The sequence below is a fragment of the Tripterygium wilfordii genome, chromosome 18 (genome assembly GCF_013401445.1).
Source record: "Tripterygium wilfordii isolate XIE 37 chromosome 18, ASM1340144v1, whole genome shotgun sequence".
In the NCBI taxonomy this organism is placed as follows: domain Eukaryota; kingdom Viridiplantae; phylum Streptophyta; class Magnoliopsida; order Celastrales; family Celastraceae; genus Tripterygium; species Tripterygium wilfordii.
The window spans coordinates 9,720,355-9,974,278 of NC_052249.1; the positions used below are offsets into that span (position 1 = coordinate 9,720,355).

The 253,924-nt window shown below is 37.3% G+C and overlaps 38 protein-coding genes, 3 non-coding genes and 3 pseudogenes across 75 annotated transcripts in view; 26 read left to right on the top strand and 18 right to left on the bottom strand.

The window, feature by feature from the left end:
* The window catches only part of LOC119984581 (protein LNK1-like), a 9,237-nt gene extending 350 nt beyond the window's left edge, over positions 1–8,887 (top strand). Inside the window, exons 1-8 of one of the 4 annotated variants that reach the window (XM_038828597.1) lie at positions 2,454–2,497; positions 4,379–4,481; positions 4,586–4,935; positions 5,099–5,447; positions 6,132–6,629; positions 7,291–7,439; positions 8,287–8,412; positions 8,527–8,887. In XM_038828597.1, the coding sequence (XP_038684525.1) occupies positions 4,473–4,481; positions 4,586–4,935; positions 5,099–5,447; positions 6,132–6,629; positions 7,291–7,439; positions 8,287–8,412; position 8,527 (1,482 nt within the window). In that variant the 5' untranslated portion in view covers positions 2,454–2,497; positions 4,379–4,472 and the 3' untranslated portion in view covers positions 8,528–8,887. Of the gene's footprint in view, positions 1–2,380; positions 2,498–4,378; positions 4,936–5,098; positions 5,448–6,131; positions 6,630–7,290; positions 7,440–8,286; positions 8,413–8,526 lie in introns of those variants that run through there. The other 3 variants (XM_038828596.1, XM_038828594.1, XM_038828595.1) reach the window with 3 other exon arrangements.
* A 754-nt stretch (positions 8,888–9,641) lies between these two features.
* Positions 9,642–16,271, top strand: LOC119984771. 5 transcript variants are annotated; one of them, XM_038828876.1, is made up of 4 exons: positions 9,642–9,929; positions 10,191–11,250; positions 12,448–13,071; positions 15,433–16,271. In XM_038828876.1, the coding sequence occupies exons 1-4, from the start codon at positions 9,731–9,733 to the stop codon at positions 15,479–15,481; spliced, it is 1,932 nt and encodes a 643-aa protein (XP_038684804.1). In that variant the 5' UTR covers positions 9,642–9,730; the 3' UTR covers positions 15,482–16,271. The 5 variants fall into 5 exon arrangements, with proteins under 5 accessions (XP_038684804.1, XP_038684803.1, XP_038684807.1 ...); XM_038828875.1 differs by having other exon boundaries at positions 9,642–11,250; XM_038828879.1 differs by lacking the exon at positions 12,448–13,071 and having other exon boundaries at positions 9,642–11,250.
* A 645-nt stretch (positions 16,272–16,916) lies between these two features.
* Positions 16,917–18,136, bottom strand: LOC119984630. The gene is made up of 2 exons (XM_038828672.1): positions 17,724–18,136; positions 16,917–17,643 (listed from the first exon to the last, which is right to left on the bottom strand). The coding sequence occupies exons 1-2, from the start codon at positions 17,976–17,978 to the stop codon at positions 17,584–17,586; spliced, it is 315 nt and encodes a 104-aa protein (XP_038684600.1). The 5' UTR covers positions 17,979–18,136; the 3' UTR covers positions 16,917–17,583.
* LOC119984629 (glycine-rich RNA-binding protein RZ1A-like) lies at positions 17,849–20,615 on the bottom strand. The gene is made up of 4 exons (XM_038828670.1): positions 20,481–20,615; positions 19,373–19,489; positions 18,293–18,834; positions 17,849–18,214 (listed from the first exon to the last, which is right to left on the bottom strand). Exons 2-3 carry the CDS (start codon positions 19,481–19,483, stop codon positions 18,313–18,315), a joined length of 633 nt encoding a protein of 210 aa, XP_038684598.1. The 5' UTR covers positions 19,484–19,489; positions 20,481–20,615; the 3' UTR covers positions 17,849–18,214; positions 18,293–18,312.
* Positions 20,616–24,089: 3,474 nt separating this feature from the next.
* LOC119983904 lies at positions 24,090–27,497 on the top strand. 4 transcript variants are annotated; one of them, XM_038827643.1, is made up of 4 exons: positions 24,097–24,266; positions 26,125–26,175; positions 26,262–26,312; positions 26,963–27,497. In XM_038827643.1, exon 4 carries the CDS (start codon positions 26,997–26,999, stop codon positions 27,297–27,299), a length of 303 nt encoding a protein of 100 aa, XP_038683571.1. In that variant the 5' UTR covers positions 24,097–24,266; positions 26,125–26,175; positions 26,262–26,312; positions 26,963–26,996; the 3' UTR covers positions 27,300–27,497. The 4 variants fall into 4 exon arrangements, 3 of the variants coding, with proteins under 3 accessions (XP_038683571.1, XP_038683570.1, XP_038683572.1); XR_005464777.1 differs by lacking the exons at positions 26,125–26,175; positions 26,262–26,312 and having other exon boundaries at positions 24,090–24,266; XM_038827642.1 differs by lacking the exons at positions 26,125–26,175; positions 26,262–26,312 and having other exon boundaries at positions 24,097–24,344.
* Positions 27,498–28,449: 952 nt separating this feature from the next.
* LOC119984564 (phosphatidylserine decarboxylase proenzyme 2-like) lies at positions 28,450–42,315 on the top strand. Its single transcript, XM_038828567.1, has 21 exons — positions 28,450–28,722; positions 28,800–28,879; positions 29,842–29,866; positions 31,275–31,334; positions 31,551–31,619; positions 32,292–32,384; positions 32,459–32,509; positions 32,611–32,694; positions 33,242–33,333; positions 34,085–34,240; positions 34,340–34,424; positions 35,268–35,379; positions 36,127–36,227; positions 36,952–36,999; positions 38,040–38,186; positions 39,470–39,565; positions 39,668–39,742; positions 39,878–39,970; positions 40,581–40,667; positions 40,760–40,810; positions 42,009–42,315. The coding sequence occupies exons 1-21, from the start codon at positions 28,510–28,512 to the stop codon at positions 42,156–42,158; spliced, it is 1,968 nt and encodes a 655-aa protein (XP_038684495.1). The 5' UTR covers positions 28,450–28,509; the 3' UTR covers positions 42,159–42,315.
* On the top strand, positions 42,227–44,903 carry LOC119983455 (annotated as a pseudogene).
* Positions 44,187–55,424, bottom strand: LOC119983577 (pentatricopeptide repeat-containing protein At1g10910, chloroplastic). Of its 4 annotated transcripts, none has more exons than XM_038827253.1 (11): positions 55,101–55,423; positions 53,499–53,583; positions 51,955–52,218; positions 50,979–51,281; positions 49,962–50,066; positions 49,342–49,441; positions 48,857–49,176; positions 47,822–47,998; positions 47,626–47,754; positions 46,886–47,139; positions 44,187–44,328 (listed from the first exon to the last, which is right to left on the bottom strand). In XM_038827253.1, exons 1-10 carry the CDS (start codon positions 55,385–55,387, stop codon positions 46,909–46,911), a joined length of 2,001 nt encoding a protein of 666 aa, XP_038683181.1. In that variant the 5' UTR covers positions 55,388–55,423; the 3' UTR covers positions 44,187–44,328; positions 46,886–46,908. The 4 variants fall into 4 exon arrangements, with proteins under 4 accessions (XP_038683181.1, XP_038683182.1, XP_038683180.1 ...); XM_038827254.1 differs by lacking the exon at positions 44,187–44,328 and adding an exon at positions 45,165–45,543 and having other exon boundaries at positions 46,886–47,127; positions 55,101–55,424; XM_038827252.1 differs by lacking the exon at positions 44,187–44,328 and adding an exon at positions 45,171–45,519.
* Positions 55,425–56,103: 679 nt separating this feature from the next.
* LOC119983456 lies at positions 56,104–59,600 on the bottom strand. Its single transcript, XM_038827131.1, has 4 exons — positions 59,514–59,600; positions 59,234–59,447; positions 57,338–57,577; positions 56,104–56,997 (listed from the first exon to the last, which is right to left on the bottom strand). The coding sequence occupies exons 1-4, from the start codon at positions 59,598–59,600 to the stop codon at positions 56,147–56,149; spliced, it is 1,392 nt and encodes a 463-aa protein (XP_038683059.1). The 3' UTR covers positions 56,104–56,146.
* Positions 59,601–60,596: 996 nt separating this feature from the next.
* LOC119984378 (phosphatidylinositol 4-phosphate 5-kinase 7-like) lies at positions 60,597–70,120 on the top strand. Of its 2 annotated transcripts, none has more exons than XM_038828292.1 (10): positions 60,597–61,008; positions 61,837–62,015; positions 62,145–63,230; positions 64,200–64,367; positions 64,844–65,009; positions 66,766–66,876; positions 66,977–67,164; positions 67,460–67,614; positions 68,526–68,694; positions 69,618–70,120. In XM_038828292.1, exons 2-10 carry the CDS (start codon positions 61,999–62,001, stop codon positions 69,895–69,897), a joined length of 2,340 nt encoding a protein of 779 aa, XP_038684220.1. In that variant the 5' UTR covers positions 60,597–61,008; positions 61,837–61,998; the 3' UTR covers positions 69,898–70,120. The 2 variants fall into 2 exon arrangements, with proteins under 2 accessions (XP_038684220.1, XP_038684221.1); XM_038828293.1 differs by having other exon boundaries at positions 61,840–62,015.
* A 2,939-nt stretch (positions 70,121–73,059) lies between these two features.
* LOC119984578 (uncharacterized protein At1g10890) lies at positions 73,060–80,113 on the top strand. 5 transcript variants are annotated; one of them, XM_038828586.1, is made up of 7 exons: positions 73,141–73,214; positions 73,289–73,365; positions 73,759–73,906; positions 74,004–74,205; positions 75,286–75,501; positions 78,996–79,215; positions 79,650–80,113. In XM_038828586.1, exons 4-7 carry the CDS (start codon positions 74,063–74,065, stop codon positions 79,914–79,916), a joined length of 846 nt encoding a protein of 281 aa, XP_038684514.1. In that variant the 5' UTR covers positions 73,141–73,214; positions 73,289–73,365; positions 73,759–73,906; positions 74,004–74,062; the 3' UTR covers positions 79,917–80,113. The 5 variants fall into 5 exon arrangements, with proteins under 5 accessions (XP_038684515.1, XP_038684514.1, XP_038684517.1 ...); XM_038828589.1 differs by lacking the exon at positions 73,759–73,906 and having other exon boundaries at positions 73,142–73,214; XM_038828588.1 differs by lacking the exon at positions 73,289–73,365 and having other exon boundaries at positions 73,200–73,214.
* Positions 80,114–80,328: 215 nt separating this feature from the next.
* Positions 80,329–82,900, top strand: LOC119984579 (transmembrane emp24 domain-containing protein p24delta3-like). The gene is made up of 4 exons (XM_038828591.1): positions 80,329–80,725; positions 81,491–81,703; positions 82,386–82,462; positions 82,564–82,900. Exons 1-4 carry the CDS (start codon positions 80,501–80,503, stop codon positions 82,709–82,711), a joined length of 663 nt encoding a protein of 220 aa, XP_038684519.1. The 5' UTR covers positions 80,329–80,500; the 3' UTR covers positions 82,712–82,900.
* Positions 82,901–82,986: 86 nt separating this feature from the next.
* LOC119984577 (F-box protein At1g10780-like) lies at positions 82,987–85,426 on the bottom strand. Its single transcript, XM_038828584.1, has 4 exons — positions 85,216–85,426; positions 83,897–84,641; positions 83,485–83,765; positions 82,987–83,353 (listed from the first exon to the last, which is right to left on the bottom strand). Exons 2-4 carry the CDS (start codon positions 84,636–84,638, stop codon positions 83,117–83,119), a joined length of 1,260 nt encoding a protein of 419 aa, XP_038684512.1. The 5' UTR covers positions 84,639–84,641; positions 85,216–85,426; the 3' UTR covers positions 82,987–83,116.
* Positions 85,427–86,706: 1,280 nt separating this feature from the next.
* Positions 86,707–87,996, top strand: LOC119983457. The gene has a single exon (XM_038827132.1). It carries the CDS (start codon positions 86,707–86,709, stop codon positions 87,994–87,996), a length of 1,290 nt encoding a protein of 429 aa, XP_038683060.1.
* Positions 87,997–88,590: 594 nt separating this feature from the next.
* On the bottom strand, positions 88,591–89,602 carry LOC119983458 (glutathione S-transferase T3-like). The gene is made up of 3 exons (XM_038827133.1): positions 89,317–89,602; positions 89,180–89,226; positions 88,591–89,091 (listed from the first exon to the last, which is right to left on the bottom strand). The coding sequence occupies exons 1-3, from the start codon at positions 89,600–89,602 to the stop codon at positions 88,591–88,593; spliced, it is 834 nt and encodes a 277-aa protein (XP_038683061.1).
* A 3,851-nt stretch (positions 89,603–93,453) lies between these two features.
* On the top strand, positions 93,454–99,150 carry LOC119984648. 2 transcript variants are annotated; one of them, XM_038828707.1, is made up of 6 exons: positions 93,744–93,884; positions 94,767–94,983; positions 95,497–95,606; positions 95,686–96,057; positions 96,735–97,191; positions 98,609–99,150. In XM_038828707.1, exons 3-6 carry the CDS (start codon positions 95,601–95,603, stop codon positions 98,695–98,697), a joined length of 924 nt encoding a protein of 307 aa, XP_038684635.1. In that variant the 5' UTR covers positions 93,744–93,884; positions 94,767–94,983; positions 95,497–95,600; the 3' UTR covers positions 98,698–99,150. The 2 variants fall into 2 exon arrangements, with proteins under 2 accessions (XP_038684634.1, XP_038684635.1); XM_038828706.1 differs by lacking the exon at positions 94,767–94,983 and having other exon boundaries at positions 93,454–93,884.
* A 1,791-nt stretch (positions 99,151–100,941) lies between these two features.
* Positions 100,942–105,671, bottom strand: LOC119983822 (RHOMBOID-like protein 10, chloroplastic). 2 transcript variants are annotated; one of them, XM_038827552.1, is made up of 7 exons: positions 105,409–105,671; positions 103,884–104,146; positions 102,669–102,723; positions 102,247–102,327; positions 102,065–102,161; positions 101,920–101,987; positions 100,942–101,401 (listed from the first exon to the last, which is right to left on the bottom strand). In XM_038827552.1, exons 1-7 carry the CDS (start codon positions 105,553–105,555, stop codon positions 101,297–101,299), a joined length of 816 nt encoding a protein of 271 aa, XP_038683480.1. In that variant the 5' UTR covers positions 105,556–105,671; the 3' UTR covers positions 100,942–101,296. The 2 variants fall into 2 exon arrangements, with proteins under 2 accessions (XP_038683480.1, XP_038683481.1); XM_038827553.1 differs by having other exon boundaries at positions 101,920–101,991.
* Positions 105,672–106,353: 682 nt separating this feature from the next.
* On the top strand, positions 106,354–109,695 carry LOC119983670 (nuclear pore complex protein NUP98A-like). 3 transcript variants are annotated; one of them, XM_038827366.1, is made up of 6 exons: positions 106,354–106,466; positions 107,172–107,262; positions 107,350–108,089; positions 108,347–108,799; positions 109,008–109,202; positions 109,375–109,695. In XM_038827366.1, the coding sequence occupies exons 1-6, from the start codon at positions 106,442–106,444 to the stop codon at positions 109,632–109,634; spliced, it is 1,764 nt and encodes a 587-aa protein (XP_038683294.1). In that variant the 5' UTR covers positions 106,354–106,441; the 3' UTR covers positions 109,635–109,695. The 3 variants fall into 3 exon arrangements, with proteins under 3 accessions (XP_038683294.1, XP_038683292.1, XP_038683293.1); XM_038827364.1 differs by having other exon boundaries at positions 107,172–108,089; XM_038827365.1 differs by having other exon boundaries at positions 107,172–108,089; positions 108,350–108,799.
* A 309-nt stretch (positions 109,696–110,004) lies between these two features.
* Positions 110,005–111,176, top strand: LOC119983300 (E3 ubiquitin-protein ligase RDUF2-like). The gene is made up of 2 exons (XM_038826961.1): positions 110,005–110,854; positions 111,104–111,176. Exons 1-2 carry the CDS (start codon positions 110,005–110,007, stop codon positions 111,136–111,138), a joined length of 885 nt encoding a protein of 294 aa, XP_038682889.1. The 3' UTR covers positions 111,139–111,176.
* Positions 111,177–113,060: 1,884 nt separating this feature from the next.
* LOC119984591 (protein RETICULATA-RELATED 1, chloroplastic-like) lies at positions 113,061–118,116 on the top strand. Its single transcript, XM_038828607.1, has 8 exons — positions 113,061–113,558; positions 114,557–114,721; positions 114,862–114,954; positions 115,031–115,146; positions 116,093–116,191; positions 116,299–116,604; positions 116,693–116,857; positions 117,460–118,116. The coding sequence occupies exons 1-8, from the start codon at positions 113,211–113,213 to the stop codon at positions 117,734–117,736; spliced, it is 1,569 nt and encodes a 522-aa protein (XP_038684535.1). The 5' UTR covers positions 113,061–113,210; the 3' UTR covers positions 117,737–118,116.
* A 267-nt stretch (positions 118,117–118,383) lies between these two features.
* On the top strand, positions 118,384–120,098 carry LOC119984592 (elongation of fatty acids protein 3-like). Its single transcript, XM_038828609.1, has one exon. It carries the CDS (start codon positions 118,990–118,992, stop codon positions 119,869–119,871), a length of 882 nt encoding a protein of 293 aa, XP_038684537.1. The 5' UTR covers positions 118,384–118,989; the 3' UTR covers positions 119,872–120,098.
* A 660-nt stretch (positions 120,099–120,758) lies between these two features.
* TRNAD-GUC lies at positions 120,759–120,830 on the bottom strand. Its single transcript has one exon. It is a non-coding gene; the product is annotated as a tRNA-Asp (tRNA).
* Positions 120,831–122,060: 1,230 nt separating this feature from the next.
* LOC119984875 (putative elongation of fatty acids protein DDB_G0272012) lies at positions 122,061–123,304 on the top strand. Its single transcript, XM_038829016.1, has one exon. It carries the CDS (start codon positions 122,224–122,226, stop codon positions 123,037–123,039), a length of 816 nt encoding a protein of 271 aa, XP_038684944.1. The 5' UTR covers positions 122,061–122,223; the 3' UTR covers positions 123,040–123,304.
* A 2,381-nt stretch (positions 123,305–125,685) lies between these two features.
* LOC119984469 lies at positions 125,686–137,310 on the bottom strand. 3 transcript variants are annotated; one of them, XM_038828440.1, is made up of 12 exons: positions 136,887–137,309; positions 136,410–136,626; positions 135,762–135,909; positions 134,886–134,993; positions 133,713–133,870; positions 132,298–132,463; positions 131,885–132,021; positions 130,629–131,298; positions 129,165–129,277; positions 128,261–128,516; positions 126,894–127,198; positions 125,686–126,070 (listed from the first exon to the last, which is right to left on the bottom strand). In XM_038828440.1, the coding sequence occupies exons 1-11, from the start codon at positions 137,062–137,064 to the stop codon at positions 126,920–126,922; spliced, it is 2,430 nt and encodes an 809-aa protein (XP_038684368.1). In that variant the 5' UTR covers positions 137,065–137,309; the 3' UTR covers positions 125,686–126,070; positions 126,894–126,919. The 3 variants fall into 3 exon arrangements, with proteins under 3 accessions (XP_038684368.1, XP_038684369.1, XP_038684370.1); XM_038828441.1 differs by lacking the exon at positions 136,887–137,309 and having other exon boundaries at positions 135,762–135,922; positions 136,410–136,540; XM_038828442.1 differs by lacking the exons at positions 125,686–126,070; positions 126,894–127,198 and having other exon boundaries at positions 128,264–128,469; positions 136,887–137,310.
* A 1,446-nt stretch (positions 137,311–138,756) lies between these two features.
* LOC119984148 (DExH-box ATP-dependent RNA helicase DExH12-like) lies at positions 138,757–147,049 on the bottom strand. Its single transcript, XM_038827969.1, has 4 exons — positions 146,914–147,049; positions 143,795–146,780; positions 142,197–142,586; positions 138,757–142,084 (listed from the first exon to the last, which is right to left on the bottom strand). The coding sequence occupies exons 2-4, from the start codon at positions 146,747–146,749 to the stop codon at positions 138,893–138,895; spliced, it is 6,537 nt and encodes a 2,178-aa protein (XP_038683897.1). The 5' UTR covers positions 146,750–146,780; positions 146,914–147,049; the 3' UTR covers positions 138,757–138,892.
* Positions 147,050–152,098: 5,049 nt separating this feature from the next.
* On the top strand, positions 152,099–152,310 carry LOC119984918 (annotated as a pseudogene).
* Positions 152,311–152,853: 543 nt separating this feature from the next.
* On the bottom strand, positions 152,854–152,925 carry TRNAD-GUC. The gene has a single exon. It is a non-coding gene; the product is annotated as a tRNA-Asp (tRNA).
* Positions 152,926–154,589: 1,664 nt separating this feature from the next.
* On the bottom strand, positions 154,590–156,966 carry LOC119983460 (pectinesterase-like). Its single transcript, XM_038827134.1, has 2 exons — positions 155,958–156,966; positions 154,590–155,861 (listed from the first exon to the last, which is right to left on the bottom strand). Exons 1-2 carry the CDS (start codon positions 156,964–156,966, stop codon positions 155,164–155,166), a joined length of 1,707 nt encoding a protein of 568 aa, XP_038683062.1. The 3' UTR covers positions 154,590–155,163.
* Positions 156,967–158,652: 1,686 nt separating this feature from the next.
* Positions 158,653–162,236, top strand: LOC119983461 (annotated as a pseudogene).
* LOC119983963 (pectinesterase-like) lies at positions 160,758–164,115 on the top strand. Of its 2 annotated transcripts, XM_038827705.1 has the most exons (4): positions 160,758–161,430; positions 161,504–161,553; positions 162,243–163,190; positions 163,274–164,115. In XM_038827705.1, exons 3-4 carry the CDS (start codon positions 162,317–162,319, stop codon positions 163,969–163,971), a joined length of 1,572 nt encoding a protein of 523 aa, XP_038683633.1. In that variant the 5' UTR covers positions 160,758–161,430; positions 161,504–161,553; positions 162,243–162,316; the 3' UTR covers positions 163,972–164,115. The 2 variants fall into 2 exon arrangements, with proteins under 2 accessions (XP_038683633.1, XP_038683634.1); XM_038827706.1 differs by lacking the exon at positions 161,504–161,553.
* Positions 164,116–166,339: 2,224 nt separating this feature from the next.
* Positions 166,340–170,468, bottom strand: LOC119983770 (mRNA turnover protein 4 homolog). Of its 2 annotated transcripts, none has more exons than XM_038827497.1 (8): positions 170,327–170,468; positions 169,705–169,870; positions 168,855–168,945; positions 168,708–168,766; positions 167,814–167,874; positions 167,359–167,449; positions 167,199–167,275; positions 166,340–166,743 (listed from the first exon to the last, which is right to left on the bottom strand). In XM_038827497.1, the coding sequence occupies exons 1-8, from the start codon at positions 170,352–170,354 to the stop codon at positions 166,627–166,629; spliced, it is 690 nt and encodes a 229-aa protein (XP_038683425.1). In that variant the 5' UTR covers positions 170,355–170,468; the 3' UTR covers positions 166,340–166,626. The 2 variants fall into 2 exon arrangements, with proteins under 2 accessions (XP_038683425.1, XP_038683426.1); XM_038827498.1 differs by having other exon boundaries at positions 169,705–169,938; positions 170,327–170,424.
* Positions 170,469–170,660: 192 nt separating this feature from the next.
* On the top strand, positions 170,661–177,061 carry LOC119984777 (exosome complex component RRP41 homolog). Its single transcript, XM_038828888.1, has 12 exons — positions 170,661–170,854; positions 170,950–170,996; positions 171,090–171,150; positions 171,252–171,290; positions 171,389–171,456; positions 171,581–171,659; positions 171,748–171,784; positions 174,009–174,125; positions 174,255–174,340; positions 175,479–175,568; positions 175,739–175,797; positions 176,758–177,061. The coding sequence occupies exons 1-11, from the start codon at positions 170,801–170,803 to the stop codon at positions 175,784–175,786; spliced, it is 726 nt and encodes a 241-aa protein (XP_038684816.1). The 5' UTR covers positions 170,661–170,800; the 3' UTR covers positions 175,787–175,797; positions 176,758–177,061.
* Positions 177,062–178,602: 1,541 nt separating this feature from the next.
* LOC119983287 (protein ROOT PRIMORDIUM DEFECTIVE 1) lies at positions 178,603–182,401 on the top strand. Of its 2 annotated transcripts, XR_005464598.1 has the most exons (4): positions 178,603–178,933; positions 179,343–180,594; positions 180,720–180,877; positions 180,978–182,401. XR_005464598.1 is itself a non-coding variant. In XM_038826947.1 (2 exons), the coding sequence occupies exon 2, from the start codon at positions 179,394–179,396 to the stop codon at positions 180,591–180,593; it is 1,200 nt and encodes a 399-aa protein (XP_038682875.1). In that variant the 5' UTR covers positions 178,603–178,933; positions 179,343–179,393; the 3' UTR covers positions 180,594–180,713. The 2 variants fall into 2 exon arrangements, 1 of the variants encoding a protein (XP_038682875.1); XM_038826947.1 differs by lacking the exons at positions 180,720–180,877; positions 180,978–182,401 and having other exon boundaries at positions 179,343–180,713.
* A 3,672-nt stretch (positions 182,402–186,073) lies between these two features.
* Positions 186,074–189,777, top strand: LOC119983569 (kinetochore protein NDC80 homolog). Its single transcript, XM_038827241.1, has 4 exons — positions 186,074–187,337; positions 187,872–188,118; positions 188,976–189,122; positions 189,343–189,777. Exons 1-4 carry the CDS (start codon positions 186,226–186,228, stop codon positions 189,562–189,564), a joined length of 1,728 nt encoding a protein of 575 aa, XP_038683169.1. The 5' UTR covers positions 186,074–186,225; the 3' UTR covers positions 189,565–189,777.
* A 747-nt stretch (positions 189,778–190,524) lies between these two features.
* Positions 190,525–196,362, top strand: LOC119984636 (pinin-like). Of its 2 annotated transcripts, none has more exons than XM_038828683.1 (10): positions 190,525–190,748; positions 190,845–190,955; positions 191,125–191,190; positions 191,450–191,617; positions 191,702–191,815; positions 193,806–193,877; positions 194,244–194,327; positions 194,448–194,548; positions 194,890–194,974; positions 195,577–196,362. In XM_038828683.1, the coding sequence occupies exons 1-10, from the start codon at positions 190,671–190,673 to the stop codon at positions 195,973–195,975; spliced, it is 1,278 nt and encodes a 425-aa protein (XP_038684611.1). In that variant the 5' UTR covers positions 190,525–190,670; the 3' UTR covers positions 195,976–196,362. The 2 variants fall into 2 exon arrangements, with proteins under 2 accessions (XP_038684611.1, XP_038684610.1); XM_038828682.1 differs by having other exon boundaries at positions 190,526–190,748; positions 191,450–191,623.
* On the top strand, positions 192,386–192,514 carry LOC119984914. Its single transcript, XR_005465012.1, has one exon. It is a non-coding gene; the product is annotated as a small nucleolar RNA snoR77 (small nucleolar RNA).
* Positions 196,363–197,688: 1,326 nt separating the features above from the next.
* LOC119983676 lies at positions 197,689–200,481 on the top strand. The gene is made up of 2 exons (XM_038827373.1): positions 197,689–198,441; positions 200,081–200,481. The coding sequence occupies exons 1-2, from the start codon at positions 197,827–197,829 to the stop codon at positions 200,165–200,167; spliced, it is 702 nt and encodes a 233-aa protein (XP_038683301.1). The 5' UTR covers positions 197,689–197,826; the 3' UTR covers positions 200,168–200,481.
* A 900-nt stretch (positions 200,482–201,381) lies between these two features.
* On the top strand, positions 201,382–204,548 carry LOC119983560 (COP9 signalosome complex subunit 8-like). The gene is made up of 5 exons (XM_038827230.1): positions 201,382–201,561; positions 201,724–201,803; positions 202,224–202,405; positions 203,125–203,232; positions 204,185–204,548. The coding sequence occupies exons 1-5, from the start codon at positions 201,478–201,480 to the stop codon at positions 204,322–204,324; spliced, it is 594 nt and encodes a 197-aa protein (XP_038683158.1). The 5' UTR covers positions 201,382–201,477; the 3' UTR covers positions 204,325–204,548.
* A 5,527-nt stretch (positions 204,549–210,075) lies between these two features.
* LOC119983558 (bZIP transcription factor 12-like) lies at positions 210,076–215,213 on the bottom strand. The gene is made up of 4 exons (XM_038827228.1): positions 214,244–215,213; positions 212,576–212,647; positions 211,554–211,583; positions 210,076–210,617 (listed from the first exon to the last, which is right to left on the bottom strand). Exons 1-4 carry the CDS (start codon positions 214,883–214,885, stop codon positions 210,537–210,539), a joined length of 825 nt encoding a protein of 274 aa, XP_038683156.1. The 5' UTR covers positions 214,886–215,213; the 3' UTR covers positions 210,076–210,536.
* A 1,011-nt stretch (positions 215,214–216,224) lies between these two features.
* Positions 216,225–219,251, bottom strand: LOC119983557. 3 transcript variants are annotated; one of them, XR_005464648.1, is made up of 3 exons: positions 217,412–219,251; positions 216,994–217,054; positions 216,225–216,499 (listed from the first exon to the last, which is right to left on the bottom strand). XR_005464648.1 is itself a non-coding variant. In XM_038827226.1 (2 exons), the coding sequence occupies exon 2, from the start codon at positions 218,708–218,710 to the stop codon at positions 217,535–217,537; it is 1,176 nt and encodes a 391-aa protein (XP_038683154.1). In that variant the 5' UTR covers positions 218,711–218,933; positions 219,032–219,251; the 3' UTR covers positions 217,224–217,534. The 3 variants fall into 3 exon arrangements, 2 of the variants coding, with proteins under 2 accessions (XP_038683154.1, XP_038683155.1); XM_038827226.1 differs by lacking the exons at positions 216,225–216,499; positions 216,994–217,054 and having other exon boundaries at positions 217,224–218,933; positions 219,032–219,251; XM_038827227.1 differs by lacking the exons at positions 216,225–216,499; positions 216,994–217,054 and having other exon boundaries at positions 217,224–218,952; positions 219,032–219,251.
* A 1,551-nt stretch (positions 219,252–220,802) lies between these two features.
* On the bottom strand, positions 220,803–224,304 carry LOC119984541 (tubby-like F-box protein 8). Its single transcript, XM_038828542.1, has 5 exons — positions 224,067–224,304; positions 222,992–223,427; positions 222,807–222,894; positions 222,379–222,511; positions 220,803–221,759 (listed from the first exon to the last, which is right to left on the bottom strand). Exons 2-5 carry the CDS (start codon positions 223,337–223,339, stop codon positions 221,051–221,053), a joined length of 1,278 nt encoding a protein of 425 aa, XP_038684470.1. The 5' UTR covers positions 223,340–223,427; positions 224,067–224,304; the 3' UTR covers positions 220,803–221,050.
* Positions 224,305–226,285: 1,981 nt separating this feature from the next.
* LOC119983737 (protein PHOTOPERIOD-INDEPENDENT EARLY FLOWERING 1-like) lies at positions 226,286–243,918 on the top strand. Of its 5 annotated transcripts, XM_038827459.1 has the most exons (20): positions 226,286–226,653; positions 229,729–229,809; positions 230,042–230,149; positions 230,328–230,408; positions 230,546–230,634; positions 230,764–230,894; positions 230,982–231,034; positions 231,902–232,037; positions 232,207–232,260; positions 232,338–232,405; positions 232,490–232,624; positions 233,682–233,720; positions 235,389–235,457; positions 235,631–235,693; positions 235,778–238,865; positions 239,306–239,370; positions 239,453–239,520; positions 240,785–241,541; positions 242,342–242,862; positions 242,959–243,918. In XM_038827459.1, the coding sequence occupies exons 1-20, from the start codon at positions 226,594–226,596 to the stop codon at positions 243,404–243,406; spliced, it is 6,114 nt and encodes a 2,037-aa protein (XP_038683387.1). In that variant the 5' UTR covers positions 226,286–226,593; the 3' UTR covers positions 243,407–243,918. The 5 variants fall into 5 exon arrangements, with proteins under 5 accessions (XP_038683387.1, XP_038683388.1, XP_038683390.1 ...); XM_038827460.1 differs by lacking the exons at positions 226,286–226,653; positions 229,729–229,809; positions 230,042–230,149; ... (2 more) ...; positions 230,764–230,894; positions 230,982–231,034 and having other exon boundaries at positions 231,937–232,037; positions 232,202–232,260; XM_038827462.1 differs by lacking the exons at positions 226,286–226,653; positions 229,729–229,809; positions 230,042–230,149; ... (3 more) ...; positions 230,982–231,034; positions 232,207–232,260 and having other exon boundaries at positions 231,994–232,037; positions 232,338–232,412.
* A 470-nt stretch (positions 243,919–244,388) lies between these two features.
* LOC119983895 lies at positions 244,389–244,986 on the bottom strand. The gene is made up of 3 exons (XM_038827635.1): positions 244,806–244,986; positions 244,636–244,686; positions 244,389–244,540 (listed from the first exon to the last, which is right to left on the bottom strand). The coding sequence occupies exons 1-3, from the start codon at positions 244,969–244,971 to the stop codon at positions 244,512–244,514; spliced, it is 246 nt and encodes an 81-aa protein (XP_038683563.1). The 5' UTR covers positions 244,972–244,986; the 3' UTR covers positions 244,389–244,511.
* A 632-nt stretch (positions 244,987–245,618) lies between these two features.
* LOC119983894 (WAT1-related protein At1g25270) lies at positions 245,619–248,984 on the bottom strand. The gene is made up of 7 exons (XM_038827633.1): positions 248,643–248,984; positions 248,111–248,173; positions 247,211–247,327; positions 246,853–247,102; positions 246,480–246,638; positions 246,215–246,372; positions 245,619–246,020 (listed from the first exon to the last, which is right to left on the bottom strand). Exons 1-7 carry the CDS (start codon positions 248,834–248,836, stop codon positions 245,765–245,767), a joined length of 1,197 nt encoding a protein of 398 aa, XP_038683561.1. The 5' UTR covers positions 248,837–248,984; the 3' UTR covers positions 245,619–245,764.
* Between the last annotated feature and the right edge of the window lie 4,940 nt (positions 248,985–253,924).

Genomic DNA, 253,924 nt, shown 5'->3' on the forward strand with positions numbered 1-253,924 from the left:
GTTGGAAGATGATAATTTCTTTTTTCGTTTTCGATTAATTGCTAGTGAGACGAGAAACTGAAAAGGGAAGTTAAATCGAGTGCGATAATTTTTGGTAACTGGGTTGGTCTTTGGAATTTTGGTTATCCTTGTGTTTGTGGAGATTAGGTTTTTATGCTTTTGGGATGGGGGAAGTGTTGGAACTTGGAAATGAAGTGGATTCTTTACTCACTAGAAGTGCTTTTGTTTCAAGTTCCCTGACTAGTAAAAATGGATGTAAAAAGAGGTAAGCAGTCAAACATAATCAGTTCAGTGTTCTGATTCAAAGACCTTTAGTGTCGATGCCAGTACTTGCTTTGTGGAGCTCATAGAACATCTTGATTTAACACTCTACTTTTGCTGGATTTGATTGGGCTTTTATAGATTGTATTTAGCTGTACTTTTTCATGAGGATCGTAATCTTCCTGATCATGTTTGTTGATAAAACTTCTAATGAAAAGAATTGTCCGTGTACTTTTTACTATTGGGGACTGAAACCAGTTTTCTTCTCTCTCTCTCCTGACTTTGCCTTCTATTGGTATGATCGTATCCCGCTCATCTAGTTGCTTGGCAAGGGGTTATGAATAATTAGATGAAAATTACGGAAAATTCGAGGAGCTACTTCATGTTCCTTTTGAAGATGAGAATGGAAAGCTTGTGAGATTGTATAAGAATAATTGAAGTTAGGAAAGCTCTGAAGAAGATAGGGGGTCATAAAGGTGATGATATGATTTGCAACAACTATCGAGGAATCAAACTTGCCACACGATGAAGAAGATTCACTAAAGAGAAAGTGAGATTAGGAGCAATGGTTTTAGGGAAAGAATTTGGGTTTCCATTGGGCTGCCCTGTCATGAATGTTGTTTCCCATCAAGAAGGCTTGCCTTCTCTTAGTTTTTATTGATTTGGAGAAATCTCTGATAGGGATCCTGGGGTAGTGACTGATCAGTTATAAAGAAGAAACTGCTGGTTATGTTTAGGATAAAGGGTTTAGCTACCCCCTTTTACGATGATGATAGATGAACTTACAAAGTTTATTCTACATGAAGTTCCTTGGTGTAAGTGGTCTATAGATGATATCTTCATAATTTATTAGAGGATGCGGGAGTTAATTTGAAGTTAGGTTGTGGAGATATATCTTGGAATAGGTTGAAGTTCCTTGGTGTAAATTGTCTAGATATAATATCGTCATAATTTTGGGAGAATGTGGGAGTTAGTTTGAAGTTAGATTGTTGAGATATATCTTGGAATACGGATTTGGAATGAGTATGACCATAATAGAATATGTAAACTAAGCTTAGGAAAGTTTGAAAGAAGACAATGGTGTGTTAGAATGGATGGGAAAGAGATAGAAAACAAGTGAGACTTTTAAATGTTTTGGGTCAACTATCGAGGAATCATGCGTGTTGTAGCATACGGAAGGATAGGATGAGAAACGATGGTATCTGATCAAAGATGAGTTGAGGAAAAATTGTCCTAAATTTCTTAATTTAGAATGTTGGTTATGACCCTCCTATTCCTAGGGAAGGAATAGGTAAGGGCCTACCTATTATCTCCTTCATGAGTTTATTTATTTAGAAAGTGCTAAAAATAAAAAGAGTAATGCTACAAACCCCCAAAATATGATCCCCATTTTACCCCCAAATCTATGTGGCATGTGAAATAGCCGTTGATTATAAAAACACATGTAGGGCCCACTTAACATCCAACACTTCACATTGATTGGGGATGAAATGGGGTCATAGTTTGGGGGTTTCAAGCATTATTCAAATAGAAAATGGGTTGGCTTGAAAGACATGGATGGAAGTAACGAGGGACATGAATGTTGTAAGTTTAACAAAGAACGTAGTTTTAGACCAAATCATCCTGTAAAGGATAATCACAGTAGTGGATTCTAACTAATATTCTTTAGTGATTTTTGCTAAAAAATGTTATTTACGGATTTGTCTCAACCAAAGGGCAAATCTTGGTGTACCAGTGAAGTTACTTCATTGGGAAATATTTGTGAATTACTGTATTACAACTTAGGCACCCCAGATTCAAACAACAAAGATAACTTCTAGGTAATGTTGCATTTATTTGCTCCTCATACCCTGCTATCGTTGCTGGAGCATTCTGTACTTGGTGTGACTCTTTACCTAGGCCTCTCCTAAAAGTTGAGGTTAAGGCTTTGGTGACAACAATGATGGAGGCCTGATATTGGTTTTCAGCTTAATATAGCTGTTCTTTGGGCTCCCATTTTCCATTTTTTTCTTTGGTTTTGCGCTGCTGGTTCGTCTAGTTGATTGCATTCTAGAAGTTTTTGCAAACCAAAAGCGCAGAGAGAGTAACTGATGGCATGCTGGCTCATTTTCTGATTCAGTAAAGGAAGTTTTGGAACAAAAAACGCAAGAAGCATGACATCAGATAAAAAAGTTGCTTCCCTCTTCAATGGCGGGTAAATAATCTTGGAGGAATGCCTAACTTGTGCTTGCAAGAGGTAGGAATTTCTTTCATTTTGGTATAGCTCTGCTTTTCTAACTATGCATGGTTCTCATTATGTGGTTTGATAATTATGTGGCTTTAATCATGAAAGTATGGAAGAAGTATTTCATCTTAGCATCTACTTTCAGTGAAATTTGTTTCTTTGGTTAAATGATACTTAGTTGAATAATGCTTGAGACCCCCAAAATGTGACCCTCAATTAATGTGGAGCATTGGATGTTAGGTAGACCCTATATGTTTGTTGTAATCAATGGCTCTTTCAATGCCACATAGATTTGGAGGTAAAATGGGGGGTCTTATTTTGGGTGGATATAGCATTACTCTACTCACTTGTACTATGTGAAAATAAAAAGAACAAATTTCTTGGCATAACAAAATTGTAATATGTGTAATAAGAACCCAAAGTTTTGGGATAAAGGCTCGGATGATGATGATGAACAAAATTGTAATTTGTCAAAGTTTGATCAAGTAAGAAGAGGTGAGGTTTTTGAGAACTCATTTACCTGGAGTAGAAAGATTTGGGCTCTATGTGGAACTTGATTGGGGGGTTAAGTGGGAGATAAGCAAGAACATGTCATCAGAAATCACAGCCGGGAAGATTCTCGAGTAAGGAAGAAAAAACATGAAAATTATTCAGAGCATTGTAATTATCCTTGCTGGCTAATCTGGTTAGAAGGAACAACAAAATTTTCATAAATGGCAAAACTGATTTAACTTTTTCCTAGATAATTGGCTTAGCACCACCAAATTCTGGATTTCCACGCTTATTAGCATCTTAGTTTATGTCATTAGGGTTTCTAGTTTAGTTTAGTTTTTTTTGTAGTTGTTTTTTTTTTGGCTTTTGGTTCCTATTCTTTTTATTTGATGTATGTTTCTTTTGCTTTTCTTCTTTTGGCTTGGTGCCTGTCCTTATATTTTTCTGCTTTTCAAAAAAAAGTTTTCACGAACTCACAGCTCTTTGCAAGTATACTTTTCAATCCAGTTCAAGGTACATCCAAGCACAAGTGCCTCAGAGATGGATTTTGTGACCTTCCTCGACTAATTCTAAAACATTCATACCACCTTTTTTGACATGTGATAATGAGCTTTGATTAAGATCTAGATTTGTATGTAAAAGTGATAAATGAGATGCAGCATGATCTAATTTTATCATACAGGGTAGTGGTCGATGTAGCCTCCTTCCCACCTGTATATGCATGACCTAAATCTAAAAGTGACATGACCTATATGAGGTCTTCCTGAAGTGCAATGAACATGGTATCATTGTTAAAAATAATTGCTCCTATATTTCCAGGATTTTTTGTTTAGTTGTTTTAACATTCAATCTGATTACATTATGGTGTGGCATCAAAAACATAGATGACACTCTAAATGTATAGTGAATTTCCAGATGGGATTTTTTACAAGGGTTCCCTTCGAATTCTATATTGAAAACAGGGAATGGAGAGTTAAGTTTCAGGATTTTGTAAAGAAATAATATGAATTTGTTTTCACACCTTTCATTTGAATAATTGCTAAGTATATCTATCTAAATTTTGGTTAGAAATTCTAGGCGTGTTCTCTTGGCTGACAATTTTTGCAAGGTAATCTCAGGCTTGTCTATATACTCCACTGTTGGACAGAGGTGTCAATACTTTGTTTGTTTGCAGCAACAATAGTGTCTCTCCATGCTTTTATAACGAATGTGATACAGCATATACAGTCTAATAGTTATTGCGGATCTCATTATGTTTCATGAGATATTGTATCATGTCTCGTGCCTTTTTGCACATTGTTGAATCTTGTTATCGTTCTTGAAAGGTTAATTCATGTCAACTAAATATTTCATTCTCTTAATGTTATGTAAAACGCCCTTAACTTTTTGTGGGTGTGGCAGTTTGAAGATAGCGCCTGGGATGAATTTGGTGGCAGTGATGATCATATAGTACCTCATCCTACTGGTGGATATGTGAATCAATTTCAAGATCTGAATGATGGCTGTAAGAAACCACGTTGCGAAGTGATTATCACCAATTATGCTGATAAAGCTAAATACATTGATCAGGGAAGAGACAAAACTAACTTAGCAACTCTAACTGACAAGGATAAAATGCTGGAGAAACATTCGTGGAACCCTGATGGTGTGTTTCATACTTCATGTGATGCATCATTCAAAGAAGTGGAGAGGGCAGCATCTGATGCTGCGAGGATGTCTAGTGATTCTTCCAAAAGTGGTGATTCTGGTGGTACTGAGCTTTATGTTGACAACCCTATCTTGGGTGAAGGTGGTGCTGCAGCTGATGTTAACTTATATCATTATCCTCTGAGTCATATATCCCAGGTAGACAATGATCTCAACTTTCTTGAAAATGATCGCGAAGATAAAGACAGCAGTGATCTATTTTATGGTTGGAGTGATATTGGAAATTTTGAGGATGTTGACAGGATGTTTAGGTAGTTACTGAGTTCCCTTTCAATTGCTGAAAATTTATCCAGTCTTTCTTCTGCTTCGATAGTTTAATTTTCTCCATTGTAATGATCATATCATGTTTATGTAAATTTTTTGGTGGATCCTTATTATTGAACTCACAATATCGTGGATTCTTGGCCATTTCAGAGGTTGTGATTCGTCATTTGGGTTAGGGATTCTAAGTCATGAAGATGAGTTGAACTGGTTCCCGCCGTCCCATGCCACTGAAGTGAATGAAGATGCATTGAAATTTGGTTCCCAATTCACTTGTTCTGAGGAAAGAGCATTGAGTGGTGTATCCGAACATCATGAAGGCTCCAGGTCAAATGATGCAATCCCATCAATAAATGATGGAAGTAGAAGTTTTTCCACTGTTGACAAAATAAATCCTTGGGCTCTGCATGCTAGTAACCATTCTTCTATAGGCCAAATATCATTTCTAAATGGCCCAGCCCTGAAGTATGGAAGTAGCGATGGCCGGATGGCAAATGAACAGGTTAGCATAGCCTTTATTGTTTCAGGGAAAAAGAACTAGAATTGTCACGAGTGCTTGTTAGTTAACTGTATGTCTTCTGGGGTTTGATATATGGTAATGTTGATTCCATAATTCTCCTATCGCCAATTTTAAAATGATTTTGATTGAGGGTTTGGTATGCGTTTGTTCATCCTGACACTGGTGGACACCTTATTTGTTATCATATTAAAGATTTTGATTTCACGATTAAGATGGTTTCTTTTTCAAGTCTTGGAAGGTTAATGTGCAGCTTTCCTTTGATGAATAGTAATTGATGCAGTAAGTTCAGTTATCTCAAGATGTTCTCATGTCAGTGCTTATCTATCATATTTCTTATTGTTTCCCCAAGTCTTACTAATTGATTTAAATGCTCAATCCACCCTAGTGGACAAAACCTTCAAATATTTTGTGTCATGTTTGGCACCCATAATACATCTGTGACATCTCATATCAATTTGAATAAAACATGAGTTGATGCACCAGAGTGAGTCAGAATGGAAAAGTTGAAGCCATCACCATGGACAAGGCAGTTCCTTTCTTCAATATGGAGACTTGAATCAATAGGCGAATTCTGTGCACGTCTTTGGAGATTCACCCCGATATTTCTTTGTTTGCAGCATAAAAAAGACAAAAACTCTTAACTCTTTGTCTTTGAGCTTCATGCAGGCACGTAGTCCATGCATGCATCAAGAGGATGATCACCCATCAAATCAAGTCTCAGTGCACTATACTCATTCGATTGGCAAATCTGAAGACACTTGCCTTTCATCTGTTTTGCAGAGGCAGTCTTCTTATGCATCAAATCCAGTCCAGTCCATGGAGAGCTCTTATTGTGCTACATGTGATGCTTCTGATGTAGCAACAAATTTGAAGAGAGAAAATCTGTATCACCGAAAGGATTTAGAAGCCTCGTTCAATGGAAAGTTTCAGCATGAGAATATGGTGAGTCAGTCGGCATTTTGTGATCCAGTCTTGGTCCAGAAGCAAGCCCATCAGTCTAAACTTGAAATTGAGGGTCATAGCGAAGTTGGAGGTGTTAGTGTAGGAATCCAGTCAGAGCTAGATTCTTCAAATGCACAGGAGAGCTCTAGTGTGAGTTCTTTATTGGATGAATTATCAGTTGAAGCAAGTAGCTTTCGACAGCTTCAGAAGGCCATGGAACAGGTATACTGGCTCGCATAATCTTGGTTATGTTATTAGAAATCCTAGTCTTGAATCATCTTATTTTGCTGCTGAGCATATGTCTGTATATTGGTGCATTTTCCCATAGCTGTGAGGCTGCATGCTTACCTTTTACTATAAGGGATTTGACATTCATGTAAAGATTTTTTGTAAGATTGACGCGACATACATAAAGATGTGAGCTACTATCATTCACCACTGTAGGTAACTGGTTTCTCCCTCTTGTCATATGAAGAGATCCAATTTTAATTTTCTGAGATGTCTGGTATTGGTTTTTAGATTTTCCTTTTCTTTTTCTTTTTTATTGAGTGGATTTAAGATTTTCTATCATTTCTCATCCACAAAAAAGTGAGATGGTGGAATTCCGTTATTTTGCTCCTTTTCCCCTCATTTCCTACACATCTAGATAACTGCATTTTTAAACCTACATTGCGTTTAAATGTTGCCTCACATGGTAAAATCTGTAATGATATATTTTGGTGATTCTAATTTTTTTTTCTCCTAGTGTTGACATTTTGAAATTTCTAATATTTAAATCATCATCAGGGTCAAAGAGAAATTTCTAATATTTAAATCCACTGTTTTATTTTTTTTGTTTGTCCTTGATTTGTTTGGAACTTACTGAGTTACACCATAAATTCAGTTGGATATTAGGACGAAACTGTGCATAAGGGATAGTCTGTATCGTTTGGCTACGAGTGCAGAACAAAGGCATAATTGCAGGAATTCTAATAGTGCCATAAAAACTGGCAGAGAGACAAGTGGAGCACCACTGACTGAAGAAACTGACAAGTATGTCACTTTTTTCTATACTTTTCTTTCATATCTAGCTGTTAAGAGAATTATTGCTCTTGCTTGCTATTTGCTGTTCTCTTCATTTGTGCATCAAACTTGAAAGTTGTATGACACTTGGAGACAATATCAGCTTCCGGCTCACTTATGTGTTGTAAAGCAAGTGTCAATGATGCATGGCTCTTATTCATTTTTTCCCCATGAAAGGTTCAAATTTTATTGAAGCACCCTACACTCTTATCTCTGGGTTTATTTGCTCCTCTTTCCTTCCGAGTAACATGGAATGGCTATACAACATATGACATGAAGTACACCATTCCAATGAATCACTAAAATTTCATTGCTTGATTATTGGCTTCAAGATTATTTAGCAAGAAAATATTAATTATTAGGTATTTTGCAACAGGCTCTCTGAAAAGGAAAATGTGGTTTACTTATTTGATTTGTGGCTGCTAGAACTTTAGATATATGGGTCCAACTGTTGACAATCTTTGCTTGAAAAGCTGGATCCACCAATTCTTGAACTTTTCTATGGAAGTCATACCTTTTGGAGCAACTCATATTTGAACATGTCTTTTTTGTGATCTAAATTCTAAAACCTTACGTGCTGAAGTATATCCCGTGGTACATAAATTTAGGCAATTTCTTCAACTTTTTCTCCAGTTCGAAGTTCATAGCTGAGATAAAGAATGTTCACATATTCCACATCATTTCCCCGACATGAAAGTTCATTCTAGGCATTACTTTTTAACATGAAGTTTTCTGAATGTGTTGTGCTTGAACTTAAGTATGGGTTTCTAACCATCCAAGTCCTTTATTTACTACTTGTGTTGATCAATTGCAACAGGTTAATCGATATGGAAACTGATACAAATCCAATAGATCGATCTATAGCACACTTACTATTTCATAGGCCATCAGATCCGTCTGCAAGGCCAACTAGTGATGTTCCAAGTCTAAGGCCAATGCCATGGTAAACCCATCTACTCTTTTGTATATTTTACAACCCACAACAGTGGGAGTTGGAGCAGAGTGGGCTATTCCTTCTGTGTACATTATTTTGTTTCTTTTGCTCTGGTGCTGACAGATTCATGGGACTGCAATGAGTTAGGCTGTGATGGATGGACAAAGGCTTTATAACGAAGGAATGTGGCGGACATTGATAAAAGGTTGATAGAGGATGCCACACACTGAGATCATCTAGCTGCAGCATAGTTGTGATATAATGGTCCTGTATAAAAATCATCATGTTTCCGCTGATTCCAGCTTCCATTTCATTCCTGGATTTGAGTTGTCAGGATATGTAATTTTGATGTGTATTTAAGTGTATATCCTTGGTGGTCTTGAATGATGAGCTTCGTTTGTGCTTATCTGCTCACCAACAGTCAAAACAGGTTACTCTTATTAAACTTCTTGTGAACTGGTTTAAGTCTCCTTTGATTCTTGGAGGTTATATTTGTGATAACATCACTTTAGGCATTTCAGTGACTATAAGCCGATGATACCTGAAATTGGGTACGGGTGTTGGGTATGGCCAAGTTGTCATAGAGGAAGACAAGGTAAAGTGTAGATTCCGGATGTTATATCAATACCCGTGTCACATATATCTAACATCAGTACGGTAGGATAAAATGAAGAGTCCGGTATCATAGTTGTAAGCTGTCGATTTCTATTATGAGAATAAAATTAAGCTTCAAGTTATTCTTAAATACAAGCTAGTCTTACTGTAATAGATATTTTGAACTGAGAATATTGTCAAATAACGAACACATGATAGAAAATGCACATTCTTTCATAGAAATCAAGTAAAATTGTTGTTGTCAATTTATCTATAAAAATGTCAATGAATTCTACTTTGGAATCCACATAAGAACTATAAATATTGAAAAATCTTACTATTTTTCTTTGTTTTTCTTTTTGGTGCTATTATCCTATTTTTTAACCTATACTCAAGTCACCAGTTAAAATGATACACCCGAGTCACTAGTTAGAATAATAAAAATGGTGTGTATAATTTCGGTGAGGTTCGAATCTCTCCTCCCTATTTATAAAAATTTATTGGTACATCCGAGTCACCAGTTAGATTGATAAAGATGGTGTGTATAATTTCGGTGAGGATTGCATCTCTCCTCCCTATTTTTAAAAATTTGTTTTGAACTTTTTTAGAACGAATTATTCTCTGTTTATTATGTACCGACCAAGTTAAAATTAAGGGGTCTCATTGACAAATCCCAATCCCGCTCCTTCCTTTCTGAAACCCTAACCATATTTCCCCTGAAAATTTGAAGCTCATGGAACCGAAAGACCAAAACTACCAAGAATTCCCACAAGAGGCCACTGCCAACGTCATCAAGCCCACCAAGCGGCTCTTCTCTGGCTGCCCGAAGCCTCCTGCAATGCAGCAGCCCTACAACAACTGCAGAAAAACCAGAGACTTGCCCAATCTGTCGCAATGCCACGCCTGTGGATTCCGGGTTGACGTCTGCACAGGTAAGGACCAAATTCAAGTTCTATTCAGCGAGTGGCGTATTGTCCTGCTTTGCAAGAAATGTTTAGTGCGTGTTGAATCATCCAAAATATGTTCTTATTGTTTTGAAGAAGTTGCCGAGAATTGTTTTTGTTGTTCCCAATGTAGAAGAAGTATTCATAGGGATTGTTTCTCGATCTATAAAACTGTCCCCCCATGGTCTTATTCCTGTGCTGGTACTGAATTTTTGGTTTGTATTGATTGTTGGATACCAAAAACAATAGAAAATAGAAGAGCAATTTCGACGGGTAAAGCATGTAAAACTGTATTGGATTCTACAAGTTCTAGGGTTTTTGAATCTGGCAATGCCAGGGTTTTGGATGAGGGGGATTGTGCCACATCAATGGAGTATGTGGTGAAGGATGCGAATGCTGTTGTGGAGAAGAAGGTGAAAGCAGCAGAGAGGGCACGAGAGGTGGCTCCGAGGAAAGCAGTTGTGGGCCTGGCAGCAAGGAAAGCGGTTGAATTGGCAAGCAATGCTTTGGATTTGATTGCTAAGAGGGATGAGCATGGCAGTGTTAAGGGGTGTGACTCTGATGATAAAATTGATGATGTGGAATTGGCGTTTCGGTTGCACAGGGCTATGAATAGCTCGTCAAGGAGTTCTAAGACTTTTTGCCCAGTGAACTCAGGTTGTGTGGTTGCTATGACAATGAGAGACGAGAATGCTGTGGCTTGTCGAAAGCTGGAGATTTCTGTGGATAGAAGTGCTTCTGGACATCCGGACTGTGTTAAAATTGGGGATGGTGATTCTTCTAGTTATAGGGATTATTCGAAATCACATCCATCAGTTTATGTTAGAAGGAAGAGGAAGGTTGGCAAATCCTGTGACAAGTCTAATCATGAGGATGTGGAGTTGAACTCAATTGAAGGAAATGGAAGTTGTTCTAATAAGTTGTTAAACTCAAGCATAGGTGATGAGAGCTTGCACTCTGAGTCTCAAATTTACTGTAAACAAGAAGATTGCAATCAACCAATGGATGCTAGATGCAATGGAAAAAGTGATCGCTATTTCTTAAAGTATAGAAGGAAGTCCGGTGATCGCTGTTTCTTAAAGTATAGAAGGAAGTCAGGTTGGCGATCGAGATCAAATGGTAAACACAATTTCCTATACGAAGGGGTGTATCATCAAATTCAGGCTTCAGTATGTGAATTGCCTTTAAATTCCTCCAGGGAATCGGGATTCTCCAATTGTTCATTTCAGTCTTGTGTTTTTTCTCTTCAAGCTTCTCCTTCTACAAATGGCTTATCCCGAGAGCACTCTGAAGGGGCACAAGACTACAGGTATTTGAAAATTATGTAAAGTTACTTGCGTACATTACTTGCTCATTTTGTATGGAATACATTGCTGTTATACAATAGTTGTCCCCCTTAATTTCTGTTACACTTTTGAACTATGAATGCAGACAGCTTCATAGATTCCTGTTTCTGTTTTTGTTCTATGCATTTATAATAATGCCCATGGAGCTTGGTAAAAAATAGACCCATCAGATGAATGATTATAATTTCCAAGATTTGGTGGTTGATCTCAGTGTCATCTTGAATGGGATATATTGTGTAGTTTGGGGTTAAAAAGATGCAACATCTAGATTTTGTTTGTCTCCAGAAATTGAATACAAAATGGAGATTGTTCACTGTTATAGATTTTTGTTAGTTAAGCTGTGTTTTACTGTAGTCAGAGTGTTAAATCTTACAGGGGATATATTCTACTGTTGTTTTCTAGGATGGTGGAGGGTAAACTAGCTGTAGGGAGATTTTTCCTGGGGTTCACTTCATGTGATAAGTCCCGGCATGAAGTTGAGAAATTTCAAGTAGGAGATACCTAAAGAGGGAGACCAAAAAGAAGTTGATAGAACTAGAAGTGATGAGAACCTATCCATGGTGAATGCATATAGCCAATGCCATGATTATATAGACGGTCTGCATTACATTTCTTTTTTGAATGGAAGAGGGTTTCCATTATGTAATGGGCTGATAGCTATAAATCTGTTTCTATTTTGAAATTTTTAGAATTTATTTGCCCAAAGGATTGGTTTGGTTTTGTTCTTTTTTTTTTAAAAAAAAAGAAAAGAAATCTGTGGCTTTATAGTTTGGAAAATCTACCTTCAGCTACTTGCATGCTCTCAGTTAGCCTCTTTCTTATATCCTTTTAGTTCAACGATCTCTTAATTGACCTGACTTGTTTACAGCTCACTATAGTCCAATGACCATAGTTTGTAAGTACATCCTCGAGATTACCATCCATAGGAATCAGTGCCTTGTCAAGTTGACGAGATTTTTATGAGGGAGACATTCTCAACTCTGTTTTCATAATTCATGAATAGATCCTTTTTTGGTTCATTCGGTAGTCCTTGTGGTCTTTATACAGCTCTGGTTTGCCATATATTTGGGTGAAGGAGGCTTTTGTGTAGAAAGAAGTATTACTAGTGATCCTCATTCTGTCACATTTGATGATGTGGAATTGGCGTTTTGGTTGCACAGGGCTATGAATAGCTCGCCAAGGAGTTCTAAGACTTTTTGCCCAGTGAACTCAGGTTGCGTGGTTGCTTTGACGACGAGAGACGAGAATACTGTGGCTTGTCGAAAGCTGGAGATTTCTGTGGATAGAAGTGCTCCTGGACATCCGGACTGTGTTAGAATTGGGGATGGTGATTCTTCTAGTTATAGGGATTATTTGAAATCACATCGATTAGTTTATGATAGAAGGAAGAGGAAGGTTGGCAAATGCTGTGACAAGCCTGATCATGAGGATGTGAAGGTGAGCTCAATTGAAGGAAATGTGAGCTGTTCTAATAAGTTGTTAAACTCAAGCATAGTTGATGAGAGCTTGCACTCTGAGTCTCAAATTTACTGTAAACAAGAAGATTGCAATCAACCAATGGATGCTAGATGCAATGGAAAAAGTGATTGCTATTTCTTAAAGTATAGAAGGAAGTCGGATGATCGCTGTTTTTTAAAGTATAGAAGGAAGTCAGGTTGGCGATCAACATCAAATGGTAAATGCAAGTTCCTATATGAAGGTATATATCAGCAGATTCAGGCTTCAGTATCTGAATTGCCTTTAAATTCCTCCAGACAGCACTCTGAAGGGATACAGGACTACAGGTATTTGAAAATTATGTGAAGTTGCTTGCCTACAATTTTTTTGCTTTCCAGACCCCTATTTCTCATCCTTATCAGTTTCTACTATGTTTTGTTACTTGCTCATTTTGTATGGAGTACATGGCAGTTGTACAATAGTTGTCCCCCTTAATTTCTTTTACACTTTTGAACTATGAGTTCAGACAGCTTCATAGATTCCTATTTCTGTTTTTGTTATATGCATTTATAAAATAACGCCCATGGAACTGGGTAAAAAATAGACCCATCAGATGAATGATTATCATTTCCAAGATTTGGTTGTTGATCAAAGTTTCATCTTGATGGGATATACTGTGTAGTGTGGGGTTAAAAAATGCAACATCTAGATTTTATTTGTTTCCAGAAATTGATTACAAAATGGAGACTGTTTGCTGTTCTAGATTTGTGCTAGTTAAGCTGTGTTTTAATGTAGTCCGAGTGTTAAATCTTACAGGGGATATTCCTACTGTTGCTGTCCTGGATGGTGGAGGATAAACTAGCTGTAGGGAGGTTTTTCCTGGGGTTCGCTTCATGTAATAAATCCTCGTGAAGTTGAGAAAATTTAGTAGGAGGCACTTAAAAGAGGATACCAAAAATATGTGGATAGAACTAGGGGTGAAGAGAACCTATCCATGGTGAATGCATATAGCCAATACCATGATTATATAGAGGGTTTGCATTACTTCTTTTCTTATGTAATGGGCTGGTAGCTATAAGCCTGTTCTATTTTGAAATTTTTAGAATTTATTTGCCAAAAGGTTTGGTTTGGTTTTGTTCTGTTTTTTTTTTTTAAGAGAAATTTGTGGCTGCAAAGTTTGGAAAATCTACCTTCAGCTGCATGGTCTCAGTTAGCCTCTTTCTTATGTCCTTTTAGTCCAAAGATCTCTTGATTGCCCTGACCTGTTTACAGCTTAGTGTAGTCCAATTACCATACTTTGTAAGTATATCCTCGAGACTACCATTCGTAGGAATCAGAGCCTTGTCAAGTTGGAGAGATTTTTTTGAGGGAGACATTCTCAGCTCTGTTTTCATGAATGGATTCTTTTGGTTCATTCGGTGGTCCTAGTGGTCTTCATACAGCTCTGGTTTGCCATATATTTGGGTGAAGGAGGCTTTTGTGTAGAAAGATTGGAAGGTGCATAGAAGGATTTGCTTTTGTGTTTAGAGTAGATAAGGAAATTTTGCTCTTGCTCTCCATGGTTTTATCTATTGCGATTATGTTCTTTCTGTTTTATGCTTCTAGGATGCCTAAGCTCAGATTCTAAGCCTTTTCGGGTTAGAGAGAGCTTGGGAAAGGGTGGGTACAGTGGTTGAAGAGAGTATGAGCATGCTTAGGGCTGTAGCTTGGGTTTGCTTTTTATGTGAATTTCACTTCCTCTGAAGCTTCTCCTTGGAATAACCATATTGTGGAGTTTTGTATCTACATGTTTAGAAGAGCTGAAGTTTTTTAGGTAGTAAACAACAACGATGTTAGAGGCAAGGTTGGGGAAGGCAAAACATATGCAGCCTTGCTCACACAATAAGGAGAGGCTGCTTCCCTGATTTTGATCTGTGACTGAAAGTTTTGGGATTCGTCAATATAAGGGACAAGTAATGATGCCCTATCTCATTTCGTGTCATTGTTCCAAATTAGAGTTTTAGTTTTATGAGTTTAGAGTCATGATAGTGTTTCTATGGAGATTTAAGATGTAGTTAGATGTCATTTGGTTGGTTTAAAGCGTTATTATTATTTTATTGGAAGGCATCGGTCATAATGGAGTTTGCAGTGGATCAGCTTTGATTTTTTGTTCTCAGAGAGAGGTCATATATAGTTCGGAGTGGAACTGTGGAAGGTGGGGAGCCAGTTGTTTGGAGGCAACTTTGGTGCCTGGTTTCTGGATAAGTATGTTGGGAACATGTTGTGCTTCTCATGTTAGTCTGGGCTGTCAAACAATTCAAAGTTGAGATACAGACGGCATTTCTTGTATGTAGCTGCGTCGAAAGAGGGAGAATTCAAAGAGAAGTTGTGTTGAACGCTTTATGCAGTTACAAAGGGGAAGAGAACTTCAAATAGTTGTAAAACTAATGTGTTTTTGTCTTTCAAAATTTTGGAAAACTCGTTGTATCCCTAACAATTTCTTCCATAACCGGCCATAATATAGTATTACGTTATCTAATTACTTTAAATTGCATTATTACATTGTCTAATTATAATGACTTTCGTCATTACGTTGATTTTCGTTATTACGTTGTCTAATTATTGGCTTCTTTAATTGGGTAAATCTGCTTTCCTAATATTTTAATTTCTATACTGCCTTACATCACTTTTGGTTCAGAGCCTAAAATTTTAGTCTTCTAAATTTTCAGTTTAGCCTTTCCCGGAGTTTTTGATCATGGTTTGGAGGGAAGAATTTGATGCTTTAGATTTGAAGGTTTACACAGTTAAAGGAGTTGGGAAGTTCTCCCCTTATCGAAGAGCTGATTGGGTTCATTAGAGTTTGCAACTGTTGACCTGTAAAAGTTTTTGAATGAATCTCATGCAAGAAACAAGAAATGCCGCTACTAAGGGTCCTGCCGTGTTCTTTCCAGTGGTTTCTGCCACTGCAAGAATAGCTGCTCTGCCCAGGTATTGTGATTCCTCAAGTGCTTACAGGGTGGAGCAGGAGAGTTTGATAAATTCCAGAATGTGATGGTTTGTTCGTCTGACAGATGCATGGAGCTGGGTATTGTAAAGCTGATCTTGAAAACTTAAGTTACCCTCTTATAGACCCAATTTTGTGGCTGCATTAGCCTGTCACGGACTGTTTTTGTATAGTAGATGGTAATCAACTGTCTCATGGCATGTGAATGAAACATTCCACGCTTACCGAGTTCCATCCCTTGAGCTTCTGTTGGATAGCTGCATGGTAGTCTTGCTGAAATAATCTGTGCAGATGAGTCATGAATCCATTCATCAATTAAACAAGCGTGAAAGCCGTGATGCACATTCCGTCACACAAAGGATCTCAATCTACGTTAGCTGCAGTTCAGAAGGTATCCTATCTGACTTTCAGAGCCATGTTTTGTATGCTTGATTTGCTTATTTGTTTCCAAAGTTGAGTCTTCGCTAACAGATTCCTCGTGAATGAAATTGTAGTTTATCTTGACTCGAACGAAAACCTTGCTACTGGTAATTTCTATCTATGAGATCTTGATTATTTTATCCATACTCCGCTCTCATATTTTATCAGACAAACTAATATGTATCGTGTAAATTTGTTTGTTTGCATTAGTGTAACTGGTCTCTTGCATATGATTAGTCGATTGGATACAGAATGATGACTTGCTATATCGTTGATTTTACTGGCAAAATACTAATCTTACAAGACTACTACTCTACCATATAGCGGTATCGATTGAATAAAACTAAAATGACTAGTAGAAACTTAAGATCTACTCTTACCATATAACTTCAAAGAAAACCAATGTCAAAGAGAGAGACACTCTTATACCATCTCTGTTGAGATTGAAACAATATATAAGTTACATCCAATGGGCGAGCAATCTAGTAACTACCCTGAAAAGTTTTTGAAGGATGCCACTCCAAAACGATGCAGAAAAATAATTTTATATATAGAAACCACCTTGGCATTTTACAGTCACAAGCCTAGATGACAAGCACTATCTATCTATCATGCAGTGCAAAATTCAAATCCCCCTCCCTCTCCTTGTCCAATAGGGCCTTAAATATATACATATGCATAAGGATCTTGTTACAATATCTCTACTGATGCGATACTAATATGCGAATTTTTGTTTGTGCGGGACACTAAGATGCGAATTACTAAATATTAAAAACTCAATCACGCATGGAAAAGAAAACCACAAAAAAACCTGATTAGCATAAATGCAACAATCATAGTGATGATGATAAGTAGGGGCCAAAAAATAAACTAATAAAACAGTGAAAACAATTACTGGGCATTCACAAAAGATATGCACATGCATACTCGAGGTAAAAATGAGGTCGTCCATAAATGATTATGGGCTAAAATGAAAGAAAAAGTAATGTGTGTGTGTAAACGTATAAGCCATAAATGTGAAGCTTGCAAAGTTGAGGCTCTAGGGCAAGCTTGCAAGAGTACAGCTTTATTCGGAAGTGAAGAGACAACAACAGCAGAGAGCTCTAGGAGTGCATTCCAAACTGGGAAGGAACCTTGCAAAGATTAAGGAAGCCTCAACCTCAACCACATTCATGCTAGGAAGGAAATTGATAATGGGAGATCAACAATCTTGGACCGAAGGCATCACATAACAGGGCATGCACAAAGAGAACAAGGCAAGAACAAGAATCTCCCAACCAAGACGAGCGGTGAATGTACAGAACAAGAGTACAAGAGAATGGACAGGCAACAGTTGCAGAACTCATCAAGAGCTTCCGAACAACCGGCCAGCATTTGATAAGAATGAAACTCTTCCATCACTCAATCAGTGGACAGCAGATGGCTTGTCGCTACCCAAAAAACTTTTACAAATAGTTTAAAAGCATTTCCAGTTAGCAACAAAGATACCCAAAACGGCCATACATAGCCAAGTATCCTGCCAAAAGGTTGATAATATTAATATAGCACTAACCATAAATAAGAATTTGCACAAGTAGTAGTAGGAAATGCAATTACCAGTTTTGACTCCTTTTCTATTAGAAACATAGTGAAACCAGGGTAACCAAAAATGCACATTTTTCTTTCAGGACAGCTCCTATATAGCATCCATTCGAGAAGAGCATAACCCTCACCACCAGTTCTGATTCTCATCCAGCCACCAAAACACAATCCACAGTGGCTATTTGTATATGCAAAAAAGGTCAATGAAAAACCTGACAATGGACCACGCATATTACTCAGAAGAAACCCAGCAGCAATCATGGCATTCATAGAGCACAAGACCAAATTCGAATGAGCGTGTCAAGCAAGTATCAGACTCCTCGCACCAAAACACTGAAGTCGGCATTTTATGGACACAGAACAGAGTTCAACAATTGTGCCAAGTTTTGCACATGAAAAGACGAACAACTACTTAGATCCAACTGTCGATTATGAAAATTTCAAACCCTCTAATAATAAACTGCAGTGCATCGCAAATGATAGCCACAGGACCTTCAATTCTGAAGCTGCAATAGACATGAAAATAATTTATCAGTAACATAACCCGTGCATACAACAAGTAATGCTAGGTAGAAGAAGCATACCACAATCAGAACATGTCCTATCAAGAACGAAAGCCTCCAGAGCCTCGACGCTCGTATGGTCCAGAGCGGTCACGATATCGATCACTTCCCGAACCTCCATGACCACCAGAATCCCTGCTGCGCCCGCCAGAGCGATCTCCATTTCGATCTGGGCCATAGCGACCCCCACCGCCGCCATGCCTATCATCCCTTCCACCATACCTGCCGCCACCTCTTGCCCCTTCACTAGGGCACTCCCTAGCAAAATGCCCAGGCTTGCCACACTTAAAGCACTCTCCGCCACTAGATCCACGTCCCCCTCCATAATCACGTCCACGATCACGTCCATGATCTCGATCACGATCACGTCCGCCATCACGATCACGTCCGCCATCATGATCTCTACCTGAACCTTGTTGAGGCTGGGCCCTATCAACAGTAATAGAACGCCCATCTAAATCCACTCCATTCATTGCTTCAATGGCCTCATCCATTGCTTTCTTTTCATCAAAAGTGACGAATCCAAATCCACGAGATCGACCAGAAAACTTGTCAAGTACCACCTAAATAATCAAAATTTTCTGTCAAATCTCACAGAAGAATTTAAGATGAGTAATTGAAAAACATTAGAACAAGTCAAAACAAATAAATATTAACTTCTTAACATGTATCAACATTTACAAATATCTGCCAAGTGCCAACATGGCATGAATGCAACCAATGCTTTGTTTACAAAGACCCATGACAAAAACAGTTGCCATGCAGTCTTATGAAGCATGATTATTTGTGGCTGGATGTTCTTTCCAAATCAGGACAGAAAATCAAACTATTTTTGCTTGGATGAAAATTATATGGCTAGTTTTGTTAAAATAAGTATAGGATATTCAAACCAAACCACTTATTCACAATAAGACAGCTAAAGAACTTTTAACAGCAACTGAAAAAAAGGCCAACCCTGTTATATCAAAAGAACGTGAACTGTTCATGAATTAAGATTCAAAAAAGAAAAACAGCAGAGATATGGTGTACCAAAACTGGTAGAAACACAAATAAGTGAATAACAGAGTGGATCAAATGTATCCATGACTTCAGAATGGTTACCTTTGCTTCAAGAAGATGGCCAAACTTTTCAAATGCATCCTTCAGACCCCTATCTGAGGTTGACCATGAAAGGCCACCTATAAAACAACGGTACTCCAACTCTTCCGACATTTAAAACTGCAAATTTGATGAGGAACATTTATATGGAGACCCAAAACTAGAGTAACAAGCATTAACAATACCTAGATAGGTAGATAAATAAAACTAGTTCACACAGCAAGAAAACCATGAATAGAATACAATAATATGGCTCTGGAAGTCATACGACAGCAATAGCTCTTGTAAGGACTAACATTACTTGAGCAGTTGAGCTCAAATATTCCTGGGTAGAAGTCAAACTAGTATGGTTGATCAAAACAGGATCCTATATCACACACTGATCATTATAGCAAAAAATAATCACTGAGCAATGATAAGAATGGAGTATACCTGAAAGTGAAACCTCGCCACTAAGTGGCAGCTGAAGATAACCAACAAATGTGACCAAATCCAACATTAAACAAATAGAAGATGAAAAAAGGGGAGACGAGACAGTAAATGCACTTGTGCCACGAATTCCATCAACCAGATAGAGTAGCCAAAATTTGTTCATGCTCTCACAAAAATTTATTTTCTACTCGTTTCCAGAAAGTGTAGCCAACAAAACATTATAAAACCCTCTGACTAGAGTGGAAAGCGGGAACACATTTCTGATTGCAAAACTTTATCAGTCAAAAAATTGAAATCTGATCTGCCATAAAAGTTCACATAGCATTGACAACCTTTTCACATAAATAAAAGGGAAATAAAACCGAACCTAGATTCTCAATCAGTCACTAGCAATACAGTTACTATTTCATCCAAAACCCCGAAAAGAAAACCGCAATTAGGTTTTCAGATTTTCAAACCCGATCATAAAAATTGTTTACCGACTCTCCGTTTTCGTTCGAATTTGTAAACGCGTAGCACAGAGATACTAAACGTAGTAGGAGTGGAAAATTAAGCAAGCACACACAGTAATCGAACAATTAACTTCACTCTAGGTTAAATAACGAGAACTACTGAAAGTTAAGGAGTAGATCTCATGAATATGAAACCAAGTAGGGGAGAGGAGATTGAAGCGGCGTACCAGTAACGCAGGGAGGCGATGAATTTTAGGTTTTCGATTAGAGAACCGAAGTCGCAAACCCTTCGAAATAGAAGAAAGAGGCTGAGATTGTGCTAAACCCAATCGCGGGTCGCCAAACCACGCCCTTCAGTTTTATATATTGTTTACTTGATTTTTGTTTTTCTATTTTTATTATATTCTTTCGGTAAATACTATGAAAAATGAAAATTAACATAATTTTTTTTCAATAAGTCCACTAAATAAAAAAAATAGAAATAAGGATAAATTTTTTAAAATTATCAGTTAATGTGTGTAAAATATCTTTTGTTTGTATTATTATTAATTTATAAGTATGATTGGGATTCATACAAGAAAAAAAATTTAAAAATAAATCTACAGTTTTTAGATATGAGACCCATATTTTTTTGAAGTTTTTTCTTTAAAGGCGGTACCACCCTACTTTTTAATGTGTTTGGTGCAGCGAGTCGCGAAAGCGAACCCGCTCCACCAAAAATGGTCGTTTAGTCGCTTAACCAAACAGGACCGTTTAGTTTTCATCAATTTATGGAAATGAATTTATTTGTTTATTCTCGAATTTATCTTGACAGTTTTTTATTAATTGATTTATCTGTACATCATTGAATTTATTTGTTTAGCTTTCATTAATTTATAAGGAAAACACAGAGGATTAGAGAGAGACAGAGACTTATATGTATAGTAACAAATATTAACTCATATTTGGAGGTCGTTGAACCTTTGAAAAGGTCATAATAAGAAGAAAAACCTCAGACAAATTTGAGAATGTCGTTTGAAACCACAAAATAGAAATGTAAGAATTTCGACAGGCATGCATGGGAGAGATAGGCAAACCAACTGTCATTGAATCTCAATCTCCTCGTGTTCATGCTACAATAACGGGGAATGTATATAGTAGATTGAGAGGTTGGACTTTGGTGTTAGGTTTCCGAGAAAAAAAACGAAGAAATTTGAGAGGAAAACAGAAGAGGAAATGAAGAGGTGGTAAGAACAAGCAAACGAAGAAAGAGGAGAAAATGAGAGATTTAGAGAGAGCTTTCCCTCTCTCTCTTACGGAGCACCAAATGAAGCCTAAATGATTTATCCTAGCTGGCAATATAATCCGTGTATGGACACAGCTTAACCACGGTCAATAATGTGCTACTATAACTCGAGCTTAAGATCTGTTCAAAAGATGCAATTAGTTTGTGGTCATTTCCTTGTCATTAGGAGTACAGTGTAAGGATTCACAAACGCCCTTTAGCAATTTCTGGCCGCCAGATTTACGTCCCCCGGCTCGAACTCCATAAGAATGGTCACAGATTATGGTATCAAAAACCTAGGCAAAAGACAATTACAGAAAATTGACTATATATATCTGATCAAGAATAAGGGATCTTATGATCAGGCCAAGTCAGTGACTTGGACAGGCAGAGAAGGAAGGAGACAAAGAGTTAGTGTGAAAAGAGATAAGAGTGTTCCGGGGAGCGCCTTCTTCGACTTGCATGTGTTAAGCATAACGCCTAACTAGCATGATTGGGCCCTGTAGTGGTAGAACCTGGTGAAGTTGGCGTATAGTGCTCTTGGGAGCTAGCGACTCCGTAGAGGTTGGTGGTGGTCCGGCTATAGATATAGAGTGAGAAAGAAGTTTGAGGAGTGAGAGTGAAAACTTGGAGTGTCTACTTCTCAAAGTGAGCGTATGAATCCCTATGGGCTTGTTTGGGAATGCTGTGACGTGTGTTGCAACTGAACACAGTTGCAACACACTGCCAAACGCACCTCACAGCACCACAGTTTTTTGTGATACGCCAAATAGTTTTTGCGTTCCAACTCACCTCATAGCACCATAGCTTTTTACCTCACAGCACCTCACCACACCTCACAGCACTCCCAAACGCTTACAATATATGTTGAATTGTCCTACGTAATCAAATTAGGTCAATTATTTTATTTTAGATTAATGTACAATGTAAACCTTAAGTGATTTTATATTAATATTATTAGTCATTTAATATAACCGTAATTTAGATACGTCAAACGCACCTCATCGCACCGTACCACACCATAGTTTTAAAAGTGATGTGCCAAACAGCTTTTTGCGTCCCAACTCACCTCACAGCACCACACCACACCACAGCTCACAGCACCTCACAGCATTCCCAAACAAGCCCCCAGTTATGTGGACCGTTGACCTGGTTTTGGGCCATGGGTTATGGGCCTGTTAAATTGAACTTAGGTCATGGCCCTGTTAAGTTGGAAGTTACAAATGCGGTGGGTCTATTTAAGCTGAATTTGAATCTTGTACCAAATTTGGCCCCTACACTTCTAGTGGGAAAAGGACGGAAGAACAACTATAATGAATGCATTCGTCCTAGTCCTAGTGGGAAAAGGATGGAAGAGTGAAAATCATGAATGCTATAACGAATGCATTGATGGGAACTGCCATAACAAATGCTTTAACATAAATGGTGCAGAATTCAATTGGGCAAGTGGAGCAAAGAAAATTGGTGACAATGCTGTTGGATCTAATAGACTGTAGAGCTTCTAGTTTCAGCTTTTCAGGGTGCCTAACATAATGCTAAACTCAATAGACTCAATAGAACAAAGCGTGGTTACTTGACTACTCACTTTCTCACCTCCAAAAGGTCATGGATTCAAGTTGGGGAGGCGAGATTATTTTTCTGAAATAAAATTCAGAATACCTTATATTCCGTATTTCGCCCCAACAAAAACGTATCTCATAAATTATTAGGAGTTTACGACTACAGAAGTCCATTTAGCCACCAAGTTAATAACCAGGAACATATTGTTTTCAATTGTAATTACCCATTAGAAGAAATATAACACCAGGTACTATATCTTCCTTCACTTTTAATAAATTTGATTTCTTAGCAATGATTAAGATATATGATTAGACAATACATTGAATATTATTTTTGGAGAGACTAAAATCAAAGTGGAATAAAAACTAATAGAAAGACCAAAATCAAAGTTGAATAAAAACTAAGCACCTTAGACCTTGTTTTAGCACAAGTTTCCTATAGTTCCCATATATTACTCAAACCCACTTTCCACTCTTATTCATGCTACATTCTAGCTCAACTCTCAAGCTCATACAAGATGAGTATAGTTACATGATACATCTTAATTTTTTTTAATGTATGTATTTTTCTTCTTTTTTTAAGAGCTAATGAGGAGTAAAATCAAGTGTTATAAAAAAAAGGTAGAAAACGAGAAATTATTCAATGGTTCTCGCACCCCATGTTCACGAGTGGTTAGGGACAAAATATGAGTAATTTTGAATGAAGATAGATCGTTTGCAATTCAAATTTCAAAAATGCATCAATCATAATTCACATGTGAATTGATATTGTCACATTGGTTCTGATGTACCACATCAACGCATATCGCGATGTGTCAAGACCATTGAATAATTACTCTCGTGATGACACAAAAAACAATTACAACAAACCACAAACAAAATTTGTTACAATAAAAGGAAATATTAAGACACTAACTTCATTCTAGACATTAATTCTAAGTGGGATCAAAGTGTGATCATTAGTGAAACAAAGAAGACCATAAATTGATTTAGGGTTGACCATTATTAACGTCAGATGCCTATTTTCATTCACGAACAAAATCGAACTCAACAAACTTGCGCGCGTGTTGCCACGCTCCCTTGCCTTCACTTCGCGGCTTCTGATCCCTCTTGCGGTTTCATTCTCACTGCTCCTTGTTTCGGGAATCAAGAACACGACAATCACGCAGAGCAAAGACAGATAGTTCAAGGTTTGCTTTTTCAGATCTCTGTCTCGATAGAGGATGTTGGATTACTCGAACGCCGTCATAATTTGATGTCAATTTCATGTAATTATCTCTTCAGATCTCTTGCAAATAATTTGTGACTGTATATAAAGTCTGTACGCTTTTACTCGAAGTGCGGAAGGATGTAGTTTGTTGATGGGTACTTTCTTGGATTGGTTTGTAGATTGATAGCGTGCGGCATGTGTTTGATTCACTGAGGGTTTGATGGTTTTGTGTTTCAATGGAAGTGTTAGGCCCTTTGTTTAATGGGTATCTATTCTTGGCATGCAATCTCTATCAGTCCCCTTGGGTTTATTCCTGCTCTGTTTTCAGTTATTAATAATTGTTAGGGCATGCTTTTGCTTTATATTACTTTGGATGCAGTATGATGAGAATAGTTTTGGTCTTAAGAGTTGCAATTTCATTAAAAAATACTGAAATTTGGGATATATGATGATCATCATATCTAGAACAGTCGGAACCTAGTTTAAGGTGCATTGGCACTTACCATAAGGAATTTGAAACTTTGGTCAAGTTTAGTTTGGAATGATTACTTGCGGAAGATGAGCTTCACCTCTGATGTATGTCTTGGTTTCCTGATTAAACGCATTTCGAGTTCTTGAACTAAATTATTTATGTATTTGGTAAGAGGCCATGACATTTCTAAAGTGAAGGGTAATAGAAATGTCGTCATTTAGGGATGGGCTAAGTCCTATTTATATATATCAGAAGAATATATTTGGTTCTGCTGAAGGAAAAATATGTTTTCATTCTTGTAGCTGTACCTATTCTTGAAGACCGTGTGGCATTTGCATTTTGCAATGTTTGAATTAGTATTTTTAACCTTGGTCACCAGCTTAGGGCACAAATTATTTAGCGTTTGTTTAGTTTCCATCCCTTCCAAACGACTGTTTTTTCGTCATTTTTGAGGTCTTAACCCTATACAATTTGAAATCCACTGTGTTGATTTTCCTTTGTCATTCATTACAATCAAAAGCTGTGCTCTTCACTAATCCTATGGCGTCCATGTCTTGTCTTGTCATTTCTTTTTCTGCTTTTTTTTCTTTCTTCCTTCTCCTATGGAAAGTTTTCTTTTCAATTCTCTGACAGTACTGAAACTACGTTGTTCTGATTCTCAGAACAGTTTGTTTGAGGCTCACGCTCCTGTTTGTACATCCTGGATGCCTTCATATTTTTTTTAAAAAAATTTCCTTCTTTGTCTCCCTTTTTCTGTTTCTAGTATCTCCGACGTGAATTTCATCAACATTTCATTCTGCCTGTCACCAAGTCCACGCTCCGAATCAAGCAGCTATTTGTATTCTTTAAAAATATTTGTGTCTTTTTTGTTCTTCATTGATCCGAATGGAGAAATGTCTCTGCAAATATTAGGTGAAGAGGCGCTCATGTCCAGTTCTCATGCAAGTTCTTAATTCCAATTTCCTTGCCCCTGGATAACCAGAAGTACTTTTAAGGTGGAACTCACAAATATGTCCTGCATGGTCTGAATTAGTTGTCTTTAAGCATGATGCAATTGTATGATAGTTAGGATTCTGAAGTATGCTGGAGTTATATTTATGGTTCAATTTGATTTCCTATGAATTTTTTCTTTCTCCTTACCCTGTTAAATATTTCAAGGAGCCAATTTCTCATTTAATTGCATAACCTTTAATTTGATTTGGAATTTAAAGCCATTTGCACTTGATTCTTCCATATTATTTACATGTCAAGTTTAAAGATTTATGGTATTTGTTTTTGTTAGAAACACAGAGATTTTGGTAATTGTTGTAGATTTACTGGAATCCTAGGCTGTCCTGTTCTTTTATTAATTCATTATAATAACCAGATTGCAAGTTCTAGTGGCGTTCCTACCTCTAACTGGACCAAGAGCTTATATGTAAGTTCTATTTGTGAATAATAAATTGTAGATTTACTGGAGTCTTAGGCTGTCCTGTTCTTTTATTAATTCATTATAATAACCAGATTGCAAGTCCTAGCGGCGTTCCTACCTCTGACTGGACCAAGAGCTTATATGTAAGTTCTATTTGTGAATAATAAATGACATATTATTATAGCTTCAGCACAATCGACTCTTTATTTTCTTAAAGTGGATTCACACTTAAATTTGTCCAGAAGTTTTATCTACTGATCCATTAAATTTGGACTTCTGCCAAGCGTGAACCCATAAATGTCTAACGTGGACATGTCCAATGCGACTATTTGGCCACACTGAAACATCTTGGCACCTGCGAATGATGTGTACATCAAACTAAAAGTATTTTCTTCCATTTATTCTAGCAAATTGGTAGAATACAGTTTTTTGTTATGTTGTAGTTACATTGTTGAGATGCAGAAAATCCATGTCTGGCATCAGTTTTGATTGTGCATTTGTGTGTGTTGGTGTGCCTCCTTGCGCGTGGTAATTTGTTCCTGAGGGAAGTTGAACAACCGCTTATTGTTCTGGTTTTGTTGTAGGATTTACTTTTGGTTCATGCTCTTTCTTCTTGAAACTTAGTTATGGATAGATCTTGGTATGCACAAATAATTGAACATTATTTCTGTTGCAGGAAATGACTAGATGATCTATTTGTAGTATGATTCATGATCTCTCTCTCCATCTCTGAGAATTGAATCCTGACCTTTCTTTGTTTGATTTGGCATGTACTGTACTTCACAACAAAAAGATAGCTGGGATTTGGGACCGTCCAAAGACCAAATATGAGCCTAGCATGCCTTGTTTGCCATGGTGTAGAAAGCCCTTCCCACTCTTTTAGGAGTTACTCTGTTTCAAGTTCAGATAATGAAGGAAGATGTTCTACGATTGCCAACTGTTTAACCAGAAAGTCACTTCCACTCCCAAGAGCTAATTCTTCAATCCCATCGACATCTAAAGTTACCCCTCAACCACCTTATCCCAGCAATGGCGGAATGATGGGTCCCCCACGATTAGTCCGGAGCTGTGCGGTGACAAGGGACCTGGTGAGAGACTGGAACTTCGATGAGGTTCTGACGGGGCGTTAGGTTTTTTTTTTTTTTTAATTTCGAAAAGGGGAGTAGGGGGATCTCTTATGATAATGTTAAGAGTTTTGCCTCGTTTGTATGCAATATTTTGCTGTGTATGCATTTAAAACTTCCTTTGCCACTTTAAGAGCTTCACTGTTTCTAGCCAACCATGTCGGAGAAAGTGAATGTCAAATGCTGTTAATATTTCTTTCTTTTTTTTTTCCCATGTTGCCTTCCCCCTTTTAGATTTCATCTTTTGCTTTTGATGTTCTGATTTCTCCTCCAAGGCAACCTCTGAGGTAGTGATTATCGTCTTCTTAACTACGCTAGGGTTTCGGCGGGGATCCTTTCTATTTGGCACAACCATTTACAGACATGTTATGTGAACTGTCAAGTTCTTTATACCCTTCTGTAGAGTCTCTAGTTAAAGGCTTAAAGCTGGTTTTCTACAGAGTAAAAAGTCTCACGTTGCTTGGTGAAAGACTGAGAGCTAAGTAATGTGATTTATAAGATATTATCCAACTATAAACAATTGAGGTTCCTTTTAAATGACAAAAACGTGTGGGATTTGGGCACATAGCGAACAATATCTCAAGTGGATTTTGTTGGGCCAAACTTCTCTTACTTCATTCTTCTATTTCTCCCTCCTTTCTTCAAATGGTATTGGAACATATGCTTGACCCTAAAAAGAATTCCACCCGCTTGGATCACCTCAAATAGATTTGTTAGTCCAAACCTTTCTCATCTCATTCTTCTATTTCACCCTCTATTCTTCAAATCATAACAAGCCACCATCCCATGTCTAATAAATTGAAAGCGAGACTATGGAACATTAGTTTCAGAAAATTGTCTGGATTTCTTTTTAGGGGATGGTATATGCTCATATTGAGGGGGCAGGGCATTCTCAATCGTTGAAACGTGCCCTTAATACATTGGGCCTAAGTCCTGCTGGAGGCCCTAGTAGCGGATAGTGCGAAGTTGACTAGGAATGCCATTTCAAAGAGACGGTCAATTGCATTTTTGACCCACTTTTAGCTACATTGATTATTGAATTATTCTCTTCAACCAAACAGACAAAAAGAGGAGACAACGGACGATCTGGATTAATATTCAAAAAAGTTGACACGACCGTTATAATTTTTTTTTCATTATCTCGTAAGGATTCCCTTATGCGATCGTAAAAATAAAAAACAGAGGGAGGCGCAAGAGACTAAGTCAGACAGCGATCATGGGGAACGGTGGCTCAAGGAGAGGAGACTCTTCTTCTTCTTCAGATTCTGAATCGAAAAGTTCACGCGTCTCTCGATTGAGGCAGAAGCTTCATGACTATCGCCAAAGTCATTTTCATCGTCGTCGCCGATCTTCCGGCCTCTCTTCTCACCTCAATTCGCTCAGCTCTGCCGATGATTTCGCCGGAATTGCTCTACTCACTCTCATTCGCGTACTGTCTCTTGTCCCTACTCTCTTTCTGAAGCGGTAGGGTTACGTTATATTGTGATTGCTTTTTGTTTGTTACAGGCGGAGATGAAGTTTAAGGACAAGTGGCTTGCATGCGTTTCTCTCGGCGAGCAGACCTTCCGTACCGAGATTTCCGATAAGTTGAACACCGATACTGGCCTTTTGTTTTTAGTTTTTTGTTTTTTTACTTTTATTTTTTGTGGGGTCTTATTTCGAAAGTTGATCATACTGGCAGTGTATTTTAAGGAAAAAAACAAATATAACTAGAATTGGGTTGCTAAAAAGAATTCGTTAGAGAAAAAGGAATGGACTTACTAATAACTAGAACTTACCTAAAAAAAACTGGAATTTTAAATTAATGATTAAGTTCCTTGTAGATTTTTATTTAATGGAAAATCTTAAAATATAATTTGATTTTCGTTTCACATAATATCTTGAAAATCATTATTTTCTTGTTATTTTTGTGTATCAAATATTTAAATCTTTGTTAAAATATGGGTTCAATTAACCACTTAGAGATAACTGAGTTGGTTGGTGATGATTTCATTTAGAAATTCGTTACATTAACACACCCTCCACGTTAATACCTTAGGACTTTCCTAGGTATATGGGGAGAGGGTGGTGATGCAACTACCTGGGTTTTACATGGTCCAAAAACCCATAGTTCCTTCATCATAAACAAAAATGTAGGTTCAATTTCCTTAAATTGTTATATCATACTTTAATATGCAAGCATGAGTTTGCTTCAATTAGGCAGTTGACTAATATACTCTGTAACATTTTATTTTAAGGGAATTTTACATTTGCGGCCTTTGCTGATAATCAATTATTGTCATTTTGTTTAGGTTATCTTTGGATTTGGTTTGAAAGTATTGCATGAGAATGAGAATGTGATTCCAAGGGATTTCTACTTTCTAGAATTGGCACTGATATTGATTTTTTTCCAATAAATAGAATATTAGTAATATTAGTTCAACTAAAATTATATGTGACATTGAAATTCTGCTGCAATAATTGCAAACCTAACATAAGCTTAATGTTTAAAAATAGCATCATAAGCTCAATATTTAAACATGCTGATGCTATGTTATTTATGGTGCAGCACTGACAAGCCTGTTTGGAACTCAGTAAGTACTGTCTTTAACATTTGCTCCATTAGTGGCTTCTGGTTTCAACTGCTTTGACTTTTCAGTTTTCCTTTTAGGTGTTCTCAGATATTGTTTATGCTTTACATTTGTATGATGGTACTTGCTGTGTCGATTTTTGGGAACATTATTATAGAAATATATGAATAATAAAAGTGTTTGGATCAACAAGTTCTTTTTTTGTTATTTATGTTATCGGGCTGTCCTTGTTTGATAGTTGTAACTTCTAAGTCCACTTGGAATGTTGTCGTGGAGACTGATTATGATTTATGCAGCATGATGACATGAATAGTTTCAAAAAGATTTTTCTGATAATTTAATAATTCAGTAGGAAGATGTATATTTAATCTGGTGATATTTTAAACTGTCTCATCTCATACAGAAATCCTGGAATTGTTCCGATGATATTGCACCTGCCTTATCTTTCCATATAGGTAGCAGCAACTATATTTCATCTCACATCTTATACATAGATATTCTGAGTAAGCACTGTTAGATGAACACACCAAGGACTAAGGTCCCTGACTATTCCAAGGAATATTAACGGCTGTAATTCATCGGATCCTGACCATTGGTTCAATTCCAAGGGAAGGTCGTCCATTATTTTCATATTTCAAGTAATGTCTTTAGTACTTGAATCGAATTTAATTATTGTTCTAGTTTTCATTATAATTATTACGTCAGGGATTTGTCTTGGTTTTGAGATTAGTAAGTCGTTTTATTTTCCAATTAGAATCAAAAGTCTGTCACATTTGCTTACAGAATTGGGATTTAGTTCTATGTAAGAAGGGATCTTGTAGTAGCAAACTAGCAATTAAGAACATAGAAGGTGTGTGGATCAGATTTTGTTATTTTTTCATGAGTTATTTAACTTCATCTGCTTAAAATTATAAATTCACACCCTAATTTTTCTACTTTCTACCCTTAGATTACCTTAAATTACCAGTGTTATTATTCTCAAAACAACTCTGATAGTCTGCATCATTCTCTCATTGCTGGATTGTGGACTTTGGTGGTGAAACAGTCCCAAAGGAAGGCCTGCATAAGACCTAAGGGGTTTCTCTACCTTGTGTCCCAATATATCGGTCAACTCATTGATTACCCTATTTGTAACAACTCGTTCTTGCCTGGTTCAGTGCAGAGGCAGCCTCAGTCATGGATACATCTTACCCTTGTTTACTTATTTTTTTACCAGAAAATGTGTCTTAGAAATTCTATATATCTCCTTTTAGCTCGTAATGTCATGTATGTTTTGCAATATTTGATGTATTCTCCTTGTATTTGTTACATTTCCTTTTTGTGCTTTTACATAATACATATTTACGAAATGTTCAGCATATTCGAATATTACCTTCTGTTTATGAACATCGAGCTTGGCATTTTTGCACAGGAAAAGAAACTTCTTTTGGAAAGAAATGGACCCCATGTTGCAAGGATTTCCATATTCGAGGTTTGTCCTAGTTATGTTTAATTTTACATAATACCTCTTCAGTTGAACAAATTTTTATCGTTGAGACAAGTTAGGTTCGCAATTTTCGTTCCACCAATCCCATGGCAACACTGTTCAGTGTCCTACGTAATTCACATCGTACAAACACTTCTTTTTCTTCTCTCTTAATAATTTTTTTGTTATGTTTTGCATATCCTAAAGTTTGATATATTGCAGACTAATAGAGTGTCGAAGAACAATTTCATTGGCTATTGTGAGATTGATCTGCTTGAATTCCTGGATCTGGTAAGTCAGGCTGTAAGTAACTTCACACATATAACTTTTATGAGTGGCATGCTTATAAACATAATATTTTGTTTTCTTATATGCATTGAGAAGCCATTAAACATCCTTTTCCTATTAACATGGATGTATTGAGTTTTAGAAATATAGAGTAACAAATTATCCAAGTTACTTGATAAATCCTGAAAGCAATTGCTTTTGCATTTGGGAAAGTTATTTTAACTCAATGGTTGATGTTATTAAACTATGGAACTCTATAATGTAGCATTGCACTTTGAGCCACAACTTGAAAGCTCATTTGGTTGTAGATTTAAATTTGTTTGCATGATTTGCCAAATTACTTCCTTATATTGATTTGCTTTTGACTCTAATCCCTTGACTATTAATTGTAACCTATTAGTGATAAAATTTCTAGCTGATTGAAATGTTTCATTTGGGGATGAAATGAATTGTCTTATAGTTCGTCCACTGATGTTATTGAAATATCCAGATGTTTTGACTGGATGTATAGTATTTCTAGTATTGTAGCTTGATCTTTCTATCAGCATATATCCTTGTTTGCCCTTGTGCATCGTTATTATCTTTGGATGTTCATCTGCTAAAATTGAAATTGCTTTTCAGCAGATTCATATTCACCTTCATTTTGGCCACTTTGCATGAATAACTGTGTTGCAGGATTCAGATTCTGATGCTCATGTATTTGACCTGTTGGATCCGTCATCAAATGATATGGTTGTTGGCAACATTTCTCTTTCCTGTGCTATTGAGGTGAGCAGTGCATGAATTTCACTGAAGGGATTAAAACCATGACAATTGTTACTAATTTCTGTCCAATATTTTAGGATCCATTTGAAACAGAGAAAAATTTCGCACGACGCATCCTGTCAGTGGTGGTATGCTTAATAAATCTTTCATTCTCCTTCCCTCATGTTTTTCTTGTTTGGCACCTCAAACATATATTTTATTAAAATTCAAATCCTATTTCTTTATGCAGGACTATGATGAGGATGGGACCCTGTCATTTTCAGAATTTTCTGACCTAGTCAATGGTTTTGGCAATCAAGTGCTTGCTACGAAGGTTTGAACTAAGGATCTAAACATCTACTTTGATCTTAGCAAGTGGTATCTGAAGCTGTACTGTTATATGAGATCATTTTTTGTGCAACTAACTCTTGCTTACCACACATCTTTTTTGAAAGCCATGAGAATTTTTTTAATGGAGAACTAAGGGTTTCAACCCAAGAGAATTACAAGTCAGCCAAGCTGATGCTAGAAAATAAAATATTAAAAGTGTCAAAAAGCCAGAATTTACGAGTACATCAGCAAATTTTCTATAAATATTTCCATTCCGTGTCTTCTAATCATACATATGCTTGGATATTGAATTTGTAGTGCAAATTCCAATTCTTGTTTTATAGGTTATAGAGTGAACCCCTATCGTTCCTTTCAAACAAACACAGCTTTAGAGCTGTTCAATCTGCTGATTGGACTATCTTTTTACTTTATATACAATGGGTTTCAGTATTAGTGTTCAATCTTGAAAGTTTTTGTTCCTAATATGGATTTTTGTTCTTTAACAGTTTGGGTCTTTAAAGTTTATTCTTAGCATTATGTTTCATTACTAGAAAGAGGAGCTTTTCAAAGCAGCAGACACGAATGGGGATGGTGTTGTGAGTATGGATGAGTTGGCAGCTCTTCTCGCTATTCAACAAGAAAAGTAATGACCGTTCAACCTTTGAGGCTATCATTTGAATTATGAATATTACGCTGTTCTTAACAGCCTTATAATATTTTTCTGCATACTTGTTTCTTCTTTTACATCTTTGTATGTGTATTGACATTGATGCATTATCTTCATCATTTGGATGTACATCTTGTACATTGTCATGTATACCTTAATCAACATCAACTGAGATACATTAATATTAACCCTACCTCTCTAAGAACCTGATCCAAGTTGTTAGGATTTAGCCTCTTGTTAGTTTGGATTTCGTATGGCACCTTGAAACTTTAAACCTCTATTGATCTAACATTGCCGTACTTAATTGCCCCGTGTTTCCTGTTATTATCTTCTTCATATTAATGGAGTGGGTGTTGTTGCTTGGAATTTTGGGTGCACGAGAGCATGTTTAGTTTTGATGTTGATCTCCTATAAACTTTCCTCTAGAACTTTTACTGATGCGTATGAAGATTTTTGAAACTCATTTACAATACCTGTCTGCAACTTTGTTTACGAACCCATTAGTCTATGATCTATGAATAACTTGATTGAATTTGAACTTTTCCTGTCCTTTCTTTCTCTAAAATGTTTGAATCCATTGGACAATTGAACTCTTAGGGGACCCTCTTTTCTTCTTTTCTTTACATCAATGCATGACTTTGCAGCCTTTGTTACTAACTTTTGTATTATTTCTTCATGGTACTTTTATCGTGAAATCTTAGTGTGTAATTTATTTTGTATCTTGCAGGGAACCGCTTATCAATAGTTGCCCTGTATGTGGGGAGATTCTTCAAGTTGCTGATAAGCTGAACACAATGATTCATTTGACTCTGTGTTTTGACGAAGGAACAGGAAACCAGGTTATGACAGGAGGATTCTTGACTGATAAACAGGCTTCATATGGGTAAAAGCAGATAGACCCTTGTACATTTTTTGTATTTTGGGGACTATGTATTTAGTGGTATGGCTAAAATCCTAAATCAAACTGGTATTTTTTTTATAGGTGGATCTTCAAACTAAGTGAGTGGGCTCATTATTCATCATATAATGTTGGTCTGAAATCTGGGTCTAGTGCTTCACATATCTTGGTATGCTTGTATTTCTTGGCTTTTCTCCCCATCTTTTGCCAGATATGGTTTGCAAACTGCTCATGGCTGATTGTGTTATTCACTTATGCATGATATTCTGAATACATAAAATTGTTGTGTTCATAAGAAAAAAGAACATGGTAGAGGAATTATATTATGAACAAGGTAGAGGAATTATATTTCGTCTTTTAGTTTTTCATGTGTTCGTCTCTCATTCTTATATATCCTTTTGCATGCCATTGTGCCTTTTTATAATTATGCACCTGGGGTATAAGCTGTTACCGTGTCACCTGTCGCAATGATTAAGAAGGCATTTTCCATTGGTGACAATTGTATTATCCTTTTCATTTGTTAAGAGGATTTTATATATTTTACATGTTTACTTGACATTTGTGCTCATATGAAATAGAGCAGACGTGATTGGTGATTTTAGGTTTTTGGGTGGATTGAGAGTACTTAAATCTGGTTATGCTTCCTAAGCTGAAGCATGAAGTGATCTGGAATATTAGTTATTTTGTTTATTTCTTGGCAGTTTAAGAACTAGTGTTTGTTTTCTGAGAGCAATAGAAAAACATATTGGATAATGCATTCTTTTGATATAATTTATTTTTATTTCTTCAATTAAAGCCTTAGTTCACTCAGGTGCACACCTTAAAGTGCTCCTTTGACAACACTCAACATCAGTTGGAGGATTATTAAAGGCAGATTGAAAATCAAACGCCATATATCTGTGGATTTAAACTTTCGTTACCATGTAAAGCATTAGTATGTAATTATGGGACCTTTCATCTAGGTCAGCGTCATTTCTTGGTGTTCTGGTTACTAAAATGCTAATTGCTTTAGGTATTTGATCGGAGGAAAAAGAGGCTTGTGGAAGAATTGATTGATGGAAAGATTGTATTGTCAATGAGAGCGCTCTATCAGTCAAATATAGGGCTCCGTCTTATGGACAAAGGTATGATAATCCTAGCTAATTTCTAGTAGAAGAAGGGCATTATACATGTTGATACTCTCTCTCTCTCTTCCCCGAATTGGTTGTTTAATGGCATGAGAAGATGCTTTTGTAAATAGTGGAGCATCAGTTGGACTCAAACAAATAATAGTTATCAAACACCAGAGACAAAAAAAAAAAAAAACATTTATTTACTGAAGAACAAATGGCAGAATTGAAGTAATTATAAAATCATTTTGTAAATAATCGAATATGATATTTAATGATTTATTATCAGTAATGTAGTCAGGTGCTCTAAATTCTAATTTTTTTGGAAGTATTTCAATTGACTGAGTTTGAAACTTTGAAACCCCCCGATTGCCTTGTTAGATTACATTGTGGAATTCAAAGTATTGAAAATGTGTCCAGCCCAACACCAAGAACCCTTGAGTGCTGAACAGTAAAACTCACAAAGCTGGCAGAGTCCTGTGTTTAAGTTAATAGTTTGAAAGTTAATTGATATGAGATTTATTTCCTCTATTGTTCCTTTGGGGTTAATTTACAGTTCCCATATGCCATTAGTTAAACTACATTGTTTATTATAAACATTAGGAATTATCTAAATTTATTCTAGATTGAAATTAACGAGATTTTGAATCGAATCACATGACGTAGTTTTGTGATTTGATTATCATGGTTGATGTTTCTCAATTGCTTTCAAGCATTGTAATTGACATACAAAATTTGGTTGGCTTGTTTTGCTGGATGTAGGGGCAAAAGAAATCCTCCAGAGCATCTCAGAGAGGCAGGGAAAGAAGATGAACTCGGTTGAATCTGCTGAAGATATACCAAAGTTCCTTGAATTTTTTAAGGCATGATAATCTCTTAGTGAAAGCATTGTAGTTTACGTGTTTGATTTCTGAATTTCCTTTGCACCATGCTTATGAAATTTAAACATGAAAGTGGCATATAGCTTCCATTGGGTCCCTGTTATTCCTTGAAGTTCATATCTTATGACTTGGATGTTGCCATGTCACTAAAATTTCAGTGTCCTTTTTTCCCTGCTCATACAAACACCTTAATTGGCGACTTGCAAGGAATGGCATGGTATAATAATAACAAAAGGATCTCAATTCACTTTGATTGCCTTGTTTTGTAATTTAATTTAGTACTATAATATGCACTAGGGTTTTCTACTTCCTAATGTCTCCAATATCTTTTTTGTTTCTATTTCCTTTTACTTTCCTTTAAATGCAACCTCGGCAATTAATTGAATAGTGAATTTAGCTGTAAAAATTTTCAATCGCTATTTCTGATACACTGATTTCTATTGCACGCTGATTTATTTCATTTTTCTTTCCAATCTCGAGTCACATGATTTGTTATGAATTTATCATAATTAATTTGCGTGGTGGTGGAACTAGAATTGTCTACATATGATCTGCTGCTTACTTTTTTGTGATATTACAAAGGCACAGGCACACACAGTTTACATACCAAAGTATTCTGGTATTTGATGTTTCTTACTAGCCATTATATAGATTTGTGTCTCTATATGGATATATATGGCTCTATGATTTGGTTGTGATGTTACAGGATCAAATCAATATGGGTGAAGTCAAGTACCCGTTGCAACATTTTAAGGTATGTTGGTATTTTGAATTCTATGAACTGCGGATAATCTTTTATTTAATTTGTTTTATTTGTTGCTTATGTGTGATTAGTTATCAAGATGTTATGATAATCGGACAGCCCTGTAAAGATTTGAGGTAGCTTTTGGGAATGAAAACTTGAATTAAAAAACTTTTCTTTTAACATATTTTTGTGACTTTGGCGCTGGAAAACTGTTGCTATGTGTGATTAGTTATCAAGATGCTATGATAATCGGACAGCCCTGTAAAGATTTGAGGTAGCTTTTGGGAATGAAAACTTGAATTAAAAAACTTTTCTTTTAACATATTTTTGTGACTTTGGCGCTGGAAAACTGTGATGGAAACCCTATGAGTAAGGTGGGCCCGCAACTAAAAGATCGGCTTATTAGTTAGAATTATCCATCAATCTTATATGGTCACCCAGTTTAACTATACTGCCCAATGTGGTGTCGCGACAAACTGTTGAGACAAGTTTACTCCAGTGCAACGTGGGTCCACAATGTGGAGGTAGGGTTTCTGTATTACCCCAGGTAGACCTCTCTTGATGGGCCATTGTATTCTGCTCTTGTTCTTTATTTTTGCTAGCTTTATATGCTATTGCCCAAGGTAAATCGATATGCAATGTTGCAAGAGTCGGGTCCCGCAGACGGGTATGCCTGGGATGAGGGCATCTACCGCCCCTCTTATACTGTCAATTCGATGGTGGGATATGAATGACCGTCAGATCTTGTTAGATGCAGCTACCTCCAAAGAATAGAAGCTTATCACTTCAAGATTTTATTGGTTAAATGAAAGTAAATCTTCAGGAAACTAAGAGTTGTTAGAAACCCGTGGAATTTGCTACACTGACTTGTAATCCCCATAATTTACAAGCAACATGTTGCATGGCACAACAAGTTTGTGCTTGTTTATCCTTTTCTATTAACTTGTAATTGCTGTTGGCACCACTTTTGATAACATTCGTGGAACGTTAGACGCTTCTTAATGTGTAATGGAATTCACAACGTAAGATTGGGATCTTTTTGCATGCAGACATTTAATGAATTTTTCATAAGAGAGTTGAAGCCTGGTGCAAGACCGATTGCTTGTATGGAGCATGACGATGTTGCTATATCTGCAGCTGATAGCCGTCTTATGGCTTTTAAATCAGCAGAAGATAGCTTGCGGTTATGGATTAAGGTATTCCCTATGGTGCTTCCTTTTCTCGACGTTCATGACTGAGTCTGTGCTAATTTTCATTTTAAATGTGGGAAAACAGGTGGTTTTAACCTACTTGTTGTTCTTTTTGTTGGGGTGGGGGCTTTGAAATGGAATTTCAATGAGAACTTTGCAACATGTGAATAAGTAAAACAAATTGAAAATGACGATGCAATACAAGAAAGGAAACCAAAAGCTCTGTCAAATACCATCTCCCTCCTTTTCTTTTCTTTTATTTCCTTTTCACATCGAACATGTGACCCAGTGGTAGAGTTGTAGGGGTACAAGTTAGAGGTCACAAGTTCCATTCTTGAAAACAGTCTCTCCACGTATTATGTGGTAATAGTTTGTGTACATCCTATTTGCATGTCCCTGACCCCGTGCACTGCGGGAGCCTTGTGCACGGGAATTGTTTATCCTTTTTTACATCCATCGAGGACATTATAAAGATTTTTTTCCTAGAGACCTTCAAATCTTGGAATAGTGTTTACATTTGACAACTGTACAGTTTAGCATCCATAAGAAGATAAAATATTACATCTGATGAAATACTCTCAAGATCCATCATAAGAGATAAAAAAGACAAGACAGATCTAAAGAAGGGATGATTTCATCTTTCCTACAATTTACAGGATATATCACACTGTAGTGTGAGCAAGTATGTGTATGTGCATACTTTGGATAAAAAATTAAAATCATGTGGGAGATTTAATGGTTTTAAGATTCTCTATGTTTTCTGGTTGGCAACTGGTTTGAGAGTATTAAAATCAAGTTTTGGATTTTATCGTCTAGAAGAATCAGAGCAACACAACTTGTTTAGTTAGTTTGATCTCTTTTTTTTTTTTTTTTTTTTTTCATTTTAGGGTGAATTGGGGGTGATGAGTTGTTACCTATTCTTGTTATTATACTGTCCATGATTTGTCTATCTTCCTCTTTTTCAGCTGTACCTTCTTACCTTACTCACTTTCAGAATTTTTAAAAAAAATTTGAAGGATGAGGCCATTGTAGGGTCAATAGTAACATGGATGGATCCGCAACTTGGCTTCATTATTTGTATAGATAGGAAATGGCATTATGCATGAGCAACGACCTTCGCACAATAATTAGAGCCCAACAAAACTGTGAAATAGGGTGGAAAGTAAACAAATACATGTAGTGGATTGCCTTTGATTTTCTCATAGACTCATGTAGCCAACCTAAAGCTTTTGGGATAAAAGATCGAATGATGTTGATGATGACTAAGCTGTCTACCTCTTGTGCTTTAGGGTCGAAAGTTTTCTGTCCATGGACTCTTAGGAAAAGACATATGTCCCAATGCTTTTGTCAACGGAAGTATAGTCATATTTCGACTGGCGCCACAGGTATTTACTGCAAGCTCCCATCGGTTCTTCATGGTGTGAAGCTTCACTAATATGTAGTCCTGATGTCATATATCTTGGTTGAATATTTTTTACTTCTTGCAGGATTATCATCGATTCCATCTTCCAGTTTCTGGAGTTATTGAAAAATTTGTAGATATACCTGGCAGCTTGTATACAGTAAGTAGTAGACACATTTATTTTAAAATTCCTGGTTGATGAGTCAAGTGGGAACCAGTTCTTTTACCTCATCTTGGCTTATATCACACTTGGCAACTTTTCAATTGTTGTGAGATTTTCTTACTTTTTCTCCAGGTTAATCCTATTGCAGTCAATAGCAAGTATTGTAATGTTTTCACAGAGAATAAACGAACTGTATCAATTATTTCTACTACTCACTTTGGAAAGGTATATTGCTACTATTTTCTGTTATGGCTATCCTTCCTTTTTTTATATTATTGTATGATGAACTTGTCTTGTTTTGCAAAATTTACCACACTTGTTAAAAGAGCATTTTAAGGGCAATATCTGTCACCTTCTCTTGACACAAGCGTTTTTATGGAAAGAGGGATCTAATTGTCTTTCTATTTAAATCCCATTTAAATATTTGTCAGATTGAAATTTTCTTGCGTAGGGTTTCTGAACCCCCAGTGAGGATAATACTGGAATTTTCTTTCATGGGGCTTCTAGGATTTTTCCAGGCTCTAAATCTAGGTTATGACAATGCCCATATGTGAAAATAATTGTTAAGATGCCTTTTTAGGGTGTCTTCGAAGCTGTGAACAGTGAACAGATGCTCTTACATTATGGTGTGTGGTCAGCTAAAGTGCAAGTGGAATCATTTAAAAGAACATGTTTGTCTGTATTAGATGTTTTGAATGAGCTTCTTGGGTGACTCTTTTTCACATCACTAATCACTTTTACTTGTTTATCTATTAGATTACAACAAGTAAATGTGTATATTTTTTTTTTTCCATTTCTGATTGTTATGATCTCTTACTTGCATTTTGGGCTGCAGGTGGCATTTATTGCAATTGGAGCAACAATGGTAGGGAGCATGACTTTCCTTAAAAAGGAAGGTGATTTTGTCAAGAAGGGTGATGAGGTTAGTTAAAGAATAAGGTCTTTAGTTTTTACCGTGTGTTTCATTGTTTAATAGCTTGGCTTCTTATTATCCTGTCAATTGCTAAATTACAGTTTGGATATTTCTCATTCGGAGGAAGCACAGTTATTTGCGTTTTTGAGGAGGTTCGTTTTAAATAAATATCTTGCCGTTTATATATGAATTTTTGGTCCTATTATGGTAATCTGTTCGCTTTTGTTGCATATTGATTGAAATTATCTTTCTTTATACCTGTTTTGTTTGCTTTTTTTTTTTTAATGGGGAGGGGTGGGGTGGATCTGTTTTTATTTGCTTAGTATTACATCTTTGCTGCAGATGCAATTGAGTAATGAGCTTATAATTTTTTATTAGAACTTGAGAATGCAAATGAGCATTAAACAATGGTAAATTCTTTGCCACAAACTAGGTGTTGAGGCAAAGTTGGTTGATAATGGAAAAAAGTAATTTGATTTTACTTAATAGGAACAATTGGGTAAAAGTATGGTGGAATATAAGGAGAGACTGAAGTGAACTTGTGAAATCTAGGTTTCACTCCTGCAACTCTACCATTGAACCACATGTTCGCTTGTAATTGAAAAAATAACCCTATAAAAATTTGGAGAGAGTTTAAGCAGTCTGTTTATTCACATGATGCTCCATCAACCTTGGGGCAAAAATGTGCGGAGGGATGGAGGATGATAATCCTCCTTTTCTGGTTCCATATTTTTTCCTAGCCCCTCATTCCTTTTGGATATTTTATTATTTCTCTAAAATGTAGACGTCTAAGTTGGTTTTGTGATCTTCCAAGTTCCAACCTCAATTCCCCCTGTGATGTCCATCCTTATTTTCACACATATATCCAAACAAAAGCATCTGATACCATTTGAAAGACCCTCTTAGGTGTCTACATTTTTTTTTTTCTTATTTTGGATTAAAAATTATTGTTCTTTTATTCTTGCAATTATTCTTTTTATCCATGCCAAATACAATACTTGTTTGGGTGTTCTATCATTTCTAATGTGCTATGTATAATATATATCCTGGTCTGGATCATATGTGGACATCACGGCTTGGGTTGATTGACATCTTAATAGACCACCAATGTAATGTCGAATGCAAACCTGGCATTTCTTTGTCTGAATGGTCTCTCAATAATGCCATTGCACCATATGAAGGATGAATCAGCTTTCTTATACATTTATACAACAGAAGTTTCAATTTAGTTCCTTAGGTGGTTCTCGCTCAGACACTCGCCTTCACGTTCTTCTCTTTTTCTTTTTCTTTTTTTCATTTTTTTGGCCGTATGTCTTGACATTTAGTACAAAAAATGGATTCTTTTTACAGGATTCAATTCAGATAGACGAGGACCTCCTCCAAAATAGTGAGAGATCACTGGAGACTCTGGTTTCTGTTGGAATGCAGCTGGGCATTGCTAGGAAGAAAAGAGCTGAAATGGATTTACCGAAATTAGAAAATTGTGTAATAGGAGCGTGACGGTAAATGATTGGCTGCTATATATATATGGATTACGCCTGACGGTTTCTCTCAGAGTTGTTGCACATATGGGCATGCAAATAACAGAAAATGCCAATGTATTTTAACCGAGTACCAGAGATTGTTTCTGCAATTCAGTGATCTATGATTGTGACCAGATATTTTTGCTACCTGACTAGGTAGACCGTGTAGTGGAGGCAGAATTGTGTTTTGAGAGGTCGAATCCTGAGGCGAACAGATGTCAATTTCTGCGAAAACGAAGCTTTGCTGCTTGGTTTCATAATGGCCAGGTACTTCTCTAAAGCCTCCGAGGATATGTATGTTGAGTTACCCACATGATTTGAATCCCTCGTCAACAAATGGGCAGAGCTCCTGATTTTGCCCTTGATGACCCTGATCGAGGGAGTAAAGTAGGTAGAATACTAAACTACAACATAACGCATGACAGGTACATGTGATTTGGTATTGTTGAGCATTGATAACAAAAGGACGGACCAGTCAATATATATAAACGAAGTTAGAAATGGTACCATATAATACCCAACATATCGCTTGGCATTATCAGGGCATATGGAAGAGTGCCAGAGATGGATTAACATATGGCCTGATATTAATAGGACATCTAGAAAACTTTAGATAAGGCTTTTGAGTAAGTCATCCTCATTATCAAAACAATGGCCACAATCCAACGGTTAGGTGTAAATTGGTCATTGAAAGATTAGAGTGTTTACAATTAGGTCACTAGCTTTAAAAAGTTTGCAATTAGATACTCATTGTTCCAAATTTCAACAAATAGATCACCATGCACATTTTCCGGCCAGTCAATCGTCAGTATGCGCATTTTCCGGCCAATCAATCGTTGGTCAAAGCTGACATGGCACAAAGTCCGCCATGTTGGAAAGGATATATGAAACTACGCCCCTGAAACTTTGCATATCTGCAAAGTAGCCCCTCAACTACCGATATTTCAAGAGTGACTCATTCATTTATGAAAAACTTGCTTATACATCCATCCGTCCATTTGATACTTTAAAATTGACTGTCAAAGACCCAATCGCATAAGGGGAAATAGGGATAGTATTTTCAGAGACCATAACGAGAACCAATCTATCATAGACTGGGCAAGAATATGAAGCAGCTTCACATATTAGTGTTAATTATGAAATCTGAGGAAAATCAGACTTCTTTGCATTTGATGAACTGAGTTTGAATATTGACAGAGAACTGAGAGAAAATTACCCACAAGGGGATGCTTTGGTACTCTTGTTTTCTGTTTTCATGTTCGCAGAAAACGGAAACAGAAAGTCGAAAACCTGTTTGGTTCACTACTGGTATTTCCAACTTTAGGATCCCAGATAGGCCGATTCAAGCGATCCTGAGGTGACATATCATATGGCTCAAACTGCTCTCCTTTGCCTGAAAAGTGTAGCATTTTCTGTGCAACTCCATCCCATTACAGCAATGGTGATAAACAGATTCGGATTTGGGAGCAACATAAATAGTATCAGTCCAAGCGCCATGGGATGCAGCGCTGGAATCTTATCGATAAGCTTGTGAAAGATTCTCTCAAAGTTCACAAGAAGTCAATAGCTTTAGTTCTCAGTATGGAAGCTATATCTCCCAATGGCTATGAGGGTGCGGTTAAGTCCATGTTTATCCCCAACACTCTTTTTCGCATGGGTGGCCGTGGAGCAGCTATGTTACTATCAAATAGAAAGCAAGACAAGCAGAAAGCCAAATACAAGCTCCAGCACCTTGTAAGAACACACCTGGGATCTGATGGCCAAGCACATTGCTCTGTTATCGAACAACCGGACAAAGATGGACATGTAGGAGTGTCACTGTCAAAAGCACTTCTACATGTAGCAGCCAGAGCTTTGAGGACAAACAAGACTGAGTTAGGGCCGCTTGGGTCACCATACTCTGAACAGATTCAGTATGGTTGGGCCTTACTCGCCGGAGAATTTGGTCTTCAGCAAGCAAGAAAGAATATGTGCCAAACTTCAAAAAGGCTTTCAGGCATTTCTGCATACAAGCCAGAGAAAGAGCTGTGCTTGATGCTGTGGAGGATAATCTAACACTCCGCGAAGAAGATGAGGAAGCTTCAAGGATGACGTTATACAGATTTGGCAACACTTCATCTTCTTCAGTTCGGTATGAACTCTATTACCTGGAAGCAAAATGAAGGGTGAAAAAGGGAGACTGAGTCTGGAAAATTGCATTTGGAAGTGGCTTCAAGTGCAATAATGCAGTTTGGAAATGCATAGCATCCTTCAATTCAAATGTAGAAAGCGCATGGTCCGACAGAATCCATTTGTATCCTGTTAAGATCCCCAATATGGCTGACCATTGACAATCAAGTAGATGCAAAAATATGCAGATGTATTCCTAAGTACTTAATACAGTTAATATATACTATTAAAGGGGTCCAATGGTTCACAGTTACTCAATTAATACAGTTACTCATCAAACTCCTAACATCAACCTCATCTCTGTTATGCAACTGCAATAATCTCAAACAGAATACCTCTTTGAATATTGAATGAAATGTATATAGTAACCTTGTCCAGCAACAAGAGCTATGCCAATTCATCTTTTCTTCTAATGTGGACCTCGCATAACTTACAGACATTTCCAACAATTCGATTAGGAAACATAGATGACACCATTCATGAAAGTAATTAACACCACATGAAGTTCCAGTGACATTGAATATCTAAAGACTCCAAAGAACAACAATAAAACGACCTCAAGATCTTCTAATGATTCACATTGTGATCTCAGTGATTATGAGTCCTTAAATATCCCAGTAGAAATGGCTCTGTTAAGGAAAGGCCAAACCTGGAACTCGGGAAGTTAAAGAAAATATTACAAACAGCGGGTAATGCACAGACACTAAAAGACATTTAATTCTTTCATCAAATAGGTCGTTTGACACAATATATATTAAGCATAATTTTATTGACTTACAGAAGCAAACTTCTACAAACATTCAAAATAAACATCTTTCACTACATACAAAGAACAAGCCTACAAAATTGATAAATCAAACTATTCAATCTATCACTTATACATATACATAATACATTCATATATATATACAAATAAAAACAAAATGGAAAATAAGTTGACCTCGACATATTGGAAGTTCAATGTTCTGGCAAGATTTCCTTCTTACAGATCACTCTGTAAGAATTGGTTTACATGTCCTAAGATAGCAATTCCAATTATTGGAAGAGAAATCAGGTTTTTGTGCTCTCCCTGACTCCAGCCTTTTGAGAGTTTAACTTGCCTCTGGAATCTTTTTCCTATCCCTAGATAGAAAAACTCCAAGCGTGTGCTCTTTTCCAAACAGTTTCCTCTGGAAAAATGAAGTAGCAATGAGCTGCCATATAGCAAAAGATATAATTTCAAATTTTCACCTAATATTCAATTATGTTTTCTGAAAACAAACCATCAGATAAGAAGTGTCGAAAAAATTTAATGGCGCATAAAGGAATAACTCAGCCGCCGGACCCAAGGAGCATCCATTTGGTTTGGACTTATGATTTCCAGTTTGCAGGTTCTAAGGTTCAAAATCTCATTAGGGTTGGGGGAGATGAGCAAATGGTATGAAGGAAATTTTCTTTCCATTATGCAGCAGAAAGCCAAGTAGCCTCCTAATGAAACAAGAAAAAGGAACAATAATAACTCAGCAGCTGTTCACAGCAACAACCATCCCAATCTCCACATGAACAAAGACTTGTAGTCTTAGAGATGTACTTGAAAATTATTATGAACAAATACTAAATTTGCAGTCATCGACAGTCCATACCATACGACTAAGGGGACTATGATCCATGATTGTAACACCTGATTGTAACATACCCAAAGACCAGTGCATCTTAACCACCGTAAAATGTATATATGATTCACTAATCTGTTCGGATTCATAACCTAGCTGTCTCTCCATATCAGTATCAAGGATTCTGGAGATCGAAGGGAAATCCCAAGAGTAAGAATTTATTTCCTTCATCTGTCAGAGATATTGACCGTATCTCTTAGGGCTGAGCATACCTGAAAACTCGGCCTGCCCCAAAAAATTTACCCGACTACGTTTTTGCCAAATTAGGTTCGGTTCAGGTTTTAGTCTATAAGATTTTAGGTTTTCGGGTCAGTCTAGGTTGCATTACGAAAATTTGGTTAGAACCCAAAAACCTGAAAAATATAATACTAGTAATTTGGTATATTATATCACATATGTTATATACTTATATATATATATATATATATATATATATATATATAATACATATGATATTTAGTTTATTACTTTAATAGACTAATTTTGAATCAAATTCTGCATCAATCAGTACTGAAGTTCGGGCAACACTGTTGCTTACTTGCTTTAGTCTGTAAATGTATTAGGAGGGCGTGATCTTTTCATGGAGGACAAGGCCTTTCATAATATAGGGCTTGATCAGATCAGCCAGACCCAAAACCGACTAGACCCAAATCAAAAGTTTCAAGTTCAGTTCAGGTCAAAATATATGTACCAAAAAAAAATCGGACATTTCGGGTCAGTACCAAAACCAACCCAAAAGGCCGAATCCTCACCCCTAGTATCTCTATCTCCAGAAAAAGATTGGTGGTTCAAGTAAACCAAATTGACAACAAATTCTAATTAGCAGGGCAGACTTGGGACCCAATAAGTTCAAATCAGAGAGAAAGCCACATTAACTTTTTACCTGGTACTCCTTTAGCTTCAAGCTCATTTATTCTTATTTTGATGAGATCTCATTGCCTTCGACATCGTTTGCTGCTTTGACAAAATCTCAGCAATGAGTTGACGGCCAAATAAGTGTGAGTTCTTGAGGATCAGGTTTCTTGTTGATGAATCAACAGCATAACCTTGACCAGGCATCCACCGTAGCAATTGGAGAAGCAATTCCTTCTTTTCAGGATTTGAGATGTAGCGTGATATGGCCATCTGAAATAGCTCCTAGATGAAAATAATAATAATAATAAAATTCCATATGCAAACTATCTTTATAAATACCAGAAGGGCAGTTGAAGCTAGTCAACATTCTAGATTTGAAGTGGTTCAATCAAATGTGCATAGGCTTAAAGTTTATCATTTCCATGCTGATAATGCTACAATACCTCACAAAGCATATTACATTTTTGTCAATCACAATTTAACTTGCTTTGAAGAAGTTTTAGGTTTGCAGCAAATTCCAGTAAGAAATTAAGAACCAGCATTAAGAAATTAACTATCACATGGACAGTAAATTAGACTCAAGCCTTTGGTATCACAATCCTGTAAGTGTGCGTTCACAATGGAATGAAACCACCAGAGAAGTCTATGGATCTCATCATGGTATAGAGAACAGATGCTAAAGTTACAAGACTAAGACGTATTCTCTTGGACTTGGACATTAACTAATAGAAGTTATAAGCCAATTCATCAGAACCCATGTTTCCTTACCGGACCAATCTGGTAGCCAGAGCAATGTATGACCTTCATAACATCATTTATCAAATTGATATTGCCCAACTTCACAAAAGCATTTGCAAACTTCTTTATGGCGGGCTGAGAGATGGAACCTGCATTATCCTGACAAGAATAATTTGAGAAAAAGGGTAGAATAAATATAAGAATCTGGAAAATTATGCTAGCATACCTTCACTACCACATAAGCATCTTTGAGAAGTCGACCAGCAATAAGAATATGCAGAATTTTCTCATGAAGAGCTTTGCACATTGTCCTCTTGCCATATCTCAATATATTGTAAACAGAAAATGCTTCAGAGTGGGCCCGGGTTTTACCAAGATGGAAAATTAATGAGGAGCAAAGTTCCTGCAAAATACAGAAATTATTAGAAGTCCACAAGCATATGTACGTTTTTAAAATCAAACCCCAAGGTAAATAATATTAAAAGTTAAAACTAATCATTGAAACTTCGGATATTTTGATCTTTCAAATAAACATGTCAGATCTCTCTCTCTCTCTCTCTCTCTCTCTCTCTCTCTCTCTCTACATACACACATGTATTTCCTCTTTTGGGGATTAGCAATGACAATGGTGCATATTCGAGCAAATCGATATTGATTAGGCATGCTCTATATAACATCTAAGACCAACTTATCATATGTTACCATACATCATAACTTACATGCCCTATTGTTTAATAGACCAAATCTTCAACAGATTCTAGCAGCAAGTTCCCATACACCTCTTTGCGAGACCTTTCAGAAAGTAATAGAATCCAATAATTAAATAAAACACCATTGCCAAGTGATTCCGCACTCACAAAGACAACCGCATCTTAAACATGCAGAGAGCATAAGCAGGATACGAATTATCCAGGGAAAGGTATTTTTGCTTGTCAATCTGCACGGCCTTATTTCAACCCTTTTAGAACTCTCACCCCAAGTGCTCATATACAATGGAAGAAGGAAGATAAAGATGGAGTGGAGAGTTGTGTGATGAGTCAGTTCTCTCAAACTCCAAGTTTAATACAAACGCATGTACAACTACAAAAAAATAACATTTCATAATTGGCAAATAGAAACTAAGAAAACGCAGCCTCTAAGGGCACTTAAACAATAACATAGCCATGTACACGATTCTAAGTTGAACTGCTGAATTGAACCACAGAAATAACAAAAATAAATGTTCTGAAGTAGAATAGGGATGTCCAATTTCTTAGCATACCTCCGCTGGTTGGTGGCCTTTACTATGCATGTCTTCCATAGTTTGATAAGCAAGCATATACAACTTCTCCTTGCAAAAATATTTGATCAGGATATGGAAGGTATTACAATCTGGACTGATTGCTAATTCATCCATTTTCTTCATCATTTGCATTGCATTCTCCATTTCACCTGTTCTGCAGTAGGCATGAAGGATTGTATTTAGCATTACTAAGTCATATCTGTCGTACTTCGCTTGATAATCCTTGGCTAAGTGCTTTGCCTCTTCCAAAAGTCCTCCTCGGCAGAATGCTGAAATCATGATGCTGTAGCAGTAGCCATCTGCAGTTTTATAATAAAATCAATGTAAAAAAGCTTGAGTTTCAAGCAAGAGAACCACGCGGAAGTAAGCTCCTGGATTAGAAAAGACATTTCAGTGCATTCAAGTCATGCTGGCAAAGTACCGTACAAAGCAGAAAAAAAGTTTATCTCAATTATATCCCTTACCTGATTTAACACATTTTTCCTCCATCTCTCTGAAAACAGATCTAGCTTCATCTATGTGTCCAGCCTTAGCAAGGCCATCCATCAATATACAATAGGGCATCTACAAGTTGATTAGGATATGATGAGGAATACGAAAATAATCATGTCAAAATGAAAGGAGTAAAGCTAAAGGATGCTTAAATTAATGAAGAATGTCAAATTATATCAGACTAGGAATTCACAGAGAATGTAGTTAAAATTAGGACAAACTTTAGATTACCCTTAAAAGTTTCTATCCCAAGACAATTTACTTCTTGTGTTTTCAACTGTATTTATTATACATTTACACCCCATAGTCACTAACTGGTTGCAGTCTTCCTATTTCTACAATCTACAGTCAGTCTACTCTAAACTTATACACCAATAGAGGTAAAGGATAATTATTAAGTGCCAGTTGCTTGCAGTCTTCCTATCTTACCTAAATACCCATACCTAAATAAAAGTAAGCAACACAGTAAGGATGAAATCAAAATGTATGTAACAAAGAAACAGACCACTTTGTTTAACAAATTTTCCAGGTACAAATATCCAGTGAACGTAACCAAATAAATTTTCAATCATTCATATAGAAACAAAATTACCTCATCTTGAGCATATCCCAAAGCTTCCAGTTCAGCCAATAATTTTCTTGATTTCTCAAACAAACATCCTCTAACATATACCTTTAACAGAGTTGTCAATATTACCTACAAGCATTTTGCCAAAAGAAATTAAGAAAATACTATAGTGAAACCTTGATAGATGATTATATGAAAAAAATATGTAAATTCATATATGTTTAAATTTGGTGATCTGATAATTGAAAATAAAAATGTAGATCCAAAATGACTTCCATGTGTTTGCATGTCGGGAAGAAAAAAGAAGCAACTAAAACATAGTGTCTGAATATCGATAATCCTCATAAACATGAAACACTGTTTGAGATGATTTTACGCCACTGATAAGTTCTTTACATGATGAGGCTTAAGCTTGCCTCTGGTGCTAACATCAATCAATAGAATGAGATTTAGAACTCCGCCATCCCAACCTGCTAAAACTCAGATCTTTGGGGATGGGGAAGGGGGGAGGGATATTTTCTCAACCGAGTCAACCACAATTTCATGCATTCCTGATTCCTACATCTTTGTCATGATATGGGTAAGCTTGACTATGGTGCTAATGTTAGCAGGTGTAATGAGAGTCAAAGAGGCTTTACTCCATCATCCCAACTTGTTGAGAAGCAGAACATAAATTCTGAATGCAGTCAGCATATCTCAGTTCAGTCAATTAAAACTTTCATACATACAGCTAAATTCAATTACTTGTATTCAAGATGTCATGTATGATGCCTTGTACACAATTAGCCTACACTACACATGCATCCTTCTGTTTAGGACAAGCCCATACATATTAAGAAGCAAAATGCTTCAATGCTAAAAGCAGCTCCTCCAATTAACTAGTTCCCAGTGGACCATAGTGAACAAAATACCAAGACGCATACATAGCTTACAACCATAATTGTGCAATTCTGCCCATTTATATACACTCTAAATGAAAAATGTACACAGAAACACTATGAAAGACAGAATTTAAATGGGTACAAAGAACAAAAACAAAACCTTATTTGGTACCATCCCTGATGACCTCATATCTTGCACTAAGTCTTCCGCTTTCTTATAACTTCCACCAGAAGCGTAGGCATTGAGCAATGAACTATAATGGAACACATTAGGCAAATGACCTTCATCCTTCATTTTGCTAAAGTAGCTCTCCGCTTCTTCACATCGATCATTTGAAGCACAGACAGCTAAAAGTGTCCCATAGATCACACTGTCCATTTGCAGCCCATTGAACTCCAGTTCCTGAACCAGCTCCAAAGCCCTAGAATAGCCATGGTGGACTTTCATGCAACCTGCAAGCAACTGAAGATGAGGAAAAAGTAGATACAATAATTAGAAGCTTTTTTCTTTCAATCAGGAGAAAAATTAAAGATAGAAAGTAGAAACTGCAATAAAAATGAGACAAATAAATTTCAACCTTATCTCCTAGCCAGCAGCCATCCACATGTCCTAGATTAGTTTTATGATAAATGATAAGCAGAATAACATATAGACATCAGAAAAAAACGTAGGATGGAGGATTTTTCACTTATTGAGACAATTTGTGGTTTCACCTCTACTAAGTTATTTGTCAAAACAATTAATTGAACCTTCAAAGGAACTACAGTGAGTGTTTCCATGGGAATCAAAGTTTCACTTCTACATTAGTGTGTGTGCGTGTTAATATATATATGTTTAGTCTCATATCATGAGGCTGTAGTTAACCGCAGTCGGCCTGATCGTTGAACCGGTGAACCCTTAACCTCGCAATTTCTACAAGTTCACAAGGCCATGTTTGCTGGCACATAACTTTTTAAAATCTCAATTGCAACAATCTTTTCAATCACGAAATAAATTGCAAATAAGTATGCATTAATTAAGTAGGTAGTAGTTCTATCAATATGATGCTAACTAAAGTTGCAACTTGACCCAAAAAAACAAGGGTTACAAGCTGCGACATAAATTAAATAAAGTAATGCAAATTGAATAGGCATACCATACTATATGTAAAAATATCTGGTGTTAGACCATCTTGCTTCATCTTATGAAACAACTTGATGCTGCTGTCAAACTTTCCGTTTTTGACCAAACAACTAAGGACAGAATTGCAAACAACAACATTGGTTTTGGCTGATTCGTCTGGAATAGTATTGTAAATTTCTAGGGCCTTTACAAAATTGACACTTTCCCCCATAAACTTTATATAACTGCTATAAGATGAGACATTGATTTTATTATGCTCCAGCATCCAATCAAAGAGCTGCAATAATGACAAAATATATTAAATTAGAATAAGCATAATCATCAAACACAAATAAACACAATTTAGGGAAAAGAAAAAGGGAGACAAATAAAACCATCAATGGGCTTTGCCAAAAAGAAATCCATAAAAAAACAAAAAAGCAGATATAGATTGGAGGTCAATAACATGCTACTCCAATGAAACAAACAACATAAATTCAAAGTTGAAAAATAATATCAGAAAAGCGAAAATGATCTACCATGAGCTGAAAAGCCAAATGCCGTTTAGTTCCAGCTCAGAACTCTTTTACCATACCATTGAATATAAATTCTTTATTTTTATACGATGAATGGCTCTAGAAATTATTTTCATCTGTCTAAATAATCTTCACAGAAAGAAACATAAGCCCAGAAATAGAACATTTCACCCTCGACAAGGATAATAAAATGTACAATAATATATTTCATTAAACTACAAATTGATACGTCTAAAATCAATTAATAGCAATCGATGGTATTACTTTCATGAAATCACAAAGACTAAAAGAATCTTTTCAATTAATTATCATAGTATATCACATAAAATATGACTTCTTTTTTCCAGTTACTTTTAAAATTCATGCCCAAATTATGAAAGAAAGGAGAAGCAACTGACTATATCCTGGAATAATGTATACAAAAGAGACACAGTAAAGTGTAAGCTCATGGCTCTGCACCTTTACTGGATGTCTGTGGGTTAAAAGTATCAGAAAACTTTCAAATGCATACGAAGGACTATTTCCTCCTCGTTTTCTCAGTTTCTCATTTAAGTTGGGGCTCTACTATTTGAATCTTTAACAGTCATGAAAATAATGTTTTTAGATTATCATTTGAAATTTTAATAGTCACGAGAAGAAATCTTTTGGAATTGTGAAACCACAATATGCACATAGGAAATACATTTATTTAGAATGCAAGAGAATATGCATCATATTGAGATACAGCTAGTGCCTGACTGTCATTACTATGGGGTTGTGGAGAGACTATTCCATGCTATGAACTATGACGCCAAAGTTAAAACAGACCAATTTTATCACTATACCAAGGCTCATGCCCACCCTCTTTAAGAACGTGCAGAAGATTATTTGACCATAATGCTTGGAAAACACATTAGCCAATGGCCAAGCCTAATAATTGTAACAAAGGCAAATAAAATAACCAGGTTACTATAAAAACAAAAGCATTAAACACCAAACCTACAAGTTTTACTCTACAGTCAGCAACTCGGGAAAAATTACAGCAGTTTTCAAGTTGCATCACCTGAGAAAGATCCTGCCATCTGCTTTGCTTCCCAAAATGCCGCAAAATGGCATTCAAGTCTTGCACCTTCAATATCTCTCCCAATCTAGAGGAAAAATAAATGTTTCAGCTAAACAGGAGAATCTAGCATCATAAAAATTAACGGAATAAATAGAAGAAGCCTTTGAAAGCTACTGTTGGTAAACCATTATCATACATTTTGACCATAATTTCACTGATGTTTTTCACAGATTTTTCATATTTAGAAAAGGACCTCTTGTCTGAACGGCAACAAAATCAAAATGTTAGTTTCTTAGAGATATGGTTAAGGTAACTAGCCTATTTTACAAAATTAAGCTCAATGCATGATTTAAAGCTGCTGAATAACCTGTTGTCCTGTTCACTTCAGAGCCATCTAAAACCAAATAATCGAAAAAATTAAATAAAGGAAGAATCTCACTTTTTCATGAGAACATACAGCGTACAATACTTTTTTGAACATTTGCGAGTATTTGGATTACTTTTTTTCCCCGATAAATAAATATGTACTATTTTTATGAGTGAAAGTGCCAGAATAGAATGCGAGATAGAAAAGTTCCCCCAACGCCCTAAGTTATACTCATATCTCAAACTAAACTACCAAAAAGCCTAGAATCTGAAATATGGTCCATCATGAAAGACAGAGAATGGATTGATGAATCCACAAAGAAAACTCTAAAAATAAAGAATTAGAGACAATAGAGCAAGCAATGACAAAAACATTCTATCAATCTGCTCATGCCAATGGAACTAAAAATGCAGAAAATGAAACTCCAACCTCCTCAGTTTATATTCCAACCAAGGCTCTTTTTCTGGTTTTCCCAATCCATCAACTCAACTGCTTTAGCACACTTAACCATAAAGTTCCACAAAATAAAAAGATTTGAAGATAACAGCACCCCTATTCTATCAATGTCTCACCATTTCTTCCACAAATATGGTTATAATCTTCTACTTTTATACATAACTTGGAATGTTCCCTAACTTCAATCTGAGTACACACAGACAAAACACAAACCTGAAAACTATAACCCAACTAAACAAAAAAAACAGAGAAATCGTGACTGATCGCTCATCATCCGGCTCTCAGGAAACTCCAATCCACAATCAAAGGTCACTTTAAACTGGTCATATTGATTTGCCAGTAAAGCGTCGGGATTTCTAGATATAAGAAACAAATTCCAAAAAATCGAAAAGATTTTGCATACCCAAAATCACGCTAATGACATTCCAAGCTTTCTACCCAATCTCAAGATAATAATAAGGAGAAAATATACGAAATAAAGAAGGTAGAAGACAGAAGAATCTCAATATTGGAACTTCATGTTACTGGGTTACTAATCAAAGTTAAAAAGAAGCAAAAGTAAGGCAACGCTAGATATAAAACACGTAAGCCACAATGGATATTGAATAGTCGAATGGGAAAAATCCTAAAAATTGCAATCAATTACAAGCACCCGGCGCAGAATTCAAATTTAAACTCAATATCCATACACCAAACCCTAATACAAACACGGAAACATGAAATAGCAAAGAAACAGATTTCACATGCCAAACCAACCAACAAGCAAAATTCAAGCGTACCTTTCAAGCGCAGAGCTCAAATCAGGAGACTGTTGAACTTGAATAATGGCAGCTTGTTTTTCCGAGTAGGAACGGCGCTTTTTCGGTGTGACTGCAACATTGGGCGACTCCGGAACTGACTTCGGTTCTTTCACGAGAGTGGTGGTTGCGAAACTAACTTGCGGAGATTTGGCTCTTGCGGTAGGAGGAGACAGAGAAGTTATCAAGGAAAAAGACAATGGAGCAGGGAGAGTGAGGGTATGGTGGTTAAACCCAACACATACGGCAGATATCTCCATTACATACATGCCAACACCGCCACAGAGAGATTTTTGAGTTGCAGAAGAACAAACTGTTGGGAATTTGGATAATAACTTGTTCTGGGCCCTTAGGGCCTTGAACACTGTATTAACACATATGGCCCAACCCAAAAGAATTTAGGGCTGAGTTGGCCCATTTTTCTAATAAAGTCATTGTCAATAGTTATTTTAAAATGATCATCAATAATAAGAGTTCCTTTCTCACTTCCACAAACAAACTATAACTAAATTTGTAATATTTCATTGTCATGTACAACTGAAGATGGTTATAGCAGCACAAAACATCATAGTAGCTGGTATTTCTAAATCCTAATATGAAGATCTGGTGATTTGACGATGAAAAAAAAATCGTTGGTTGAAACGGTTAAGTTAGGTATTTGAACCTCTTAGTGCATGTGTATAAGAGGTCACAGGTTTTAACATTTACTCTAGCTCGATTTAGTGTTATTTCCGCATTGGGTTTCGGGTCAAGACTTAACCGGGCCATGTGATTTGCGAATATTGCATGTGACCCGTAAGTTTACTATTGAGGTGGTATGGACTTAATCGACTCATGTGATTTGTGAATATTGCATGTGACCCGTAAGTTTAGTATTGGGGTGGTTTCCGATGGATTATACTTTGGATGGATTTCCTCTGATGATGGAAAACTTCATGTGATTTCACTCAATTATGTACAAAAGTTTCATGTGATAACATTACAATTCAATTCAGTGTAACTAAGAAAAATAAATCTAAAAAATAGGGTTATGTATGGATGATATCTTGCTGATAAAAGGTATAACCACCTTGACATGTTTGATGAGACTCCATAGGCTTCCATTCAAGGTTAAGGAATGAATCACTGTCTTCGTCACTCCAACCCACTGAAATTTCATCCAAACTTTTTGGTACCAAATCCCCATCACTAGTTTCCGTTGTCCCAATTTCATTCACGGAATAACCATAACCCAACAACCAATCTGGGATTCGGAGAAATTGTGATCCAGACAAATCACCATTGAAGGAACTAGTAGAGTCCATTAGTAGATTTTGCTCAATTTGTCCATCCCGACCAGATTGAGCAGATTGTGCTTCATCATGGTGTGTTTGGACTGTTTGGGTGCTAAGCAAATCGCTAAATTTGTACACTTTAATAGTTTTCTCATCCTTTACCGTAATATGATTTTGAAGCAAATTAATCCTATCATACACAGCTTGAGATCTGGACTCCAATTTACAGTTCAAATCCACTAATTCCTCACCGCATAAATTGCCCACAAACTGTTTGTTAAAATTCCTGGCCTTGATTTCTCCTTCAAGCTTCCTCTTTCTGTCCAGCAGAATGCGCACAAAATCGAAACTTTGTCTGCGCTTGGTGTTCTCTCCTAGTCCTTGGAACATCCCAATAATGTGTCTCACAGATGCATGATTTTCCAGCCATGTAACGACTTCTCCGTCGGGTCCGAAACAGACCCAACAAACGGTGACGTAACAGAGCTCGGCGAGCTCGCGAGCTTTCGTCTTCAGACCCAACATTCGCTTCTTGAAAGCGCACCTTCTGGAGGTCTCTGCTGCTGTTAAAATATGAGTTACAAAGCTCGAGGATAGTAGCACGCCTGACACAAATACACATAAACTCAAACCGTTGTCTTTTGTCTCCCACTGTGAACTAGCCGTTGCACATCTACTTATATATATATGTAACAGATGTATCTCTTGAATTAACTTGAATGAAAGAACTCCCTTTCTACTCTGTCTTGTTAGCTCTTGTTATCTATCTTACTTTCTAATTTTGTTCTTTCCCTTGTTCAAATTACTTCCGCAATATACAAAATATTTCATGGTATCGGACGGGTTGATTCTTGACCGTCAAAAGTGACCTTCCGCTCTACTGCCGCTGCCTGGTCTTGAGGCAGCGGCAGCACCACAGCAAACGAGATGCACAACAAAACCAACCACGCATGATCCATAGGAGAAGGCCCCAAACCAGCACTAGTGGCCTCACCGTGAATGATTTCTCTTCATCATTACCAGCTAGTGTCATATCACAATGGAGCTTCAACAAGTCGCAACGGTACCAACACCTACTCGAAAAATTGAACCCAAGATCCAGAATGGCCCTACTCTCCTCACATGCGGATCGACGAGCTTCTTGAGGATAGTTTCTCTTCCCAGGAAATCGTTCAGAAGGGATTCCTGGATTCCGTGAAAAGCAAATATGATGCTACCACTACTTTTGCTCTACTGGGTCAGCAGCAGAATTGAAGAAATGGGTTTTGTAATAATTATTTTAAAAAAAAAAAAGAGATAATGGGAGGTGTGTGGAAGAAGATAAAGGTGGTGACGTTTTTGTTGTCTCCTTGAAATTTGGGTTTCATGTGGCCCATTTTCATGTGTGGCAATTTGAATTTGTGTTGTGCGTGTGAGAAAGTACCCCGAAATTAAGGTCCAAGTATTACAATCCAACTGAACCTAAGTACCATTAAGTGAGACGGTTTAATTGGAATTAAAATCTCATGGGTAATCCGATGTATCCATAGAGAACCGGAATCCCATAGAGGGTCTCATTCTTCTTTCCTCTTCTGTTCTTAACTTGGATCATGTTTCTTGTATCAAACTCAAGTTGGTTACACCAACTTAAGTTTGAGGGGGAGTGTTAAAATATGAGTTACAAAGCTCGAGGATAGTAGCACGCCTGACACAAATACACATAAACTCAAACCGTTGTCTTTTGTCTCCCACTGTGAACTAGCCGTTGCACATCTACTTATATATATATATGTAACAGATGTATCTCTTGAATTAACTTGAATGAAAGAACTCCCTTTCTACTCTGTCTTGTTAGCTCTTGTTATCTATCTTACTTTCTAATTTTGTTCTTTCCCTTGTTCAAATTACTTCCGCAATATACAAAATATTTCATAGCAGGTGTGCGCTCGTCCCCGATAAGAAGTTCACTCGTTGGGCCTTGGGCTTTGATACCCAGTCCACGAGTGCGGGGGAGTGTTAGGACAAAAAGTCCCACATCGGTTATCGAAGGGTCTTGTATCCAGCATATAAGCTGGTGCAAGCCTTCAAACACTGGTCAAGCCTTTTCCAAATGGAAGGGGCTTGGAACTGCCACGGCCCAATGGGCCGAGATGGTGGGGAGGCTTGGCTTGGGTTTGTGCCGTGCTGGGATTTTCTACATGGTATCGGAGCAGGTGTGCGCTCGTCCCCGATAAGAAGTCCACTCGTTGGGCCTTGGGCTTTGATACCCAGTCCACGAGTGCGGGGGAGTGTTAGGACAAAAAGTCCCACATCGGTTATCGAAGGGTCTTGTATCCAGCATATAAGCTGGTGCAAGCCTTCAAACACTGGTCAAGCCTTTTCCAAATGAAAGGGGCTTGGAACTGCCACGGCCCAATGGGCCGAGATGGTGGGGAGGCTTGGCTTGGGTTTGTGCCGTGCTGGGATTTTCTACAGCTGCAGCAGGTTTTTTGGCATTGCCTTTTCTCTTCCTCTTCGTCCCTCCTCCCTCTTGTTGATTCAATCCAGGACGACCCATTGAAATTAAGTTTGAGTTCTATGCAGTGATTGAACAGAAACTCTAGCTTGTTGTAGTGATCAGTGTTTGGAGCTCACTTCTCTATATATAATTGATTTTGGAGAAGAACTGCATTGAAGGAAACTTCAATGGTTTCCTTTCTTAAACTTCAAAATTCAAACGAGTTGCATTCACACATAACTAGTTACTAACTAGCTAGCCGTTTCCCTTAATTTCCTTTTTAATGACAGAATATATCTGAAGTATTGCCTAAACACTATCACGCGATCGAGTTGTGTTGGGGACCATATAACGACAAAAATTACCAGAAACTTGTTTCTTTTCTGAGTATTGGACTGTCGGCGTAATCGATCGAGATGGCGGGGATGGGATCTTCATTATCCGCTTCTTATCGGAAAGGGAGTGGCCGCCACTTACAATGCACGGCCGCCTCATCCCTCCTCGCCTCAGCCACCTCACCTCCTTCACAACCGTTTGGGGCTCCCCGTCCACTGCTCCTGCCATCAAGGTGATTGGGTCCTACTCATGCACGACATATGATTGGGTCTGATAGTAGAAAAACTCTCCGTAAGCAAAATCGCTTACCCCTTCTTTCTTGCATGTAGATCTTTGGCATCTCATGGTTAATTTGTTTAGAATCTTATGACATGATTTCTTGATTTCTTCCACCATGGCTGGTTCTCTCTTTATTGATCTGAAACGAAAATTTATCTCTTTCCAGGTAGAGGATAAGTGGTCCAAGGAGGTTTTTCGCAGTCTGCTTCACCTCTGCAATTGCAGGTAAACAACTCATGAACTCACTGTAATCTTGTTAAACTTAATTTACTCAGATTAATTCTTAATAAAACTTTGTTAGTTGGAAGATATTTTTTAGGGTGTAATAATGCATATGATTCTTGTTTATTTAGACTCAATTTTAAAATCAAGTTGCAGTTGACTTCATCAAGAAATGTTAGTTGGGAAATAATTTTAAATCAAGGTGTGTATAATTTTTATATTAAAGCATTAACACCTTGGTTTGGTGATTGATGGGTGTACATGCATAAATAATAGTCATGCAACTAGATATATACAATAATTAGAAATTACAACCCTTCTTCTCATTCTACAATTTAAAGAAACAAAATTGTTTATTTTTAAGAAATTTGATTTTTTTTAAAAAAAATGGAAATTTGATTATAAAAAAATCAAATGAATAGTTCTTGTTGATTCATTTATTATTAAAATCAAAGTGCCAAAAACAGAACAATTTTTTATAATTTTAAATTACAGATTAGAAAAAATAGATTTTTTTCGATTCAGGACAAGTTAGATTATTTCACCTTATTTATTTTTTTTATGTATTTGTAGCACAAAAAAACTTTTTGAAAAGACTTTCAACGCTGCCTAATACTATTTTCTTTTCGAACTTTTTTTGAATTTTTTTTTTTATAGAAGTGTGTTTTTTTTTCATCGTTTGTAGCTGGGATTACTTGGTTGCTAATTTAAAGTTTCCTGCGAAAAAGGAAGAGAAAATTGGAAATCACATTTTCTAGATCGCAGAGGTTGTTGTCGGGGAAGAAAAAAATTTCAGGTGCGCTCGTCACCGGAGAGAGACAGACAGGGCCCACCACGATTTGGTGTGGGATCAATATGCTTTTCTTGACAGACTGGGCCACGCCAGGACACAGATGACAGAACAGTTTCTCTCATCCTCAAAACGCTCGCGTGGGTCCCACTTGAATTAGACACGTAGGTCTCAGTGCGTTCTGCGCCAGAACACGTGGCGCTCACTCGTCTGTCGTTTTCGTGCCGAGAGAGTGCGAAAGCGAAAGGAGAACCTGATGCAGTTGAGAGATAGAGTGTCAATTCAGGTAGAGAATCTGTGGGCGGCGGCCATGGATGGCTTCAAACTTTCTGATTCTTTGAAAGAGCAAAAGATTTAAAGAGCTTCTTCTTCCTTGTTTTCTTGGCTCAAATTCTAGGGTTCTTTTGTCTGTTTTTATTCTTCGATTTCAAAAAACAAAAAATTCTCCGGTTCTTTACTCGTTCGAGCTTGTTTGGAAGAGGAGGAAGGGTAGATAATCTACTTTTGACTCAGGTGAGTAAAGTTCAAATATGCCTGGCCTTCGCTCGTTGTTCTGATTACAGGGAACAGTTGTAACATTTGGATTGATAGCTCTATTTGGAAGTATCAGTTGGGTCTGCTATTTGAACAAAAATGGTTGTAACTATTTGATATTTCTACTGGCAGAACGTAAATTAAATGTTGAGTATTAGCTGGAAAGGAAATTCATGCATTTCGTAGTCTTCATAAATCATAACCTATGTTACTATTCATCCTTTCCTGTATTTCCCTGTATATATTCATTTGAATTTCAGTTCAATGAGCATGTTTCTGCTTTGCGTGCCAGATCCTGCTTGTAAGTTTGTTTAAAGATGCTTTATACATGCCTTTTTGTCATCCGTATCAATATATCATCACCAGTTCCTTGGTTGCAAAGAGGAATATAAATGATGGGTACAGCTGGCTGCTCAATGTGATGAAAACTGGAGATGATTTTACTATTTCCATAGGCATTTATCGAGCATCTTATGGAAGTTTGAATAAAACACTGCAGAATTCAGTGTTCTCGAATGCTTAGCATATACATGTGAAGTTGGATAAAAAACCTGTGCTAAGATTCAAAATATCCTTTTATTTACTCCGAACTTAGAATCCATCTTAACTCTCTCTTTTTTTTTTAAATTGTCCTTATGAATCAAGTAGAAACACAGAATTGCATCTACTATGACCAACCTATCACAATAGCAAACCTGAGATATATGCATCTAAATAGCAACTGTATGGTGTCCAAGTTGGCATTTTGCTATTGATATGCATAATGCATGATTAACTTTAATCACAACTACTCGCTTTTTTGTTCAGAAGATCACTGTTGACCAACGGAGATGGGTACTTTATATGGCTTGTGAAAGTGGAATATAGTAGTCATTGTGCTTGGATGGATTTCTTTGCATTGAGCAGTATCTGGACGAGGATTTTTTTGAAATTAGCTGGATTTTGTACATTGTATGTCATGCATTGATCATGGATGACACTGAAAGGTATATTCGCTCTTTGGCTTTTCTTTTTCTTTTTTAACTTCTTCTTTTTCTTCCTCCTGGGAGGTAAGAGTGCCATTCATGTTTTGATTATGGTATGTTCTCGTTTGATTTTCTTTCATGATTTTTCAGGCTTAAGGAAAAGGCCTTCTCAAATGGTGATGTCTATGTTGGCAACTTTGAAGGAGCACTTCCCCATGGCAAGGGAAAGTATACATGGTCAGATGGAACCTTCTATGAAGGTGATTGGGAAGAAGGGAAAATGATGGGTAAAGGACAGATTATGTGGTTATCAGGAGCAAAATATGAGGGTGATTTTTCTGGGGGTTACCTTCATGGTTCTGGGACCTTTATCGGATCTGATGGATCCGAATATAGAGGAGCATGGAGGATGAATATACAGGACGGATTTGGGAGAAAGCGATATTCTAATTCAGATATTTACGAAGGTTCATGGAAGGAGGGACTGCATGAAGGTTGTGGTAGGTATACCTGGAATAGCGGAAATACATACACTGGGAATTGGAAACGTGGGAAAATGTGTGGTAGAGGGGTAATGAAATGGGCAAATGGCGATGCCTATGATGGGTATTGGTTAGATGGGTTTAGAAATGGTTCAGGAGTTTATAGGTATGTGGATGGGGGATATTATTTCGGGACATGGAGTAGGGGCCTCAAGGATGGGAAAGGAACATTTTATCCCACTGGAACTAGACATCCATCAATGAAAAGATGGAGCAGCTCCGTAGGATTCGATGATAGTGGAAGAAGTGTGTCATCTCAAAGTTGTTCACTAGATATGGAGGAATGCAAGACTGCAAGACCAGATGTTAACCGCAATGTTTCTGAGAAAATTTCAGTTGGTAAAATTTCAAGAAAATCAGGTCGGATATCAAACAGGACTAAGTCATTAGATGACAGTTGGAGCCTCTGTGATCCTGCAGAGGATCTTACATGTCATGACATCTCAAGCAGATTCTCCCATGCTTCTGATCTTGGTCTAACTGAGGTGAAGGATAACAATGCTGTAATATATGAAAGAGAATACATGCAAGGAGTTTTGACTAAAGAGAGAATCAGTTATTCTGCTGAACTATCACACAAAACTAAGAAAAATAATGAGTTTCGTGTGGAAAAAGTAAACGGACGTTCATGTGTAGACATTTTTAACAGTCGCCGGAGCTACTATTTAATGCTGAATTTGCAACTTGGTATCAGGTGAACAATTTCAACCAAATTTATTTCCTCTCTTGTTCTTCTTCCTGCTTTTTGGTAAAAAAAATTCTCCTTTTTTTGGTACAATGATTCTCATGATTCATCTTTGCAAATTTTATTTCTATTCATATTGGCCAGTATTATCTAGTTATAAATTGTTTCCTTGAGCTTCCTCAGCACTTTTGTAAATGGTTGAAAGCTGGTATAACTGTATAAGTATGTATGAGATGGTATTTCGTACAAATATTCAAACTGCTTCTGGTATTATGATTTTTATGAAACTGGTAGTTATATCTGCCTACCTCATAACTCTTTCTACTAATTGTTTGACTTCCAATACTAATAAGTGACTGCTAAATCATCCCTCTGTATAATTGTATTTATGTGGTTCCAGTTCTTGTGTCGTGGCAAAACCTTCTAATTTTTCGTTCAGAGAAATTCATTGAAAAACACTCTTTATTAGTCTTTTGAATTTTCTCCGTAATACAATTTCCACTGTTATCAAGGGGGTTATTCCTCCATCCTTCTTTCTGAGAAGCCTCTGCCGTGATTCTTCTTTGCCATTATTTTTTCCCTAATCATATTCTTATTATTCTGTTATCATAAGTTTTTGTCAAGCATCATTGTCCATGCTTCTCTACCTGGAAAATGGATATCAATGCTCATGGATTGTACTCTGTAGAGTCAACCCTCAAGCCTGATGTCAATTCTAAAAATGGTGTTCAACTTTCTACAAATATGTTCTTAGAATTCACATATTGTTGAATGATTTCATCATTATAGTTTGCAAGTAGACATGCCATCAGTTGATTTAAGCTTCAACTATTCTCAGGACAATCATTTGATTGAATGTGTTGGATGATTTCATCATTATAGTTTTTGTCTTCGCGATAGTAGTATTAGTCTGTCCATTTCCTGAGATTGTTTACGTTGGAATTTTCTTTAGTTGACTACCCCATTTGAAATGCACAGGTACACTGTTGGCAAGATAACACCAGTGCCAAAGCGTGAAGTTCGATCTTCTGATTTTGGAGATCGAGCAAGAATAAGAATGTATTTCCCCAGAAAGGGTTCCCAGTTTACACCACCTCACTATTCTATTGATTTCTATTGGAAAGATTATTGCCCTATGGTATTCAGGTACTTTACAATTTTATCCACTTCATGCTTGCAAAACTCACATACCATTCTATTGATTTCTACTGGAAAGATTATTGCATTATGGTGTCACTACAATTTTCAGTATGTTTTCTTGTTAAAGAGATGTTAATATATCATGTCAATTGAACCATTAGCACTATTCTCTTATAACTTTACATCTGCACACTTTGTGGCACCTGTCAGAAAATGTACCTGTGAGTGTGTGTCAGTCACTTATCTTCATATTCCACTAATAGATTCAATCTTCATTGCTTTGGCAACCTTGAAAGCTAACATATTAGTAATTTGCTAGTTGTATCAGTTGTATGTAAGGAGTTCTTGATGCATTTTGTAGTCATAAGCTTACATACTCATAATCTATTGTATATTTGTACTGTTTGCATTTTTGTTGTCTTAACTCTTAAATAGGATTCTGATCTTAAATAACTTGTGCATATACATGCGATTGGTTACAGGAATCTGCGGGAAATGTTCAAATTGGATGCTGCAGAATACATGATGTCAATTTGTGGTCACGATGGCTTAAGGGAAGTTTCCTCACCAGGGAAAAGTGGCAGTATATTCTATCTTTCTCATGATGATAGATTTGTGATCAAGACATTAAAGAAACCAGAGATTAAGGTATGACCATCAAGAATTTCCCTTCTCATACTCTACGCATTTTTGTCGACGACTTGTATAAATGTATCACTCTGTGATTTCTCTCTTTCATTTCACTGAAAATTTTTGAATTTGATTCTATCTTCACCCATACAACAACTACAATAACAACAAAAGAAGAGGGTAAGGGTGGTTTGGAGTTAGACAAAATTGTAGGAAGGGATGTATATGCAGTTATGTTGATAGGTATTAGTTGAGATTTGTATTTAGTTCTGCATTGATATTCTAGCAGGGTGATGGATCCCTCATGAACTAGGGGCTTTGTGAACTGCTGGATGAGTGCTACCAGAAAAGCTTGAAGTCGGAAAGTAGTCGAACTGCTAGATGGCAATTTATTGGTGGCCTGGTGGATAGAAGTTCTATATGTTGAGGGTTTTGGGGTGTGCAAAGTAGTCAAATTGTCTTTATGATTGAGTGATTAGTCTTGGATTTGAGGCTAACCGTGCTAGGGCCTTATTTGGAAAGTGCATTTGTGGGAGCTCAGTGAGGCTTCATCTGGGAGATGGGAATACTAGGAATCCAATGCGTTGCTCTTTAGTAAGACCAATAATTTCCTCAGGTGATGCAGTTTGTGTTGGAGCCATTACAAGGACAAAAGGAAACAGAAAGAGGCATGATCTGAAGGATAAAATCTCGGGACACAAATATGCTTACTAAAATATATCCTTTATAGAGTGCTATGGTGTTTTTACATAAAAATTCATGAGTTTGGTGGCTTGTTCAGGGCTATGCTTTAATTAAATTGATAATGTTTGTGGTCTTCTTGTCTTATAGAATTCCATGAAGGTTGCCTTCTTTGCTTTGGAAATCATTCGGGAGAGAGAATCTTAACTTTAGACAATCTTCAAATGCAGACACCCTATTAGAGCACATATTAGAGGGTGCTAAAGCAAATAAATTATTCTTGTTCAATTCTTACGAGGAATTGGTTAAGCTTCTAACTATCAAGCGCAAGTAGGCGAGCAACCTGAGAAACTTAGCTCTTAGCTTCAATTAAATAATTGGGTGGTAGCAAACTTGGTAGAGGAAGAGCTTAAAGCCTGTTTTGGGTGAGGGGAAGACTTGAACCCATGGCCACAAGGTCGTAGTGATCGGATTAAACCACTAGCCTAAGTGGTGATCCTTAAAGCTTGGAGTTACTATAGGGAGCTAGGGGATGAAAGAAACTTCTCAGCTCCGTTCCACTTGTCATTTTTTGGAACCTTTGTGGAAGGACTGGAATAGAAGAGTTTTTCGAGGAAAGGAAACACACTTTGATGATGTAAGAAATAGATGGCCTACTTTATTGCACTTGATTTATTGGCCATGGAACATGCTCTTTTTGATGATCAGATATGTCATATGTATCCCATAATTGGTTTTGACGACACCCCCACCCCCCAAACGTGGGAGGCACCCACTATCACTATATATTCATATTTAGCCACTTCAAAAATTTTCTTTTGAAGTCTTCTACTTGCTTTCAATGACATTCACCTAGCTCCATTTTCTTATATTGTATACATTTAGTTTATATGCATAGGCAAACATGTCGCCCAGTGGTAGAGTTGCAGGGGTGCAACCTAGAGGTCACAGGTTCAATTCTTGTTCAACATTGTTTTTCTTTCCATTCCTTATTTCCTGATGCAAAACTGCTGTAGAAAAGGTTACAGACCGCTGCTTGGTCTCAAGAGTTAAGAGAGGATGTGGGTGATGGTATTTTTTTCCTGCCATGTAGGCCCTTCTCAAGATGCTGCCTGATTATTATAGTCATGTTAATGATCACGAAAATACTCTCATAACAAAATTTTTTGGAGTTCACCGGATAAAAGTAAGAAGTGGAAAAAAGGTATCCACTGCCCTTTCATAATTCATATGAGCCTTTGTTACCTCCTGTTCTTCATTTTGCTTATAATTAATTTGAGCCTTTATTGTTTTCATAATATCAGGTACGCTTTGTGGTCATGGGTAACATGTTTTGTACAGAACTGCGAATTCATCGTCGTTATGATCTAAAGGGATCAACTCAAGGAAGATATACAAATAAAGATAAGATTAAAGAGAATACCACTTTAAAAGATCTTGATCTGTCTGATGAATTTCTTATGGACAAGTTGTTGCGAGAATCCCTTTTCAAGTAAGTTTGTCTTGTTTTGGGTAGCAGTAGCACTGGTTTTATTATTATCTAAACATCATAGTGAAATGCATTTGCTGAATTTTTTTGTTGGTTCGTTCATGAAGCTCTGTAGAGTGTAGATATTTAACTTTGCACTAGTAGTCTTCAATATGCCAATTTGTTGACAAAGATCATAAGTAGCTTACACCTTAAGTGGGTATCAAAAAGAAAACGTGAGAATCACAATTTTCTTACTTTATTAAAGTCTATCTGGCTTCTACATCCTTAGGTTAATTCTCTGTCTTCTGTGTTGCAGGCAACTTTCTCTAGACTGCTTGTTCTTAGAATCTCAAGATATAATTGACTATAGCCTTCTGCTTGGATTACATTTTAGAGCTCCTGAGCATCTTAAGGCTTTTACAGAACCCCCTGCTACAGTGCCCAGTCAAGATAATTCACCACCTGCCGATGGTACAATCTCTTTCTAATACTTGCATCTTAAGGCTTTTATTGAATGTTTCTCTATTTTTGACATTTTTTTATTAAGATAATGCTAGCTGATAGTAAGTTTCAGAGAAAAACAAAATCTATTAGAATGTTATATTGTTGGATAATTGCTAAATTTGGGTGTTACTTTTATTTTTCAACTAGTTTCTTTGAACTACGTGACAAATTACGTCACCTTTGAAAATTTGCTAAATTACTACTATGCCCCTCCATTACGCCCACACACACGACTACGTAATTTCTCCTGTACTCCCCCTCATTCTCGCGAATTTATATATTATATAGATTCTCCTTTACGAGTTTTTTTAGCCTTGAGAAAACATGGTTAGGGGTAGAGTTCCTTCAACTGCTGTGGGCCTATACAGAATAAACCAGTAATATGTCTGAGCATAAAAATGTCATTTGAACTGTAGATGCATGTTACATGCCATCATATTGTAATAATCATGTTGATTTTGTGCCATCATAGTGCATGTCAAAACACTTGAATCTAATCTGGTCAGTATGTCACCAGTAATTTTATTAAACAGAAACTCAAAACGGTTAATCTTACATATTAAATTTCATGGTATTATTTGTTGATGTACGGACATGAACATCTGTTAGAAACACATATATCTGTTTCTTGCACATATTGACAGACTATTCAACAGAATGCATATTTTCGTTACTCCCTAATTTAGGATAATGCTTGATCTTGCAACTAATGCGAAATCTGGCCTCCACATCTGCACAATCATTGTCCATTAGCATGCATGCTTATGTGCGGAATAATACTCGTATTAAGACTTTGGAGTATAACTCTGTCCACATTTTCTTTTGAGCAATTATCTATTAATTTACACTTTATGTGCTTATTTTTCTGCTTCCCATAGGTGTAAGTTCACAAGGGGAGCTCTTGATTCCTCCAAAAGGCCTGATCCTAGTAACCCATGAACCCAGCTCTGTCAACATTGCACCAGGTCCTCACATCAGAGGAAGTACATTGAGAGCAGATTCTGTAGGTGACCAGCAAGTTGATCTTTTGCTGCCTGGTACTGGAAGGTAGCTTCTTTCCTTTCCACTTCTCAAGCAAATTTAATGAAGTTTCGTAATTTGGGTTGAAAAGACAATTTGCTTGATACCTATGATGATTTGTGAGACCCGCCTTATAATGGACATCTATATGCACATTACTTATCAAATCCTATAATTTATCTGAGGGAGGGAGGTTACCATCTGAGGCTCTCCCAAGACGCAACTGATTGCATTGGATTTTATTGATTTGTTTCACTCTTTATTACACTTTGCTCATGATGTTAGCGTGCTACTTTTATAACTGTAATTTGCAATTGTTCTAGTTCTGCAACTTCCGGTTGAGTGTAAATACTCATCAGATTTAATGAAATAACATATGCACTAATGTCTTGGATAGTACCTTGAGTGCCTGACAGAATTGAGAAATCTATGGATAAGCATGCACGATTTTTTTTTCTCCCATTTTTTCTCTTGGGTGGGAGTGGTGGCGGCAGTAGTGGCTTTGGGAGCCTTTAATTTTTTTGCACCTTCAGTACATTTTCTGATCCCTACTTTGGAAGGGCGTTAAAGTTGCCATTTCATTGACAAACACTCAAAGCCTTTTCCCAATGTTTTGGTGCTCAACTGCAGCTTTACTGCATTTGCTATTCTGATTCTATCTCAGTTATGGTTGTATATGAGTCATGGACCATCATATCCAGTGTTAACTCTTCCTTCACTTTGTCTTGTTGCTTCCAATTTAAGAAAACATCACCTCCCTCTTCCTCTGCCAGTGCCACAATTAACTGTGCCTTTCCCATCCTCTCTCGTCTCTGATGAGTTTTGTCACTCTTTCTTTGTGGATGTATTAAGTTCTTAAATATTGATATATTGTGATCTTTAAAATACATTGTAGTCATTTGAAGCATATTTACTGATATTTATTTGCCAACTGCTTCAATTTTGTTTAGGTTACGAGTGCAACTTGGAGTAAACATGCCAGCTCAGGCCAGCCGCAAGCTTCTGCCGGCTGATGTTGATTCAGCAGAAGTTGAACTCTTTGAAGTTTATGATGTAGTTCTATACATGGGCGTAATTGATATATTGCAGGAGTACAACATGAAAAAGAAGGTTGAACATGCATACAAATCATTGAAATTCGACCCCCTTTCGATTTCTGTCGTAGAACCCAAGACTTATGCTAAAAGATTCATTGATTTCCTGAAGAAAGTCTTCCCTGAACAACCATGAGTCACACACCGTGGTGTTTTCTCTTTGCACCTCTTCCCCACACTCTTATTGTAAGTAATGTTTTTTGTTCTCTCTACTTTGGTATTATTGCTTTTCTTCCCTTGTTTACACATACAATTCTTTTGTAATCGTTTGCTGTAAAGTAATATTACCCCACTTGATAATGTATGTATAGACAGACAAAGAACTTATTTATAATTTATTACATTTGACAGGAATGAAACCTGGGTCCGAATATCACATAGGTTTAATTTAGGGCTGTGCAAAACCCGGTTTGGGCCTGACCCAACCCGTAATAACTGACTCATACCGGATGATATGGATTATGGGGGTATGATATGGTTTGATTTTAACTAACCCGTTTTACAAACGGGTCAGCTAAGATTGTGAAATATACGCACCCGTTTCAATCCTACCCGTCTATTTGTAGCTGCTTATGTACAATGCAATTTTTTTACATGATTAATCAAAGATGACTGGTGGACGAGAACTAGGTGGCTATTGTTCTATGACTAAATAGCATCAACGTTTAGCTTCGGTGTCTGGGTGTCGAGGACAACATAATCAAGTAAATATGTCAACTGCATCTATTGCTGTTGACCCGACCCGTTCGAAACTGACCCGACTCAACCCGTAACAAAATAAGGTTGTAGTGGTCAAAATTCGTGTGGGCCTACTGACTTCCAACATGGGCCAAAGCCCTACAATCAGATAAATATAGGTCCACTCAATAGTCAAGATCAAAGCCCATCAAGTTTCGGGCCCACAAGCCTAAGGAACACAAGCAACAAGTCATACGTCATTGACGAGAATCCCGCTAGCGGGTATTCATCAGTCATTCCTGACACCTACAATGGAGAAAATATTCAGTGGGAAGCGCACACCACGTCATTCCGCTGACATGGTGTGCATGCTCCACTGAATAATCAACATCTGGCGTCTCTAGTCTTAGTCAGCAAAATTTCTCACTGAATCACCCTTTTGATCTCACGCGCTTAAAAATTAAAACACCGTTGTATCTCACTTCTCTGTTCTCAAATCTCAACGAATCTCCTCTCTCTCATCTTCTCGGTTCCCACACCATCGACGTCACCTACACGAACTCCTCCTCCAACCGCGACCACCATCAACACTCCTAAACTTCCGCTGGAATGCATCGCTGCCGCCATATTCGGTCTCCATCTCTTGACCGTGAGACTAGAGTCAAATCCCTCTTTGATTCTTCTGCCTTGTTCACCTATTGAATCAGATACCCATAATGCAACACCCACTTAAATAATCATGAAAATTGAAGAATGAAATGCAACAAAGAAAAGGGTTTAGGAAGTGGACGAGCAGAGGGATCTGATTTGTGATTTCAACTAGCGTGCCTATGCATTTGACATGGTTTTTGACTTGCTACCTTTACTTCACTAGTGTGGAAGAAGTGATTTGTTCCCAATTTCTTTTGAAGTCATTGTTGCTCATGAATGTTGGTCTGTGAGCGAAATACATGGGCTTTGATAGTTCCGATCTAGAACCCGACAGAGAAGGAGAACGACGACATAGGGTTCAGACGAGATATTTTGTCTCTATGTGTTTTCAAGAAAAAAGAAAATTGGGAGCTAAAATTAATAAAAAACAATATCATAAAAAATAAACTCAAAACTGAATTTTTGTGGGGACCAACTCGACACGTGTCACTCATTCAATGGGACATGCACACCACATCAGCGGAATGACGTGGTGTGTGCTTCCCACTAAATATTTTCTCCCTACAATGGACATCGTGACTGACGTCACGCTAACTGGCTACAAGACATCACCTTCTAACATGACCTAACTGTCTTTTATAGGTACAGACGTGCAGTGTTAGAATCGTCTAGACGCCAGGGTGCCAAGACAACTGGCATTATATCTCTACTTAGGAACAAATACAAAACGGTTCATGTACCATTCAATTCACTTAGAAGGTAATACATGCCTAATGTGGGGGAATATTCCAAGACAACCACGTGATGTAAGCTTACTGGTCACTCCAATAAGTTGACCAAGTCATTAACAATAAGCCCATGATTTCGGGGATTAATTCACCATTAAATGAGGTAACTGATCTAATGGAATCCCTACAATTACTCCCAATGAGTTGTACCAACATTAAACTCCTCTACTATACAAAAAACAAAAAAATGGCAAGACCTCAAGGTAAACTTTAAGCTCTATTTTTGTGATTGCTTGGCTGGTGATTATCTTGAACATTGATTTGAGCGTTGGAGTGTCATTGGTTGTCAAACAATCGTTGAGTTCATTGACCACCTATGTTTTCAAAGTAAGGGTAGCTGGATCACGGAGAAGCTTTAGGCCAACCACTCTCTCACCATCCAAGGAGGAGTTCGGCCAACCTGGTGTTTATTTTTTGCTCACTACACTCAGGTACGATCTCTGCACTGTACAATATCAAACAATTTAAGTATACCTAAGTCAATTTTCTACTCTTCACACAACATTTGTCCTACATCCATACTTTCTAAACACCTAACTTGACAATACCATTATCTTTCACTTACAGATCCTGACACACTGATTTGTACATGACTTTACATATACATGTCCAGGGATTCATCCAAAAAGACATGGGTTGGTGACACCATTTCCAATACAAACTTGCTCTCTTATAAATACTATCCTCCCACCTCAAAGAAGTAGATTCAAACAATTACAAGACCAACAAACACTCATCCTACCACTCAATAAATACTCAACCCACACACTGTCCATCGTTGGTTTTCCATCCATGATCATCTTCTTCATTCACTCTACTGACTTGATCGTCAAAGTTTCTACGGCCGGTACCCCTTCCTAGTTCGGCCGTGAAGCTTCTTACGGTTGCTCTTGTTGTGAAGTTGCAAAACTCAAGGGTGGAGACGAACTTTCACATTATCAAAATTGACTTTTCAATAATTGTAGAAATTGCTCATTGTCCAAACTTGTGTGTATCGGATGTAATGCCATTGAAAGTTAATCCAATCTGGTCTCCAAAACAATAAAAATAAAAAATTATATATGTATCAAAATTAACTCCAAAACAATAAAAATCAATCGATGACCAAATCGTTGTTCCATCAATAAACCTTAAACCGAATCTTTTATGGGTGACCGAGATACCGTATTTTTGGGTCCTAACCCGATCCGGATCCAATCCGAAATTCAGGATTTTAGCATATTCAAAGACAAATATATATTTCTTCGCACGGGAAAATCGTATTTTCATCGTCACATTCCATCTGGTTGCTTTCTGCTTCTCGCCAATCGCGATTGGAGGAGACAAAATAGTTCTGGTAAGGAACCCCAAGGACTTTTAATATGGTTACGTCTCTCTTGAAGCTCACATCGCATCTTCTGCTGCATCTAGGTTTACCTTCTAGGGTTTTATTAGATTTCATGCAGAGGTCGCGGCCGAAGTTCGGATATTTCAGTTTGTTTTGGGAGGTATATCCGGTTAAGGATTTTGATGAAATCTTGGATTGCTTACTTGTGTTGGTACACTTTGTTTGGTTACTGAGAACGTTAAAGCGAAAATCTTACTCAAGATATGTTTGTTCTTTCTGATATTTAATAATAGACAATATATGGCACTCTGTTTTACAATCTGGAAATAGAAATTTTGGGAATGATTGACATATTTAGTGATGCTGAAGTTTAGCTGTAGCGGCAATTCTTCGAGCTTTTGAGCTTGATCGTTTTGTTATACAGTGATTGACAGTATTTTTACCAAGTTCAATTAATTAATGACGCAAGGTTTGAGAGTTTTATTGTGTTTTCTTAGCAATTAAACAATGTTGTTCTTGCTTCTGATTGATATGGTGTTGTTTTCTTGTCTAGATCCTGCTTTTGGTGTTGCTGCTTAATTCATGGGACACAATATAATATTCAAAAGTGTTGTCTATTCATTTTTTCCTAAGCCATGTTTTGTCGACTTCCCAACAATTTTTGTGTTCTGCTGTTGTTTCTGCTACTTGATTTGTTGATGGTAACACAATATCTAAATTTTTCACTTCTGTTTTTTGTGTTTTTGAAATCATATGGAACGTAGCCGAATGGTGCATTAATATGTATTGATTGTGCAGGCAAACTTTCTTTTCGGTAGTGAAGCTTGATATCTTCTTTGTAAGTTGAGGTAGAAGGAATGCCTCGGGACTTATCGCGGTCACCATCACGGTCGCCTACGTACAGGCGAAGGCGGTCACCATCTCCTCTAGGGCATAGATATAGCAGGAGAAGCCGGAGGGACAGAATTCGGTCACCATACTCATCGTATTCTTATAGCAGGTGATCCCGTTTATAGTATTCTTATTCGATATTTCATATTAGTTAATGGTCAGGAAATTGTAAGAAAGTATGGAGACTCACATATTTCTTTGGTGAATGGAAATACAATATGGTCAAGTTGATCTGTACTCATCTCAACCTTCTGTACACATATTTTGTGTGTTTCTCTATCTTTGCTTTTGGCAGAAACCCTTAATAACTTGGTTCGGAGTTTAATCATGGCTGCTTCTAACTGCATGAACTTTCAGCATGTTAGTTTTATTGTATACTTGTATCAGAATTCATGTCGACATACCACACAAGTTGCATGGTTATATATAGAATTTAATTGTTTTCAATTTATTTAGTTAACGAGATTAACTGTTTCATGAATGTTGTAGCTCAAAATTAATTTCTTAATCCTTAAAATGCCGTTCTGAATTCTATTGGAGGTGTCTGCAGAAAATGGTTCTGAGTAAGATTTTTACACGCCAAATAATCAGTATTATGGTTCTTCTGTGTAACATGTTCAAGTGCATGTGTATACATAGTTTGATAATTTTCTGTCTTATGCTGATGCCTGATGGAGTCTCTTGTGAGCTTCGTCAGCACTTCCATGATTATAAACTTACATTCTGGTGTTCAAGTTCTGAGATCATTTAAGAAAATTGATGATTTTATAGCAAAGAACAATAAGCAACCATCTTTCTTTTGGTGGGCACCTGACTATTTGGAACTTATGGTTCTCATGGAACCTGGATAGATGCGAAATAAGATTATTGGAGTGGCAAATAGAGTGCTTTGAGAGCATATAGGATGCATGGTTTTTATAAGAAAGTAAAGAAACTCAGTTTCTTCCCATCATAATGGAATGGGAAGTGAGCAGGTGATGGGTGCCGATGTGTGTCCTTTCGTTGCTCGATTCTGACATTTGCTTCTTCATGTGATAAAAGATGGAGGACAAGTTCTTAAACAATATATGAGGTAACTGTACATGCTTCTATATTTATTGTGCTAAATGGTGAGCAAGCTTGATGATTGCTTTATATATTGTAGTATACACATTTCTGGTTGTTGCTCAATAATCTCTGTCCTATACAGGAGGAGAAGTCGTTCTATATCCCCACGACACCGCAAAAGTCGTTCTCCAACTCCAAGGCGTAGAAAAATTCGCTCACCAACCCCTAGGCGGCACAAGAGGCAAATAAGTAGGAGTTCCTCGTTGACTCCTTCTCATAAATCTTCTAGTTCAAGTCTTGGGTCAACAGAAAGAAAAGATGCCATTGAAAAACTGAAAAAAGAAGAAGAGAAGAAAAGGTATATCCAGACATTTTGCTCCTTATCCAGAATACTGAAATTTCTATTTTTCTCAGTTCTCCCAATGTTTCTTTTAAATTTTTACGGTCATTGTTCATAACCATGATAGACTTCGACTGGATTCTGACAATTATGTACTTAGTTTTTGCTTTATTCTATCTCTTAAATTTAGTTTTGGTCTTGAACATTGGAGTCCTTAATTGTTTCTGTATGTATGCGTGCACATATTGCATATATCCACATTTATATAAGTACTTTTGTCCTTGGATGCATACATGTGTTCAAACTCAAATGAATTCTTCTGTTTAGCCAACGACAATTAGGCTGGATTGTATTCTGGCCATGGTAGTCAAAGGACATTATTTTTATAGTTGGTTCCTGCATTCTTGGGAACCTAAATATGCTATTGTTCTCCATTTGTATCCCCAAACAAAAATAAAGTATATATGACTTGTTATGTGGTTGTAACTATGGGCATCTGCTGTTTAAAATAACCAGTTACTTGGTAATATACAATTAATGCAAGTTCAGGATAATTTGCAATTGTAAGAATAGATCATGGATGCTGGTCAAAGTACGATGCACACATCATTCTAGTATCAATGATATGCTGTAATTGATGTCCCGATCTATCATTAGCAAAGCTGTATTTCAAAATAGATCTTGAATTTTGAAGTCCAGAAACTGAAGTACTGAAATCCGCGATTTGCACCTTTCGATTTAGCATTTGCTACTTACTATAGTTTTGTATCATTTAAAGAGGAGGAAAATGATTTTTTGAACTTTATTATTTTTTGTGATGAATGCCTCTGTTTTATTAAGGAGTTTCGTCAGTTTAATTACTGTCTAAGGAACTATATCAAGAATGATTTTGGAACATGACCAAAGAATGATTGTTGTTTGATGCGACTGTGTCTCCGTGGAGGATTTTCGAGACGAGTTGTATTTTTGAAAACTAATGTTAGGTAATGTATTATATGGAACTGACTTGTACTGTGACTTTTGAGTTAAGGAGTTAACTATTGGGCTTTCTAATATATCAGTTTTTCTTCTTTTCTCTAGGAGTCTTCTCCTATCAATCGTATCAATATAGACATAAGATTATGGACGTTGTGACATATTTCTTTACTAGATGTAAAATTGTGGGGCATAAGCACTGATTGACTTTTATTTTGACATAAAATCACTCCAACTGCAAGGCAGAGTTAACAAGCATTAGATTAGAATTGCTTTATAAGTGAAATTAAATGTTTTATCTTAATTTTTTTTTTTGGTGTCATGATCAAAATCCTGAGTCCCAGTAGTTTTCTATTGTTTTCTCACTACAGCATGCCTTAATTTTACATGCCATAAGGTCATGAGTCTCATGACCTCTAGAGGATTGGTAGAGATGTAGCTTCATGTCAAAATGAATGGGAAAGGAGTATCCACGGAATAGTTTGTTCCTATTTTCTCTTATAGAATTATGAATCCTGTGTCAACTGTTTGTGATCGATGCTTTAACGGTGCTGTTGATGATATGATGATTGTTGAACACGTTGGATGGACAAATGTTTAAGGTCAAAGCTTTATGGAATGAACTATGAGAAGTCATTAGGGGGAATGAAAACTAATCTGGTGGTTTTGGGAATACTTGGTATACGTAATTGGAAAACGTCTTATCCCAAAAGCTCAACTCATGGGAAAGGTGAGAATTTCTTTGATATATTATTTTGATGAGTGAGAATTTTATTTCTTAACTATTGCTTTAAGACCCCTCATGTGGCTGGGCTTACTCTTAACTTAGAAGGCGAACGCATGTGGGATTCAATATTAATTGGGAACTTGAGAGTATAAGTTTCACTCAGGACCTAGCTCCAGTCAAGGGATTCAATGCCATGTGAAAAGTATTTTTCCCAAAGGCTTAAGCTTATGGGAAACTGAGAAGTTAACTGTTGAACTATTACACTAAAACATAAACAATAACTTCTCATATACTACCTGCCGTCCAATATACAGATGACAAAGGGCTTCCATCGACCTTAACAATTTCTAAAACCACCAGTTTTTGGTTGTTTTGAGAACAGAAAAATTTGTTTGAAACTTTTATGTGGCCCTACGCAAGTGCCATCATGGTGCGAGCCACTTAATAAGTGAAATTAAATGATCTTCAGTATTGAATATACCATGTATCTACTGTTCTCCTCTTTTGGTTACTCCTTTTGCAATCTCTCATGGTGGTAGGCTTCAAGCTCTACATACGCTTTGTTCCTTGCGGTTCCTGTTTCGATGACCTTAGTGATATTAATTTTTGACAATATTAAACAATCATTACCTAGCCAGAAGTTTTCTTTTTCAGAACAGTTTCTTTGTTGCTTTTAGTGTTCATCTTCTCACTAGACCAGTTCTTACATGTTAATTTCAGATTTTAGCCTCTTCAGGGGTATTCAAGTGACATTGCATATGGGGTTGTTTGGGAATCATGAGAGCAGTTCAGTACTGTTGTTAGCAAAACAATGAAACATGGAAGATAAGCCACTTTAACAATTTCTTACACCAAGCTGGCTTTCGTTATCCATATTTTATCCTTGATTTAGGTTCACAAGCATTACCTGTGGAAAGCGGACCAGTTACCGATTTAATTAAATTGTTTATTGAACTTGACCGGTTTATGGAATTTCTTGAATCGATACTATAATGTTATTATTTTAATTCATATTTAAAAAAAGTTGGGCATTATTCTATCTCACCAACCTGTGTAAACCAGGCTGAAGACACTATTAGAGAGGTTATCCCTTTTTTAGGGCTGATGGGAATATGCTTTTATGCAGACTATGAGTTCCTTAGATGTGTGTTTTGTGTAGCCTTATCTTCTACCAGTTTACTTAAGGAGCAGTTGTATGTATTGTTTATGTAGAGCTCTAATAATTTAACTGCAGTGTTTTAACTCCTGTTGAATCACTGTCTGCCCCTGCTTTTGGGCTAACGAGTTTTGTACTTGTATAACTATGACCATTTTTTAAAAAAACATGTTGACTTTCTATTTTGACAAAGTGCATTTTAGTGCAAGGATTGAAGTATTTTGGTTATTAGTTTTAAAAACTGCAGCAGGTTGTTGACATTCTTCTCCACAGGCCTTCTGAAGAAACTGCTATAGTTCAACTTGTTATATTTGATGATCAATTGGGTGCCGTTTATCTGTCACCGGTTTTGAAACTCATTTTTTGGATCAGGAATCTTTTAGAGGTATGCCTTAAAAGCATAAGCATATATATGTTAGTGCCTTGTCGTCATGGAGGTTAGTTCGCCATTTATTATCATTACATAAAAGAAGAGAAAAATAAGGAAGGAGGGGAAAAAGAGGAAAAACAGTGGAGGGAGCTTGTCCTGCAATTTGTTCTGTAGTTGCAAGTGTTGTCTGATCGTGAGGACTGAGGACATATGACACTGAGATATGGTGTTACTCCAACTAACAGCTGGCCCATCTGGTTTACATTTCTTTATTCTGTTTGCAGGCGTCAACAAGAAGCAGAATTGAAGCTGATAGAAGAAGAAACAGCAAAGAGAGTGGAAGATGTCATCCAAAGGAAAGTGGAACAGAGTCTGAACACTGCAGAGATTCAGCAGGAAATACAGAAGCGTTTAGAGGAAGGACGAAAAAGACTTCGTGATGAAGTTGCTGCCGAACGTGAGAAAGAGAAGGAAGCGGCTCTTATAGAGGCTAGACACAAAGAGGTATGATGTAAACTTGTGTGAAGCTGTCACCTGCTGGTTTCTTTCATCCCTCTTCCTTGTGAAGTTGCATATGTTCTTTTATGCGCTGGAACAGTTTATTTTACTTCTATTTTTTTTTTGTCACTACTGTTAACAATTAGATAGATTGTGGGTAGAATTTTCATTGCATGTTAGAGGATGATAAATCAGCATGGTTTTTGAGCTCTTACTTGTTTGGGAGGAAAAGAGAACTATTACATTTTCCTCTTCATTTGTTTTCTTTTACCAGCGGATTATAGCATTTAGTGAAATTCTTCATTCGGAAAGGCCTTTATCCCTTATTTGATTCTTAAGTAACACAATTCATTCTTTCTTTTTCCCATGTTGAGACTGTCTCAATGAAAATATAATTTCCTACTGTTTATGATTTTAAATCATTTGTGTTTTGTTTACAGGAAAAAATTCGAAAAGAGAGAGAAGAGCTGGAAAAGATGCTTGAGGAGAACCGAAGACGGGTGGAAGAATCTCAGAAAAAGGAAGCTTTGGAGCAGCAGCGGAGAGAGGAGGAAAGGTATCGGGAACTAGAAGAACTCCAAAGAAAAAAAGAAGAGGCCATGAGAAGGAAAAAGCAGCAAGAGGAGGAAGAAAGCGTAAACCAGATGAAACTTTTGGGCAAGAACAAATCCCGGCCGAAGTTGTCATTTGCCTTGGGATCAAAATGATTACCAGAAGAAATTTAATTCTCTTGAATGTATCTTTTGGATTCCTGCTTTGTATTGTAATTTGAGGATGATATCTTGGTCTACAAGTTTGGGGTTTCGGTGTGTTTCAGACAAGGCCCTTCTCAAGTGATAATGTGATATTACTTTAAACCAGTTTTGGAGTGGGAATGGGAGTTCTGGGGCTTGAAAAATCGCAACCTTTGAGCAGTTTGCGGTTGTTTAAATTGTATTTCTGGTTGATGTGGTCATCCGGATCAGACAGAGTATAGTCACCTCTGAATGCTATGAACTACCAAGTTATATATGCTATAAATATAAACCCTCAATTTATGTCGTTCATTTGAACAGTAATCATTACAAAGACACAAGTAACATCCTAGCACTGATCATAAATTGATGTCTCAACTCCCAATCTTGAAGAGAACGAGTTACGAGAGAGTGAAACCCGAAACTGTTGACGCTTGCCGGACACGCAAATCCCATTTCCAGCCCAGGTGTTCCGTCAATCTGGACTCTGGACCTTCGTTTCTTCTTCGATCCTTCCAAAAAGACATCGCAGGACGCGTGTTTGTGTGTGATAGGTGATGGGGCTGGGTGCTAACGTTCGCAGGGAGGTGGTGATGGTGGTGGTGGTGGTGGTGACGCTATGGTTATGGACTGATATTCAGGGAGGCGAGGCTATATGGTTGACTGTTCCCCCGACTGGTACGAAGTGCGTGTCCGAGGAAATCCAAAACAACGTCGTCGTTTTAGCAGATTATGTGGTGGTTTCCGACGATGCTGCTCACATCCCCACCATCTCTGTCAAGGTATGTCGTGAATTCTTGATCTCTGGATCTTGCATTAGCTTCTGCTGTTTTAATGCTTCAATTGATCTGTTATTGTGCCAATTCTAAGTTTTGTAGTGTGGACGGGTGTGAATCTACGACATAGGGCGATTATCTGGTAGTTTTGCCCTTTCGTCTTTGTCGGTTTGCTCCCCCCAGGTAGCAAATGCTTAATTTAAATTCTAAACAACTTTCCTAAAGAAGGGTTGATGGCGAGGAATTCAAAATGTTATTGTTATCAACAGAGGATAATATAATCTCAAACTAGACCGGTATCACTTAAGGCAAATTCTTGGTTTAAGATGATATTCAATGATTTTCATGGCAGGGAGTTTTATGTTTCTTTGTTTGGATGGTAAAGATTATCCGTGGGTATCTTCTCTTTGCTGTTTGGATAGCGTTAGTAGTAGTTAAGCACATATTTATAATATCTTGTGGAACATGGTTTGTCGTTATTATTAATTTTAGCCTATGCTGTTTGCGTAAGAGGATACTGTAAGTCTATAATAAATATTAAATACCACAGGAGACAACTTCGTTTGTGGAGGAAGATTATCTTGTTGGTTGCTGACTAGGCTTGATATCAACCTTCCCATAAAAACAATTTCCTTGTTATAACTAGGCTTTCTACTGGGTCATATAAAATGGGCAAGGGGTTAACTCCTTTGTTGTTGTCTATCTTTATACATGGGCTAAAAACATCATATTTCAACTGTTAAAAACATAATAGTTGTTTGCATTTTTTAGGTGACATCACCTTATGGGAACAATCTTCATCATGTGGAGAATGTAACCCATGGTCAATTTGCATTCACAACTCATGAGGCTGGTAATTACTTGGCATGCTTATGGGTAGATGGCCATAATAAAGGAGGAGGAGATGTCAGTGTTAATCTTGACTGGAAAACTGGAATTGCAGCAATGGATTGGGAATCTGTTGCCAGAAAAGAGAAGATTGAGGTGAGTGACAAAATCATAATTGTCTCTTCTGTAATTAAGATTCCAGGAAAAATTGTGATGAAGTTTTCTGAGGGACATGCGAATATGGAGATCATTTAAAATGGTAGTCGTCATGTATTTTGATTTTTGAGGCCTGAAGTTGGAGACAAGTGTCAATTGAATAAAAGTTGTCTGAGGGTCAGAGTAATGAACTGTGATCATATGCATTGAATGACATCTTTTAACTTTTAAGGGTTTAGGCCCCCATCATTCTCCTCACTTTACGTGGAATTTGGGACTGATGCTGAGCATCAGGCTTTTGATTTCTAAGAAGATAATTTATTCAGGTTGGTCAGATTTACACCCATTCAGTTTTTAGCGAGAGAAACAAAATAGTGTTTAGATGTTTAGGTGTTTTCATAATTTATCCTACCTGGGAATGAATTGCTTTGAGATTGATGATAAAATTCTTATTGAATGGACTGAGACTTGGAAGCCTGTCTTATTCAAGATGAATTACTTCTTAAATATAGTGTATGTTCTGATTTAATTGGCAGGATAAAAGCCCAGGAAGAAAATGATCCTTTTGTTTTTTAATTGCATTTACTTTTGTAATTAGAAATTTTTTTCTCCTATATATTGGTTTTGCCCATTATTTTTTTTCCTGATGTTTGTTCTTCATGCTGGTGACATATACTTGTAGGGTATTGAGCTTGAACTCAGGAAGCTCGAGGGTGCTGTGGAGGCCATCCATGAGAATTTAATTTATCTCAAAAGCAGGTAATGTAATTGTAGTTAGAAATGAATTGTAAGTTTTAGGCTTTTAGCATTTCCTCATATTAACCAATGTGTTTTCCTCTATTTTCTTATGTAACAAACAGAGAAGCAGACATGAGGACTGTGAGTGAAACAACAAATGGCAGAGTGGCTTGGTTTAGTTTCATGTCTTTGGGTGTCTGCATTGGGGTTTCTGCTCTGCAGGTGCTTTATTACTTGAAGCAATTCTTTCAGAAGAAGAAGCTTATCTAGAAAATCACGCTGATTGGTAGAAGCTTAAAATTTCGAATTTCTTACCTGTTTTACTTTTCCACTTACATATTACAGAAGGGGGAAATTTTGATACCACTCAGTGTTTAAGGTCATAAAGAGAAAATTTCACTGCATCTTTTGCAGCATTTGGCTCTTAATTAATTGATGAAATGCTGGCAAGTGCCTATAGTTTTGGATCGGATTTAATTTTGCGTGTAATATAGATTGTTGTTATATAGGCCAAGACCAAGAAGTGGATTTTATAACTCAAATCATGAAGAATGACCGGGGATTTCAATCAAATTAGCAGCAGAAACTGTCAATAGGAGAATGAAAAGTCAAGTGAAAGTGAAACTACCCAAATGAGAAAGGGAATGTCCCTTGTAATCTTTCCTTATTCTCTATCTATTCAATACGAACCAGAGGCTGGTTGGTGCATTTGAATCTGTATATCTCATCAAAGAAATCATCCGCGCTGCTATGACTGCTCCTCATCTGAAGGATCCTTATAACCATGGATTTCAGATTTTTCCCATACTTCAACAGCGACTCCAGAGTGGTTAACTTCTGTTCAGCATTTAATGGTGATCTCACTGTGATCACCACCTCCTCCAAGCATGGAATCACAAAACCTGACTCCACCTACAGAAAGATAAAAAGTAAATCTTATCAATACACATCATGTCGATCTCCAATGCCACCCATTGTAGAAGCTTTGTGCACAGGAGAAAGTGAGTACAAAAATGCCAACAACAGGAATTTTGTCTACTCACATTTTTCAGGCTGTTTTTCTGGCAAAGAGCTGCAAACATGGCTCCATGGATATCAAATTTTTGCAGTTTGGGATGGCTATTGAAAAAATCAACAAAATCAACTTCTGGAAAAGGATGAAGGGTTTCCAAATCCCCTGTGAATTCAACCTTCATATAAAGATGCTTCACCTCACTCCCCAATTGAAGCATTTTGCTTACTGCATCCCAACACCATTGTACTCCCCTAATTGACAAGAACTCGAGGGCGGCGAGTTTTCCAAAGTCCACCATGTAGACTCTCCCTGAAAGAGTAAAGGTGAAATAAAATCTATAAGTTGCAATCATAACAATGACTAGTTCTTATGATGCAGGAGTTGTTGTAACAGACAGCATAAAACTAGAGTATAAATGAACTCAATGAGATTTCTATTACCAGCATTATTGGCAACTGAAAGTTTCCTCAAGCACTCGGTTTGGGGAGCTCTAATCCAACTACAGCCTTGCACCTCAAAGGATTCGATTTTGGGAGAAGATAGAGAGAGCGAGCAGTTACCCAAGCCATAAAAGTCCAGTTTACAATGTTCCAGATTTGGCAAATCAATCGAAACTGATCTTGCTCCTTCGCAACCAAGCAAAAGCAAGTTAGTTAGATTTGGGCATGCCTGAAGTGCAGCAGACAAAGCAGGATCCTCCACTTTTGCACCAACAATCTCAAGGTTTCGAAGCTTTTTGAACGCATCCCACTTTGGGGACTGGGTCATTAAGACACCCCAAAGCTTCAGTGTTTCCAAATTCCTTGCAGCACCAATGCAATCCAATTTTGAGGGACTCTCAGTACAAGAGTTATAATCTGCAAGATTGTCCATTCTGAGCTCCAGATGCTTGAGGGATTGACCAGTAAGCGTTAGCCACGAGGCAAGGCCTGCACTGGTAAATGGACTATACACTACAAGCTCTTCTAGTCGAACAATCGACGAGATCATCTTCCACACAACCTTATCCGGACTATCACTACGCCAGTAGTTATCAAAAGAGTTACGAGGAAAGTAGAGGCTTCTAATGAAAGGCAGAGACTCCTTCCATCGCTTAGAAACACAGTTGCAAGCTGCCACATCCCGCGCATTGATCATGTATGACAGGATGTATTGAACAATGGCATCTGGGAGAGACTCCATTCTCTGAGGACAGCCATCAAACAGTTAGATGCCATACCATAATAATTTTACTATGAGTTCCAAGCAACCTAGCCACAACATAGTCAACAATATATTGGAAAATGATGACAGACAAGAATGAGCTCAATTTTTGATAAATGCAGGATTAGAAGGCAAGTATCCAATTTCTGTGATTCTTAAAATTTTCTAAAAGGGGCAAAAAAAATTTACCGTAAAAAATCTCCATACAAGAACACATGGCTGCTGCTTTGTTGAAATAATGATACAATCAAAATTCAACAAAAAATACAAATTTCATAAAATTTGGCGACCCATGTGCATGAAATGTGCATTACAATATAAACCCACTTGGATTCTGACCCCAAAACCATTCAATTAGCAAAACCCATGTGTAAATATGAGCATTCGAATTTACAATTCAACAATTTGCATCTTAAATCTCACAATTTGAGGAGACAATGAGACATCAGATTCACACACATTAAGACTTGTAGCAGTAATCATAATTTCTTCTTACGACATATGGAGCAATTAGTATCTAAAACATTTCAAATGAATAAAATCCAGAAGAGCTTACAGTTTCGGGTTTGAAAGAGAGGTAGCAGATATGGGACTTCGGCTGTCACTGATACTTGCCCAAACTAAAAGTCTCTCTCTTTAGCTCTCTCAAATGTATATATAACCAGAGAGAGACAGAGACAGAGAAAGAAAGTGCAGAGAGCGCGGAGATATATACATGGAAGGGATTTGAGGGTCTTTTCAAATTTTGAAGGAGCGAATAGGGTTTCGTTCTCTTCTTCCATGGCCCGCTTCGTTTTCAAAAATTTGAATTTTGGACCGTTCAACAGCTCAAAAAACAGTGTATCTTCACGAGGCGGAATTCTGTATATCGTACTTGCACCCAAACCTTGCAACCCGTGATGCGTGGATTTCTGGAATTGACTGATCCTACGGTCCATATCAACTCACACGTTTAAGATATTTAAGGGAAAAAACTATTATTAGGCGACAGTTGCTGATTTGCATGCGAGATGGTCCCTGCTAACATGGCTTTTTCAATTAGGTCATCAATAATGTTTTAAGTTATTGTTTATACCATAATTGAACTCCACACCTCAGCTCACACGTGTCAAGATGGGTGCAAGATCGCGGAGAGAGAGTGAACACGAGAGAGAGCGAATCGGGGAAAGATCGCGAATGCGAGAGAGAAGAGCATGAGAGACAGGAACGCGAGAGAGAGGATTGCAAATGACAGAAATTGACCCTTGCGAGTTCTCGGCTGATGTGACAGAAAAGAGACAATATTTTGAGAGTAAAAAAATGTTTAGGGACCGGTCTTTTGCTTCTTCAAGTTTGAAGAGTGAAAAACAACTTAGATAATGGTTTAGACATTCAATTGAAGATAGAGAAGCCATTGAGAAGTGGTTTTTTTGCATATTATCTATATATGGGGATAGAGAGGAGATTGGGGAAGCCATTGGGAGTGCTCTTAGAGCACCTGCACCAGTTTCTCTTAACAGATTCCCTAAAATACAGACAAAATGTCACTTTCCCCTATTTTACAGATTCTCTATCCAATCAACACTGCATCAGATTACCTATCATATTCTCTATCACATTATAATAATATTTCTTTCTCTTTCTTTTGTTTATTCTTTTAACTTGTATAAATAAGAGAACAAATAATTATTTTTTAACATCTTTGGTGACCTGATAATCTAAAAATTAATCTGAATTAATATATTAAATAATTTAAAAAATAATTAAACTAAATGAATTTTTTCTCCCCACAAAAATCACATTACTACATTCCCCTCACCTATCCAACCCACAAAAATCACATTGCTACATTCCCCTCACCAACCAATCCCACAAAAATCACATTGCTACACTACCCTCACCTACGATCCCTACAAAAGTCACATGCCTACACTATACCCTCCACCTACCATTCTACATCCACCAATCCCCAATGACCACTTCTATATATCCTTTTTATGAACAACATTTATCTTGTCAATACCAAACATCTCTCCCATTTACTTGTTTACTACATTCATTTCCATCAATGAGACCATTTATCAAGAAATTCGTTTTTAATTCATCGTCAAGCTCTTCCTCTGATGATGATGTTGAAGATATACTCCTTCTTGAAGCTGAAAGATTGAGCTTGGAAATGAGCAGAGGATCGACATCACGTGATCGGCGTTTGTACATCAACCGAGGATCCATACAAGGCCATAATAGACTTTTCAATGATTATTTTGCTGAAAATCCAGTGTATCCTCATGATCGATTTCGGAGAAGATTTCGTATGAGCAGAGATTTATTTTTACGTATCCAGGAGGCAGTGGAAGCTCATGATCCTTATTTTCGACAAAAAAGAAATGCTGCTGGAAAGCTAGGGTTATCTCCTCTACAAAAGATAACGGCTTCATTGAGGATGCTTGCTTATGGCGTCACCGCAGATTTTATGGACGAGTATGTTAGGATTGGAGAATCCACAGCTATAGCCAGTTTGAAGAAATTTACAAGAGCAATAATTTCTATTTTCGGTTCAGAATATTTGAGGTCCCCAAATAGCAATGATATTGCTAGATTATTGGAGATCGGGGAAAATCGAGGTTTTCCTGGAATGTTGGGGAGTATTGACTGTATGCATTGGAAATGGAAGAATTGTCCGAGTGCGTGGAAAGGTATGTATACTGGTCATATCCATGAACCCACACTCATATTGGAAGCTATAGCTTCGTATGACCTTTGGATATGGCACGCATTCTTTGGTATGCCTGGTGCTCTCAATGACATCAATGTGTTAGACCGATCCAATGTTTTTTCAGAACTTACACAAGGTCGTGCACCTGCTGTGAACTTTCATGTTAATGGCAATCAATACTCAATGGGGTATTATTTAGCTGATGGAATATATCCTTCATGGGCAACTTTTGTGAAGACAATACCGGCACCACAAAATAACAAGACAAAACACTTTGTAAGATGTCAAGAGTCAGCTAGAAAGGATGTGGAGCGTGCATTTGGTGTACTTCAAGCACGTTTTGCAATTGTGCGTGGACCTGCACGTTATCTCGAAACTGATACACTCAATGATATCATGATAGCATGTGTAGTCTTGCATAACATGATAGTTGAAGACGAGAGACATTTACACCCTCAACTAGATAACAACACCTATGAAGATATTGAGGAAGGCCCCCCTCCACCAGCAGTGACACATGATCATACTCCAGAATTTCAAGACTTTATCAATCGACATATTGGCATAAGAGATAGAGACGTGCACTCGCAACTCCAGTTAGATCTTGTTGAGCATTTATGGAATATTCATAGCCTTACTTAATATTTTAATTATACTAACTAGTAACCTAGTGACTAGTTATTGTATTGTTTTTAATGTGTTTGATTCCTGATCATGCGTTGTAACTGTTGCAGTTGTGTCAATGTGTTTGATTCGTGATATAGTATTTTAATTCTTGTTATTGTTTATTCTCATTTCTGTTAACTATCACCATGATTGGAGATATTGGAACTCATGTCCTCTCCAAATAGTTATTGCCGTGGCACACAACTGTGTTAGAAAGACAAAATAAAAACTAAAGTTTCATGTATATATACAACATAGTACCTATATACAACATAGTCGTCCAAAAGATGTAACAAAATGAAGCTATGATGTGTCACATATTAACAATAAACACAATCAGACTTCCAATAAACACAGTAAACAAACGTCCCAACAAAAACTTCCAAAATTTCCAAGACTTCCAAAATTTCAAAGACTTCCAAGACTTCCAAGATACTTCAATACTTCCAAGACTCTACCGAGCTACAAGTTCTTCTTTTTACTGAGTATTTCCGCCCTTAAGATTTGAATATACTCAGCTTGATCTTCACTTAAGCTACTCACATCCATCATCATTATGTTAAACTCTTCTTACCTCTCTTGAATCTTCATCCTCTTGTGCTCCCTTTCTTCTTTCATCTCTTTTAGCTTCATCCTTTTGTTCTCATGTTCATCTTGCTTCTCCATCTCTAGCTTTGCCATACTCATTTTCTCTTCATGCATTTTCACCTTCTGTTCATGCATCTTGAACTTACCCAACTTCAATTCAGAAATTACTTCACCAAGAGAGCCACCATCTTTGTCTTTGTTTTTTCCTTTTCTCCTGTTCTCTATCTCAGCCTTCTTACCAATAGGTCTCTCCAAACCAATAGGTCTCTCCAAATCAATGGTGGGACTATTGGGCGGCATTTCATCACTTAAGTTAATTGACTCTGGTGTAGATGGAGAACATGACAAATTAGAACGTCGCTTGGTGTTTCCCCCCTCCATGTGTGAAATCCATTTGGGTTGGTGTCGTAGTATGTTCCAGCAATGCTCAAACTGAAAATTTGTCTTTTGAATGTCATGATACATGATTTTGGCCTTCTCAATCTGAGTAAGAAAATATAAAAAAAAATTAGCACATTTAACATGACATATAATGAATCAAAATGATATTTTATTATAACATTGAAACAACCTTATCTTGTTCATTGACACCAGAAGGACGAGAGGACTCGATTTGAGCTAGGAATCCCATGAATTTGTTCACACAACTTTGAATACTTGATCATCGATTGATTATGGAGCGATCGCTGCGTTCAGGAAAAGAAGAACCAATTGCATCGTGATATGTTGATGAAACCCTTCTCCAAAATGTCGATCCTTTCTGGTCCGTCGAGTGAATTGCATCCAATGACGTGTTTAGCCATGCTGAAACTAAAGCCACATCTTCCTTTGTGGAAAAATTACTAAGACGTGGATTTTTTTTTTGCTTTCCAGTTAAATTCTCCACCTGGATAGGCTCTTGTTCTTCAGTGATGATTCCAATATGTGAATCTCCCCTCGACATCCCATCAAGAATCGTATCAAAAAAACAATCACCACTGTGGTTTAAATTCATTACTGAAAAAAAAAAGATTAAAATGCAAGCACAATGCACTCAATGATGAGATCTGAAAGAGAACATAGTAATCCTAACTTTGTAGGGAACTACTTTAAACATTAGCATGGTTGTGGGAAGCAAAAGCAATTTCTAAACAGGCTCACACTAATCAAGTTTCATTGACAGAGACATAACATAGAAATCCAAAACAGAGTTATCTTTCAAACTTTTTACACATAGTAAATATTTTAGTTGAATACGCAACTTTTTGATCAATTATATAATCATATGAGATTGCATTGAGAGATACAGAAAGTCAAAAAGAGATGGGCCATGTATATCATAACAAAGAAGTACTTTTTTGTTAATTCACTAATAAAAGGAAATCATCTGTAGCAATTTCGTTAACAGCATTCATACAACTAAAAAAGAGAAACCAACCCGAAGACAAAGAAACCAGAGAACCCGAAGACAAAGAAACCAGAGAACAACAGAACACATCAACCCATCACCAAATCATATGAACCCATTTAATTCACATAAAATAAACAAACTCAGCCCATTTATTTCACATACCATATGAATCAATCGACCATCAATTGAATGAAATTAAACTAATTAACCATTACCTGTCTCCTTCCAATCCTATGTTCTTCAACCTCAAAACTCTGAAACCCAAACAAAATTGAGGAAATAATCAACGACATAGTTAAGTAAAATCAGTTGCAGATTATGAAGAGAAATCGAACCAAGTAGAAATCGAACAAGCATAACAAATATGTAGATCCATGGGAGAAAGACCAGAACAGAAAAAGTGCAGCAAAGAGATGAGAGTAGTGCCAAAATGGAACTCTTTTTAACAACCTCGATATGGAGAGCAAGGATACATACCCAGCGAAGGTAGACGATGGTCGGAGAAGATCGATGACGCCGGAGAAGGATTGAGAGAAATAGAAGAGAGAGAGACGGTGTTTTGCATCGTACGAGATAGTGAGAGGATATTGTTTATTAGGTTTATTGATAAAACGATTAAACATTATTATTTTATTCTTACATATTGCTACAGTCGTTCCCTAGATGTAGGGAACCACTGTAGCAAGTCTTTATAATAGGGGGACTTTAGAGAATCTGATGCAGAGCTAAATTTTGACAAGTTCTCTAAATTTATTCCCTATTTTACAGACAGATCCATGTTTAGGTAATCTGCTGTGGATGCTCTTAGGACTTTCCTCTAAGAGCATCCACATCAGATTACCTAAACATGAATCTGTCTGTAAAATAGGGAAAGATTATAGAAATTTTGTCAAAATAGAGCTCTGCATCAGATTACCTAGAGGTTCCCTATTTTACAGAATATGAACAGTAGTTCCCTACATCTAGAGAACCACTATTCACTTCCCTAAACATAAAATAACATTTTTTACTACTTTACTTTCTCCTCTCTCCTCATTTTTTCCCTCATCTCTCTCTTCACTCCTCTCTTTCTCACTCCTCTCTCTCCTCACTCATCTCTTTCTCTCTCCTCACTCATCTCTTTCTCTCTCCTCACTTTTTCTCTCTCCTCACTCCTTTCTTTTCCTCTCTTCTTTCTCTCTCCTCTCCTCACATTTTGACTCCTTTCTCTCTCTTCTTTCTCTCTCCTCACTTTTTCTCTCTCCTCACTTTTTCTCTCTCTTCTTTCTCTCTCCTCACTTTTTCTCTCTCTTCTTTCTCACTCCTCACTCTCTCCTCTCTCTCTCCTCACTCATTTCTTTCTCTCTCATCACTCATCTCTTTCTCTCTCCTCTCCTCACTTTTTCACTCCTTTCTCTCACCTCTGTCTCTCCTCACTATTTCTCTCTCTTCTTTCTCTCTCATCACTCATCTCTTTCTCTCTCCTCGGTCTGTCCTCACTTTTTCTCTCTCTTCTTTCTCTTTTTTCTCTAATTTTTAATAACATTAATTTATTATTTTAATTAATATATTGTTTTAAATGTAATTAATTTATTATTTTAAATATAAGTAATTTATATGAATAGAATAAATAAAGGAAAGAGAAATAAATATTATTTTAATGTAATAGAGAATATGATAGGTAATCTGATGCAGTGTTGATTGGATGAAGAATCTGTAAAATAGGGGAAAGTGACGTTTTGTCTGTATTTTAGGGAATCTGTTAAGAGAAACTGATGCAGGTGCTCTAACACGACCTGCAACTCCCCACATGCTTTTGGCATAGGTCACATTAACATGTGGGCCCTTCGAGCTTCTACAAATAGAAGAGGTATTTTCACTTTGAGGGAATCAGATTGACAAGGCATTATTACCAAGAGTTCTATTTGTCTAAAATTTTCACTCATGATTCTTAGTCATATCACTGATTTGACCGTTAGAGGTTCACTGGCCAACATCACAGTGGTGTCAGCAACACTCATGACCGCTATTCCTTATCTAGCCTTTGTAGATTACCGATGGCCCCATTAACACATCATCAATTGTAGATTTGTTCATCTAGAATAGGTAAGGCCTTGTGCAAGCACTGTGACGATTTGAATTTTACCACTAAATATAGACATAGATCATCACGGTTAGAGCAACTACAATGGTGACTGTTTTATTGGGTCTTCAATTTTTTTTGAGAAATTGTGATTTGTGGGATTTAATAGGGAATGAATGTATGTCAAGTTGTCAATCACAATGATGTATAATTTATTGGCTTTACTTTTTATGTAATAGAGGTGAAACCCAATATTAATTTAAAGATAAAAATGTGAGTGTGTGTGAGATGTGGGTTCCATTTTGGGCCAACATGTGGGCATTACATGCTCCATTCCTTCATGTTTGGGAAATTAAAATAAGAGCAACCACAATGGGCTATTTGTAGTGGCCCAACAAAAATCAATACTGAGTTTCACTTCTATTACACAAAAAGTCAAGCCAAACACGTCTCCTAATACAATCAAATCAGCAAAACACGTCTCCTAATACAGTCACATCAGCAAAACACAAATTCATATACATTATTTCTTTACACCCAACATGGAGGCCAATAATATTCCATGCCTCCATGTTATCCACAACAAAACTACATCAAAATATAAAATCCCAATACAATCACATCAGCAAAACACGTCTATCAATAAAATCACATAAATAAAACACGTCTTTCAATACAATCACATGAATAGAACACAAAATCTCATATATTTTTGGTGGCCCAACGCACACCATTGCATTTGCTCAAAGCCAACAAAAATAATGACTAAAGTCTAGGCGTCTAGCGTCCCGTTCACACTTGACACACCCCCTATGAAATACATTTGAGAGGCCAACTGACATCACCTGTTTGATAAACAATTAAAGTCCTTTTTGGTGCATAGAATATCCTCATCAAACAACTCATTCACGTGCAACATCTTGATTGGTCATATCCTTTTATGCTATTCTTGTTGTCCTACCATGCCATAAAAGAAAACATAAAAGGAAAAAAATAATAATAATAATTTCGAATTTAAATTCATAAAACCAAAATATAAAATAACATCATCGTCATCTTTCCTTTTGTTAACTTTAGTTTGATTTATACTTTCCCTTTCACCTTTGCGTCCCCTCAACGTTCGGTAGCCATATATATATATATATATATATATATATATATAAAATTCTTATGAGGTCTTTAAAAAAGCTCAAAGTTTTTTAAAGAAAATTGGGAAAAAATGTATATGCCTCAAAATTCTTTTAAAAACATTGGAAAATTTGTTTTATGCATTTTGATTGGTCTATCGAACCTAACAATATGTATATATATTATATATATATATATATTAATAGATAAAAAGGAAATAAAAAGGAATAAGCGTCGGTAGGACTAAGAGAGACTATGCAGTGGTTTTAAAGAGAGCGACAGACGGAGTGAGTAAAGGGGGGAGTTTTCTTGGAGTAAAATAGTCAAAGTGGGTGTTAATACAGAGAGGCACTTGGTTTGCTTCGTGTTGTAATCTTCTTCTTCTTCTTCAGAGAGAGACGTTTATAGAGAGGGGAGGAGGAAAGGCAATCAATTCATTTCAGTGAGCCCCAGATGCTCTTTCAATGGGCAAGGGCGAACAACAAGACCACAATCTGAGACACGATCATCGACATGAAGCCTCTTCTTCGGGGCTGTTCTATGACAGATTCTCGAGAATTTCCAGATACTTCAGTTTCAGATGCATCTTTGTGTTACTCCTTTGTTTGGCGCTTTTGGTTTCTGGGATCTTCTGGATCATTCCTTCCCACACAAAGATATATGGGTTTGATGCGAAAGACGAAATTAAGCTCAGCGGTATCAATTTTTCTCCTCTATTTTTTTTTGGATTTTGTTTTCGCTATTTGTGATGATCTGTTTGATTAGGGTTTCCAGACGCTTGAAGCGATTATGTGCTGTAGTTAGAAAATTTTCGTTTTTTTAAATTAGGATAATTCTTTGCTTTGAGCAAATCGATATGTTTTTGTGTTTTCCTTTTCTGTGTCGCCCTTTCTCTTCTGCGTCTTTAGATTATAAATGGAAGAAGTGAATCTATAAAAGTTGACGCTATGTACCTTCTGAAATTCTCTTTCAATCTGGACTCTGATCTTTTGGAGTTCAGTCTTTAATTCTTAGTGGGACTTTTAGTTACATGTTATGCACTTATGCTGTCAGTTCGTTATACAATAGGATTTTATAATGATCAATATTTTCAGTCAAGTTAAACTAATTCTGTGCGCAAGGCTACCACAATGGAGGTGGGGGTTGGGAAACTGGAAGATGTATATATGTTGCATTACCCGTGCTATACAAAGAGGCTGTTTCATGAATTTAAACCTGGCGAAATCTAGATTGAGGCCAAGGGTTTGGCCTTAATGATCAATATTTATAGTGTTCATCCCTGTAATGGTGGCAGAAGACTTGTGCATTGGCATTAACAATTTTCCTTTCTTGGCTATCTACATTCATATCTGTATATTTCCTACACCTTTAAGTGCTTGGAATGATCTCAAAACTGTCACTGAACACTGAGGACAGAAAACTGGCTCTAATTAAATTTTTGGGGCCACTTATCCTCGACAGCTTAGAATGCGAGACCTTATGCTTACGACCGATTACGTACTATGGATTGGACTGCTTAGGTGGCTTAGTAGCTTTTGCAGGATTATTTGAATAAATTTTTGACATGTCAAAATGAAGGAGGATGAAGATTCAGTTTTCAAGGAAATGGCCCCATAAAAAGCGATACTGGAAATGACTAAAGAATTGAAGGAAGATTCTGCTGCTGATGATGCTTACTCTCAGTCTCAAGGAAAAGCTTTACAACTGGGCGGACATACCGAATAGGCGGAGAGAAGGAATAGACCTAGTAAGGAAAGAAAGCCCTCGATACAAAAGAATTGACCCTGGGCAGCAGGTAAGGTAATAGGACAATTTCTAAAAGGTTTCTCCAACAAAGACGATTGGGAATGGGGCTCCCCTGCTACCTAATTCCTTCCTTCTCACCTGAGTCATAATCTCAAAGAAATCTCTTGAGGGTGGACTCACAAGTTACAATGAGTAATTCTGGATGGTTTTGAACTTTTGATCTTTTTACACATGCTCCCTTTCCTGCCACAGACTTCATTTAAAAAAAAAAAAATTGTTTTATAGTTTTTGTGATTGTTGTTGTTATATATATTAGATTTGACAATTTCAAATATTGAAATCCAAAGACATGTTTTTAAGAGACCCTATACTTTTGTTGAACTACTAGGAACCGTGTTTGGTTGGTTGGTTCATTGCTATAATATAGAATTTCAATATTGTGCTTGTATGTTATTCATTAGTAAAAATGTGTTTGGGCATTGATTTGTTCCAATCTGCAAAAGAACCAAGTTCCCTGTTCAATTTTGGCACTTCATTTTATTCTTCTAATTCTTATTTGCAGCCAGAGTTCAGGCGTGCTTCAGATTACGGAAGCCAGTTTCGCAGCTAGTTCCGTATATTGGAAGACTCGAATATGATATATATGGGGAAATAAGCACTCCAGATATGAAGGTGTGTATGCCGTTTAATTATATTTTTTTTTCTTTTATGTAAAATGAAAATTTGCTTGAAAGCTGTTGCTTCTTTTCAGGTGGTTATTCTATCAATGCATCAATCAGACACTTCAAACTGGACTGATGTGGTGTTTGGCGTTCTTTCTGATCCTATAAATGTTCCAATAAATTCAGTGTTTCTGAGTGTATTGAGGTCTTCTTTAATTGAGCTGTTCCTTCAGCAATCCAATCTGACTTTGACAACATCGATTTTTGGGGAGCCCTTTATGTTTGAGATATTGAAGTTTCCTGGAGGAATTACCATTATTCCTCCACAATCTAATTTCAATTGGCTGAGTGCCATTACACTATTTAATTTTACTCTTAATAACCCCATGTCTGAAATAGATGAAAATCTGAACAAGTTAAAGGAGCAGTTGAATCTCGAATTGCATCTGAGACCATACGAGGTATGACGTCTTTTTTTGATTGACTTTACACCTTGATCGTGGCACAAATGGTTGACTTATGTATATCCATCTGCATGACTTTTAAAAAAAGAAGAAAAAAAAAGTTTAGGTCTTTTTCTTTCCGAGCTTATGATTTTGAGTTATTTTTCCAATACGTGATTCCTATTCAAGAATTATTTCAGAATTGTAGACATAATTACATTATGGAAATGAAATAAATATAGATTATTAAAATTCATATATAATAATCAAAGTAGGTTTCTTTTTGACAGCATTAGCTTATCTTCCTTGTAAGCTCTGGTTGTTCGCCAATAGATTATTTTTTTTGCTTTAGAAGGAAAAGGAACATTAAAGTAGGTTTCTTGCTTAATAACATAACTGCTATTCAAGATTTTTTCCGAATTATGAAGGCCCGTGACGAAGCTATTTCTTATAAGTGAAGCAAAAAGTTGAGATAGTAGACATTTACAGAATCACAAAGTTAATTATTTTACCAAAGCAAAAGGACAGCACTGATATTGTGGTGTGAGCTGAGAATTGTCCCAGTTATTGATGTCATACCAAAGATATAGTGGGAAACCTTATTGGCTCAAACTGAGCTGTATGAAGATATCTAAATGTCCTTCTCGACTAAGCAGCTTGATACATGGTGTTTAATTCTCCTTTCTCTTATGCAGATTCTTTTTGTGGAATTAACAAATGAGGTTGGCTCCACTATATCATCCCCAGTCACAGTTCAGGCTTTTGTCGTTTCAGATAATGGAATAATTCTCCCACAAAGACTGAAGCAGTTGGCCCAAACAATCACAGACTCTCCTGCTGATAATCTAGGCCTGGATAACTCCGTCTTTGGTAATGTAAATAGTGTAATATTGTCCTCTGTTTTGAAGGGGATAACTCAAGTACCTACTCCAGCACCTTCCCCAGCACCAACTCCGGAACTAAGCTACACCAGTGAATCATCAACCCCTCCCAACCCCGATTCTTCTCCATCTTTTTCTCCACTGTCCCCACCTGACATTCATCTTCTGCCACCTTGTTCTCCATTGCCTGCACCTTCAACGGCTCCCTCCTCACAGTTGTCACCTGATCTGTCTCCATCTATAGCATATCAATCTCTTGCGTCACAATCGTGTAAGTTTATTGCCAAGTTACAGGATTTATATCTGTGGTTCTCAATACTTATATGGTAGTTTAAGACAACATGATAGGTTGATTTTTTTTTTTTTTTGTGGAGTAGCAGTTATAGATGTGTAGACTATGTGACATTATCCTTTTCTTGAACTTTGCATCTATTTCGTGCGTAATATTTTGTTTACACACATTTATCAAAGGAAAAAGAAGAAGAAGAATTGAATGACTTTTTTTTTGGATAAGCTATGGATTATGTTCTTAATTTAAAATTTTTGGGTCAGGGGGAATCGAACATTGAATTTTGTGCAAGTATGTTCTTAAGAAGAATTGAGTGATGTTACCATCATGTAATAGTTCTTCCTTCGAGATATTGCTCCCTGCCATACTTCAAGTGCAGAAGTCATTATTCTGCTGCATTATTATTACCTGGCTGGTAGTTGTAAATTTTGACAGGAGTTATACTTTGGAGTTTGGAATGCTGTGCACGTGCTTTTAATGCAATCTTTTGTTGCTTTTTTCAAAAACTTCGTTTGTGTTTGTATTTTTTGTTATTGATGCGGTGGACACAAGGATTTCATACTGTTTTTGCTGGCCTGGATTTTTGAGAACTGATTGTTGCCTAGTGGTAGCTTAATGGTAGAGTTGCAGGGGTACAACCTAGAGGTCACATGTTTAATTTCTAAAACCAATCTCTCCACATATTATGTGGGGTAAGGTCTACGTACATCTTACTTGTTCCTAATCTCGTCCACTGCAGGAGCCTTGTGCATGGAAGTTGTTTATCTTTTATTGTTGCTTTCATTTGCCGCATATCACTCATGCTGCAATCTGCATTTTACACTATACTGTTCATTTGAGGTGGTTGTGAACTCCTATATATGGGTGGATAGTTTGCAGACCTCAATCTAATATGATAGTTATCATTGGCATGAATCCATTGCGGGGCATTAAAAGTAGAATGCAATCTGAAAGCTAAAAACCCTTTGAAGCCCCTCCCTTCTAAAAACCAAAAAAGGTGAAATAGATAAATTTTGTATTCCCCAGGCCTAGGTCTCATCATAACTGTGGATATCTTATTGTAGATATCATGAAAGCACTGGAGGGCCTGGGTCAGATTAACAAGCATGTAAGAGAAACTTCGGCTTGTAGTTGGCGCCATTGAGAATTCATATCTGTGCTAGATATCTGTTTGCCACTTCTTTTCCTTTCCTTTTTTTTTTTAAAAAAAATATAGGATTTATGGGGACATTAACCCTATTCTTCAACTGGAACTAGCAATCTGATTGATCTTTACGGAATTTGGTAATCTCTTGGTAAAACATGTATGTCTGCATACTGCTCACATTTGCATGATGACTATTGAACTTGCATTAGCAAATTGGGTAATTTGTGCTTACATGGATGTGTGCTTTTGCAGCTTCAGCAGTAGTCCCAACTTATCAGGAGATCTGGTTGCTTGGAATTTATGGGTTCCTGATCTTTCATCTCATTTGTTGGCTGCAATGATTAACCCTTTTACATATCATACTTTCCAAAAGTATTCGGGGCAAGGAAAGCCGCACAACTTAATGATGTTGGATACACAGTTTTGTAACAATGAGGATGGATGGAAGCATCTCCAGCGAAGAGTTCGAGTTCTAACTTTCTGCAATCAACATTTTGTGTAAAGGAAACTAATGATGAATTGCAGGTCGAAGCCAGAAAGCTGGCTGGCCTTTATATCTTCAACTTTTGACATCACAAATGGATCGGGGGTGGTTGTATTCCCGAAGGGAACAACACACTATAGTGAGTGACTTTAGTCGAGTAGCCATATTTTGTATCAGGCCAACTACGAGGTATGTTTGGCTCTGCAAGATAGGGCAAAACACCAAATGTTATGCACAGAATTTGTAACATATTATAGTAGTACTGATATAAGAGTATGATACATGTTTTCATTAATATGTAAGTGTTTTTTGGTAATGTGGACTCCACAATCCACCCAGTTGTCCTAGGTGGACAACTTCTTGGTAAATCTCAGGCCATATGAAAGATCCCGTAATTGAGTTGAGATCCAGTGCGGGAGATAACGTAGGTGGCATTCGTACTCGTTAGGCTGATCAAAGACCTCATCTTGTAAATTGCAATAATAGAAACACTTACGAGACTTGAATTCATGAGTCATGACCTCTCGTTTGTGCTAAGAGTTACTGTGGTCAAGTTCATCATCTCAACAAATGACCCGTTGATAAATGTATCTTTTGTTTTGGGAGTTGGCAATGTTGGTTCAGCACGATTGTGGATGTCTAAATTGATAGTTCTACATAATTAGTCTTTTTGGGAGTGGGCAAGGTTGGTTTAGCACAGTTGTGAATGTCCAAATTGATAGTTCTATATAGGGTTGGGCATAGGTTGGTTTTATCTGACAACCGACCCATTGATTACCCGAATTTTCGGTCGATAATCAATCCATCAACCGACCCATTAGGTCAATTGTCAGCTATTACCCGTCCCACAAAAGTAAGGCTGATAATGATTTTCAATAATAAGTATAGTTGGTTGGTCGGGTCGATTGGATTATCGGTCAATAACTAACCGACCTGACTCATTGCCAACCCTAGTTCTATATAATTAGTGCTGAGAGGGTGATGCTTTGAAGCTCTTTAGAGAAGGAGATCCATACACCAAGTAGCCATCCTATATCCTTCCTGTCGTAACTTCTTGGTTATAATTTCGTTCTTCCTTGCATTTGCATTTTCCTGGAGACTGGTGAGTGTTTGCAGCAGCATTCTCCTTATATTAGGGAAAGCTGATACTCATTTTGACAGTTGCAGCATACGTAATTAAGAGTTTCAAAGCAATGCGTACGTAATTAATTAACCGTCCTAACAGCAATTAAATTTACACTAGTTTTGTCATCTATATAAGGCAGCATCAATCAGAAAACCCAGTTCATACCCACTAATTAAGTTGCAGAGCCAAAAAAAGCACAAATCAATGGCGAGGTCTCTCTCAAAGGCAGCAGCAGTACTCCTCCTGGTGGTGGTGGTGTTGGGGCTGGCCAGTACTAATACTAATGTGGTCACAGGTATTGATCTTTGCGCAACTCTGCCAAACATGACGGCCTGCCTTCCTCCCCCATTCGGACCCATAATACCTAAAAAAGGATGTTGCGACGGAATCAAATTGATTTTGAAAATGAACGTCACCATGGCAAGGAAGGAGGTCTGTAAATGTTTGATCCCTACTACGCCACCGGCACTAGTTCGTACCAAACTTGAGCTACTGGCCAGGGTTGGGGTCCTCTGCGTGGACATGCCTATCGGAGCTGGACTTTGTCTTGGGATTTAATTAATTAGCATCATATATAATGTCATGATAATCTATGTATCTATATATCAATAATGTGGCTCTAAATTCATGATACATATCATGTTATGTAATAGCAGCATTCATAGCATATATGTTTTATGTTTGGAATTTGGATTCCCCTCTTCATTTTTATTTGATCATGAGACATGAAATGCAATATTTTGTTGTTCCTATCTGTTCCATTTCTTTCTTTCTTTTTCTTAATGAGAATATTAATTCTATTCTATCTTATTTGGGAATTAACAGAAATAAGTTGTCAACTAAAACTTTTCTAAATCCAACCGTGCATCTTGTGCTAGTGATAAAAGTATAAAACTACTCGTCAACTTTCCCATTTCTCATGTAAATTCCGGATTAATCTTGAAATAATAATGTTTTACGCTCACTCAACACTCCTTACGATTTATAACAAATTGAAGGTTCAAATCCTCTGGAATAACAATGTCATTCATCAAGAAAAAAAGGAGCTTGTGGTCTAGTGATGGCCAACTCCATAAACTTGTGCATGGCGCAAGGTAAGATTTTCCCACAGTCAAAAACATTAAGAATGTTATGACTTAACAAAAGAACAAAAAAAAAAAAAACAAAGGACACCAGAAAAACTGAAATGGTTATGATTTATCAAACAAAGCCGTACCTTCCCCCTAACCCCCACGCAGGCCCAGGTCCCACAAAGGGGGGGGGGGGATATCTTTCAATTGGCTTCATAAGTGAGTTTGCAATCTTTTTCAGAAAATATTCAGAGCTAAGATCATACCATATTTAGGATAATCACTTTAGCTATGTTCTGTAAATCTTTTTCACTATCTCCAAACATGCCTCTATGCCTCATGTGAAAGACAGCAAGTGATCCAACCTACAACAAAGTTCTATTAAGAAGCTGAGTAAAGTTTAACAGGATTAGCGTAAAGTTTAACAAGATTATAAATGAAGGTCACAAAAACTGAACTTTCTCTTTTATTAGAAAAGTGTGACACTGATTACTATACAACATTCAACAAGCTCATACAGGTGTGTGCTCGTGCAGATGTCATAGTGTGACATCATAACAGCAAGAAATTGAACCTTTGAAAATGGAAACAATTAAGAGAGAACAAAGGGAAATAAGATGCATAACCATATATCTAAGTTCCTCAACGAAAGTTTTCTAAGGCAGCTAGCATATAAATATGTAGAGACAGAGATTAAACATTCATATACAAGTTGAAGGCTGTGCAGCTTACTCGTGACACAAACCAATGGACCTCATTTCATCAGATTGCTAGCAATTCTTTCACAGATTAATTTAGTGCAGCATAACTGAAAGTAACTATCTTTTTCCCCCCTTCTTTTGGTGGTTTCGAAAGATCGTATATATAATCCGAGAAGACTTACCATCCCAAAGATTGCTCCAGATGCACCAACTGAAGGCATTTTGTTGAACCAATAACTCATTGCTGTTCCTGTCTTGCTTGAAAAAAACTGAATTAGAATATTAATGGATAAGTGGGTCCATCCTCTAATTACACTGAGTTGTTACCTGCAATTGCAGAGGTGAAGTAGACTGCGAGAAACCTCCTTGGACCACTTATTCTCTCTACGGAAGGACCAACATTATTCAGAGAATAACAATTAATCTGGAAAGATAAATTTTCAATCCAGATCAATAAAGAGAGAACCAACCATGGCGAAAGAAATCATGTCATAAGATTCAAAACAAACCATGAGGTGCCAAAGATTAACATGCAAGAAAGAAGAGGTGACCAGCCTCCAGACCTGTCCCTTCTCAATAAGAGTATTAATCTGCATAAAAAATAGATCCAGGAGGTAAAGACATAATAAAGACGGGAATTTTCCTAAGAGAAAATGGATCATGGGAGTGTGTGGCTTGAAATAGTGATAAAGCCGTGTAGATATGTGATTTTTTGTGCCACATTGAAATTCCCAAGTGAATATGTCTTCGTTCAAACCGCCGCGTAAGCTCAGTATAACAAAGAAAGGGTAGGCGGTTTTGCATGCAGAGAGTTTTTTCAGACCCAAGTATGTCGTGCATGAGCAGGGCTCCATAAGATCCAGTTCGAACATAACTTTGGTCCCAAATGACACATTTATCATTTTTTTTTCTTGCAGTCTGAGGATCTAACCTTTGCTCCCCACATAAAAAGCTTCCCTCGTGATGCGATTTGGGCAATATAAATCCTGCATACATGATGTTAGTGTAACTAATAAAAAGCTACTTACTGCTTTCCATTGAAAACTTTTAACGCATAGGAAATGAAAATTTAAGCCCAAAAAGTATTATATACAATCTGGAAATGCACAATAAAAAGGTTCAAAGAAAAGGTGGCACTCATTTACATGTGCCATTGATCTATTGATATTTTACATGTTTTTACACCCCAATTTACACTCGCTTTTGTCTCTTTTAATTGGAATGAGCGAGGATATTCATGATTTCTCTTGGTTTTTGTTTTCAGGCTTTTACGCAAAAAGTGTTGAAAAAGGCCCAATTTAATGTTTGATTTTTGAAACCCACAAGACCAAGGTTTGCTTGAGGCCCAATCTTAATCAAACAAGGAGAAGATTGCTTGTAGGATTTCCTTAGGAAAATTTTTTTTGTAGGAAAGCAAAGAAAATAAGAGGAGTCAAAGAAAGAGGGACAGACTGCTACAACGAGAAAGAAGGGAACTGAAGAAAATAAATAAAAACAAGGGAAGCTTTTGAAAGATATAAAAGGGAGCAGAGTCACGGTTGAAAAACAATTTTTTTGGAGAGCCGCATAGGATAGAATTGGTGTAAGGTAGCTGATGCAGTTTTGACAGCGATGATTTATAGCTTCCTTTTGTGTTTGATTCCTAGTATCATGAACTCAAATAATTTAGTTTTCTTGTATTATCCCAGAAATGAATATTCAATGATTTTAGTTATGTTGATTCATATTATTTTTCCATGATTGAGTGTTTATTGATGTGGTTAATGCTTTTGGATGACTGATCAACATTCAAATGATTTGATGCTAAACTGAGACATGAAGGATATGTTTAGAGTTTTGCTTCTTGCAATAGATGTCATAGGTTGCATGTTTCACATTATTGAGATTTGTTCTTGCTTTGTTATTTTCTCTTATCGTTCTTGTTGTTTAATTATTTAATTTTCAATGATTTGTTATTCAAATAGAATTTCAGATTAGTCATAATCAGTAATTAACAAGACTTTACTCAATCCTTGTGGGAACTATACTCTACTTATAATTATGACTATTGTACGATTCATATGCTAGCAAATTTGGAACAACAGATGTCAAAGCAGTAAACAATTAATACAACTATATTATAATTGTTTAAAAAGCTAACACTCACAAGACATTAGCAGTAAGAAGAACATCAGTCCATTGCCCTCCACTAATGGAATCTCGCCCGCGCCCTGAAGTCCCAAAGTTAGATGTCTGCTCATTTGCCAAATCCTTTCTTGTTTCACCTCTGTTAAAGAAGCCTAAGAATGATGCATATGGGGATACAAAGGCATTGCTCGACAGTTGAAGAATGTCAATTCCTTTGGATCGGTAGGGTCCTCTACACCATACATCCTTCATTATGGGTGCATGGCGTAGATGAGTGAATTTCTGTTCAGCATGAAATGCCAAATGAGAAGAAGCAAAAAAGTACACAGAGAATTGTCTTAACATGTTAAAACATTACAGTCAAGTTGCACAATGCTTTCATATCACTTTTTTTTTAATGGATTCATTGACAAAACACATTCTTAAAAGATTAACAGCAAATCAATCATACTATCAAGTAGTTATGAACAATATTTACAGAAATATTTCAAAAACATAAGCACTAATGTACCTGCTAATTTCAACAGAGAATAATATTTCCTTCATTAAGGTAGATTAATAATAGAACAAAGGAGTTCAATCATGTTTTTATTGATGAAGTGATAAGTAGTGAACATCCCACTACATTGAAAACTATAGAGTTTTGTATCCATGAAAAAAAGGAAATGAGATGAAATCTAACAAATATGGGCACAAGCATGCACAATTTTGTCCAAGTAACACATCAAGCCTGAAACATAAATAGCTAAGCCAGGCCTCGGGAATCATTACGCACTTTGCTGTTGCATGCACACTTTTTTCACCGAGTCTGTCAGTGTAGCCTTTGCGGCTCTTTTCCTGTTGTCTACTTGTCTTTCCTATGCCCCATCGTCCTTAAAATCTAGTCTTGTTGAAGCTAAATCAATTTTATTTCGTCCTTCAAACGCAGCATAAAACTGCATAAGTTTTCAATTCGGAAAAGAAGAGTGGTTTTCAATCTTTGTGTGGTTTTCAGCCACATAACACATCAAAGGTAAACACTCAATTTTTACTTAGTTTGCTTGACGTTTTGCTTGTTAACTCAAGGATTCCATCCATCAACAATTCAGCATCTCCCAAAAAAAATCCATGTTTAATTGTCAAGACTTGTAAAAAGTCCCACATCGGCTTAGTGTAATCCAACGATGTAGTTTATAAATGTGAGCCCAATCTTTTGAATGAAAAAACCACGTGAAACATGGACAATACCTCAACTTGATTGGGAACAAACCACTCATTCTTCTATTTCTCACCTCCTCCTCGTCCCCCTCAATTTCATCAAATTATCATTAATTGGCCGCTGTTTCTACCTTAAACCTTCCATATACCATAAACTATAGCATCACTGGAAATTATATCATCTTGTCTTCGCTATTAGCAGATTTTTTTCCGACATTTTTGTTGGTTTGATTTGTTACAACTTACAAGATACATCCGACACACCAAGAACCGCACAATAGAAAATAAAAATCGAATAAGAACCTATAATTTCATGATTTAAATCCATAGCGAGCATAAATAATCACCTTGATGGAGCAGTGGACGAAGAGCCCGAAACGGTTGTTAAGGAGGTGGCTGAGGCGGGGAGGGATGAGGTCGCCGCGCATTGTAAGTGGCGGCCACTCCCTTTCCGAGAAGGACCAAGACATTGATGAAGATCCCATCCCCACCATCTCGATCGATTCTAGAGAAAAGAAACAAAGTTTCTGGCACACTGACAGTCCAATAGAGAGACCTGAAAAGAATCAAGTTTCTGGTAATTCGACGTTATCGGGTCTGCAACACAACCCGCGTGATCAACGTTTAGGTGCAAGGCTTCTGAATTTATTATAATGTAGCCCATGGGCCTCAGGCCCATTCCGTCATTAAGGAAACTAAGGGAAACGGCTAGTTATGTGTGAATGCAACTCGTTCGAATTTTGAAGTTTAAGAAAGGAATCCATTGAAGTTTCCTTCAATGCAATTCTTTTCCAAACAACCTAGAGTTTCTGTTCAATCACTTCATAAAACTCAAACTTAATTTCAATGGGTCGTCCTGCATTGAATCAACAAGAGGGAGAAGCGACAAAGAGGAAGAGAAAGAGCAATGCCAAAAAACCTGCAGCAGAGACCTCCGGAAGGTGCGAAGCAAATGTTAATTCTGAAGACGAAAGCGCGCAAGCTCGCCGAGCTCTGTTACGTCACCGTTTGTTTGGTCTGTTTCGGACTCGACGGAGAAGTCGTTACATGGCCGGAAAATCATGCAGCTGCGCATGGGAGACATTATTTGGATGGGCCTGGGCCTTGGCACCTCTTCCTTAAATTTAAAAATTAAGTTTTCCCTAAAAAAAGGACTGACCGATTACTACGTGGAGCAAACGTGTAAAAGTAGGTCCCAAGCAATGCTGACAAGTCACAAATTTGACTTTTGAGAGTCACCGACGTAGATGTTAAGCTACGCTGTAGAGTGTACAGGTTTGTTCATACCAACAGTTATATATAGCCATTGGAGAGTGTGGGTTCTATTGCGCATTGCTTCTGTGTGTTTTGTGAATAGAAACAGAGACAGAGAGAGAGCAAATGGGTGTGACCGGCAAAGCTCATGGTACGCCTTTCTATCTTTATTCTTTGTCTTCTTGAAAGTTTCGTTTCTTCGTCCCTTAATGTTGTTGATTTGGTATAGTGTAGTGGAAGAACTTCAACAACATAACACCAGTAACTTAACATGATATGCAGTAGTGTATCGTAATTTTTTTTGCTGAATTTCGAAATCTTCCTTTAAAGAAAGTATCTTGTTAAGTTTTTAACAACTATGGTTGCCAACTTTCTCAGACTTGGATTTGATTTTCTTTTCTGGGTACATTATTCTTTCTTGTTTGCATATTTCGTAGTGTTTGTTTGGTTTTACTTTTATGTTCTACATGAAACTGAGTCCGTTCTGTCCATATACAGAAGTTTCCTTGTGATCAAGATTCATTCTTTATGTGATCATCAGTTTTTTAACCACATTTATACCCCCTCCCCCCTCTTTGTATCAAGATTTATGTAATCAACAACCTTCTACCCCTCTATATTTGGGACGGCGAAACTCAAATTGTTGTTGTTTTTTCATCACAGACCATCTTTTACATTCATTTAAGTATTGGGTTTTTATAGTTTGACCATGGAAATGGGTATGCGTCTGCTTTAATTCTATGTAAACCTTATTTGCAATAAAGGGATCTTATACTGTGGCAAGGCTTACCTCTCTCTCTATATGCGTGTGTGTGTGTGTGTTTCACACTTTGTTTCACTTTTAATTGATTTGCAGGAGACACGTTGGCTAAGCAAGAGGAGTTCTCCTCCGGAGGCTTTGGATCAACAGCAGCAAGCCCATCATTATTTGCTGCTTCTTCTACTAGCAGCATTAATCAATCTAGCATAGGATTGGCAGCAACTGGTCCATCCGCATTTCCTCCGCCCTTATTTGTTGTTGCTTCTTCTAGCAACATCAGTAATCCAGCTAACTTTGGATTGGCAGCAACTGGTCCATCCGCATTTCCTCCGCCCTTATTTGGTGTTGCTTCTTCTAGCAACATCAGTAATCCAGCTAACTTTGGATTGGCAGTAACTGGTCCATCCGCATCTCCTCCACCCTTCTTTGGTGTTGCTGCTTCTAGCAACGTCAGTAATCTAGCTAACTTTGGATTTGCAGCAAGTGGTCCATCTGCATTTCTTCCACCCTTATTTGCTGCTGCTTCTTCTAGCAACATCAGTAATCCAGCCAACTTTGGATTTGCTGCGGGTCCATCCCTATCTCGTCCATCCTTATTTGCTGCTTCCTGTTCTGGCAATAGCAGTACCCAAGCTTTGTCTTGGCCTGCGTTCTTGCGGCCATGTACCAGTTCTTTCAATGTTTCCTCCTCTTTATTTGCCGCAGAAAATCCCACTGCAACTTCAATGTCTCCTGTTTTTTGCTCCAGTTCTTCAAATATGACATCACTTCCAAAACAGTCACTTTTTGCTCCTTCTTCAACTTATAATACCACTACTGGTTCCAGTCCTCCAGTGTTCGGGTGTGGGTTGATTGTCAATTCTTCCAGCGGTTCCTCCTGGGTTGCTCCTTCTTCAGCACCTTCCTACTGTTTCTTAAATATTCCAAGGTCGCAAACAGACTCTTTCCCTGCTCCAACGGCACCATCTTCTTCAATCTTCACCACAACAGCTACTGCCACTGTCTTGCCACCTAGTAAGTTTTTCATTACTTTCAGTGAACTTCATTGTTTCTGTTAATATATGGGATGGATTGTTCTGTATTATATATAGAAGTTATATAATTTTCTTGGAGTTAATCTTGTAGGCTTGTAGCCCACCTTTTAAGAACAGACAGTGAGATCTAACAAACTAGGGGAATTGTAATTTCTGAGCAACCTTACATTCCTATTTTGAGGAGACCGTTTTTTGCTGATTTTAATCTGTGCCATTTCCTTTTAAATTGTTTTGCAGAAGACTCATCGAACAAGCAGGAGTTCTCCTTTGGAGGCTTTGGATCACCTGCAAGTTCATCAACATTTTGTGCTTCTTCTTCTAGCATCAGCAGTACCCAAGCTATGAGCTCTGGGTTCTTTCCATTTACCAATTCTGTCAACGCTTTCTCTTCTTCATCTTCCCAGATAAATCCTCCTGCTGTTGGCTTTAGTTCCTCAAAAACCAAATCATCTCCAACGGAAGTTCTTTTTGCTACCACTCCCTCTTCAACTATGGCTAGTCCTCATGTTTCTAAGTTTGGGTTCTGGCCACCTATCAATTCTTCCAATGCTCCTCCCTGCTTCGATTTCTCTTGCACACCATTACATTGTTTTGCTAATATTCCATCGCCGTCTCAAAAAGATTCTCGATCAGCTCAACATTTTTCTTCTATATTCCCGACTGCTACAACCACCGCTATCTTTCCAGCCCGTAAGTGCTTTCACCCTCAGTTTCAATACTTACAAACATGTGATTGCTTTTTCTGTACTTCATCACATAAAATTGGCTTGGACTCAATCTTGTAAAGCCCCCACTTTGAAGGAAAAACAGTGAGATGTAATGGGTTGAAGTTTACAACACCTTACAACCATTGCTACCTACCATGTATTACATGTTTCTTCTTCTTGTTGATTTGCAGGTGGTGAGGAGGTACGAAAACCCGCATCGCATCTTTGCCTAAGTTGTGGACAGACATTACTCTCTGGAAATGTCTACAGTCCAACTCTTAGTTTTGACCAATATCGACCATGGTGGTTGCAGTCAATATCTGCTATGACCGAGAATCAAGCCAAAAGCCATGAAGAACTGAGATGGGCTAATCATCTCTTGCAGGGTACTCTTCAGTTTTATGTACTTAACATTTTCGGGTTTAAATTCTGGAAACAGCCTCTCAGCATATTATGCGGGGGAAGGCTGCATACATCTTACCTGTTCCGGAAGCCGACCGAAACTTTTGGGATAAAGGTGTGGATGATGATTATCAACATTTTCGGGTTTGTTTTCAGGAAATGCCAAAGATAATGTTGCTCCAGTTGCTCAATCAACCATATTGAACCAACCACAATGGACTCTGCCAGTTATGGTACTTCCAGTGATGCCATTTCCAACCTGGAGTACCCTGCCCTATACCCCAGCTTCAGCATCTACACTACCTGCATTTTCTGCCAATGGTGCTGCATTTGGATATGCATCCTCTCCATCGTTTTCAGGCACGCCGATGATGCCAGCAGTGTTTAATCTTTCTGATATGTTTCGCGGTGTTTAAGCAAGTTTTCGTTTTTGAAATTATTTGTATTCTTTCCCGTTGATTTTCTCGTAAACTCATGTAACCGGTAAACTCATGTAACCTACCATAAATTTTTGGAATACAAATAAAATTCCCAAAACATTATTTTTAACGAGAATCACATTGATATGACTTGAGCACAAAATCTATCATTCTTTACTTCCTGTCCAACAAACTGAGAACTCATGAAGCCAGAAAAAGGCATCTCCTGCAATGGAAAAAGAATCCCTTCACAGTAAACCTAAAAGCTATTCCTTTTCCTTCCTTGTCACAAACATAAAACCTCCCAATTATATAAACCCTCCACATCGTACATCTTCCTCATCACACACAATCCCCACAAAATCCCATGTCTTACATCCATCGTCCTGGAGTCACCGTAAATGGGGTTCGAAGAACCAGAGCTTTCCATTACTTCCGGTGCCAAAATTGCCACCGAATAGCCCGGTTTGCTTCTAATTACACACATGAAATATATTGTCCACATTGTTTGGGTGATCAACTTGGTCATGAACTTGACATATCAAGGCCTAGGCTTGTCAATCAACTCTCCGGTCTCGAACCCTCTCCGGCTGCTCAGTTGCTAGACGCGTCAGCTCAAGTGCTCGTCAATCCATCGATAAGGCGTCGGAGGCCTTACCAAAGAACACAATGGGATGCAGAGAATGCAAATGCACCCTGGATCACCCTCCAATTTGGTGAGCCTAATAGGGAACCTGGACAAGTTTTCGGTACAGGTGAAAATGTGGCATTTGAGGATATGTTAAATGAAGTGCCTGAGCTTACACACAATGAGCGACCTGGTCCGCCTCCTGCACCGGCCTCTGCCATAGAAGCATTGCCAACAGTGAGAATCACACCACAACATTTGATCAACGAAACAAGTTGTCCAGTTTGTAAGGAAGAATTTGAAGTAGGTGGTGAAGTGAGGGAGTTGCAATGTAAGCATTTGTACCATTCGGATTGCATTGTCCCTTGGTTGAGCATTCACAATACTTGTCCAGTTTGTCGATTCGAGCTTCGCGGTGATGGTGATGGTGAGGTGGGGATTGGTTTAGACGAAGCAATCGCGAATAATGTAAATAGGTGGTGGAGTCAGTTGCTTTCGTCGAGCCCAGTTCGCGCATTCTTCGACTGGAGGAATCGATACGTTGATCAATGGTTTGATAACAGGAATGTTGAAGCAACTTCACAGGGAGGTCAGAACCCAATAATACTTCCCTTTCTCATTTTCTCTGCTTTTGGTCTCTATTTGTATGTCCAATAACTTGAAAAGCCATCCTCTGTTTCTAATAGTTTGAATCAATTGCACTATCTGGGCGACTGTGACTGTCAAAACTACTACTCCATTAGCAACAAAAGATTGAATAAAATGTAAAAAAAAACTTGCATGTTTATATGCTTAATTTCTGAACATTATTTAGCAGACACCATATATGTTTCTGCAGATGTATCGTGGTGGCGATCTTGGCACATCCTATAGCAAGCACTGTGTTTCTTTACTCACCGCCGGTAAGTGCATATATAGATATATCTCTGGTTCTGATATTCAGTTTCACTTTCACAGGTATGAATATGATACCTTATTGTGTCTTCAGATGGCTTAATTAACTTAAATACCAAATTAACCAAGCCTTAAAAAAAACTCCTTGACACTGAAGAATTATTTTGTTTGTTATCATCTGTGTATTCACTGATTATATATTTGTTTTTGTGTTTTTTTGGGCTTAATTATTAGATATATGTGTATATATATGGTTTTCTATTGAATGAAGAAAGAGAAGTGCTTTGATCAGCTGAAAGAATAGGCATCAGACCTTGATAAGGATGCCATTAGTTTGGAGGAAAGCAGCTTGTGGTGATGATATAAACACATATTAACTTGTAGTATAGTGATATAGATTCTACTGCAATTGATTCTGATAATTTTTCCTTCTATAATACTCTTATTGTGTATATGACATGACAATAAGGATTCCAATATTAGCTTTTCGTTTGTTGTGGGAAGTTAAAAAAAAGAATTAAGGCTATTATTGGCTGTTCAATCATGCTTTTTTTTTTTTTTTTCCTGCACTAATGTTAATATTCTACAGCAATGCGCACCAAATTAAGAAATCTGGCATGTATAATTGTTGTTATGAATATTGTTTGTAAAAGAAGTTGGTTTGTGTTTTTTTTTTCTAGCGATCCAACGGGACGATTCCAAGTTGCGTCCTAATCTCATTCTACCATCTTCATAACCGTTAATTTTAACACAGATTATTGTGATGCTAATACTTTAATATATCTTGAAGATTAAAAAAAAAATAGGGTGAGTTCCCATCCCATCTTCTTTGGATGGAATTTGGAAAATTCTCATCAACAACACCCCTTATGTCTAGACTTCACTTATATTGATTATTATTTTCTTTTTAAATATAACAATATAACAATGTGTATATATATATATATATATATATATATAAATTTATCAGAAATTCTCCTATGTGAGCAAAAAATGTGAATCAACTTTATGAACTTACTTTTCAACCATAGATGTGACCGCTCTCACAAAAAATTTGTGGTTTCCGCTTTTGTTTCATTTTATTACAATAATTGGATTTGAAACTCACAAAGTTGGTTTACACTTTTGGTTTTTGAAGAATTTATATATATAACAACTTCTCACATGCGCATCAACTATACACACTTGTTTTTCAATCATTGATGGTGTGGCTCCTACAACAAATTTGTGATCTCCACTTTTGTTGTGTTTTATTACAATCATTATATTTCGAGTGTGGTAAAGAACATAATTTTTTAATAGTCGAAAAGAGTAGGCTAATCCAAATACAAATAATTCATAGGAGCAAAAGGTAGGACAATTATTAAATAAAAAATGATACGGGATTCTAAATTTTTATAATAATGTTAGGTAATGTTATAGTGATTACTCAAATGTATGGAACTACCGTAATTGTTATGCAAAATAGGTAATGCATAGGTGATAGGTGATATGAAGAAGAAAATATGTGTTTTGCTAGTTTTCTATATTTGTTGGAAATAACCATTTTTGATCGATGCGAGTGTTTTAATTTACGTAATGAGAGGTAGTAGTTGACAATCGACTGGATTAGGTATATGTATTCAAAAATCAATTTAAACTGTAAATATATTTCTTCGTGGTATTTCGAAAAAAAATTATGTTCATTGAATTAGGTATATGTGTGTTCAAAAACCAATTTAAATTGTAAATATATTTCTTCGTGGTATTTGGAAAAAAAAAATTATTTTCATTTAAAATTAAAAAGATCTCATCGCAATTTTCAATTTTGAATTACTTTCGAATATAATTAAAATTTACATATAAACCGTGAAGAAGTTATACTGCAAACGAGTTGACCCGCTTCAATCGTCCGAACTCGTCTGAGTCGATGCGTTCGGATTGGGTTGTTGTCTCCTAGTAAGCGGCTCTCCACCCATCAAAACCCCCCAGTGCCTGCTTTCTTCTCTCTCTCTACTCTCTCTCTAAAAAATTCTATGTAGAGAGAGAAAGACAACTGAATTTCAGAAAATATGTCTCACTTTGTCTTTCAAGCGGCGCAAATTCCCACTACTGCGAATACGTTGCAATTGAGGCCGAGTTTGCCGCCGATTCCTCAACTCTTTCCGCGTCAGCCGATCGCCGTCAAGAACTGGAAGAGTCTGACAGTCTTCTGCTCGTTATCACCATCTCCAGCAGTAGACGGGGAGTCTGTGTCGGCCTTGGAACGGTGCTTTAGAGCGCCCGCTGCGCCGGTTGAAAAGGTTTCGGCTGGTGAATGGGGTCCGGCTATGAAGGGACAGTACGGTTCGCTTGGGGCTGTCACTCTCGAGAAAGGAAAGCTGGATTTGTCTCAGAAGCAAACCCAGTCTAACCCTGAGGTCTCATTTCGATTACTTTCACTTTTTTTTTCTTCATGAAGTACCTTTTCATTTCGAATTAATTACCAACTTAGAGCTGTAAAGGAGATTACTCTGTCAAGTAAAGAACTGAAATGGAGAATAAATGTAATCTCTTTTGCTTTTAGTCAAAATTTTGTGGTAACCAGTTTTCATCGAATTTCTCTCTTTTTTGAAAGTGGAGTTTGGTCACATTCTGCTTAAGCAATTCTTGGTTTCGAATAAGTGCTAGGCCTGGAATGTAATTGTTTCTTGTCCTAGCTAATGAGGTGGAATGTGTTTTGGGAGATTGCAGTTGTGAGATTGATTTGATGTCTTCAAAGTTCCGCTTGTTGGTTCTACTGGGCAAAAAAGTAAATGTCACTGATATATTAGTGGAAGTCTGCCAATTTTCTGTCCTAAGGGTTATACTAACTTGCTGACATGAACGATTCTATTCTACAGTTTAAGGAAAGCAATAAAGCTTGGTTTGGGGTTGATCTTGGTAGTATTGAGTAGACTTTCAACTGTAACAAGTTTTTTTTTTTTTTTTTTGGATTTCTAGGGTTAGAAGTAGGCAGATAGAATTTTGCAAACTGTAGCTTTTGATGGTTAAATGGTCATATATGCTCTCTGTGTTAATTATTGTCTATTAGCATAAACGATACGGTTTCCACTTCACTCAACACTTAGTTTTTTTGAATGGAAACTATGTTAACTCAACACTTAGTTTCCATTCAAAAAAACTAAGTGTTGAGTTAACATAGTGATAGTTAGAATCACTTGATTTTTCCAGTACTATTTTGTCTTTCTTTTTGTTTGTGTTAGTACACTACTCTCCTTTATTAAATGTGTTGTGTGTTATAATATATATTTATATTTATTCAATTCTATGTCTTGTCTTCTCTAAACTGCTACACCCCACGGACCTGTGGACTGTTGATTTTTTGTTTGTTAATCCATTTTTATGCTCTTATTGGGTAATTCCCACAAAATTGCAGCTTGCAACTGGGGGAGGTGGTGGAGATATTGGGAAGAAAATTTTCCATGGTGGTGGTGATGGAGGCGATGATGGAGGTGATGACGACGACTACTTTGATGACTTTGATGATGGTGATGAGGGAGATGAGGGTGGACTATTCAGGAGAAGGAAATTTCTTGAAGAGGTTGGAAACTTTTTATATATAACGAAAAAGATACTTTAATGGACATCTGATGATAAAACATGCATTCCATCTTGTTCACATGCTGTTAAACTTGGAATTTTCAGACGAAGTATTGATTTTTCACCCTTGTCTGTTGTCAGCTTTTTGATCGCAAGTTTGTAGATGCTGTATTGAATGAGTGGCAAAAGACAATGATGGATTTGCCTGCTGGGTTCCGACAAGCTTATGAAATGGTGCAGTATTATTCTTATGGTTGATTTTGACTGAGAAATCTATTGGAAATACTGACTGAAATGCTATTGCCTTCAGGGCTTGGTCAGTTCCGCTCAAATGGTGAAGTTTCTTGCAATAAATGCCAGACCCACCACTGCTAGGTTAATATCTAGATCTATCCCTGAGGCAATGTCTAGGGCATTTATTGGCAGGTAATTTGGTTGTCTTCTCCATCTTTAATTTGACTTGTGTGTGCTAAAACAATGTCTGTTTTTGTTTTTGTGTTGTCCCTTTTTGTTGTCATATTAGGTTATATTCCTATTTTGATTTAGTAGTGGAAGTGAAAGCTAAAGCCAGGTCGCCATCTTTGTCTCCCTTGATAAAATAAATTTCTTCATAAAATTTTAAAAATAAATGAAGAAAGAAGTTAAAGCCATTAAATTTTTGTGACGTACATCTTTTCATTTAACATATTTCTAGATTGGTGGAATTTGGTATGAAGAGCTTACCAATTGTAAATATTATGTATTTAAATTTGGACTAGTTTTCTACTTGATTCGAGAAACATCTAAATCTGCTCTGCCCTCATGTTCCTTTGCTCCCTCAGTTGGTGCAACAGAAGTGTGGTGGGAATGTCATTGTCTGAAAGGATTATGCTTATCTTGCATCATGCCATATCCATGTCTTTTATTCATTTGTAGTGGACTATTAACCATACCTACTTCCATGCTCTTTTGAGAGAGATGTAATTCCATATCTTGAAGACTAGACCTTCTATCTTGTGACATTTGGGTAACTTTTTTGGTAGTTTTGAAAGTTGGTGACTATGAAAGCTTGTCCTTTAAGGCTGTAAATAAAGTGTTTGCTATATCCTGCCTTTTTTCTCTCTTTTATTCATTCATAGTTGAGAGTGCAAGCCTGACCTACTCCACCCTTTTCCCCTTGGTGTGTGTGATTTAGATATCTAGATCCACTATCTTGTGACATTTTAGCAACCAGTGACTACTTTTGAACATCTGTAGCTGTGAACTTGTGTCCTGTAAGGTTGTAAATATCGTGTTTACCCCTGTAATTTCTCAATTGCTTTTGATGGGAATTTTCGTTAGGATCGAATAGTTGACTTCATCATTGAAAGTCTTTCTATATGTTGTCAAACAGGATGATTGCAGATCCTGCTTTTCTATATAAGCTTCTGTTGGAGCAGGCTGCTACAATTGGTTGCTCTGTTTGGTGGGAGCTTAAAAATCGAAAGGATAGGTACGTGTTTTTCTTCAATTACATGGAGAAGAAATGTCCTTTTTCTTTCCGACTTTTTTTTTTCTTTTTGATATTTTATAACAAGTAAATGCTTTACTGAAATATAGGGTTAAACAAGAATGGGATCTCGCACTTATCAATGTGCTCACCGCGTCAGCATGCAATGCCATTGTTGTTTGGTCACTTGCTCCATGTCGTTCCTACGGAAACACATTCTCTTTTGATTTGCAGAATACATTGCAAAAACTACCAAATAACATATTTGAGAAGAGTTATCCGCTCAGAGAATTTGATCTACAAAAGAGAGTCCACTCTTTCTTTTACAAGGCTGCAGAGTTGTGTATGGTTGGATTAACGGCAGGAGCGGTACAAGGCTCTTTGTCAAATTGGTTAGCCTGCAGAAAGAAGGATAAGTAAGCAACCTCTTTCCAGTAAACACAAAAACTGTGGGGTTTTTTTTCCCCTTTGCGAAAAACCTATCTAATATACTCTGTTTGGCAGGCTATCAGTGACAGTCCCTAGTGTCAGTACTAATGCACTGGGGTATGGTGCTTTCCTTGGACTTTATGCAAATTTGAGATACCAGCTGCTATGCGGTTTTGATAGAGCAATGATCAGCCATTTTGATGTTCTCGGGGTGGCACTATTTTTAAGTACTTCTTTGAGGTCTGTTTCATTTTATTGTTTGGAAAAAGTTACCTATTTGTGCTTTACATTTACTGACTTTAGCGGTCAAAGTTTTGTTTCATTTTCAACCAGACTCAAGTGATACTAAGTTAAAGTTGGCATAGATTGTACTTGCTTTGATATTTAGACTTAATCAAGTACAGCAGTTCATATTTTCTAAAAACGTTACCTGGTTTGTACAGTAGTTAGGGATGCTTCTCACCATAGCTACTGTGTTTTCTACAGTTAGTCTGAGCATCTGTTACTCATAGTTTTCTAGATATGTCCAAATAATTGCCTCTTTTTCAAAGTTGTGAGGATTTGCCTTGTCTCATTCTTTAGAATCTAGTGTCTTTTTGTCTGGAAAGTTTTAATATGTCCATAGTGTCTGGCCATGCACTCTGAAGAAAGATTTGGTTCCATTACGTAAGAGAATTTGATAAAACAGCACAGTTGTTACCTGGACAACATATTTTATTGGGACCTGTTATCCTCCGGCCAGTGATTATCGGTGAAAGGATAACATGCACAGAACAAGGATCTTTATTGGCTACTTCTATGAGAATTTGTGTTTTTTGAATTCTTCCTTGGATTTGTTGCAGGATTCTAAATGTTCAATTAGGAGAGACATCAAGACGGGCTTGGTTAGGGCTGGAGGCAGACCCTCTGGTTCATTCCGATAACCTTTTGAAGGCTTATAACCGACCCTCTGCAGATGTTGCTGGATCTTCTCCAAAATGGTTAATATCGAAGAATGCCATTATTTCTGGTCTTGGTCTCCTTGGCATCAAGCAAGGAAATGTTGGTGTTGATGACGAAGCACAAGCTCCAAAGGCTCGAAGAAAGAGGATTGTCCGGAAAAAGGTGACTGCCAGTTAAACATAGTTTAGTTCATGGTCACCTGCTCTGTCCAATTTTGCTTGCAGACCAAAATAGCCTCCACAACCCGCATAATCAAAGCCCTAAGTAAGTAGGAACAGAGGTAATCAGAACTACATTGTCTATTTGTCTCTGGCAACCCTTAACCAGGACAGGATTTAATCGTGGGTACTAGGTGTTATAATTGTTAGGTGAAAGAGTAATTTTTGGCGGGATTTTTGGATTACTCGACTCTTTTTGTTCTAAAATACTATTCTGATTTCTGAATCTCTGATGGATAATATGCTGCATCCGAACTTGATCTGTCATTTTCATTTCCTCCACAGTGAATTGGAGGATTCTTCTGTTATTTCTTAATAAAGGCATTTTCTTTAGAAGGAGGATGGATGATTGAAGTGTTGAATCTACTTTGTAAATCCATTGTTCTAAAATTGAACTATAGGTTTAGGGTTTAGGGTTTGTATCGCAACATTTAAAAAAATTTGTTAGAACGTGCAAAGTATATTTTATATATAAAAAATTTTCATAGTATGTTAAAATGAAATTCCACATCGCTTGGGTATTAGCTATTGTATGTTGGCTGGTATATTGGTTGTGGGGTATCCCCTCCATTGTAAGTTGGCTTGCAAGGGAAACATTGGGGCACAGATTTCTGTACGGAGTATCAGAGAAGGCTTTCTTGATGAAGAACACTAGTCTATACCTTGTCCACGCGTTGGGTTTGACATTCCCCGGGAGTGTTAAAATGAAATCTCAGATCGCTTGGATACTAACTGTTAGGTTACTATTCGCTTTTAATCCGGTTTGCGAGAGAATAATGGGGTTCACATTTCTTTACAAAGTATTCAAACGTTACTATTTGATTAAGGTTTTTTAGAGTCCCTTTCGCATGCTTTTCTTGATTTCTTGTTGGCTGACTGCAATGCAAAATGATGTTGGACACAGCTTCACATGTAAAATTCAAGTGTTGAATATCATTGTAAACTGTAAAAGTTATTTAAAATTATTGTTTAGAACGTGAAAAAAGTATTTGTTTATATATAAAAACTGTGCAGCAAAGTATTAATTCTTAAATACTTGATTAAGTTTTTTCTTGGAATCCCTTCGGCATGCGTTTCCCTGATCTCCTTGTTGGCTCACTGCAGTGGAAATGATGTGGGATAATCTAATTTGTATATATATTTGGCCTTTGATCTTCTTCATCTTCCATCATCTCGCTTCTTCTCTGCACTTCTAAGCAATTCATTACAGCAATGAGCATTTATTTCAATCTTTCCCTGCTTTTCCCTCTCCAACCACCAAATTCTACGGCGGAGATCGGACCAATGAGCCACCCAATCCTCTCAACTCTTCAATACTGGCTAGTCAGCCACCCCAAAATCCTTCACTTCTCATGGAACCCTGGTCAGACCACCGCCTCCACCCCGCTCTTCCTGACCCTCGCCCTCCTAACTTACCTCTCACTCACACTCCTCCTCCCTCGAATCCATCTCCCTTCCCTTGATCCTCACATCCTCAAACCAATCACAGCCGTCCATTCCCTCACTCTCTTCCTCCTCTCCTTCGTCATGTGCCTCGGCTGCACCCTCTCCATCATGACCACCCATGAACCTCGCCACACCATATGCTTCCCTCACCGTACTCTTCCCACTGGGCCCCTCTTCTTCTGGGCCTACATCTTCTACCTCTCGAAGATTCTAGAATTCGTCGACACACTCCTCATCATCCTCGCCAAGTCTTCTCGGCGCCTGACATTCCTCCACGTGTACCACCACGCGACTGTGCTGGTCATGAGCTATTTTTGGTTACAAACGTCACAGTCGTTGTTCCCTGTCGGTATTGTCACGAATTCATTGGTCCACGTGTTCATGTACTGTTACTATCTATTGTCCGCCATGGGCGTGAGGCCTAAGTGGAAGCGATTGGTGACTGATTGCCAGATTGTGCAGTTCGTGTTCGGGTTTGCCATTTCGGGTCTGATGTTGTATTACCATTTTACTGGGTTGGGTTGCTCCGGAATGTTGGGTTGGGGATTCAGTACTGTTTTTGGTGCCTCGCTTTTGCTTCTTTTTGTTGACTTTCATAGCAAGACGTACGCCAAAAGAAGAGCGGGAGACAAAGATAAACGGTTGTGATATTTTTCTTTCCTTTTTTTGGTCGATCAATGCGACGGTTGTGATTGATTGAAAATGTAATAAATCCTGAGTTTTTATCGGGATTAAAATGAAGGAAAATGATAAAGATCCAGCAACATCCGTTTCAAAAACATCACACCAGTGTATGATACTCATTTATTGGGTGCGATAATATTGTTATGATGTCATCATATCCAATTCACTCTTGTGATGCTTTTGGAATGAATGTTAGTGGGATATGTTGACTGTTGTAAAATGAAAGTGAAATGTATCTTCATTCTCTCAAGTGTTAATGAGCCGATCAGGGCCGGGCTCAGGCCATGTTTGACCCTTTTTTGTTTTTGACAGTTTCAGTAATTTGGGCCTAGGAAGGACTGTCTAAAGTATTGGGCCAGTGGCCGGGCTTCAACGTTAATATGGTTATCTCAAACTGGACTCAAATAAAAATTGGGCCCAGTTTGAACTATTATTCTATAACCCAAACTATCTTGACCGGACCAAGTAGTCGAGTAGACAAAATTCTTGAATGGCCTCTCATTCACTTTCCACACAGTACTTAGCGGTTGGCACTTCCAAGAATCCAAAGCTCCTCCTCCATTCTCGTTATCCTCCTCTCGTCTCTCACAGTTTTCCGGCAAAACCTTACGACAATGACCTCAACAACAAGAGTTGGTACAATCTGAACACCGTCACATGCAATTCAGAGCCAAAAAAAAACCAAGATTCTAAAGGAGGAGCTTCTTCAGGCTCATGCCCAACTCGATTGCGGCGCAGAAGGCTCCCCCGAGGACCGACGGAATGTCGATCAGGTAAAATTAGTCCTCTATTCTCTCTGGTTAGGGTTCAAAAATTGTATAAAGAACCAAAATTTTAAAAAAAAAAAATTACGCCGTTGCCGGGGATCGAACCCGGGTCACCCGCGTGACAGGCGGGAATACTCACCACTATACTACAACGACTTGTTGATGAGCAGCTTTTATGTTGATCAAATTTATAATTTCTATTTCGAGTTACTAAAGCTTACATTTTTTTTTTCACTTAGCAATCGTATATATAATTATATGGATGCCGGGGGTCTGCTGTAATTTTTTTTACAGCAGACCCCACTTTAATAAATAAGAAGTATTTAAATTTTTTTAAAAAATAAAATAAAATTATGAATGTATTTTGATCGTGTTTACGAATCTAATGGTATAATTTTCATCCCAAACAAAAATCAAATTCATCACAAGATAGACATATAATGTTACGGGTTTATATTCAACGGTTCACAATTTTCATCTCTTTTTCATGTTCAATTTGATTTTTGTATGGGATAAAAAATATACCATTACACTCGTAAACCTGATCAAAATACATCCGTAATTTTTTAAAAATAAAATAAATTTTTTTTAATCCCTTTAGATTCATTACAGCGGGACCTGCTGTAAAAAGTTTACAGCAGGTCCCAGCCACCCATAATTATATATAGTGAGTCTAAGCAAAGAGAATGTATCATCGATTGTCCTCATTGTTATAACCAACTTCCTCTTTAATTTATGTACACATTTAAAAACCCTAATTACACACAGAATGTGACAAGTATATGAAGAGACATATATATAGTAACCTAGTGATTAGTGAACAATACCACAAAAGCAGCAAAATGCTGGACAAAGAGCAAACATGTCTATCAAAATGTGGTAACTCCTACTAGCAGAAGCTCTAATAGAATGAGCAGGGGACAATGCAATGTTCATTCCGCACAACAACAACCACCATCCGTACTTCTATACATATAGTTAAAGATACAAAATAAACAACATCGTACACACAATACTCTGGAAACACTCATCAAAGACTGATAAATTATTTGCTCATACTAACCTACTCTTTGTCCTTTTATGTTAGGTCATTAATTAAATATAAGTTTTTTTTTAAAAAAAAAAAGGTATGTGCGCCCAATATTGTCAAAGAATTATCCTATTGTCTCAATATTGTTCAAAAATTGCCTCGATTTTTTATCTCCAATATTGTTGTTTGGTACACCACGATGCAGCATATGGTACTAGAATCGTGCACCAAACGGTGCCATATAAACAGCACTGTTGAGGGTGGTATGAGATGAGGCAGATATACCATTTAATGCGTACATTAAATGAAAAATAGGAACAAACTCTTGCCTCAGTACTGGCAGTCTGGCAGAGCACTTGACTGGTCTTAATAACCCCCCCTTCTAGCTTACTCCTTAGTCCCCTTTAAAGTTTAAACCTAGCTCCCTGCTTTTCAACTATCTAGAGTACCCCACTCTCACCACCACCCACCAGCATTGCCGCCGTCCCACCACCACCACCTCCACCACCATTTTATACTATGAACCCTATTTTCTCTACACTTGAGTATTGGCTAGTGAGCCACCCAAAAATCCTCAACTTCACATGGAGTCAAGGAGAAACCCTGGGTTCCTCTCTAAACTTCCTAACACTCACCATCCTCTCCTACCTCACCCTCACTTTCCTTCTATCTCACCACCACCACATCCCCTCCATTGGATCCCACATCCTCAAACCAATCACAGCCGTCCACAACCTTACACTCCTCATCTTCTCCCTCATCATGGCCCTTGGTTGCACTCTCTCAATCTTCGCCCACACACCAAGCATCCACCACTTCATTTGCTTCCCCCCACAAACCCCTCCCAGTGGGCCCCTCTTCTTCTGGGCCTACATCTTCTACCTCTCCAAGATCCTAGAATACATCGACACCCTCCTTATCATCCTCAGCGAGTCCATGATGAGACGCCTCACGTTCCTCCACGTCTACCACCACGCCATGGTTGTGATCATGTGTTACCTGTGGTTGCATACTTCGCAGTCCATGTTCCCTCTAATGCTGGTGACGAATGCGTCGGTACATGTCATCATGTACACGTATTACTTGTTGTGTGCACTCGGGGTGAGACCTAGGTGGAAGCGGTTGGTGACGGATTGCCAGATCCTGCAGTTCTTCTCCAGCTTTGGAATAATGAGTTTGATTTTCTATTACCATTTTAGTGGTGGATCTGTTGGCTGTTCTGGGATGTGGGGTTGGTGCTTTAGTTCTGTTTTTATTACTTCTCTTTTGGTTCTGTTTATTGATTTTTACTCTAAGAACTATAGTAGTGGTGGTGCCAAGACTAAGGTGGCATAGTTAGTACCAACGACGAGAGGTGGTTTGGTTGGCAATCGATTGAGTTAGGCATATGTGTGTTCAAGATTCGATTCCAACCGCAAACATATTTCTCTACGATATTTAAAAAAAGGTGGCATAGTTAGTTAATTCATTAGGGTTTTAAATTAAATCATTTAGTCTTGTTTAAATTTTTTGTGTTTATTTTTTAAAAAAATGTATCAGTAATTGATTCAATGGATTGTTGGTAATAATTTGGCATGTTCTTATTTAATTTTGTCTTGTTAGGACAACGTTGTTTTCTGGTAGTTGAAGATGGCATGGCCTTAATTCATTATAATAAATAGTGCAGTGAAGAAAGTAACTTATGTGGAATCTCTCTCTCTCTCTCTAAGAAGAATTAGTAGTACTGTTTCTTATTCTTTAATCATTTTAGGTGATATTTTAGTGATGAATCTCTTTGATGCTGAACTGAATATATAGACTCGAAATGTACTGAGTTTGATTTCCACTGGAAGAAATATTCTTGTGACTAGACGCTAAATTTTGGCCTAATTTACACTAGCGTCAAGGTAGAAAATTTATGTAGAACAATGCGCGCATGCAATAAATGATACTGCATAAAATGTGATTGATGATTTAATAAATGACATGCAGGAATAATAATAATAATAGAATTCAACCTTCTCAGTTTGATAAATTATTCTCTTGTTGTCCGATTTGGGCAGAGTCTAGATTTTAGGTAAAAAAAGAAAGGCATTTTGAATTGCACCAAATCTAACACATACATTGGTTTTCAGTTAAGTTGGGAAGTTGGAGGTGACCATGTAAAATAAAATATCCTTAATTAGCACCAGACAATGATGATGCTGCATGTACAACAAAGTGGGGACTTGTCTTTTATTTATTTATTTTCTTTTGTTTTGGAAGGGGACTTCACTTCCATGGTTTAATATCATTTCATCAACTAAGGACAGCCTATATATATATATATAGACCAGCATATATCATCTCAGGCTCTTTACTTCTTCCAGTACTAATTCATTACTTTCTTGGTAACGAGGTGACCGTGTATGTGTGTATCTTTGCTACTTTATTATTTATGTGGAGAGTTGAATTTGGATCCTCTGTTGTTTTTAGTCAATGGATTATATATATATATCCCTAATTCTTTCAATTTTGCTTTTGTAATAAAAAAGAAAAGACTACAGTTTTCTTGGTCAATTAATTAATTAATTCCCTTCTCAAATCACCGACCTTGTTTTGAATTTTACAATCATTAAGCCTCACTTGAGTCTAATTACTTGATTTTTGTAATATTAATAACTGGAGAGTCTTGACAGTGGAATTTTCAACTATAGCAATCATAGCTAGGGCATTGCCACTTCGATCCCTGCTTGTAACATAATGGGTTTGTACTTGAACTGACCGAAAGTCCTATTTTGCTGCTGAAGGAGGCGGAGGGGTCACCTTCATCATCTTTTTTTTTTTTTTTTTTTATATGATAATAGAAACGCACACATGAACCACATATGTATCCCTCAAACTCACACATATACAACGCACACACACTCGTACAAATGCACACACAAATGCTATTCACAATATTCGAACCCTCTACATCTACAATGTCTTCTCTTTGTCCCCGCCCTTTTCTAATTTCTTTTACACTCAAAACAAATTAAATAGCTAGGGTTTTGCAAACTAGCTACATTAATTCATTCTCATGTATCTTCTTCATATTTATATATACGTCCTGTAATGTCTCTGTAGATATAAATTTTGTGGTAAGAAAAAGCAAGGCAAGAATAACTAAGCTCACCAACACCAAAATTGTGAGAATGGGTACGTTTATTGGTGAGCTTGACTATTCTTCATAATGGAGAATAGTCATTAATATACAAATAGATTATTCTTACTGATTATAAAGTAATCACATCCATTAAATTATTAAAATTCTCACAGTCATACTTACTCTTTATTTTATACCAAACATGGTCATACTTATCCCACGCTCATTGTGTCCTCACCTCATATTCACCTCACACCCACACTCATTCAATTATAAACCAAATGGACTGATGTGAGATTTAAGACCTGCTAAAAATATAGCGATTCCAAAACCAAATTATACTCGCAAGTGCACGAATCAATTGTAGTATAGAGCTGACAAATATGAGTGTTGTATCCACAAGGACTGAATACTAAATATCTGCAATTCCAACTCTTCGTAATTATCAGTGAAAACAAAATTAACACAAGTAGACAAACACTAAGGATACAATTTCACCAACTCTATTGCACTTAAATTATTTAGCCGGTAATTATCATTTCATTCATACATGTCAAATATCAAGTCCCCTAATTTATGTAATAGTCATGGGCATCTAACTTACCACGTCTATCCTTAATTGCAACCATCCATGGGCATTTGGATTGGCTAGGGCAATCAAGAACGCATTAGGATTTATGATAACTTCTGTAGTGGTCACAAAGACCCTAGCATATGACATTTATGTCAAAGTAACTTTGGTGTTAACAACAAGAAGTTGATCTCAAATTGGACATCGACATATGCCTCAATTTGCATCATGGTAATCAAACCTGGATGGTAACTAAACATCAGGATTTAATTATCAATAAAGCATAGCGAATTAACACTTGACATAGCATAAATAAACTAACAATTAATCAAACCAAATTTATTTAAATACAATAGAGTAGATCCATCGTCACCCTAATAAGAGGATTAATTCCTCATGATAGGCTTACACAAATAATATAACATACTTATAAGAACATCTCATTGTATAGTAATTCTAACTTCCTCTCAGCTACCCAATAACACTTCCTCACTTTCTGCCTCTCTCTGTTCTTTTTTTTTTTCTCCAGAAAAACTCTTCTTTTTCGAATTGTCTCAGTGTCTCAATTTATAGAAGTGAAAATCTACTGATGAGATGGAGAATACTAATGATATTCTTCGCATGGGTCCTTTCAATGTCGTATTTCGCAGTATTGATGAAGAGTTGAAGACTTTTAGAAGAGAAATGAGCTGTAATATTAATGTATACGTTAAAATCAATACAAATGGTTATATTACATTTATTGATGTCAAGACAAATATATATATATATATATATATATATGGACTTTCGATACCAAATGTAGATGGTAGTAAATGATGTGGGATAAATATATATACATATGTATATATATTTATCTACATGATAGGATGATTAATGGAATGGTGATATGTAAATATACAAATAATGCAAATGATCTATTTTACACTTAATATGATGCCACATGATTGAACAAAACTAGGCTTCATAATATGGTCTTTTTATGGAACAAGACCAGAATTGAAAATGGATTATAAGTTTTTTGGCCTAAAAATATAGAAATAAATATAAAGTGATTAAAAATATATTTGTACTTTAATTATGTAATAATCACTTGAAGCCCTATTTGTCATGACAAATGTCCATGATAAATTATCAATTAAAGTGTACATTTGAACATTTATCATGACCTATTAGGGTTTTTTTACCTGGGTAACTCACACAACGCCACCAACGAAAGATAGTATCCGTTGAGGGCCTTCAAAAAGAGTTGATTGCTTACAGGCAATCTTCAATTTAGAAGCCAATCTTGCAATAACTAAACCTTATGCAACAGCACAGGTTGTTGAGGGTCCATTCCCGGGGCCACTTAATCAAATTGCCACATTTCCTGTCCTCCCAGATTTGGGACTTGGGAGGGCCATTTTGCAGAAAAGTGTTAACATACCATTATGTACATGCTCCAATTTTCTTTTTACATGGGAGAAAATATTACTCTCTCTTTTTCATGGATTAAGGTCTTCAAAAACTAACCTGTATAGTCAAAGACGGCGATCCATCTAGTTCTCCTGCAACTTTAACGTCTTTCTTATTGCTTGTTCTGTTTCCTTTATTCGATTGGCTGGTTTGGACTCGTAAGGTAAAACTATAACTGGGGTAGCTGGTATTATGTCCCAACGTTCCTTCAAGAAAGTACGGAACCTCTTGACCATTTCCCTCCTGAAACTGAGCTCCCGAGTGAAGAGATCAATCAGAAGAAAGGCAAGAACGTACTTGAAGGGGATAATGAGAAGAATTGCAGCCCAAGACAATAACACCATTGCAACCTCGGTTGTTATCTGATAAAATATAAATCATTTGAAGTCTTAGAAGCCAAAAAATAGGAATAACAGAACAAAATAACTGGATAAAACCTCAAAATAACAATAATATCATGCTGCAGAGGTGGGTCCACAGTAGCCTTACCATGGAGAGGTTTCATATTAATAAAAGTAATATGATCTTACTTCTTTTTGTCTTTATAGTGTGTTTGGATTGAGGGATTTGGGGAGGGGAAGGGAATGAATAATACTTTTTTTCTCCCATGTTTGGATAGATAAAAATAGAAAGGAAAAAAAAATAGTTTAATTTACTAATTTATCATTATTTTTATGTTAAAATGTCAAGTTTTTAATTTATAAATAACTTAATTAGTCATCCATTCACTCCAAATGACTCCACTTTGTGGAGGAAGAATTTTAACAAAATTTTAATGAAATTTCTCTCCAATTCCATTCAAATCTCTTCCCTATTTTTTATAAACTATCCAAACAAGGGAATTGGAAAGAAACTCTCTTTCCTTTTCTTCATTCCCTCCAAATCCCTCAATCCAAACACTCTTAGTCTCCATATTCAAGTTTTTGTTTATTGTATTTATCAGTCCAATAGCTGGGATACACACCAAGTCCTCCCCTCCCACAAACACTCTCAACCCTTTTGATCACCTTAGGGAGCTAAAATAGCACCAGGAATATGTCATACCCATGCCTTCAAACAAGAAAACAATCCTTGTTTGATGACACTCCTGAGAAATAGCAATAATCATTTTTATTGAAAATGAAGGAAAACACACAAAATTATGCATGCAAGAAAAGAATGGTGGTTAATGGCAGTTTACAAGAATGGTTTATTCTTCCAAATGGCGTTTAATATTAAAGAAAATATTGGGGACTATCTTGTTAAATTGTTAATCATTCGTCGGAGTGCCATTGATGGTGAACAATTTTGGTGGAAGATGACAATAAAAGGCACAATCTATCTTGATTATGTAGTAAGATTACAATATCTATAAATTGACATGACATTTAAAAATTGTTAATAGCATATTTCAACAAAGTTCTCTAATAAGATAGGAAACCTACCTGGGGTTGGCCCGAAAGAACAATGGTACGAATTTTCAGAAGTGTGACGTTCAGATTCTGGAGATAATTTTCCATATCATCCATGGCATCTCTCAAAGCCATTATCTTTTGAATAGTATTTGATGGAGGCTGATCACGGATGGTAACTTTTCCAAAAGACCTTCCAAGGCGGCCTTGCTCCTTTAGGCCCTTTAGTGTTAGCATTACAGCTGCCAAAATCATCATCATTGTAGGAAACACATACGGGAGCAAATTTCTGAATATAGAAGCAAAAATGTCAGCTAGATTCAAGTTCTACAATCAAAAAATTGATGGTCATTTTAAAAAAAATAAAAATATAGAACAATTAAGCAACAGAAAATGCTTTATATCAACCTTGCTGGTTAGCAATGCAAAACTAGCACACCTACTCCCGTGCAAAACATATATGCTGTTATAGGGAGCACAATAAAGTTTTTCAACCTTTTTGAGAAGGGCATTTTATTTTTACTGCTCAACAATATCATAGCACACTACCTTTGACATTGCAAATTTCCTCACCATCAGTACTTTATCGAAATTAATCAACAAACACCTTGAATGAGAATTCAAACAGTTCAGATTTTCAGAAGGAAATCAAGAAATATTATCAAGAAGATGCCCCACCATTCGAACTAAATTTAAATGAGCTCTTGAAATGATAGCTGAAATACTGTGAAGGAAAGATTGCAAAAGTGCAGGTATGTCATAGATCTTGAAGTCAACGAATAAAAAATTAGTTGTTTGAGTGAAACTATAAATTAATTTGGTGATTTCCAACAAAACCTGGATACATAAGGCCTTTTCTCACCATTGAAACTGCTTACAGTTACAGTGAATCAAACCAAGGATTAATTCATTAGATTTCCTGTAAAATAAAACATACCTGAATATAATTGTGTAGGAAATGGCTAGAAAAGAGATGGTCAAATGTGGCTCCTCCCAGCGTCTAAGCTTTTCAAAATTCTTTGTAACTATTGCCAAAGGAAGTATAAGTTCCTGCATAAAAGGCATAATCAAAACCATTTAGCTCAAAAAAACATTGATGATTGCAATTTAATAATGACTACTTGACTATAAACCACTATCAAAGTAATAATAAATATGGACATTTTAAAGTAGGACCAGAAAGATTTCTTCAAGCATAAAGCCCACAGGAGGGATTTCTAGCTTCTTAAAACAGTAATTTTCGTAACCATGATATGGTTTTGGCATCTTTTTCTTCAAAAGTCAAAACATATTGGATTTGGAGCCAAAGCCAAACCTATAGAAAGATAAAAACATGAGTGAGAATGAATGAACTAGAAGTTTTATCAAACTACGTATCAGAAGGTCTATTCATTTGCATGAACAGGAATACCATGGAACAAAAAACAAAAAGGCCCTTCTCAGGTTTGTGTTTGTTAAGATTAGTTACTTCACCATTCCACCCAATAAGTTAGCTTGTTTGGTTTGTGACATTCACAGCATTTATACCATATTCTAACACTCCAATACCATGTTAAGATTAGTTACTTTACCATTCAATCCAACAAGTTAAATTGTTGGGTTAGGGCATTTCACATCATTTATACATATTCTAACAGTGTTCACAACAACAAGAGATGCCTGGGACTCAGGTTCTTCTCTTTATCCAATCTGACCCTTGCTTGATAATCCAACCATCAAAACTAAAACCATGAAAACCTTGAGTGCCACAAAATAACATACCGCACCCTACGAAAGAAGAAAAGCAAAACCTATAAAATAAAATTTTATTGCTGCTGGCCAGCATTAGGCAGGCATGGTGATAGGGAGTTCAAATTTGGTACTGAAGTGGAACTTGTGTCTCTCTAGGTCTTTTTCTTCAGTTATTGTATGATTGAACCTCAAATGGCCCCCTTTATTCTTCAATATTTTAAAAGACTTCTAGAAAAAAAAATTTCACATTTTCATGCATTTCAGCTAAATTTCTGCTTCTTGTTTCTATAGTTTGCCAGATTCATTCTCCAATGTATTTTTCTACGAAATGCTTGTTTAATTTGAAGACCCAAAACATTGAAGTGGTTTATCCGTTTATCAGGAACCTAGCAAGGACTAAAGGTATAGTAGGAAAGAGATTTATATTATCAGGGGCTTATTATAAACCCTTTCATACTATATTAGAAAAGCATACCCCAAGAGCACGATTTTTTCCTTTATCCTTACATTATTTTATCCTTTTGTTTGACCTTAATATAATCGATACAGATTATACATGCCATGATAAAAAAAATAATAAAATACTACTTTGTGGTGCAGCAATATAATCTGCTTATTGGAAATTAAAACCTGAAATAGAAGACACCAAAAAATCAGCAAAAAGTCAAACCTTGAAAAGGTCGATGTTACTCGGTATTCCTTTCAGTGTTGCAGCATCAATTGTTGCTTGAGTTCTCTCGACTACACGAAATTTTTGTTTGCTTATTGCTGCAGCCCTCTCTACCAGAGTTGCATCAGCAACAACAAGATTTTTACTCAGTACCACCCCTTGTCCTGCTGAAGAATTCTTCCAAAAATTAATGGAAGCATTAGAAGCCCAAGAAGGAGACTTCATCCACTTCTGCAAGTAAGTACTTCCGTCTAAGTCAAACACATGATTACTAGTCTCTACTGCCTCATCAGAAGGGCTTGCTCCTGTATCTGCGAGCTTTGTAACTAATGGTCCACCCCAATAATTCACAGCAAGAGCTTGGCAAACAACATCGCCATCAGGTGCAATTTGCAAATAAGAGAACTGAACTAGTTTTATGGGATCATCCAACAACTTCCGCATAAACTGAAGTGCCTGAAGTCTTGCTATACTACAGATGCCACTGGTAGTTGCCCTTTCCTTCCCTTTGTCTGCACCATACACTATAGATATTGATTGATCACTATCCTCAGGCCCAAACTCACGTATGAAGCTATGTAAAGAGATAACTTCATTGATGAATGCATGCCAAACATCTCGTCTAAAGTCACCTCCAAAGTCAACAAATTCTAGGACCCATTTCTCTGACCTGAATTAAAATTCAGTGTTGAGATACAAATGAGCATAGAGATTTCAACATGATTGCAGATAAAAGAGATTAGTATACTGAAACAGTAAAACAAAGAGCTTGTGGCCTGGTGGTAGGCAACTCCTTAAACTTGCACAAGGTGCAAGGTTCAATTGCCCCCTCCTGTGAAAAATAAAATAAGAAAGAACTAGTATTTTTCACGAGTGAGAAACAACACAAGGCCTAAAGGAGCAAAAATAAATGCACCTATCTTTGTAAATCTTAAGCAGAAGTAGATTCAGCACGATGACTACATGGACTCTATACCAAGTCATGAGCGATATCTTTGTAAATCTTAAGCAGAAATAGATTTAGTACAAATAAACTAATTTATTACACATTTTTGTTTAAATCTGATTGAATCTGATTTTTCAGGTTAGCTTCAAAACTGGGCTATCCATCGAGCCACATCTTTAACTTATAAAGGATTTATTAGAAGCCAGCTGTCTGACATGAAAAATGGTATTTCAGTTCTGTACAAATGCATTCTTACCAGTATGATGAGAACTCAAGTAAACCAGAGACTGTTATCAAGAAGCTTACTCACTCAAGCCCAGATGAAACAGATACTGCAGAGTCAAAAAGAACTGAACCCAGAGGTCCAACTTTTGTTTTCTCAACCTGTAACCCATCTCTTGTAAGATCAAGTCGCATAGCTTCTTTGCGCCCCAGTAGTTCGGCTGCCTACAATTCATAAGGATATAAATGATAAAGGATAAATGTCACTTCAGTCAAACACATAGTAGCAAAAGAAAACTTTACTAGATATTCATTTCATTATAACAGCATAATCACCAACAGAGTTCTAGGACCAATTTAAGAAGATTTTCATTGTAACATAAGAAACTAGTCGAAGTTCAATTTTGACATTCTATGTGTCACCTATTTCTTCAGAAACTTCCATGGAAAAGGAATTTAGGCTTCAATGTCATGACCAGCCTAGCTAAAAACGTTAAATACCTCAAAATAGAGTGCTTTTTCAGTCAACATAAGTTTCCCAGGCCATGCCATGTTATTCTCCCATTTAAGAACTGGTCGCTTCCTGCTAGAGGCGATGCATAAGACTTTCTCATTTGTTAGCTGAGGGAACTCACGAATCTGGTAAGACTTCCTTCCTTCATGCACCCTGTATTAAATGCAGTAAGAACTGAGACAAGCAGAACAGACCGCAAAAATACAGCAGATGCCCATATGCACAATCTTTTATGGATTCATGTGGCCAACCACAATTTATTTGGGATAAGGACTTTGATGATGATAAGATACCCAAAAGCACAATTATAAGCCTAATAAATATTGTTTGAGAAATAGCACACTTTTTCTTGCGAATCTGAAGTTGAATATAAATTAAAAGTCGTAGAGGTAGTCCTAAAAGTGAGAGAATCTCCAAAGTTGGATAGCTTTCCTTGATTGGCACATGTCCATGAAGAACCTATTGGTTCCGGAATATAGAAAGGAGCTGTCTGATAAAATAAATAAGAAAAGAAAGGAGCTGTCTGTAGTGTAAGAATATCTGGAAGTGCACTGAAAAGAAAGGCCCAGCTAGAAGCTCATTATAAAGGCGGTGCAAAGAGTTATAGAAAAAAGGGACCAGTTTGGCTAATGAAGAAACGTTTTAAATTCTGAGCAACTGAATTGTTTGTTAAAACAATATGAAGTTATCAATCGTGGCAGCAATCCTAGTGACCCAATTATGGTCAATTAGTCATTCAGTGAATAAAAGTGCAAGAATTTATAAGAAACTGATCTTCCCATAAAAGTATTTCAAATGAAAGATATTATTCAAGGATTGATTGTAAGAGTGATATTTTTCTGGTTTTCCTAAGGAATTGTAATTTGAATCTTTATGTTCTTTCTGTGCATTTATCCATAACTATATAGCAGGGCACTCACTCTTCAGGATAAAAGGTTAATATTCATTACGACGCAAACTGGAATCCATAAAGTAGAAGGAGATCGAGTTATAGTCTTCCAGGTAAAAAAAATAAGGGAAATGGATCAGATAATGTACAAAGGAAAGGGAGGCCAAAAAAGTACTAAAGGAAAATAGTAATGAAAAGACTTGTTAGCAACCACTAGACAACTTCCAAACAATGCTTCTCTAGAACATATCATCGACACAATTTTAAAATGGAGAAAGAACACAACATAAAGTGAGAGAAACGTAAATTCAATTGAGTCAGTGCTTTTCTTTCATTTACATCCAGCAGAGGCAACCTGAAGTATCCTCTAAACTACAAGCTTCCTTTACTAGCTTGGCTGTCTCCAGTTCACCTTATGATTTTGAACATAGTGTAGACTTGATAAGAAGAAGTCATGAGAGAATTATCATCAGATAACCCGCACAGATAAATGAAGAAAATCGTGAAGCTTACTTGAGAAGTTCATCAACATAGGTCAGCCATGAATTTACGGAGATGCCCTGTTCATCACCAGCAAGAGCCTTGAAAAGATTATGTACTGTCGATCGATCAGCCACACCTGATACAGCTGGAGCAATGCGAACAAAAGCCTCTTCTAGTACAAGCTTCCCCTTAAAAAACAAGAAGAATGTAGAATATTCAAACTAAACACTCAGAAATTATTTTATAAGATTGAGAAAGTAGATATTAGATGAGTCAAATACAACCACAATTGAGCAAGAGTTGAACTCTATAGATAAATGGTTAAAGTGCCCCGAGTACTAGATAAATAGTATAAGATAAGTCATTGATATTTGTTGTCATATTCTGTTTAGTATGATTAAAGTGTTATCCGGACCATAGGTTTGCTGGAACGAGTAGCTCGTAACAATGAGATAACATTCAAGTTCCAGTAAAAGGATCAAATCGCCCCCCCAGGGGGGTGGGGGGGCGCTTTGTGTGCCAAAGGTTAATACTTTTGCAATTCAGATTCTCTTAGAAGCCCAGCAAATCAACACAACTTTAATATTAAGTTGAAGAAAGGGAATGACAGCAGAATGAATGTTGGACTGGGTTTAAGGAGACATAATTAAGAAAACTATACTCTAGCTGCCAAACAATTGTAACATCCAGCCTTACAACTGTTTGCATCAAGACCAGCATGTCTGAGAAAATGGTTAATCACTCTCATGACTCATCATCATCATCATAGCCTTTATTCCAAATAAATTGGGGCCAGCTACATGAACTGTTAGTAAGAGTTGAAGTCCATTAACTGAATCCTTTCCCCCTATCCATTCTTATATAGAGCCATGCCTTCCCTATTCCTAGATAATCCACATCCTTTCTTATCACTTCCATCCACGTCATTTTTGGTCTTCCACTCCTCTATTTATTATCTCCTACTCGAATCTTCTCAACCCATCATACTGCTGCATGCTAAAACGGTCCAGCACTCTCTCCCTGCTAATTCAGCCATTCCCATCAATGCTTTTCCTTATCTCCAATATTGTTTTGGATTTGGTCAGGTTACACCTCTAAAAATTGAGTAAGAAACAAGCTGCTGAAGCAAAAACTAATAATTTCAAACTGAATATGCAAATGCTTCAAAAGATGGCAGAACAACTATGGAACTATAAAATAAACCTGAAGAGAAGCTTTGTCTGGATCATTGGCATTTGAATTATTTTCTGCACAATAGGGATCCCCCCAAGCAAGCATTGTGATGAAGATTAGCCTCTGAAATGCAGGTTCCTGCAAAATATAATATTTGACCAAGAAAGCAGAGCCGATCAGAAACTTCCTAACTCCAAAATGTAACAATAGTTGTGATTACACAAACTTTCTTACTTTCAGAGACTGATATGGTAGATAGAAATTTCAGAAAACATTTTGATTATATAACAACAATACTCATAGAAATTCAATACATTCATGTGAAGTTCCAAATGCTGTAGCAGAAAAGGAAAACAAGAGAGAAAAAGACTATGCAACGCTGACCAGTCTGCTATGATAAGAAGAAGCTTGTGAAGGCACTGAGAGCTAAGCTGCTTGAAAAGCTATCCCGACCTTTCTGATGTCGTGCTTAAGAAAGCAAACAATTTGAAAGGATTAATGGAGGTAAAAAACTAGTGACATCAGGGACAGATATCCTCATGATGTTGGTCAGTGGGTTGCGACTTAAGATTTTCTTGAATAAAAACAATATGATCATACTTTGTTTTTCTTGTTTTTCACTAACTCTTTCCTTCCTTTGGTGCTACCCATGCATACTTGCTCTACAACGAGAAGCAAATCCCCGCCTATTAGCGTTCCTTGTTATAACTATTAAATAAACTAATAAGTACTCTTTTTCCAATCACTGAAAATCAAAGCAGAAGAGTGCAACACCTCATAGAAAATACAAGATAAAGTAATCCTGATGCACCATTTTTTAACTGAAGAACATGCAATCAAAAAGAATGATTCTCTAAACTGATTTCAGGATGAGAGAAAACATATGTTCCTGCTAACTTTGCCAACCTTGAGGCAGGGATGGATACCAGAGCTATGCCTTGATAAGAACCTAAAGCAACAGTACTCCACCAAATTTCGAGCATCCTTGCACAGAGGTTCAGGGACAAGTGCGTTGAATATCTTTTGCATTTTCTGCCCTGTCAAACCATTCATCCTGCATGGCTCATCTTCCAAATGTCAATTCATAACCCCTTCATCAGTCTTATGGCAAAGAAGATTAAGTAAGTTCTGAACATGAGGGGAGAGAGAGAGAGAACAAACAAACACACACACACACACACATCTTCATTTTGATATTTCAAACTTATGGGAATATTTCAAAATTGGTTTTCCACTTAAAAATAACTTACGGGTCTATGCATCTAATTGGCAGGATCCAGCAATCATTTCTCCGTAAAGAAAGGAACTCCAACAACAAATAATGGCTGGATTACCAATCCATCCAAAGAAGTGCAGCGTATTTAATTCCATGTTCTTCTTCTAGTGCCTTATTGTTTAAGAGATGTTACAAATTTAGAAATAAAATTAGTGATTTAACTTCAGTGATAGTGTTTTTTTGTAAAGTAACTTTCGCCCAAGTAAAAAAAACCTATAGATTCCAGAAAACAGTGTAAGAATTTTCAAACTTTAGAGAACTGACATACAGTTTCTCACCTGCTAAATTGCTCGATTGACACAATAGCAGCTAATGAAAGAATTCCATTAGGGGTCCTACTATGAATAGTCTGCTCCACCAAAAATATTTCCTCCATCTCTTGAGCATCAACCACATCTTCAGGATCAGGTTTTTTGTTTTTGTGGGGCGAAGTCACCTCATTCAAGATATGCTGGGTTTTAGACAGCCATGAACTCAATTTTTCTTGCACTGCATCTGCCAGAAAGTAGGAGAACAATTCATAAATAACTAGTTTATTTAATTCACGAATTCTCAACGGGGAGAGCAGAATAAGGGTACAAACAGATGGACCACAGAAATGGGCAAAGCCAACCAAATTGATTGAAAACAGATTCTCAGTGTGAAAATTAACTCATTAAGAAAGACTCCCACATAATTTACAATCAAATAAACTAACAACCAAAACAAACAGCAAAAAAAACTTGTGAAATTGGAACAAAGAAAGGTGAACTTACTAGTATCAATGTCACTGAGCTTCCATTTATCCCCAAGAGACTGAACCACAAACTTGAACCTTAACTTCTCATCTCTAGAACCCCGACAAGAGTATCCAAACTTACAAAAACCTCCTCTGTACGGAATTGAAGAATTGGGTGTTAATTTCAAGTGGGTGACGGGAAACTTCGAGAGCATCTTCCTTATATGTGTAGGGAGGGGAGTATCCAGATTCAAAAATTGGAATTCATATCAGGATTTTCAGACTCTGGAGCAAGACCTTGTTCGAAGCAGAAGGTGGGTGTGGCGTAATAAGGATTTGGCAGTAATGGGTATTCCGAACTGTATAAGGATCGAGGAAGAAGGGAGAAGTCGGTCTAGGCCACGTTTGTCGTTCCGGTAATGGACCCATGTGCTTGGTTTCCGTTTTTCACAATAACGGATAGCTCTAGTGGCGCTGCACGTGCTATTCTATTTAACAGGAATCGTGCAAAACAATTAGAGGTGTCTCTATTTTGTCTAATCCAGATTAAATCAAATTTGATAATAGTGATATGTCTAAAATCTGGATTAAAACATATAAATTTTGTCTTTTTTACTTGCCCGGACCCTAACCTGGATTATGTTATTGTCCGATTTACTTGTCTGGATTCGGTCAATTAAATACGTCCAAAATCCAATATGAATTAGGGTCCGAACATGTAAATATTTCTTAAACACGTAATATGTTCAACCCGAAACGGATTTTCCCTCCTAAAAACAGTATCACATCGGATCCTGTCTTACATAGTAAATCTTAGATACATATCAGACATTATCTTAAGTAGTAAATCTTGCGTATCCAAGTCTCTCATGATCTCATCTCACATGTACCTCACAATTACAAGACATTTGACCTATGTGGGTGGCTTCAAAAGAAATTATTTGATAGGAGAATTAAACCTAAAATATATTATTCTCTTTAGTAAGAGTTGAATCATGCCAACTTACTATCAAGTCAACCACTTAAAGTTGAGATATTTTAGTTTTTGACTCCACAAAATTGTGTTTTGCAATAATGATGTGTGTCCACTCACTTTCATTTTTGAGTTGCAGTAGGCTCAATTAGAGCTTAATTAAATTTTAAAAAATTCAAAAAAAAAAAAAATAGTAGATGCAAAGTATTTAGTGTATAGACGTGTGTTTTTTAAGGAAGAAAAAACTAAATTCATTGACAAATACATAACTGCTTTTGGTTTATTCCTGCTGGTTTGGTTTTGGGTTTTGATGAGTTATTATAATCAGGGCTGCAAGTCGCCATGTACATAACTGCTTTAATTGTGTATCCTTTTACACATTTTTCGTGGCTAATAATAAGTCTGAATCAAAGTCTCAAGACTCTCAACTCATGAAGCTGCATAAAGAACAGAAGAATTCACTCTTATTGCACTTAATCTTTCAAAGATTTGAAAGTATAAAGAACAGAAGAATACACTCTTTAGACTTCTCTATAATCTGTGGACTGTGGTAAAGGAACAGAGCAAATTCTGGATTACTTGGTTCATTAGTTATAGTACCCAGACCCCAACCCCTCAAGGAATGGATAATCATGTAGATTATTTCAACACAAACTCATGCTATGGTCAGCAGTTTCCATATGGACATCTACAAGGCTCAACAAAAAATGAACAAATTACTTAATATGGTCACCCGAAGTTCATATCAAGTGAAACACATGATATATCAGCCCCCTTAGCCCATAATTGAAGGAAGGAAAAAGAGCAGAACAGAGAGATATCATGACAATATGGGTGATAGTGTATGTTAAACACAACAGATAGCTTACCTATTAAGATGTAAGAGCAGTGAGCAGTGAGCAGTGAGCAGTGAGCAAACCAAATAAGACCTATGAGGCACAGCGAAGGAAGCAAAAGTGTCATTTTACCAGCAACATACGTCAAGTACAATGGCAAAAACAAAAGCAAATAAAAGGAGAACGCCCCGACACAATTTTCAGCCAAAAGGTCGAAAATCCACCATAAAGTGTCTACTCTCCATCACCGTATTCATCAGGACCACCTGCTTCTTTGACATCAACTGTGATGTTATATTCCTGATCACAACCCAGATATGAATCACACATGAAATAGAGCGTGTAAGACTTCCTTCCGGCGTCAGCAGGAGCAGCAAACTCAAGCTTCACCTTTGACTTCCTCTGAAGGGACACCCTCTTGATCGCTAGCAACTGATTGCTCTTGGTATCACCAACAACAAGCCACCATCCTTCTTCTTTGGCTTTCGGATATCTGGGAGCATCCACTGGCCCAACCTCTGCCCTTCCCTCCATATCCCGTTCAAGAGTGACCTGCAATGTTATATCGTCTCCAGCCCTCACATTCTGACCATCAAGCACCTCATATGACATATCAATGTTTGGAAAACGGTTGCAGAACTTTGCAATGTCCAGTAGCTGTGAATCAGTCATCAGCAAGAGTTCATGCCTCTCATCATCCTCCATCTCCACCAAATCAAACACAGTCTCTATATTCTTTCCAGGGTTCTCTTGGCACCTCTTGGCCAACTCCTTTGTGAAGTGTGGAAGTTGCAAAAGCATGGAATCCCGCTCCCACATGCCTTGTGTTACCATTTGGCTCAATTCCATTGCCAGAAGGGCAAGACTCAGCCAGCCATTGCTCGAAATAACATCAACCAGTGCTTGAAGCAATCTACTGGCAGAGAGGAGAACTTCTCTTTGGTCCAGTGCCAAGTTCCCCCCAACATGCTGCCTTGAGAAGTGGGCTTGAAGCAGGGCATTTGCCTTCACATGTGGATCTGTGACTCGAGGATTTTCAAAGGAAAATCTCTGGTGGTTGATTAGCCTTCGAACAACTTCTTCTTCCCCAGGTCGAACGGGGAGTTGAGCATACTCAGAAGCTGAAGCCAAAATCTCCAAAAGACCCTTCATTTTCGTTTTGGAAGTTAAAGAAGAACTGAAACGCTCAATAGTGGTATAACTGATATAATAGTAAGATGCTATCATCCCGAGATTCAGAGGAGAAAGGTCCATGTCATCCTCAACAGCAAGACACTTACTTGCTTCCAAATCACTCAATGTGTTCTCAACAAGCTCGGAAAGATGATCAGAAAGATGCCTGTGACTCACTCCCTGTAGGTTGTAGTAGTTTGGATTCTGTGTGAGCCTCCTATACATAAAAGTCCAGGTAAGGTAATCAACAGCATCCTGTTTGTTCTCGATAACTCCAGCCACGACTTCTGCATTAAAATTATCATGGAGAAAATGATGCAAATGGCTTTCCACTGGGAATGCTTCATACAAGAACTTTTTGTAGTAGTCCTTCCGAGGAGCATGGCAGAGAATGACACATTTCCCAGAATCATCTAGCAGAGGTCGACTGGCATGGCCCATCATCTGTAGTAAGTCTGTAACTGGGTAATCTGTGTGAGAATTTTCGCGCCCATCATAATATTGAGTCCCCATCACCACCACCAAATGTGCTGCCAATGGCACTCCCCAACACATTGAACTGCTCATAACACAAACCTGAATCCACCCCGCTTCAAATAGCTGTGACACAACCTCTTGATCCAAACTGCTCAAACCCTCATGCAAGTAACCCACTCCATGACGTAAAGTCTCTCTCAACATTTCCTCATGAATTCTGCTGATAAAAGGCTCCAGTTCTTCAGAAGACCGCAAAAGAAAAGCTGGTGTATCCATGCTATCCACATTTGAATACGTCATCAGGTCCACAGCAGTGAGTCGAACATGCTTTCTCGTAGGAACAAACACAATGGCCGGCTTTCTATTCTTGGCATGTTGTACTACTGCAGTGTATGTAGGTTTTGTCATTGCTTGCATCCTTGCTTCAAAATTGGCAATATCGACTCCCTGAATGTGTATTTCCAGGGGAACCGGCCGAACACCTGGCGGGAAATTGAAAAGTCCTTGTGAGGTCGCCCCAATCCATTCACCAAGATCCTTCGCATTTGCAAGAGAAGTTGACAAAGCTACAATTCTGATCTTATTCTCTACCTGACTTGCAATGTATCTCATCCTAGAAACAATCACCTCCAACACAGGTCCACCTTGACCTCCGATCAAGTGGAGTTCATCAATTATGAAAAGGGTAACCTGCTGAACATACTTCCTTTGCTTCCAACGGCGGGACAGAGCATCCCATTTCTCCGGAGTACTAATGATAATTTGACCCCTCTCAAGTAGTTTCATGTCCAAGGTAGTTTCCCCAGTTAATTCAACCACACGTAATCCCAGACCCTTGCCAAACTTTCTCTCCCAATCACGATAGCGTTCCTTGGCAATAGCTTCAAGAGGAGCAATATACACAGCACGCATAACACTGTCAGGTCCCTTCTGATGATTCCGCAGTAGGGCGAACTCCGCACATATGGTTTTCCCACTCCCTGTTGGGGCAGCAACCAATACATTGTCATCTGTATTATACAACACAGTGAATACCTGAGTCTGGACAGGATTAAAGTGCTTGAAGTCTTGGTAAAGAGCTTCATACGCTGGATATCTTAATGCTGTCACAGGCAAAGGCTGCAAGTCCAATAGCTCTGTTGGGGGAGGATACTTTTCAGGTAAAATAAGGTGCCTGAACGAAACAGGCAAAACAGTTTGCGAACCAATCCATTTATCTGACACAACATGAATGAAATACTGAGGGGGCAAGGGTTCAGAAATAGGCACTGTGAAATTCAATGTGTGGTCCTCATCAATATACTGCTTCTTCAGCATGAAATACTCATTATGAAGAATATTTTCCCCATCGTTATCCTCCACAATGACCCAAAAAGGCTCCACATAACCATGAACTTTGTCCTCCCACTGAAAATCTGGGGTAATTATAAGCTCAACCCTCAAAACACTACGAGTAATTGGCTGAACATGCGCCGCAAGATTTAATTTCGGGAACTGATGGATGAACCTGTGGAGTGTTCTCCCCATCTTGGGGTAACGAATCAACTCACCAATCTCCTGTGATGAAAGATCATAATATCTTTCCCAAGCCAGATCTTTCTTCTCTATCTTCATAAGAATTTCATTTGGAATCCCACTGAATTGGCGAAGAGGTGTTTGGACGCTCCACATCCTTTTGCTGACCATTTTGCACAAGTTCAAGGCCTTCTCCGCTAATTGTGCCCATCCTTGTTTCAAGACAATCTCGAAAAGCGCTCGCATTAGCCGGCCCGCACTCTAACCAAGAAAAGAAAGAACCAATGAGCTTGCACACTACAAGAGAAATGCTAACTCAATAAACAAAAGTAGGAAACACCAAGCTAAAAAGACAAAGAAAACGAAAACAAACCTGAGTAATGAACACCATGTCTGATGTCAATGAAAGTCCTTCAAGCTTTAACTGGGAAATATATGCCTGGAGCAGAACATTAATCTTAGCACTAGGCTCTTCCACGCTTTCCTTGATAGGAATGGGAACACGGTCCAAAAGTTTTACCAGTTCCACCTTTTCATCCTCTCTCACGGTCACATATTTGAATTCTTCACTGAGCGAGAACAACCGACACAGCTCTATGTCCCCCATTGTTGGTTTCAGATGCTCATTATAAGTGGATATAGTCCCATGACTTATGTAGTAATAACTAGCAATTCGACCCAAGTCTGTGACCTGGAAATATCCACTTTTTCTGTCATATTTAACCAAATTGTTTCGGTCCAAGATGGTCGCAGCAGAATGAATCTGCAGGAAACATTAAAAGAACATTAATCAGTAATGATAGACGACCATGACCACAAAGTACCGCAAAAGAAACTATGCAGTGATTGAAAATAATACACACAGATTCATCACGCATTGGATCACATAGCAAGTATTTTTGGCCTCACATAGTGTTTTTTTTTTTAATGCCGGGAAACCCTTGACTCAACGGCCGCACCACGACCGCCACAGCCCTGGGCCGGTTCTAAACCCGGGTCTGACTGCCACAGTCCGCACCACGACGACAGACGCTTAAACCCAGGCTAAAGCCCGTGTGGGTAAACCTCCAGAATTGTTGCGCTTAGTGTAGCTCGAACATCCGACCTCATGCACTCATGTGCACAAAGACCAATGGTATAACCAACCAGGCTAACGCCCTTTGGCTGGCCTCACATAGTAAACATACACCGATTAGTAATTTCAACCTCACATTCATTGTTGGATGACACACAGAAACATACATCCAAGGCAAAATCTAATACAACATCGGATCACTTAGCCAGTGTTTCTGGCTTCACAATAGCTGAAGATGCACTCATTAGTAAGTTCAACCTCAAACTCATTGTTGGATGTTACACAAACATCCCCCCACCCTTTTGTATTTATTAATTATTCCAAGTTCAAATCTCCCTCCCCTTGCCTTCAAGGCCTTACCTAAAAAAATGTCACACAAAAACATACATCCAAAGCCAAACATATAATTGAAGTGAGTAATTTCCACATTAGATGAAGGAACAAAAATACTGAGGAACAACAACATAAAAAAGGCAACCAAGAAGTAAATAGGAATGACTAATTTCATAATCATTTAAAAAAAATTACTCAATTTCTAAACAGCCTTAAAAGTAAAACATTTTTCAGTTTCTCCTCCAACCGTTGACACCACATTAATAGGTCATTCAGAAACTGAACAAGAGAGAGGAAAAGAAACGGACTGAATTGTATAATGAAAAAGACTAACAAGTTGATTGATAATAAAACAAAGCCCAAATACAATGGACAACGTAAACAAATGTACAAGTAAAGAAACAGATGTTAGCATCTACAAACATGCATGATTAGATATCCAGAACAAAGAAGGGAAAGAAAATGAAAAACGCAGAGGCAATGTCCAAATGACCATGCAAATGACATTATGACAATGATTTCCATATACCAATGAAAAGACCACCTCAAGGTTCCGAACTTACCAGATCAGCCCTCCTCTCCTCCAAAGTTATATCTCTCGTGAGAACATCGGGTGCTAAACCATAAAGTGTGGGATTTCGAAGCATGCGAATGTATAAATATGTATACCCAATCCAATTGCAGGCTTCTTTGGCATTTTGTACAGTTCCAAGAACAATTTCTGCATTCAATTGATCAGCCAGCTTGGAAACGAACTGACTTTCGATGGGAAGTTGTTGATTCATCAACGAAAGATAGTACTGGAGTTCACTGTGGCCAGTTATGATTATCCCCTCGCCATATGAATCGTACTGAGGCCTTCCAGCACGGCCCAGCATCTGCATAACATCCAGAGGACTTAGCTCGGTCCATGCCCCCTTTTCTGGATTGTAAATCTGTGTACCTTTGATAATCACAGTGTGAGCCGGCAAGTTTACACCCCACGCAAGAGTTGCCGTGGAAACCAACACTTGTACATGTTTATCAGCAAAGAGATCCTCAACAAGCTGCCGATCACCTCTTGTCAAACCAGCATGATGAATTGCAAACCCATAGGGCAAGAGATTTTTAAGATCATTGCTCTTGACCATATCTGTATGACTTTGGAGAATCTCACGACTTGCACTGTCCTCCTTCAAGAAGCGACCAAGAGTATCATTAGCAAGAGCAGTATCTCGAATTGCACAAGCTGTTTTGGCTGTTTCCTTCCTTGAGTGAACAAATATAAGAACCTGATGCTTTCCTGCCACTGCCATTACCTTCTCATAACAGACATCATTCATTAACTGGAACCTCTGCAGTGCCTTCTTTATTGTGATTCCAATATACTGCTGAGAAAGAGGGACGGGCCTATAGCTATTGTCAAAATGAAATAAGCCTTTCTCCAGATCAACCCGCAAAAACAATGCCACATCCTCATAGTTGGGAAGGGTTGCTGACAATCCAACCAACCTAATATGCTCTTTTGTGGTTTCAATTTGCCTAACAGTTCTGGCAACTATACTTTCAAGCACAGGACCTCTATTATCATGCAAAAGATGAATCTCATCAATAATAAGAAGTTTCACAAGCTGAGTGTACGTGCGATCCCCCGACTTCCTAGTAATTATATCCCACTTTTCAGGGGTTGTAACAATGATCTGAGTTTCTTCAATTTGCTGCCGCGTCAATGACTGATCTCCACTTAGCTCCCTCACAGTTACCCCGTAATCTTGCAATCGATTTGACAAATTACCAACAATTTCAGCAACAAGAGCTTTCATAGGCGCCACATAGACAATCTTATAATCACCATGGTTAAATGAACCATCCGGATTTCTATGCAAGGCAATCTGCTGAAGTATAGTAAGCACTGCAACATTAGTTTTCCCTGCCCCAGTGGGGGCACAAAGGAGAACATTATCAGCTTTAAAAAGGGCAGTTTCGTATACTTTACTCTGCACCCTGTTCAACTGGGTCATTCCTCTGAAAGCAGGTTGTGCCCAGTCTGGCATTTCAGAGATCCTTATGAACTTCTCGCCTTCAACCACTCTTGGCTTCAATGCTGGCACGTGAACTTCTTCATATCCCTTGCTATGATGTCTATAAGATCCTGCTGGAAGATCACACTTCTTATTCGCCATTAAAAGACCACCTTGTTCAAAAGCCAGGTTTTCAAGATCAAGCAGCTGGCGCTGGCCTTTCAACCAACCACCTTCTGCATCTCTATCAACAAGTCCTCTCCTATCCATGTCCACATCTCCTCTACTCTCATCCTTCAAGCGCCGAGCCTCTTCTCTAATACTCTTCTCCAAGTTTTTCTGCCGCTCCTTGGCAGTGGCCCTAGTGGCATGCAGCTGCTCCAAAATTGCAGCCAAATCAGGACCCAAACCCACCATTTCCTCTTCGATTTTCTTCCTCTCTTCCTGGTCCTCTGCTCTTGCCAACCGGGTGCACCACACAATCTTCAACCTATTCCGCAACAGAAATTTGATGAGGTTAAATTTATCAAACTGGAGATGAACCAACAGATTAGTTTCAACTTCCCTGTCATCTCCCTCCGCCAATATCTTAAGCACCTCCTCTGCAAGCTTTTGACATTGTTGGGGATCAATCTGCTGATCATAAGCTTGAGAGATCTTCCTCTGAAGCCAATAAGCATCAATATCCTGAACATTAAGACCCATGCCCTCACTTGCTTCCTGTGTGTCATCATCATCAATGCCACCACCCATTTGCATAGCTGAAGACCGATTTGGTTCCAGCACATCATCATCATCCTCTTCGTCCTCAGGCACCATATCAAGATCGCTGTCCTCTTCCTCATCTTCATTCTCTTCATCAAACTCAACAGCTACACCAACGTCATCATCGAGGGCCTCATCAACATTCGCTGCAGTTGGCCCTGCTGCATCTCCTCCGTCTTGGAAATCAGTAATAAGCTTCCCAAGCGAAACAAGGTTATCAAACACAGGATTTGAGATTGGATTCAGTAACTTCTCAATCTCCCTCTTCTTGTCAGGGTTCCTAACGGTCTCATTCTTCAAAACTGCCAAAATCTCATCAGCTGCACCTCTAACTATACTGAGAGGCTGCCCACCCAACTGCTGCTGAATGACACTGAGCAAGGCCTCGTAGGCAGCCCTGGTCTCCTTGGTCTTTGGCTGGTAGACCCCCTCCTCTGTTGCAGTAAGAACACTTTCCTCTCTCAGACGCCGCCTCTTGCCCTGCCGGCTAGGAACATGCTCAGAAAGGGGATCCCGCTCCTTCTTCTTCCTGGATTTCCTTAGCTTCTCGTCCAACTCAGGAGGCCTGCCCCTGTAAGCTCGGTCACCAAACGATTTCGGGTCAATCTTTCCCCATAGAGATTCCGGCTCCCCAGTAGGCTCATGGGTGTCTCGCGGTCGAGAGTCGGTAGTTAGGACCAGACTCGAGTTGGCTCGATACTCGTACTGCTTGAATCGGGCGTGTGCCTCCGCACCACCACCCAGATGCGCCATTATGGTATTTCAAATTGAATCTCAACAAACCCTAGAATCGCAGAGAAAACGAAAGAATATTAAGAAACAAACGACACAGAGTGTGAGGTTTAAGCCCTAACGGAGCTCTGCTCTTTATATCAACAAATAAAAACAGAAACGATAGCAATAGCAATAGAAGATACCTCTAAACGTTGATTTTGTATCAGTAAGACTTCCTCGCAAGTCTCAACGGATCATGTTCCGGAGGATAAGAGCTGAGGATCGGGAATTATCAAGGGATTCAAACAATGTACTGTGCCACCGCCTTATGCAGTTTGAGGTCGTTTCAATAATTAGGGCTTTATACATGAAAAGGATATAAGGGTTTTGAGTAAGTGGGCCATCCGAACTACAATAAAGCCCATTTAACTAAACCATATATTTGGGCCAAGTCAATAATTAGGGGTTAGATAGAGAAAAGAGATCACACATCAGCGTCTTGATTAAGTGGGCCGTACAAACCATTTTGGGCCTAAGAAATGAATTATGAGGGTAACGATTCTGGTAAAGCAAAGATCTATGCTGGAAACTTTGAATATTTCCTTCCGTTGAAATTTAGAGTGTGTTTGGATTGAGGGATTTGGGGGGAAGGGAAGAGAAGGGAGGGGAGGGGGAGAGAAGGGAAGGGAGGGGAAGGGGGATTATTTTTCCCTCTCCCATGTTTGGATAGATAAAAAAAAGAAGGAAGGAAAATTTGTTTAATTTACTAATTTATCCTTATTTTTATGTTAAAATATTATGTACAAGGGTAAAATAGATATTTAACTTACAAATGACTTAATTAGTAATCCCTTCCCTCCAAATGACTCCATTTTGGAGAGAAAGAATTTTAACAAAAATTTAATGAAATCTTCCTTCCAAATCCCCTCAAATCCCTCCCCTTAATTTTAATAAACTATCCAAACAAGGGAATTGGAAGGAAACTCTATTTCCCTTCCTTTCCCTTCCTTTCCCTTCCCTCCAAATCCCTCAATCCAAACACACTCTTAAGGTTCGTTTGGAGTAGAGGATGAGACTCGTATAGTACAAAATTATACTTTAATGAAATTATCAAGTGTTTGTTTGTTCTTAAAAAATTCAGGATAATATAACTTTATGCAAAATGAGGTTCTTATACAGTGCATACTGTATAATATTAACAGTAGTGTTAACTAGCTCATATAGTGGTAGCCCATGAGAGCTCAAGTCTCTTAAAAGAAATTTAAAACGTTTTAACTCTCAAAATACATATTAAATTTGTAAAAAATTACTTGTTCAGAATCAGCACATAAAACTATTTTTAACAATATCCATCATCGATAAGTTTTATTTGATAAATCTTAATTCCATTGTATTTTCAATGTAATTTCTTAATTCCATTGTTTTTTTCAATTAAATTTCAAAAAAAATGAATTCAAAACTAAAAAAATGAATTCTAAATTGTGTTTTAAAAAATAATAAAATATATATTAAAACAATAAATTTTGGACATTGAATCTGAGATAAAAGAGTGGTAATAAAACTATTCCATTGATTAAATCAACGGAATAAACTTGTTGGACTCCCATGTGCTACCAAACATATGGGTTACATGTCATTTTCGTAATATTAAAACATTTTCAACACGTTGTAATTTTATAAAGAGTATTTAGGATAAGAGATAACACGTCAAATGACAAAAAACACACTCTTTTAAAAAACAAACCCTAGACACTTGTCATTTTATATGTTGAATGTACCGCAAAAAAACTCTAGCCACAAAATCTAATACAATTTTTTATTTTTAAATTTCTATAAAAAAACTTATAAGAATAAAAATTCAAATATATTACCATATATCTTATAAACAATATATTGTATAAGAATTATATTATACAAGCCCAATATCATATTTTTCCAAACTCTAAATAGGATTAAATTATACATCAACTTATCCAATGAGTAACTTATACATGGAATAACAAAATTATAATATCCTATACAGAGCACCAAACGGAACCTTAAAGATTCATTTGGAGGAAAGAATAAGTTTCGTATAGTATAAACTTATATTTAATAATGGGGCAATCCTGCATATCTCAAAATGTGAACCTTAAAAAACCCCGAACTATGTGACATTAAAATAGTAATTGTTTAAAAACACATATGTAAGACCCACTTAACATCCAATACTCCACATTAATAGGGGTCATAATGCTATTAGATATTTGGATGGTTTTTATAAAACTCGGGATAATATAACTTTATTACAGTAAAACATGCACCTCAACATTAGAAATTCCAATTATGTTTTAAACATCATCCCATCTCATGGTTTGGTTGCACTTCATGCAATAAATATTTAATGTCAAGCCATGCAACTCCAAAGTTTTGCACCCTGCCCAGTCTTCCAATATAGAATATAACAATCAATAATTGTCATGACCAAGTCTAAATGATTTATTTGTCCAGATTAATTAAGTGTAATAATAGACTAGATCTTCTCTTTTTTTTATAATTTTACTGGTAAAAGTGGATGTTATTTGACTTGATCTTAGTAAAGGTTTCGTAAGATATTGTGCTACTAATCCAATGATGTAGCAGCATTCTACGATCATGCAAAAAAATCTTGTATATAACATACGGGTATGGAGCGAGTGTACAGTTGGTTTTCCAAAACGCTGTATTTCAAATCTTAGATAAAACATGCATGACAATTCTTTTAAATATAAAAATCAACATATGCATGATCTTTTATATAACATACGGGTATGGAGCGGGTGTTCGGTTGGTTTTCTAAAATGCTATATTTCAAATCTTATATAAAACATACATGACAATTCTTTTAAATATAAAAATCAACATATGCATATAGAATTACAGAGTCATAGTTCACACTAACACGACTTGCCCCCTATTACAAACAAAACCTAATATTAATTTAAAATCAAACAATTCAGATCCTAAAATGTTAAATATCCAAACAAAATTTTACATTTTTCATTAGTGTATCAATCTTACTAAACCCTATAAACCATCCCCATGGGGGTGGTGAAGGGAGGGCCCCAATTGGTAGAAAAAAACCCGTAACCCCCTGGGGTTATCCTGCACTTGGAAGAAGAAGTAGAAAAAGGAATAAATATAGCGATAATTTGATTCTTCGTCGCCGTAGTAAATAGGAGAGAAAATAGAATTTGTTTCTTCATCTTTACAAAAAAAAATAGGAGTAATTTTCAAGCATCTATATTCGCTCTTTAGCTTTTTTATTATAGAGAATGTCCAACGAATAACAACCACCACTTTTTTCTTTTTGTTTAGTGATTTAGAAAATTCAGTGTATGCCCAAAACGAAAAGCATATCACAAATTGCCACCATTTTTTAGGTTTTTTCACATCTCTCGGAAAGACTTGATTCATCATCAAGCATCACCTACATATAAATAAATTCATATTATTATGTCTCATAAAATGATTACTATATAAAACATTGACACAAATTTATTTACCTTATGTCTCAGTAATCGCTGACAAGATGAACAATGTTGTTCAATATCAAATTTATTGTTTATCTTATCCATCTCAATCACCCACTATATCAAATTAGATTTTATTAATCAAAAAAATATTAGTTGTTAAAATAATTTAATTTACATTAAAACACGCACATCATGATTAGAACTCGTCTCATTGTTTGGTTGCACTTCATGCATTGAACATCTAATGCCAAGTCGTGCGTCTCCAAGCGTCACACCGTGTCCAGTCTTCCAATCTAGAGGATAACAATCGTTAGTTGTTAAAACCAAATCTAAATGATTTACTTCAGTTTTAAAAGATTTACCTGTTTTGATTAAGTGTAATAATTGACTGAATTTTCTCAATGTTATTTGGTTTGATCTTATTAAAGTACTCGTAAGATGTTGGGCTACTAACCTAGTGATGTAGCTGCGTTCTACGATTATGCATCATGTTGTAAAAAGTTAGTATAAGCATTGATAATGTTAAACAATAGTTAAGAATGTCAAAAAAGCTTTCATTAAAATAGTTTAATATTATACGGGTATGGAGCGGGTGAGTGGTTGTTTTCCTAAAGCATTACCCAATCTTCAACCTTTTCAAATATTGTACAAATGACAATTCTTTTAAATATAAACTTTCAAAACATGCAAACAAAATTACAGTCACAATTCACACTATTACGTAGAATTGTTTATTTGTCCCCTATCACAAATAATACATCATTTGATTATCTGTTAATGAAAATTGATTAAAGTGTGAAGAACAACATTCATTATAGGGCAGCTTAGATGATAGAGAATTTACTTGATGTGTGTCGTTGTGTACGTCTATCTCAATTTGTAAAAAAAAATTACAACCACTATACCATGCTATTTTGGGCACCAAGATGGCTAGAGCCAGCCCTGTACATCCCATCAATGAAAATTAATCTATAATAAAGGTTAGATGATTGCATATGACCCTCTAGCTCTAGCCAAATTGAGTGTGAATCATCCATTTGATGTATATGTTTTAATTAATTGTCAAATACATTAATAGTTTAAGGGTTAATTGGTGATGGATTTATATGATGGATGTGAAAATGAGCAACAATAATTGCTTTTGTACATTATTTGTAATTCAAAGTAATTAATAGTTGACATGACCATTAAGTCATTAAAAATAAATGAAATAAGAAAATGTATTTACATAAACCCATGTGATGGTGTTTTCCATTTGAAACAGTGCATCTTGAATATCATTTTGAAACAGTGCACCTTGATGAATGTTCCAGATGAAAACAAGAGTTCATCCTTGATCAGACAGACATTTACACTATATATATTATGAAATAGAAATCTTAATCACCCCAAAGGAGAATACCATCACAGGCGATCTAGAGAGGGAAAGCTTCAAACATCTTGTCATTAATAAATAAATTATAAACTAAAGATGACAAATTTTTTGAAAATAAAATCCTGGTTATCGTGCTTTACACTCTCTAACAAAAGCAAGAGGTTCAGGTTGAGCTTTACTTCTACAAAACTCCCATATCGATTAATAACGAAAAAGCACAAGAGAAGCATATTGTTAAAAAGGAAGAGAAAACATTTAACAACTCGTTCCCGTCTCGCCCCTTTGGTTAAGATCAAGATGGGATTGTGGCTCCAATTTCGGTTTTAATTCTTCCTGAAAATTATGATAAATATTGAATTAAAATGTGTGATTAAATATTTTTGTATTCATAATTTTAGAATATAGTAGACTTTGGGAAAGAAATTCTAAACATTAAAAATTAAGCCTTAAACTCTAAACACCAACTTCTAACTTTTAAACTCTAATATATCATTCAAAAAAAATAATTCATGATTTAACATAATTTTTGTTGTGAGTTGGAGCCGGAATTGATGCTCCTAAATCAAATGTAGTATTTGTTCTTATTAGTTTAATATCTTGATACGTGGGCTATTGATCCACATAATATTAAATTAATTTTTTAAGGGGAGGGCTCAACATGGTAGCTTGCTACTGGAGGCCTGCTCATGTGTTGCACGGTGGCACCACTACACGGGCCCGGCACACCCCTCCATTTACTAAAACTAAAAGCCCATATTGAAAAACACGTATAGATTGATGGGCTTGTTAGATGGCCTACGTGTGCGGTGTGCCGAAGCCAGGAGCCTGGATAGGCAGCCAGTCATAGCTGAAGAAAACAAACAAAAATCCCATGTTCGTTCTGACCTAAACCCAGCATCTATTTCACTCTCCACACACCACTCATCACTTCCAAAGCTCCTCTTCCATTCTTGTTCTCCTCCTCTCGCATCTCACAGTTTTCCGGCCGAACCTTACGATAATAATCACAACCAACAACAACGATTGGTGAAATCTTAACACCGTCACATGCAATTCAGAGCTTGAGAAATGGAGGGCAAATGTTTCTTTCTTTCCTGCCATTTTTAGCAAAAAAAGCCAAGATTCTCAAGGAGGAGCTTCCTCATGCTCTTCTCCCTCTCGATCGTGGCGCCCCCAAGGACCAGCAGAACGTCGATCAGGTAATTGGTTCTCTATTCTCTCTGGTTAGGGTTAAAAAATGTATAAAGATCGAAAATAAGAAAAAAAAATTAATTCGCCGTTGCCGGGGATCGAACCCGGGTCACCCGCGTGACAGGCGGGAATACTCACCACTATACTACAACGACTTGTTGATTGGCGGTGTTATGTTAATTTTTTTATTCTGTGTTCCAAGAGGGTCGTCTACATTTTTTTGCTTTAGTCGCTTTTATTTATTTATGTCATTTTCTAGTATAGATTGCTCGCAAATTAGCAGCAGTTAAGGTCCAACTTCTAGGGATGGCAACGAGTCGGGTACCCTTCCAATTAGGAAATACCAAAACCATTTCCATTTAAGATACTCTATACCAAAGCCGTTCCAAAACCATTTAAATTTCCAAACCCAAAACCGTTCCATAACCGTTTACCATCGGGTACCCATTTATCATTTAACTTTTAATATTTTTATTTTTTTCTTTAATGATTATATTAATATAAATTAATATTGAGTATGATTGTTATTAATTATGATTTTATAATTCAAATTAGTCTAATTTATAGTTTTATTAATATGCTTCTATAAATATATACATTTTAATATGCTTTATCATGTTATAATTTAGTATCCTAATAGTATACCTTTATACATGATTTATAATATTATTACTATAATGAATATTTTTATTAAACAGTTCGGGTACCCTAAACCCTGCATCAAAAACCAAACCCGACCCTAAACCATGACGGACTTGAAACCAAAACCGTTTCCAAAACCTATAGGATCGGTTTTCGGGTTTTAAATGGATCGGATACCCTACGGATAGTGCTCGGATTGGTTTTTTTTGCCATCCCTGCCAACTTCCGACAGTTTGGCTGTAATTAACAGACCTTTTTTTTCAGGTTACCATTATTTGTATATTCGCACTTCTGTGCTTGCCTGAGAACATTCACAACTTTAAGCTCAAGATAATTTCTTTAGCTTTTTTGCTTCCACTGCTCCTCCATGCTTGTAGAGGGACCTTTGCCCCAGCGCTAATAGGTTCTCTGTTGCTTGCAGTCCACGCCTTTGTTCTTCTCCATTGCTTGACAAAGTTTTTTTTTTTTGAGAGACTCTGATAATAGAGTTGAAAGAAACCCTCTCTAGGAGCTATTCTACTGCAATATATTAGTTAGATCCTCAATGATATGTCTTAAATGTACAATGTCTATTCATAGTGGTCTGATCTATTACTTAAGGTTGATATATATTAAAATATTGATTTCACTCTTCAAAACAACACGAAATTCTTACTTCATATACAGTGTCATTATTGCTGTTCTTCAGCAGAATCCTTTCTGTAATTGAAGTTATCGAACACGTTTAAGATTGATATTTTATATAGGCATCTTTGGACAGGATACTAGGGGGATGCCGTCTGCTATTGTCTATGTATGATTTACGGCTGCTTCAGTTTTATGAAGTTAGAAGTTAAGACATGCCTTTATTGTCATTTTTAAATAAGAATCACATTTCATCATCGCTGTCTCTTTTCCTTCGGTATGCTGAACTTAGGTTCAAGCACTGCTAGCTCCTGAAGGTTAAGTTTCTTTGGCTGCAAATGCTACTACTCAGTCGCTTTACAAAATGCTAGCGATTTGATGGAAGGTTATTCAAAGAGGTTATCGATGACAAAAAAGGATGCTCGATAATTTTCTTTCTTAGTAGCGAATCTTGAAGGCATTGCGGAAAGTCTTGATATGATTCTAGCTTGTGTGCTTCGCTTGTATATGCTATCGTGCGGTATTTTTTATTGTGGCTTTGAATTTACAGATTCGACTTGCAGAAGCTCAGCAGCAGAACACTGCACAGCAAGATATGAAACCAGAGCAATTGGAACAGGCAGCTCGATGAAATGGGGTTGTTAAATGTATGGAACTGTGTAGTGGTCATCAATTTCATCTTGGTCAAGAACAAAACACCATGAACAATATTTATCCATCTAGATTTTGTTCTAGGCCTTCTGGCAATGATTAATGAGTTGCATGTGAACATCGGGGGTACTGTTATCAATGCTAGGTCGTCACCGTCGCTGGTTAACAAATTAAGCATGTTCCATGTCTTCATTTGAGTGACCTGCCTGAACATCAAACAGTTCGGTATCTCGGTTGCTTTGCTTGTGCATTGAAAATAAGTATTTGATAGTTCATGCTTGACGCGTATGAAGTTTTGTTTTGCTTTGCTTTAAATTGAAATGGATTCATATGAAAAATGGGTGGAAGAAGAATACACCCTACACAATTTTTTTCCAAGCACAAAAAGTATGAATGCATGCTTCATCACGCGAAACATTCTACGAACTACTACTCTTCATTTTTCTTTGTGTTGTCCTTTAAATTCTGTAAGTGTTTTAGGCTTTCAGCCCAGCTAACATAGGAACTCCTGATCCTTTAATCCATTGGCTACCCTGAATGAAAGCATCAATGGTGTACTGAAGAGCTTCATTCTTGGAGATGGCTCCACGGAAGCCCTTCCACCTGACTCTCCTGTCGAGCTTTGCACCGGGTCCACGGTTGGCATACTCAGCATAGTAGAGAGTGTCAAGAGCAAAGTTTCCTGACCATGGGAACCACCCTTCTGGCTTGATCACATCTCCAATGGTGGACTCCATGATAATAGTCCTGGAGTATTGCTTCCATGGCCTGCCCAAGTACGATGGGATCTTGAACCTGTCAGCTACAAGTTTCTGCTCTGGGACAATCCTGCAGTTGTGGATCACAAGTCCTGTGGCCAAGTGCCTCTCAGCCCTACCGTCTGCAGTCACTGTGTTGAATTGGTTATCCATTGGCCTTCTGAGAATGATCAATGAGTTCTGGATTACCGCAGCACCGTAACCAAAGATGAAATCAATGGTGCCAGAGATGACACAATTGCGATAGAATTGTCGGTGGGCGTGGTAGTACAAGGTATCTTGGTAACCATCGATTCTGCAATTGAAGAATACAGACCTATCAGATTGGACGCGAAGAGCCACAGCTTGGTGTCCCTGAGCACCTGCAGTGTTCTGGAACCCCATGGACTTAGCCATAAATCCCTCTCCAACAGCAGCTGCATGTACCGTTGATTCATTGTTACCATGAAATGAAAAGGATAAGAAGTTGTCCTATTGAGAGATGAAATGGTAATTTAAGGTGACGTACTTACAGAAAGTGGCAGTTTGCATGGTGCCAAAGCCTTTAGCATAAGACTTGGCTCCAGTAACAATGGTCTTCCTGGGTCCATCACCATACAAGAACACATTCACTGTCTTCTTGTCCAAGGTAATGTACTCGTCATAGATTCCAGCCTTAACGTAGATAACATATCGACCCTTGAAGTTCTTAGGGTATGCAGCAAGAGCTGCACCAATGGTTTTGAATTGGCCACTACCATCCTTGGCCACAACTGCATTAGGCTTGATAGCACCATTGTCAACCTTAGCCAACAACTTACGGTCTGCACCAGAGACCCAGCTTGGGTATTCTTCTTCTTCTTCGAGAAGCCTACGGCCAGAATTGGTGCCGGGGATGTCGAACTTGAGATTGAATTTCTCAAGAATATTTGCTAAGCCATCAACAATAGCCAAAACATTGCTGGTTAATTGGCTAGCATCAAGCATACCATTACTCAATTGATCCTTAACTGGGTGAGACTGGTTAGGTTCTGTCTTTGTGGGGTCATCAAATCCATCCAAGCAAGATTGTTGGTAAGAAATGATGGCACTAAACCAGTTCTTGAGATCGGCTACACGATCGTGCATTGTGTGCATTTCGCTATCGCCAACAGAACTAAAAGATGCTTGAAGCTCTTGGACCGCAAAGTCCATCAAATCCTTACAATCATCCACAGCCATCTTGACTCTTGGCTCCTTTGTGGCATCAACCACAATTGAGTCAGAAATGTTGAGTGATTTCTTGACTGCCTCTGCTGTTGCCATGATTGCAGCCTTGAAGAGCTCTTTCGGGTCGGTATTGTTTACAGAGCTCAAGCTTTTCACACATGATTCTTTGTAATCAGTTGGTGCACACATTTGTGTCACAGCCTTCATGTGCGGTGTCATGTTTTCATCACTTTTGGAGCTGCCATTTTTCTGGACAACGACGACCGCACCAATGACGACCCCAACGACCAAAATGAGGGAGGTTACAGATGCAATTACTTTGCCAGCCACCATTTTTATTACTCTATCTCTGTAGATAGGTATCTATGAATCTCTTTTGATTTCCGAGTTTTTTTTTTATTATTTATTTTTGAGTTGTAGAAGAGGGATCGATCTCCTTTTCCCCTCTCCGATTATTTTGTGTATTTGGCAATGAATGTTTGTTGAGTTTGCATGCATGGTGAGTTTTTATAGTGCTTGGAGTTGCTAAAAGTAGGAATTTGTCTTAGTTTTCTTTGGTTTACATGGCAATGAAATTCAGTGGTTGATAGATTGTTGAATTTACAAACTGTTGGCTTAGGAACAGCTGATGACTAGGGATGGATAATTTTAAGATTGTCTCCTTTTGCTTTTCTATTTTTGGATGAGTTTATATGGTTCACTAAATATTAGTTATTTTTATGGGATTAAAATAGTAGTATTCCTTGACCACCAACTAGAAATTGGTTTCTTCCAATCTCAGTTGATGTTCTGAAGAGTTGAAGGGCAAACAAATTTTTTGAGAGGGAGTTGAAGAGAAAATTTAAAAGACCATTTGAGGAATAAGTTAATGAGTTATTATTGTGTTAGTCCTATGGATTTGGATAATAAGTAACCAACCAATGGAGAGAATTTTGTGTTATACTAAGTAAAAATGGATGCATAATAAGTAAGCAATGGTGAGTTTTAGCTTGTTAATATTAAATAAAATTTATGCTAAACATAGTAATCAATTAAATTTATAGTATAAATTTCATATTACCAAATCCTATAAATCTAGTGCCTCATTTCATTTTTTTGTGACCGAAAAAATCTCAGTCCAAGGACCACTTTATGACCTTTGGGCCTATTGCCCCATTTCATAACATTCTTGCAACACACATGGTAAGTCATATAAGTGAAATTTAATTGGGTCTTGTCTTGTCTATTTCATGTTGTTTGCTTGTTTTTATTGGGAGAGCTTGACATGCGTGATATGATGCAGCATGAACAAAGTTTGAACTGAGTTATCGTACATACCGATGGGTCGTTGGCCCGTTAGAAGGTAATACACGTATTAATGATTGATGGGTTGTGGGCCTGACGGTGAGCCAAGACAAAATTGCTGATTCACTCAAAAAAAAAAAATACTAATTTACTCAACTAATTCCCTAAAAAAAACACTAATTACTAATTCTCAACTAGTTCACTAAAAAGCACTGATTCTCGACTAATAATATAATTACTAATTTTAAGATTGAAATTACTTTCGTGGACTATAATTTCTAGGACCGTTAAAAAAATATGTCAAATCGAATTGATTGTCAAATCAATTTCAAATGTATATTAGTGAACGTCCATTGAAAAATTAAAAAAATAATCAAATTATCAATAACTAACCGAATAATCGAATAAATTAATGTAAAAAAGGACAAAAACGGATCATGATACCCCTAGTCGTTTCGGCGCCTCCGCGGTAACCGTCGATTGTGTTTGAATATCTAAATCAAACGGCTAGCGGAATGGTGGGACTGAAGTAGATCCCAATTGCCTCGCTAGGGAAAAAATTGTAGGGCATCGGCATGTCTGGAATAAAATGTCTCCTCCTAATCACTTTTTAGGGTCTTATTTTCCCTGTATTTTTTTAAGCCCTGTTCTGGTACGTTCCAACCGAAATCACTTAATCAACAAACCTACTCTGCACATCAGGCGTAGCAATACAGTGGTCATCGTCGGCGAAAAATGGGTGTCGAGAATAATTCTATTGAGCAGAATACCAACGGAGCAACTTATGAACATGTTGAAGCCCTCCTTGAGGTACAGATTGTTCTCATTTCCTACGCTTGTAGTTTCATCATTTTATTATTGCATTTTCTGCCTTGAAAACTGTTGGGATCTATTAAACGCCACTGGTAGATTTTTATGTCAGTTGTGTTTCAATGACAACTTGTTTCAGTCCAAGTGACCATTAACGTCAGTTACTCAGTTGTATGTGATTTAAGGTGGAGCGAGGTTTTGAATCCATTCTCTGAGACGGGATATGATGCTATTTTCCAATCAATAATTTGCATATTCAGTCATTAAATTCTGTTGTGTTCTTCATATGTGGCTGATTTCACATTTATGTTTGGTTGTTGTAGCTGAATTTCTTCAATTTTAATTGTTTTCCTTGCTTATGGAGTTCTGATTTCCTTTCTGATTCTTTCATGGAATGAGAAGTGGAATACTCTGTTAGACTGTTAGTAGTGGTTATACTTCAGTGGCCTATGCTCTTTAAGCTTGATTTGGTTCAGCGCTGCTCAGCATTATCTAGTTTTTGTCGAGCACTGCTCGAGCTGTTCAATTGACAGATTAGTTGCAGAAACTACTTATGGTGTCTTTTATTCTATTTACAAGGTCTCTGAATGATTATCTTTCCGCTACAGGAAGCTACAACTGTCTAGTATAGCACTACAGTAACTGGTTCGTGCCATACAACATCTCAAAACTCTAATGCATGTTAGTTGACTTTTAGTCTGTATTGTAAATTTCATAGGCTGCCAGATATGGCGACATTGAAGATGTCATCAGCTTAGTGTCTGTGGTGTTTCACTTGATTCTGAGTATTCAATGGGTCGAAGAGGTTAGTATTAGTATTTTTGCCTTAATTATATGATCTGATATGAACGTTATTAAGATATTTGTTCTCTAGCGAACCGCAATAAATTACCATACAGATGTCTATTTCTTGCTTATCTGTTATTGATTTGATTCATGGATCCTGCTTTCTCATCAACCAATTGGTGGCGTCTAATTCGTAGCACTTCGTACATGGAGTCCCTTAGTCAGTGAGTGTGGAAGGATGAAATGGATGGTCTACTGCATCTACCACTTACTTTATTTATCACAAATAAAAAAATATTTTAAAGGTATTGAGGGGGCATGTTCTGGCCCTGGTGAGATGTCCACGACCCAACCCTTCTGACCACTAGGTTTGGGGTTCAGATCTCTCCCTCCCTCTAAGATGAAGGAGGTGCACATCTAGTTAAGTATAATATATGAGTTCTAAAATTTCAATCATGATATTTACATCCATTTTTACAATCACTAGAGAACCAGGCAACCAACAATCTAAGGACGAAGACCATCTATCTCTAACCAGTCTAAGGACAGTAACCATCTATCTTTAAGGTGTGATTTGGGTTCTTAATGCCTTCAAACCTCAAATTCCTCTCTCCAGGTGGTCCAAAAGATGGCAAGAGAGAGTGTTGAAATCAAAATGTTTGTTTCCCGAGGTCTTCCTACAGAAATTACAGTCTTTCAGTTCGTCTACCACTTTTTTCCAATATAAAGCATTTTTCATTTCGTGTTCTCCGGGTAACTTGTATGACATGAGAATGATGGTTTAAGCTTGGATGAGAGTCTATACAATATTTACTTTGAAAAAAATGTTTGCTTGTAATTCAGAAATAAGCAAGCATATGAAGATTGAGAAGTTAAACTTGAAATTGCAACCAAGCATGTCTGATGAAATTTTCCCAAATTGCCCCTTTAAGCTTATCCTATGTGAACTAGACTCGAGTGCTCTTCTTGTTCTTTTTTCATTGTTCATTAGGTATAAGTTGATATCGTGTGTACCTCTCTGGTATGTCTATGTCGCAATTGTATGTTATGCCTTATGAACAATTTTTCACATCTATTGATTTTTTGATGGTAGTTTCAGTAAAGTCTTTTCTATGTGCCATTTTATGTCTTGTGCTTAATGAACTTTATATGTTGTGTCTTTTATTTTCATTTTTCCTTTAAAAGATAATTCATTAACGTAACTGCAGCACTACATATGGCTGCTGCTAATGGTCACCTCACCTCAATGTCGGTGAGTATCTTATCAGTAAAAGAGTGGTGAGCAGCCTGCTTCCAAGTATTTTCATGTTATCATCATAGATCAATGATTCAATGCAATGTAATGAGAAATACATCTTCTGCTCTGGCACATTCCTTTTATGCCAACCGGGATTCATGTCATGATGCTGTGAAATTCATGATGACATACCTTATTCCTTATTCAATCATATTTGGCTTCTAAAACAAGGTTTTCATACTTCCCTTATATTTGTTTATATTAGACTAAGAAATTTCAATGATCTGAAGAATTGTCTCTGTGCTATAATGTAAGTTGTCTTCTCTTTGTATGCATCTTAGTTTCTTAATGAATTGTTTGCTGATTGCTTCCCCCTACCTGTACTTAGCCTTGTAGATCTGCTTTAGGCCTTTAGCACTGACTTATATACACAATATTTTTCTGAATTAATCCGAAAGACCAAATTGTTTATTTTCAATTTTCTGACTGTGCTGAGAATTAAATCATACTCATCTTTGTTTGGTCATTGGTGTTGCATCCATGGTATAATACTATCCGTGCTGTTTACATAAGATCATCGTTTTAAGTTTGTGGAACTTGTATGTGGACAGGACCTCAATGCTTGTAATGTGGAAAAGAATACACCACTTCACTGGGCCTGCCTCAACGGTCAGATTGAGGTAATGATCACTCATCGATGTTACTTTTTTCTTCTTTAGGGTTCATTCCTTGATTAATTCTCATACTTATCAGGTAGTTAAGAAATTGATACTAGCAGGAGCAAATGTAAGCGCTTTAAACAGGTATATATTTTATTTCACTTCTTTAGTCATATAAACCGCGATGGTAAGTTCACTTAGATCTGACACCGGGTGAACGACATTTAGTCATGACATGACCCCAATGGATGAGGCTGTGACTCAGGGGAAGATAGATGTTATTGACGCAATTAATGAAGCAGCAACAGAGATGGAACTTACCAATGTCACGGTTTCTTAGGAAGGTATCAAAATTAACTGGTGAGGATTGATGTCATGCTGAATTACATTAATCTAAAAAAGGATAAATAAGACTAGGTAAAATTTAAGATAGGGACACAAAGAAAACTAACTTGTGTTTCTATTTTTAGTGAATGACTGGTCTTGCCCGAGTCATACGCTAGTACTAAGCCACAATAATATTGAGGGGAATTCTCTTTCAATCTCCTTTGTCATTTCCATGCAGAGACCAAAGAAAGACACACTATCTTTAGCACCTTCAAGGCCTATAAACTCAGCAATGAAAACTCTAACATTCATTCATCCCCTAAGCACAACGAGGAGGGAAGAAAATCCCTCTTCTCTATCAACATTTTCTTTTCCCTTCTCGTTGGCAATACAGGAGGGAATCATAACAAAAAAGAAAATACACTAGAGAGTTATTATATATAGATCAATAAAAATGGTTGCTGGCAAGGTACTTGTATCAGTGACCTCTATTATTCTCGTTGTAGGTGTCGTTCTTGGCACCATCGTCTATGTCAATAGATATCATGGAGTCAACAGGGAGCAGGACTTGTCACCACATATGAAGGCCGTAACGCAAATGTGTTCACCAACTGATTACAAGGAAGCGTGTATGAAGAGCTTGAGATCCGCAAACAATACCGACCCTAAAGAGCTCTTCAAGGCCGCAATCATGGCCACGACTGAGGCAGTCAAGAAATCACTCAACATTTCTGACTCAATTGTGGTTGATGCCACAAAGGAGCCAAGAATCAAGATGGCCGTGGATGATTGCAAGGACTTGATGGATTTTGCGGTTCAGGAGCTTCAAGCATCATTTAGTTCTGTTGGTGATAGCCAAATGCACACAATGCAGGACCGCGTAGCCGATCTCAAGAATTGGTTTAGTGCTGTCATTTCTTACCAACAATCTTGCTTGGATGGGTTTGATGACCCTACCAAGACAGAGCCTAACCAGTCTCACCCAGTTAAGGATCAATTGAGTAATGGCATGATTGATGCAAGCCAATTGACAAGCAATGTCTTGGCCATTGTTGACAGTTTAGGCTCGGTTCTTGAGAAATTCAATCTCAAGCTCAACCTCCCCAGAACTAACCGTAGGCTTCTTGAGGCTGATGGTTACCCAAGCTGGTTCTCTGGCGCTGACCGTAAGTTATTGGCTAAGGTTGACAATGGAGGTATCAGGCCTAATGCAGTTGTGGCTAAGGATGGTAGTGGCCAATTCAAGACCATTAGTGCAGCTCTTGCTGCCTACCCCAAGAACTTAAGGGGTCGTTATGTGATCTACGTCAAGGCCGGAATTTATGACGAGTACATTACTATTGATAAGAAGACAGTGAACGTGTTCATGTATGGTGATGGACCTAGGAAGACCATTGTCACTGGATCCAAGTCTTATAGCAAAGGCTTCGGTACCATGCAGACTGCCTCTTTCTGTAAGTTTTAGAGTTTTTAATACATTATTAAAGACCGTCTCTATTTGACTTTGACTAACAAATATGATAATAAATTAATGCAGCTGCTGTTGGAGAGGGATTTATGGCAAAGTCCATGGGGTTCCAGAACACTGCAGGTCCACAGGGGCACCAAGCTGTGGCTCTCCGCGTCCAATCCGATAGGTCGGTGTTCTTCAACTGCAGAATCGATGGACACCAAGATACACTGTACTACCATGCGCACAGACAATTCTACCGCAATTGCGTCATCTCTGGCACCATCGATTTCATCTTCGATTACGGCGCTGCTGTGATCCAAAACTCTTTGATCATCTTGAGAAGACCAATGGACAACCAATTCAACACAGTGACTGCAGACGGTAGGGCCGACAGACACTTGGCTACCGGGCTTGTGATCCACAATTGCAGAATCGTCCCAGAACAGAAACTCGTCGCTGACAGGTTCAAGATCCCATCGTACTTGGGCAGGCCGTGGAAGGAGTACTCCAGGACCGTTATCATGGAGTCAACTATAGGTGATGCGATCAAGCCAGAGGGGTGGTTTCCATGGGCAGGAAACTTTGCTCTTGATACTCTTTACTATGCTGAGTATGCAAACCGTGGGCCCGGTGCCAGGTTGGACAGGAGAGTGAGATGGAAGGGATTCCGTGGAGCCATTCCTAGGAGAGAAGCTCTTCAGTTCACCGTTGATGCTTTTATTCAAGGAAATCAATGGATTAGAGGGACTGGAGTTCCTATGTTGGCTGGGTTGAAACATTGAGGATAGGGATTGATTGATTAATTAATTAATGGTGCATTAATTCTTTTTTCCTGGAGTAGTAGTAGCTTCAGGGGGGTCTCTCAACTCATCCTCTCTGCCTTGATTCTTTTTATTTGGTGATGAGGTCCATTTGATTTGCTCAAACATAGTTTCACCGTCTTGGCCTTTACACCTCTTAATAAAGACACCATCATTACTATTAACATTAAAGTGAACACAATGCATAGACAACTAAATTTACTATTTAGGGTGCGTTTGGTAAGAGGGTAAGAATTTGGGGGTATAATTTGTTACCCATGTAAATGTTACAAGGGTAATAATAATTATGGAGAATAAGTGTTACCCTTGTTTGGTAAAGAAGGGTAAAATTTACCCAAGTATTCATTACTCTTGTTTGTTACGACTATACATTAGTGGTGTAATACCATTACCCTTGTTTGTTATTATTGTAATGAACCAAACTAGAAAAAAGTGAGATTATGTTTTTTATTGTTACGACTATCATGTACCAAAATTTTAAAAATATAGATACATATGCATATATATACACACACAGCCAGACATATATATATATAATAACAATTGTTAACAATTTCAACAAAATAATCTGGTAACATTCAAATTCATGACAAAGACGTAACACAAGAGTAGAGGTCATCATTTGGCCCGCGGGCCTAGGTCCGAGCTCGGACCTGCCCGACCCCTTGGGTGGGCATGGGCTCCATTTTTTGGGTCAGCCCAACCCGAAGCCAAACACCTCAGGCCAATTTTGGCTTAGCCCGAGCCCGACCCAGCCCGACATTATTTATTTATTGTATATTGTTATTTGTATATATGTATGTGTATTATATATATATATATATGTATATGTATATATATATACACAGACAGTGCATATATATATATTTATATGTGTGTGTATATGTATATGTGTGTATGTATATATGTATATATATGTATATATATACACAGATAGTGCATATGTATATATATGTGTGTGTATGTATATGTGTGTGTATGTATATGTATATATATACACAGACAGTGCATATGTGTGTGTATGTATATATGTGTGTGTATATATATATATATATATATATATATATGTATATATATATACCTATGTATATATATATACATATATATAATATATAATATATATGTGTATATAAAACTTATGAACTTTTAGAATTTTTTATTTAAAGGGGTAATAGGTTGGAGTAAAACTTCTCATTACTTTTTATTACCAGGTCCCCCACTAGTAAACTTTATGTGTAAAAAATAAGCTCAATTACTAAAATTTATTACAGGACTAAAAGTTATATTGACATAACAAACACAAGTAAACTTAAAATTTAATTACCCTTGTAACTATTACACCCCATTACCCTCGTACCAAACGCACCATTAGAGATTTATTCATCGATTTACCTGCCACTTCCAGGCCTTGAACCCAATTCTCGATTCTAGAAAGTTTTCATCGCCAAGATCTGGTGCACTCTTTTGCACCATTTACTTTATCCCAATTTTTCTCAAACATTTAAAAAAAATAAATATCTGTCAAACATTATGTATATATTTTGAAATATGCCAGAATTGGTTTGCAATTGGAGTGATAAAGCCTTTTGGGATAAATTCAATAGATGAAAGTCCTCTCACCTCCGGGAGGGCTTTAGACACAATTTCTATGTTGTCGTCCTTCTAGCATCGTTTTGTTGGGCGGTATTGCAGACACAGAGGTTAAGAAACAAAGCTAAAAGGGTCAATGGATGCCATTGACATATAAATATGGTGAATATTTCATGGTTGAAGTATTTTGCACAAAACATTTGGGAGATCTTATAGGTCATTGCCTATAGCCTTATAAAGAATGAATGTTGCTGCAAAACCACCCTAATCCATAACCATGTTTTTCACCTTCCATGTAAATGAAAATCATTAATTTTGTAACTTGAAAATTACAATAGGCTTGTCCAAAATCTTAGAATATGCTATTTAAGTATCAGCTCACTCCTAAACGTTTCTGTTCTCTAATTCTCAAACAACAATCTATTGGGAACACCTACACAAATATATCATTTCGGCTCCTCGATCCTCAAAAATGGAAAAAAAAAAAAAAAAAAGCCCTTTAATTTCAAGGTTTAATTCATTGATGAGGACACCAATACGATAAGATAGAGGCCATGAGGGATTAAGCATAGACAACATATCAATTATCAAGGCCCTACACAAAATTACCATGTGCTTGCTTGGCACCTGTGATTATTTCAGAACAATAAACCTATTACTTCTTGCAAGTATCATTTTCCAAACACCGATTCTGGGAGACGCAGGTCCCCTTCCGGTTTCTACATATCACAAGCACAAATGAGTAATGACACTACTTTTGGGAGCTGAAAAATATTTTTTAGAAAGAAAACAAGTAGCCACAAAGTTAAAGCAACCATGCCAAAATCGGATTCCACTCTAGAGCTAATATCATGGATAAAACAGACAACAAAACTGCACGGTTATATTTGCTAAGTCATAACATTTAGACTTGAGGTACCTTTTTGGCAGGAACCACAGACACTGCTATACTTGTCACTACAAGACATGAGTAGACCACCAGTAAATATTTTATAAGGCGCTTCAGCATATAATTTACCATATTCTTCATGTGGATTCAACATCTGATTCATCTGGCCGATCTATGTAAAGTTCAAAATCCTCCGGACTCCATCTGCAAATTAAGTGAAGGCGGAAGGTGGCCATCTTGATTCCCAACAAACGCTGCATAAATAGGTCATATCCATCATCAGGTATCCTACCAGGCCAAAAAGAAGAAAAAAGCTCCAAAAGCATTGCAAAAAAGTTGGGAAAACATGATTGTTATTAAGACACCAAAACTTTAAGTAGAGCCTGTATGTGTTATGACCAGCGACCACATTCCCCGATAAAGCAAAATTGCAATATATTACACATACTATTTCTATGTATATGCATCCATGTCGCAATGTGTAACAGGAAAAATATTTATACTGAAGAAAGCAATAACTATACACACCAAATTTTCCAGGGTTGTAGTTTAAAATTATAAAAGTTATGAACAGTAGAAAAAGCGTTTGTGAGTGATGAATAATCCATGGAATGAACCTGATTCCTCAATATGATGTGCATATTAGTATATGTGTGATACAAAATCCAATAATGTGGATTAGCTAGTAAGGCTGTAAGGCGAAACAAACCAGTATGCGAGCTGCCTCAGGTGACAAAGGCTTTCCCTCTTCACACACACTGAAATCCGAAACAAGCTCCACGACACCTGCACAGCACAAACAAAATCAATGATGCGGCAAAGCCCATTTTTTTACATAGACAAGCAGATAAAAAAAAGTAGCTCAGCACCTTTGTTCAGCCGAACAGGCATCCCTTGCTTCCTCAAGAAGGGCTCCATCTCATGAGTAAACTGTTCCAGAGGACCTTCCTTAAGCTCTACCTAAGGGATTCAATCAAAAATGCAAGCATTAATGTTAAGAGAAGACGCCATTAAGGTTACAAAAAAAAAAAAACAATGATATGAAAATAACAGCTTAGGATGCTGCTAAAAATCTTAGATATAACCCAAAAGCTTGACCATAGAAATTAGAAAATGAAATTGTAATAATAATTACAGCTGTACCAGTGTGTTTGGGCTGTGCATTACCCTTCTTTATTTCCCATTGCTTACATATCCCAAAAAAAGAAGTCAAATTAACTTGGCAATGTTTGGATGTGTGTTCCAGGTCTTTAGTTATTTTGCGCGAGTAGTAAATAACTCAGGTATCAAAGTACAGTTATCTATAAAGATAACATAGCTTTACCTGTTCTGTCACAGTGCTTCCTGTCCTTGCAAAGTCATATTCTTCGTACGCATTAAATAACCTGCAAGAATTATGATCAACAAGACGTAAGAAAATGTCATTTCATGGTAGATGGAGGTGATAGAAAATTTCAGACAGCTTAAACTCCAGTCCACCAGAAGCAAGAGGTGGATAATAATAGGAGGAAGGACATCAAAACCAATTTTGCTTCCGTAAAATATGTATAACAAGTACCAAACACAAACACAGCAAGTATCAAAAAACAGCTACAATGATTCCGTTTTTCTGTAGCTTAAAAGCCAGTGCTGAATTAAAGCAATCCTTCAAAACAGGTCCATTAGTTTGTGCTCTATATTATAAACTATATACATTAAAAAAAAAGATGATAACAGAAATACAACCGCGCAAGAAAGGCTACCAATACGTTTTTAGCATAAAAGATGATAAAATAAAGCTTTTCAAAATCATCGGTTATAACAAAAAGAAACTATTTGCTACCAAATGCTACTTTATTTCAACAAAGTCAAAGCAGAGGAATATTGACATTCAACAAAAAGGGGCTTGCAATTATCATGCTCACAAGCCAAAGGAATTACACGGCACAGAGCATCCACATATATGCATAAAAAATATCATCGATGAACCAAAAAGGCTAACCTCTTCGAACCAGAGGACAGTTGATCTATTGCGAGAAAATATAAACAAAGTATTTAACTGCATGTAGTTAAGCCTACTTTAAAATCCTGCTAAAAAGATGGAAAAGAAAATAGTACTACATAATTAACATTATAGGGCCTAACAAAAAGAAAACCAGAAATTCTATTCCAAGATCCTCCCTATTGCCAACACCAAAAGGTAACATGAAATTTCAGGCACATCGACGCTAGAAAATACCTTTCAACCTCTTCTTTCGACAAATTGGTAAATAACAGACCAGCATTACCATGCAGAAGCTACAAGGAAAATTAACAAAACAGTTAGAGAACAAAAAGTCTAATAAATAAGAAAAGAGCACCAGAACTCATTAACTATCATCGTTACCTTAGAAACTTTATGGATGCCTGGTCTGACCTCATCACTAACAGATCGACCCAAAGCAATCTGCATGACTTTATTCGACCCAAGGAAGAACCTGCAAGAAGCATGCTTATACTATAAATATCGGTAATTTAGAAATTTCATTAAATTTTTATTTTTTGTAAGAGATGAGCCAGTTAAATTGCGTTCAGCAGCTGGATGTTCATAACTAAATCCGATGGAATACAAAATAGTAACTGATCATGATCCCCTTAGGAAAAAAGCTCATGAACCTGATGGGGTAAAGAAATAGGCGACAAATAAATGTCCAACCAGGCCATATAGAAGAAGTTTCATCAGCAACTTTCAAGCAACAAATCAGACAAAAAGAATACTCAATGTTCAAAGACGTAATCCATAAACAGTTGCATGAACTTCTTATCCGGAATTTTGTTGCAACTCCTTCAAAGATGGAAGAAAAAAGTTTAACAAAATTTATACAGAAATTCGGAATGAAGATGAAAAGCATCATATTATACTATAAGATCATGAAATGAGGATTTCAATGAATGAAATTTCAAACTCAAACTTCTCTGCATACTTGGTTTGAATTCTATCACGTTTTGAAATGCAGCTACTAAATAACTCTACTTTTAAAAAATACTACAGGAAAATAGTTCCGCTCTATTTTTGATTCAAAAACCATATATTTGGAGTTTCTTGATCTCTCCCTTCCATGCATTTACTTGGCATCCAAACACGGGATAAAAAGCACTATTTTCCTCTTCAGTACTTTTATGTATTACGTGGACAAGAGCCTTGACTCAAAGATTCAAAATCAAAAAAAAAAAATAATTAGATTTTAAAAAAATACCTGCTGCTTGATTTCAATTGCTCTCTGAACTCTTTGAATTTCAGGTTCCTCATATTCTCAAAAGAGAATACATATGCAGAATTGTAACTCTCAGCAGCCTGTCTCATTGTATTCACTATCGATTCTTTATGTTCTCTCCCCTTCTTTTTCGCCTTCGACAATGTAACTGCAATTTTCACAACACCAAATCGCCACTGAAGTACTGAAGAACATGAACTGCAAACAATATCCTGTCTACATATGTTTTGTTGGAGAAACACCATTCATTAAGCAAGATTTGTGGAAAAAAAATATTCAGCATTTTAATGACTTTCTTTCAGACACCTCATTAGCATCCAAACAATAATTAGTATAACAAATGCATAAGATTGATATTCCACAAGATACAAAAATATTCAAATCAGAATAACCCTGACACCCTGTTCTATTACTTATTGCTGAGACGCTAGCGGAAAATTTTGGTTCGAAGTAACGATCAATCGAGTAGAAAGAGGACAGCCCAAGCAAAGCAAAAGCATAAAAATGTTCGAAGTGGTTCGAATACTAAAACCAAGCGAATATCCTCACCCGGACCAGTATTAGCAAAAGTAAATATAAACGAAAACAAGATAACAAAGTAGACCTGCTCGGTTGCGCTTAGACTTTGGCATATTGGTCTACTGGAGCAACAATGGCGTCGCGCTTTCTTCTCGATTCTTTTGAAGAGAACTCGCTTTCCTCTTCTAGGCTTCCTCAGATAGGGTTTTAATTAGGGTTTTGTTGTCCTTCAAACCTAAAGTAATGAGACCTGCGCATGGGCCAGAAAATCCAAAAAAAACTCGGCCCGTCTAGGCTGTTTTTCTAGGGCTTGGGCATAATTATTATACCCATGGACCGGACCTATGAAAAGATTACGGCCCAATTTCCCTCTTGTCACTGTTTTTTATTTTTCGAAGGAAATAAAAACATGAAACGGGCAAAACAAACAATACCTTAACGTTCTCATTCTTCCGTTCGTAACCGTCGGAGGCCGCAGCGCCTCTATCTCCCTGCGAGCTTCGTCTCTCTCCCTCCCATTCTCTCTATATCTCTCTAGGTTTGTTTGGCAGAGTCAGAGATGGAGTTCGTGAATCCTGAAGGACTCCGTTTAGATGGTCGCCGCGCCATGGAAGTATCTCTCTGTCCTCCTTTCCCCGTCTTTGCAATTATCTTCTATTTATGAAAAATCGATTGTCATTCATCTTCTTGTTATTTGTCCAATGTCAGATGAGGCAACTTCGAGCTCAGATTGGCGCCGTCTCGAAAGCTGATGGGTACTTGTCGCCCCTTCTATTTTGTTCAAAGAATTAAAACCTGCTAGTGATTTCTTTTTGCTATAGATTTCTTTTTTGCTTCTTAAATTTCAGCTCAGCTGTTTTCGAGATGGGCAACACCAAAGTTATTGCTGCAGTGTATGGCCCTAGAGAGGTACTCTTCAACGATCAAGTGTTCGTTATGTCATGAACTAAGTAACTAAATAGTTTGATGGCTTGTTATTAGAGTTGTTGTTCTTTCTACACTGTTTTTAGGTACAAAATAGGAGCCAACAGATGAGTGATCAGGCACTGGTATGGCATTCCATGCACATATGTTTACTTTTGAAAATTTTGGCTGTACAAAATTAGGGATTGAGAGTTGTTTCTTATCCTGCATATATACACTTTAGGTGCGTTGTGAGTATAGCATGGCTAACTTTAGTACTGGTGATCGAATGAGAAAACCAAAGGGTGACAGGTTTCATGCTCTTTTCCCTCCTCGTATAAGCTATGGACAGTTTTTTCTGTGTTGACATTTTTTTTTTACTTATGTGGAAGATGGTGTTTCTTGTATTAAGTATGAACCTATTTGTTCAACTCAGGCGATCAACAGAGTTATCTCTTGTTATACGCCAGACAATGGAAGCTTGCATATTGACTCACTTGATGCCTCATTCTCAGGTTCTATTACAATTTCTTCAAAGCCTTTATATATTGAATGGGTACTGCTTATTACTCTTTTCTGAGACCTTATATATGTCTTCTGCAGATAGATATTTTCGTACAAGTTCTCCAAGCAGATGGAGGTATTTTAATACTCAGTTGTAGTTGGCTTTGCAGCGCTAGATCCTAGGAAAAAATCCGTCAAGTCTTCTTTCTAATGTGAATTTGAGAAGCTATGATCCATGTGTGTTTTCCCATGGTCTTATTCTTTGTTTTGACATGAAATCCAAGTTATTTCTCTTTATGAGAAAAAAGGTCGTACTCTTGTAGAACTCTCAACTTTTATAAAATAATTGCAAAATTGCATGTACTCATGAGGTCATGTCTACCTGCTAGTTAATTGTCTTGTCCCATACATAAGGTTCTGAAAAAAAACCCATCACCCCCTTTCCACCACCAACACCCCCCCCACCCGCGCATGGTAAACCAGTGCTACCCAAATGCATCAGAAGCCTCTCTTTCTTTTTTTCCCATGCCTTACAGATTTCTTCTCTTATACACATATTTACAAATGTTCTTAATTGGAACGAATGCAAAATGCACAACCGCCACCCATCCCACGCTTTGTGGAATGCAGCGATCCACTTATGCCCAGAAGTCCTTAAAGTCCATAGCTACAGTAACGCGGAAAAAAATTTAAGGTTAAGAGAAGGCAAGTGTTGGACTAGTTCTATGGGCCACCTATGATGGAATATACTTTGGATATGTTTTTCCAAGTTGTCCCTTTTCATTTTAATTCCAGTCTCCATCTGGTGAGCTCGAGAATGACTGGTTTACAAATGGCAGAGCTTGTCCTGTGCTCATCATGAAAAAAAATATTTATCATTTGTTTGAATGCTGGGAAATGTTTTCTGAAATTAGCAAGGTTGGTTTGGTGAATTGTATTGAAATTTATCATCATGTAGAACTGAAATTATTTTTTTTTGAATGAAAAAAAGTTTTATTCAAGCACCAAGGGGGTGCAACCCAAACAAATTAGAAGGGGGGGATAAACATATGATCAAAAATGTTCCCAGAAAAGGAAGTGCCCCAGAACCTAAGGCAATCAAACCAGGTGACTAAGAAAGTGTCTATGGAGGATTCTTTGCTTTTGAACACTCTGTTATTCCTTTCCAGCCATAGCATCCACATCACAGAAATTGGAATTAATTGGATAAAACTTCCTAGCCTTTTGTCCCTGCTTACGCCCTTCCAAGCCAATAATTCCTTGTCCACTGAAGAATTAGTGACCCAAGAAATGCCCAGCAGCCTCAGAACATTTGCCCAAATTTTAGAAGACCACTCGCAGTGCAAAAGAAGATGACTGATAGATTCCAAACCTGCTTTACAAAGGCAACATCGGTTTACCAACGGAATGCCTCTCCTTTGCAAGTTATCCATTGTTAGGATTCTACCCCATACAGCCTCCCAGCAGAAAAAAACACACTTAGGGGGAGCCTTAGATTTCCAAAGCCATTGCCAAGGGAAATGAGAGTGCCCATTGTGCAATTTATCTTTCAGAAGTTCCTTATAGAATGAACTCACAGAAAAAAGATTGTTTTTTGCTACCTCCCAACAAATTTTATCCTCACAAACAGGATTGATCTTTGCACTATAGACAAGGCTCCAGAAGTTTGTGAAAGTCAACACTTCCCAATCTTGTGCCTCACGAATGAAATTGATATTCCAGGAAAAGCCTCCATCATAGACTTGAAGTAATTGGATAATTGAAGCATCTTTCTGTGTTGCTAAGGTGTATAAATTAGGAAAAGAGTCCTTCAGAGAGGTGTCTCCTGCCCAATGATCGTTCCAGAAACTTATTGAGTTGCCCCTGCCAGCTTGGAAGCGGGTTAGAGAAGACCAAGCCTCCCAACCTTTCATTATATATTTCCACATACTGCAGCCATATGGTTCTTTGATCTGCTTCGTGGACCATCCATAGATACCAGTGCCATACTTGCAAGCAATAATTTTCCGCCACAACTGATCTTTGTTGATGGCAAACCTCCATAGCCATTTACCCAGTAAGGCCTTATTAAATGTGATCAAGCATTTTATCCCTAGGCCTCCAACCTCTTTTGGGAGCTTAACACAATTCCAATTCACCAAATGAAATTTCCTACTCTCCATTGAATCGCCCCAAAGGAATCTACACATAATTGACTCAAGCCTACCAGCAATGGAGGAGGGGATGGGGAGAATAGACAACATGTAGACAGGGAGGTTAGATAGTGTACTTTTAATGAGAGATAGCCTCCCTGCTTTAGATAGATAGTTCCTCCTCCATCCTGAAATTATTGTACTTGAATTTGGAATGCTTGTCTATAGGCACTCGATCTGCATGTATCAATGCTGCGACTCTAGCCCTTGCTGATGCTGGGATTCCAATGCGTGACCTTGTTACTTCCTGTAGTGCTGGTTACCTCAATAACACTTCTTTGCTTGGTAAATTCCTCAGTATTGCCTTTTCAGATGTTCAATATTTATTTTACTATTTTATTCAGTATTATCATCATGATATCAAGTTCTGTTTAGGAGGTTATTAAAACTGATATGTTTTTTTTAAAAGAACAGACTTGAACTACGTTGAAGATAGTGCTGGAGGCCCTGATGTCACAGTTGGAATTCTCCCTACATTGGACAAAGTGACTCTACTTCAGGTAAATATCTGAGAATTTTTATTCTTTGATTATCTCTTATGTAAATTTAATGTTTATGTTGGAATATACATTGGGTTATTGGTAAATACTGTTTTTATTTTTATGGAATACAGTGCCGTTGCATGTGCTGTGTATTCGAGCAAATGCTTCTATCTACAATCTCTCTCTTTGTTTCTTCTTCTGTTTCTTTCTTTTTTCCTTTCATCAGATGAGGACTGTAAGACTCTGAAATATAACCCCACTATAGTGGTATTGTTGGCTATCATTCATTAAAGCTTAAAAGTTAGTATTCAAAGAATGTTTGAGCCATTGACCCAAAGAAAGATTCGATTAGTAGTTTTATTTTGTTCAATAATTATTTAAAGCTAGATGCAGTTCAGTTTGTGGAATCTGAATGCATTCATGATATTCTTGGGGGGGCATAAATTTTCTTTTACCCAAAGGATACTGCAGAAAGGTGCCTAACTTCCTTCCAAGTCCCAACCAAGCCACTCAACTAGATGCACATGACAGTTGACCCAGAATGCCTCTGTTCTATAGTGACTACCACTTCCGATGTTTTACAGTTTTCCTTTTTAGAAATGGAAAACTTGTATCTTTACTCTCCATCATGAGTTGTGTCCTCTATTTCCATGATTTTTTCCCTTCACACCCCACCTTCCTGCTGAAGAAAAATTCCAAATGGACCAACTGGAAAACTTTATGGTGTAACCGGAAAGAAATTCATGAGAAATCATATACTTGGGGGAATGTCAAATTAACATAATAATAATTGCTGTTTTTAAAGGCCATATTAGAGAATTACAGAAGTGAAAATTCCGTGAAAGATTAGCAAAGTGCAATGGGTACTTAATAATTTGTTTGATTACATTCGATGTTGCTTAATCTATGTGCCTTATATGCACATCATAATTTGCATCTTTTTGTTTGGTTTCATGCTTGAGCTTTTCTGCCACTGGTTTAAAATTCAAGTGCTTGTGATAGTTTTTCACAATTTTTAGTATTCAACTTCTATGATTCTTTCTTGGACCTCTGCCGGTAGCATTTATGATTTTCAATTTGGCTCGGCAGCATTCTCTGCGTATTGAGTCAAAAGTTCTGCTTCTAGTGCACTTACCATGATGTTTCCACAATGCAGATGGATGCTAAGTTACCCATGGACATCTTCGAAAACGTAATGCAACTTGCAATAGAAGGCTGTAAAGCAGTAGCAAATTATATTCGAGAAGTGAGAACGAAAATCTTCTTCTACTTCTTGATATTCGTTTTCTCACTGTCTCTTCATTTAGATTATCTTAGTCGACTCACCTTTGCATTCATTCCATATACCTGAGAACATCTTTGGATTCATATTTGGGAAGGCCAGGAATTTATTGAATACAATACTTTGCTTGGCAGGTATTGCAAGAGAATACAAAGCAATTGGAGGTTCGCCGCGGTGTATAGGTTTTGATCAGGTTTGACAAAATAAAAATATTATTATTTCATGTTTTGTCTAGTAATTTATTACTGAGAAGAGACCTAGTGTGATGCTTTCGCCAGAGGGGAAAGACATTGACAACTTCATGCAGCTTAGCCAGTTTAACTTTTGTTATTTGTTGCTGCTTGTTTGTTGGTCAGATAACTGTTCATTGCTTTCCTTTGGCTATTTTCCCTTGCATAAACGATGAACTATTGTGAGAAATTGTAGTATTATTCAGAATCATTCCTTACCCATGTCTACTGCCAGTCTGCCAGTGTTTATCATTTTTGTAGAAACCAGAATTACTATTCTGAATAGCTGGCAATAGTGGTCTTAGTAATGAAGTGAAATTTATGGCAATTTTAGACCAATAAAGGAAAAGTATATTACTTGGACTAGAAAACAGTCATATTAAAATAAGTCATTTTGTGGGTTGGAAGTTGGAACATAAGTTTATTTGAATGTTTTTATTGGGCTTGGTATGATTACTTGGTGAAAGCCTTGTTGGATTGTGATGTGTGAACTTAATTTTCATTTTTAGTTGGAAGTGGTTAAATTATGTGTGAAAAACATACAAATATCTGACTGTTTTAATTTCATCATTGATGTCATGTTGAATGTAATTTGATAAGTGCATAGAATTTATGTGACAAACCGCAAATGATAGACTAGGGATTGCATGGTACTCAGAGATTCTGTTTCGTCAAACAAATATGGAAGGGCAATGGAGCTGCACTAATGATAATCAGATTCAGATGTTTATTAATTTTGATGTATTTTTTATTTGTCATAGGGTTATTCTTAACTTTTACAGACACAGGATTTGAAACTTGCACCTTATGCAAGTATAATTAAGGAGCTAGGCACCACTAAGCCACAAGAGCTCCTTACAATTTTGATGTAATCTATTACCATTTAATTTTGAGCTAATGGGCATTTCATTCACAAATTGCAGGTCTTTTATTCATGTTGGTACACTTGGCCTGTCTAATGGGGGAACACTGGGGTCTTCCAGTTTCCGTCAGTGTTTTAGAATATTGGATGCCGTGGTTTGCGTTCTGGTTCTGTTTGGGACCAAGCTGAATGGGTGGTCTGATTGTTCATATCAGCCTATCATAGTCAATTTTTTGCAATGGAACTGTATTATCCAAATTTTCTTACTCTGGAAGAAATTTCTGCAGTACTAGTGTAGGTTGTCTTTATAAAACGTTGAAAATCCAATTTTCAAACTTTGCAAGCAATGTCTTCAATGGTTAACCGAGTTGATTGGGGAGGAATTCAGTTGGGAGAGGTAAGTTCAACTCGCTGCATCCCCACCTTTTGATTTATCAGGTTTTTTGGGAGCGGGACAATTCAAGAATTTGAGGTTTACATTGGCTAAAAGTTCAGGGCTCCTATCATTAAAAAAAAACAATTTGACTGCTAAAAAAAATAATGTTATTTCAGACGATTAACAGATCCATGTAGGTGCCGAAAAGCTAGAGAACAACCGAACAGTGCATGATGTTATTTTTCACGTGCTTTAACCGTCCCTAGATGTCAAAAATACTCGTACCTGTCGGGTATCTGCATAATCCGTCCTAACTCAGACGGGTATGCCCCGTTAATTAACAAGTTGGGTACGGGTACGGGTATTTCTATGGGGAAAATAAGCGGGGCAGGTACAAGATGGGTTTATCGAAATCCAACTTGCCCCATACCCGTATATTATTAATTGCGTATACATTACATATAATATTTATAACTTATTTATATATATTGGTTATAGTAAAATATCTACATGATTTTCAATATGAAGTAGTTCATACTTCTAGGAGAAACAACCAGTTGGCTGACTCTTTGGCACGTCACGGAATGGATTGTTTAGACTCTCTTATATGTTCATAGGACGTGTTTCGCACTCTAATATTTTGCATTGTTTGACTCTTTTTTCTAATGAATCTTTTGCACCTCAAAAAAAGTTATAGTAAAATATCTAATTCACGATATTAGAAGTTTAGCTTATTCTATAATATCTTAATTAGGCTATATCATGTTAGGTTTAGGTCTATGCTCTTCTCGAGAATTTTTTTTCAATTTATTAATTTTTATATTTACTGTTAAAGGCCGCGGGACGGGTAAATAGGCAGGGATTACCCACCCCATCGGATACGAGATGAGGCAAAGATTAAACGGGTATTTTAATGAGGACGAGACTTTCTCTCTCACTTTCTCCTGCACTTCTCAATAACTGGCTCTGTTAACTCTTATGTCTTGTGATGAGTCTTATAAATTTTCTCTTCTAGCATTTCATTTAAGCTTATGATTGAATTTTGTTTTCTGGAGTCATCGCATATATGTATGTAGGGATATTTCTAGACTAGAATGAAGATATAAATTCTGTTTAAGGGATTTTTTTAGCCTAATTATGCTGAATTGTTGAGTATATTGAGTATACGTGGAAGCTTCATAAGTACATACGGTGATTTTTTTAGGGCTGGGACTGCGTCGGTTTTATCGACCGTTATCGACCAACCGACCCATTATCGGCCAACCAAAATTCAACCATTAATCGACCCATATAGTCGGGTCGATAATATCACCCAACCCATGTAGAGATGGGTTGGTTGACAGTTTTTAAAATACTCAAAAATCGGTTGTTATCGGCCAACCGACTATCAAAAGAAATTATTATAAAATATAAAATGTTAATAATGTTAAGTTAAGTATATTATTATTACTGAAATTATTAAATGTTAATTGTTATTGTTGTTTACTGAAAGACAAAAAAACGGCAACGTGTTAACCCATTCCCAACCCTATTCCACACAAACCCATTCCCTGTTCGTCACAACACGAATACACAAAACTCTGAAACGGTGAAACCGAGCTATAAGCCGCAGGGCATAACCCTGTTCGACACAAACCCAGACTCTACTGTCAAATACTTGTGCTTTCTACTTCTTCTCTCACTGTGTGAGAGTCTACTGGCTACCCTTGAGAAATCTCACTGTTATGGCTGTTATCACAGTCATCGGCATGGAGTTGCTGCTTGACAAGCAGTCGCCGAGCCCATGAGTGTTTGATGGTGGTCGTCGAGATTCTTCGATCTCCTTGGCGCAGAGGAGCCTTTGATGGTTTTTCTTCCCTGTGTAAGCAACAAATAATTTCTAGGGATTTACTTTATTGTACAAAAAAGAGTATAATCGACAGTTTTTACTTCAATTAGTCTTTGTACAAAAAGAGTGTAATCTGAGTTGATGAATTCTCTACTTTATCCAACAATCCATATAAATATTGAACTAGTTGTTTTGAGTTCAGTTGTTTCTTTATCATTGCATACAGTGAAATGTAATGGTAGCCGGCTAAAAAGCATTACTTGGTTGGAGAAGTTATTTGAGTCCTATTCGATATTTTCACTTAGTTATTTGGTTTGGTTTCTTTGATTGCTTTGTTTTAGAAACGAAAAATGAAAAAAGAAGTTATTTGAGATCATTGCATGTACCTAATTGGTTTTTCTTTTTTCCTTCTTCATTCTGGTTTTCCTCCATTTTATGCCAGTGTTTCTAATAAGTCCACAAGAGAAGCAGAAGGCCTACGTGAGTATTCGTAATGATGACCCACATTGCCAAATCCAATTTGAAACACCCACAAGCTTTGTTTTCTACATTTCGATGCCAATCAACGTCTGCGCAGTACGTAGCATCAAGAGCCAGAGATCCCACGTTTGAGAAACTAATGCACAAGTTCAAGAACTTCCTCAAAGTGATTGCTGTTCAGGACCTTATCCTCGCAAACCCAAACAAGAACCCTCCTTCTGTCTCCCTTGATTTTCTCAACAGGCTCTCTCAGAAGCTACACCTCAACCGTGGTGCCACATCCTTCCTCCGCAAGTACCCTCACATCTTCCAAATCTGCTACAACCCCACCAAGGCCCAGCCGTTCTGCAAGCTAACAGATATGGCAATTCAAATCTCCCGCCAAGAAGCGGAAGCAATAAATGCTTCCTTACCAGTTGTCATTGACCGGCTGGTTAGGCTACTATCCATGTCTGCATCTAGATCATTGCCTCTGCGTGCAATTTTTAAGATTTGGAGGGAGCTTGGACTCCCTGATGACTTTGAGGACTCGGTTATATCCAGTCATTCTGATCTCTTCAGGCTTTCTCCTGGAAATGAACCAAATACCCATGTGCTTGAACTGGTGAAAGAATTTTCTTCTAACCATTTTACAGCCGCTGTTGAGAATTGGAGGGTTTTGGAGTGTTGTAGGGAGGATTGCAGTGTTGAGAGAACAGAAATTCAGTTTAGTTTTAAGCATCTGTATCCTCCAGGGATGAGATTAAGCCAGAACTTTAAAGCCAAAGTCAAGGAATGGCAAAGGATACCCTATGTGGGGCCATATGAAGATGTAGGAAAAACGAAAAATACTAAAGCAGGAAAGGTGGGATTGGAGAAACGGGCAGTTGCAACTGTTCATGAATTCTTGAGTTTGACAGTGGAGAAGATGGTGGAGGTGGAGAAGATCAGTCATTTCCGGAAATGTTTTGGGATTGATTTGAATATAAGAGACTTGTTTTTGGACCATCCAGGAATATTTTACTTGTCAACCAAGGGGAAGAGACATACAGTTTTTCTGAGAGAAGCTTATGAGAGAGGATGTTTGATTGATCCTAATCCTGTGTATGATACAAGGAGAAAGCTTCTTGATCTTGTCATTCTGGGACGCCACGACTTGATTGCCTGTGATTCAAAGTTAGCAGGCAATGCCGGGACTGAGGAAGATAGTTCGCAAGATGATAATACCGAATGAAGTAATGATATTTGATCCTTTGAAACTTGTACTTTTTGAATTTGCCTGTTTGCCTCCCCACATTGTCACTCTTTTACATGTGTGCAAAAACTTGAATGCCTCACTGAGGAACTTTTGTGATGGTAGGGGTTTGGAGATGGAACTGGCATCTGAGAACACCCAAACCTCAAATGAATTCCTCCTATTCACTGAATCACTGGAGGCAACTTCGGGAGCTGATTGCCAGTTCTGTATCAAGCGGAAACTGCGGGAACCATTTGTTTGGTTCTGATGAGTCCCGTAAGGTCAGTGTCAACTATGTAACTGTTTTTGATTATTTCTTTATTTAGCATATGCCCAGTTTGACTGTTTGAGATAACTTTTGGTGTTCTGTCTGGTATGCAGTATGCTTATAAGGCGTAAGGCAGTGAGGGATGTGTCTCTCATAGTTCCGGCTTTCCTTATGTTTGGTTGCGGGAAAATGTGGCAGAATTAGAGGAAGTTTTTCCCCCTAGTGGTTTGAACATTTTTCTTGACAAAGAGATACCCTTTTGAATGATTATCAAACTTGGGAAAGAAATGATGTCTCGGTCATTCTCGGATTTGTTGGCATGTGAAGTTGATGATTTTCTTTACTATGGCAGATGCTTTCTAGTGGATTGTACATGGTTGGTTTGGTCAAGCATCGTTTTTTGTACGACTAAACCTCAGAACTTGCATTCTTTATTCATCTGATCATCTTTGGTCACGTATGGTTGATTCACCTTGCTGTTCTACTTCAAATGAGTAATTACTGCAGCTTGGTTTAGTAAAGGTTGAAATTTTTTCATAGATTTGATTATCACCAGAATGATTGGGAAATCTTGAATAGTGAAAATACTTCTCATGCTTATGTTGTTAGAATTTTTGTTTCTGCTTTATGAGTTTTTTCTTTTTCTTTTCTTCCTTTTTTATAATGTGTGAAAGACATGCAATTGCCAACTGGATTGGGTTGGTGCTTGCTGGAATGAAAGCAAAGATTCACGCATTACACTTATGGGGGTTTTTTTTTTTTGTGAACTTTTCTTTTAATATCTGTTACCCTCTCTTCTGTCGGGAAAAAAGTCTCTCTAATTTTGTTCTTCATGTGTATACATATTTTCGCGACTTATGCACTTAAGTTTTTTATCTTTTTCTTTGAGTGCAAAGAAATTTTATGCAGGGGCACAAAGAGAGTGCCACTCAAAGAAAGAGTGCAAGGAAGAACAAGAACAGAAAAGTAAAAAACAACTGAAAGGAAAACAAGGCCCGTCAAGTTTTGATCATGGAGAGCCAAGATTAATGTTATTATTAATAACATTGTTATGCTTGCAGATTAAGATATGAATTTATGATTCTTTTGGATGCCAAATGGCAATTGCGAATTACATTCATTTCAAATTTTTACCTCAGTACATTCGATTTGATCTGTGTTCTATTTAAGGCCTGACTAAGTACTGATCATTGCAGATAAGCGCTTAGTTGTTGCATGTTATTGATAATTTTGTGTTTTGCCTTGCCATGGATTTACCATATGTTATATGGACTTTGATGCTCTTATTTCCATTTTCAATGACTAGTCTAATTATGAACTCTGATCTGATAATGTTTGGTTGTCTAGTATGTGCTATATGCCGAAGGGTGTCAACCTGCTGAAGGTATTGCAATTTACAAGTCAGCACCTAAGCCTGCTCTTGAGCCCTTCGCTGATGTACAAAGAAAATCTCAATGACCAAACTGGAAGGGTTGATTGCCCTACAGCAACGGTCATCTGAATTGAGTATGGCATCATCTATTACACATTTTCACTTCACCATATGTCCTTTGTTGATAAATTTTACAGTTCATGCTAGTAGACGCTAGAAAGTTGTGGATGTATGTCAAAGGAATTCAAAGAGATGGTGAACTTGACTACGTTAACTCTTAGCGCAAGCGGGAGATCATGAGTTCAAGTTTCATGGGTGTTTCCATTATTGCAATTTGCAATATGAGCTATTGCTCAGCATAACGTGTGCAAACGTCATTTTGCGTTATCTTCCAGCATTAGGCCTCGACTCTGGTATCAATTGGTTCTTGGGATTGTGGGTTCTTCCATGTGACTCGGGGTTTACTAGTTAGTTGTCCGGTGGACAATTGGGTGGGTTCCCATTACCAAATTTTTTTTTGAAATTTGGTTTTAGATGCTCCAAAGTGGAAGGAATTTACTTGATTATCCAAGGGTGGATTGGGCACATGCCTACTGTTAGTGCCAGATACCCCCAACCCTATCCCATTTATGGCTTATTTTGTAAAATGCTTTGTTGGAGCATCACACCATTCCCATCCATAACGGCGTTGAATTCTCTCAATGTCAACCATGTTCAACCCTCAATTATTAATCAAGTCCAGCTCTTATCTCGTGCTCTTAGTCTTGCGAATTCACACAGAATCCCTTACAAATACCAACTGCTTCTCCCATCTCTGCACACTCTACCATTTAGAAAGCAAAAAAGACTACCACTATGAAGTCTGAAGTGTGTCTCCTCGTCTACACTCTTGCCATTGCCTATGCTGCAGCTGCTACTTCTGCCACCAATGGCAGGAATGCAGTGGGCGCCTGGACGCCGATAACTAACCCCAGTGATCCACATGTGAAGGAGATTGCGGTGTTTGCACTGACCACACACAACAAGCTTGTGAAGGATAATTTGACGTTGAAGAGCGTTTTTGAGGGTGCGGAACAGGTGGTATCGGGGATGCGATACAAGCTGGTTCTGTTAGCGACCGACGGAGTGGCTACGGGGAAGTATGAGGTGATTGTGTGGGAGAAGCCGGAGAAGAAGTTCAAGAGACTTACCTCATTCACTACTCTTTCTGGTTAATACAGAGTAGATCGCTGTTTGTGTAAGATCTGTAAGAGATTCAACGTTTATTTCGGATGTTTTGTTGATTAGATGTTTCTGAATGTTTTGTTTGTGAGAAAACTCATCACTGGTCACTGCATTGTAACAAAGTTTGTTGTTCATTTCAATGTCTCTAAGCATATTCAAATCACAAAAATAATTTATTGATATTGAATGTCAAGTGACTCTACTTTAAATGTTCAACACTTTAAACAGGGGAAGGGAGGGGAAGGGAAGGGAGATTCGAACCCTGCTCACTACATTATCCTTATCATACCAATTAGTGTCTCGGGAATCATACCAACTAGTGCCTCGGGTGTTAAAATGTTCAACACATCATGTTAAATCATATGGTTGGGAGTGATCTAGATCTTCGATTTTATTTTGGTTGAAAACTGGATGTCTAATATTATAATTTGGTGTATTGGACATGTTAGAGCAAATTAAGGATCATGTCTATGGCAATAAGATTGTTTATTTGCACGTGAAGGTATCTGTTTTTCAAGGGATTGGAGTCATGGACAAATAAATGAGTGAGCGGCAGAGCCCACTGTGGATCCAATATGGGGCTCAATTTTTTTTTTGTTTTTTAAAAATTTATATTTTTGTTTTAATTGATTTTACGAATCTAACGATATTTTTTTAAATAAAAATCAAATTTAACATGAAAAGGTGCATACAATTCTGTGCCGTTGGATATGAATCGAAAATATTTCATTACATTTTTCTATATTGAACCTACAATGACTTTGCTGAATTTTTTTACAGCAGGGCATCATCCCAAATAAAGGTGCTTCTGCACATTTGTGTTTTTAGGGGACTTTCCTGGTCTTATGAGGACATTCATAAGAACCACAATTAATTGAACGTTAACATGGATACCTATTTCCACCCATCATTACTTGGACCTGACTACCTGAGTTTCCATTTGGAAGTACTTTGTATTTTGACCAACTTAGGTGAGATGGTGTCAGGTAAAAAATTGTGGTGCTATAAGGCGAGTTCTGCTAACAAAAAGCTTTTGGGCGTTTGGCTTGTTTGATATGCAGTTTAATGTTTGGATAAACGAAAACTGCTGTAATGTGATTAATTATGAAAATTTTCAAATTTAATTGTAGATTGTAATAAATGATTTTACCAACTTAGTTTACTTAATTAATATTTTGTGTATGATGCTTTGTTTTTTTAAAAAAAAATTATTAAATTCGTTAATAACACTAATATATATTATACATGAATACCAAATGTAATGTGATTGAAATCATTAATAATATGATCATATATTATACATTAATATCAAATGTTATGTGATTATTTTATGGGTCTTTGAATTTATATATTATTTTTTTTATTATATTAGTTTTTTTATGGTGGAGTAAACCCTTGGAACCATGCACCGCATCTTCAGGAGTTTCACTACATAAAATCAAGGTGCTTCGTTGATATTTTACTAGGAGGTGTGACTCTAAAGTCTAAAGTGTTGACAAGAGATTTCGAACTTAAACGAAAATAATAAAGATAAAAGTGATAATAAAGATGATCTCATAACAAAGATGTAAATCCAAACATAAGAGTTATAGGGTAACATTAATCAATATAAATTAAATTGAATCCAAAAAAGGACTAATATAACACTAGCTAGTCGCTACTACTAGATGGTGAAGTATATAATAATAAAACGTAGTGGTGTTCAAAAAATCCGTCAAAATCGAACCGAGCCAATAAAAAACCGATAAAATCGACTGTCTAATAGATTATTTTCATATAAAAAAACCTCAAAAACTACGAACACCCCTAATAAAACGTATCAAAGAAGGCTGATAATATGTGTTCAAGTCCCATATTTGCCCAGCTAAGACCATCTCCAACCCAGTTTGTAAATGGGGTTGTAAAAGGTTCAACTACCATTATACAAACCCTATCCCAAAAAATAGGGCTCTAACCTAGGTTGCAAATGGGGTTGCATTATGCAACCAGTGGGCTTCAGGTGCCAAATATCCACCTCTTTTCCCTGGGATGGAAAACATGCGGGTTGTCTTCAACTGTTTTGTATGAGATACTGTTTTGTATGTGATACTGTTTTGTATGTAATATTGTTTTGATCAAAAGACCCATCTCTCTATCTCTCTCTCTAGTTTTTTCAAAAGACTCAAACCTGAGGTTATTGATGTGAGGATGATGATTTTTGTTTGCTCCATTATTGAATTATTGAACAAACATCAACTATATATAGCCAATTTTTGGCTCTCAACTTTTTGGGTTTAAAATTCAAAAATAAAAACAAGGGCGAAATTTTTTTAGGCGGGATACAAAATGGACGGGATGAAATTAAAAATTTCAAACATTCCAATTCATTTAAGCGGGAAATTTTAAAATATTAAATAAGTAATTTTTTGATATTATTTTTTTAGACAATTCATATATATATTTAACAAGTATAAATAGTATCGGATCGGAATTACAATGGGCCTTCAATTTGAGCTTTAGTCTTAATATTAAATTGCATCTCCATTATACAACTCCCCATTGCAATCAAAAAAATTTCCAACCCCTAAAACATAACTATTCATACATGCAAAATTTAAATTATATCCCTAATTTCCAACACATGGTTGGAGATGCCCTAAGCGAACCCACCCCTTGCGTTCCGTCCAGCGAGCGGGAAAATCCCAAATTCCAATCACCCTCACTGAGTGGGAAACCCGAAACAGACTGCTCCACAGCGCGACTCTGCTGTCTACGTTGAGATAACAATGAGAGGCGCATCAATTCCCAACCGCCGTGGTCCTCCACGACGAGAGTCCTTTAACCCACCAGACTCGCACTACCGTCAATTTGCCAACACCTCTCGCGATTCCGATGCAAGCTTCGCTAGTAGCCGCCCCTCCTCCGTCGGCATGGGTGCCCGTCCCTCCACCGAACTATACACCGACCGTTCCCACCAGCAGTCTGCCATTCGCGCCATCAACGCCTATCTCGCTTCCCGCTCCTTCCCTCTATCTCTCAAGCCTCACCAAGCCCCATCCGTCAAGGAAATCACAGAGGCCCTCAAGTTCGTCATTTCGCGTCTGGATTTCTCTCCGTCGTCGAAGCTGGAGGATGATCTCTCAGTTATCTTGAAATCTTTGAATTGCCCCTTTAAATTCAACAAATCCACTCTCCGTGCCCCCAATACTCCTCACAATTGGCCAACCTATTTAGCCCTAATCCACTGGTTGGTTCAGATCGCCATGTACAACGAGCATTTGATGTCAAGTTCGCAGTCATTCGTTGAGAACAACAGTATGTACATGTACGCATTGCGTTCTTACTTGCATTTCATACGTGGTGATGACGATGCAGAGGAGGCCTTGAATCAGGAATTTCTGGAGAAGTTGGAGAAGGAGAGGGACAGTGTGGCTGAGAGCATTAAGACTTTGGAGAGGAATGCTGGAGAACTTGCAGCAAAGGCTGAGTCATTGAGGACGGGGCCTACTGAGAAGGAGGAGCTGGAGAAGCAGAGGAGCGTGTTAGAGGAGGACGTGAAGAAGTTCTACTTAATGATCGAAGGCTACAACGAGAAGATCGGAGCCATGGAGAAGGGTCTGGAGGAAAAGGAGAAGGAGCTGAGCACTAAAGAGGAGGAAAAGAGGAGGATTTGCGATGAGAATGATGAACTTAAGAAGAGAGTGGAGTTGCAGACGTTTAATGCCAGAGACATGGAGAGGATGAAGAGAGAGTTGCAGGCTGTGGAGAGGGATATTGGGGAGACAGAGGCAGCACGAAATGCCTGGGAGGAGAAGTCTTGGGAGCTTGATGTGACAATAGGCCAAAAATTTAAGGAGCTCGAGGCACTGTCCATGGAGTGCAACCAGGCTATTAGGAGGTTTCTCCACTTTTTTCCCTGGTTTTTATTTCTTATATTTACTTTCTTCATATTTTACCACCTTTGTGTTTCGTATAACTGCCACTTTGTTCGCTAACAAGTTTAATGTTATCTTCTTGGGAACCTTCACGTTGGTTGGTTATTGATGCTTAAGTTTCCTGTTCCTTATTTGGCTCATGAAGATAATTGATATAATTGTTTGAAGGATAAGATCTTCTTTTTTTCTTTGAAGCATCAAGTCTTTTACTTGGATGGTAACATGTTTTGTTTCTTAACGGGATTTCAGCACTTCTTACGATTTGAAATTGATAGTTATTTCAGCTCTGTTCTATTTAAGGCCCGACTAGCTGACTGAGTGTCGTAATTGTAGATAAGCCCTTATGTATGGCAGATATCATTGATAATGGTAGTGTTTTGCTTCTGCGTTGATTCTTATCTTATGTTTTATGGAATTTGATGCATCTTTTGCCAGTTCGAAATGAGTAGACTTGTGTAATTGTGAACCTGATATGATTTATTTGTGGCTGGCCATAGATTAAAGATTGCCGGTAATTTACAGTATGTGCTAAATGCCAAAGGGTCTAACCCTACTGAAGTGATGGGCGTCGACTACAAATCAGCTCTCAAACCTGCATTCGAGTCCTTTGCTGATGATCTAAAGAAAAGCTCGATGGCGAGACTGGAAGAGTCGATTTCCCTACAGCAACAGTCATCTGAAATGACTGCTAAGATAGAGGGGAAAAGAAACCAGATTGCAGCACTTCAATCTCATGTTGATGAGGTAAGTGCACTGTAAATGGTGTGTGGTGTGTAAATTCCATGAGTTCATGTGTTGGCACCTCTGCGGATTAGTCTCTGAACTTTTGCAATCATATGCTTCTTTACTTTTAGGGGCCCTTGACAACAAATGTCCATTTCAAATAAGTACATAGTTTTGTATTGTATGTTCACTAGCATTGGCAGATACTCAAGTTTAAAAAGTTTGGCATATTCTATTTAGATCTTTGCTTCTGTACAGATTTCCTATATTGGAAAATTTCACATTCACTGTTTATTCTAAAAGACACTAAAAGTCGAAGAAACTATGTTCAAGACTGTCCAAGTGGACACCTTTTAAAATGTATCTGCCAGTATGCCTAGGTCTACACTCTACAGTTAAGTGTTCTGACGCCATTGAGTGAGTTAGTGTTTGCAGATGCCTGGGCCATCAAGCGCTAAGCATGTTTGAATTGCCGAAACACTGTTTATATCAACAGACAATCTATTTTTTTATATACGAATTGACACTGGCATTTTTTTGCAGCAACAACTACATTTTATTTGTTTCGTGGCCTCAAAGGCTGATGATCATATTTTAAACTAGGTACCTTTTGATAAATCTATTGAGTTACCAGTACCACCATGTCATTCGCACTTGATATTCCATGCAAACTACACACCCTTAGATGTTAGCCCCCATTGCTCCATGATTTCTCAATTTTCAAGCATTTAGTCTAATTTTTGCTTTGATTTTTAAAATTGTATCGTTAACTGGCACAATCTTTACCTCACCTGCTTTCATCTTTTGGCAATTGTATCACGCATCTATTTTCTTAGCTGGATATATAATTAGCTTATACTCAATTGAACTTTTCTCAGGTGGAAACTAAGTTGAATTTTTTGAGGAAAGAAACAGAGGAGTACGTTTACAGATGTGCTGCAGAAGCTAAGAAGATGAGGGAAGACGTTCAAAATGATGCTAATGATATGGATGCTGTTGAAAGAGAAGCAGCTGAATTTCCGAAGGTATGATCCAATTACTCATATTTTTGATTGGTTAACCGAAAGCTCTGTGCCTGTAGTGCATAGCTTTTCAAATTTTGATGGCCAAATTCATTTTAAAGGTAAAATGCAGTCTTGTTATAATGCAAATGTATTCTGAAATCTGGATTTTCTCATCCTCGGTTAATGGCAAGAGCATATAGGGTTGAAACATGTCCTGATCAACTTGTGTGTTTGTGTAAAGGCTTCCAAAACGAAGTTGGAGGAAACAACCAAGCAAGTTGAAGAAGAAATTCAGAAGCGTGCTGGTGAACTCTTTGCACTGGTTGACTCGGTCTCAAAATACAAGGAATATGTTGAGTCCAAAATTTCAGAGATGAAGAACAGTCTTTCAGAGACTGCTGTTGCAGTATCAGATACTTGTAAGGCTTCCATGGCTGCACAACTTTGTATCAACAATGAATGAGCCATTAATTCAAGTACAACAACATCAGTGTGTTTTGTAGCATTTTAAGTGAGTTTTCTGTTTCGTCTGCTTGTTTTTATCAGTTGGTTATTATTGTTGTTGGTGGTGCTACTGGGGCCACTAGGAACTGTAATGAGATTTCAATCTCTTTACCATCGAGGCTGTCTCTAATAATTGGAGCCCGTTTGGTTTGCACCGTAATACAATGGTAATCCTATTGCATTACAATGTTTGGTACATATTTAACACAACAATGCAATGGTAATATGATTACTAGTAATAGAACTTACAAAAATAAGGAATCACATTACCAATTTTTTTAAGGTATTCCAATTACAATTGCAATTAAACTACTGTTTATACAAAAAAAAGGCCCCTTACACAGTAATCCATTCTTCCGTAAATATGTTTGTATAGGTGTGTGTGTGTATATATATATATATATATATATATATATATATATATATATATATATAATATGGATAAATATGAAACTGTTCTGATAAGATGTGTATATAATAAAGGACATATTTATAGAGCTAGTAAGATATATATACATGTGTGTTTGTGTGTCCTTAGGAAAAAAATTATTAATTTGGCATAAAATATTCATTTAAGCATACATAAACTTATAAAAAAAATTCTCCATTTTTTTAGGTGTGACAGACATATAACCTGGATATTTATAGACATGATACTTTTGGAAAAGAACAACTCAAACAGGACCTTAGAGTTAAATAAACGATTTGATATCCTAATTTAGTAAGATCATGAACTGAGCTTAAGGTGACATGCATATTTTCTGAAAAAAATTCATAAATTTCCAAAATGTAAGTTGAAAATTTGATTTTTTTTGACTGAGAGATCCACTATGAGTGATGGAAATAAATTAAATAATACAAAACCTGACCGTTGAATGACTTCAGTGATTAAAAGAAAACGCACTTTGGGAACTTCCCTTTCTGTAATTAGATACACTTTTGCCAAACGTTGCCTTACAGGGGTGAATCGAGCGATCCGCAACCCAGAAAATAAGACGTCGCAAAAACCCTCGCAAGGGCTTTCTAAAGTCGTTTAAACAAATCTGTTGGAAACCATCAAACCCTATGGGCACCGTCGCAGTGGAGAAGACGGCGGAGGAGCTCCGTAAAGAGATTGATGAGCTCTATCGGCAGCAGCGAGAGGTCCATCTCTTTCTCTATCTATTTGTGTGGGCGTGGACGTTCTGTTTTCTTTTGAATTATCTGATTTTTGTGTTCTCTTTGTTTGGTTAAATAAAGATTACGGAGCGATTGCGTGATCCTCGTGGACTCCGAAGAGGAGGCTTTTCGGGCTCTGGTCCTCGCAACTTTGCAGCTAATGGAGCCCGTCAGGGCGGCATTGTTCGTCCGGTAAATTGAGTTTCCTTTTGGGCTTCCCTCGATTTTTGATTTGCTTACAATGTTAATATCGGAGCTTGGATAATTTGCTTTCACGTGTTGAAACCAAAGTCAAAGAAGCTTTGCTTCTGTATTTCTTTGGAGTTGTTGCTTAGATGAGCTTTTTGTAATCTGAATGTAGGCTGATAGAACTGGAGTGGAAGATCAGCCTCCAGCAAAACGGCGGCTGTCTTCAGCTGTGGTCAAGGTAAAGTATTGATGTTGCTGAAGATTGATTGAAATTTATTGATTTTGGAGTATTGTGTTGCTGATGGTTCATATTTTGGTGTATGTTTTAAAGGGTTCACTTTTACTCTATTCAGTTTCTCAAATAGAAAAGTAAAGTTTTTGTGCTATTAGTTGATAATTTTGTCCGTCATTCCTAAAGGTTTAACATCATGCAGAAAGTTGAATGATTCCATTTGAGTGGTTATAAGAACTGACTGAATCTCTTTTTTGGCGTGCAGGTGGAGGATGGAGAGATCATTGAAGATATGGAAGCAGAAAAGGATGTGCAACACGTTGATTCTGTTGTTGAAGTAATCAGTGGGACAGGTGGAGCTCATGAGAATGACAGCAAACCGTCTGATTTCAGGCAGACTGGTTGGCCCAGGAGGGATGGGAATCACAGAACAGTAAAGGCAATAGAAACTTGGTCAAGTTTTGTTTTGATCTTCTTGCCTATGGGATTTAAATATTTTCATTTTTCTGTTTACTAGGATACTGAGCCTTCAGCAATGGAGCATGTGCCAAGAGTTTTACCCAAGGATGAAGACCCCAGCTTGGTTAGTAGGAATAAAAGAATGCTCGGGCGACTTTTGGGGACTTTGGAGGTAATAACCTTTTTTTTGTCCTCCCCCTGTCGTTTATATTGCATGCTAACTATTCAAATTAGGAGGTTGATGTCTTGACGAATTCTTAGTACCAACTTTAGTTTTTATTACCTAAACACTTTAATGCTTAAGTTCTAAGTTTAAGACATTGGAGGGGCAAAATAAACACTAAAAATAAGCTTGGAAAAATATGTGCCTTCAAATTAAGAAGAGAAACGTTGGGAGAACACCAAGGGTCCATATCTTCTGGTTTGAAAAATTGGGGTTTCAGTGGAACCATCATTGCAGCCACTGCCACCATATTATGCTTAGGGATTGTACGTTAGGGGTAGATATCAGAGAATTTGGGCTGGAGTTTGGCCTTGGCTGATACAGATGTGCCATGGAGATGAGTGCACTACCCAATACTAAAGTCTCTCAACATGTTCACCTGTAAATATAATTTATTAAGACTTTGCCTGGGCTTTGGTGGATTTCTTCTGAGAATGGCTGATACATCACCTGAATCTTTGTTTTTCAGCAAAATACTCTTTATTCAACGCTAAAAATTATATTCTCGAGTAGTAATTCAGGCAACTTTTTGTGGTCGATTTTGGGCAAAAGAGGTGTTGAACTGCTCGTATATTGAATTTGCTTTGGCTCTTCAGACTTGCTGAGAGATTGATTCTTTGAAGCTCGTCTAGTAAGCCCAAGTACATTGAACTTTTGTTTTTAAAATAACGCCATGGTTCTGTATATGTTCACTATTTTCTCATGTGGAATAATGTAGTCAAACTGCATGTACTATGCTAAAGGGGAAAAGTCTACTGCTGCACGTGAGCGGGTGGACTTTTATTATTATTATTATTATTATTTTTTAAATTTCCTTGAAGTAACTCGGATTTGATATTGAATAAATAGCACCTGAAAAATATTTCTTAGTTCCGTTATACATGTCTAATTTAAACCCTTGCAGGACAAGACGGACTAATGCGTGTTTCATTGGATTGAAATAATTTATTAATGTTGGATTGGTTGCTTGCGGGGTTCTTTTTTTGTATCCACATGTCTTGTAGATAGAACCTTCTAGTACTGCCATTTTTAATGTATTCTTGAACCAGTGTTGGTAAAGGTGTGCCCCCTCTCTGAATCTTGATTGTGGATTGGTTTTTTGACTTAATGTAAGCCATCAAGCATTTGACTGCATCTGAGCTTTGCAAGATGATACAAATTAAAGTGGTAGCCCATAACATTTAATGTTAAAAAAAGAAAAAAAAAGAAGATATCAATTAGTAGAGTCACAGTCAAGACAAAAAGCAAACTGCAGACCTCAAAACAGAGAGAGGAAGCCCTACATCACATGAGAAGAAATTTTTTGATAAAACCTACATTGTGTGAGGAGGAAAAATATTTGAATTTTTATTTTGTTTTACCTTCTTTCTCTTTGTGCTTTTCATTTGTCCATTCACAATGCTCTCTTTGTTCAAATGTAAATCTTATATAATTTATATACTGTTTTTAGTTACTCATGTTGGTACTGTTATTCGAATAATATTTCTTTATTTCTTTACATGCATACCTTTAATGCTTTTGTTGAATGGAAATAAGAATTTGAAAGTAAATATGTACCAGCCAGAAATCAAACCACCGTTAATCGTGTAATTTTCCTATAATTAGTTTGAATTTTCCTTTTACTTTAATGTCTCATTTTGCTTGGGAACCTGCCTTAGAGGCATAAGGAACACTTTGGGTCTTTTGCCTTTCGGTAGCACTGGTTTTGAACCCGCATGGAAGATCCTTCAGATACAAGTGATATCTGTATGATACAAAGCTATAACTTGAAGACCTTCAATTTTATTTGAAGAAAGAGGCTCTGAAGTTTCTTTCTCATGCTTATATTTGTTCTAATAATCGAAATTTATTTAATTCTTCATTCATTTTTATGCCGAAATTTATTTTGCCTTCAATTTTTATTGCATATGCATCTGATCTTCATGTGACACTGTACCAGAGATTCAGGAAAGAAGATATGCAACTGTCTGGAACAGAGGCATATATACGAAGGTCGAATTCTTTGCAAAGAGTAAGTATATGCCTTTTCATGTAACGCAATAGTGCCTGATGGTAACTATAGAAACCACTATATTTGGGGGAGATCATTCTTTTCCGGCATGTTTTGATATGAAAAATAAGCCTATGATATTACTGTTTGGCAGTTCTAGAGTTAATCATCCAAACTATGTCTGATTTTCTAATTTCTAGTGTTTGCTGGTAAAGAAATAAACTTGATCTATTTTGTCAATAATGTGCTTCATTTTCTGTCAACAGATTTTAAGATTGTCTTAATACTTAGTAGTTTCATAAAGGAGTTCATCTATCTGTAAAGATCTTGATTTTTATCGCTTGGTTATCCTTTTGTGTATACTTCTACATATTCAAAAATTCCCAGGCTGAGCAAAGAGCTCGTGAAGAAAGTGAGAGGCTAAGGCTGCAAGAGCGTGAACAAATTGCAGAAAAGAGAAGGAGAGATTTGGTTTGTAGAGTGCATCATTTTATTTGAGAGGTTTTAATACGGAGCTCATTTGCTACTCTTTCGTGGGAGAAAAAAACCTTTCTTATTGTTGCTTTTTTTTATATTGCCTTTACACCTCAGACACTTAGGGCGCGTATTGCTGCAAAGAAAGAAGAAAAAGAGTTGGAATTGCTATTTCTTGAGTGGAGTAACCACCATAACAAACTTAGCAATTTTATAAGGTTTGTACCTTTTTCTTAACAATTACTATACCAGGCTGCTTTTATCATTTTTTACATAATATTAGTTTTCTTTTTTCTAACTTTGGGAATCCTTGGGCTGATAGTATGTCTTTCACTGCAGGTTAATTTTATTTTTGGTCCAAAAGTGTCCATATTCACAATTTTTTTGAGACGAAGATAAGTAACAGTTCATGTGTACTAAGTACTAACAGTAGTGTTGAAGCAACTGGCCTAGTTGATGTTTCCTGCTTTGCTGCAGGATCTTAGGTAGAACTAGAGTGTTAGTTTTTTGAAACTATTTTTTGGAGTATTTTTTGACTGCCAGTGGACGTATTTTCCAGGACTAAGACGGGGCCTCATATATATTATTTGCTCACGAAACCGCTGGTTGAAGATGTGAAGTTATTTGAGCAGCAAAGGGAACAGGTGAGTGTTGTTTGCTTTGTTTATTAGGTGATTCTTCTTAGGGAAGTGAGAAAATTGGCAAATTTTTAGGATGAAATGCCAACTTCTCGTGGTTGCTTCAAGACGCCAAATATTTCCATAAGGAGGCATTTTTTTTTTTGTGTTGGTTGTCTTCTAGTGTTGAGGATTGTGTGTAGGGGTTGTTTGTTTGGCATTGTGCCACAATAACTGCTCTTTGTTTCTGGATGAGTTTCCTATGATATCAGTTGTTAAAGGCTTTTTCCATTTCAGCTCGCTAAAGTTCCATTAGTCACCTTCTTTCATATAATTTGCTTCCCAACTTTCTTTTCCTACAAGGAAATTGGTTTGAAAATGTGCTTCTATGATTCATAACCTCAAAACATTTTGTTCTATTCATCTTAATTCTAAATGTGTTTTGAAACATTAATATTGAGTTGTTGACCCTAGGGAAATAGCGACAGCTCTCCTAAAGTGCTTAGCAAAACATTGTGTAGAGGTTTTAGTTTCATGTTGATTATTGAAATTTGTTTACTCAATGTTGTGGCATATATGAATTTGAAAGCCCCCTATCTGACATCCATGGATATAAATCTGCATATCAGGCATTTTCTGAATGGAAGGCTGCTAGGAGAGAGGAACTGTCACAATATCAGAAACAGATCAGTGAACAGTATGTTGCCAATGTTGAGAAGGAATTGGAGAGATGGCAAAATGTGAGGAATGCCAGGAAAGCTAGGAATGATAAAAATGATCCCTCGAATTTACAAGAAACAATGGACAGAGAATTGGACACCCATAGGCTTGAGCATGGTCCCAAAACAAGAAAGATCCCTGGTGGAAGCAACAATGAAGATGAGGATGATATAGAAGATATAAATGTTGGAGAGGATGACATGATGGATGATGTGCTTAATGTTGATGAGAACGTGCGGGTTGATGAAACTGCTAAGCCTGAGGCTGGTAATACTGATCCACAACCCGATGGTAATCACCAGCAGTAGTTGAATCCTTCCCACCACATCCTCTCAAATAATTCCCTTGGCAGGTATTTTGAGTGCACTAGTCGTTTATTGCTTCGGTATGGCTTCCCCCTTTTATTATATTCCCAATATATGTCATGATGGTTTTTGTGAGTTAGGTTGTGTTTAGTTTTGTTGCCTCTCCTTTGATGTTGTACAAGCATATCTTGTAGTTAGGAGAGTGATTCTACTCTTTCACCTAGTTGAGCGGCGCGTTTCCCATCTATATCCAGGTAGTAAATTCTTGTAGCTTCTATTTATAAAAATGGTCAATGCATATTTATTCTCAGGACAATTTGCAATATTTTTCTGTATGGAACTATCCTAAATTTTGGTGCCTGGATTGTTATATTGGATTTTCATCCGGAATGTTACTGTTTTCATTATCGATAACCAAATGGAAATGGGATGACAATCCTATAGTGTGGCCCCTATACCCTTGGCGTTATTTTGTTGCCTTTGCAAGACTGTTGCATGGTTTCTATGAAGCCCATGCATAAACTGGTGAAATATTATGTTCAAAGGAGGTTGAAGAAATAAAATATGTCGGGCGTTCGGTCTTTACACGATGGAGCTCCTAAACGTAAACCTAATCATCATGATATTGAATATTGATGTGCCTAGGAAAGCATTTGAAACTTAGCAGAGAAGATATAGAAGGTTGCTCTCATACTAATCTGGTCTGTACATAATTGACTTTACATGAGGAAGTTGGGCTCTTTTTGATCCTTTTTAGCTGTTTCAATCTGCATGGTAATCTGATCTCAATCTGCTTTCTTAATTTTAGTTTTCATTAAAAGCTACATTCGGACCACAATTGGCGAGCAGGAACAAAATAGTACAGCCTAGTGCCAGCTGATATGGTGCACGTACCATTGTGGAAATTTTAACAGCTTTTAACCTAAGGCATGTTAGAAAATGTTTTGAAAGCTCAGCACTTCAGCTACATACCAGTTGTCTCAACCATTCGAAGTGTGTGATTCGAAATGTACATACGATTTTGTCTCAATTATTCTAAATGCGTACAAGAATCTTATGATCACGTAACATGGTTGGTAAAAAAAACCAATGGATTCTTAGATTCGGGGATAGAAATTAAATTAAAATGACGATTCCTTAGAAGGAAAGAAGTAACACAATCTGCCATGAATAAGGGAAAAAAGAAAAAAACAGAGTACGTGAGGAACTGATGGAGTGAAGTATTGAACAAGACTGTCCATGAACCGACGAGAAATGGGATCAATTATAATGTTTTAATAAAACCAACATATATAATTTATGTGAATCTTCTAACACATATACCTGCACATTCATATCGTGGTCTCCATTGGAGGACCTACCATTTATCAAATTGATTGAATAAAATTTTAACTTTTTATTTGTTTCACTGAATTTGGGATGACAATTATTACCGACCTGTCCAAAACGAAGCCCCCGACCCACAATCCACTCTAGCTTCGCCATGATGCCACAGATCGGAGACGGGACATACAAATAGAGACATGGGACGGCCATGATCCGCGACGTTACCATCCCTACTCTTAATCCTATAGTACCGTTATTATACTGAGGTTGCCATCAGCCCAGCATACAAAATGTTTTCTCCTAATATTAATTAGTAAAATATTTTGTGGTGTAAATTATTTTATTTTTGGTTATATATGTGTCAAGTAAAGTCATCAACAAGGGGACAAGTCCACTTTCTTTAGTAACTAATCCTTTCCCCTTTCTTTCTCTACAAAAAGCAGCACAGCGACCCTGTAGAACAGGAAACCCACAGGCCACAGTGGAGAGGAGAGGAGAGGAACGTGGCTTCGCGAGGGAACCCCCAGAATGCCATCATCAACAGGAACCATCAACGGCACACACCACCGCCAAAACCATCATTCCTATAACCCAACCTCGTCGTCTTCCTCCTCTGCCTCATTCAAGGGCTGCTGTTGCTGCCTATTCCTTCTCTTCTCCTTCCTCGTCCTCCTCGTCGTCGCTGTGGTTCTTGTAATTGTACTTGCCGTGAAGCCAAAGAAGCCCCAATTCGACCTCCAGCAGGTTGGAGTCCAGTACATGGGTATCACCACTCCCAATCCCGCCTCGTTAGACCCTAGCGGCACTCCTACTACCACCTCCGCTTCTCTCACCCTCTCAATTCACATGCTATTCACAGCAGTTAACCCTAACAAGGTAGGGATCAAGTACGGTGAGTCCAGGTTTACTGTCATGTACAAGGGGATTCCGCTCGGGAAGGCGTCGGTGCCCGGATTCTACCAGGAGGCACACAGCCAGCGGCAAGTGGATGCCACCATCGTTGTGGATCGCGTGAACCTGATGCAGACGGACGCGGCGGACTTGGTTAGGGACGCGTCGTTGAACGACAGGGTGGAGCTTCGAGTCCTCGGTGATGTTGGCGCCAAGATCCGTGTCCTCAACTTCGATTCCCCTGGCGTTCAGGTTAAGCTCCACACCTTTCATTTCATTTCTTATGCTTTGTCGGTGTTGATTGGCAGCATTGTATATCTATACTCACTCAGCATATGCATATCACTAGCTTTTAAGTTTTAACTATCTTTATCTCCATTTTCTGTTTCTGAATTTGAAATTCTTGAACCGATTTGTCTCTAATTCTACCATTGTAGATACTGCTCTGTTTTCTGGCTAATTGGGGTCTTCTCCTTTTGGGTTTCTGAATTTCATTCCATTTGGGTGTTTGACATTGACATATAATACTTGTTAGTACTAATTCTAGCTCTCTCTACACATTAGGAAAATCTTCCTCTCTGAATATTTAGCTGAAATGATCCCATCAGGCTGTTTTTCTGCAGATTTGATTCTTTGATTTTTTTTTTCTCTGAAATTTTCACTTTCCATAGAAGGAACTGTTCCACTCTGCCCTCTAGCTCTTTTTTCTTCCTTTAATAGCACGGTTGCTATTTTAAATCCTATATTCGTAGATAGTATTTATGCTTGCTCGTTGGTTCTTCACTCCTTCCTTGGTGTTTTTTCGGATTTTATAAAAGGCAGTGTGAAAAGGGGGGTGTTGCCCCAACTCCAAGTCCCATTCTTTTTTGCTTTATTGAGACGCACCAATGGTGCTATGGTAATGTGCGACCATTGATTTCGTTAAAAACACCCTAATCCCATTTTGAAGACCCAGTTTTTTATTTGCTTCGGAAGGCGCGTGTAGTCTCTCTCTCGCATTCTTTTTTGGGTTTCAGGCATATTCATCATCACATATATATATATATACACCCTCTGAAATAGGGGGTGTGCAAATCATAGAGCAAATTTTATCCTTCTTCTTGCTGTTGCTTCGTTTGTTGTCATTATTGGGAAGAAAAAGTCTTGTTCAGTTTCTGGGCATGTGATTAGGTGACTTTTGGGGCACATTGTGGGCCATATTGTGTCTGGTGGATGAATTTATTTGGAACCCAAAGCTCAAAGTTTTTGACATTTTCACTTGGTAGATATAATTATTCAATTTAGACAGCATATTGGAGAGAGCTAGGGATTTTCCTACGTCTTTTTGTAAAAAATGAAGTGTTTCGTGATATTAAAAAACAATTATCCCCAAATGGTGTTCAGTTTATGCTTTCTTCTACTATCATTTACTTTTCATTTTTATCCAGTATGTGACATACCTTTGCAGAGAAGTATAATTAAATTAAATTAAAATATGTGGCATGATAGATGATAAAGAATGTTTATTTTTGCACTAGAGGCTAGAGCCATTAGTTGGAGTGTTAAGGATAGTGTGTATCATCATGTGATCAGGGTTCGAATATTCCCTCCCCGTTTTAAAAAAAATGCTTATTTTTATGCCCCCTGTCAGTATTTCTTGACCTTAATTTGCCATACTGCTTTTTTTTTATTTTCTTTATTTTTTAAATAAATTTCCAAATTGATTTTTTGACAAAGTAAACAAACTAATGACTAGGAATTAGTAACTACAGAGCAGGTGTATGATGTTTGTGAACATGGCCAACATCACTGTGCTATTTTTTTTATTTACTGTTTTCATCATATACATTAATACTGGGGGGTATATGTATATCATGCAATTGATGATTGAGGGTATGGCAAATATGCGCAGGTATCAGTGGATTGTGCAATAGTGATTAGTCCGAAGCAGCAGTCTCTTACATACAAGCAGTGTGGATTCGATGGATTGAGTGTCTGACGGATGGGACAACCATATACAGTCCAAAAGGAAATTCATTCTCCCTCTCTGCAAGATAGAGAGAGAAAGATCAGTGCTAAAGAAAAAAAAAGAATGAGCCACAGAACAAACAAGGGGAAAAATAACCGGCTCACATGAATGGCGTAGTTTGAAAGCAAAGGTAAGTGAGAGATTCTTTGGGATGGGATGGGATATCAAAAATGTTGTCCCAAAGTTTTTGTTGAAAGAGGTCAATTAATCAATTGTAAGCATATGACGGACGATATCTGTTAATCCTCGCTCAATTCAATTTACATGCTCTTGTATTCTTCTTCTGCCTTGCCTTGTAGACTACTGTAGCTTCCCTTTCTTCCTCCTCTTTTTTTGGTTTCTCAGGGTTTGATATTGACTCTGATGCTTACTTCATTTGGAGCATGAACGTGTGCCACTCAAGTATAAACTTCCGCACCTTTTGTTTGTTTTGGTAATTCATGAATGAGCTCACCTCCATTGATATCTTTTGAAACGCTAAAAAAGAAAAAAAGAAGGCTCCCTATGTCCTAAGTGGACAATAACTGCGTGGCTATCTTATTACAAGGTAAGATGTTGGAGAATCCTGGAATTCTAAGGCCTGGTACCAACCAGTAAGCGTACCCGCCCGGGAGTTTGTAATTAGTAATTACCAGTATATTTGTTTACAATCTATTGTCGAAGATATATTGTATATGGTGATGATGTTTTGTTTGAAATGGGTTGAGAATTTGTCATTATATTAGAGTTGTATTACAATTGTTGGACCCCTTACGAAATTCTTTAAAACAAAAATTTAATAATATTCACATTAGATATGATTTTCGCTCACGGCAACAATGCTTTAAGTGTCAACCTACTGCACTAACAGATGGATTGATCGAAATGGCTAATTTATGTCTCGAATGATTAAATTAATACACTTTGATTGATCGAAATGACTAATTTATATCTCGAATGATTAAATTCGTACAAATTAAAGTGTTGGTGATGAAATTGGCGTCACTGGCCAATTTCTGGCCAATTTCTAACCCGAGTGACTAAATTACCAATATTTATGTGGATTGGCTAGGTTTTTCACGTTTAGTCGTTTTTAATTAATTTTTTTTTTCCTGTTGCCGGAATGCCGGTTAACGAAAAAAGAAAAAACATTTATTTGAAATTTTAGGAATTTAATATTTTTTTTATTCTAGAAATTGTTTCCGGCACAAATTGCTTTATAACGAAAGAACTCAAGGGCCTTTGGCGTCACTGGGTGTCGCTCCCTTCCTCCCTCAGTGAAACCAGTCGGAGAAGAAGCCATGGATTTCAGTCGCCTACAAGAGGCTTTAGCCTCCAAATCGTACGCCAAGATCGCTACTATCTGTGATGACCTAATGCTTCAGGCAATTCCTCCTGCGCTTTTTTTTTTTTGGGTTTTAGGTTTTCTCTATCGATGATGTTGGAATAAATCAGTGAAACGTATCTATTGTGATTTTTTGACAGTAGTCGTACCAAACTCAAATAGAAACCCTAATTTTTCCGTCTTCTTATCATCTTTGAAGCAGGTCGCAGCTGAAGGTGTCGCGTTTCAGGATGAATGGCCGTACGCGATTCACCTCCTTGGCCACATTTATGTGGATGATATGTAAGTTATATCTTTCATTATTAATGGCCCATCCGTTTGGTTTCTGGGAAAGCTGAGGGGAAGATAAGGAAAAATATAGTTGATAATTGGATTTTTGGTTGTATTCATTATTAGAGAGTTATTTTCTTTCTCGAATCTTGAGTTCGTTATATTAGTTTCTCTGGCCATTTTCTCTTCGATTAAGCAGTGGGTCAGGGTTTCGAACCTTGTCCTTTTGCTATTTGGTGTTTTGGGATTTGCTGTTTTGCATGTTAGGGCCTGAGGATCTTATATTGTTTTATGATTTTGGGTGTTCTCGTGATTGTGGTCTTTGCAGTTAATGGTTTGGGAGTTTAAAATTTGGAATGGCTTTGGAATTTCTGCATCTAACAATGATGAGTCTATGCAGTTTATTTTGATATTGGGAGTGTGATCTTGCAGCAACAGCGCACGGTTCCTCTGGAAATCAATACCTTCAGCAATAAAAGAGTCCCAGCAGGAAGTGGTTGCGGCGTGGAGAATTGGTCAGAGATTATGGACACGGGATTATGCTGGCGTGTATGAGGCTATTCGTGGGTTTAGTTGGAGTCCAGACGCTCAGGGGCTTGTTGCCACATTCGCAGGTAAGTTTTCTGTCCCCCTTACTGCTTCTAAATACGTTGTTTGATATTTATTCATGTAATATCTTTAACTTATTGGGGTGAAATAGTGAACTAATCTATTGATTCACTTAATGGACAAATGATGAACAATGTTCAAACTTCAAAGCTTAGAAGTTATTTTTTTTCCATTGTGCGCAACCTCTTTACATCCTTTAATTTTCCTCCTCAACACCCCCACCCCCACCCCCACCCCCATGCAAGTTTTTTTTTCCAGCTAGTAAACAGCATTGTTGAAGTTTATGGACGTACAAATCTCTATTTGGTTGCATTATAATAAACTACTTGATGAGGCAAATGTAGGCTTTAGGAGTAGAAGGGCTTTAAATGTAGGCTTCAGGAGTAGGACTTTAAATGTAGGCTTCAGGAATGGAAGGGCTTTAAACAGTTTGATTGCAATAGTTAAGTTTGGGATGGATTAATGTCGATTGTAACATGCATAAGAATGTCCCTTGAGAATTTCGCCATGGCATGATCAGTGGCTGTAATGTTTGTATACAACGGCCTTCTCTTAATGTTTCAATGGTCTTATTTTCATGGACATTTCAGATGCTTGGAATATGGTTACTTGTGGAACATTCAACAATATTTCTTTATGTTCAATGTAAAAATTGAAATATCTAAATGTAATTGTTTCGTTATGCCTGATCTTTGAAGTATGTGCCCCATTGCTCTTCATTTAGATCTTTACACCAAGAGGATGTTTCAGCTATTGCTGTCTGCTTATTCAACAATAAGCATTCTAGACACTGCTCTCTTTCTGGGAATGAATGAAGATGACGCTATGAATTGTAAGATCTTTCAACTCTGTTGACCTAAGTACAATAGTGGCACATAACTTGGATATTGAATGGTTTTCTTTCTTGAGTCAACAACTTTGTTGAGCGCTTTTTAGTATTGATTCTTCCTCAGATTGTTATGTTCTTGCTTTGCTTCAAAAGTCAGACTGTAGTCGAAGATGACAGTATTATTTAGCGGAAGCTGTGCTAACTGTCATAATTTTCCCCCTGACCTGTGTGCTTTGATGATATAAACATGTACTTAAAATGAAATGAACTTGTTTTGAAAGGTAAAACAACATTTATTGAGCAAGGGACACATTGGGGTGTGGCCCATATACAATCATGTCAAGGATCACACGAATTGCATCCTGCAAGCTTTCACCTACAAATGTGTGTGCAATACCAAGGGCTAGACTTTCTTGTTGTCTCATTGTGAAATTTTAAATTGCTGGTTGTGTCATTTCAGTGTTATGATTGATAGTTTCGTTGAATTTTTATTTTTTATTACTTTTTTTCCGGGTGATAATGAAAGGAAGCAAATGCCTTGATTGCCTTCTTCATAGAAGCTCAAAAATTTCATTGTTCTCCCTTTATTTGAGGTCTGTCACTACCATCACCACTACCCTTTTCTCTTGCACGGAAGTTGGGGAAAAAAATGTCTGTTGAAGGTTCCTCTTGGCATGAAGCCATGGGCCTATAATGTTGCAGGAGCAAGAGTTGGCGTAGTGGTGGTACGTTCATTATAACTTGCATGAGGTTCAAGGCTATTTTCGCCCCTCCTTAAAAAAATTTAATAAAATATAACCCCACAACTTATTTTTGAAGAATTGTAGTTTGTCTATGTGGTCCACGACTGTTGTCTTTTGACAGATATGCATGTGGTCTAGTGAATTAAAGTTGTGATAATTTCTTCCATGTTCCAGCTATTGTTGCCAATGAGATTTTGGCTTGATGTATGCAGATGTAGTACATCAAGGTTGGATTTTGGATCCCACTTCTGGAATGCTAACTGTGAAGAAGCAGGCTGTTGTGAGTGAGCAGAAACTGGATCCCACTAAACTTCAGCGCTTGACGGAGTATGTCTTCCAACTTGAACATTGAACATACTCGAAAAATTGGAGTTGTGAAAAATCTTTTTGCATAGATGTTTTACTCGGATACTAGTTGGGGTCGTTGACTCGTGATTATTATTTTGGTTAATTTTTTTTTTTTTTGAATGGACCCCATTATTATTTTTTCCTGTGAGGATTTTGAAGTTGAAAAAGACTCTCATTGGACGGATAATATGGTTTTGGTAGATGTACTTATGCAATAGTTGGTTCCAATCTGAGCACAATAGGATATAGAGGCCCTATTGAATGTTGCAGGAGACCCTGAATCATCCTACTATGCAAACATCCGACCTGAAGAAAGCTGGGTCTCTCTCTCTCTCTCTCTCTCTCTACTTAAAAGCATAACAAAGTTGGAGTTTTCTCTCAAGAACAAATCTTGAAAGCTTTGAAGGCATCAGAATATATAGCAAATACTTATGCATTTGAGGAATGAGAGAAGACTATTGACTATTGAGTGATGAATTGATTTAAGGATACAAATCCTCAGTGATCATTTATGTACTAAATTTCAGCATTGATGATTGTTATCAACAGCACCATCCTCTTAGCCTGTAGTACCAAAGGGTCTGTGAATCTGTAAATATGATTGATCGAGCGAAACCTCCTTATCTTTTCGCTTTAGATAATCTTCTTCTTATTATTATTCATATATAGAAACATAGGATATAATTTCGCCTTTCCTTTCTTTTTGTTTGCCATCATCAATCATCCTCATAATAATTGTCACCATCCATACTGTTGTTGAAGTTGTGGTGAAATGGTATGAGCTGCAAAACCACATCCATTTCCAAGTCTGAGAAGTTCATCGTCTTCTTCTGAAGTTTCTGGTGCTTGCACGCCATCTTTGATTAACAAATTAACCCAGCAGGCAGCAGAGCAGAAGAGGAGTTTATCTTTCAAAAACAAAAGAGGCTTAGGTTATTTAATTTAGGAGGTACTTGTTCATGTTTCTCGCTCGAGAGGTATTGAAATTGCATGACATTTACTTACAATCACAAGAATCAGAAATCCTCTAGGATCCCCCAATTGGAAGCTTTTGTTCCCTAACCAATACAACACTCTTCTTTCAAAACCTCTTCTCTAACCACGACAATACATTATACGTACAATATCAATGGAAGATAAACCCTATTATGAATTTTTTTCCCAAGTGTATGAATATATTTCCTGTGCCTATCAGAATCCACAGCCTAGTTAGATCATATAATCGAAAAATGTCTTCATACAATCGAATTCTCATTCCATTCGTCAATATACAAATTAAGAACGCTACAGATAAAAACCCATGATCGTGTTGTTCTCCCTCATAAATAGTAGTACAAAATTTCACATGAACCATACTGAATTTGAACTCCCAATTCAGCAGAATAAAAAGAAATTAAGGGTAATTATTGTATTTACACTTTTACAGCATGACTCAGGTTCTTGCCTCTGCCTTCTTCTTCAAGTACTAAGATTTTTAAAGAAAAAGTGAAAAAGAAAATCCCCCAGGTATTCTCTGTATCTTTGAATCGTCTACGAAGACGATCATCTAATTACAAGACCTGACGTTGTTGGTCTGGACTCGGGACCCCCGAGGTTAAGGTTTTAGTGGTTTCGTAGATATCAACGATAGAACGAAACCTCCTTTTCCTCCCCTTCATGTTGTCGTCGACCTCCTCCTCGCATGGTTCTGGTATATCTTGAATGATGTTCTTGTAGTTCCTACTCAATTGTAGGAGTCTCCAGACCACTTCCATTTCCAAGTCCGAAAAATTCATCTTCTTCTGAATTTTCTTGTTCTTCGTCACAACACAGTGTTTCGCCATTATGATGGGGAAGCAAAAGCCAGAGCAAGAGACACAAGCAAATCAGAATTCAGAGCATTGAGTGCGTGTTTATAAAGTCCAAGGTCAAGTCGGTCTCCAACTTTATCCTATGTGGCATGTGGTCCCAGACTTCCAGTACACATCATCCAAGACAAAACATTTATGTAATGACACAAATACCCCCCAAAGGGGCTGGGGATTCCAACTTTATTGTGTTTCTACTTTCTAAAGTCTTGCTAGGTAACATTTTTTTCTCTTTTTGAAAAAAGGTCAAAGACCAAATGTATTAGAAAGACCAATACAAACCCTACTCAGGAGGACACTTTCTCTACCTGCAGGTAGACGAAACACTAGGACTACAAAACAACAAAGCAAAAACAAAGTTGTACACAAGCAGCACAAAGAACTAGTTACCCAGAAGAAGGACCTCCCCCCTGAAACCTATCTTTCATCACTACACTCTCTAGAAAAAGGGGGAACAGAATCAAACCAAGCTTGGAAAGAGCTCGACTCAACCCCTCTCTTAGCCAATAAATGGGCTGCTTCATTCGACTTTCTCCTAACATGAGAAACACACCACCGAGAGAAACTCCCCAACACCATCACTACTTCCTTAGTTATGTAACCCTAATCTGAAAGATTATCATACAAACCTGGGAATTAACAGCATTAATGATTGTTAAGCAATCCCTTTCTAAATGAATAGCCCTAAAACCCAGACTATCAGCAAAATAAAGAGCCAACAAAGCTGCAGAAGCTTCAGCCAAGAGAGGATTAAAGGCGACAGGTCTCAAATCAGAACAAGCTGCCAACAAATTACCACAAACATCTCGAATAACACAACCAAAACCTGACCGATTTTGATGAGATCTAACCGCCGCATCAAAATTAACTTTAACGAAGCCTACCTGGGGCGGACTCCAAAGAAAGGACTGAGGAGCATCTTGAGTAACAAAACGAAGCCTCTCTACCAACCTAGCTTGCTGGAAAACGTTAATCGACTCCGAGGCTAACCGAAAAACTTCAGAAGGAGAGGAGATAATAACCCTATGCATTGTAGAGTTCCGTCGATGCCATATCAACCTAAGCATCACGGCTAAAGTTGCCAAATCCACCGGGACCATATTACTAGAAAGGTCCTGCCAAACATCCTTAAAAGAAGAATCCATCAAGGAAAGTTTTTGAAACTGACGGGAACTGGCACAAAAAACAGCTGAAGCAAGGGGACAAGAAAATAAAGCGTGAAACAGAGTTTCAAAACCATTGTGGCACACCACGCAAGTATCAAAAAAAACCATCTTCCTCTTATAGAGATTAGAGTAAGTAGGAAGAATATTATGAATAGCCCGCCATAAGAACACCTTAGTAGAAGGGGGAACCTGAAGAGACCACACAGAGGACCACGAAACATCTGCCAAAGTAACAGAAGAAGAGGATGGAAAACCCCCTATCTTTCACCTCCAGCATTTTATGATAACCACTCCGAACTGCATACAGACCATTCGCCGAACCATTCCAGAACAACCTATCCTCACCCAAGCGAAGACTAAGCGGAAGCAGAAGAATAGAATTGACCACCTCAATAGGAAAAATATCCCTTATCAACTGGATATTCCACCAACCAGAGCTATGATCAATTAAAGCATCAACAGTAGAATTCACATCCAACCCCCATCCTTGAGCACCAACAGGATATCTCGGGGTTCGAGAAACCCAAGTATCCTTCCAAATACGAACATTACTCCCATTACCAATACGCCACCTAAGCCCCTCCTTCAACACCCATCTTGCTGAACATATACTCTTCCAAACAAAGGAAGAGTTGGAAAGAGTATCAACTTCCAGAAAAGAATTCAACCTAAAGTATTTTGCCTTAAGCACCCGTGAAACAAGAGAATCAGGGAACTTAATAATTCTCCAACCCTGTTTAGCCAATAAAGCCTCATTAAAAGCTCGAAAATCTCGAAAACCAAGCCCACCCGCTGTTTTCGATTTACACAACAAATTCCAGGAAAGCCAAGAAACACCTTTCCCCTCTAATGCACCCCTCCACCAAAATTGACGAATAATTCCGTTCAACTCCTTACATAACCCCTCCGGAAATCGAAAAACCTGCATACTGTAAGTTGGAATTGCCTAGAGAACTGATTTGATAAGAACTTCTCGCCCCGCAAAGGATAGAAACCGATTCTTCCAATTTAGAGTCTTGCTAGGTAACATTACTTTAAAAAAAGAGAGAAGAAAGATGTAATAGGTGAGAGTTCAAAAGATAAATATAAGCCATAGAGGAGTTGCAATTGTTAACTATAATTCTCTTTCAAAAGTTATGTTAAATTATAATTTTTTTAAAATGACATATTAGAATTTAAGAATTAGGAATTAGGGTTGAGAGTTTATGATTTATGATTTAAAATTTATGATTTAGGATTTAGGATTTAAGTTTTAATGTCTAATGTTTAAGATTTAGGATTTAAGTTTTTGTGTAGAGGGTTTAAGATTTTTTTCCAAAATCTTATCATATTATAATATTTTGAATACCAAAAGACTCAATTACACATTTTAATTAATGATTTAACATACTTTACTTTCGAAGGAGAATTGTAGCAAATAATTAGAGCCCCCTTCCCACTACAGCGATGCTAGAAAACTTTCAAATCATGACCGCAAAAAGGGGATGGGAAGAACTTTTTTTTTTTTTATGAAGGGGAATCCATCGAAAACACAGTTCACCAGACTCCACCTCAATGGTAAATCCACGTGCCATATGTAATATCCACAAATTACATGGGCCGATTAAGTTCTACGTCCAAGCCTAATGTGGAAATAACGTCAAATAGCGCCAAAATGAGTATTAAAACCTGCGACCTTCCACGCATATTGGACCGGTTAAGTTTTAGACCAAAACCCAATGTGGAAATAATGTCAAATTGCACCAGAATAAGTGTTAAAACCTGCTACCTCCCACGCACATACGCTAGATAGGAATCAATGACTTTAATTATTTTAACCTATTCCAATATCTAGCAAAACCAAAAAATATTTCGTACTACAGGGGTAGATATGAGTCCAAGCCCCATTCAGTCCGCACAAGGCATGACAACATAGGGAATGAGAAGTCAGAACTCAGTACGTAAAAATATCGAATTAGCCCAACTGTGCAGCAGTCTCCTTACGAAAATTTTACGACCAAATCTTGAGAAGACTGCAAATACAAAAGCGTAGTCCCCTCACCATACAAACCCAGTGACAAGCTCAAAGCAGACCTTAATCTTAAACACCATGCCATGGTGGATAGGTATAAAAACACCAATACTATCAGAACACCTTTTCGTAATATAAAAGAGTGAAACTATTTACACCTCACGATTTACTAAACGCACCCCAATTTCTCACGAAATGCTCAATCTTAATACATCCCATTGTCCTGTACTGTTCATCTTCGTCTTCCCCTCAATCTCCATCCTCACAGTCGCAACCATCTCCAATCCCTAACCCTGACCACTTCATTTGTCAGCTCCAAACCATACACGGCCACCACCCTCCCCCATCTATCTCCTCCGACAACAACAACAACATCAACATCACACTAAGAATCCCTTCAGATCTCCCCCATTTTCATCCTCTTGCCACAATCAACAATCCCTTCAGAATATCTGGAGAGAACAAAAATGGGTTTGGTGGTGAAGGTATGATACGCGGTTACCATCTGAACTAGAGGGAGTCAAAGAGAATCAAATCTATTGAGAAATGAACAAAACTCACTTGAGGAAAACAGAGGAATTAGGGATTTAAAATAAAACAAACCCATAAACAAAACCAACTGCTATGGTTTCACTTCTTTAGCTTTTGCTATGCTGCCCATTAGAGTGAAGAAAATGAAAGAATGTTCTGGAAGGACATGAAGAAAAAAGAGAATGGATCCATGAAAGAAGAAGGAGAAAGTGAGGTGCTAATTGATTTTTAAGAAAAAACAAAAAAAAGGTTGTACTTGGTAATGTTATATTTTTGTCTGGAGTTTACAAAGATTATGGTGTACTTAACAAATTTTGAGATGCAAATAATGTTAATCAATATAAAATGATTATTGTGACGCAAAATTAGTCGAGGCTCACATTCTTCTGACCAACAGCACGCGAGGAGAATCCGGAAATTCTGCGAATTGAGAGGCCCCTGTTTTCTCCCACACAGTTACCTAAGGTAAATACACTAGACAATTATCCAAATTCTCCACCGGCTGCTATCATCGGTCTTGTTTAACTATACTACAAGTTAATTGCTGTACCCAGCCTCTTCTGCAAAAGAGCTCCCACTAATAGAAAAAACACAATCTTTATTCTTCACTTATCTGTATATAACCATCTCTGATTTATCAACCACAGATTGTGAACCACATCTACCACTGCAAAGAATGCACTCTGCGAAGAACACGCGGAGGTTTTCGCTTCTCAACAACAGGAACTAGGTTCTCCACAAGCTGAAAGTGAAACCAAAAAAAGAGAGAGTTAGGTTCATGATGAAATGAAGATTAGTTTACCATACCCACAACTATATTTGATGGATGACCACTACACATTTCATAATTTATGAATCTGGTTACCAACACTAGTTCGTCAGCTTTGGGAGTTAAAGAACATTCTACGGGGGAAGCCCCCTTAAGGATTTTTATCTATGGCAGACTGTAGTAAAAGGATACAGACACTTTTGAAGCAAAAATCTTGACTTAAAAAATATACAGAAACTTGTGTAGTCATTGATTTGACTTAACCGTAGGGATATATAGATGTAAAAATGGAAATCAAAACACCAATGCAGTTCTTCAATGACGCAAACCCAATAATTAACATTCTTATTAACAACATATACTGAGATGAAGAATTCTACTAAATTGGCCAAGCAATAGGAGTAGCACATTACTAAGGCTTTTCTGAGCTCAAAGTTCCGTGAAAACTCTTATTTTTTTATTATCAAAAAAAGGTAAAAACTGATCTCAAGACTCCTTCCATCATGTTAGGCCATGTGATTACTTTATTAAAAGCCCTAATGCAATCAAACCAACTCACTATAGTACTTTCCATATGCATAAGTAAGTTTCATAGACAAGCATTCACAGAATTTTGGAAACTTAATAAGAAAGCACCACTTCATGATGTTGGAGGGGACTCCTTTTTCATGGGCCTATATTATAGTGACGACCTCACAGAAGTTGACAATAATTAAAAAAATGAAATTTGTTTTATCCATCTAGAACCTATATAGCTATATCCATTTATTTTATAAAGGCTCTTATATATTCATCTCCAGAAGCTTCGGGAAAAAAATGTACGTAATATTTCTTCATCCTTTTTCCACGAGTGCAAGAAATTATACTGTAATTTCAAATTTCAAAAGTAACACAAGCATATAATCATACCTGTTTAAACCTCTCCTTGTTTTGCTCAGCCTGCATTTAGAATTAGATTTTCAGGAAAATTTCTACAAACGAAAAATTAGATAGTAACATGATGACGATGATGATGATGATTATGACATGAGATCAGTATGCAACTAACCACCCCCTGGCAATTATCACTGAAGCAACTATCAACTGTAAAACAATTCACTTATTTGAGAATAAAAATCGACCAATAAATTTTGTCAGATCTGGTGAAGGTGACAGATCATTACCCTTTCTTTTGGTGGGTGGGAGAGGAGGGAATACAAAGATAGAAGGAAAAAGATTCATAGATTCAAGCTTCAGATTGTGCATTGACCAGACATGTAGGACACCGCAGTCGATCTAAAACAGCCCTGATCAGATGCACGCTTCTCATATTTTCCTCCCATGTACATATCTCAAGTTTACCATACCCTTCATTGTTGATACTTAGTTTTCAATTAGCCAAATGCAGTTGAAGGTTACTTTTTCATAAATGTTTCTTGAAACAAATACCAACAGTGTAAACCCATACAAACTCAGTTTTTCGTTGCAATAGAGTTAAAATTCTTCCAAGTTACTTCTTATCTCTTCCACAGTACGGCTTTAAGGAAAAATTCAGAAGTATAATCATTCAAATTTATGTTTTATTCACCCAATTAGTGAAAAAATAATAGCTTACAATCTTATTACAGATTGTCTAATTCCACAAACTTCCTTGCTCCGGTCCATCTCCACATTTCAGATTAAGTGCTAAAGTTTAAAAATAAACTACGTTGAATGTACAGCAAAGAATGGAGGTCCCTTCTCAAAGTAATTATGAGAATATCAGTAAGGACCAACTACATACATGCAATCATGCAATGTGAATCCCAAATGGGTGTGGCCTAGTGGTTAAGCGGTTACCATTCACCCTGTGAATACAGAATTCAAATCCCCATCCAGTATCATTAAAATCAATGTAACTTATCAAGAGAAAAAAAAATGCAGTATGAATCCACCATCACACAAAATTTTACCTCTTCTTTCAACAGCTGTGCATTCTCCTCCTCTAGCTGTGACACAAGGGCTTCAAGCTCTACTGTGTAAGCCTGAACATCAAAAGGATCATGGATACTAATAAGTAAACACAACTTTTATTGTGCAAGTATATCTTTAAGATATTTCAACTTCTGATACACAAAGAAAACAAACCCCAGCTAATACCACATATTTGCCGAGTAAAAGTGAGTTCAATCTCCTAGATAGAAAATTGCACAGCCACATGATGCCACATGTTTTCGGGAACATAAAAAAAAAAAACCTATGCCAAAATTTCCTTTTTGTCATATTCTTAGTCTTACCACCTACTCTCTAAGAAATCAAATCAAGTGTAACAGAAACCTCAAGTGAAGATTATTAGGAGTGTAGTAAGGAACAGAATATTCTATCTGGAAATTTCGCAGGACTTGTGAACCAAAAGAAAACCACAACTTACCCTAGTTCAGCATAAAACAGGAACTTGGCAAACTGGAGATGAATTATTAATCCCTCATCTCAGCCAAAAAAGAATGAATCAAAGTTCCATATCCATTCAACCGCAGGGACTATATAGAAGAGTAATTGGAGGATGACAAATGCATGTGATAAAGAGCAAGTTCAATTAAGCCAAACTTCTATCATTTATGATCAGCGAAAAACGGACTGTGTACGGATCATCAATAGGAAAACCAGGGCCTACAGCCATTGGGAGCCTTTTGAGGGATGAAGCAGGTCATTTCAGGGCGCATATTTTCCTGTAGCATTGGGGTCTGCGACTCTAATGAAGCAGAACTCGAGGTGATAAGAAGAGCTTTGGAACTTACAGCAACTAACGAAATGCTCAAGAGCCTCTCAGTAATGATTGAAACTGGCTCAATGAATGCATTCAAATGGGTAAGTGGGGGGTCCTGTGATTCCATGGAAGCTGGCACCACATTGCAATGCAATAGATAATGTCAAACTGCAACTCCCACTGCTTATATTTTGTCACATCAGAGAAGGTAATGATGTTGCGGACACACTAGCAAAGGAGAGTGTCATCAGATCTTCAGATTTTGTAGTATGGTTCCAAACTTCCAATAAGGTAGGGGCAGGTAGGGATGGGGAAAGAAAGAGGGTTTATGGTGATAGCTGCCATGTAGCGCAGTAATCTACATTTATTTATGTATTGCAGGGCAGGAAACTTATTTTACCTATATATTTCCTGTACTTATTTAGCAATTTCTCTCAAAGGCCATCTTTATATCCTTCTGTACTTTTTCTTGGTTGTGAAATGTGGCTTATACAAAAAGGATCAGCTAAAAATGAGAACCCTGAATCACCATCTAATTGGACTGAGGGGCATAACATTTCCTTTTCTCAACAAAGAAAACAACAAGACGTAAGAAAGTTAAGACTTCAATTAGACCCCAGAAGGAAAGAAAAGAAAAAAAAAGAGTGAAGGAGTTAAAGATTCAAGGTAGATTATGTATACGACCAAGGACTCCGAAAATGACCACTCAGACTTTCAGGCTTAAATGAGCTGAATTCATCACTCACACTAAACCAACACTTAGCAGATGAGACGACTACAAGTATCGTAACCGATTTTTCTTATAATTATTTTTCCTTCAACTTCCTCGGCAATCAAACAGGGGGAAAAACAGAAAAAGAGGAGAAAAGGATACCTGCTTGCGCTCTCTGGACCTGGCGGCGGACTCTCTGTTCTTGATCATGCGCCTCTGCTTTTGCTGTGTAGCCTTATCAAGTGGTCGTTCCTCTACCCTTCTCTTACCTCCTCTTCTCACTGTTTCTCCCGTTCCAATTCCGCCATTTGCATACCCCACACTCGCATCGACAGTATACACAGCAGCTGCACGAGCTTCCACCTGATTATGCATCCTAACGTCCTCCTCACTCACCGCTCCTGCCTTGGTCAAGAAATCCTCCAGCGTGATCTCACCAGGACCTCCACCAGTAACCGGTAGCCTCTGATTCCCGCCTGCCACAATCTCCTTCCACACCTCCTCCACAGACTTGGTGTTCCCAATACAACCGTCGCCATCGCGTGCGTCGGGCGCGCTGGGGAACGGCGCCTGAGACTCGGTTAGCACTTGCGGTGGAGGAGAGGCAGAGGCGTAGATGTTCTTCAAGAGATCGTCCATGCTCATGGAGGAGACCAAGGGATCACCGGTTGGGTCAAGGCTTTCCTGCTGCTGCTGTTGTTGGAGATCGGCAAGCAGAGAAGAGACCGAGGGGCATAGGGATGATTCACGTGGCAGTTCGTGATTCGTCGTTGACGTGGTTGCCATCACCCTCGACGACGCCATTATCTAACGAACTCCCCCGGATTTCGCTTCGTCAGATATTTTTTTCTCGATTCACTGATCTTACATGAACTCGGATCGGATCACAACAAACCAGAGAGAGCGAGAGCGCGGTGTTTAATCGCAGCTGAATTATTAAGCGATCGCAGCTCAGACTCAGAACAAGCTGATTATCGGTTCCCCAATTTGATGCAAAGTACATTATATTTGATAATAACCCCAACTGGCAACTGTTGGGTATACTCACCGACGACGTCCGCAAATCGCAATGTGCCTTCTGCAAAGGATAATTGAAAGCTTTACTTATTTTTGTCTGGCAGGAGTAGTTTGCTCATTGGTGGTAGGAGTGACAAAATTATCTTCCGTCTGGATGATAGAATTTATCCGACTCAGATTAAATCAATTTTGAACATATATTATATGTCCAAAATCTACGTCGAAACATGAAATTTTTGTTCAGTTTAAAACTGGGTACGAGTCTAAACACATAAAACATGTCCAGACCCTAGCCCATATCATGTTATTGTCCGATTTTGGGTTTGGTTAATTAAGTACATCAGAATCCAATTCAGTTTAAAAGTTTGGACATGTAAATATTTCATAATAACGTGATGTTGTTCGCTAGGAATCAACCCTCAACGGATTTTTTGTCACCCTTAATTGGAGGACAATATAGATAAGTTCAGGTAAGAAATCTCACATAAACATTTGTAGATCAAACTTTGTTGATTAAATGTCACATGATTGAGAAGTTTGATCGAAACGGTATGAAACCTATCCAGATGACAATTTTGTCTTATTTTGAAACATCAACGACACTGTAACACAATTTCTTTCAATCGATTGATTAATAACAAATCATATCTTGACATTTTTTCAGGGCGGAAAAGTATAATTACCCCTAATAAAAGTTAGTAGATATCAACATATGGTTGGAGAGAAGTTGAAGTTAAAGTGTTTAATTAACAATTTCAATTTTAACCCCACCAACCAAACAGCCTCTCAATTATTGAGCTACAAGATGCGACTCTGAAATCTGAACAAAGTGGATCCATAAATTAATCACACACTGTGGTTTCCAATGGAAGGGGCAAGGGCAACTCCATTTTCACTAACCCAGTAATTTCTCGTTAACAGAAATCACATGCTTCTTTCTACTCGGGATGGGTATGTCTCATGTCATTCCATGACTGTACTCATAAAAGGACAAATCACCAATGAACTAGTACTTTCCCAATTTGGTAAAAATTGATTACACTCCTACTGCCGAGGCAAGAATCTGCATATACTCAAGATAGTACTAAACAAGAGAGAGTATCTCCCATTCATCATTTTACAACTCTTGTTCCATATAAGGAGAATATCAGTGTCACAATATACTAAGATGAACACAAAACATGTAGCAGAAAACAACAAAGAGTCAGCTGCTACTATATAAGATTTTCAAATCCCTTCAGCTTTATTTGAACATAAACACCTAAGCCTATTGATTACGATGAGGATTTTTCACATACAACTGCCATATATCAAAGCATCAAATCCATTGATGACAAATGCTGCCAATACCATATCGATTCATAATGATGCAACAAAGGCTGCCATGGCCTGAAACATCACCTGTTTACAGCACACACTGAGAACTTGCAAAGATTTCATATGTCAGTGTTGATGTACTATAAGAATTACGTAACTTTCTCTACTTTATTCTCTTTTTTTCCCCTCGTTGCTCCTAAAAGGCTAAAATAATAAATCAAAATTTTAGGGAAAAAAAAACTTCTGACCTATAAAATTCTTTAGATAAAATATTAAAATCCTCTAGATATCCAAATAACTTGTGTTGATTTTCATTCTCTCTCTAACTATTTCCTCAAGAACAATTTTCTACAAGGCTTTGTTCTTCATTTCACTTCAAATATTCAAGCCTTACAAACATTAGAGTCCACTAGTTGCTAGAGTGTTGCTGGTGAAGCGACAAACCAAAACACAAAATGACTTCCCAGGACAAATCTACACACAAACACATTGTGGATGCATGCACATAATATATACGCCTATCAATACACACATACATGTGTACGTAAGTAAATAGCCAACTAGAAAACATAACTCACTTGCAAGTTCTTTGCATGCCTGCTCACTTGTACATGAGTGGTTCTCTTTACTCTTTCCACCCTGGGCCAAAAACCAATACTTGGGTAAAAATCACTTTCTTACTGACTTATCAACCATTTTCCTTCACAAAGGAGCTTGAAGGGACAAAGGAAGGTTTTCAGTCATTCTGTGTATATATATAATCCACAGAAAATTGAATACTCAAAGAAAAGTAAGTACATTATGGAGAAAACTAACTAAATTATTCGTATGTATATCATTAATATAAGAATGCAAGTTGCTACTTGCTAGGGGAAGGACAATCAACAAAAAATCAAACAGGGAAAAAATACCAGAAAGTATACCATAAAACTAGATGTTGAAATGTAGCTTTTGTTCCTTTACAGAATGTGTTGAGATAAGTACAAAAAGAGCTACCTGCTAAACCTCTTATTGTGGCTAACCAATCTCAAAACAGTCTTCGTCCTAGCCAAGAAAGTATAATGCAATATACTCGCAGTCTGTACACTTACGCTCCCTTGCAATTTCTACCAACTTGAATTACTGAGGATTGTTAGCATTACCCAAGATTTCAAGACCCTCAGTTCGGCAACTCATGATTTTACGAAAGACTTCCCTCACTTGGCGCTCCAATGGATCCAAACTATTCTTAAAAATTTCACAAACCATAGCCAACTCTTGCACTCCCTGCTCAATTTCTGTCTTCTGTTCCTCTGTCAGCGGAAATTGAGCTACATCAACCAAGTCTGTCAGGTGACGTGTACATCTCTCAAACTGATAAATTTCCTTCAACAAACCATTAGAGCTCCGCCTTTCTCTCTTTTTCGACTCCTCCATAATCTTCTCATAAAGTTGGAGTATTGGCACAGCCCATGAGAAATTCCGTGGGATTTGAAAGTGAATATTAAGGCCCCTATCCTGGCAAGGGATAGCTGCAACAAGAGCCCACAGGACAATCAAGAGCACAGAATTCATGGTGAAAACAAGAACTGCCAGTCCAGTTGTTGCCACAGCTTCATTTGCACGAGGTGCCACCAAGTTGCCGGCCATTGATTGAAGTTGCTTAGCTGCAGACCAAGATCGAGAAACACTCCATGAAAGAGAACGTGAATGCCCTGGCGGGTGCTGACTACGACCCCTATTTGTGTTATGACGCCCAAATGACCGGTTCCTTTGTGACAAAACTGATCCAGATTCCTTCTCATCAAGCATTGCAAGTGCCAAGTCAGCTAAAGCTTTTCTCGCCCGACGGAAATTGCCCTCACCCACCATCCTCTGGGGAGAATGCAACGCAGACTGAACAATCTCCAATTGTTTATGCCATAAACGAAGCTTCTCAATCCCATCACGAATTGCATTACATATATCAAGGGCCTTCACACTCCTCTCAAAAAATTCAGAAATCATACTATCCAGAGGGGATTTCAAAACTTGGTCTTTGTTCTTCAACAAAATTACCCTAAATTCTTCCTGGCAACTCATAAAAGCATCCAAAAGTTTCTTAATCCATTCAACAGATAGTAATCCATCAGCACTAACAACAGACAGCTCATGGAATCGTTCTGTGACATGTTTCTGAAATGACCCAACATCTTGGTTACCAGATTCATGAGTGCCTTCCATGGAATGAACTTGTTCACGCCTTGCTCTAAACATTGAAAGGCCAAATGAGCGAAAGGGTGTAGACGGGCTACCCAGATCATCTGAGGATCGCATTGTCAACAGATTCAAGTAATCCCCCGAAAGATTTCTCAAGAAGACAGAATTCACACAACTAAAGAAAATCGATCCTTAACTAGATTTATAAACCCCACCAGATCAAACCAACAATCCACAAAAAACAATTTTGACCGTTAAATCCTGAAGTTCAGTAACCTACAAATTCCATTTTACATATCCAGTGGAAGTAAACAAGATTCCTCCAAATCCAAATCAAGACCTGTTGATGGACAAACAATCTTGAGCAGAAGCTCACGGATCACGGCTCAGGAGAGATCATAGAAATCCAAAGCCAAATGCAGAAAAAGAAGAAAGTACCTTGACACCACCAACGATGTTGCATGAAGGCAAGCTATTCGGACGAGTAGAACCCAACACGAGAAGCTTCGTTTCGTCCAGAGAAAAAGAGGGCATTAGCTTAAGAATAAATGGTGGATCGTGAAACCCTAAAGCGAAGGACTTGAGCCCCTCGCTCTAGCAGAGGTAGATCCCCTCTAAATTCGATAAAAGCATTAAAGCGTTTCTCCAAAGAGAGCAGTCAAATATAAGGGAAAAAAACTCGCATGTATTAATTTTGTCCTAATTATTTTTAATTATGTACAAAAAATATTTTAATTAATTGTGCATTGACTTTTTTTTAAAAGGACATCAGTACCTGAAATCTCGTTAAAAAAAAATCAAAACAACACAGGACTAATAATATTCACAGCCCTCATGCTAAACATATTATTAGAGAAAATAAACAAAGACATAAGCATTTGCATCAAGACTAAAACCCTGGACCGATTCTTCAGAAAAACTATTACTATGTGGATTGTTATTAACATTAACAATATCAGCCGTGCAGTGCAGTTATCCAACCCCTCCCTCATCTCGAGGATTGACACTTATGGATTTGGTAACCGCTATAGAAATCGATTGGTCCAGACTACAATGAGAACATGTCCGGAGGGGTTGATGAAATTGTTGCCAGAGATGAATGAGAGCGTTGATTGGCAATTATCCTGGATCGTAGCGATAGGGAAACTGACCTTGGACATAGGATTGAGAGTTATAGAATTTGCAACCTGGGTAGTCTAGTGAATCTAGTGATCCAGCGGAGAGTGGCAACCAAAGTCTTTAGAAAATTGTACTCACTGCTTCCTTGGACATAGAACGATCCAAGAACAATTGACAAATGAGACTAACCTACGTCTCTTTTCGAAGGAAATTCATGTGGTTATCGGAGCAACGATTCCTCTTGATCCGTTAAAGTGAAACTTTGTTGGTGGGATACCATATCTTTCATGAATTGACAAGAACTGAACTTCTCTGTTAGATGACAACAGAAAAAGACTTGAAAACTTTCTCCTCTAATTACCGCAAAGAGAGTTGCAAACGGGAGAGAAAACCTTTGGCTTCTCTAGCACGTTTGACATTTAATTAAGTTTAGAAAGAGATTCATATCAATAATTTTTAAAAAAATCAATATCATGTTAATTCATAGAACTTCTCTCAGTCTTGGAAAAATTTTATTATTATTTTTATATAGTAATATAATTACTCAAGTGTACTAGACTCTACTTATGGGGAAGGAATCAACCTACAGAATTTTTCTTGCTAAAATATTCGGTAATCATAAGTTATCAAGATATTTAATACCATAAAGGTGATTTTATGGCTCTTTAATCATGAACTCTTGCTTTTTTATTCTTCTGCTCTGCCAAGGAGGGTAGCTTCTGTTTCTGCCGATCATATATTTATTAAAATTCAACCATGGGGAACAAATTGAATTCTTTAATGAAATTTTGAAAATGAACCTAATTATACTTACAGGGGCAAGTATAAATTTCATCACCAAAGATTGATCATTTCCCATTTCATCAATGAAAGATTGGTCATTTTCTAATTTCGTTATCGAATGTTTTAACGTTTCACATCAATAATCAAATGTTTAATGTTTCCTTTATACCATCTGATGTTTATTAACATAACAAGCAATTCCAAGCTTCCATATCTCCACTCATAGCCTTTTAACTTCACAGCAAAAAGCAGCACCTTCTCTCCCTGATTCTTCTTTAAAAATTAGGAAAACACAAAGAACCAGACATCAGAGGTGCCTGAAATTATGAATTGGACTGAAAGTGGCGACAAAGGATAAAGAATCCAGTTTTACAATGCTGTGAGCCACGTTATCAGGGCCACATTTACAATTAAGTTCTGAAACAACAGAGAATAACACACAACAATTTCCTACCTATTTGGTGTCGGACGCTGGCGACATAAAGAAAAAGATTTGACATTAATTATTTTCCAGCTTCTTCCCCACCCAACTCTTGGTTAATCAGTGTTAATCGTTTATTCACAAGCCAATTTGGTGTCAAAGCTGCTCAAGCAGATTGCAAAAGCCTGAAATGCAGATAAAGGATAACGATAATCCATGGTGAACATATCTTTGCCAACTTTACCAAATTGCAAAATGATCTTATCATGGACTGAAGGGGCTGGCTGAGATGGAGTGGGTGCGCCAGCTGCTGGCTGTGTAGCAGCAATCAACTGAAAATTCTTAACAGAGGCTACAGTTACACGGCCCCTGAAGTTGAGGCACCAACACTGTAACTGTTCATGCCATCTTGGAGGCTTGTTTTTGAGAACCAAGGGTCTAATCTTGCCCTCCTCATCATCATCAGGAGGACCAACTATATCTGAAAATCTTGCACTGCTGAACTCAACAGAGTGGTCAAGAGACTTGGCGAATGAGATACTCCGGAATGAGTCCTCAAGGCTGCGTGGAAGAAGCTCTGGTTGCCCAGGGACACTGCCACCTACATCAAGTGATGACACTGGGATCGAGTGCATAAGGCAGTGCATTCTTCGCGGGCCACGGGTTCCCAACACATTTAGTTCATAACTTATTTGAGCTATGTTGTAGCTTCCCGTTGGGACCTTCGGAGACACCTTTTTTGAATAAAATCTACGACTTGATCTGCCAGGAGGAGGGACATTGGCAGCAGTGTACGGAGGCTGTGTGTCATATATTATAAATTTTGTGCCGAGAAAATTCGATCTGGAACACGAGCGCAGATGAATCAGTGATATGATTGAAAGAATTGCAAAAACACATTGACAGTATACAGCTAGCTCATCAAAAAGATAATTGAAAATAAATGATAATACAATACACGTTAATCATTGAAAGACATGAAGAAACAATGGCAAGGATGCCTCACAAGCAATAGGTCCACATCCCTGGTAGAAGTGCCAACATTTTATAAATAACGAATGTGTGTCACGCACCAATTGCGAATAAAAGCTTTATAACATACACCATAGTCACACTTTCGTCCTACTTAAAAGTGTAATCCTGAGAAGCTCCATAATGTGAGAAGACAGCAATGCATGATGCTTTCATTCAGAAGCAGCAAGCAGGAAGTCTACTTACAATTATAGTAAAAAACATACTTCAGGAACAAGGGCATCTCATGAGAAATACTTGCCAAAAAAAAAAGCATCTCATGAGAAGGCAAATCCCATTCTGATGAAGTATGGGAGCTGCCACAATAAAAGGATTACCTAATAAACTGGAATGCCACATGCAAGAAAGGGTTTGATTGTTTGACTCACATTATGTATAAAGAATTTGAACATAAAGAGGCCGTACTCTAAATTGCAAGTTATCTTCTCACCTCAACTTTCCAATATATGTGCTGCTTGATTTTGAGATATTGTCAGCATCCATTGAGATAACATACTCTGTGAAAGTAGTTCGTCGAGTTCTTTTCGCGGAGAGAAGGAATTTCCCATTTTCAACCAGCAATGCTACCAAGCAAAAATGCAAAACAGGGACATAATCAATCAGGAGAGTGGTGGTTTTCTCAAATCAAAAAATGGCCAATAATTGAGAAATATATATAGAAATTTTTGAGATGAAACAATCCACCTTCATAAAACATTAAAATGAACTAAATATTTCCCTAGGATATAAAAGACAATCAACGAATCAAATTACCTACAACAAATAAAGAAAATATGTTTTTTATTTTAACAAACAAGGAAGATATACCATATATGTTTGGCAAACATAAGGAAATCAATGGTTAGTTAGGAAACTTACCAGGGCCGAGAGAAAGGAAAAGATGATATGTTAGCTTTGATTTATCCCTCTTAATAAAACACTGGATGGTTCCATCACGTGACCCAGGCTGGGATCCAAAGAAGAAGGTTAGCGAGTGCAGCAACCAAGAACATAAGCAGGTCAACTGCTATACAAAATGCAAAGTTAATGACAAAAATGCCTACCTGCTTTAGGGACACTGGGAAAGTCAGCTTCCCACAGAACTCGGGATTCTTAACAATTTCCTTGCACATAGTTCTCCAAGACTGGCATACAGCGGCACATGCAACAACATGCTTTCTAGCCGGCCAAGTGCTCTCACTGTCCTCCAATCTCTTGATTATGTCACAAAGAAGCTCTGGAGGTAGACTAGCCCAACGACTGTTCTGAATCACAAGAGGTTGGTCATGCAAGTCATGTAAAGAACCTTGAGATTTTCCTCTATGATGGCCAGTCAGCCTCACTTCAAAACCCCGTCTAGATAAACTCCCAAAACCATCCCTCACATCACGAACTATGCTACGGAAGGACATTTTACAAGTTGATCACAGCAAGTCAGCAACAGCGCTATTATATACGTCTTCCTCTGATAAATTATATCCAATGACCATGCGCATATGGCTGCCATAAGTAAAAGATAGTGACTCAATGCAGGCTCATTTGCAAAGATCAAAAGGGAAAGCAAAAAAAGAGAAATAAAAAAGTATCAAAAAGAAAAAGAAAAAGAAAAGAAAAAGGATGTAGTAGAAGGAAAAGGTTAGCTTCACATGGACCACAAAGTACCCAGAATAACCTAACATGATTCAGCCACAACTCATTTGTTTACAAGCATCCTTTTAAACCCCACAACTAGTTTAACCGGAACAATTACATTATTGTAAGAGACCCAAGTAACAAAAGCTAAAAGCTTGCCTATCCAAAAAAATAAATAAAAAGCTAAAAGCTTTGCCATATCTAGATAAGTCTACAAAGGAAAACGAACAATAGTAAAGTTAGACATATCCTGATAGAAGGAAACCCCAAGGACTTGAAGAACTGCACTGCCAAAAACCCAAAAATTAAAAGGAAATAAAAGAGCATCCAGGAACAGAGAGACAATTCAAGAAAAATTGAAACAAAAACTTGGAGAAAAAAAGCCACGATTTGCATCTACAGCTAAGAAAACAAAGGGGTTTAACATCTTCAGCAACAACTTGTTATTATTAGCAAAACCACAACAGTAAAACGCACAATTGAGAATCTATCCTTCTAAAAACAAACCTGCTAAGAAATCGAAGCCCTTCAAATCTCGATCAAGCTAAAATCACAACCCACCAGAGATCTGCATAGAAGATGCAAAAACTGGTCCCCGAAACAACAAAGCGAGACAGTGTTTGGTTCACATGAACTCTTTCAAACAACAAAACTTCAGATACTGAGAGATCTGTACCGCACCGCAAAAGAATGCACAGAAACAAAAAAAGCTGAAAGAAAATGTAGACAACTTTGTAAATATCGAGAGAAAAAAAAGTATATAAAGAGAAGCAAAAGTCGTCGTCAGTAATGTATATACTGTTGACACCGGATTTCACACTTTCCCGGATTTCAAATCCACATTAAACATAGTTCAATAAATGGGCCAAATACTTAACATTTTAAAAAAATATTATGAATTTTCAAGTAAGGGTCTAAAGTAAGAGTGTAGAATAAGGGTGTAAATGATAAGTGGGGTCATTATTTTTGGATTCCACATATTTTAAATCAAGGGTGTAAACATACGTCCTTACAGTGGACTTTGAATTTTGTTTAGTTGTTAATTTATAGTTAAGTATTATCATCATTTGCCTCATGAGATAAGCAATGAGAGTAATTAATATAAACCTAATCCAATCCTTGTATTTTATTGAATCTGCCATATTATTAGGTGGAGTTAGATGTTAAGCTAATTATCAATTAATATAAATTTGAATTAAGTAACTACATTGCTACTAATCAATTTGATTAATACAATTTTTCATCACCAAAAGATTTGGATGAACTAATTGCTAATTAATTAGTTTATTAATAATTATTTGCTGCACTAACAATTTTAATTATATAAATCAATGTCTAGAGTATTATGTTATAGTCTTTTGAAATTAATTTTAACCCTTTCGGTTTTTTATCCATTTGATCACAATTATTCCGATGGACTTTTGTGACGGACCCTTGATATTTGCCTAGAAACTTCCAAATCAAACATACACTATATATTGTATTTTTTTTAAACCAGAAAGGATATTCAAACCGACTAATTATGACGATATATATTATTCTTATCATTTTAATTAATGGTTTGGGTGTGAAATATATAACGAATTTGTAAATATACAAATTGATGCATTCTTGGATGCCGTATGTGTTTGAATTGTCCTTGTCTTGCTTTTTTCAAACGTTTTGACTTTTTTATAATGTGGGCTAGTAGCCTAGTAGAGCATTAGGGATGGTGGCCCAGCTCATCATCATTTTGTGTTAAAATAAATAAATAATGAAAAATTTATCTACACATCATAAAAATATTATCCTTATATTATTTAATTTTTTTAACTTATATAAATATTTAATCTTTAAATTAAAAATTAAAAATAAATAACTTTTACATACTTAATTATAGACTACTAAATTTACACAAGATTACTAAGTTTATATTGACAAATATATTACATCATTACCTCTGTTCTCTTCTTGCAACGCCAAGATTTTCCCTTAAACAAAAACAAAAGCAGCTTAATCTCCCAGGATTAAGGCCACCGTTTCTCATCAAAGGCCAAGGCCAAGTTCCAGATCTCATGGAGGAAGGCCAAGGGCCAGATCTTATGGATAAAGGCCAATGTTTTTCACTTTGCGATCTAGAGGGAGTTTGTCGTGAGTTAGGATACAAAGTCGGAAGACAACATGCTCAGTTCATCTTCGTCAAAGACAAAGGACCAGAGAAGCTCAAGTGAAAATAAAAAGCATTCCCGTCGTTGATCAATTTAGTCGGTCAGATCAAAGAATCAGGGATTTCTCCCCACACTTGACTTGTTTCTCTTTCTAGAGATTACTTTGCATGGACTTGAACCTTTGATTACTATGCCCCCTATCCCCTGCAAGTCTGCAACTCAAAATGGAGTCGAATTTTCGTTTTTTTCTTGGAAGAAAATAAAGCTGGAGTTAGCTTTGAATACTGCTTTGTAGATCTTTCCATTGATAGTGGGAATAGATTTATTCGGTGAGGGAGGAGAATGTTGAGTCGTGATTAATTTATGTGTAAATTTAATAAAGTCTATTAATGGTGTGTTGATAAAATAAAGGCCAACAAATACGAAACTTGGAAAGCTCATCATTTTAGTGGGCTCAGACTTTAGAGTTTAGACCCTTCTACCGTTCCCAACTGGGCTTTGATCGGTCCGGCCCATTTGAAGACATCAATTTTAGTGGTGGCACATCGTAAACCCGTGATAATGCACGCATAGAATAGGAACCCAAAAGGAAGCGAACACAATCTTCATCTCCGACGAGAAACGAAGAAGAAGAACTGGACAAATCTGGAACCCTAACCAACGCAACAGAAAGATTAAAGAATTTACTTAACCTGCCCTCGCATTTTTTCTATGCAACGAGCCGTGTCACGAAGAAACGTTGGTTCGTAACAGAGTTCTGGCGTCGGCCGGTTTCCACTTCAGTCGGTCGACTCCCACCGTCTTTGTCTGCATCGTCTCGGGCAGTGACATGTCTTTGATATTATAACAGGAGGCTTGCTACTGCCTGTGGAAGAACATAATCAGAGATGGCTTCTAAGGTACCGAGGTCCAGGCTCGATCACGAGACCCGAGCTCGCCGCCAAAAGGTCCCTTCTTCTTTTTCTCTTATACATGCACACACATATATGTTCCCTCACATAGAGCATGTATAAATGTGTGTGTATGCATGCATGTATGCTTATACCTTTTTTTGAGCTTTAAAGAGCTAATTTTGAAGGAATGGTATAATTGGTGTTTTGAAAATTCGTTGAGAATGCTTTTGGTGTTTGGAATATGTTAATATTTTTGGGTGGAGTTGGAATGATAGATGGTTAAATGGACAATGTACGGAGGAGCTCTACCGTTTTGTGTTTTTGTGTAAGTAAATAAGAAGATAATTTGGAAGTGCAAAGGAATGTGAAGAATACTAATGCCATTTGATCCAGGAAACCTTTTCCATCACGATTTTTTGTAGTGTTCTGGAGTGGAAACTCAGTGTCTAGGGTGTGCTGTCTGAAATGCAAACAAGGTAAAGGCTCCCGCAATAGGTGGGGGTCGCAGACAGTCAGGATGTACGTATATGTGGAGAGGATGTTTTCAGGAATTGAACAAGTGACCTCTAGTTACACTCTTGAAACTCTACCACTGTGCCATTAGCCTGTGGACGAACAAAAACTTGGAAATTCTTATGAAGCAAGTGCAACTTATTAAAGCTTTGCTTTCTGACCTTGCATCTGAATTCAATAGTTGAAGTTGATTTTTTTGCCGTCTGATAAATATAATGGTGGACGTTTTAAGCTTCATAAGTTTCTAATCATTGGATGTACTTTAGAATCCATCATGGCTGGTAAATGTCTGAATATGTACTTGTTTGTCTTTTGGTCTCGGTTTCGATAATGGATTGGCTATAATTTGTTTTGAGTAGAAGTTACTGACATGCAAAACTATATCTCAAAATGTTATTTGAAATAGCATCTGAGAGAGAGGCAAATTGGATGATCATGTAGATGGTGGTAAATAAAGTGGTTTCATGAAAGAAAAGTTGTGTTAGCTGCTGTCTATCTGTTGGAAATTTTAGTTGACATAAATTGCAAGATGTATCAGAAAAACAGGAAATGACATTGTGCGTTGTCGGTGGTTTCAGTGCTGGTATGGACCTTTAGTACATATATATTTATTCTGACCATGGTTTCATTTGAATGGGGAGTTAAATTATGAGTTAATTTCACTCACTGGAAAGGATTTAATGCAACACTCAATTGGATTTTGAACTGTTTGCATAAGTAACAATGAGTCAGATACTCAGATGGGTGTTCTTTGATGGATATGGTATGAAAGGGAAGGGTTTTTGATTAGATCACACATTGTAAGATGATATCAAAGGAATATTCTATGTTGCAGAATAAACTTTTCTAGTTTCAACGTTGAGTTTGTCGTTTAATTCCCACGTACTACCTAGCATTTGTGTGATTAAAACCAATTTTCTCCTGAATCATGTGATAGAACTGGAAATTTTTTAGGCTGCTGTTTATGGACAATCAGTTGCTATAAGTCTTACTCATTGGGGTACTCTCATATTATGCAGGAGTTAGTATTTTTGAATTTTCCAATGCATTGCTGGTGATTGGATGTGTGGTAATGCAATGAATGGTAGGAGAAGATATAAGACTATTAGATCTGGACTTGTAGCTCCGATAAAAAATAATGGGAGAGAAGAGGGTAAGACCGTAAGAGTATTTGGGCTTGCATGATGTAGAGATGTTTGGGCTCCCTTGTGAGAAAAATAAAGAGAATTCAAATAGGAGATACTAAAAAGAGAAGAGAGGGTTGACTTTAGTACATGGATTGTAGGGACAAAAATATATACATACATTATAGGATTAGCTGAGACTGAAGAGCATGGTTATAGACTGAAGCAAGATGAGTGGCTTAGGAAAACTCGTGGTGGATTCCAACTAACATTTTCTCATGAATTCGTGTAGCATAACCTAATCAACATGCTAGAATTTCTCATGAAATGAGGCTTTCCTTTCTTGTATCTACATGAGATCCGGCTCTCTTCATAATTAGAAATTATATTTTATATTAGAATATGCTTTTACATTATTATTTTTAACTTATAATAGGATGAGACCCAATTTACTTATCTTTAGTAAGAGTGACCGATATGTTGACTGTTAAGTTTAGTTACTTTGCCATTAACCCAATAAGTTAACTTGTTGGTTTGGGTTGGACAATTCTAATGGCCCAACATGTGCATAACAAATAACAAACAAGGCTTAACACTAGCCCATACTTGAGGCAACAACAAAGGAGAGTTTAACACATGCACAACAAAGGATCATGTTAAGATTAGTTATTTTGCCATCCAACACTATAAACTATTAGGTTGACGCATTTCACATCATTTATACATATTCTAACACTCCCCTCAGGTGGACACTCCGACAGCTCAACACATGCACAACAAAGGATCACACTTGGGGCAACAACAAATGGGGGTTTAAAATGCATAATCTAGGGTTTGAACCTAAGACCTCTTGCTCCTATACCCTGTTAAGATTAGTTACTTTGTAATCCAACCCAATAAGTTAGCTTGTTAGGTTGGGCATTTAGATCATTTATACATATTCTAACATTGACAAATGTAAAACGTCTTTCAAGCATCTAAATGTGATTATGATAGACAAGTAGTTGACGTAACCAATACTTAAAAATATCAATATCTGGGGATGCTTTGATCCAAATGTTCATATTCCAATTAACATTTGAAAAATTGTTTCATTTAAGAACTAAATAATAGCATTTTCAAGAAGATTAAGACCTTCATAGAGAGATTCCTTGTAACCTGTTTTAATGTTTTAAAGCTCTATTGTACTAGATCTTATAGCAATCTCTTAGAGGCTATTAGCATTGCCTCTCTGTTATGGTCTTGCTTGCACTGCCATGTGCTCTAATAAAATTCTCCAGTGCAAAAAAAAAAGAGCTTCATTGGGGGAATTTTTTGTTTGAAATGGTTTGTTAGTGATGCAAAATTTCCATTGCACTGTGGAGTATCTGAGTATTTTGAGTAATGGAAGAATCCTTCATGCTTTTGAGTTCATTTTTGGCTGACATTTTTTAATACTTTTCTATTCTGAGCTTCCAATTGTATTGACTCTTTCATGGTAACTTGGTTGTAGGTGCCTGAAGCTCCTAAAGAACCTCGTCGCCCTAAAACTCATTGGGATCATGTGCTTGAAGAGATGCTTTGGTTGTCAAAGGTAATCGTGCAGGAGTTCTTGCTTTAAATGTGTATTCTTTTTCAGTATTGGGAACTTATTAAGCATTCAGCTTGTTGTATGTGGACAGACATTTGTCAATATATATCTATTGATATATATTATCATCTCCACTAAAGTGACAGATATCTGCCAGAAAAATGGATGACTGCAACAGTTGAAATATTAGATATTATTTTGCACCTTTTGTCACTAACTGACTAGTTGCTTGCAGGACTTTGAGTCTGAGAGGAAATGGAAACTGGCTCAGGCAAAGAAGGTTGCTTTAAGAGCTAGCAAGGGGATGTTGGATCAGGCTACTAGGGGAGAAAAAAAACTTAAGGTTCTGTCACTTCCTTCTTATAGTGCTGCTATCTATATCATATAACTGGTTAAATATAAGAATATTTGACATGGTAATGATAGATTGAGGTTTTGTTCAATTTAAATTCATGGAGCTTCATATGAGTTTTTTTTTCTTCTCCTTTGGTTATTTGTGCAAATCAACATTGCTATGTCAGGAAGAAGAGCTCCGGCTGCGAAAAATTGCACTTAATATTTCGAAAGACGTAAAAAAGTTCTGGATGAAAATAGAGAAGCTGGTAAGTGAATCTATATTCATCTATAAACCACTCTCAAAACTTCACCTACCACTTGATTCTCTGGGAAATTCCTTTGGTCCTTCCTTCTTTTTTTTTTGTCTCAAACGTGGTTACTCTACACAAAATTATGATTCCAGGTGCATTACAAGCATCAGATGGAGCTTGATGAGAAAAAGAAAAAGGCACTTGATAAACAGCTTGAGTTTCTCTTAGGCCAAACTGAGAGGTATATATATATATTTTCCCGCTATATATTTTCTTAGAGATTTTGTTTTATATGCAAGTTAAATAATGTTTTATTACTTTATATTTGGATGTGTTTCGGGGACGTTGATGCCATAACGGAATATTTTAGGTACTCAACAATGTTAGCAGAAAATCTTGTTGATAAACCACTGCAACAACATGCTCCACACAAAGAAGTGGTTGATACTAATGAAACTGCAGAACTAAATGTTGGTAATGAACCTGTGGAATTAAATACTGGTAAGGAGAACATTTTCTTTTAAGGAATGGTTACTTCGTCAAAGAGGTTGTATTTACTTCTTAGATTATGTCACATGGTTGTTACAGTGCCTCCTCCAGATGTTGATGAAGATTTTGACATTCAATCTGAAGATGAAACAGTGAGTCTTGCTTATTCTTCTTCTCCGCCCCCTCCCTCCTTCCCTCCCTCCCTTTATAATTAGCATTTTTTTGTTAGAAATATCTTTATCTTAAAGCTTGTGTAGCCTGAGCCTCTGTTGTAGTCTAAGAACCCTGTTGGAAATAGTAAGGAGAATTGGTTGGGGCCTCTTGTTACTCTGGAAAGACTCAGGCAGGAATTGGGCTGGGAATGAGCATGAACGATTCAGTTGCAAAACCTTAATAGGCTCCCGTTAAAGTCTTGTATGTTTGCTATACGGATTTGGAACCTTTCAGACTTTTATCTCTAATATTGCAGATCTTCTATCCAGTATTTTTGAAGAATTTTTGAGTTAAAAGAGGAATGTAATATGGTGCATGAATTACCTTTAAAAAACTGCAAACAAATTATTGCACAGCTGCTTTCTTGTGTCATTTTAAAGGAACTTATTGAAAGACTAAATAACCAACTAAAGCCCTAACATAAACTCGACTAAGACATTGACTTGCTAAACTAAGGACTATTGCCTGAAAAATGTGGAATTACATATCTGCTACTATAAAAATACCGATAAATTGCCAAATTTTTAAAATTGAGCTTGAGCTCAGATTCACGCTTTGTGTTCTGCCTCAATATATAGTTGAAATGTCTATATGATTAGTTTTGGTAGTCAATACTGAATATGCTCAATTTCCATGTCGGTGTCTCGTGTTTGTACGCAGCCATGATCTTTGAACACCTTTTGGTAATATGAGAAAGACACTGCCTTCTTTTTATTTATTTTTTATTATTATTATTTTTCTTTCGTGCATCTCATTGAATCTGCAGTCAATTACAAATATTCTCTTGTGAAATGGTTCTGTTTTAGGAAGATGATGAGCAAACTATTGAGGACGATGAGGCTCTTATAACTGAAGAAGAAAGGCAGGAAGAACTGGCAGCTTTGCGAAGTGAAGTAGATCTTCCTCTTGAGGAATTACTCAAACGTTATGCTGTGGGCGAAGGTGAGTTCATGTTGAGCAATAATGATCACTTGACATGATGAATGGTGGGAATTTTGACATATTTAGGCTTTCTCTTCCCCTTCCTGCCAAGTTTTTGGCTACTTAGAAATTCTGATTTGATTGATTGTGTTGCCCTCCATTGTAACTACATAATTTATTCCCAGTACAGAAAAGGGTGAAAATGGAGCTGAACCATCTCACATGGGAGTGGATTATGGGAAGGGTAAGAACTGTTAATTGACCATGTTTACCGTAAGCTGTGTGACTGTGCCAAAGATCATGGGAGATTGTGTTCTGCAGGCAAGGAAGATTCATTTGCCAGCGTGATTGACACAAGTAGCTCAGTTGCTATTACTGGTCGTCGTTGTGTAAGTTGTATGTGTTTATGGTTGTTATTGTTGAATAGCAAAGCCAGTCACGGGCTCAACGTAATATTTATTCTTGAATTATAGGATGAAAATAATTGTGCCGAACTTAACTCTGAAAACCATAAAGCAGAAGATGGATTATGTCATTCAAAAAATCTGTCTAATATTTCTGGGAAAGCAGACAGAGAACGTGTGCTCTTTGACTTTGGTGATGACCAGGTAAGGTATAATTTTTTGTGTTTCAGTTATTAAATTCATGGTCTTTGTACGCAAGATATATTTGTAAGGGAATATGTAAGATGTGTTCATGATTTTGATTAACAATGCAAATAGAGTTAGGAGTAATAGGTGAAACTAACATGTTAAAATTTGATCGAGCTTTCCATGATGTATTGTTAACATTTAAATTAATATTCCTACTTGTTATCTCCTTTTTTTCCCCTTGTTCCAAAGATGAAATTAGATGTTGCACTTATTTTTTTTACATTTGCGCTTTTAGAGAAGGTGTTGGATGATATGTTTTCTTAGCCTGTTTTGCCTTTTTTTTATGTATGTGAAATGATGCGGGAAAGATTTTTATTTTCTGGCCTGCTAGTGTTTTTTTATGAATTTTCTGGCCTACAAGTGTTTTTTTATGTTTTAACTTAAAATAGCGGCTGCAGAAACTTTTTCAATTTCTGGAAAAAATGTGAGCTAGGAAATATGCTATTTTTGTGGGGGGTTTTGGTGTGATGTTGTCAAGGAAGATGAGATATAATAGTGAGGAATATAAGCGAATAATTTATAAGATATTTTATATGTAAAAGAAAGCAAAAGAAGATGGCTTTACAGCTTGTGTTTTTTTGTCTCTTGGCAACTATGATGCAGATAAAAATTGAAGTTTTTTTATTGTATTTCTTTTAAATAGCTTCCTGTGTACTTGGGACTTGATAGGTAATTAGGTGCTCCCTTATTGTCATTGTTGATAAATTCTTTTATTATTCAAAAGAACAGTATTGGGATTCTACCATGTAGCGGTGGGTTCAATGTTACCCGTCCTTGGAGAGGTTCCATGCTCTGAAAAAAAGTCATATACTTCCCTCCAACTTCGATGATTTTGGTATATTTCTAGTGTTCTGTGCCTACACTGTTACTCTTAACGTATTTGGTATTCTACTTGATCCGTCAGTAGTCCTATTATCCATCTTATCTTTCAATTTTCTTGTTTATTTATTGTTTATAGCGCGCTAATTCTGTCTTATTTTGTGTTTTATTTACTTGTTTCTAAAAAATACAGGAAGATGTCGATTTTGTTCTGGCTACTGGAGAAGAGATGGTATGTTTTTTGCTAACTCAAATTTTATGATATTGGCATATTGCCCTGTCATGGTTTTCGTATCCCAATGTCTTATGTTGTAAAAAAGGTGGGAGTGATGAGGGCTATAGTCTAGCAGAGGGTTGGTTTGAGCTTATAATTGTGTTTAACTTGAGCTCAAGCTGTCTTGAGCCCTAAAATGTTATTAAAGCTCAAGTTAATTACCACTTGTTGAGCTAGCCAGCTGAGCTCAAGTTTTCTATGATTTTCATATGACTTTCCGTTGGGTTGAGGGTACTGCCATAGACCCGTACATGGTAAACAAATATCATAATAACTAAGAGGAATTCAATAACCTGGATTTTAAGGTGTGAATATCCAAAAAGATGATAACTAATGAGACAGGTATGGATGAGGCATTTTACAAGCCTTTAGTGGTTAAGAAAGAAGCAATACCTTTGGCTAGAGAGAGCAGATACCTCTGACCCACTCCTTATTTCTCTGGGGTGGGTAGACATTATTTTGGTTGAAAACAACATAATGACCTTTTTGTCTACTGGGATAAGTAGCAGCATATTTGAATTTCTTGCCTGCACAACTAACCTAACTCGTTGAAGTTTAGGCTTTCTTGTTTAATGGAAAAGCTCCAAATTCGGGTCTGAGCTTAGCTTATTCTTGTTACCCTAATGGGGCTTTCTTCATTTGTGGCCTGGGAAAATGCCATCTTTTATGATTGCAGGTAACATATGTGCTGTAATAAGTGCTAACATGCCTTTATATAAAGCAGTAACTGGTAATAACTGCCTTGCAGTTATGGGGCTGCCACGGTATCGAGACCTATTGCGGCCGACACTTGCTTTTTGAAACTTTTGGTTCTTAATGAAGCAGAGATTGTTTGAAATGATACATTTTTCAGTGATTTATGGGGTAGGAAGGTCTTTCTTGATAAATTATGTGGGGTTATATTATTAATTTTTAAAGGGAGGGGGGGGGGGGGGAATTGAACTTTGCACCTTTTGTAACCTTGCATGGTGTCTTATTTTTATCATGTTTCTTTTGGTAGCTGGCATGTCAGATCTACATAGTTAACTATCATTGCCTATTGGGTTACCTTACTAATCAAGTTGTCTAGAAGGTTTAATATCTGCTTCATTTTCTTTCATGTTATTTCTTCCGCTATGTAATACCCATAAATAGACTAATAAGTATTATAAGGTGATCTGAGGGTTGGGGGATCAGATTTGAACTGCTACCCTCTTGAGAGGATGATAAGCACCAATAAAGTATTATAAGGTGGTAACACGAATTTTATGATGCTTGAATAGCTCGATCATGTTTATAATTGGAATGATCATCGTTATAGTGGTGTTTGCAGAGAATCCTGTGGTTATATGCCATTAATACTCTAAAAGTTCTTGCATGAACTTTTGGTGCTTTTTATGCTCCTCCTCCCTTTCTCCTATTTCAATCAGTGCGCTCACTGTAAACCGTTGACATGCACTTATGTTTATCGGATCATATTTTTATGTTAGATCTTTCTGAATATATAATCCGTATGTGCTTTTTTGAGAATGTTGAACCCCTCAAAAGATAAGATCTATTGTCCTTACCTTAGCAACATTATTCTCTAATAGTTAGGTCTACATGTCATTGTCGCGTTCGCTTGCTAACTTCGCCTTCAATTTGTAGGATGATGAGACCACCTTGTTGGAGGAGGAGGAACTGGCCAAAGCTGATTTAAACAATCCCTTTGATGAGGTAAAGAGGGAAGAACATATTTACCGGTTCTTTTGAAAAAGGTTCTTATGTACTTGTACCTTCATTCCCCTAGTGTTATTGATGGAAGCAATTGTAATTACGGTTCTTTTCAAATAGTGTTTAAGATAATTTGTCGATTTGTCTTTCTGTTTTCTGAAAGCTGCTGATTACAGATTACGCTACTGCAAAAGGAGAGTGAAGTTCCTTTGGAAGAATTGCTTGCAAGGTATAAAAAGGTGGGTTGAGGTATATATTTTTCTCATAGATTGGGTTGTTTATATGCAGTCGTTTCTCAATTTATTATTTTCATATGTTCATAGGACTTTGACTATGATGAAGCATCGGAGGATGAATCTGACTATGCCTCTGCTTTATCTGAGGACCTTGTGGATTCTCCAGCTAATGAAGACACTGGTATGAAGCAGCAGGATATGCCAACCAATGAGGTTGTTGAACCCCGTGAATGTCTGCAAGCTGCACATCCTCTTGAAGAAGAACAAGAGGCAGCCCCTGAGAGTAATTTCGAAGAAGGAAGGGGGAACGAGGATAGAATTGCTGATGCTGCTGCTGCTGCAAGATCTGCACAACCTACAGGGAATACATTCTCAACAACAAATGTGCGTACAAAGTTCCCTTTTCTTGTGAAGCACCCCCTTCGCGAGTATCAACACATTGGCCTGGATTGGCTTGTTACAATGTATGAAAAGAGATTAAATGGAATTCTAGCCGATGAAATGGGACTTGGGAAGACTATCATGACGATTGCCCTACTCGCACACCTGGCATGTGATAAGGGAATATGGGGTCCCCATCTCATTGTGGTACCAACAAGTGTCATGCTTAACTGGGAAACTGAGTTTCTTAAATGGTGTCCTGCTTTTAAGATTCTAACCTACTTTGGGAGTGCGAAAGAGCGCAAAGTTAAGAGACAAGGTTGGTTAAAACCAAATTCGTTTCACATTTGCATAACAACTTATAGACTGGTTATACAAGACTCGAAAGTCTTCAGGCGGAAGAAATGGAAATACTTGATTCTGGATGAAGCTCATCTGATTAAAAATTGGAAGTCCCAGAGATGGCAAACACTTCTGAACTTTAACTCAAAAAGGCGTATTTTGTTAACTGGTACGCCTTTGCAGAATGATCTCATGGAACTTTGGTCATTAATGCATTTCTTAATGCCTCACATCTTTCAGTCTCATCAGGAATTCAAGGATTGGTTCTGTAATCCAATATCAGGTATGGTAGAGGGGCAGGAAAAAGTGAACAAAGAAATTGTTGATCGTCTTCACAATGTACTCCGTCCATTTATACTTCGGCGGCTGAAAAGGGATGTGGAAAAGCAGCTTCCTAGGAAGCAAGAGCATGTGATATATTGTCGACTCTCAAAGAGGCAACGGAACTTGTATGAGGACTTCATTGCTAGCTCAGAGACACAAGCTACCCTTGCAAGTGCAAATTTTTTTGGAATGATTAGTGTTATTATGCAACTACGTAAAGTTTGCAATCATCCCGACTTATTTGAGGGTCGTCCAATTGTAAGTTCTTTTGATATGAGCAGTATGGACATCCAGTTGAGTTCTTCTATTTGTTCAATAACTTCCCGTGGGCCATTCTCTTTGGTGGATCTTAAAGGTTTGGGATTAGTGTCTACTCATAATGATTTTACCATGACTTCTTGGGAGAGTGATGAAGTGAAAGCTATTGCTACTCCCTCAAGCTTTATTGAAGGAAGAGCTGACATGCTTGTGTCAGAAGAAATTGGGCGTGGATATAAGCATCATAAGAAGTTGTCTGGCACAAATATTTTTGAAGACATACGGAAGGCAGTCTTGGAGGAGAGACTTAGACAAGCAAAGGAAAGGGCAGCATCTGTTGCATGGTGGAATTCCTTGAAGTGCCAGAAAAAACCAATGTATTCAACAACCTTGCGGAATCTCCTCACACTAAATCATCCCGTAGATGATATTCATTGTCAAAAAGCTGGCCATGTGTCTTACATTTATTCCTCTAAGCTTGCTGCTGCTATTCTTATGCCAGTTGAACGCTTCCAGCGGATGATTGACCTTGTCGAAAGCTTCATGTTTGCAATCCCAGCAGCTCGAGCCCCAACGCCTCTATGTTGGTGCAGTAAAACTGGTACTTCTGTATTTCTGCACCCAAGTTACAAGGAGAAATGCTCTGAAATCTTATCCCCGCTTCTGTCACCCATTAGACCTGCACTTGTCCGGAAGCAAGTATATTTCCCAGACAGGCGACTTATACAGTTTGACTGTGGTAAGTTGCAGGAATTGGCAATTTTGTTAAGGAAATTGAAATCAGAAGGTCACCGAGCATTAATATTTACCCAGATGACAAAGATGCTTGATATCTTGGAGGCTTTCATTAATTTATACGGTTATACTTACATGCGTTTAGATGGATCCACTCCACCAGAGGAGAGGCAAACATTAATGCAGAGGTTCAACACAAATCCCAAAATTTTTCTCTTTATTTTGTCAACCCGTAGTGGGGGAGTTGGGATCAACCTTGTTGGGGCAGATACAGTTATCTTTTATGATAGCGACTGGAATCCTGCCATGGACCAGCAAGCTCAAGATCGATGTCATCGGATAGGACAGACACGTGAAGTGCATATCTACAGGTTAATTAGTGAGAGCACCATTGAAGAGAACATATTGAAGAAAGCAAATCAGAAACGCGCTCTTGATGATCTTGTGATACAGAGTGGAGGTTACAACACTGAATTCTTCAAGAAACTTGATCCTATGGAGCTGTTCTCTGGTCATAGAACACTTCCTATGAAGAACATGCAGAAAGAAAAGAATTGCAATAATGGGGTTGAGGTTTCTGTGTCTAATGCGGATGTGGAGGAGGCTTTGAAGTTTGTAGAAGACGAAGCAGATTACATGGCACTGAAAAAAGTTGAAGAGGAAGAGGCTGTGGACAACCAAGAGTTCGCAGAAGAAACCATTGGGAGACTAGAAGATGATGAACTTGCTAACGAGGATGAATTGAAGGCTGATGAGCCGCTGAATCAGGGTAGCCTGATGATAACGTATGATAAAGACGATGGGATGATGTTAGACGGGAATAGTCATAATGAAGAGCAAGCTTTAAGTTTTGCGGACAAAGATGATGATGTTGACATGCTGGCTGATGTTAAGCAGATGGCAGCAGCTGCAGCGGCGGCTGGGCAAGCTATATCATCATTTGAGAGTCAACTACGTCCAATTGATCGATACGCAATACGTTTTCTGGAATTGTGGGATCCAATTGTAGACAAAGCAGCTGTAGAATCTCAAGTTAGCTTTGAGGACACAGAGTGGGAACTTGATCGCATAGAGAAGTACAAGGAAGAGATTGAAGCTGAGATTGACGATGATGAGGAACCTCTTGTTTATGAAAGTAAGTGATTAGAATCTAATTATTACCTATGACGCTACCTTCATGATACTTTTTTTTTATGATGTTCTAGTTGAGTTTTTGCTGGTACTGGCAATTTCATAGCACAACTTGTTGATATCTTAATTCTGTAGTGTGTTTTTCTTCCCGTTCTTTATCTCGACTTCAAAGTCTTACTTATGACACCATTGGAAAAAAATAATGCTAGTAGTAGCTTTCTTTTTAGGGGAAGAGTGAATGGCCTACCTGCATGTCTGTTTTATATGGGTGGGATGTCCAATGTCCTTTACTTGTAGTACAGTACAAATGTGTCGTATGAACTTATTAGTTGTGCAAGAAATTGCATATCTTTTCATACTTCTTATCTTGAGATAAAAACACAATATAATCACATTCATGATTCAATATGTGAGCTAAATTTCTAAATTGTCTTCTAATTCCAGGATGGGATGCTGATTTTGCAACCGAGGCGTACAGACAGCAAGTTGAGGTCTTAGCTCAGCATCAAGTAAGTAGAGTTTAATGTACATGCCTTTCTCTTAATGCTTAGTTTATTTCAGCTGATTCATTTTTTGTTTTGTGCACTGTAGTTGATGGAAGACCTTGAATATGAGGCAAAATTGAAGGATGATACAGATGATGGAAATTTTGATTCAATGTAAGTTTACTGTCTAAATATATCCAGAAATACATACTTTTCTGATGTAATGTTTTAGTTGTTCTTATAGGAGCATGGTTGTTGAAGTAGATCGAATTTATTGAGTGGCCCTGGAAATGGATCATCAGATTGAGAGGAGTATGATTCTATGAACCGTGAAAATAACTACAGATGTAAATAGAACCTAAAAATTAAGAATAACTTGAATGCTTAATAAAAAAAGTTATTAGCATGGGAAATTTAACAAATGACTGTTATTAAATATCATGTGTAAATCTAAAAATTTTGGGGAAGGTAAATTTTGTTGATCTATTTCTTTTTCAGCAGAATAGTTGATATATTTCTTAGTTCCAAATACATCTACAATAAACAGGCTTAACAAAAAAGAATGAGATGGTGACTCATAATGCTAAAAGTACTTCAGGAAGTTTCATTTAACTAGAATGAAAATATAAATATTTCTCAAGGAAATGAAGATAAAGAGTAGAAGTATTAGAAAAGAAAGTGTAGATGGTGGCTTTTCTGGTGTATCGGGAGCTTTTGTTGTTAGCTAGAAGCTCTGCTAGAGGGAATCGAACACTGGAATAAATTGAGTGTCTCATATTTCTTTTATATAAGTAATGATGGGTCTGCGTATATGTTTTGAAAGAAAGTTTGTTCTACAGAAGGTGTTTCAAGAATAAAAGCACATGCCATAAGACTTTTGACTTTATATATAAACAAGGAAAACTTAAGGGTTCGGGTCGAACTTTAATCTCTTAAAGTACATTTCAGTTGGACCTCACTTTAAATGTTGATTTGCAAATAGGCCAAGATTGTCTATAGATTTTAAATATTGTCAATAGGAAGAGGATCACATTGAATCCCATAAATTGAATCAAGCTCTTACGTTAATCCTATTTCAAGGTGCTGTGCGGGGAATGAACAATGTAGAATTCTTTCTTGTTGCTTGGATAATTTTAGTTTAGGTGGAGCCAGTTTAATTTCTTCAAAATGATATACTATGGGGAAGCTAGCATGCATACAGGTAGATGCATTGTTATCTTGAAAAATGACTGGGAGTGAAAAGAGAGGATAAATTAATGGTGCAACTTGACTGTAGTAGAATTCCTTCAATGGAAAGATGTCTTTTGTCCCGTGCGACAAAGTGTCTGATCTGAACTTGTAAAATTTCCTGTTATATAATTCTTCTGTTTATGGAACCTGAGTGGATTATTTTCACAATTAAATCTGATTTTTTTGGTATGAAATATGTGTTTTGCAGGAATGAAATGTCAAGGGATCCTAAACCCAAGTCTAAGAAGAAACCTAAGAAAGCCAAGTTCAAATCCTTGAAGAAAGGATCTCTCAGTTCTGAGTTGAAACATCTGAAAGAGGAGCAGTCAATGGAACTTATGTCTGTAGATGAAGATTTAGATTCTCATGAGGTCACAGATTCAGATATAGTTTCACCAAACTCAAATATGCAGAAAAAACGTAAGAAGGGTGAATTAACATTTTATCTGGATGAAGAGAAGCGCTCAGAGAAGTCAAAGAAAACCAAAAAGGGTCCTGATGTAGATTCTGGGAAGCAGCATTACAATTTTATGGAACTAAAATCCTGTGAAAGCATGGTTCTTGATCTTGAGCAGAAACCTTCGAGCAGAAGCAAAATGGGTGGAAAGATTTCAATCACTACGATGCCATTAAAGCGGGTTTTGATGATAAAACCTGAGAAATTGAAGAAGGGAAACCTTTGGTCCAGAGATTGTGTTCCATCACCTGATTTTTGGTTGTCACAGGAGGATGCCATATTATGTGCTGTTGTACATGAGTATGGCCCACATTGGAGCCTGGTTAGTGACATACTGTATGGAATGTCTGCTGGTGGGTTTTATAGGGGTAGATATCGCCATCCAGTGCATTGTTGCGAGAGGTTTAGGGAACTTGTCCAAAAATATGTTTTGTCTGCTCCAGACAATCAAACAAATGAGAAGACAGGCAATGCGGGCTCTGGAAAGGCTCTTCTTAAAGTAACCGAGGTAGGCTAAAGTTAGACACTTTCAGTCATTTCTGATTTTCTTGTTCTACTTTTTGCCCCTCTTCCTCCCTTATGGCCTTGTCTGCTTTCTTGGCTGCCCCCAGTAAGTATAAGAAAATCAGATATAAATGTAAATTGTATCTTTTTCTGTCTGAAGAATTGGTTATATCACTAGCTGGCTAGCATCAATTTATGGATGGGCTTTGGGTTTTGCATCCATACGAATAGCTAGACTGAACCTGAGAATCAGAGCAAATAGAGAATACAAGTTTCTTGTGGTTAATAATTGTGCAAAGGAATTTTACAAACCTACAAAATTACAATTTTCCTTATTTCCTACCTATGTTTCCCTTTTTTCTTTCCTGGAAATGTTGGGTCTGGTGATCTTAACTTTTCAGTGGGATTTAATATTAATGTCATTTAAACTTTGATACAAAGTGGTGTATCCCTGAGGTAAGTTTGTTTCAAACCCAGTACTTTGTTAGACGAGAGGGAAGTACACTGGACTCATAAGTCGTTTAACTTTCGGTGTGATTAAGATTTTAAAATTATAGTTTTGAGTGCATATTTTGGTGCATTTGCATGTACCACCATTTATTGGATACATTAAACCATTGTCAAGTACCATAACATGATTAGTATGCTGAATGAGATTCGGTAAATTTGCCTCTATTTTGAACTTAAGATTTGGTGATTTGGAAGGGGATATTGGCTATTAGCTCAAGACTAAAATGTTCCCTTGTCATAAATATCTTAGTCATTTTTTTGATAGTCCTGCCATCTGTTGTTCTTTTGTGCCAGGATAATATTCGAATGCTGTTACAAGTTGCCATGGAGCAGCCAGATAATGAGTTTCTTCTTCAGAGACACTTCACTGCCCTGCTTTCATCTGTCTGGAGGGTAGCATCTCGTTTTGTTCGCCGGCAGTGCATTTTATCATCTCAAAATGGTCTTTTTGGTGAAAAGTTTTCTGGCTCTGCAATCAACCCAAAATTGCAAAGTACGAGAAAGGAGCCCGCAAAAGGGATTAAATTCACTAATTTAGGGCTGAGTAGCAAGTTAATAGCGGCAGCCCTCCTTGATGCCAGCTGTAGAATACAGGATACTGGATTGCGTATTTTCAGCCATATGGAAGATGTCCCAGCTGTCCAAGAACAATTGGAGATAACACTGGAATTTTGTGAGAAAGATGACCACATGTTTCCTTTGCCACATTCCCTGAACTTATCAATATCTGGCACAGATTTGAGCACATCTGTGTATAAGGATATGGATCATCACCATATTAGAGCTTCCACAAATGTTGCTGATAACCGCTTAAGGTACTACTTTGTGCAACTATGGATTATGCTTGTGGTATGAACTAAAGAATTTGGCATGACTATCTTGTTGCTAATAAAACACCGACTCTTTCTCAGGGCTTCATCAAGAGCTTGTCTTGAAGGTAGCCTGGATTGGGCTTCATCTGCCTTTGCTGCAAATGATATGAAGACATGGTCAGCTTCAAAGTCACAGTCACTGGGAAAACACAAACTCTCTGCCACAGAATCAATCAAACCTCCTAAATCAAAGTTGAAAAAGACATCGCCAGACCATATGGAGGTACGCGAGACATTCAATGAGCGTGCATTCCCGCCAATGGTGTCAGGTGCACCTAACAATCCATATTTACGGTTTGACCTGACACCAGCCATTGCCCATGATGATTGGATAGACGATCTGGATAGTAGTTCTCCTTTTTGCTTGAATGAGGTGCTTTCATCAGATTTGGTGAATTTTGAATCCATCGAACATCAGTATGTCCCTGGCTTAACCTCAGGACTTGATGATCATATACTGAATGCAGAATTTACTGATTTTAGGTAGGTAGTTAATGCAGAAGTTTGAACTTTCATGTCCTGGGTTGAAGTTTTCATGGCATATGTGTAGACCGGGATTCTCCATCATAATCAGTCCTGGTTCTTGAATTGCCAAACTTGGGCAATATCTATTAATTGGCTCAGGCGACATGGTGGATATAATGCACCATTTTGGACGCCAAGCAAGAGGCCACGGCTTCTCACTTTCGGCCTTTGTTCACGCCAGGAAACTATGTTCTTGTGAGGTAAAATCTGAATTGGCATCCTCCCATCCTGTAGGAGTCCCTACTTAGGGACACAGATTGTAACACAATTATTTATTGAACGTTTCTTGGTTGTGGAAGACACATGCCAATTTTTGTAGTGCTGTTGGTTTAGAAGACAAATCTTGGCATGTTTGCCTTGCAGAAAGGAATTAGGAAAGCAAATGGTGGTGTAAGTGTAGCGGTTTTTCTAGTTACACCGTGTAAATTCTCTCTCTTGCTCTCTACATTAAAAAGTGGGAGCCTTTCATTTCAACTTCTTAATTGTCCTCTCCCCCCCTTCTCTCTCTGTCCATATATATATATATATATATATACACACACATATGCACACATATACAGACAGTGGATCTGGTGTGAGAGCACTTGCAATGGTGTTATTTTGTGTGTGCCAATAAATATGTTATTATGGATAATATGGAGGGCATAAGAATTTGTTGGCCTTTATATTGGGTGGGAAGGAAAAATGTATAGGAATTTGTGTTTTGTTGATGTGGTTATATTGAGAGATGTGTTTTGTTGATGTGGTTGTATTGAAAGACGTGTTTAAGTTGATTTTTTATGTAATAAAGGTGAGACCCTATTTTGATTTTTACTAGCCCAACAAATAGTAACCATTGCAATTGCTCTGAGCATTGACCAAAGGCGTCTTGGGGATCGGCAATAGCTAGGCATTCATTGTAGCCATCACAGTCAAACATAACCCTAATTGCAGGACAGGAAAAAGGTTGCAAATCATAGTCTCTCTATTTTATTTCTTCATTTAAGACGTTACATTATTACATGATATCTTTGTAAAATTGATGCTAGTCCTTGGATATCAACGACCTCTTTGCTTGCTTGGAAGACTCAAACAGCAGGCTCTTCAGTTTTCAGATCTGCTTAATTACGACATCAGGCACAGACTACATTCGTGATGAAAAAGCACACATTCGAATCTAGCAATGAATGAAAAACAAAAAGTGGGGTTTACCTTGATTGCATCTGATATCGCACTTGCGCTCACACCTCTGCATAAGCCTGGCTGCAATACAATTGCATCAAATACTGTAAATAACTCACACCCATTCCAAGAATTGCTTTTACAAAAACATATACAGAAAGTATAAAGGAGGAAAAAAAGAGTGAAAAAAATGATCATACTGTTGGGTTGGACACAGGCGGTGGTGCATGCATCCATGCAATCGTATACAGAAGCCTCAGCAGTCTCCAAATTGGAAGAAATCGTACACACAATCAACACCGCAACCATGACCTTCTTCATCTCCATCATCTTTTCTTTCCTTCCTTCCTTGGCCTTTGCTCTCATCGGAGCCCTTTCAATTTATGGAAGGCATGGGTCTGAATTGCCCTGCGATTTTGTCTAAACTACCAACATGCCATGCATGCTCTGTTGGAGGTAGCCGCCTACTTTGACTTTATCTCCTTTGTTTCCATAAAAAAAAGTGGCTGTCACATACGCATGTACTCGACCATGGCTGTGAACCACTGAAGAGTGAAGAAGACAATTTGGAAGGACCATTCTTAATATAAATGATTACTTAATTTACCAAAATTCATTACTTCACCACCACACGCTCCATCCAACATTGAGAATAAAATGAGAAATCAAAATGTAAAATAAGAAATGTGAAAACAAGTATAACAACATCATATATTGAAACAATGGGTCATTGACTGAGGTAGTGAATTTGATCGCAGCAACTCTTAGCGCACACGGAAAGTCGTGCATTCAAATCTTATGGGTATCCGTGTTTCTATTATCACAATTTGTGAAATGTGTATTTGCTCAGCTCAGTTTGCACGAACGTCAACCTGTGTTATTTCTTATACTGGACATCGGTCTAGGTTTCAACTGATCGATGAGGGGTTATTGGGTCTTCCATATAACTTAGTATTTACCAACCAGTTGTCCGGTGGACAATTTGATGGACTCTACGTTAAAAAAACATCATATAAGAAAATGACATAGGATGGTATTATTTAATATTTTTTACCAAACGATCGACCCAACTAATTTACGTTCCCCAACTTCTTGGGAAGGCACATATACCACCCTATTACATTTTGTTCCCACTAGACAATAATCTTCTTTTTCTCTTTTATGTAGTGATATTTTGTTTTTCATCTTTTACATTCTCCTTCTCTAACAAATCTCCATATCCTTTCTTCTTCTCTACATTGTTGTCGTCGTCGTTTTCTAGAGTACTAGGTGCAATAACAATGTCAATGGATTGAGCTTCTAGGGAGCTCTTTGAAGGACCAATTGGGAGTTGAGTCTTCACCTTCTTCGTCTCCTTGGCTTTGCCCCATAAAACAACATATAATCCACACACTATCAAAAATGCTCCTAATACGCTGCATTTATCAACCCAAAATTATTACCAAAAATATATATATAAAAAAAAAATTGCCACTGATCTTAATATATATGTGTGTGAGTTTGTACGAGCGGGTTTGACAGCCTGAGTTTAGGCCCATGTCAGTTATTCAAATGACAAATTTTGTATGTGTCGTTATCGGTTAAAGAAAAAAAAGAGTGTGACTAGTACCTTCCAAGATGTAGCTTCTCATCTAGTAACAAGGATCCAGCGATGGCTACAAGCACAAGCACAAGCACTAGAGGGTTAAAAATTGATACAAATACTGGTCCCCTTAACCTCACACACCATGCAATCAATGCCACAGCAACTCCCGACGCCACAATTCCCTAAAAATGTAAATTAATTAATCAGGTTATGCATATGCTATAAAGCAAAATAAAAAGAGTGATTAAAGAAGAATATATATGTGTGTGTATCTATATATATATATTACCAAAAATGCAACTGAGAGAAGCCTAATGTTCCACCCCAATTTCCATTGACTCCAATCTCTCTCCGTGCACACAGCAAAAATTACTGCCTGAATTGCTCCCATCATTGACATCAATGCTGTGCTTGAATAATGGCACGGATATCTCGCACTCAATTTTGACTAAACGCAAAAACAAACAAACAAAAAAGAAAAGCAAAATTAGATTAACATTTATGATAGAGATCACAGTGGTCGTTGGTATCCTAATCGTATGCACAGGATTTCATATGTATCAAGTGAGACATGTAGAGCCCACGAATTCACTTAAATCTTTTGTATCCAACTACTAGGATAAATACCAACTGCTGAGATAAATGTTGTTTTGACTGCTGACCTGGACAGTCAACCAGATAGCATAGGCGAAGCAACTGGCGACAGCCAAAAGAGAGCCTAAAACGCGACTACTGCCATGCTGTCCTGATGCCACCTGGCGCTGAGGGTGACTGAGAAGGTCAACGTGCGTTGACCAGATGTTGATGTCTACGCCTTTGTAAAAGGTGAGAAGCATTGCACCGCTTATTCCAATTAATATTCCCAAGACTTTAGCCTTCCCTGCAACTGTTCCTATCCCCAACGTCTCCATCCTGTCACAAAATTAATTCATTTTATTTCCAACACCACTAATATTACTTGTGCCAGTGAAGGAAATGGCAGTGATGATATATATATATATGTAAGTATGTATATGGTACCCAAAAGCTATGGCAAAAATTAAGGTAATGGCAGGGATGAGATTGGCCATGGCAGAAGCAAAAGTTGCTGAAGTCAGTGCGAGAGATTCCACGTACAGATTTTGAGCCAATGCTCCCCTGCATCCATATTCAATTTACTCTTACTTCTAGAGTCTTGAAATATATCTTTGATATTCAAAAAGAAAAAAAAAAAAACATAATGTGTAGAAATATATGACTAATTAAATTCATACTGTACTATATATAAACACCAGTGAGTGTCAAATTTAAGTAACAATATTCTTGTTTTTTTCCTTCGATCCAATGGGAAGATGAAGGTTTTTCCGATAGAATTAGTGTAACCAATACTATAGCTAGAAACCCTAGTATTAATTTTCTTGATATAAATTATACCATTAAATTTCCAGTTAATTTTCACAAGCATATATATCAATTTAAGAAAAAGAATTGAACAGAAAAAGATATAAGTGATTTAATTGATTTAATTGATTAAAATTTTTAATTTTATTTATAGGGTCTTGTTGGAATGCCCTACTTGGAATATAACATTATGTCACTTTAGTAAATATATATATATATATATATATATGTTATTTGAGTAATTAAAATTTTCAGAAAAAAAAAACTCCTAACAAAGACAAACAGAGAGGGAAGTGTTAAGTTTTGGTAAGCTATAATGCTATACAATACACTTTTATAGCTGTACTACGCGCCACGTGTCGATCTATGGGGAAACTGCATGCCTTACGTATTAAGTCAGTTTGCTTAACATGTCTTGGTGGTACAGCTTTGGTTGCCTCCTAACAGATACCCGACTAATAATTAACCGTCAACCACCCACATCACATGTTCATTACCTAAAAAAACTATTCAAAATATATATAAAAAATGAAAACTTACCCGAAAAGACCACAAAGAAAAGATTGAAAGAGCACAATCCAAGTAAGTTTTGGCCTTTTGTTCCTGTAGGCACATATAAAAAAACAGTATTCAAACTATGCATCATGATTCATGATTAATGTCTAATTAAATAACATTATATGTATATGTAATTATAATTATTTTTTCCTTTTTTTAAGTGCGCTTCGTATGCCTATGACAATATGTGCGCTATTGTTTGATAATGATTCTAGAAAAAAAAAAGTCGAATTGTGTGGACAATTATTCTTTGTTCTTCTTACCACAAAAATTATATATATATATATATATATACACACACATATATTGATGTTCGAAATGCTTCACTACAGTAGTAACCATGATCAACAACAGTACAAACAAAGAACATATATCTTCAAGGTTGGTTGATTGATATTCGAAATTCTTATTTGCATGCATGTTCTTTGCAAGGTTGATTAACAAAGATAATGTCATATATGATTATCAGAAAAGAAGAAAGAAGAAATATATAAGGTAAGGGGGTAGGAGGTACCTTTCAAAGATGAGAGCAAGTGGAGTCATAAAAGCAGTGGCAAAAATGAATCGATAAGCCACAATGACTCTCAAGTTCATTCCATCACTTGCTGCCAATTTGTAGAACACGTTTGCCCCTGCAAATGACAACTGAACCACCACCATAACCAAGCCTGGCTTCAACCCCTCTAACACTGCACCCATTTCTCTCATGATCGATCTCTCTTAGGCAGCTGCCCGGCCTTTCTTTTCTAGACCAAGAAAACTTGAGAGAAAGATCAAGAGACTAGTGGGATTTTGATTTTGATTTTGATTTTGAAACACGAGTGTATTAGTGATGCTGTGACGTGTGTATTTATAGGTCATGTTTGGTCGTACGTGGATGTAAAAGTCGAGGGAGGGCCGGGCCTTGTATTTATTGTCTGTGTGTGTGTCTTTGGAAAACAGTGCTATTTTTCCAAGTCACCACAGACGTAGCGGTCACGCACATGTACGCCCGGCGGCGACACGTGCGTGAGGCTTCGTGGGTTCTTTTAGAGGCGTCACTATGTTTCAACAAATGATCCATCCCAATAAAATTAATTTCAAGTAGGGAGGCAGTCATGTGTCATCTCAATGAAGCTGAAGCATAATATAAATATATATACATATAAATTCTAGATTAAAAACTTTTTTATTGAGATTTATATAAGTATCGCTAAGCTCGTGAATCTACTTTGAAGTCTTGAATTCACAAAGTGACTGAGGTTAAAGCTAGTTTAGGATTTATGAGTTTAGTTTAACGTTTTGGAGTTTACAATTTAGAGTTTAAGTTTTAAGTCTTTCGAGGTTTAAGATTTAGGATTGAGAGATTCTAAATTCAATTCTCATTGGGAATAATATTATTGGAGTTACATGCTGGGCTTTAGTTAGCACATAAAATCACTATGTGTAACTATATGTGTGTATATATATATATATCATGATAAAGAGAAGTGGGCAGCGACTTATTTAGCTAGAGAGGTGAGTGCCCACAACCACAATGAACGGTGACAACAAATGAGTATAATAATATAAACCAAAATTATAGGTGTTTGGACAAGTGTACACTCATATGACGGCAAATCCTCATGGCTCAACCACGTTAGTGGAAGAGTACTGGATGATTGACAGCTCTTAATTAAAAAATTAAAATAAAAAAGGGACTATTTTAATTAAGAAGAGAGTTGTAGAAGCAAAAAAAAAGACAAACAACGTTTTTTTGCCTAATAAATTGATCATATATTTAAAAAGGAAAAGAAAAAACAATTTCAAATTTGATTCTTATTCTTTGCGACAAATCTACTTAATTAGTGTTGCTTTTTATACTCAAAAGAAGAGTGTTTTAACAAGACTTCCTTGTTTAGAAACATAGCCGTAGCTAGCAATTTTTTATTTAATGCTTCTTTGCCACTTCTATTGGAATTATAATTTCTTTTATTAGTTTGCAATACTTTTTACTATTTGAGAATAGTAAAAACTTGTATTAAATTAGCCGAAAACAAGTTACACAATATTTAGATGAGAAGACTCCTCTAAAAGCATAACAAGAAAAAAGAACTCATAAATCAAGAATAAAGAAAAGATCCAAAACAATAGCATAAGCCACAAACGGACTAACAAACAAAATACTCTTTTTGAGAGATAGGCAAGGGTCTCGGAGCAATCGTTTCACAATGAGTGACTGTCTTAAAAGCTCGCCAAAGAATAGAGCATGTGTTGAAGCCTTAAGACATATCCTTCATAACCTTAATCAGAGTTAAATTAATACGAATGTCGCCGTCACTAAAAACCATCAGATCTGAAGGAAAAACACTCATATCTGTGGGCAAAACCACCAAATTTGTGGGGTGATATACCAAAACATTATTGAATAACGTAGGAAGAAACTCATAAAGAAATAAGAGAGCAACGGAGAAAGTGGAAACTAGAGGTGAGGGGAGGAGGAAAATACAATAAAGACAAAATGACACGTAGATGGGGGTTGTAGATAGAGAGTGAGAGAATGGTGCGGAGATGGGGATGCAGATTTCTTTTTCTAATTACTCAAATATTTCATTTATCTTTAAGTATAAGGTACAATAAAGACAAAATGGCAAACTTTAATAAAACAGTCTCAAGTATAGATCAACATACCAGGATCTAATTATTCAAACCCAACATAAACATGGAGTGCGGCCCCTTTAAAACGATAAATAGAAAAAGATTTGACAGATCCACGACTAAAAAAACATAATGGGTTAGGATTACTAACATTAACATGGAAAAATGACTGTAAAATCATGATAAATGTAGTTACCAAAATTCGTGGACCGTAACGACAAACACGAGTTGAATTACCCAAATTCACGGGCCTAACCAATACATTTAGGCCTACACTAGGGCCCACGTAAACCTTTGAGGCACTACCTAGTGACAGTACTGTCACGCAAAGCATGTCTGATTATAACGGCTAACGTCTCCCCTTGTACTTACTTTATTGTATTCGTAGTAACTTTCCCTTAGACAAGAACTATATCTCGCAACATCTTTATTGTATTGGCGCCTACACGATGGTGCTGCCATAACAAAGACATTGGCACACCTGAGCGCCAACTCATCGTATGATCATTCCCCAAGGGAGCATCATCCAATCCCGTTCACACCAACAATCGTAGATGTGACAGGTACATATCCCCAGGTATGATCTTCTACCATATAACATCCATGCATTAATTGTTGCCCACACTATTATCCATACCCCGGCAGACACGTGTTGCGGTCACCTCATATGTCCTAACATCCTCACCTTACTTTTCGGCTACCAACCCTGAACCACCGAGATACTTGACTTTCATACACTTACACCATGCAGTCCCATCCAATAGGACACAAGTGGGCAACACAACTTCCGAGGCCGATCCTCACTCTCATATAAATATTCTTCTCCTAGCTTGGAGAAGGGGAACTGAACATTGCAAACCAAAGACATAAACTCTCTTACCCCTCACTAAAAAGACTCAGCCATAAACACTCAAACCATCTTCGGTCTCCAATCTTCGACCATTATTGACTTGATCGTCGAAGCCTCTACAATCGGAACCCCCCAATCTGATCCAAGAGCTTTCACGGTTGTTCTTGTTATGACGTTTGCAGGATTCAAAGGTGCAGACGAGCCCCTCAAAGATAAAAGTTGATTATTCAACGATTGTAGAATTTGCCCCTACAATAAACAAGTTGTATTCCTTTGTCCTTGACATTGAAAATCCCCAAGAGTGTAATTTGATGAAGATCCATAACAAACCTACACTAAAGGTTCAATTTTCCTCTAGCGAAGAGACATTATTTGGCAAGTATACTAAAATTAACAGCGGGTTATTGGTTGAGGTGATAAACTCGAGCAAGGTGATTCTTAGCACAAGTGGAAGGTCGTGAGTTCAAGTCTTATAAGTATTTCTATTATCGCAATTGTGAGAAGGACACTTGCTTAGCCCAATTTAAAGAAAGTATGGAGAAATAGAAGAAGGAGGTGAGATAGAAATTTGGCCCAAATCACTTGAAGTGTTCGTTTTTGGCCTAACGCCCACACGACTTTGTCCTTACTAAAAGGGCTCTCTCAAATATTGAGGTGTTGGGCTCGACTTATAAACCACATCATTTGATACTTTATAAGAGATATCGGATATTGTCATTCTAACACTCCTCTATGGCTTCATAGGTTTGTTTTCTAGAGAGAAGGGGGTGAATAAAGTACTCATCAATCTTGAGCACACCATGAGCTTTCTTTATTTTCTGCGAAAGGGGGTGACATCAAAACATTAGTTTGTTATCATGTTATCGATCATTGATGTTTAGAGTCTAGAGGATAGGAATGTGAATAAATATAGCTACATTTCACGTTAATGTAATCATCAGATCAACAATTCACTAATTATCGTACGCAATGCAATTTAAACCAGAATCTAATTGTTAGAAGAATGCCTGATCCTGATATATATATATAACATTATAGCTGTCTGAAAGTTACAAAGACAAGCCGGTGGACCAGTGGAGACCGAATGCATGCAATGCAAGAAATTATCTTATGACTTTTCAATATGAATTATTTTCCTGGAAAATGTAACTTCTCGGAGATTGCAATTAAAGTGGTTGATCTATACAATTTTGATGAATTGTCTCTTTCTTCTTTCTCTAAAAAGCTCCATTGGCGTACGTGTAGAGATCCAACACATATCCAGACACCCAGCATCAGCATATATGTATGCTTAAAGCTTTTTTTTTTCCTGGCTTTAGGAAAAGTAGAGATAAAAATTATGGTCATCAACTCCATTGAAGTGGGTTGTTGGAATACAAGTAGAGACGTGCACTTGACACAAGTTAATTAAAAGGTGCATATTGGAATATAGTACTATCAATGGTACTCCAAAAGGGAATTCAATTCTACTTTGCAAACCTAACAAATTAGCTTTCTTTCATTCTTCTCATAAATCAGAACACCATTTTTGACAAAGTGATTGTCGGGTAAGAATGATAGATAGTACATTGAACTATTAACATATATAGATAATTTCAGTTTTTAACCATTACCAACGCATTTTCTTGGAGGAAAACATCTCGTAATAACTCAACAGTTAAACGTATTTCTACAAGATCGAGCACTATTTTTGATGGGTGACCTCTTGGGAAGGCAAAGTCGTGCATGCTCGATGTATCCACGGAAATCGAACAACCCAAAGCGAACAATACTATTGATGTGCATTGGACAAAAAATTCTAATATGGACAATAACTTATGCAACTTCGCCTCCAACACTTTAAACATTTTATTGTCTTCGTTTTTTTCTAAAGCAGTCCGTGCATGGTCGGCATTTTGTTTGTGCTTGCTTTTTTCCTTAAATTCTATCTACTTTACCTCCCAATCTTCTGCCCCACTTTGTTCTTTCTTCTTACATATTTTGATTACATGTTTGGCTGCTGCCCCTTTCAATCTTTTTTTTTTCTTACTTGGCCGCTACCTATGTGCATGTAGGGCTATTATACTACTGGTAAAATACCGAATATCGTACCGTTATTGAGCCTATATTTTTTCTTTTTTTCTTTTCTTACATAATGCTTTATCATCATGGGCCAAGCGTCTTAAGAGCATCCCATAAATTTTGGGCCAAGCCCATCGTAGTAGAGAGCTACAAAGAATCGGAATTGCAACTGTTAAAAAGTGTTAAAACCTATATTTGTTGGATTTGTTACCTTCATATTATGGCCATACTTCAAGCCAAGGAAGCACGGACACGGACACGGGACACGA

Bases quoted from the DNA above. Each gene is read 5' to 3' on its own strand.
- LOC119984378 (XM_038828292.1), top strand. The intron at 63,231-64,199 runs GTGAACAATTTC...TGAAATGCACAG, and splicing joins AATTTGCAACTTGGTATCAG to GTACACTGTTGGCAAGATAA. The intron at 67,165-67,459 runs GTAAGTTTGTCT...TCTGTGTTGCAG, and splicing joins TTGCGAGAATCCCTTTTCAA to GCAACTTTCTCTAGACTGCT.
- LOC119983460 (XM_038827134.1), bottom strand. From the start codon at position 156,966: ATGGTGGCTGGCAAAGTAATTGCATCTGTAACCTCCCTCATTTTGGTC. The intron at 155,862-155,957 runs GTAAGTACGTCA...CGGTACATGCAG, and splicing joins CATGCAAACTGCCACTTTCT to CTGCTGTTGGAGAGGGATTT.
- LOC119984630 (XM_038828672.1), bottom strand. From the start codon at position 17,978: ATGAATGCCATGATTGCTGCTGGGTTTCTTCTGAGTAATATGCGTGGT. The intron at 17,644-17,723 runs GTAATTGCATTT...ACCTTTTGGCAG, and splicing joins TAGAAAAGGAGTCAAAACTG to GATACTTGGCTATGTATGGC.
- LOC119984875 (XM_038829016.1), top strand. From the start codon at position 122,224: ATGAACCCTATTTTCTCTACACTTGAGTATTGGCTAGTGAGCCACCCA.
- LOC119984629 (XM_038828670.1), bottom strand. From the start codon at position 19,483: ATGTCGGAAGAGTTGGAGTACCGTTGTTTTATAGGTGGCCTTTCATGG. The intron at 18,835-19,372 runs GTAACCATTCTG...TTGATTATTTAG, and splicing joins GCCATCTTCTTGAAGCAAAG to GTGGTACTTGACAAGTTTTC.
- LOC119984648 (XM_038828706.1), top strand. From the start codon at position 93,653: ATGGGCAAGGGCGAACAACAAGACCACAATCTGAGACACGATCATCGA. The intron at 93,885-95,496 runs GTATCAATTTTT...TCTTATTTGCAG, and splicing joins AGACGAAATTAAGCTCAGCG to CCAGAGTTCAGGCGTGCTTC. The intron at 96,058-96,734 runs GTATGACGTCTT...TCTCTTATGCAG, and splicing joins TGCATCTGAGACCATACGAG to ATTCTTTTTGTGGAATTAAC.
- LOC119984541 (XM_038828542.1), bottom strand. From the start codon at position 223,339: ATGTCCTTCCGTAGCATAGTTCGTGATGTGAGGGATGGTTTTGGGAGT. The intron at 222,512-222,806 runs GTAAGTTTCCTA...TTTGCTTGGTAG, and splicing joins TTTCCTTTCTCTCGGCCCTG to CATTGCTGGTTGAAAATGGG. The intron at 221,760-222,378 runs GTGAGAAGATAA...CTCGTGTTCCAG, and splicing joins ACATATATTGGAAAGTTGAG to ATCGAATTTTCTCGGCACAA.
- LOC119984777 (XM_038828888.1), top strand. From the start codon at position 170,801: ATGGAGTTCGTGAATCCTGAAGGACTCCGTTTAGATGGTCGCCGCGCC. The intron at 171,457-171,580 runs GTTTCATGCTCT...TGTTCAACTCAG, and splicing joins AGAAAACCAAAGGGTGACAG to GCGATCAACAGAGTTATCTC. The intron at 171,785-174,008 runs GTATTTTAATAC...GCTTGTCTATAG, and splicing joins AGTTCTCCAAGCAGATGGAG to GCACTCGATCTGCATGTATC.
- LOC119983676 (XM_038827373.1), top strand. From the start codon at position 197,827: ATGCCATCATCAACAGGAACCATCAACGGCACACACCACCGCCAAAAC. The intron at 198,442-200,080 runs GTTAAGCTCCAC...AAATATGCGCAG, and splicing joins TCGATTCCCCTGGCGTTCAG to GTATCAGTGGATTGTGCAAT.
- LOC119983904 (XM_038827642.1), top strand. From the start codon at position 26,997: ATGAGCCTAGCATGCCTTGTTTGCCATGGTGTAGAAAGCCCTTCCCAC.
- LOC119983670 (XM_038827364.1), top strand. From the start codon at position 106,442: ATGGGTGTGACCGGCAAAGCTCATG. The intron at 106,467-107,171 runs GTACGCCTTTCT...ATTGATTTGCAG, and splicing joins TGTGACCGGCAAAGCTCATG to GAGACACGTTGGCTAAGCAA. The intron at 108,800-109,007 runs GTAAGTGCTTTC...GTTGATTTGCAG, and splicing joins CACCGCTATCTTTCCAGCCC to GTGGTGAGGAGGTACGAAAA.
- LOC119984469 (XM_038828440.1), bottom strand. From the start codon at position 137,064: ATGCTCTCGAAGTTTCCCGTCACCCACTTGAAATTAACACCCAATTCT. The intron at 129,278-130,628 runs GTTTGACTTTTT...CCTTTTATGCAG, and splicing joins GTAACATCGACCTTTTCAAG to GAACTTATACTTCCTTTGGC. The intron at 128,517-129,164 runs GTATGTTTTATT...TTCTATATTCAG, and splicing joins TCCTACACAATTATATTCAG to AAATTTGCTCCCGTATGTGT.
- LOC119983569 (XM_038827241.1), top strand. From the start codon at position 186,226: ATGAGAGGCGCATCAATTCCCAACCGCCGTGGTCCTCCACGACGAGAG. The intron at 188,119-188,975 runs GTAAGTGCACTG...AACTTTTCTCAG, and splicing joins TTCAATCTCATGTTGATGAG to GTGGAAACTAAGTTGAATTT. The intron at 189,123-189,342 runs GTATGATCCAAT...GTTTGTGTAAAG, and splicing joins AAGCAGCTGAATTTCCGAAG to GCTTCCAAAACGAAGTTGGA.
- LOC119984771 (XM_038828875.1), top strand. From the start codon at position 9,731: ATGGAACCGAAAGACCAAAACTACCAAGAATTCCCACAAGAGGCCACT. The intron at 11,251-12,447 runs GTATTTGAAAAT...TTGGTTGCACAG, and splicing joins GAAGGGGCACAAGACTACAG to GGCTATGAATAGCTCGCCAA. The intron at 13,072-15,432 runs GTATTTGAAAAT...CTAAATTTTCAG, and splicing joins GAAGGGATACAGGACTACAG to TTTAGCCTTTCCCGGAGTTT.
- LOC119984579 (XM_038828591.1), top strand. From the start codon at position 80,501: ATGGGGCTGGGTGCTAACGTTCGCAGGGAGGTGGTGATGGTGGTGGTG. The intron at 81,704-82,385 runs GTGAGTGACAAA...ATATACTTGTAG, and splicing joins CCAGAAAAGAGAAGATTGAG to GGTATTGAGCTTGAACTCAG. The intron at 82,463-82,563 runs GTAATGTAATTG...TGTAACAAACAG, and splicing joins TTAATTTATCTCAAAAGCAG to AGAAGCAGACATGAGGACTG.
- LOC119983822 (XM_038827552.1), bottom strand. From the start codon at position 105,555: ATGGTGGGGATGGGATCTTCATCAATGTCTTGGTCCTTCTCGGAAAGG. The intron at 104,147-105,408 runs GTGATTATTTAT...CATGCTGAACAG, and splicing joins TCGTCCACTGCTCCATCAAG to AAATTCACTCATCTACGCCA. The intron at 102,724-103,883 runs GTGAGTGTTAGC...TCATGTATGCAG, and splicing joins CTTCTTACTGCTAATGTCTT to GATTTATATTGCCCAAATCG.
- LOC119984592 (XM_038828609.1), top strand. From the start codon at position 118,990: ATGAGCATTTATTTCAATCTTTCCCTGCTTTTCCCTCTCCAACCACCA.
- LOC119983894 (XM_038827633.1), bottom strand. From the start codon at position 248,836: ATGAGAGAAATGGGTGCAGTGTTAGAGGGGTTGAAGCCAGGCTTGGTT. The intron at 247,328-248,110 runs GTAAGTTTTCAT...ATATGGATGCAG, and splicing joins TTTCTTTGTGGTCTTTTCGG to GGGAGCATTGGCTCAAAATC. The intron at 246,373-246,479 runs GTAATATATATA...TTACATTTTTAG, and splicing joins TTCTCTCAGTTGCATTTTTG to GGAATTGTGGCGTCGGGAGT.
- LOC119984591 (XM_038828607.1), top strand. From the start codon at position 113,211: ATGTCTCACTTTGTCTTTCAAGCGGCGCAAATTCCCACTACTGCGAAT. The intron at 115,147-116,092 runs GTAATTTGGTTG...GTTGTCAAACAG, and splicing joins TCTAGGGCATTTATTGGCAG to GATGATTGCAGATCCTGCTT. The intron at 116,605-116,692 runs GTAAGCAACCTC...TCTGTTTGGCAG, and splicing joins GCCTGCAGAAAGAAGGATAA to GCTATCAGTGACAGTCCCTA.
- LOC119983457 (XM_038827132.1), top strand. From the start codon at position 86,707: ATGAGACCATTTATCAAGAAATTCGTTTTTAATTCATCGTCAAGCTCT.
- LOC119983456 (XM_038827131.1), bottom strand. From the start codon at position 59,600: ATGGTGGAAGAAATCAAGAAATCATGTCATAAGATTCTAAACAAATTA. The intron at 59,448-59,513 runs GTAAGCGATTTT...GTGCATGAGTAG, and splicing joins CTACATGCAAGAAAGAAGGG to GACCCAATCACCTTGATGGC. The intron at 56,998-57,337 runs GTTGGTTTTGTT...TATTTGTGTCAG, and splicing joins TCTCCTATGGATCATGCGTG to GCGTGCTACTATCCTCGAGC.
- LOC119984564 (XM_038828567.1), top strand. From the start codon at position 28,510: ATGGGGAACGGTGGCTCAAGGAGAGGAGACTCTTCTTCTTCTTCAGAT. The intron at 34,425-35,267 runs GTATGCTTGTAT...TAATTGCTTTAG, and splicing joins CTAGTGCTTCACATATCTTG to GTATTTGATCGGAGGAAAAA. The intron at 39,743-39,877 runs GTAAGTAGTAGA...CTTTTTCTCCAG, and splicing joins TACCTGGCAGCTTGTATACA to GTTAATCCTATTGCAGTCAA.
- LOC119984636 (XM_038828682.1), top strand. From the start codon at position 190,671: ATGGGCACCGTCGCAGTGGAGAAGACGGCGGAGGAGCTCCGTAAAGAG. The intron at 190,956-191,124 runs GTAAATTGAGTT...ATCTGAATGTAG, and splicing joins AGGGCGGCATTGTTCGTCCG to GCTGATAGAACTGGAGTGGA. The intron at 194,975-195,576 runs GTGAGTGTTGTT...TCTGCATATCAG, and splicing joins TTGAGCAGCAAAGGGAACAG to GCATTTTCTGAATGGAAGGC.
- LOC119984148 (XM_038827969.1), bottom strand. From the start codon at position 146,749: ATGGCGCATCTGGGTGGTGGTGCGGAGGCACACGCCCGATTCAAGCAG. The intron at 142,587-143,794 runs GTAAGTTCGGAA...TGTTTCCTGCAG, and splicing joins AGGAGAGGAGGGCTGATCTG to ATTCATTCTGCTGCGACCAT. The intron at 142,085-142,196 runs GTTTGTTTTCGT...TTTCTTGGTTAG, and splicing joins ACATGGTGTTCATTACTCAG to AGTGCGGGCCGGCTAATGCG.
- LOC119983287 (XM_038826947.1), top strand. From the start codon at position 179,394: ATGATGACCCACATTGCCAAATCCAATTTGAAACACCCACAAGCTTTG.
- LOC119983737 (XM_038827459.1), top strand. From the start codon at position 226,594: ATGGCTTCTAAGGTACCGAGGTCCAGGCTCGATCACGAGACCCGAGCT. The intron at 226,654-229,728 runs GTCCCTTCTTCT...ACTTGGTTGTAG, and splicing joins CCCGAGCTCGCCGCCAAAAG to GTGCCTGAAGCTCCTAAAGA. The intron at 235,694-235,777 runs GTGGGTTGAGGT...ATATGTTCATAG, and splicing joins TGCTTGCAAGGTATAAAAAG to GACTTTGACTATGATGAAGC.
- LOC119983963 (XM_038827705.1), top strand. From the start codon at position 162,317: ATGAAGGCCGTAACGCAAATGTGTTCACCAACTGATTACAAGGAAGCG. The intron at 163,191-163,273 runs GTAAGTTTTAGA...AAATTAATGCAG, and splicing joins CATGCAGACTGCCTCTTTCT to CTGCTGTTGGAGAGGGATTT.
- LOC119983577 (XM_038827253.1), bottom strand. From the start codon at position 55,387: ATGTATGTAATGGAGATATCTGCCGTATGTGTTGGGTTTAACCACCAT. The intron at 50,067-50,978 runs GTTTTGTTTTTG...AAATGCTTGTAG, and splicing joins CAGGGATGGTACCAAATAAG to GTAATATTGACAACTCTGTT. The intron at 47,999-48,856 runs GTATGCTAAGAA...TGTATTTTGCAG, and splicing joins AAGGCCACCAACCAGCGGAG to GAACTTTGCTCCTCATTAAT.
- LOC119983300 (XM_038826961.1), top strand. From the start codon at position 110,005: ATGTCTTACATCCATCGTCCTGGAGTCACCGTAAATGGGGTTCGAAGA. The intron at 110,855-111,103 runs GTCAGAACCCAA...ATGTTTCTGCAG, and splicing joins TGAAGCAACTTCACAGGGAG to ATGTATCGTGGTGGCGATCT.
- LOC119983458 (XM_038827133.1), bottom strand. From the start codon at position 89,602: ATGAATTTAAACCACAGTGGTGATTGTTTTTTTGATACGATTCTTGAT. The intron at 89,227-89,316 runs GTTCTTCTTTTC...TGGGATTCCTAG, and splicing joins AACATATCACGATGCAATTG to CTCAAATCGAGTCCTCTCGT. The intron at 89,092-89,179 runs GTTGTTTCAATG...TTTCTTACTCAG, and splicing joins GTGTCAATGAACAAGATAAG to ATTGAGAAGGCCAAAATCAT.
- LOC119983895 (XM_038827635.1), bottom strand. From the start codon at position 244,971: ATGAGAGCAAAGGCCAAGGAAGGAAGGAAAGAAAAGATGATGGAGATG. The intron at 244,687-244,805 runs GTATGATCATTT...ATTGTATTGCAG, and splicing joins CGCCTGTGTCCAACCCAACA to CCAGGCTTATGCAGAGGTGT. The intron at 244,541-244,635 runs GTAAACCCCACT...GTAATTAAGCAG, and splicing joins CGATATCAGATGCAATCAAG to ATCTGAAAACTGAAGAGCCT.
- LOC119983557 (XM_038827226.1), bottom strand. From the start codon at position 218,710: ATGCGATCCTCAGATGATCTGGGTAGCCCGTCTACACCCTTTCGCTCA.
- LOC119984577 (XM_038828584.1), bottom strand. From the start codon at position 84,638: ATGGAGTCTCTCCCAGATGCCATTGTTCAATACATCCTGTCATACATG. The intron at 83,766-83,896 runs GTAATAGAAATC...TTACTCTTTCAG, and splicing joins TTCAGTTGCCAATAATGCTG to GGAGAGTCTACATGGTGGAC. The intron at 83,354-83,484 runs GTGAGTAGACAA...ATCTTTCTGTAG, and splicing joins AGAAAAACAGCCTGAAAAAT to GTGGAGTCAGGTTTTGTGAT.
- LOC119983558 (XM_038827228.1), bottom strand. From the start codon at position 214,885: ATGGCGTCGTCGAGGGTGATGGCAACCACGTCAACGACGAATCACGAA. The intron at 212,648-214,243 runs GTATCCTTTTCT...TTTGATGTTCAG, and splicing joins GGTCCAGAGAGCGCAAGCAG to GCTTACACAGTAGAGCTTGA. The intron at 211,584-212,575 runs GTAAAATTTTGT...TTCTAAATGCAG, and splicing joins CACAGCTGTTGAAAGAAGAG to GCTGAGCAAAACAAGGAGAG.
- LOC119984578 (XM_038828587.1), top strand. From the start codon at position 74,063: ATGCCTCGGGACTTATCGCGGTCACCATCACGGTCGCCTACGTACAGG. The intron at 74,206-75,285 runs GTGATCCCGTTT...TGTCCTATACAG, and splicing joins TCATCGTATTCTTATAGCAG to GAGGAGAAGTCGTTCTATAT. The intron at 79,216-79,649 runs GTATGATGTAAA...TTTTGTTTACAG, and splicing joins TAGAGGCTAGACACAAAGAG to GAAAAAATTCGAAAAGAGAG.
- LOC119983770 (XM_038827497.1), bottom strand. From the start codon at position 170,354: ATGCCAAAGTCTAAGCGCAACCGAGCAG. The intron at 168,767-168,854 runs GTAACGATGATA...TTTTCCTTGTAG, and splicing joins GCATCCATAAAGTTTCTAAG to CTTCTGCATGGTAATGCTGG. The intron at 167,276-167,358 runs GTGCTGAGCTAC...TGTGCTGTGCAG, and splicing joins GCCTGTTCGGCTGAACAAAG to GTGTCGTGGAGCTTGTTTCG.
- LOC119983560 (XM_038827230.1), top strand. From the start codon at position 201,478: ATGGATTTCAGTCGCCTACAAGAGGCTTTAGCCTCCAAATCGTACGCC. The intron at 202,406-203,124 runs GTAAGTTTTCTG...CTCTTCATTTAG, and splicing joins GCTTGTTGCCACATTCGCAG to ATCTTTACACCAAGAGGATG. The intron at 203,233-204,184 runs GTAAGATCTTTC...TGATGTATGCAG, and splicing joins TGAAGATGACGCTATGAATT to ATGTAGTACATCAAGGTTGG.